At 36.5% G+C, this 241,455-nt stretch overlaps 3 protein-coding genes, 3 non-coding genes and 1 pseudogene across 11 annotated transcripts; 5 read left to right on the top strand and 2 right to left on the bottom strand.

Annotated features, from left to right (window-relative positions):
• Positions 1 to 27,375: 27,375 nt before the first annotated feature.
• Positions 27,376 to 38,502, bottom strand: LOC139981072 (RING finger protein 215-like). Of its 3 annotated transcripts, none has more exons than XM_071993228.1 (11): positions 38,136 to 38,502; positions 37,288 to 37,431; positions 36,646 to 36,717; positions 35,779 to 35,864; positions 33,745 to 33,811; positions 33,176 to 33,283; positions 32,439 to 32,744; positions 31,127 to 31,234; positions 30,024 to 30,158; positions 29,465 to 29,567; positions 27,376 to 28,658 (listed from the first exon to the last, which is right to left on the bottom strand). In XM_071993228.1, exons 1-11 carry the CDS (start codon positions 38,352 to 38,354, stop codon positions 28,627 to 28,629), a joined length of 1,380 nt encoding a protein of 459 aa, XP_071849329.1. In that variant the 5' UTR covers positions 38,355 to 38,502; the 3' UTR covers positions 27,376 to 28,626. The 3 variants fall into 3 exon arrangements, with proteins under 3 accessions (XP_071849329.1, XP_071849331.1, XP_071849332.1); XM_071993230.1 differs by having other exon boundaries at positions 32,445 to 32,744; XM_071993231.1 differs by lacking the exon at positions 32,439 to 32,744 and having other exon boundaries at positions 38,136 to 38,496.
• Positions 38,503 to 40,792: 2,290 nt separating this feature from the next.
• On the top strand, positions 40,793 to 40,909 carry Trnai-uau (transfer RNA isoleucine (anticodon UAU)). The gene is made up of 2 exons: positions 40,793 to 40,830; positions 40,874 to 40,909. It is a non-coding gene; the product is annotated as a tRNA-Ile (tRNA).
• An 810-nt stretch (positions 40,910 to 41,719) lies between these two features.
• On the top strand, positions 41,720 to 41,836 carry Trnai-uau (transfer RNA isoleucine (anticodon UAU)). The gene is made up of 2 exons: positions 41,720 to 41,757; positions 41,801 to 41,836. It is a non-coding gene; the product is annotated as a tRNA-Ile (tRNA).
• An 895-nt stretch (positions 41,837 to 42,731) lies between these two features.
• LOC139980863 (probable RNA-binding protein 19) lies at positions 42,732 to 135,125 on the top strand. 4 transcript variants are annotated; one of them, XM_071992851.1, is made up of 26 exons: positions 42,732 to 42,872; positions 46,423 to 46,605; positions 47,209 to 47,343; positions 52,450 to 52,497; positions 53,968 to 54,133; positions 55,268 to 55,404; positions 56,976 to 57,089; positions 57,604 to 57,696; positions 59,056 to 59,206; positions 59,756 to 59,865; positions 60,768 to 60,806; positions 61,873 to 61,948; positions 62,811 to 62,941; positions 63,188 to 63,303; positions 66,876 to 66,972; positions 67,621 to 67,731; positions 69,044 to 69,244; positions 71,283 to 71,445; positions 71,657 to 71,805; positions 72,049 to 72,115; positions 73,012 to 73,150; positions 73,928 to 74,041; positions 76,875 to 76,980; positions 77,758 to 77,881; positions 78,879 to 78,978; positions 131,458 to 135,125. In XM_071992851.1, the coding sequence occupies exons 1-25, from the start codon at positions 42,837 to 42,839 to the stop codon at positions 78,932 to 78,934; spliced, it is 2,862 nt and encodes a 953-aa protein (XP_071848952.1). In that variant the 5' UTR covers positions 42,732 to 42,836; the 3' UTR covers positions 78,935 to 78,978; positions 131,458 to 135,125. The 4 variants fall into 4 exon arrangements, with proteins under 4 accessions (XP_071848952.1, XP_071848955.1, XP_071848954.1 ...); XM_071992854.1 differs by lacking the exon at positions 131,458 to 135,125 and adding an exon at positions 99,087 to 101,132; XM_071992853.1 differs by lacking the exon at positions 131,458 to 135,125 and adding an exon at positions 98,877 to 99,080.
• On the bottom strand, positions 81,025 to 81,096 carry Trnay-aua (transfer RNA tyrosine (anticodon AUA)). The gene has a single exon. It is a non-coding gene; the product is annotated as a tRNA-Tyr (tRNA).
• Positions 135,126 to 147,812: 12,687 nt separating the features above from the next.
• Positions 147,813 to 147,911, top strand: LOC139981713 (U2 spliceosomal RNA; annotated as a pseudogene).
• Positions 147,912 to 175,896: 27,985 nt separating this feature from the next.
• LOC139981026 (LIM/homeobox protein Lhx1-like) lies at positions 175,897 to 237,649 on the top strand. Its single transcript, XM_071993133.1, has 6 exons — positions 175,897 to 178,543; positions 190,021 to 190,220; positions 205,055 to 205,345; positions 206,709 to 206,926; positions 228,735 to 228,909; positions 237,138 to 237,649. The coding sequence occupies exons 1-6, from the start codon at positions 178,218 to 178,220 to the stop codon at positions 237,584 to 237,586; spliced, it is 1,659 nt and encodes a 552-aa protein (XP_071849234.1). The 5' UTR covers positions 175,897 to 178,217; the 3' UTR covers positions 237,587 to 237,649.
• The last annotated feature ends 3,806 nt before the right edge of the window (positions 237,650 to 241,455 follow it).

Genomic DNA, 241,455 nt, shown 5'->3' with positions numbered 1-241,455 from the left:
AACTTGAACATATATCACCATGTACCCACTATCTACCAATACATTAATACTAAATATGAATAAAGTCTGACTTTCGGTTGCGGAGTTATTAGCATTTGAATATTTTCACGTTTGACCCCGTGACCTCATTATTATTCATGAGATGAGCACCAAAATCAATAGTGCAGTTTTATTTGCTCTTTTTTCAATAGTTTCTCTCAACACCCAGCTATCCTCCTGAATAGAAATTTATTCACCCGCCCTCAAATTTGTCAAACAGATTACACTAGGCCTATATCAGCTTTTAGGTCCATTCTGGTCCCTATTCTAGCAATACTACAGTATATTACCAGGCAGTGTCTACATGTGATAATGCATTGCAAGTTTAATATAAATGATATAAACTTGGTTTAACCTGCACTAACTTAATTGCAACATTGTTTTGCATATCGTAACCACCATAATTACTGTGCAAGAATGTTTAGTGAATATACATACCACGTACATGTTTGCATAATGGAAATATCACCAGCACAAGGCCCATTGGACCGTACACCAACACAGCTAACCTTCTGACAATGAAGTGATGGGCAGGTGCCCAACTGATTATCTATAGCATATGTGACCTGCTGCAGTGTCTGAGTGTATCCCGGCACCAACATATTAAAAAATATGTGAAAGTCTCTCAAAAGAAAGAGAAATTAAAGTAACACTCCTACTGCCTATAGCCTGCGTTCGCATAACTTGAGTGTTAAATCAATCAAATCGAAGAGTTGCAGGTAATTTAATTTACCCCACCAAAATGGACAAGACAGAGACACCCCCCCCCCCCCCCTTGCTGCCTTGTGTTTTAACTAGTAAGGGGATTTATTCCAGGTCATCTTTTCTAGTATTGTAAAATCTCAAAAGTCCTGACCTGCCTGGCACATATAAGATTTGTTTTGGTACCCTAACAATTTCAAACACTTAATCATTATTGAAATTCAAAGCTTCTATACCCATGGTGGCATGGCTACACACTACACAGCTGACATGTAACTGACAGCTGATCTGGAAGTTTTGGAAGCTACCACAGTACCATAAAGTATATTAAGTAAGCTTTATTTCAGAGATTGCCAATCGGAGTGGCTTAAATTTGAATATAGAAAATTATTTGCCGGTCGCAGATAGGGTTAACTCTCGAAGTCCTAGGCTACAGTTATATACTAGCCTAATAGTACTACGGTACTATTCGTGTCTTGCCCCCTAATTATGCATTACGTTATGCTCTAAAACTAACAGTTATAGTTAAGACTTTTCAGTTCTACTCTTAAGTGATTACAAATAATAAAATATACCTATATAGTCTGCAAGGCCCAAGTGGCCTATATGCACTTATATGCATATCTATGGAATATTTTTTTTCAGTGGAAATAATTCCTAAAAGTTTGATACAAATAAACAAATAGTACACTTATCGCCAAATCATAACGTGTAAGCTTTTAATTTTGTGGGCTTTGGCCACTTCACCCGTGATTACAGGCCTAGGATCTTCGTTGCTATGCCCGTAATCACGGGTGAAGTGACCAAAGCCCACAATTTTAAAAGCTTACACGAATGAATTGGCGGTAAACTATATCGGCATCTCCCTTTAGTATAAAACTCTTCGATCTTCTCCTTATCGATCTTTTTAGATTTAAGGGTACAGTCCTTTTTTTTCCATCTCTTTTATTGACTCATTTGACATTTTTACAAATAGACATGATAATTTTGTGAGTTCTTTAGTATTACAATACAACTCAATCATTGCCTAACAATTTATTATTTTCTTATCTTTAGTTTTAATAGTACATAACAATATCAATACATACAGTACAACCGCAGAGACAAAACGTACAATAATACTATTCAAATATAACGATCGCGACTTGCTCAACGTGGAGAAGCAAAACATTACGAAGAAGAAATACTAAACAGGAAACCAAACAAGCAATTCAGCAATTGAAAAGAGCGCTCACTGCAAATGAAATCCTTCTTACTAAAAACAATTTTAATTCTTGAAGAGAGATCGGAGGATTAGGCTTATTCTTACATAGATAATATTCAATTTGTAAATAGAACTTAAATTTAGAGAGGAAATCTATACCCTTGGGAATACTACCCCGAGTTTTCTGTTGAAATATGAAATATTTCGCATGAAAAATGAGAAAGATATAGGGATGTTTGAGAGTAAGTTTATAACCAAACAAAAAGTCCTGTTTTGAAAAACAAAACTGTCTACCAAGTATAGTGCCTGCTCAACATCAAGAATAAAATTAAGAGTATACTACATTTCCAGAAAATATGTTCAAGTCTTTCATCTTTATCTCCACTAAAGTACACCCAGGATTTTCCTCCTTCCCCATACCATATAAAAGATAATTAGTGCCAATGATTCTATTAATGAAAAGAAACTGGAAGTATTGAAGCTTACTCTCTCTCTCTCTTAGAGAGTTAAATGGAATAAGAAAGATATTTCGCCGTTGTATGTCGTTAAGATTGAAAATACGGTTCCATTTAGAAACTGCCCTTGAAGAAGAGACAAACTTTTCAATTAAAATGTTGTAACTATAACGTGATAAGGACGGATGACAACGAAAATTATTGGGGGGGCTAATGTGTGGAGACTATCTAAGCGGAGCGCCACCATCGGTTGGCGCGGAGCGTACAAGAAAATTTTGGGTTTTTTCAAACCCCCAGATGGCCGGAAACGGCACTTCCCGAGTGTTTAATGCTGCGAATACCTAGCCCTAAAATATGGGTCTCAAGCCTGCAATTTCTCAGATTGCACCTAAAAGTCTGTAAAAACATTGTAATTTGTATGTTCGATGGTGTTTTAAGAGAGTAGCTATTCCTCGTAGTGTACTCGCAAAGACGTTTTTGAGTGTAGTAAGGGCTTTGGCGGAGCTAGGGGTATTGGTCAGGGGGGGGGCAAGAATGGTCTGTAGGGGCGCTTTCGACACTATCTAAGCGGAGCGCCACCACAAGTTGGCGCGGAGCGTACAGAAAATTTTTGAGAAAAGATACTCCCTAGATTGCAGGATATGACCCTTTCCGGGCCTTGCTAATTTGCAGATTAACGGAGAATAAAAAGGTGTCGTCGCCATTTTGTCGAAAAATTACACCAACAGAATATGACAAATGTCAATAGGTATATGAGAGCGCAATAAAATAGTCAATAATCGCGAATAAGTAAAAAGTAGTGAAAAGCTGAAAAGGGCGCCAGCAGTCCATTTGTGTCCGTCAGGGGGGGGGGGCATCCGCCCCCTGACTGTATATATGGACGCTCCGCCACTAAGTAAGGGGATGTTGGAGAACTGGCTGAAATGAGGCAAGTCATTGGCCTAAGACGAAGTTGTGTTACGCTTACCGGTACTCACACTCACTGCTTCCACTTTTCACGGGGCGTGAAGACGCGGTTGGGGTGACAATGTGGTCTATAGCCAGGGGACGGGCCGAGGGTCCCCCAGCAATTACTAAAATTATTACACCTATATATATAGTATACGTGTGCATCGGACAGATCGACAAGTATGCATTGAAAAATGGGCAGATGCACGTTTCGGAGCCTTGGTAAATATTGGGGGGGGGGCTTATCATGCATTTGCCCCCTCAACTTTTTCATTGGGGGGCTGAGCCCCCCCAAGCCCCCCCCCCCCCCGGTTCCGCCGCCACTGATGAGCCCTCCCTATTCTCATGAAGATTGTTATTTACTTCTTGTTTCCATTCACCAGGAATAGCATGAATAATACTGTAATGTTGCCGAAAGGAGCAACGTAAATTAAACTTACTCTTTAAAAGCTGAAAACTCAATAGCTCCTTGTTATCATTAAAGAGGTATTTTATACAAAACAATACCTTTCATAAAATGTAATCGAGTTATTTATTTTAATATTAGAATTATTCCAAAAGATCTGCTTCTTATAAGAACCACTTGGGACGCAGAATTTACAACTTGCCCAACCATGACAAATTTCGTCAATGAAAAAATTGCCGTTTTTACGTCATCTTTATGAAAATTACATTGAAAAAGGAAGTACCCGCCATATTTTCTTAGATAAAAATCAAACATCTTCAGCGTACAGTCCTGATGAAAGATACTGTACTCTTCATCGGTATCCAGCTCAGGAGAAGTCATCTTGTAATATCAGATCGGGCTAAGTAAGTTATCGGTCTCAACTCTTAATGCACAACAGAATGGTAGAACCGTGCGTGCAAATATGGAACTACTAAGAGTTTTTGGGCCTGCGCGTTACATTCAACGTTAACGACGTAGACGGCACATTCGTCTTACTTCACTGAGTTTAGTATACTTCTTACAGTAGAATGCAAATACGCATGCGTGAAATAAAAACTTTTTCACACCGAGAACGTAGAGCGGGAGATTTCTACATTTCCCGCGTACTGAGTAAAGTATATTGACTCTGACTCCGGATTTGACCTTCATGCTCCGGATGGCGGGGAAACTTTCCGCCTCCGCGTACATGGTAGGCCGCATGGGAAATAATTGCTGAATTATGTCCGACATAATTGCTGAATTATGTCCGACATAAATAGACCAATCAGCTGAGCGCATCTCCATGCCTATTTATGTGGTACATAAATCCAATTTATGTACCACATAAATCAACAAATCACGTACAGAATCATATAGAATGTCAGTCAACTCGACACACCGTCAACTCGACACATTCCAACTCGACCAAATCGTCACCTCGACACACGGTTATGGTAGTCGTCGTTGTCCTATGAGTCATGACTGACCCTTTGTGACCCTATTGATGATGACGTTCCAACCACTTCTATCCTGGGCAAATCGGTGAGCTGCGCAGATGTTCATGCCGGTGATCTCTTTTATCCCGTCAGCCCATCGAACTTTTGGCCTACCACGTTTTCGTTGACCCTCAACATGACCTTGGGTAATGATCTTCTCCAAGTTGTCACCTTCTCTCCTAGAAATGTGTCCAAAATACTGCAGCTTGTTCTTATCTATCTTCTGACATAAGGTAACCTTCGCTCCAATTTGGTTCTTGACAAAATCATTTGACTTACGTTCCTTCCATGATATCCTCAGCATCCTCCTCCAACACCACATTTCAAAAGCATGGATTTGTGGATTGATGGGTTATGGTAGGCCGCATGGGAAATAATTGCTGAATTATGTCCGACATAAATCTGAATTATGTACCACATAAATACGAATTATGTCGGACATAAATCGATCAATCAGGTGAGCGCATCTCGACGCTATAGGGCCTAATACTTAACGTTGATTTATGTAGTACATATATTGGGTTTTTGTACCACATACATAGGCATGGAGATGCCCTCAGCTGATTGGTCGATTTATGTCCGACATAATTCGTATTTATGTGGTACATAATTCGGATTTATGTCGGACATAATTCAGCAATTATGTCGGACATAATTCAGCAATTATTTCCCATGCGGCCTACCATACGCGTATATGGTAGGCCGCATGGGAAATAATTGCTGACTTAATGTCCGTACGAATTAAAATTATTACCGGTATTAATTCTATTTAATACCGGCATTAATTATCAGCCAATCACCTTACAGCTTCATATGCCAGTATTAAACAAAATAAAGAACGGTAATTTTAATTCGTACGGACAATTAATCAGCAATTATTTCCCGTATGGCCTAACATACGCGTATCGGTTGAAATACATTTGCCGTCGACCTTATGGTTGATCTTTCTCCAACGTTTAGAAATTCCGACCATCCAAACAACGACCGTAATGATAGTAACGATTGAAAAACAGCAGAGTCAGACAGACATGACTGATTAGTTCAGAATTTTTGTTTAACAATGTGCCTCCTTCTGACAGCGTCCCCTGGAGTGTAGTCTCCATAAGAATAATAACATTTTGCCACCTCCTTCCCACAACAGTCGACACTCGATATTGGTCATGCTTTAAACTGAGTTTTGAGGGTGCATGCTGACCGAGATATCATTGTCAACTTGGTCTTTGCTGGTAAATTACCTCTTTATAGGCAATAAGGGAATGTAGATAGGGCCAGAAACGTTTGTCACTTGACATAACCACGTTAAAGCGTTTTAATTTAAAGAGAACCCGGACACTTTCCACGGTGGCGTAGAAAGCAAGGGAAATCGTCCGTAAGACACTATTCACTCAAAGCGGACACTATATCCTAGTAATGAGTGTCCTACGGACGCATGGACACTTATTACTGCCACATTGGTACTAGTCCTAATTATAACATGTTTTCTCTGCAAAATATTCTGAAGAGCATAATGCCAGAATGTGGACCCTGATGACTCTTCTCTTAGCTGCCAGGGGTAGCATTGTGCGGATAATTCCATATGCTGGTGCCCCTGGCTTACTGATGGTATAGGCACCTGTCCACATTCTGCATCCCCTTGTGTCACTTGCTGTATGTTTTGCCAACTTTTCATTTATGTCATCAGCCCATGCCATCCAATCTTGGTCTGACATTGGAAAGAAGTTTGGAGATTGCCAGTACTGTATACAGGACCCATGTTTAATCTCAATGCAGCCTAGGCACAGTGCAGCTGATTCTTAATCCACATCGAATACTAATGTATATGCTTTTAAAACTCTGAATGTCGCTGTTGCTCTGCTTGGTACACTGTATAACAGTATATGCTACTCACCGTATGTACAACTACAGTCCGTCAGGTTTTAGTTGTTCTCTATAGCCTAACATCGAAATTAGTGGCTCCTTATACCAGCCTTTACTTTCACTACTATACACATCTCAGTAGCAGACAGCTCAAAACAACATAAACAGGTGGTACTGTGGCCTATGTAAGCCATGCAGATGTTCTTCTAGTCTAACCATTACTCATCATTGCATTTGGAGCACACGATGTACCTATTTATTATTTCCTCGGCAATCTCATGCCATTTTTCAATATTTTGATGACGTTTCGCAAAATTGGACCCCGAAATCGCACAAGCGTAAATTTTTTAGACGTTTTGTCATATTTCATCGTTACACATCATACCCGACACTTTCAGCTATAATTAACGCTCATAGAGTCTAAACGGCAATTTTGACACGTTTGCTTAAGGTAGCATACGCCCATTAAAAGCCCCATTGACTTACACACTAAATCACAAAAGTAATGTGTTCTCTAAGTCTAGATAGAAGTTTGCACTTGCTAAACGCTACCTATCACTGGATAGCTGACAAGTTGGCCTTTCATGGCACCATCAATTTTCCGTACCATGACCATGCAAATTTTTTGCTACCAGAGCAGGAACTTTTCGTCACTTGTAAACAAACCTCTTTACTCAGTCGTAAACAATCTTCGTACACTGCTCCTGGGAGAGCTAAACTTGTCTAAAATTCCTCAATTTACCCGATTTGTTAACCACATGTGCTTCCATTCATGTTCTTTAACATCCAAGCCACAAAAAAAAGCACATCCTAATTGATAACATAGCACAAAAGTTGTTCTCCTGCTCCTAATTGGCACTTTTCCTGAAGGAGAACACTTGCGGCGGATTGATATAGACGCTAATACACTGAAAACTTAAATTGGTCCACCGACTAACATAACGTTAGTCCATCTGGTGCCTCTACCGACAAACATAGCCTTAGTCAGTTGCTACGGACTAATTTATTCCTTAGTCGGTTGGATTTCTTAGTCGGTCATCTTAGTCCGTCAGCTTAGTCGATCAACAATATCTTAGTCGGTAAATGCATATTAGTCAGTTACATTAGTTGGTGACATTAGTCGGTATTCACCGACTAATTTATATGAGCCACCGACTAGTTTATAGCAGGTTTTACATTAGTCAGGATGGTGCCTCTCCCGACTAACCTTTCTTAGTCGGTATCGACTGACTAGTTGCACTGACTGGAATCAGTGAAAGAATTAAACCCGACTAGTTTCACTGACTACAATCACTGAAGAAAAGAGAGCAGAAGAAACACAAATAATGTGTACGTTGGTAATATTTATTTCTGATAAAACTTCTGATTCTTACAAAAGCTGACTTTCAGCAGATGGAGTAAAAATCACTGTAAACAAAAATCTGAAAATATCATTTTATTCCAACAGAGTTAAGACAAGTTAATTGATCAAACATGAATCGCAAAAGTATGGTACTGCACAATAATGCAAAGTTGAGGGCAATGAAAAAGAAAACATAAATTTGCAGTTTTAACAAGAAAGCAAACTTCTGAAGTAAACACTTTCATATTACGCATTAAAAAAAATACATATATTATGAAATACCAACTAAATATGTTCATGAAAACAATGATTCCATGTATTGCTGTGGCAAGTAAGAAGGAACTTCTATCTGCTAAAACAATATAAAGGGTTTTTTTTTTGTAATCATTATATCAAAATAAAAGTTACAGCTGCATAGGTAAAAGTTATTCAAAAGCTAGCATTACCAAACTATGTAGTCTGCAATTCTGCATGCTAGGCAGACAATAATAAATAGCTAGTCAGACAGTAACCTTTTGAAGGGAATTCATTCTTAATTTGGCTACCCATCAGATCTTAAAAAACAATATTTACCTACAAAGCATGTATTTGTTCAGCATATTTAAACTGGATCACATATGTGACTACAATATACTGTCTATTCTGGAGCTTGAATAAAAATCTGAATACTGTTTAATGGCATTTGTACATACTGATTACTCGAAATGTTAGTTCTTTAAAAAAAAAAAGGCAAAAGTGGATAGATGACTTTGCCAAGTAAAAGTCAACATCAGTCTATAATAGTGTTGGTTAAACCACTTCAAGAAAAAACTGTCCAGAAGATCACCATTGAAAAGTTAAGTTGTAAGTGGCAGCAACATACTTTCCATTTCCTGGATTTGAATAAAAAACTAAATACCATTTAATGGTAAACAATAACTGTTAAAACAATATAATAAATAGGGGTTTAATCCCACTTTGAAAAAAAAACTGTCTGGAAAAATTCCTCTGAAAAGTTAACTTGTAAGTGACAGCAATATGCTGTCAGTTTGAATAAAACTAAAGACTGTTTAATGGTAAGTAATAACCATTGAAAACAAATAATATGTTACTAATGTTTTAAGGCCTTCATTGTTTTACGATTGATGTCAGCTTCTCGGATATGTATTTGCTGAACCTTGCAGCTTCCTCAGTAAATTGTAGCTTTCTTTCAAAAGTTCCATGAGTTGTTCAGCAAGAAACAAAGTAAATGAACACTTAAGAATTGATTCATCATGTTTTACAGTAACAGTGTGATCCTAAAACTTAAAGAACCCTCTTGCATTGATAGATGAATGCTTTCATGGAATGTTAAGTTCAAACTTTCCTGGGGTTTAGAATGTCTCACGATATTTATCTCTGTTGGTATCCAACCTGTCTGGACAAGCAATCACAGTCTAACCAAGTACATTCTTTTGTCTCAAATCCAAAGGGACAACCTTCTCACCTAATTGAAAGATGTACTTTGAAGTTGAAGCAACAATGGATTCTTGAATTATGACAATCACAAAGTTCTGAAAACCTCCAAGGGCAAAATATACACCATGACTTAAAGCAACTTTCTTTTTTGGAGTTAAAGCATTGACAAGCACTTTAGAGTTAGACCTCTACTGACCATGAACCTATAACAACAACATATAGATAGTATGCTTACCAACAACAATTAACATGATTGTACAAACTTGAATTTTCAAGTGAGGTTATGCATTCCATCATAATCAGAAAGTAATGCAATACCAAGGTAGCTTAAAGAACCTAATGGTAAAGAGCTTCTACAACCCAAAGATGGTTCTATCATTAGCAGAGATTAAGCCAATTCATATATATATATATATACCAAACAAAGAATGTCTCTTCAGTTTTGCATGCATTTGAGCTGTTGCCCTTGGTAAAAGGGCAAGCTAGCTTTTGTTTCTAAACATTGGACGGACAATTTTGGTTTGGTTTAGAATTTGGGTTGATTCGCTCAATCATTTGGTTGGAAAAATTCATGAGCTTGTAATATAAATGGTTACTTGTTTGGAAGATTTTCATAATGACTAACCTTTCATAGCATTAACCTTCACGGGAGACAACAGCGGTTTTGCATCTCTGTCACTGTTGAATCTTAGGCAAGAATTCCTCACGACTTTCGTTTTAAAGTGTTGGTACCCCAAATCGACACCAGTAAAGTCTTCACGAACAAATGGCCTCCTACTTGTCTTCAGGAAGCCAAAAATCTGCACCAATATTGACCTGTGAAGAGAAAATATGATATACGTGTAAGCATAGGCTAGATACAGATATAGCAAATGATAACTCACATTATCATAAACATACATTTCCCTTAAAATTTTATAACATATTGGGAGGTAAACATTTAAATCTAGGTCCCTCAAGTTATAAGCCAGGAATAGCAGCTTTACCAAATAATTATTAGCTTTGCACAGCACATAACACCAAGTTATTTTTCAAAGCTTAATAATCATGTTAATCATGTTAATAATGATCCCAAATCAGTAAAAATTTGGCAAAACCTATGAAGCTTGCACGTAAAAGATGTACCAGACTGTTTTTTTATTAAACAGGTTATAAAAAGTATCTTTAATATCATTAAACAGTTGGGTACAATAGTTAAACTCACTCTTCCATCTTTTTTCTCAATGCATGGTACTTGTTCCTTTGCTTTTTGGACTCTCGGATAAACTCTTTTGTCCTGCAAAGGGTACAAATATATCATCTTAAAACATAATTTCTTTAAGCCATATATAACACAGTTCTCCTCTTCTGTTGTTGCCTTCTATCACAGGAAACCTCACCCTTGACCTGGATATTTGGCTTTTCAATTCTTCCTGGAAAAAAAGAAACAGCAAAGCAGAAGTATTCATCATTTGAAGAAATAAAGTTATGTGAGATTTGCTTCCACTATAGTCTCAAAAAACAACCCCAAAGTTTGAAGCAGACTATATAAAGCTGAACATTTGAACCAGAGTGTCATCATTATTGCAACCAGAATCAAATGCCCAGACTACAGAGATAATAAAACATAGGCTAAATCTTTGTTTTTATGATCTAAAAATAAAAATTTTTAGAAACACAAATGCACTGAGCCAACTTATGTATAGGCCTAACCGTTTTTAGTTGTTATTTTGCTTGCTCACTTAACAAGCCTGTTTAGACCTAGGCTAGAGAAGAATTAGTACTTTGTTACACTAAGTTTGTCTTTCGGTCGTTTTGATTTAGTCTTACTAGTAGTACTGAAGTATATAATACCGGTGACTAGCCAACATAATTTGTTCAGCCTACTGTGACTGTAAGTTTGAAGGTCTAGCCTTGCTTATTCAATATAACACAGCCTTCCCATTTAGATTCACATGGGAAATTACAGGAAATTTTTACCAAATGAGTGTAGACTTCAAATAAGCTATTGAGACTTAGTCCCAGCATTTGTTTGGGAATAAATTAGAAGATTATCTGCCACTGTTCAATCTAGCCCAATACACACATAACACATTGTTAATTGGTGTTTAGAATGCACACTTTAGTGTTGAGAATGCACTGCAGTACCCAGTAGAAGTCTAGGTTACTCATGCACTGTCATGGCACTTGTGTATTGCGAAACCCCAACCCCAACAACGGTTACACGTACTGCCTAGCGTAACACTAACCATAATACAGTACTAATGCCAGTGGCCTAACAATTAACATTAGTTTTACCTCCAAGTTAAAGGAATAACAGGTAGGCCGATGGTGGCGGTTAATACTTCCATTCTTCTAAAGACCTTCTTGGGTGATTTACGGTTGAAAGTTGCTGAGAGTGATCGTATGAAACTATGCCAAGCAATGCTTGCGCTGTGCAAACGGAGTCCGTGGGTTAAAATACCTTAGTCCGTCGCCACCGACTAAGCTACGATTATGTCGAAAATCGGGTGTCCGTATCGTTCTTAGTCCGTGGGTTAAAATACCTTAGTCCGTCGCCACCGACTAAGCTCCGAGTATTATTTTTCCTTAGTCAGTGTAAACCGACTAAGAAGCAGTGATGAAACGAAGATTTTTGCTAGTCCGTGTGCATTGACTAAGTACGTAACAGACTAATTTAACGTTAGTCCGTGGCAAAATTGACTAGTTTATTTTTTCAGTGTAGAAGTATGCCACCTTAAGATTTATAGTAGTTACTGTAATCTCTGTGTGAATCGGCTGGTAAGATGTCTTCCTAGGCGGGTAGTAATGTTAGTACACTGAGCTGGAAACAACACCTCTAATTAACAAATTAACGCCCACTCAACCAATACACATACATGAAAGCTGCAAACAATATACTTTGTCAATTTAAATGAGACAAGCCTGGTTAGTTATGTGTGAAAATAAAAAGTATTCCTATGCGGGTAGTAATGTTAGTACACTAAGCTGGAAACAACAACTCGAAATAACAAATTAACGCCCACTCAATCAATATGACACATATAAGAAAACTGCAAACATTAAGATAGGATGCAAATTCATGCGATTAACTCATTTCATCAGATGAAAGGTAGTCGAAACCACTGTACAACTCAAAGTGGAGTTATTTCTAAGTCTAGAGAAGAAAGGTATAGAAAACGAACACTGATAACAGAAAGTTGTAGTCTGTAGACGACTTTAAAGATATAAGCGAAATATCTTCCAATTTTTACTTTCAACATGTCGGAAGATCGTTTCGGAACTAACGGATGCATTAAAATGGCGGGAAAGCGAGGACAGTGCTGTGCCATAGCTTATGGTTTCATACTAGCCGCACAACTTGGTGTGGCGAAAGAGTTATTAAATTCATTTAGTGCAATTCAGATCACATGTATACGTTGCTTAGTTCACCTTTGTTGTATTATATGCTACAGTTCGTGGAACGATACCCAGCGGTATACCGGCTATGATACTTTGTTCTATCTTGTAAGTTCTGTCACAGGTTGTCTCGCGTGGGTTTCTACGTCAGCTACTTTGTACTTTCTACAAGTTGGCGACAGTACAGCCCTAGAATTAGGAGCTACCGTGATCTTTACGGCTTTGTTGGGACACTGTTTTCTCTCCGAAAGAGTAAATAAATTAGATTACGTCATTTTGTTGGCTGATGTCATCGGTATCATTTTGATTTGCAAACCAGAGTTTTTGTTCGGAAATAAGTCTGTTATTACCGAAGAGAGTACTCAGATTTACGGTACTTTAATAGCGTTGCTCGCTGGGTTCTTTGTGTCCATATGGTCACTGTTTGTGAAAAAACTGTCTAACAAAGGAACATTGAATCTGATGCTTCTCATGTTTTTCCAAGGGATCGGAGGCGTTCCGATATGCTTGCTATTATCATTCTTTTTCGATAGTTGGACGACACCATCATCAATGAAAGCATGGTTATTGCTAAGTATATTTGGGTTCACCTGTTTGTTACAAGGATTAGTGCAGGCTATAGCTTTGGGCTCAGAGGACGTAAAGACGGTGGCGATTTCTTCAACGATCTCAACAGTGCTAACTTATGTAATCCAATTGGCGATATTTCGTGCCAGTTTTGACATTGTCATCACATTTGGAGCTACCATCATCACAGTCACCATGGTTATTATGCACATCATACGATCTCTGCCCGAAGAGCAGTAATCATTGGACAAGCAAAATATAAATTACGGAATCCATATATACTGCCCTTTCTTTGAGAAGTACACTTTCGTGGGGAAATAAGAGTAACTGTCCTAAGAAAATGATATGAAAAATTAAATAGCCAAAGTGATAACCACATCAACCGTCGAACATCCAGCAAGCTGGATTTCTCGCAGGTTATACAGAATGGCAACCAATGAACAACATCGCTTCTATGCTATGTACCCAATTATCAACACCTTCGCTCAGCAAGTATAGACAGGAATTGTTCTTCTTTAATCACAGAGAAAAATATATACTAACGAAAGGTTTTCTTTTGACCCTGGAAAGTATATTATATATATATATATATATATATATATATATGTGTGTGTGTGTGTGTGTGTGTATATATGTGTGTATTTGTATGTGAGGCAACTAAAGTCATATAACTCAAATAACCATTTTTTTTTTGCAGTGATTATGTTGTTAAATGAATCAATGCAATGAATACAATCAACTGTCAAATATTTGATATTTGTTACAGAATATCAGGTAGTATTTTACATACGTCAAACTTTGGAACAAAAAAATGTAAGCGTTCCTATGGTAATCAACAACTGGCTTACGTAAACAATAGAAAGGTAAAAGTATACATCGAAATAAAGGGCTATACTAAGCTCCTTCGGTAAACTGGTAACAGGTTACGACCCATTACGAATTTTTTTATCCTTCACATCAAAAACTTTATCTTCAATTGTAGCCTGAGTGCTACAATTTCTTCTATAAAAAATGAAATTCATTCTTGAGAAGCACATTGCCTCGAAGCGAAACTCTACTAGCTCTGCTCGTAGAAAATACATGGCATTAAGGACTTTTTTTTTCTCATTCAATCAATGAACTTTGCGACTCTTGACTTAACCACTGCTAATCATCTACCTTACTGTTACATTTATGTAGTAGAATAGACAATCTCTGTTGTTTTTCGAGGTTTTATTCTTCACTGTGCTTTGTTTTACTTGTATGGGGGTGTTACGTTCGTACGTACGTGTTTGTATGCAGGTGTGTCTCTGTATTTGTACGTTTGTATGTGTGTGTGGGGTATTTGTATGTATATGTAGGCCTATATGTACTTTTTTGCGCGTGTGTAAGCGTGAGTTTTGTATTCACTTAAGGTTTGTTTTTCTGGATATGTATACATATATTTCGGTATAAGAGGAGAAGAATAAATACTCAATTCAGAATCAATGTTTGCATTATGTTAATTATTCCTTTTTATCATTCAGATAACATACCTATGTTGTTATCAGAACTCTAAATATAATCGATGTACCATATACATGTTTAATAATCGCGAATAAATGAGATGGGGAAGAAAAAATGCCAATTAATTATATTAATTATGTATATATATAAATATATATATATATAAATATATATATATATAAATATATATATATATATATATATATGTGTGTGCGTGTGTGTGTGTGTGCGTGCGTGTGTGTGGTAATGTGTAGTTTTATATATTTTCACAATTGGCCTAGTCCCCTATTGGCTACCAATAGAGCACCATGCATAGAGACATGGCTCCTCCCAGAGAAGTTTTTAAACAGGATGTGACTCATCCTGACAAGTTCCCTCCTGCTACCAAGCTGTACCCCTTTGAGAATGGTGTCTTTGAGCCATCCAAAGTAATCCAAAGTTAAGTGTTTGTCTTTGATTGGTTACTTCTTATGGCACGCGAAAAGGGCAACATTGTTTTGTTGTTTAAACTAAGTTTGTCGCTGTCTAAACTAAAGTTTTTGCTACTATTTTACCATGTTGCTGTTGTTCGTTGATGTCTCAACTTACGTTGATGTCTAAAGTCACGTTGATTTCTAAGCTTACGGTTGATGTCTAAACTCACGTTGATGTCTAAACTCACGTTTGATTTCTAAGCTCACGTTATGTTTAAACTCACGTTGATGTCTACACTTTCGTTGCTATCTAAAGTTCCGTTGTTGTAACACATTTCGAACGAACTTCATTCTCTCTTTCTAAAAAAAATTCTAACAATCAACCGCAAGTTGATTCCGTGCAGAGCTAACAACATTTCTATTACAGAGATATTCATGCTAATTTATAGGCGCGTATCCAGGATTTTCTAACCCGGGGCGCGAATTACTATCTAAGCGGAGCGCCACCATCGGTTGGCGCGCAGTGTACAAGAATATTTCTGGTTTTTATACCCCCAGATCACCGGAAATGGCACATCTCGTGCTTGAAAATGACCAACCAGATGTACACTTTTGCCTGAGAACCAAGTATTTCCCAATAGTTTTTTTTCATCCATAACCTTTTGAAGATTGTCACCAGTCACACATCATGTGCGACCTCATCGCATCTCCTGTGGATCATTGCTTTTGTAGGTGATTCTACGTCGCGGCCCACAATACCCGTCAGCCCCGATTTTCAAGGTTTTAAGCCCATAATTTGAAAATTCACATTTCTCGTGAAATAAATTCATTTAAAAACATACCCATAATGTTGATGGACAACCAATATAGACAAACCTCCTTCAACCCCTAACAGACCGGTCAAAATTGCACGAATAGAGGGAAGTTTGTTTAAGAATGTTGGTCAGGGAATTTTCGAAAATTCAGACCCAGTTATTTATTGGTGCAAGGGCGCAGATCAGTCTTGTAAAAAGGTCGGGACGCGTGTCTGTTCTCTGAAACTATCTAAGCGGAGCGCGACCATGGGTTCGCACGTAGCGTAGAAAAAATGTTTTGGCAAATATACCTCCCAGATCGCCGGAAATAACACTTCCCAGACCCAATGATGCTCCCAAACCTCGTTAAGTTTTAGATCCCATGGCTTAGAAACTTAGTTTGGGGAAATACATGGGCGTCTGCAGCAAAAAAAATCAGGGGACAAATAATCCAAGTAGACTTTTATATACGATGGGTCTGGGGTCCTCTCCCAGAGAACAATTATAGACTGCCGCAAATGCGATTTCCGTCCTATATTTAACAACTGTAGATAAATATGATAAAATGAGAACTAGATGTGAAGCTAGCTTAAGTTGGCAACACACAGTGTGAGTTGTTAACGATTGTTTTGTTCGCACTCAGTCCGTTTTGCTGGCCACAATTTACCAGTCTCGTGTATAGATTATGTTTCACATAATTGAATGTGTTAATACTTCAGCGGAGAAGTCACGCCTAACAGTGTTAATAGTAATAATTCTCGTCTTTTATAGCATATCATTTGCACAGGTCTGGATCAATTGATCTGCGCCAAAGTTCAATACAGGGAAATTGAAATGCAACGTTTGGTCAAGACAAATTGGTGGGGACACGGTTTATCATGTCCCCACCACTGAAAAAGTTGGTGGGGACGCGTCCCGCTGTCCCCGCCAGGATCTGCCCCAATGTATTGGTGTACAAATATTAAAACCTCTTATAACGGCTACTATAAAACTTGCTTCAAGTCATGATTCTGGTACAACATTCGTGTGTATAAACTACTGTATTCATACATCGTCAAAAGTAGTCATTGAAGTTTGAGACACTTAATCGACGTTGCGTAAAAATGGTTGTTTCCAAATACTTTAATTTTCGTGGAGCTGGTTGTTTCCAAATACTGCAAAACATCCAGGGCAGTGGCGGACTGGCCACACGGGCATTTGGGCAATGCCCGGTGGCCCGGTGGGCTGGTGAGCCTGGTAAAATTTACAGCCCATTTTCACAGTAGTTAATAGAATACAGACGGGCTGTGTAAAAATATATTTTTAACTGTGGGGATCAGCTCATGAAATCACCATGTTAGTTAGTCTGTTTGTTCGTAACAACGTGCTATTGGCAACCCGTCCGTGCTAATATTTTTCCGACAAGATATACAAGTACGGTGACCAAAGCATTCTGACATTTACATAGCATTGGCAGAGAACTACAGGTTGTTTGTACAATGACACAAAACATCTTGAGGCGTTCATGATGATGTCTGTGGAAAAAGGATCTTGGCTAAACTTGACACAAAAAATATCATTTGATGGTGTGGCTGCCAGAAGCAGCGAACTGCGTAGGCTTCTATACTTTCGTAGACATGACATGTGCTCGTGTTATTGAACATATATGTTTTAGTGGATTTTACAAAGGTTTTTTCCATTGCTTTCAAGCGAGTTGTCACAAAATGCTTGAAAAACTAAATAAAATCCAGTCCAAAACATATATTTTTGTCTATTTTAACTAGGTTTTTAACTATTCTCAGTTTAATCAAATGTTGCTTCTGGAAAATTATTTTTGGGTCTTTTTTAATGGATTATTGTAACCTACAAAATTGAGAAAAATAGCACCATTTTGCATCTAGGCATTCCTTAACTTCAACAAAATCTCAATGGGGAGTGGGACGCCTCCTCCCCTTAAACCCCTCCCCCAGGACAGCGATCACTATGTAAGTAACATATCAATGAATAATGGGCAGGTCTAGGTGAAAAATGCCCGGGCCGGTTTTAAGACCCAGTCCGCGCCCTTGATCCAGGGTAAATTTCGGATCACTTGCTCTATGGTTGGATGTATAGTCTGCGCTTCGTGAGTAACAAGAACGGGCACAATATTGAAGTACGTAGACAATACACTCACTGACCTAGTTTACTAAACCCGCCAAGCAATTTCATTCGTAACTCCAATCCAGTTCGGAGTTTCGATTTGCGAAAGGGATTGTGTTGTAAATGGAATATACACAAACCTCGCACAGCATTGTTACGAATTTTAGACCAAAAAAGACCGCTAACATGTTATGCAAGAAACAAATCATCCAAGATACACTCGAATTTTTTTCGAGGGTTATTTGTTGTAGGTACGGTGATATGATCTTTTCTTCACACATTTTCAGGATTTGCGCATGTGCAGTTGAAACTCCGAAGTTCGAACAGGCCTAATAGAAACGCGTGGAATTAAGCGACATATGCACACTGCATGTACGGGGATATTTGAAGAGTTGGGGTTGCTGGTGAAATCGCTGCAAGGTCAAAGCATGCATGGAGGTACTAAATACGGAGATGGCGAAGAGGAAAGAGTGGCAGGGTAGGCGAAATGAAGGTCAGGCGGCCGACCCTGTAAAACAGCGAAGCTAGGGCACTGGATGACATCTGCCATATATATTGTGTAGAACATTCAAAATGTACAGGTAGTGATACGATCGCATCTTTACAACTACACTAGTAAATGTATAGGCTAGGTCATATAATAAACGCAATTGGTGTTCGATCACTCGTTTTACTTGATTGCCGACATTCACAGCGTATCTCTACACATTGTTGAAGGGGCTCAAATAAATAGGATTAAAAGTGCAGGTTTTTTTTATGCCGGCATCTTTGTCTAGACACTCGTTTTATATGATTTCCGACATTCACAGCCTATCTCTACACAAATTGTTGAAGAGGCTCCATGAAATCAGTTTAAAAGTGCAGTATTTTTATGCTGGTACTTTGTCAATACACTCGTTTTATATATATAATAATATTTGTGTCAGGATTTCAACACAGCTTGTTACTTTTGATATAGCTGCAGGTTGGTGTCTGGTTGTATTGTGGTGTTAATAGCTAGTACAGCTGTTGGGTATTATTATAATTTCTTTGTAGGTTCCTAATGGTTCAGAGGGTCGTAGACGAGAAGCGTCTCATTACAATGTACCTACATTAAAGTAGTTTACCTGTTTGTGGTCCGGTGAGTTGAGAGTATCATGTCAGGGCATATTCTGTAGTATGTGTATTTTCTATGTCATTTAACTGTTAACTGGTTACGTTTAATTTTAATTTTAATTAAAGGAGCTGCTCATTGGATCTCATTATCAATCAAGCATTACATTAAAGCAGTATGCAAAACTGATACAAATTTGTGTATAGAGGATTTCATGTGAACTCGTGCAAGTGAAGTGAATGGATAACTGACTTGTATTCAATATAAATTTGGTGATGAATAATGATTAAATGAAGGCACAGTTATTAATTAATTTTGGTATGCATGATTGTATTCTTCATAACTTGACATTTATATTAAAGTGTATGATCAAGTCGGGGTATATGTTCTCGTATTCTTCACTTGTGACTATTAGCATTAGTATTAGCTCCATTACTGTTTTGTATACTGCCAGTTCATCTTGGTTCGTGAGAGTCGGGTTGTGTAATATATTGCAGCTAAACAACTTGGACGGTTTCCTGTTGTCTTTTGCTTGGCTTGTCCCACACAAGGTCGTCCTCCAGGCCCCGAACAGTGCTTCACAACGCCTACAGTGGAATTACGACCTTCCTTACCGGTTTAGAACCTCTGGATATACAATCAGCGTCCATGGCCTAGTTGGTTAGTGTGTCCGCGTACAAAGCGGGAGGCCCGGGTTCGAATCCCGGTGGATGCTGGAAGTTTTTTCACTGTTCTTGATTTTCCAACTCATTACGATTTTCATATATATATATATATATATATATATATATATATATATATATATATATATATATATATATATAAATGAAAATCGTAATGAGTTGGAAAATCATATATATATATGTATATATATATGTATATATATATATATATATATATATATATATATATATATATATACATATATATATATACGTTAACAATAGAAAGGTAAAGGTATACATCGAACTAAACGGCTATACTAGGCGCCAAAGTCCCACATTAATTATCACTTTACTTTGTAAATTTAAATGAGACACGCCTGGTCGGTTATGTATGAAAATATCTTTTTATGCGGGTAGTAATGTTAGTACACTAAGCTGGAAACAACAACTCAAATTAACGCCCACTCAACCAATATGACACATATACAAAACTACAAACATGAAGATAGGATGCAAATTCATGCGATTAACTCATTTCATCAAATAGAAGGTAGTCGGAACCACTGTACAGGTGGAGTTATTTCTAAGAGAAGAACGGTACAGGAAAACGATCAATGATAACAGAAAGTTGTAGTTTGTAGACGACTTTAAGGCATTCTTTTTAAAGATATAAGCGAAATATCTTCCAATTTTTACTTTCAACATGTCGGAAGATCGTTTCGGAACCAACGGATGCATTAAAACGGCGGGAAAGCGAGGACAGTGCTGTGCCATAGCTTATGGTTTCATACTAGCCGCACAACTTGGTATGGCGAAAGAGTTATTAAATTCATTTAGTGCAATTCAGATCACATGTATACGTTGCTTAGTCCACCTTTGTTGTATTATATGCTACAGTTCCTGGAACGATACCCAGCGGTATACCGGCTATGATACTTTGTTCTATCTTGTAAGTTCTGTCACAGGTTGTCTCTCGTGGGTTTCTACGTCAGCTACTTTGTACTATCTACAAGTTGGCGACAGTACAGCCCTAGAATTAGGAGCCACCGTGATCTTTACGGCTTTGTTGGGACACTGTTTTCTCTCCGAAAGAGTAAATAAATTAGATTACGTCATTTTGTTGGCTGATGTCATCGGTATCATTTTGATTTGCAAACCAGAGTTTTTGTTCGGAAATAAGTCTGTTATTACCGAAGAGAGTACGCAGACTATTTACGGTTCTTTAATAGCGTTGCTCGCTGGGTTCTTTGTGTCCATATGGTCACTGTTTGTGAAAAAATTGTCTAACAAAGGAACATTGAATCTTATGCTTCTCATGTTTTTTCAAGGGATCGGAGGCGTTCCGATATGCTTGCTATTATCATTCTTTTTCGATAGTTGGACGACACCATCATCAATGAAAGCATGGTTATTGCTAAGTACATTTGGGTTCACCTGTTTGTTACAAGGATTAGTGCAGGCTATAGCTTTGGGCTCAGAGGACGTAAAGACGGTGGCGATTTCTTCAACGATCTCAACAGTACTAACTTATGTAATCCAATTGGCGATATTTCGTGCCAGTTTTGACATTGTCATCACATTTGGAGCTACCATCATCACAGTCACCATGGTTATTATGCACATCATACGATCTCTGCCCGAAGAGCAGTAATCATTGGACAAGCAAAATATAAATTACGGAATCAATATATACTGCCCTTTCTTTGAGAAGTACACTTTCGTGGAAAATAAGAGAAACTGTCCTAAGGACATAAAATGAAGAAATAAATAGCCAAAGTGATATCGACATCAAACGTCGAACATCCAACAAGAGAGATTTTCTAGCAGGTAATACAAAATGACAAACAATCTACAGCATCGTTTGCTATGCTGACGTTAGCATTGCTATATAGATGTAAAAGACATTCTTAAATTTATAAACATTTATTTTGACATTCATGCAGGCGCAGCGGAGACTGGTGGAGGGCAAAGAGAAATATGTCTACACCCAACCCACCCCCATCACTTTGGGAAAACCCCGAAAAGTACTACGCTCTAATCAGCAGCCCCATATGATTTATCACTTTACTTTATTAATTTAAATGAGACAAGCCTGGTTAGTTATGTGTGAAAATAAAAAGTATTCCTATGCGGGTAGTAATGTTAGTACACTAAGGTGGAAAGAACAACTCGAATTAACACATTAACGGACACTCAACCAATATGACATATATACAAAACTACAAACATGAAGATAGGATGCAAATTCATGCGATTAACTCATTTCATCAGATGAAAAGTAGTCGGAACCAGTGTACAACTCAAAGTGGAGTTATTTCTAAGTCTAGAGAAGAAAGGTACAGGAAAACGATCACTGATAACAGAAAGTTGTAGTCTGTGGACGACTTTAAGGAATTCTTTTTAAAGATATACTCGAAAAAGTATCTTCCAAGTTTTACTTTCAACATGTCGGAAGATCGTTACGAAACTAACGGATGCATTAACACGGCGGGCAGCCTCGTTTGTTATGCTGACGTTAGCATTGCTAGATGTAACAGACATCCTTCAATTTAAAAACATACACTTTGACATTCATACAGGCGCAGCGGAGACTGGTGGAGGGCAAAGGGAAACATGTCTACACCCACCTCACCCCCATCACTTTTGGGGAAAATCCCAAAAGTAACCTTTTCTATATATATATAAATATAAAAAAAGGATACTTTACTGTTACTGGATTGTACCTTCTGCCAAAGTTTTCAAATACTAAAAAGTACTCATTCTCGTAAGTGAATGTAGGCTACATTCCTTTTTGTAAACCAGACATGGCCATGATTTTCTAAATCAGTAGTGGGAAGGGGAGCAAGGGTTGGTTTTTCCAGCACTTCTAATTGAAATCAGGCGAAAATTAACTGTCATTTTGAATAAAGTAAGGTGCCACCTTTTGAAAAATCCTCGACAGGGAGTAGTAGCCGGGGGGAACTGGGGGCACGTGCCCCCCCCCCCACACACACACACACAAAGTAGCAAATGTGCCCTAATGGCAAGTACAATGTGCCCCTTTGATGAAGAACTGTCTTTTGGATATCTTAAGCCTTTGTTGATTTTAATATTTTATTTTAGTTATTTATTTTTAGTCTGTACATGCTGTTTTTAAAATGGCATCCCATAACTTTTTGTAGTTCGGTTAACAATTTTAAACTTGCCACAAAAATGAGTAAACCACAAAAGTGTTTATTTGAGGTAAGATAATGAAGCTTATCGAAATTATTCCAGATTTTAAAAAAGGCTTCGAGATGTTTATCTCTGACTTGTAAACGGCTATGGTGGATCCTAAAATCCTTCAAATTGAGGGAAACAGCGAGAAGTAATAAAAATAGCTTGTTTTAAGGAGGTTCATTGATTAAATTTGATTTTCAGTTATCCTTTTCTTAACAGCTTTATATGGTTCAATAATTACTATAAAACGTTAATTACACTGTAGCTTATATTAACTGTTCCATTAGCTTCCATATTGAGGTGTTTCCAGGGTCGTCTAGTGGGATCTGTTTCCAGAAACGTTTGCTTTTGGTTTCGATGATAATCGTAACCTATGTAGTAATGCAGGCGGATGAGTGGACGTGTTTGCGTGTGTGTGTGGGTGCATGTATGGCAAAACATACAAGTGAAGTCATCTTTTTCAAATAACCTAAATGAATCAATGCAATAAATACCATCAATTGTCTAATATTTTTATATTTGTGACAGAATATCAGGTAGTATTTTACTTACATCACTCTTTGGAAAGAAAACAACTTTTGTAAGCGTTTCCTATGGTAATCAACAATGGCTTACTTAAACAATAGAAAGGTAAAGGTATACATCGAATTATAGGGCTATATACGCTCCAATCAGCAGCCGCACATTAATTATCACTTTACTTTATCAATTTAAATGAGACACGCCAGGTCGGTTATGTGTGAAAACACCAACTGCACATAGAGAACACAGTTACTAACTGTAAATCTTAAACTTGTGTACCACAGTAAAAACTGGATCGTGCTATCATTCGGTGACATGTACTATTAGGATGTACTATTCGGTGACATGTACTATTACAGTAAGAACAGGATATGTGTAAAAATCCAACAAATCCAGTTGTTTGGGATTTGTTGGAATAACAATTATCTTCAGTTCTTACTGTAAACCTTACTGTAATCTATGTGTGAATCGGCTGGTAAAAATGTCTTACTATGCGGGTAGTAATGTTTGTACACAAAGCTGCAAACAACAACTCGAATTAACACGACTCAACCAATAAATATATATGAAACATGCAAACATTAAGATAGGTTGAAAATTCATGCGATTAACACATTTCATCAGATGAGAGGTAGTCGGAACCAGTGTACAACTCAAAGTGGAGTTATTTCTAAGTCTAGAGAAGAAAGGTACAGGAAAACGATCACTGATAACAGAAAGTTGTAGTCTGTGGACGACTTTAAGGAATTCTTTTTAAAGATATACTCGAAAAAGTATCTTCCAATTTTTACTTTCAACATGTCGGAAGATCGTTTCGGAACTAACGGATGCATTAAAACGGCGGGAAAGCGAGGACAGTTCTGTGCCATAGCTTATGGTTTCATACTAGCCGCACAACTTAGTATGGCGAAAGAGTTATTAAATTCATTTAGTGCAATTCAGGTCACATTTATACGTTGCTTAGTTCACCTTTGTTGTATTATATGCTACAGTTCCTGGAACGATACCCAGCGGTATACCTGCTATGATACTTTGTTCTATCTAGTATGTTCTGTCACGGGTTGTCTCGCGTGGGTTTCTACGTCAGCTACTTTGTACTTTCTACAAGTTGGCGACAGTACAGCCCTAGAATTAGGAGCTATCGTGATCTTTACGGCTTTGTTGGGACACTGTTTTCTCTCCGAAAGAGTTAATAAATTAGATTACGTCATCTTGTTGTCTGATGTCATCGGTATCATTTTGATTTGCAAACCAGAGTTTTTGTTCGGAAATAAGTCTGTTATTACCGAAGAGAGTACTCAGAATTACGGTTCTTTTATAGCGTTGCTCTCTGGGTTCTTTGTGTCCATACGGTCACTGTTTGTGAAAAAACTGTCTAACAAAGGAACATTGAATCTTATGCTTCTCATGATTTTTCAAGGGATCGGAGGCGTTCCGATATGCTTGCTATTATGATTCTTTTTCGATAGTTGGACGACACCATCATCAATGAAAGCATGGTTATTGCTAAGTATATTTGGGTTCACCTGTTTGTTACAAGGATTAGTGCATGCTATAGCTTTGGGCTCAGAGGACGTAAAGACGGTAGCGATTTCTTCAACGATCTCAACAGTACTAACTTATGTAATCCGATTGGCGATATTTCGTGCCAGTTTTGACATTGTCATCACTTTTGGAGCTACCATCATCACAGTTACCATGGTTATCATGCACATCATACGATCTCTGTCCGATGAGCAGTAATCATTGGACAAGCAAATATAAATTACGGAATCCATATATACTGCCCTTTCTTTGAGAGGTACACTTTCGTGGAAAACTACTAGGAGAAACTGTCCTAAGGACATGAAATGAAGAAATAAATAGCCAAAGTGATATCGACATCAAACGTCGAACATCCAACAACAGAAATTTTCTAGCAGGTTATAGAAAATGGCAATCTACAGCCTCGTTTGCTATGCTGACGTTAGCATTGCTAGATGTAACAGATGCTTTCTAGTCACTTCGCCCAACAACCATTTCGCCCAACTGCCATTTCGCCCAACCAGCCTGGTCATTTCGCCCAACCATGTTGGTCATTTCGCCCAACCAGCCTGGTCAGTTCGCCCAACCAGCATGGTCATTTCGCCCAACCGTGTTGGTCATTTCGCCCAACCGTGTTGGTCATTTCGCCCAACCGTGTTGGTCATTTCGCCCAACCTTACTTTTACTAATATTCAGTCAGAATAATATTACTTTTTCTATTCCACCAGTTCAATTTGATTTATTTTGGTTGAGGTTACTTCGTAATAGGTAAATAAAGTGAGGTCCGCTCGATATCGATCGGAGTCTGAGCAGTTATTTCGGGTATAATGTGAGGATTACACTACTTTAGGCGTTTACGTATACAATGGAAGTTATATTATTATACAAACAAAGGGGAACCGTTGTGGAATAATATAACCATTTCTATTTCACTAATTCAATTTGATTTATTTTGGGTTATATTATTGGTAGTTATATTATTATTATTATTATTATTATTATATGGAAGTTATGTTATTATAAAAACAAAGGAGAATCGGCATGTTTGAGGAACTGAATAGTTGTCTTTTTCTGGAGCATTAAGTGGCCTTTAGAAGAGCCGTTCGCAAATTTGAGGAACTGTAGTTTTCATCTTTCTGGAGGATAGTTCGTATTCTGTAACGTTTCCTTACTAAAGTTATACAAAGAAAAGGACTTCAAGTTTCCTTAATATTCCTTAATATTCGAACGTTTACTATCAAACCTAACCCCCAACACACATGATCGGTCCTCAAGTTTCCTTAATATTCGGTTCGTACCCTGTAACGTTATCAATTCCCGAACGTTTACTTTTCAAGTATCATATTTCATCAAGGTTGGGCGAAATGACCAGGCTGGTTGGGTGAAATGACCAGGCTGGTTGAGCGAAATGACCAGGCTGGTTGGGCGAAATGACCGGGCTGGTTGGGCGAAATGACCAGGCTGGTTGGGCGAAATGGTAAGGTTGGGCGAAATGGCAGTTGGGCGAAATGGTTGTTGGGCGAAGTGTCCTGCTTCCGTAACGGATATCCTTAAATTTATAAACATACATTTTGACATTCATGCAGGCGCAGCGGAGACTGGTGGAGGGCAAAGGGAGACATGTCTACACCCACCCCACCCTCATCACTTTTGGGGAAAATCTGAAAAGTACACTTTTCCATAAATATACAAAAAAAAGGATCCTTTTCTGTTACTGGATTGTACCTTCTCCCGAAGTTTTCAAATACTATAAAAGTACCCTTTTCGTAAGTGAATGTAGGCTACATTTCTTTTGGTAAACCAGAACTGGCCATCATTTTTTAAATCAGTGGGAAGGGGAGAAAGGGTTAGTATTTTCAGCACTTCAAAGTGAAATCAGGTGAAAATTAAGTGTCATTTTGAATAAATCAAGGTGCCACCTTTTGAAAACCCCTTGACGGTCGTCTCCCACACCAAGAGACCTCCCCCAACTTCAATACTCTTCCAACACCCCTGCATTAATGCAACTTGTTACTATAGTTTCTCTTCAAGAGTACTTGATGTTAAAGAGAAGCTAACTCCTATAAATAAACCAGCTGCTCTATTGTGGGACATTTCATGTAATTTTCAGCTGCTTATGAAGAGAATACCGATTACAAATTCTTGACTTTTCTTGACTCATCTGTCCTGATGACACTCACTCTGCTGTCGCCAGATACATAAATAGGAATAATTGCAGTTTTTCGATTTCGATTTATTACTGATAAAACACTGTGAATTATAGAGACATGCAAATTCTAATGATGGAGCTACTGATACCCACATTACGAGACATCTTCATATTTCAACATTGCAAGTCTCACTGCCATCCAATTGTGCATAGCAAACACAAAAACGTTTTTAAAACGTTATTAAAACGTTTCGTCTTTTGTTTTGATAACGTGATTTGTGGTGTAATAAATATGTCACGAAAACGTTCTCAGGCTATCATTTCAAAACATTTTCTTGATAAAACATTAATATAATATTAGTATCTCATAAAAACGTTAAAACGACGTTTTTATAACAATTAACGTTATAAAAACATATTTTAGAGGCTCTTTTAAGAATGTTATGATAAAGTTTTGTGTTTGCTTGAAGTCACATATGAGGTCTGGTAACTCTTCCCTTCAATGAAGTGAAATTTGCTGCTTCCAACTAGAAATAGCATTTGTGTTACCAGTAAGATTTGCATCTCTCTGAATTTTACTGCCACATTTGCTCAATTGCCACATCAAATGCCACATTACTGCCAAATTCAGTTTTAAACAATACTTTTATATGCGCTTTAACATTTCATAATTGTTAAACATTGCAATGATCACTCATACAATAATTTGTCCAAAGATATATAGTATAAATTAAAATATAATTGGCCATGATTTTCTTACTTATATTTAAACCCATGGATATATACAGTATATTTGTAAAACATTAAAACAATGACATACCTACAATGTATTAAAACACATATATAATAAACACATAGATAAAAACATACAAAACCAATATTTTACCCGATAAGATTTGGCTTAGCCAGGACACAGAATTTTTTATTGGCTGAAATTCGGTTACATACAGAAGGAAAGATAGGGAGTCAGTTGGCTGGACAAATGCACCTCCTGGTTATATCAAAGCCATTTTTGCTGTATGCCATGGTACAATAACAAGGTATCATCGACTACTATTTGTGCTCTTCATAAAAGTGTGTTTTATATGGCCTTTTGGTAAGTTACTAACAGTGAAATGACAAATTTGGACCAAGTCTGATTTCATTATGTAGTGCATATGTAACGCTTTTAGTTTCTAAGATACATTGTTAAAGGACAAAAGAAGAGTCAACGACACACCCTTAACACTAAAACAAAATAAACACATAAATAAGTATATATATTCCTAAAGTATATGAAAAGGAAATATTTGTTTGTCTATTGTCCAGTACTTGTTATAAATTACTATAGCAGTGGAACCGCTGATCTGCAATAAAAAGCAGAAAGAAATACATAAACAAAATAACTTATTACAACAGGATAAAAAACTAATTGTGATAAATTCACAAAAGAACAGAAATAGATATCAGGAGAAAATTGGTTCATCATCACAAGTTTTGCAATCTGTCGGCACCATACTTGACCGTTTAACGGAATGATACCAAAAAACCAATATCTATTCCTCTAGCCTGCCAAAATCCCACAAAAAGCATGATAATTAGCAGAAACTGCAGACGTTATGGTGATTAGAGGTTATGAAGTCATGTAGATACAAATTTTGTAATATTTGTGATATTTTATGAATGCATCTGGCAACAGCAGTTAGTGATGTCGTCATGGCAATTGAGCTCAACAATCTTTGTTTATGTACAAATAATTAATCCACTGAAGAAACAAAGTATTATTCTTACAAGCATTGGTTGCATATTGATTAAATTCTACACGAAGAAAACATTGACAAGTCAGCAAACATTCCGAACGAATCATATTTCAGGGACATCTGCTAAGATGAAATGACACACCACCTACCATGTCCTGCTTCCTGAAACAACCATTAAGAGTTAGGAAGAAGTTATCGATCTGCCAGTTTTTTCAAATAACAGTGTAGAATATTTTTCTATGCCATTGTACAAGTGTTACATTTTCTGTCACCGCAATATGCCTTGTATTTAAGCTTTGACGTACATCTCTGATTATATTAATTTATTTCAGAAGATACAATATGGCAGGCAAACATGAATTTTACAATAAGGTGGGGTTAATTATAAATTTGGCAAATTATGGGCAACTTACCGACTATGTCCATCTTACATAAAGGACAAGTCCTTCGCTTGATCAACCAGTCATCAACACATTTACAATGGAAGTGATGGTCACATGGTAACATTCGTATAACCTAATGAGACATGTACAAAGCAAAATCAAAATGGCGGATTTGATGAATATAGATCAATTGGCTCTGAATGGTTGGAAGCCATCAACAATTCTGAAGTCAGACATAGCGATTTAATTAAATTGCCAGCTAAGAAACTTTTCAAAATGTGTCAGGTTACAAAGACAAGTAAACAACAATCTTATTTGTTTTATTGGCCAAGTACATGCCATGAAGACATCAGAGACTACACACTGTGATCTACTTTGCTGGAGTAATGTAGGCATAATCTTGCCAAGATACTCAAGGTATATCCAATCCGTTATATCTAGCCCATAGGGAACAATATAATGAGATCCGATATTCAACTTTTCAGTGAGGACTATTTTAATCTTCCTTTGTGAATTTTGCTTTGTTTCCAGTCAGAATGGCTATAAACAGTAACGAAATGCAAAGAAAATGTCTTTTGAGCGAATGTACCTGTCCTTTGCTGAACTCATCAAGACAAATAGCGCAATTGTCAGATTCCTGGGAGGTTAAACTCCCCTTCTTCTTCTTGTACTTCCTTGTTGGCATCTTAGACACAGATAGTTTTGCAAGTCTCTGCAAAGAATCCTTAAACAAAGTGAGAGAAACGTTGATAAAAATTAAGGTCACTAAACGACCACAGGGGCTTTCGATATAAAGGGTTAAAGTGTTGTGGTAATATGATACAGTAACAGTAGCAGTCATTATGCCCCTCTCCGACTCTCTCCCCTTTTCAAATTTGCAGCTTATTTTGTTTTTTAGAGAGCTTGGTATAAACTTTACTCAGTCTCAAAAGAGGGGAACTCGCAAGTTATTGTGGCGCAGAGTATGTCATGAACATACCAGCTTAACGCTAGGAAGAAAACATTTCCTAAGTGAAGAAATGTTTTTCTGAACAGTTGTTGTTTACAAAACTGGCTGCGCCTAAAATAAACATATTTCGGTGTGATAACCAAAATTATGGGCTCATGTTCAAATCGAACAGAGAAAAGAGAGCATTAATGACACATGTTAAAGGGATATTATGCATACACCGCTCGCATTCATACTAATATTAATAATGAGATGTATCTTTGTTACGGTACCAATTGGTTCACTGCAAATAAGTTACATCTGAATGCAACTAAGCTGAAGTACTGCTATTTTATTCCACCCATTGAGAAACAACATTAAGATTAATGAAATAATTTATAAAGATATCTAGGTTAAAACTACATATTTTTAGAGCAGCTGAGAGTCACAAGAAATGACAGAGTCAACATGTGCTTATGTGTCTGTGGGTTACTGTAGATATGCAAGGCAAGCTGATGTGCCCACAAAATTAGTCTATAGGGATTGTTTGTTTTTTTTACATATTACTGAGAACAGTTCATGATAAATAATCTAGTGATTCCTTCCCTACAAACCACAGAAGATAATTAGTCAGTCCTTGACAAGCATCTCCGGGAACATAACGTAACTTTTGAGAAAAACATTGTCTCACCGATGGTGTTGTTAATGAATGGGATTTTATTTCTAAAAGCATGACGAAAGATTTTCATCTTGAAAATACTAACCTCTACATCTTCTAATCGTTGAGGTCGTCTGGTCTTTTTGAAAGTGAGTATGACATACACTGATACAATGAGAGAAAACACATACTGCCATATAGTACTAAAGGAGATCTGTAGAGACAGAGTGTGGAGAAGAAAAAAGTCACATGCCATTAAAGAAACTCCTCCAGGAACACAAGCCAAGTAGGGTACTTAGATCAGGCAAACAACACATGCTATTTGAACCTTCTGTATGCACTTCCGTCTATGGTGACTGCTGCTTTGCAAAACAAGGTCCAAAACTCTGGGACAGTCTCCCCTTACATTTAAAACCAAACCAGGATTTTGTCAACTTTTCAGAAGAGACTCTCAAGTCGTTCTTATTCCTAAACGCTTATGCCATGTTGTAAACTCATGTTTTGATGACTGTCATATTTCTGATACTGTGTACCTGCTTCTACAGCGATTCTGAGCAACATCCAACTGGATAAAAGTGCTCTACCAATCAATATATTTTATTATTATTATTATTATTATTATTAACGAATAATGCATTACAATTATTAAAATAGTTGCAGTGGTACTTCTGTTTGCTTTTGTAACTTTCTCAGACTGCATTGGTTGCTCCTTCTTGGGAATGAAATACAGACTTTTACAGAGGTAACCACCTAATTACCAATAAATTATGTTTTTATTTTGTTAATTTAGAAGAATCATATCATATTGCATCTTTATAAAGAATTTACATAAAAGCAGTTTGTCAAAAAAAAAGCAATATCACACCTTATGAAGTTACTTGGCTGCAAAACTAAGAAGGCATACTGTACTTGTCATCTTATAATAACCAATGCAAACTAAATCCTGATCAATGCATACCATGTAATTTGAGTGATTCCTTTTTAATTATACACACTGAAATTAATACTAAATACTAAAATAATAACTAAATGTGATACAAATGTTGCATGAGAATAATATATGTGATTTCCAGGCTGCAGACAGGGTCAGATATTATGGGGAAGGAGGACGGGGGAAGGAGAAGGGGACTCCAATGATGATTATTCATGTTAGGAGATATATTCATGTAAAATGATTCTTTAACATTGCTGTCAGTGTATTGAGAGTACTTACTTGTTGCAGAGGTTTGTAACACATAGTCGTTTTATCTCTCACAAACCAAAAAAACACATGTTTGTCAGACTTTAACATATCTTGCTTGTTTGATGAATTTTGATATTAATCTCAATAACAATGAGAGGTTGTTAGTAATCTTGTTAAGTTTTCTATGAATGGGATGGATGAGTGTCCAATAGGGGTAGTGTCTGAATGAGCTTACACGTACGCGATCACCTCCCCCTCCGTAACAGACAACGCTACGCCATGGAACGTCGTTTTCAACGCCACCTTTCAAAACACACGATCTTGCAGATCCCATTAGGGGAGCATCTTGTTCTAAATGTAAGCTGTCCCCAATAAATTCAGGCTGTGCACCTCTGGACTGCTCCGTAGTGTACTTCAGTCGTGAATGGTCTGTTTTTTTAGAGTCGTGTACCCCGTTTGACGTCTCTTGTCTTCGTAGAGGGGTATTTTGATCACCAGGCGAACAAGTCCTGGGTGCACTTACAAGCTCATCCATTCTTTTCTATGGCGAAGATTCAATAACAGTGGACTAACGGTCAAAGTAATTCAAATAAATGTCCTTTGCTAATTTTCTTTGTGTGCTGAGAAGTTGTGCAAGAGTTATTATATTATTATACTATTATACAAAAAAAGGTTATTGGAGAGAATTATATTGGGGAAACTATTTATATCCTACTTGATGTTTTAATGGTTAAAGGGACAGGGGGTGGAAGGGAACTATTTCTTTCCTCCTTCAGATGACATGAATATGCATTTATCGGCTACCCTTCAAATCCATAGTTGCACATCATTAGCTATGTACAGTAAATATCTTAAAGCATCCTTATTATGCCTACACAAATGAAAAGCTCATTTTAAAAAAAATCCCGTCTTTATCAACTGCAACTTTGTTACCATCTGCAGACAAGATAAATTCAAATATCATAAACTTACCGGCGATGTAAATGGATTTACTCCGAGACAGACTGTTCCTTCCCATTCTCGATGAGTCCCACCGATAGACTTTCCACAAGTCGACCACAACGTGAGTTTTGGTACGCTCTGTGACAAGGAGAAAATACTGTATTTTACGAACAACTGATGAAACGAACAGGAAAGTTGAAAGATGAATGAAATTCTGTTACTCTTTGAAAGAATGAAATACAAATGGATTGCACTGCGAGAGGTTATTCGAGGAGAGATTTTCCAGCAGTATCCACGTGCTAGTCATCATCAGAAACTAAAGCACTTACAGATTGTATGTAACTGTACATTCTTGCATAGTTTAATAAACAGACTGTGAAACGAGAAATGATTAAGTTATCAGTCTTTTTGGTCATTTCACAATACACTCTTCCTTTACTGTAGTGTTTGACACTATTCCCAAAGGAAACCTTGTAGTCAATGTTGACTTGTCTTTTAAGTTTACAAAGAAATACAGGAACTCTGTAAACTATTTTCCTAAAACATGTGAATGACTTGACAAAGGAACATTTGACTCTTTAGGAAACATTTCAACTTACCACAACTGCAGGACTCTCGTCTTTCTTCCGACGGATTGGTTTGATGATGGCCTTCTTGGAATGAGTACTGTTTGTCAAAGCAATAAAAAAAACATGAATATCAGACAAAAAAGGCACATGAGGGGATTGTATGTTCAAAGGACATTGCCTTTTGTTTACTAAGAAATCAACTTTGAAATATAGGGTTCAAGAAATGACAGTGGCAGAGTAAATGGAAAGCAGGGCACGAACATTGATGTTTCACCTGATGGGGCCAATATCAGTTTCCAGGGACCTCAAATTTTTTGATTATCTGTGGAGAAATTTCATGCTGGTTTGGCACTATTTCTAACTGCCAAATTGTCACCAGCATTAATAAAAATCACCATTTCCATTGATTATACTTAATGTTCAGTCCTGGTAGTAAAATGTAATATAATACCTGGATGCTAGATCGGAAAATATTGAAAATTTGAAGAAAAAAAACAGATTTAAGTCTAGGCTAAAGGGCGACACTAATAAAATTTTGTCGAGTCCCAAATGGCTACTCACTGTCTTGGGAATCACAAGTATAGCCTCATTAAATACAACGATATTTAAAAGTATCGTAAGTATACGGTGACCGTTCTTTTGATATATAAATATTCTTTTGGATGTGTCAAAGTTTTGTGACTTTAACAGACTATACTTTTAGTTGCAGGTTTAATAAAGCCTAGATAAGCATTATAAAGTTTCCCAAATAATGTTTCTTATGAACAATCTTAAGAATCCCGGAATACTGGATTGCTCGAACAAAACTGTGTGGACGGTTAGGCCTAATACCAGACCATTTTCAAGCCTTGGTGGGATGACCCACCATTATGTACATCTTGCCAATGGGGCTCTCGTGTCTCTACAAAGGGTACTGGCATAACGGTCCTAATGCAGGCGATCTATATTGTTACAGATATCTGAATCAAAGTATTTCAAGACCACATGAAAGCTCTCACAATCGTGCGAACATGCCGGGTGAACCCGCATACAGACGTGCTGGGTGATTTATAAACTACTTTATAAACTAGTCAAGGTTTACACCGGTGCAGTTTGGCCGGACGAAAAAAAAGGTGCTTACGATAACAAAAGTGCTTAAGACGCTAAAAACGCTTAAAAAAGAGCTTCAAACATAGTGCTTAAAACGATTAGTCTGACTTGAAAACTTCCAAAACACGTTTCAGAAGATCACCGTTTCGATAATTACAGATGAAATCGATGCTACTAGTTATCAACTCACAGTGCCGTTTTGATCTGCAATAAAAGACCGAAACTTTTCAACTTTTGCGGAAAATAGATAGGACCGACATACATATAGATATATCGTGGCCCTTTGTTGATTTGGGGCATGGCTGGACTGCCCGACAAGTTGCTAATTTTTTTATGAGGTTGGCAGTGATCTTTAAGAATACCACAATGTGTGATATGGCTGACAGTTGCATTCATTACTGAAGACAACGTATCAGAAATCACCCACTACATGACTTAGTGTTTACAAATGCTACGAGCATATTTACTTGTTGGAACCCATTTACAAACAACAGCCGGACTTGATGGAGGGAATAGGGCAGAAATCAAGGGTAGCATACTTGACAGCTTGAGGGGCCATGGAATTGAAGGTGAGAGGCTCTACATATTCATCAATTGCAAATACTATAACTTTTGTTCACAACTATCCCCCCAAAATGCAGCCCCCCAACCAAAAATGTTTGTGAAAATTCAGGCAATATGCTGAAAAGTTTTCGGGCCCTACTGAAAGAAAATTAATTTGCAATGTGTTTTTCAATGGTTAGACTGATATAATTATTATCATTATTATTGTAACGACTTTGCCAATAATTATAACCAATATGGAGGGGTAATGACACGGAAAATGATTGTATGTTATTGGCATGTGATGTAGTAACCGATGCATGCCTATATGATATGCATATTAACTAGCTGAACGCGCGCTCTTTTGGTTATATTTTTCGGGAAAGTGGTTAAAATATGACATAAAGAGTTGAAAAAGACAAGAGAACCAACCTCTTGATTTCCTTCTTTACTAGTTCAACATTTTGCTTGGAGGAAACCTTAACGATGGGCTTAGAAAAGGTTTGGGAACCATCCAGCTGTAGGAAAAGGATTGAAAGATTCTCTCTGTTACTTTTATAGAAATTTGTAACATTTCACATCTTTGACAAATGTTTCAAAACAAACAATAAGGACAAACCTAGCACATAAAAAGTTTCAATTGAAAGCAAAAGTCAAAAGAACTTACTGCAGCGTTTCTTAACCTGGGGTGTACCCCTATGGAGGTGTGAGGCAGGATAACAGGGGGTGCAAAGATATAGGCACAAAAAAACTTTCCTGAAAGAATACTGTAAGTTCATCCAAAGTTAGAAAAGTATGTACAACCTTTTTTTTATCAATTGTTGAGGGATTCGCATAGTAGAACAAGAAACACTTAAGAAACACAAGTTCCCCCTCCCTCCCACTTGACCACAACAACCAGTAAACTACCACAATAAATAAATATTAGGCAATAAATAAATAAAATAAATACAAATTGGATTCATTAAATAAAAAACATAAACCTATGAGGACTTTATTGCAGAAATCTTGTAACTACCAGCAACATTAATTAGCTCATTAAATATTTGGTATGTTCACCATTTTGTCTTTGCCAGGAAATATTTAACGTGCATGAAAAATGTTGTGCTTGTATATTAACAACTACAAATGAAGAACAAATGTTGCGTCAAATGTTCTGATAACGACAGAGTCAGTACCATATGTATACCATTGTACACATGTAAATACAATTCCACTGTTACTAATTATGTAGCATTTGGAAGTTCAAATTAAATTCCCTACATACTGCCGTAGAAGGTTCTGCTGCCCTTGACGTACCTCTTTAAGGATAGAGGGATTCAACGCAAGTACCACCAGAGCTGAACAACCTAGCAGCATTACTTGCTTCACCTGGAACAACAGAAAGTAAAAATACACTTTAGTAATAAGAAGATGAATCCTGGTGGACAAACAAACAATCTCATTTTATTCAGGTCATTCAATAAAACAAAGAGTTTCTTTTTTTCTTAATTGATCCCTATGCCATCTACCTGAAAGGGTGTGAAGACTCGCGCAAAACAAACGTCTAATGCCGGTAATCTGACCTAGTTTCAAAGGAGGTGTAACAGAAGTGTTAGACACCACCATCGATCCGAGAAAATACACACACACAGCTTGCTACCATCGGTAATTAGACACTACTGTACAGTCAGTACATACAGCTGCAGTCAATACCCACAGCACAGTGTACAAACAATACAGCGATGGACATCTCAGGTCCAGCTAAAGATAACAAGGTATCACGTTTCATTAATGTGCTGTCTGCATTTTGTAGCTACATGAACAAAACGTCACTTGCAAGCAACGGAAAGTTAACTTTTTCAGATGGCCGCACGCAGTCTGGGGCGAGTCTTTAATGCCTTTAACTTCCCTTTGGTCTTTCTTTATTTCCAAAGGCCCCACCAAAAATGTCAACCTAACCTGATCTAATATGGTACATGTGGTTGACTGGGAGGGTTCTTTGTGGTTCTTGGACTCATCCACTTCAGGCAAGAAGAGAATACCTATGGGTTCTTCATCTGGGAGAATTGAATGAACAAACTTCTTGGTACAGTTTCCTGTAACCTGTAAAACAAAACAAGATATAATTTGAAACCAAATGACTGACTCTCCTCAAGTCAAGTGCAAGTTCAAAAGCATTCATACTAAGAAGTTCACTGGGTATAAATTTCCTTGTTCTGGACAGTTTTAATACAATACCCTTCCAGAAGTAGACTTAATTGTCTTAAACCAAATTAGTTTACTCCATTCAGAGATTTTCAAAATGGAAAGTGATTCTCAGTCAATTATATTTTGTACATCCATCCATCACATTCTGTACAGGTCCTTTTATTGCTCCCAAGAAATATATGAAAGATAGGCCAATCATATGGCTTCTGAACTATGAGTAATGTTCAATTTAATACTAATAGGCCTAGGCCTACCAGTACAATTAGATTTGGCACTTACCAACTCATACTCACAAACAAGTGTATAAAAGTTAACTTGCCTACGCCATATATCATATGTTTGCCATTCCAAAAATCCTAGGCTTATGGTATGGTCCTTGGCCTTAGGCTGATGGCTTGCCTCACATTGTAGCCTAGCTCTAGGCCCTACATACAGTAGGTATAGACCCTGTTCTGCATTCATGATACAGTAACCAAGTTAGGCATAGGGCCTAATATTAATATATTGGGCTATTTGGTGACCTTGAAGGTCTCGCACAAGCCCAGTCTAAACCTTAAGGGCAAAAATAAATAAACAGAACGATGTTTACATAAATATACCTCATGAAGAATTCCAGTCACGACTGTATCTCCAGCACCCAGGGTAGAATATTGGCCTAACACACCTTCACCAGATGCCAGTACTTGCACCATAGCATCCCGATCACCGGTAACTACGTGGATTCCAATTGAGAGAAGCACCATCCATGCAAACACCGAACGATCAATATCAATTCGAAACCATGAAATCTTGCTCAATCGGAAGGCAGGGGTCATCATGAAAGGAAAGGCAGACACCAGTGCCTACATGCAAGACAATTTATTCATTCCTTTCAAATAGGGACACAATTAAATGTCTATGACAGTATAGGCTAGCAGTACTATACTGTACTATACTACTGTACTCGTATAACATGCATACACAACAACACTGTTTATGTTGTTGTTGAAACCCTCGATATTTGTGACATATGTACGGAAGCGTAGAAGACACATTGCATTGACGAGTTACCAACTTGACAAAACGACAATTATCTGCAAATTGACGAGTTGACGAGATGGTAACGTGACAAAACTCAGAAAATTGACGTTTTGACGAGATAACGGATTCAGAAAATTTATGCATTGACGAGATCCGTTATCTCGTCAAAACGACAATTTTCTGAATTTTGTCATCTTGTCGAGATGGTAGTAACTGTGCAACTCGTCAATTTGCAGAAAATTGCTGCATTGACGAGATCCGTTATCTCGTCAAAACGTCAATTTTCTGAATTTTGTCATCTTGTCGAGATAGTAGTAAGTGTGCAACTCGTCAATTTGCAGAAAATTGCTGCATTGACGAGATCCGTTAACTCGTCAAAACGTCAATTTTCTGAATTTTGTCAACTTGTCGAGATGGTAGTAAGTGTGCAACTCGTCAATTTGCAGGAAATTGCTGCATTGACGAGATCCGTTATCTCGTCAAAACGTCAATTTTTGAATTTTGTCACGTTATCATCTCGACAACTTGTCAATTTGCAGAAAATTGTCGTTTTGTCAAGTTGGTAACTCGTCAATGCAATGTCCCTTCTACGCTTCCGTACAGATGTGACCAAAATGGGGACATACGAATACACCGGAAAAAAGAAAATGCTATGGACAGGGAGCGTCGGCGGAAGCCAGCTCGGGACCCAGGCGTGTTGCCAAGGGGGGGGGGGCGAAAGGGGGCGACTGCCCCCACCCCTTTGAGCTTATTTTTGTGTTTTTTTATGATATCGCTAGTAATTTCAAAATAAAAAATGCTTAGATGCAACTAACAAGGCCTGGGAAGTGCCATTTCCAGCGATCTGGGAGGCATTTTCGGCCAAAATTTCCTTGTACGCTTCGCGCCATCTCTTGGTGGCGCTACGCTTAGATAGTTTTCCTACAGACTTCGCCCTCCCTTGGAAAATTCCTTGCTACGTCCCTGTCGGGACCCGGGGTCAATAGTGTTACCAGGGCCCCCTTTGTGCACCTTGCATATATCTCATATTTCAAAGGTCCCTGCTATATTTCCCCAGGCCCCAAAATTTGACCCATGTCACGACGTGGAGATCAAAGTGGCCGGCTGATCTAGGCTAAGTAGCAAACTATAATGACTCGATATATAAGGAAAAGTGGAAGATAATACAGTTATTTACGCCGGAGACAATGTATGCAAATTTCATCCTTTGGCTTTACACTTGGTCATACGGAAGTATACACCGCAAGAAAATGGTAGAATATAAACTTTCCTATATCATCGAAGATACGCAACAGAAATTGTCACGATAGCATCGATACATTACTCAACTTAACAGTACCATTATGATACTGTGAATTATATCACATGTGCATGTATAAATGTGAAGAGGCAAACCGTTCAATGGCACATAGCTGCAATTCCCTTTAAAGGTATGCTATGGTTTGTTTATTATCAGCACAAAATATCAGTACAGCATCAAATCAAGCGAAGCCAATTAGGCAAACTGGCATATCATCGTGTAGAGATACAAACAATGAATAATTTGATTCTGAACTTGAAAATCTGGTTCCAATGTGTCTAAGTAGGAGAGAAGAGCTTCCTTCCCATTTTATGTATCCGCACCTTAAGAATACCGAGCTCTGTGCCAAAGATGACGTACGTTAGCATATACCATCATCATGCATGTTATCAGTAGCATATGCAATTTAGTCATAAACGAATCAATTGGCTGAGTGCACAACGATAATGTACTGAATTGAGAACAATCCATGATACCATCCCGGTTTCATGCAAATTTTCCAATGTGATGAGAACGTTTTCAAGGCAACATTGTATGACTCCCCCTAAGATGCAACTAACAAGGCATGGGAAGTGCCATTTCCGGCGATCTGGGAGGCATTTACAGCCAAAATTTTCTTGTACGTTTCGCGCCAACCATGGTGGCGCTACGCTTAGATAGTTTGCAATGTCGAATCTACAGTTTCGCCCCTCCCTTGGCAAATTCCTGGCTAAGCGCCTGCCCCCCCCCCTTCTCCTGCCCCTCTGTCTTTTCTCTTCAAAGTATAGATGCTCTATTAAAAATTTTATTTTATATCTATTCGAAAGATCAGTTGCATTCATACATCATTTCCTTTTTGTTAAACATCTGTTCCGTAATCCTAAAACCGGCTATACGCGACTTAATGTATTTGTGGGTTAGGACAGTAAATTGTGGGATGATTTACTCATTCGAAGTTCCCCAGTAGCACAGTCGGTTAGCGCGTCGTACTTATAAACAGTACCTCGACGAGTTATAAAGACTCGCACTGTTTGAGTCATGCGAAGGTCGGGAGTTCGATCCTCCCCTGGGGAACCTTTTTTTTTCTTTTTCTTTTTTGCTCTTTGGAATGACATTTTCTTTTTGCTCTTTGGAAAGACATTTTTACCAACCCATATAGAGTATTCCTCCGAATAAGTTACGCAAAAAGTACTTATAAAGACCTAACTTCTAAATCTTAATATTTCTAACAATTCTACATCTATTCCTCATAACGAACTGTCGTAGTCAACAATCTTAATTATTTCTGGTGGCGGACCGCAACCTCCCCCCCCCCCCCCCATCTTCTTATCGATCGGGTTCAATGCGTACACAATGGAATACACCCTTCATTTGCCTTTGGCCCTTCTATAAAAGTTCAGCTTCCTAGCAAATTCAGTCTGGGAAAATTACAATTAATTCTCTCACCCCCACCCCAACCCCCCCCCCCAATGAAGTCCCGTGTGCACGCCACCGGTATTCCTCACATCAAGCCTTTATAACTGATCGAATTCATATCTATATCTCTATAGATTTTTTAAGTCGTCAAATAAACGCGAAGTATGGCTATACATTAATTATTACATACACATTTCGTGAACCAGACACACATATTTTTCTCACAAATAGTTTGACGTTGTTTTCCTTACTTTGCAGAACCTTAAGTCGTGCATACCTGCATTGTTAACTATCAATAATAGCATCGAACATTTGCGCGGTAAATAAAGAAGAAAGTAAGAAACCTCGATGTAAACAATTACCGGTATTTATACCGGTACTTAAATTTAAGTAGCTTACAATGTTTTCGTGTCACAGAGACAAGTCTATTGTGAATTAAAGCTATGTGGACCATTTGTTAAATGTCCGTCCCCAGTAGCACAGTCGGTTAGCGCGTCGTACTTATAAACAGTATCACGACGAGTTATAAAGACTCGCACTGTTTGAGCCATGCGAAGGTCGGGAGTTCGATCCTCCCCTGGGGAACCTTTTACGTCCCTATCCACTTTTTTTCATTAGGTCTTTTTTCTCAACTAGTAAACACGTTATTTGTTTTTTTAATTGTCAATGTTTGTAAATATTTTAATGTTTATACATGTTGAAAAAATATTTCATGCGAATGTTTATCAATGAAATAAAATTAAATAAATGTCTTAATTAAACACCGAAATCTTGTAAGAGAAAAAAATAACAGAAGGAAAATACCAAAATAATAATTGTGCGAATGTGTTGCATATTATGTAACATATAAGTTCGCTTTAATTTCTAGTTATTTTCAATTTGTTTTAATATTGTTTATTTGAAACTTTTATATATGTATAAGTGATTTGTTGAATGCCCATTGTCATATAAAGTAAAAGAAAAGTGTTTTTTTTTTTGCGGATTGACTTTCTCCTTATTAATATATTTTGTCGGCTTGTCGTTATTGGTATTGAAGAAATTCAATAAACCTAAACAGATAATTGTTATATGGCCCCCACATCATACTGCTACAAATACCGTATCGCATAAGTAAATACGTCAAATCAAGAAAAGGATAATACAGTTAAATGTAATGTATTTGTGTTTGTTTCATAGGTGGACCATTGGTGTTTTACTTTTGTGGACACACATATGCATGCCCATATATACTATACTATTACGGCTCCAGTGCAGCTGGCATTCTGGCACCATCCATCTTTATCCCAGTGTGTAGGCCTTCTACCATTAGCAGCCTGGGAGAAAATATGAACAATAGTAATGCTGAAACACAATATATCATTTATAATGTCATATTCCTCTGTCCAGGCTCCAGTAAAGGAGCGACCGGGGGAGCGGTGTATGATCAACAGCTGTGATGTGAGGAACAGCCAAATTTAATACCCGTTTTACCATTCGGCTTTCCATAACTTTGGTTTGTTGATGGTTGATGTTATTGTGCAATCTTCTCATGCCGTCCAATCGAGCATTGCTTTAAACATCGGCACTTGCTCGTGGATCTGACAAAATGGGTCGAATTTTGGTAAAAAATTTGCCTAAAAAAGTATGTATGAACAACACAATTAAATTAATACTTCATTTGTTAAGTGCATCATTAGCTTGCAGTATTTCTTGAATGAAACCAAACTTATTAATTCTACTCATATTTTAGTTATTACCGTAGTTGTAACTCAACGTTACAACAAATAGGCTAGCTAGGCATAGGCTAGGTATTGGTACAATGGTAGTAACGTAAGACGTATACGAATGGCCGGGTTACGCGACAACTTCAGAGTTCACATCCATAGGCCTGCTAGTGCTACTATAGCAAAACAAAGCACACTTACATCATAGCCTCCTAATCTTACTGAACAACAGTCCTTGTTATGTGGTAGGCTAGAACTACCATATTCTGCATAATACGTACTCCAAGGCGTAGCAGGTAACATGTAAAAATAAATAATATGTAATCCTAGGTCAAGATTTTTACTGCATAACCAATTCTTAATGCTAGTCCTATTGCTAAATCAGTTGCCAATTCCAAACGTTACTATTTACTTAATCCGCTACAATTACTTGTTCTCGCCATGTGCTTCAGGTGGGGACTTTCCATGTCATTTAGTGTGTACAGTACATCTAGTGTATGAAATTCTGAATATGCAAACAGCTTGTCTGTGAAGCCACTATAACGATAACGTTTGGATAGCTTACATTGAAATAGGCTTTTAATGTTGAAGGTGAAGGAATCTGTGCTTCAGTGATGTCCATTTATAGGTGGCAGAAAAAGATTGAGAGATAGTCATTCTTAGCAGTCCTTGACAAAAACAGTTGCCAACTCGCCATTGGCTAACTGAACGTTAGCTTTGGGGAATAGAAAATGCACTACGCTCGACAATTTGGCGAGTGACTTTGTGGGCTAGTCAACCCCAATATTAGCAAGGCTATCATTATAAACATTCCACAGAATGATAAAGCAAGTTTAAGTTGTCAACTGATTTTTGTCTATGACCAATCTCAATAGGAATTATCTGTTTAAAATGGTTTGCTGTCACAGAGAGTTTACAGTACAGTAACAGTATATTAGATCCTCCTGCAAGCAGGAACGCGCAAAGAAGCCTCATTGGCTTATCAAAGCCGCAAGCTGACCAAAGTCAGTCTCTTACATTCATATTTAACGTCCATGATTATGAATTGTTAATTGTCAACAACTCTGTAACTGGACGACATATATTAATCTGGGAGTGACTCTAACCGGGGACCTTATGATTGAAAGGCACCGGCGTTAACCACTGAGCTAACACTCCAAAGCACTCCAGTTTATACATATGGCATCCACTTCTGGCTTGTCACTTGCAGCAAACTGAAGATCAAAATATGCAGAATTGTGAGCCACTTCTAAAGGATTTACGTGTTCGGAATGGAAAACGAAATGGAATCTTTATCATGTTTCTGTTAAAAAATATCTTGGTTCCAAGAACAGTATGTTACTCCTCGATCTGTACTGCTGGGATGTAACAGTGCCTATCTACGGAAACATACTGGACGTTTAATGAAGTTTTCAAGGTTCCAAGACATTGAAATGCGGCTTCTAAGTGAAGTTGAACAAATATACAACTCGTAGTGATGTAACCGAAGTGACACAGATGGTCTATAGCGAAACTTGCCTAAAGTGATAAATTGTATTTCATGACAACTTAAAATATGCACATTGTGAGTCACCTCAACAATGTTTTGTGGCATAACAATGATTGACGAGCTGTTGTGATTTTTTACAATAGGCGTGCTTTTATTTAAGAATATTTAAGTTACAATGGATGATACTGTAGATGTAGGCCTATAAGTGTGTACATCATTTTTGGCAGTTTGTCACAGTACATTGTTGTCTACTTACAAGTAGTCTCTGTTTGTTGTAGTATTATATTGTTTTCATTTTGTAAATTAATCTCCTGGTTGTGAATTAATCTCCTGGCGAGTGAATTTTGCAACTTGGCGACTGGATTTTTAGTCACGTTGGCCAAACGGCTAGTACTGTACATTTAAAAATATTTGTAGAGGCCTGCTTCTTAGGGAAGAGAGATATAAGTTTAGCTCAACTTCAGTTTCTTGGGTGTTCTTTTTACATTAGAGGGAGAAGTCAGGTCAACACTGTTTGGGTAGAAGCCTTCAGTAATCCAGACTTCTCTCCAACAATGCATGAATCTTGTGTATTTGTTTAAATGTTGACATGCATGGTTTAACCTAACTTTTGCAATTGGTTCAATACAGTTTGACACAATCTTTTACCAATATCATAACAGTTTTTGTAATTTATTTTTTTATTAAAATGATTCACCTTTGTTAATAAGTCAGTTCAAAGCAAAACAAAACATTTTTGAACAGTTGAATTGCTGTGATGATATCATTTTGCTGACTTTGCTACAGTACAGTAGATGCATTCATAAAAATGTCACCAATTTTAAGAGAAAATCAAGTTGTGGTGTTGAATTTAAAAAAAAAATCAGTTTCAACCCACTGGAATGTACATCTCTTTAACCCCAGCATCGTTGCCTTGACGAGCAATCTCCTTTGCATGTTTATAGAGTTCTGAGCTTGTTGAGCTTACAAATTTGAATGTAAATGTGATGTTTAAAAGATAAATGGTAAAGATTCAAAATATGAGAGAACTCAAGAACTTAAATTACTTAAGCAGGTATTTTATTCAACATTGTAGTACAGGAGCAAGTGAACAACTGATATAGAAAATAACTTAAAGAGAGCACAGAAACAATTTCATGTAATGACTGAGAAGAATCATTTTCTAGAAACTGTAAAAACAGAACCACAGACATGGCATCAAAAGGCATTGAAGACTCGCCCCAAACCGCATGCGGCCATCTGAAAAAGTAAACTTTCCGTTGCTTGCAAGTGAGGTTTTCTTCTTTTTGCTACAAAAAGCAGACAGTAATGAAACGTGATACCTTGTTATCTTTTATCTAGACCTGAGATATCCATCGCTGCTATGTACACTGTGTTGTGTGTAATGACCGTAACTGTACTGTATGTATTAACTGTACACTAGTGTCTAATTACTGATGGTAGCAAGCTCTGTGTGTATTTTCTGGGATAGATGGTAGTGTCTAACACTTCTATTACACCTCATTCAAAACTACGTCAGATTACCGGCATGAGACGTTTCTTTGTGCGCGAGTCTTCACACCCTTTAAAGTCATTCTACAAGTTCAATATACTACAAGTTGCAATGGATTCTATCTTTGATCAGTTTTTTTTTTTTAGAAAAATGACAAGATTTTTATGATACCACTTCCCATATTTCTTTACTTTTTTTTTTGAAAAAGAATATTTAAAAATTTTTAGACCTGACTATGTTTATATACATGTGCAAATGTCCGTAATGATAACTTCAATAGATTGGTCGCATGAAAATAAGGAATCAAATATTTGGGGACATTTGGGGAACTGTTATGACTTGGTTCTATGAAAGCCTAGGGTAAAGTGTATGCTTATTTGTATTTTCTATCTTACAATCCGAAGAAATTAAGGTGCATTTCAGTCATGGCTGTTCTGACATTTTGTAAAGAATACTAACGTTAACATCTCTTTCAATTTTCTACCAGATCACAAGTGACAAAGTCAGAGAGATTTTTTCCGAGAAGGGAGACATCACAGATCTTCAACTGAAATACACCAAAGAAGGTGTCTTCAGACGGTTTGCTTTCATCGGATTCAGAAATCAAGCCGATGCTTCGGACGCAATCAACTACTTCCACAATACATATATTGACGCATCAAGAATTCAGGTAAGTATAAATTTCATGAACGAATGTAATAAATATATACTTTTCTTGATTTTTTCACTACAAGTTTAATTTCCACCAAAAACTGTAGAGTTTTATAATCTTGAGAACTTAATTTAACCCTGGAATGACACTCGTTTTACTTGATTCTTAACATTCACAGCATATATGCACGCAGCGTTTAAGGGGCTCATCTAAGTTAATTGAAAAGTGCGGTATTATTATGGCAGTTTGTCTAGACACTCGTTTCACTTGATTTCGGGTGTTCACGGCATATGCATACAGCATTTAAGGGGCTCAATTAAATAAGTTGAAAAGTGCATTACTTATTTTTATGACTGCATTTTGTCTAGACACTTGTTTTTCTTGATTTCAAACAATTCTGGGAAATGGCACACAGCATTTAATGGGCTCAATAAAAAAAGTTGAAAAGTGCAGTATTTTTATGCAGGCATTTTGTCTAGACACTCATTTTACTTGATTTCCGACTTCAACAGCCTATATATATTTGTATTTTATATCTACAATAAAACAACCAATATTGAGTTTCTTGTTATTTACTTATTGGCCCATAACATTTGATCATTTTTAATTTGTTTGCCGTAGGTCACAGAAGCCAAAGATTTCACTGCGAAAGAGAAGCCACGCCCTTGGAGCAAATACTCTGAAGGAAGCTCAGCGTTCTCCAAGAAAAATGAAAAACCGATAAAACAGGAGAAGAAAGAAGAGAAACAGACAAAGGTGCGTTGTTTCTTGTAGCGGTTTTCTATCAATAATAAGAACAGCTTTGATGAAGTTCTGTTTGTAATTTATCCTTCTGCTATCTGAGTTGAACAAGTTTGTAATTTATTACTAAATTAACCAGCAACCAGCTCTTTGAAGAAGAAATCTTCTTTTGAGCAGATAAACTATCTACCAAAAAATTTCTGTTCGCAATCTAAAAGGAAACTAGACGTGACATGGCAGGACCAGTATAAATGTTCAATTGTTCCATCCTCAATATTGCAAAAGGTACAGAGCGGGGAAGCCGCCTTGTTCATTAAATTTAAAAGCTGGTTGGTTACTAAGATATGGTGGAGAAACCTGAACCTGATATTGGATTTTTTGCTTCAAAAAGCATACGGGAAGGAATCTGAAATATAGTTAACCAATCGTCCCCTGAGAAGTTAAAAGTAACGCTCCACATAGCGCAGGCTTTTGGCGGATGTGAAATACAGTCAATAAGGTGAGGATAGACCAACTGCGACAAATTTAGAATTGCGAGACAAAAGATTGAAAAGGTGTATTTGCTGGTCCTCGCCATCGTTTACAAAACTTAGGGAATCCTTCCAATTTCTAGGGATCGCAGAGAGGATCACATAATAAAGAGTAAAGGGATACCTGAAAAGCTTAAATTTGGTCAGAAAAGGCATTAAAGGACAACTGCTTCCCATCTGGCAAAACATATCCCTAACAAACAGTAAAAAGGTGTTGGGAAGTTTATTTGTCATAAACAATGGTATTATCAATTCTAATAAAATTATTGTTCCAAAGGATTTGCTCACCAAAGTGTTTGAAGGTTTCTTAAAGGTTACCTTACTCCAAGCTATGCAAATTTGCCTAATGAAGATATTTTAAGACAGGAAATAACCTTGTCATGAAAATTACAATTAAAAAGCAACTATTTACAGATCAGCGACAGAGAGGAATGAAAAAAGAGCTTCCAATAACCTGTGTTGGCATTATTACAATAACACTTGAACCAAGAGGTTTTAAGAGCATCAACAAAGCTGTGAACATGTATTATGTTTAACACCCCTTTTCAATTGGTTTATACATAGTAACTGTCCTAATTTTTTGAGGATTCTGGTTCCAAATAAAATCCAAAATAGTAGGCTACTTGGATCTTATTCATAAAATCTTTTGGAGGGCATGGCAGAACTTGGAAAAGGAAAACGAGTTGGCTGATTTCAAAAGACTTCACAATTGTGTTTCTACAAATAGGTGTGAGATCACGCCCATTCCAAAATCTAAGCTGGAGCTTCAGCCTGAATAATTTCTGCTCATAATTTAAGGGAAAGAGATCATCACAATTGTGAGTGAAGTTGATACCGAGATAGGTGATAGGACCGTTGCTAATCAATAGATTTGGATTCACTGAAATAAGCTGGATTCTTTCAAATAAAAGGACCCGGAGGAAAAAACTGGGATTTCTTGAAATTTATTTTAAGACCAGATGCTATTCGAAAATTCTCTAAAATATTCAGCATCTTTACAGCACTGTTGTGGGTACCGGCCAAGAAGAAAGTAGTGTGGTCGGCATTCTGCAGTACTTTAATTTCATGACAATATGTTTATCCCCTTGATGTTGTTGTCACCAATGATTTTTCTGGCTAAGATATCTGCACAGAGAATGAGAGGTAAGGGCTAAGGGGACAACCTTGACTTACTCCTCTCTAAATTGGGAAGAAACCTGTGGAATGTCCATTTTTGAGAACACAAGAAGAACTACTAGTGTTAAGTGTTTCAACCCACTGTTGAAAACTGTTCCAAAAGTTAAAATAAATAAGAGTGTGGTCAGTAAAATCCCAATCAAATACAATCAAAGTTTTTTTTTCAAAATCAATAAAGAACAGAAGACCTGGAATGTTGTTTGTGGTAGTGTGATCAATCAAGTCCAGCACAAAAGGAATATTTTCCCCAATAAACTTGTTTTTGATAAAACCAGTTTGATTATCCCCAACAGTATTGTCGACAACTCATTTCAACCTGTTAGCCAATACTTTTGCTGCTATTTTGTAGTCATTGTTAAGGAGACTAATTGGTGTATAGTCAGCTATAAACTAAGGGGTCCTTACCCAGTTTACAGATTGAGATATAACCCCTCTACTTTGCTCACAGGATAATGAATGACGATCAAAACCAAACTTTAAGGAATCAACAGCAAGCTGACCAAGAAGAGACCAAAAGTGTCTATAAAACTCAGTAGAGAAACCATCAATACCGGTAGATTTACTGTTGGACATTGAGCATAAGGCTCTAAAGGCCCGTCGCAAGAACTGGGGTCCGATTTCTCAGAGTGAAAGTCAGGCAAATCTCTCAAATAAAATACAAAAGATAACATGGTGAATGAGAGTATAAAGTACTATAAAATAGATACTGTATATTTCACAAAGAATATCTTTACTGTTAGTGGTGAACTGACCCCATTCACATTTAAACTAAAAATGCTGTTGTTTGCCTTGTTACGCCTTTCTAAATTCAGAAAATATTAAGTGCTCTTTTCACCAGCCTCAACCAAACAAGCTCTTGACCGAACAATAATGCCACAAAACTTGTGATGGTATACACCTTTTAAATGATTACAGGCATTGTCTAAACTTTGACGAAAGACATCGGAATTATTTTCATACAACTCTCTTTCAAGATTGGAAATACTACGTAAAATTTCATTTTCGCTCTAACAGGTGTTTTTAGCTTTTTTGTCTGGTAAATTAAATAGTTTAAGAGTGAATGAATTATTTGAGATTTCTTGCGAAAGGGTCTAAAGAACGAGTATTGTCAGTGACAGGAGTAACAAGATTTTGGATTAAGTCGTTGTAGGCGGAATCAGCTAAAAGAGAGTTGTTAAACTTCCAATACCACAGACCTCTCTTATCATCATGATTGCCAATCGACAAAACCACCACAGAGTGGTCACATTGAAGAGGAGGCTGGAATTCAATATCTACAGCATTAAAAACAAAATTATGAGAGGGAAGAAAAATAACTCAAATCTGCAATGAATATCGGCAATGTTAGAATGCCAGCTGAAGTCTTTTAAGAGAGGTTTCTCTCTCTCCAGACATTGACAAGATTGTGAATATCCATGATACAGTAGCTAGGCATGCATCACAGGCTTTAAAGTTTGTTCTAAGGTCACCACCGAGTTTATCAATCGCTAAATTAAATACAAAGCTGAAATCCCCACCCCAATGATGGTATTAGTATTGAAAGAATTTAAGTGATGAGAAACATCATTGTAGAAAGTAGCTTGGTTAGTGCCATAGGTACAGAGAATGGTAAAGAGCAGATGATTCTAGCTAAAGTCAACAACAATACAACTACCATGCTGGTCAGTATGCATGTTAACAATTAATGTCAATAGAAAGATTGGATTTAAAAAGAATAACAACGCCTTTACATAGAGCAGTACTGCGAGAAAAAACTAATTTCATCGCCCCACTCATTAGTCCAGAAGCACCCCACCTCGGGTACTGTGCGTTTCCTGGACAAGAATTATATTAAAGAGATGGCGATGAAAATATGCAAGTTGTGGTCTACGTTGATTAATTTGCCTTAAGCCCCTGACATTACAGGAGCAAATCTTAATATCAGCTATGGCAATGATAAATGAAAATCATTCTCGGCATCCAATTGTACTTACGACGAAAAACAAAGTTGAGATGGATATACAGTAAGTTCCACAAATACTCAAACACATTAAAACACAAAGAAAATCCATAAGAACAGTCAGAAGAGAAGCATCATGTCCCGTTTATGGCTTCTTTTAAAGAAAAAACTTTTAGAACAGATTGGAGCCATATTGTAGGAGAAATAGTGCAGCAAATTCGGTGGCCGTCAGGAAAGACATCATTCAAATTGGTATGGTTTTCCAACGCTTCCTCTCCAGAGGCCTCCAGAAAACCTGAGTTTCACTCCATTGCGATAAAGGCCTTGCACTTTTGGCCCCCATTTCCGCTTTTCTCGCAGGTCAGCTTGAGTAAGATCGTCTATGATGTAATAGTTACGATTAGCCAGAGCCTGCTTAGTAGATCTCAGAATGGCGATTTTGTCCTGGTGAAAAGATATTTTAACAAGAAGATGTCTGTCCTTCCCTGGTATAGCTTTACTGTCTTGGTGTGCACGCTCGATCTTGCAAGACTTGACTCCTACTTCCTCGAAAACCTTGGTAGCTATATTAATGCAGTCTTCTTTAGGTGATGTTTTTAAGGCCAACGATTCTGATGTTGTTCCTGCTAGAGAAACGTTCCTGCTTGTTTAACAGGGTGGCATGGGTGGTTTGGGTTTCTTCTAGGTGTGTTACTCTTTTTCAAGCGAGCTGCATTGTGTCTCTAATGCGGCATTTTCCTCTCTGAGGTCTAAACTTTGTTGAAGCCTTCTCGCAAGGATGTTATTTCTTGTAGGAGAGTACTACGTAGTTGGTCAAATTATTGATAACATCAAGACAATGTTCTTTCCGGGTTGGTTGTACACCGATTATTCTAATGTTGTTTCTTCTTGAGAAATGTTCCTGCTTGTTCAACAGGGTGGCATGAGTGATTTTGTCTTCCTCTACATGCACTACTCTTTCTTCAAATGAACTGCACTGTCTCTTTAACATGGCATTTTCTGAGATCTAATATAGCCTTATTAAAGTCATCTACATTAACGATCAATGCTAACAGTTACACAGGCTCTAGATAGGGTGTGCCCCTCTGAATCGGTGTCGTCGTGTCTTGATGGAGTTAGGCTGGAGCTTAGGCTAGGTTGGGATGTATCCTCCTGTAGTTTTTTCTTTCCAAGACTTCCTTTGGGTCTTCGAGCAGGGAGTAGTTTAGAACAATATCAAATCTTACCGAAACACTTTGTATGATAACCGCAGGTCCGTTCCGTATCTTTTTTCATGAATCATTTTAAGCCCAGCAACTGGAGGTCTTGTTACGTCAACATCTCAGGCTCGTTCCTGTCGAATGATAATAAATGGTGTTGACTGACATCCAATCTGTGTATTTCAATGTTTATCAGATGGTCTGTTTCTATGTAAAGACTCGATCTGCAATATTTGTTAAACTTGATAAAAATTTAAATCTTTTCTTTTGCCATCAGAAACCAGAGAAAGATGCGAAGCAACAGACTGGGCTTGATCTCGGAGAGGTAAGTCAGATAAATTGGATCCCAGGTGGAACCGAAAATGAAACTAAATAGAGATGCAATTATTTACAGCATGTTCGTTCATACCAAATATAGTCTGCATCTTCTTGGTTTTGATGTATCGTAAAACAACCAGCTATATATACGGTATCCATGATTTAATGCAGGGATAGCATCCATTTCTGTACTGAATAATTTTTTAAAGACTAGTAGTTCTAAATTTGAAAGGAAGCCAACTATCTTTGAACTATTTTGGAACTATTGCATAGTAAATAATCACACAGTCATGACAATGTACTCTTTTTTGGGGGGCCAAAATCTCGGCCAATTAGCAGAGATTGAGAGAATGAAAAGTCCAAACAAAACACGGGTGTTCCATGAAAACGATCCCATCAAAGTATTAGTCGCATGCATGTGCAGGCAGATGTAGGTATGTTTATACCGATCACAACTGCACATTAGACTAATATGCTGGGGTACATATTTAATAAACATTTCAAACTCAAAACTCAAATAAAACACTGGTGTTCCATGAAAAAGATCCCATCTAAGCATTACTCGGGTGCATGTGCAGGCAGCATAGGTATTTTACAATTCAAACATAACACTGGTGTTCCATGAAAACGATCGAGTATTACTTGCATGCATGTGCAGGCAGATGCAGGTATGTTACCGTTCACCACTGCACATTAGGCTAATATGCTTGCCCCTTAGACAAAAATTCAAACCCAAAACTCAAACAAAACACTGGTGTTCCATGAAAATGATCCGATCAAAGCATTACTTCCATACATGTGCAGGCAGATGCAGGTATTTTATAATTCAAACAAAACACTGGTGTTCTATGAAGAAAACCAATCAAAGCATTACGCTGATCACGGATGATGTAGGTGCAGGCAGAGTTAGGTTGTATGCTACCGCCACATGTTGGGGTTCATATTAAATGCAGTCACTTTGCCTAGCACCATTAGGTAATGTCTGTCGAACAGAACGAGCTGTCCGAAGGACACATTTGTAACTACCCTAGATTCATTCGTTTCTGCTGTTTGGTTTAATCCATGGCTGTACCAGGCTGTATGTTGTTCACTGTGTACAGAACTTTAGGCTACACTGCAGGCCTATTTCATCCACCCGCCCATCCCTCGGATTAATGTTTGAACTCACCGTAGTGTTTGTAAAAACAGGACACAGTTGTTATGGTAAAAAAAAATCATCCCCTCGATCTCAGCATATGGGCCAAAAATTTGGCAAAAGAGGTTCATTGTCGTGACTGTGTGATTATGCCCTTCTAAATAGAAAAAAAGAAAAAGTTTGTTTAGTCAGGGATCAGTTAGTTTGTGTTCATAACCATAAAAAATGTTACTCTTTTCAAAATAATTTTAACTGATCAGTTATCAAATATTCATGCATTTATTTTTTAGTCACAATTTTATTTTATTGGCCTCTGATGTTGATGTTTATTTTAATGTTTAGCTCCAGGATGATCCTGAATTCCAAGAGTTTTTAGAGGTCCATAAGATCGGGGATCAGAAGAAAACGTGGGCCAACGATGCGGTGGTCGGACAGAACCTGAGACAAGCGGAGAGCAACGTCGACGACGATGGTGAGACTGCAGAACCTATGGAAGTTAACTCCCCAGGTCAGTTAAAGTGAATTCCCCAGGTCAGTTAAAGTGAATTCCCCAGGTCAGTTAAGGGAATTCCCCAGGTCAGTTAAAGGGAATTCCCCAGGTCAGTTAAAGTGAATTCCCCAGGTCAGTTTAAGTGAATTCCCCAGGTCAGTTAAAGTGAATTGGAAAGTTTACTTCACGCAAAATCACACATAGATTTCATGTTTTGTGAAATGGAACAGAGCAGATAGCTGGAAGTTACATTTAAACAAGGCTGGAGCACATATTTTGCATTCTATGTTTTTGAATTTGAGTTAAAAACACAAGATGCACTTTAAGTATTTATGCTACACACAAATTGTGATGTTTTAAAAGTGCCAGAGATATGTACATATAAATGATGCTAACGATGCTGTGGAAACAAAGCGACTCGCAAATCATTTTGGTATTCCACTAAGAAATGTTTATCGAGTGGTCCAAATTATTCAGAAATTAATAGTCATTCACTAAATTATCCTGCCGTTAAGCGAGGCTGGACAGAATACAGAAGTAGTATGAGAGAAAATGTGGTGATAGGTAAAGTAGGATCAAAACTTGTAATATAAATTCTCTGAAAGCCTCGATGTATTCTTAATCATGTTCCTTACAACAATCACAGTAAGAAATAGCTGTTTTTATTTTGGAAATCACCGTTAGTTAGGTGATAACAGTATGTACGTTGTTGGTGCTGCAAAGATTTCAGATGTATTTGTATGTATTTTTTAGATCCTCCTGCAAGCAGGAACTTGCAAAGAAGCCTCATTGGCTTATCAAAGCCGCAAGCTGACCGAAGTCAGTCTCTTACATTCATATTTAACGTCCATGATTATGAATTGTCAATTGTCAAAAACTCTGTAACTGGACGACATACATTAATCTTGGAGTGACTCGAACCAGGGACCTTATGATTGGAAGGCACCGGCGTTAACCACTGAGCTAACACTCCACGATATTATAATTTAATATTTAGATATGATAATTTAAGTTTAAACTTTATGGGGACAGTTAACTACAGTATTGTCTAGGCATTGAACCGACTCAGAAATCAGGAGAAGCCTTTTTTTATGGTTTAAAACTGTTGTAAGACTAACTTGTTTTTTTTATATTTTATTTATTTGTTAAAAGATGAAAAAGAGGAGGATACTGACAAGTCTAAGAAGAAGAAGAAGAAAAAGAAAAAGAAGAAAAATAAAAGCCAAGATGAGGAGATGGAAAAAGAAGATGAAGGAATAGAAGAGTCAACTCCTGTTTCAGACATGGAGGTGAGATACCTTCTGCTTTTCTCTTTATTCGTTTTCTTTCTTCGTTTATCATGTAACTTAAGCTACCATATGTCATATGATATTATGAACTATATTTAATTAATGCTGTAAGCTCCTTTAAGTCTCTAGCAGTTACTCTGGAAGATGCTTTTATGCTCAAATATAACGAGAAAGTTTTTTTTATAAAGCTTCACTTACATTTAATTCTTCTAGAAAAGTGAGATTTTAGGGCCATTGCTTGTTTGGCACTTGTGTGGAAATGGATGCACTTGTTATTGGGTCTTTGTAGCAAGCTGCTAATAAATAGTACTAATATTTTTTGGAGGTGTATTTGGCTTGACCAATCACTAGTTAGTAACTAACATCCCTCTCTGCCCAGTCTGAAGGCTAGTTCTTCGTTCATCGTGCATGCCTGGAAGACCTGGATTGATAGTCAGATGAAAAGGAGTTTAGAGATTTATTTATTTTTATTTTAATGCCAGAAAATATAGTTTCAAATTATCTGAACTTTCTAAGTTTTCTTTACATCATGATTCCAACATTAATTTGAGAGAATTAGAGAGAGAATAAATCAACTTGCACTTTTTTCATCTTTTTTAATACATTGAATTGACTGTCTGTGTAATGTCCAGGCTATACTAGCCTACCGTACTATTCCTTCCATCAATCCCCCAGGCCAAGAATCACTAACTGTACCCCTCTACCCGAAGCTATTGGGATTCCAATCCTTCAGAATCTTACAAATAGTCCACTTCTCTCCAGCAATTCCATTCATGTTGCATTCAAGTTACCAGTACACTCTTCCACATATATACATATGAAAGTTATCAAGGGTTGCTCAGTCTCATAATTTAGCCAGTTACTATAGTTACATCATTCAATCAAAAAACAATTTTCAGTAAATGACTTTTTGTAGTCAATGTACTGTAGGTTACCCCTAGGTACATCGAAAAGTGTTGTAAATCTATAGAGTTACCTGCTGATAACGAACTGCTTTTTCACTGCATTCTGAAATTGTTTAATAACTTGTCTATGTTCTTTCTCATTTTTAGGCCATAGAATTTTTCAAAGTTAGCCACTTGCTAGTAAAAAATGCAAGTGTGTAAAATTATACCAGCTAAAATCAAAATTGCATTTTCCTGAGTTACAAGCTAATGCACACTTCAGTTTACTCTATAGGATTATGGGAGCAGCCTAATAATATATGCTGATGATAAGCAGTGATTCAGGGCTTATATTAGGTACCAAACCCATACAATTTTTTTTTTTAATTTTCTTTTTACTGTCTTCCTACTAATCATGTGTGAATATATTGGCAATGTCTACTGGCAAAAACGTACAAATTCCTGTGTTTTCTTTTTTTCCACTGGAAAACCGCGAAATCTACTGACATCTTCATTTAGCCGGTCAATCGCCTAAATTTCAAAGACTGTCATACATTTAGTTTGAGTGGATATTAATGTTAATAACAGTTTTCAAGACTCCCCCCGGTGCCCATACCCACCATGGATTTAATGGCTATTTCCTGTATATTTCCTCATGGCCATTCTGTCTTTCTGTTTATTTCATAGTACCTGAGGTCAAAGATGATTACAAAGAAAGAGCCAGTCAAAGAAGAGAATGATCCAATGTTACCCTCCTCCGATGATGAGGATGGTGAGACGAAAGAAGTTCCTCTCGCCTCTGTGAGTATAAAAGCAAAAATGAAGCAATTGAACATTTGAGAATATACAGTATCTTTAACTGTTTTGTTACATGGTGCAACTCCAAAGTAACTCCATTTTCAAATGATTGTTGTTGTATTTTTCCCCAAAACATCATAAGTTGTTGCGGTTTCAATAAAATATTTGCTACTATATTCAATATTTTTACAACCCTTGTGAATTCTTACATGTGATAGTGTGAGTTTACTATGCACAAGTGTTTCATATTAGAAATGTGATTTTAATATCAAAAAAGTAAAATGGATAAGATTTATGGGGGGAAAAAGGGTAGATTGATTATTGATTATGTTCTTAGATTAAATTAATAACTAGGTACCTCTGTTTCAAATTGTAGTTAAGTAATAAGCATTCACGTTCTTTATGTGTTAATCTTTTATCCCACCACCACTTACCCACATTTATTGTATGATCATCTATATGATATATTTATATATATATATATATATATATATATATACTACTTTAACATATTTAGGAAAGTCTTCTAAGAGAAGTGAAAACTTCAGAAAAATACCAGAAAGGAGAACACACTGTCAGAGTCACCGGTATGCCAAAGAACTTTACGGAGGTAGGCAGTAGATAAACTGATTATTCCTAATCAGTAGTTATGTTTCAGCCAATATTATTATATTGTATAGTATTCAGAAATATATCTTACAAAATATGTGATGAGTTTCCCAGAATGGAGGAATTGTTAAAAAATTTGTGTGAACAAAGGAAATGAAGTCTGAAACCACCACCTGTTGCTTTCATGTTTATTTCAACTGTCACAATGTTCCCTTCTGGAACATGGTGCTTGAAGACCCACCTTTCTCCGCAAAACAAATTGAGAGACATCAGATTTAGAGTAATTCTACATCTCTATAGTTTATTAAAGGGAGTGAAGACTCGCGCACAAAGAAACGTCTGATGCTGGTAATCTGACCCAGTTTCGAATGAGGTGTAACAGAAGTGTTAGACATCACCATCGATCCCAGAAATACACACACAGCTTGCTACCGTCGGTAACTAGACACCAGTGTACAATAGATATATACAGCTACGGTCAAAATCACAACACAGTGTACATAGCAGAGATGGACATCTCAGGTCTAGATAAAAGATAACAAGGTATCACGTTTCATTACTGTCTGCATTTTGTAGCGACAAGAAGAAACTTCACTTGCAAGCAACGGAAAGTTAACTTTTTTTCAGACGGCGGCACACGGTTTGGGGCGAGTCTTCAATGCCGTTAACCATCTCTTCTTCTGACTTAACGAAATACAGAAGGAAAATTCGAACAAATAAGACAATTACTCCATCTCTCTAGCACTAGCTACCATCGACCTTCCTCTCCAGTTATCAAAACAGCTCTCTCCCTTGTTCTTCCCAACCTCTCCTCCCCAAACAAGTCTTAGTTAAATTTGATACAATGGTGTCTTTTGTGACTATGTGATGCACCATGCATCAAGAAAACAAGTACAGTGTACACCCAGGTCAGAGGTCACTGGACTGTTACTATGGGCAGTTGTTTATTCTCTGCCCATCAAGGAGAACGTCTACGGATGCCTTTAGGTGATACTTCCTTGCATCAACATCTTACATTACATCCTGAGTAGTGTTTCATCAGAATGTAATTCTTTCATTTAATCGGGAGATTTAAATAAATAAAATTAAAAATAAATAAATATTATTTATTATTAAATCCATTCTAAATCAAACCAGTTGCTACAATGTGCTTTCTTGTCTTCCAGCGTCGATTCAACAGTAAATGGATCTACTTGGGTACAATGCCAAGATTTTTGAATGAGTTTTGTCCCAATTTGTGAGCCTCTGAAAGTCTCTTTTTTTTTATTCTTTCTCACCTTTTATTGGTCATTCTTTCACTTTTTTCTCCTGCTGTTACTCTCACGTTCCACTCTGTTTCCTCTGCTGTTTGCTCCCTCAGGAAGACATCGTCACCTTCTTCGCCCCTCTGAAGATGAAAATCATTCGTAGCATCTTGAATACTAATGGCCGCAGGAAAGGCAAACTCTACGCGGAATTCTTCTCAGAGGAAGATGTCAGTCAAGCCCTGACAAAGCACAAACAGTATATGGGTAATATTGTTATCTGAATATTTATTTTATGTCAATTTAAACATGAACTTATTTTTTGGAAGTTCCTTAGTGAGGAAAGTTGTTTTTTCAACAAGGCAAAGATTAAACTTAGGATTTGGTCCTTTGTAACTTTTTTTTTTCGGTTCTTTCATTTCTGTTATTCCATTTGTCACAGCTGTGCTGTAGCAGAGGGTCAACTTAACCTCTCTCATGTAATGGACAATTTGTCAGATACTTCTGTTCTGTCAGATGGGATGGGGGGGGGTGCACTCAAAATCAGGTCAAAGGTCAACCCTGTCTTGCGATTCTCTTTGGAAACCTCGTCAAAGAGAGAAGGCTGGCTATTGCCAAGATGTTCTAGGGAGTCAATGAAGCCAGAGTAATATTTCATTAGACATGTTGCTGCCTACATGGCTGAAGGCATCTCATAACTTTTTTTATGGTCACCATTCCATTCAACTTGTATTGCTGAAGTGTCGGGAGTTTCAGACTCTCTCCTTCCCTGAAGATGTCACCTCTGAGGAATTGTGTTCTGTTATCTTTCTCCAGGAAAGAGATATCTACAAGTCATCCGCGACGTTCCGAGTCAACCAAGAAAGGAAGCCAGTAGTACTTCTGAAAAGAGTAATCAAGCAGACAATTTAGCAGAGAAAGGACAGGTAAGCAAGATACTGATAGGATAAACAACCTAGGCTAAGATTTAATGTTTGAAAGCATTAAAAATTGTGACAAAGCAGAAGAAACATTGGTGAGGTGGGGGAGGGGGAGTGATTTTTAGTATGTCCCAACCCCTCTCCTTGAAAAACTCTTGCTTTATTGACTCACTGACACTTTGAAAGGGGGAGGTGGAGACCAAGAGGTGATGGAGTTGGATTCCTCTTTCCTTCTCAACACCCTTGCAGTACTCTCTAACATTTCACTTGTTGGAGCAACAGAGAGGAAAAATAAATGGTGGTTAACCCCTACTTCTTGTACAACTTTTACCTTGTTTTCTCTCTTTTGCAGCGGAGGGGAGAGTGATAGGCGATGGAGATGATTTCTGCTTCCCCTTGAATCCCCTCGCATGCCCTTGCATTACATTTGGTACTTTCCCACATGCACTTGAAGAAGAAGGAGGGGGAAATGGTTCCTCCTTTTCCGACACAGTCTCACACCATATTGATTCACACATGCTTCTTTGGTGGAGGAGGGGGTGCGGTTGAAAACCATTATTAGGTGATGGTGACTCTATCACGTTCCCCCTGTACGTCTCTCTTGTTTGTTCGTTACCACAATGACCCACATCTTCCATAGCCTGCTACATCAACATTCATTTCTACAGTTTTACTCATCCAGCAGTGAGTTTGCAAGACAAAAATGGCAAAGACAAATGTTTTGGGTTTCGTGTTTTTTTTTTCTAAGAAAAAATTAATCAAGCTGCATGCTCATATGTACTGGAAATAGACAGACGTTTAAAGTTTACAGAAATCTTCACTTCATGTCTTTGCTCTATCAGTTCAATTTCCTGTCCATTTCCTGTTAATTACTCTCTTTTTTGGTCTCCCTTTTCTTTTTGTCTTAGGCAGAGGGCTTACTGAACAATGATGAGCTAGTAGCTGAAGTAAGTTGCTTTTAAGTTAATTAATTAATCACTGTGATTTAGTGATTTAGCTTTCAGAGCTGCATTTTGTATTGCTCTCGCGTCTCCCTCCAAGCCATGTGATATTAACCACAATGTCGGCCACCCGTCATTCTGCCTAAGAAGTCTGTGTGGTTTTACAAGCATTTTGGTTGTTCCTTGTTGGTGAGAACGTTAGTCACCGTTAAATCTAATACAGAGAATATTGTGTCCTGCAAATTTATTATCCTTTAAAGCCATGTCACACTATGTAGGATATGATGTAATATGATGCAAAAACAAAACTGTGTTCACTCTACATGCCATCAAGGCATGGGTAGAGGTCTCTCTAGACTTAATGTCAAGGTATCATTCTGTATTGAATACTATCTATCTATGCTGTAATCTCACAATAATGTAGCTTGTTGAATAAACATTATTAGCTTTCATATCAATATTTCATTTCAGTCTAACAAAGACAATTTGTTGCATAATAGTGCAATTGTAAAGTAGTGTTCCTTTGAGCCTTCGTGCAAGTAAATACTGATGTAGCATTGTAGCCAATGTGTCTGTGTAATGCATTTGTCATAACTGAATAGAGATCGTTTGATAGCCTAAAAGTTGCATTTTTTCAGTAAAAAAGAAAAAACCTTGAGGGTGTGTCTTAATCTTGAATCAGGTTGGGAAACACATATATTGAGCAATACCCAGTTTGTCGGATAAGACTGTCGCCCTTCATAATAATCTTAAGCACACTACTGCTTGAGCTATATAGGTTTGATACAGATGTGTCAGCCCTTCCCCCCACCTCCCCACCCCTTCCCCCAGCAGATACCTCAGGTAGCCCAAGGAAGGATTTAGTGTTCAAATTTTGAGTCGGCAGTTATGAAGGCTCTTATAAAACACTGCAGTTTCTGTGTACAAAACAAATGTAATATATTTTTGCATTTATATACAGTAGCACTTTGCTCATTTTTGCATTGCATCTTGCTATTCAGTACCAGAAACTGTATTTGCTTCGTAGCAACAATTTTGGCTAAAGTGATATGATTGTTTTGTTTACCTTTAGACTGGTCGACTATTTGTTCGCAATCTGGCCTATGTGTGCAAGGAAACAGACTTGGAACAGTTGTTCAGTACTTATGGTAAGTTTGAAATAGGGTTAGGGTTAGGATGAGAGGATGGGGGGGGGGGGGAAGGGGAGGGATGGATGGATGGAATGAAGCAAGATGAAATATGGCAGAGTAAATGTTAAGTAGGAAGGGAAAGCATTGATTAAGAGATTTCTGTATCTCCATCTCAAGAAGATAATGTGACCCAAAGCAGATTTGGGCATGTCCAAAAAAATGTATGTGAATACTTGCATTTAGCCAGTGATGCAGTCTGCTGATGAAACTTGTTAAGAAGGTGCAAGAAAAACTGATACACCTCGAGGGAAAGTAAAATAATAAGACTTAATGTAGATTCGTCTGTTGTACTCTCAATGAATGCAAGTCATGGTAGAAATGATGGGTATATCCTCTCCCCCTTGAACTGCCCCCCTCCCCCCCACCCTCCTCTTCTTGGATCTGACAGCGAGTCCCACGCTGTACACCCTATTTTTGATTTCAGGTTTAGGCATGTCAATCTTGTCAGATTACAGAAGATAACATATATGCTGTTAAATTATCAATTGCATCGAAAAATATATTAATAATTAATAAAAGCAATGCCTTGCTTTTGGTACGGTACCTTTGATTGCTTTGAACGATCCGTTGTGCAGCCATGTTTAGTATGGGTTGGATAATAAATTACTTCCATAAACATGGAGTAGAGTCAAGGTTAATATGATTTATTCTAAACTTTAGCTCAAATAAAAATTATGGTTTATGTTATCAATGAACATCCAAGATTCTCTTTCATTTAGTAACTGTTTCTCATCTTTGCACTTGTTTTCTTCTTTATGATTCTGAAATCTTTGAAACAACCTTCTCAAATGACTTTTGTTTTGTTTTTTTACCCCTGCAGGTCCACTGACAGAGGTGAATTTACCGATCGACAAATTTACCAAAAAATCCAAAGGTTTTGCTTTTGTCACTTTCATGATGCCAGAACATGCTGTAAAGGCTTACACAGAACTCGATGGGAAGGACTTTATGGTGAGCTATTATGGCAGTTTTTTCCTTTGGATTTTGTTTTAACCTCCTATGATGGATGAAATATTTTGACAAGTGCTTAACAGTCTACGAGATGAGCTAATTTATGTTAATAGGTTAGGCACCATGTCAAGGAGAAAAATCTGCAGTATCTACCAAACCCCCTGCAGCAAGACTGAATTAATACCAACAACAAAATTGCAGATAGAAACAAGAAAAGCAAAAAAATGTTTTTCTCTTCCACTGTAGGGGAGACTGATGCATCTTTTACCCGGAAAGGAGAAAATCACCAAAGAAACGGAAGAAAACGAAGGCAGCTCGTTCAAGAACCAAAAGGCAGCCAAGCAGAAAGCCCAGAGTGGCAGGTGAGAAAGAATGTATTGAATCAGACAGACTTGTAATATGAGTAAAACAGCTTGAGTACTATAACAAGTAGAATCCCCTCTCCCCCCCCCTCCCCCTTAGCATGAGTAGGAGTGGGGAGGTGAGCAAGAATGTATTGAACCAGACAGACTTGTAGTATGAGTACAACAGCTTGAGTACAAAAACAAGTAGAACCCCCCCTCCCCCTTAGCATGAGTAGGAGTGGAGGGGAGGTGAGGTGAGGAGAAGGAAGATATGTACGGTATGGTATGTATGTCTATATATATATATATATATATATATTTTTTTGGTATGAAATTAAGGGACCAGATCAGAAATGTACTTATTTCTGATTCCTTTACCCCCATCTGACAGTTTATAAGCTACTATTTGTTAAGGGTAGTTGCTACCATTTTTTTTTTAGTTATTTGACGGATAGTTTATATCCATGGAATATAAAAAAATAAACTAGGAGTAACTTTGCTAGAGTAGAAGTACAAGTATGGAATAACTAGAAGTATGGAATCGCTTACAAGTGTGGAATGGCTATAAGTATTGAATCGCTGCAACTATGTAATCGTTGCAAGTATGGTATCGCCACAAGTACGGATTTGCTACAAGTATGGAATTGCTGCAAGTAGGAAATCGCTGCATATATGGAATGGCTATAAGTATGGAATTGCTACAAGTATGGAATTGATGCAAGTATGGAATCGCTACAAGTACGGATTTGCTACAAGTATGGAATGGCTATAAGTATGGAATCGCTGCAAGTATGGAATCACTGCAAGTATGGAATCGCTAACAAGTATGGAATGGCTATAAGTATGGGATCGCTAAAAGTATAGAATCACTGCAAGTATTGAATCGCTGCAAGTATAGAATCGCTGCAAGTATCGAATTGCTGCAAGTATGAAATTGGTGCAAGTATGGAGTTGCTGCAAGTATGGAATTGCTGCAAGTATGGAATCGCTGCAAGTATGGAATTGCTGCAAGTATTGAATCGCTACTAGTATGGAATTTCTGCAAGTATGGAATCGCTGCAAATATGAAATCGCTACAAGCATGAAATGGCTATAAGTACGGAATCGCTTCAAGACCTAAATTAGGTGTCAGGATACTATTCAGTTACATTGTATTAGGAAAGAATTGTGAAATAAAGTAACTCCGTATAAGTGAAAAAGGCTAATTTGGTATATCAACTTTTTTGGACATATCAACAACATTTTAATGTATTTCTGGGTCAGTCCTTGAGGTTGAGGTGCAAAATTGTGACATGAATGTCATATATTCAAAATAGATTTTTTTTCTCATGTAAGAGTGTTTATTCTATAAGCCAACAATTTAGATGAAAACATGCAATATGTTTCATAGCTGTATCTACACTGCATATGTTCTAAAAATACACATAAAATGAAACATTCAAGTACAAAATACCCATGTAACATGGACACCATTTTAATTTCAACTTCTGATAAAAATAGCTATCTCATGTAGGTTTTCTTTAAAAGAACATTAATTACATTGTTTATCTAGCAAAAATATCATGTATCACCATGAAGTTGTTAAAGATGACACAATGTTCATGTATATTATAGGACAGCCAATTCCCTTGAAAATTGTTTCCATAAATAGCATTAAAACAGGTTTAATATATGTTGCTTTCAAATTCCTAGAATCTCATAATTCCTGTGTTGTTCTATGTAATAGTCGTGATTGTTTCCCTATATATCCCAGTAAAACTGTGCCATATAGTATGTAATATTTTGATAAATAGTAAGAATTGTACCTACATAGGTAAATACATATATGTATCATTGTAAACCAGTCTCAGAACCAATTGTTGAAATGACTAGTGTCATTTAAGTAAGTATCCCAGCCCAGTGCTACTAAAATTTCACCCAAAACTTATCCTAAATGCAAAGCAATTTACTGATATAACCTGTGGGCACCAAAGTATAACATAAATCAGGAAGTTTACCCACGTAACAGGACACCTTCCTTTTGTTACATTACTAAATATGCATAATATTTTTATCACCAGTCTCAAAATCCATTTTTAATGTGGCTTTTGTGCATTAATGAAACTTTCTCACCCCATTTAACTAGTTCCAGCTAAAACTTATTTAAATGTTTAAAAAGAGTGTAACATGTGGACACAATGTTTCCATTTTCCAGTGGAGGTCATAGGGCACCTATGAGTAACACCTAACTCCACACATGCTACTTCTGCCTTCCAGCTTGTGATAACAGTGAAATTGATATATCCCATATAGATTTCTATTACATCATATAACTGCTAGACCTTAGTACCATGTGAACCTACGCAACATAAGACACCGCATCGTCAACTGTAAAGATATGATACATAACTATCACAAAGGTATTAAGTGCTAAACTCATCCCTGTTAATAAACGTTAAATATATATTTGTAATACATGTGTGATGTTTAAACTGGCCATCTTACCTACGTAACACATGTTCCAAAATAGGACACCATGGGTTACGTGTTCGGTATTGCAAATTTTTTTACTGCAATTTTGAAAAGGATGAATTCATTCACAGTGTGAGACATTAGTAATCTGCAATTTGTAGTCTGACCTAACAGACAATAAACTGAGCTTCCCAATGCTGTCCTGGTAGGTGCATAAATAAAGCGTTAAAAAGTTCACAATTTCTTTGTCTCAAAGGTTTGGCTTGTTTTTATTAAAGACACCAGACTACATAATCACAAGAAAAACCTTTCAGGGTTTTTGCAATTGTCACTTTCATTTCATCAGTATTTCTACCATCCAATACCACTGTTTTACTGCACTGACCACCTAGTGGAATATAATTATGGTTTATGTGCACAGATTACCATCCCCCCCACCACCCCAAAAACCATCCCAACCCAACCTCAGAATGACTCTTCCCAGGATATAGGAATACATGTACCAAAGAATAATGCTTACCCTGAACAAAAAAATTGAGTGGGAAATTTAAGTCAAATTTTTGAAGAGGAAAAAAAACAGTTTCCTAAGATCAATTGACCCAGGTGATGTACTTGTCCAGTTGACATCTGTAGAGACTTCTGTTTAACCTATATATCTGACAAGTGGAACCTCTGATTTAGTCGATCGCCCAGCCTGTCTGCAAGTTCGTCCTGCATATTTGCATGCTTGTGAGCGGTTTCGTGCGATCCTCTTATTTTCATTCTGTAAGCAGCATAGATCACGCATATTAGGAATAACATGACGGCGCCCTCTCCGTAGATGCTAGAGAACCACACTGTAAAATTATTTTGAGTAATCCTCAGCTAGTTTTAGTAAACAAATTATTTGGAAATTTGCAACCAAAGTGGTAAGTGTTTGGCTAAGATTTTGAAAATTTCTTTGCTGTTTGGGAAGGTATCGAACAGGAGAATGTTGTCTAGCATAAGGTCTAGTTTAATGTTATTTTGACTGATCCACAACATTGTGACAATCAAGACCTTTCTTAGCTGTGCAATAAATAAATCTCTATTTGCCTGGAAGTGGTATTAACAGTGAATTTTCTCAACGAAGCATTTCTCGATTAACTTCCTCTTTTCAGCTCTCATAACTGGAACACACTGTTTATTGGTTCCAATGCTGTAGCAGAAGCACTCGCCTCAAAGTACAACACGACCAAACAAGCTGTATTGGACCCGGTATGTAGAACTTGTAATAATATACATCTTGTGTAGATAATGTTTTATACTTACATATGTCTAAAAAAAAATTAAAGCAGTGGTTTAGCTCCTTCTTTTTGAAAAATATCTAAATGCAGTGAAATCAAAAGGTTCATATGAGGCATTTCAAGCTTACAATATTTTGGCAACTTTTGATATGGTTGATATATTTTCAAATGATGGTAAGTCTGTGTGAAGCTTGGCCTTGTAAATGACAAGCAGTTTCAATATAATTGTGGTCAATGCATATTTTGACATTCTGGTCAAGGCATTCCCTCCCTGGCAAATGCTGATGAAAAGAAGTTTCAGGTTTGATGAAAATTTTTTAAAGTACTTCACTTTATGTTGCAAAGAAGCAACTTTTCAGCGAATGTTCACATAGAAATATTAGGAATCAGGGAGAGTAAAATGATACATATTTGCATGAAACGTGAGTTTTCCAACATGAGGTCAAATCATTACTAAGTAATATGTTACAGGTACAATCTCACTGAGCTCATTTTCCCCCAGTCATGTTGTAGCCAAGTATAGTTCTTTGTTACGTCTATAACAGTTGAAGCGACTGTTCTGGTATGCTTTTGTTTCTGTATATTTTTTATTTGTTTATGTGGTATATTTTGATTGTAGGATGCCAAGGGAAGCCTAGGGGTGAGGATGGCCCTTGGAGAAACCCAGATTGTGGCAGAGACCAGACAGTTTTTAGTTGACAATGGAGTTGCCCTGGATTCATTCAGTCAAGTAAGTAGGGATCATAGGATATAATTATGTACATTCCAGTTCATTCGGTTTTGGTTTTTTTAACGAAGCAGTCCGTTTGGCTTTGAAGCCTTTAAGGCCGTTCCCACGACACGTGCTTGCTTCACCCTTGATCGACCTATCGAGGGGAGGGCACATTGCTCCACTCTTTTTCTGCATGGGAACGGGGCTAACCCGAAAACACTCACTGCCTAGCTGTCGATCGCTACTCGTATTCTCTGATGGAATAATCTATTACAATTGTGCAACTATATTCTCTGCAAGAGCGTGGATTTTCCGTGATTTTGTCACGGTCTGTACTATGAAACGTTTGTTGAACATTTTTGCCGAACACATAGTCATACAAATACAGTAAATGCCTAATCCTTTGCCCACACTTGCAATTATTAAACTGGTATTTGAAATAAGTTTTTTTTTCAACAGTTAGTCGGATGCTATGCTGATCAAATTGAAAATCCCCTTAAAACTATGCCTTTATTATGAAGAGAAGGACAGTGTCTATAAAGTGATACTGAGAATATGTTCAGTACAAAATAGCGATATATATTCCTTCCAACCTGGTTTGGATGGTTCCCAAGGTTTTCCAATCATGCCGCTATGCCTGGAGTTAACTCGTTGAAACGCGGGTTCAAATTGCAGGGCTTATCTGCCGTTTTAATTTTAGCTCTACCTATGCATGCTTGAAGCAAGCCCGCGTTAGTGGGAACAGCCTATTTGTCCTCATCTTAAGTGGTGCAGGCAAATGGTAACTAGCCCGATCAGTTTTTGACTGCCCATTTGAATGCCCTTTGGAACAATTAGGGCTGATCTAAGTAACATCTTGTTATGAAAGTGTGTTGTGCATGTTTTTGCCTGCCAAACTGAAATATTTTGCCCCGGGCAGATTTGGCCTGTTGGACCCACTATTGACAACCCCTTGTCTTTGTTATCTGTCGATGCTGAATTTGATAAATATCCACTTTTTTTTAACACATTTTTGAGATATTGTGTCTTCTGTAATTACTTATTCAACAAAGTAGCCAAAAAAAGGGCTTCCAAATGTACAATGTTTGCAATACTGAATACTTTACCGTTCTACGTTACCACGGTATCCAATAGCTTTAAGAAAGTTCACGAACCAGTAAATATCTCATAATGGCATATTTTTCATATTTAGATGCAACAAGCTCTACAAGTCTTGATTTACTTGCAAGCTTATGTAATTGTCATGAGCACTTCTGATACACTAACTTGCTAGACTAATGGTACACGTAAGTAATAAATAAATACCGACTCTGTTTATGTCCATGGTCAGGCCTCTGCTCCAAGAAGTAAGACTGTGATGATAGCCAAAAATCTACCGGCTGGCACCAAGCCAGATGAACTCGGAGAACTGTTCACGCCCCATGGACAACTGGGGAAGGTTTTATTACCTCCTGCCGGTGTGACAGCCATCATTGAAATGCTGGAACCGTCAGAAGCTAGGGTGGCGTTCTATAACTTGGCTTATACAAAGGTAAGCTGCTTTGGGACGGTGCTCTAAGTTTAATTAACCTATCCTATCACACACAGTGTTCTTATCCTATCACACAAAATGCTCCTATCCTATAAAAAAAAATGCTCCTATCCTGTCACACAAAATGTTAAAGATAACTTACCTGTACCAGTTGCCAAATATAATGTGAAGTAATGAGACAATATGAATGCAAGCCTTATTATTAAGGATGAACAATAACCTCAAAACCATTTGAATATATATATATATATATATAGCTGTCATACCACTTGCTACACATTCATTTCTTGATTACGGCTTGGCTTGCCTATAAAGAGTGGTTATTCTGTATAACAATGTCAGATTCAAAGCACCAGGGGTGCACTCTGTACAATCATAACACTTGGGTAATACGGCCTCAATGACAGTTATTCAAAGCCAATTTATACGCATTAACACACCAGTAGAATCACCGTGGTCGAGTGGTACGGACTTCGGTTCGTAACACAAGATCCCGGGTTCGATTCCTACCTTCGCCTGATGAGTCCCAAATGGACGAAACCGGTCGTGTAGTGCAATTTTTCTGGTGTGTTATTCTTTACTTATTTGCTTTATATATATATATATATTTATATATATATATATTAGTGTTTACCCGGGTCCAAAAATCTGGAACAGGGTACCCGAGGGCCGTTACCCGTCGGGTATCCGGGTACCCGGAAAAATTTGTTTACCCTCGTGTATCACGATTTTCAAGAAATTACATATTGGATGCTGTAATAAATGCTTTACATTCTTTACTGACAATGTTTTCATGTTCAAATACGCAGGTGTAAGAAAAGGTATAAAACCTCCCTCAATAATTTTTGCTTCTGTTTCTTCATTAAAATTGTTTATAAATTAATTATGTAATTATAATTAGCATTACTACTAACATCGCACTGCCGCCGCTGCTTATGCTAGCTCGTGCACGTCTATTGGATCAAACCATATAAATATCTACTACTATCTATTATGCAGGCCCAGGGTTCGCATTAGCCGCGAGATTGCGCGATTCTCGCAATTTGATCGCCCTTGGAATAAACGATTAGTAAAAAGCCACTTGCGATTACTATTTTTTAGTTATCCCGTGAATAATCTATAAACATCGCCTAAAATTCCTTGTCAGCCTTTCCTTCTTTGAAATAAACGAATGAATAAATAATAATTTCTTCCACATGGTAGCCTAACACCACACTAAGTCAATGAGAAATCTAGCTAAGCCTAACCATCTGTTTATTTGCTGGAGTTGTGACGCAGTTATAAGACATCCATGGAATACTTTCGTTATTGCTGTTACGTTCGACCACATGGTTGCCTAACACCACACTAAGTCAATGGGGGTAGTCTAGCCTAGCCATCTGTTTATTAGCTGAAATTGTGACGCAGTTATAAGATATTTATGGAAAGCTTTCGTTATTGCTGTTATATTCGAACACAGGGTAGCCTAACAACACACTAAGTCAATGGGAAATCAGCCTAACCATCGGTTTGCATTTTTTTTTTAAACGATCACACTTTGCGTATGATTCGGGTAATAAATAAGGAACCGGGTAGTTTCGCGTCGAGCGGACCCCTTCGTTATTGCTGTTATCTTCGACCACATTGCAGCCTAACACCACACTAAGTCAATGGGAAATCTGCCTAACCGTCGGTTTGCCAATTTTTTTTTTTTTTTTTTTAAATAACACTTTGCTTAGGATTCGGGTAATAAATTAGGAACCGGGTAGTATCGCGTCGGGCGGGTACCCGGGTACCCGGATAACCCGTGCAAACACTAATATATATATATATTTATATATTTATATATATAGCTGTCATACCACTTGCTACACATTCATTTCTTGATTACGGCTTGGCTTGCCTATAAAGAGTGGTTATTCTGTATAACAATGTCAGATTCAAAGCATATTCAAAGCATATATATATTTATATATATATATATATATATATATATATTAAATGTATATACATATATATATTATATATATGTTTTTATTGTAAAATTATATTTTTGTAGTTTCATCATGTACCTCTGTACTTGGAGTGGGCACCAATGGATGTGTTTGCTGGAGATGGAGTTGTTGATACAGATACAAGGAGAGACAAAGGAGAGACAGAAGGTGCTGATGACATCGGTGGAGATGAGGACCAGGCCATTGGCATAAATGAGGAGAATAAAGGTACCATATGCTTCAATTTGCAAAGTCTTGGTTGGGTCTTGTGGGTCAAAAGTTAGGCAAGCAACATGTCTTTGAGAAAGTACCCTGCTCCCAAATTTCAAACAGAATCGATCTCTCATCACACCACCCTCGCACACTGATGCCCCATTAAAACAAAAGAACACAGGACTTTTGTTCTTTTAACAGATAATTTATATTTCTTTCTGAGTAGGTGCCGGAAAACCAGAAGAGCAAAGAATTGCAATTGGTGACGAGGATGAAGCCGAGGATAAGGCAGAGGAAGAAGAAGAAACTGAACCGGAAAGTACATTGTTTGTGAAAAATATCAACTTTGACACAATTGAAGAGACTCTTCAGAATGTAAGTATTTCAGACAAATTGCAAGTTTAGAGATTTGATACATTAGACAGGTCAGAAATTTTAACAATCTTTTTTTTGTTTCTTGAGGTAATAATTCTGGGGAAGGACACTTTCAAATAACAAAAAGACAATTTTAAATTTACAGAAAGTGAGAATGGTTACTTTTATTGCGAAACAAGCACTCGTTGTTTATGGAACATCGATTATTCATACCCCCTTCTTGTTCTTTGACTTCTCATGCAGGTGTTCTCCAAATGTGGGAAAGTAAAGAGTGTCGTCATCTCGAGAAAAAGAGATCCATATAAATCAGGTACGTATGTCTGTGTCCGTGGATTGTAAACTGACAAGAAATAAGAGTAAAGATGAAACATTGCAGGAGACACTATCCCAACCATCATCATTGGTCCATGTAATGGAGATAACTGTCATGAAACTCACACCACCCTCCACAGCCAGGAGACACAATCCCAACCTCTGTGATTGGGGTATCTCATAGAGATAACTGTCATGAAGCCCCACCCCCTCCTCATCCCACCTTGCTTACTCCACCCTCCACAGCCAGGAAACACAATCCCAACCATCATGATTGGTGTATGTGATAGAGGTAACTGTCATGAACAACCTCCCCAGTGCAGAAAAATCTTATTATATTCCATTTTGGAGATATCACCCGGTAATGGTCCTTCACAAACAAGGCTTAAGACTTGATATCAAGTCTAAATATGACATGATTCTAAATGATTGAAGCTGTTAACATGACCTAACATTTCCATCAGTGGCAGTGTCAATACCGTTATTATTCCGCCATGAATAGAGAAATGAAAAGAATGTAAAAGGTGTTAAATCCTTATGGCACTATGTAGTGAAGTAATGGTGAAGTAAAATGGAAAACAACGACCCTGGAATCGAGCTCTTTAAAACCGGGCCACTGTTTTAACAACGAAAGAGTTCAACGTCTGTTAGCTTGTCCTTCAAGCTCAAAAGATAAAGAACTGAACTGTCTTTGATGCTAGGTTTTGTGTCAAACAAACAATAGCCTGAAACAATGGATGCATAAACGGAGAAGGCTTTTGTTGAAATAAGAAACGTCTGCAGTGGGTGGTATTACCACATTGTTCTTTTGTTTCCCAATCAAACAACAAGTGTCAAATAAACGTGACAATATCAATCATTCCCTCATTTTTTTTTTTTTTTTTTTTTCGGCAGACGAACTTCTTTCCATGGGCTTTGGTTTCGTAGAATTCTTCAAACGAGGTCACGCAATGAGAGCCTTGAAAGAACTTCAACACATCCTGGTGGATGAGCATCAGTTAGAACTGAAAGTCTCAAACAGAACAACCTTGCAGTAAGTCTTCTTTCTTCATGTGATCTGCACTACAACATGATACCACAGCACATGTGTGGATCCGGGGGGAGGGTAAACCTGCCCCCTCCCCCTTTCGCAACCTTACATAAAAAAAATCAAAATCAGTCGTTAACACAAGATTGCCATTATAACAAATTATCAGACCTCATTTTATAGGCTAAACATGCCTCAGATATCAACATTTGACGTCTCCCTTCTACCCAAGACCTATCACTGCCTTGTTTCTTACCTTAAAGATATACAGATCATCCGTCCCAACATTTATCCATGTTATTTCACCCGTTTCCATGAATTCATGGTAAAATGACATTTTGTAGGGCATAGACAGTGAATGTAGGTAAACGAAAGATATTCGTCAGGGAAAAATATATATCTTTGGTATTGAAGTTGGAGTTATTTGTGTAACTCAAGGAGGTTGGTTCCGTGGTGTTCAACTGGCAACAGAAGAGTGAACAGAATGATGATGTTGTCTTCATCATGTGACAGGAATCGAGCTGAAAAAACTTTTGAAGCTGTCGAAGAACAACACAGACCACCTATCATATAATCCACATCCTGGAGTAAAGAGAGTGTTTCCGCCAGTCAAGATAGATTTAACATTCAGCCAGCCATATGTGGAGTTAGGGAAGAGATGGGGTGTTTCAATAACCATTGTGGGATATTTTTGTCTCAAGTAAAGTTACATTGTCTGACCTGGAAATATCCCTTGAGATGTCTTGACATTCATTGCATCCATCGCTTCATCCTTCTGATTAGAAAGACGCAGAGGTCCGGCCGGAAGTCCGTCTCTCAGAAGCAGCCGTCGAGTAAGATCATGGTACGCAACATTCCCTTTGAAGCACAAGTCAGGGAGATCAGGGATCTTTTCAGGTACGAATATTTTGCTAACTCTGATTGTTGCATTTCTTTCTTATTTTTTGTTTCCTTGCCAGAGGTAAATGAAATCTATGCGATGGTGAGCCGGTGTTGGTGTGTGTGGGCATATTTAAGCCTCACAACTGGTGACATGGGACAAAAGAAATTCCTGTCACCAGTTTATGTCGAACAATAGACTACAATAGTCATCAGTTGTCCAGACAAAGGATTAGAATAAAGGGAAATGTCATCGGTTGTAGCTAAATATAATAGAAACCAAGATTTTTTGAGTGTGTGTGTGTGATGCCTCTACTCATCTTTAGAAGGATTTAGAAGACAGGTGGGCAAAGTGCAGCTTATGGACCACACAATATCAGAGCAACATGGGACATAAGACAAAAGAAATTACTGTCACCAGTTTATGTCGAACAATAGACTACAATAGTCATCAGTTGTCCAGACAAAGGATTAGAATAAAGGGAAATGTCATCGGTTGTAGCTAATATAATAGAAAACAAGATTGTTTGATGCTTCTGCTCATCTTTAGAAGGATTTAGAACACAGAAGGTCAAGTGAGCAACGGTTTTATCTAACCATACAAAATCAAGTGAAACACCGAGTTCACTTAATATTAAACTGAAATGAAAGATGCGAGCCTTTTGGGGGAGTTTGGGTATAGGGGCCTGATTGTGGTAGTGTATGTCAACAATAATGGATGAACAGTGTGGAAGTAAAAGTGTCTGCTCTTGTAATTCCCAGGTATGTTACATGTTCGCTTCTCTCATGGGAGTAGGTACATTCTTTAAGGAAATAGCCTGGCAATTGGATACAAAGTGTGGCTATGGCTGCCAATTTTGTGCTCACCTGTGATCATGTAGATAGAAGGGCATGATATGTACTGTGAGAGCAGCCCTGTAAATCAAAGATTGGGGCCTTAAAAGAAGAGGATTGTTTTGATTGAGACGTCTGCGTGACTATGCTTACAGCATACAAAGTATAGAAATTGGTCATATCTCATTCCATATTTATATGATTTCATTACTTTTAGGTTTTTCTTGGCCACAAGAATAATAAAGTTATATAAAGAATGTAAATATTTTACCAAAATATGTTGGAATTTGGCACAAAATACTCCATCTGTGTTGACCCAGATATCCCATCTATGTTGACCCAGATATCCCATCTACGTTGACCCAAATATCTCATCTATGTTGACCAGATACACCATATGTGTTGACCCAGTTATCCCATCTAAGTGGACCCAGATATCCCATCTATATTTGACCCAGATATCCCATCTCTGTTGACCCAGATATCCCATCTGTCGACCTAGATGTTCCATCTATGTTGACCAGATATCCCATCTATGTTGACCCAGATATCCCATCTATGTTGACCCATATATCACATCTATGTTGACCCAGGTATCCCATCTATGCTGACCCATATATCCCATCTATGTTGACCCAGATATCCCATCTCCGTTGACCCAGATATCCCATCTATGTTGACCCTGATATCCCATATATGTTGACCCATATATCCCATCTATGTTTACCCAGATATCCCATCTCCGTTGACCCAGATATCCGGTCTATGTTGACCCAAATATCCCATCACGTGGGGGGGATGGGAGGGGAGGGACTTATAGTCGTTAGTATTAAGTTTTTTTGTAAGCAGGGAGTGTTGTACTTAGTTAAGCTCATTAGAGTTTTTTACAACACTTCCTTTCACAATATGTTGTATATTATCTTACCTGTTTATGTCATGAATCTTAATATTAGTATTCTTGCAAAAACTTAACTGTAAAAATTGTATTGTTACATGTAAATATGTTGTGAAAAAACAAATAAATGAAATGAAATGAAATCTATGTGGACCCAGATATCCCATCTATGTTTACCCAGATATCCCACCTACATTGACCCACATTTCCCATCTATGTTGACCCATATATCCCATCTATGTTGATCCAGATATCACATCTATGTTGACCCAGATATCCCATCTATGGTGACCCGATATCCCATCTATGTTGACCTATATATCCCATCTATGTTGACCCAGATATCCCATCTATGTTGACCCAGATACCCCATCTATGTTGACCCATATATCCCATCTATGTTGACCCAGATATCCCATCTATGTTGTCCCAGATATCCCATCTATGTTGACACAGATATCCCATCTATGTTGACCCATATATCCCATCTATGTTGACCCAAAAAACCATCTATGTTGACCCATATATCCCATCTATGTTGACCCAGATATCCCATCTATGTTGACCCAGATATCCCATCTATGTTGTCCCAGATATCCCATCTATGTTGACCCAGATATCCCATCTATGTTGTCCCAGATATCCCATCTATGTTGACCCATATATTCCATCTATGTTGACCCAGATATCCCATCTATTTTTGACCCAGGTATCCCATCTCTGTTGACCCAGATACACCATATGTGTTGACCCATATATCCCATCTATGTTGTCCCAGATATCCCATCTATGGTGACCCATATATCCCATCTATGGTGACCCATATATCCCATCTATGTTGACCCATATATCCCATCTGCATTGACCCATATATCCCATCTATGTTGTCCCAGATATCCCATCTATGGTGACCCATATATCCCATCTATGTTGACCCATATATCCCATCTATGTTGACCCATATATCAAATCTATGTTGACCCAGATATCCCATCTATGTTGTCCCAGATATCCCATCTACATTGACCCAGATATACCATCCATGGTGACCCATATATCCCATCTATGGTGACCCAGATATCCCATCTATGTTGACCCACATCGTGTTTTCTTTTCCTGCAGTACCTTCGGTGAAATCAAGTACGTGAGGTTACCAAAGAAGATGAGTGGCACTGGGTCTCACAGAGGGTTTGGATTTGTGGAATTCTTGACCAAGCAAGACGCAAAGGTGACACGAAAAATACCACTGTATCTCTTGTAAATTCTTTGAAATATTGTATGTCCCATGTAAAACTTGTTAAGCTTTGTAAATTAATGCTTGTATTAAATAACATTATGCTGTCATCAAATTTTGCCCAAGAGCTGTATTGTACCAGATGTTGGTATTAATGATGTTTCATAATATTATCAAACTCTACAGGTAAATTGTCTTATCAAGTCATAGAAATGAAAATGTCAATAGTGGCTAAAAGGTTTTAGTGACTGTACTGTGATATGGAATCAGTTTCATTTTGTCTTTCCTGTTTAATAGAATTAAATGTCTTTTTCTAGCAAGGTTACCAAGACTAGGTATTCACCCAAAACTTGGTAACTTCAATCATTTAGTTTGTAAAAAGAGAATGCAACAGATGCCAGTTAGATTGTTCAGAAAACACTGTCATGAAAGAACTCAAAATGTAGATCCATATAATGAGAACTTTATTCATCTTGAAATACCAAAACTTACTCCAACCGTAAAACCCTCACCATTTAACTGTAACCTTATCCAGTTCAAATTAGAATATGTGGTCATTTATCTAGTGAAGGTTATTAAATGTGTTGTTGCTGTAAAAACAAATATTAAAAAAATTGAAAGATTGAAAACAAATGCCAAGATTTGATCTCTTTTGAGTATTTAAGACTTTCCCCTGTGGTTAATAATTTATGCAATTTTTGTCTCTCCTCTCTGTAATAGTCCTATCGTACATGTATTAATTCCTTTGATGTGATTTGTTGCTTACTCCAGAGAGCCTTCGACGCTCTGTGCCACAGCAGTCATTTGTTCGGCCGCAGGTTAGTGCTAGAGTGGGCAGACCAAGATGAGAGCGTGGACAGACTCAGAAAGCGAACCGCAGATCATTACTCTGACGGTAAGGCTTCAATTCCGTCCTTAAATTCCGTGGAGGAAAAGGGTCTCTTTCACGGCATGTGTTCAATTATCCGAAGTCTATTAACATCATTAGGGCTTTGATTAATACAGTTTGGAAAAAAACATCAGTCTGTTAGAAAGTAATAGTTTTAATGAGATTTAAATCTTTTACAGCTTCGTCATTAATTGCAATTGCATGTTATAGTTAAAGAGAAGGTAATGATGAACAACGCCGCCACCCCTCCCCCCTCCCCTCCCCCAGCCAACTCGTTTGACAGTGTGTATCAGGAAGACATCTTGTGTGTCAATGTAGAACCTGTAGTAAGAAGAAAAAGTAACAAGACAATTTCAATAGTGTTTAAATGTTGTACTTTGTGTTCTTGTAGATAATGTTCAGTCACGCTTGCTATGCTTATTACACGCAACTCAGAGAATGCCATTGAAGCCCTTACTTTAACGGATGATCATTTTGTATCCTTCTTCGTGATCTTCACTTTCCATGAAATCCCCCACTTTACCTATTTTTATTGTGAAGTCTGTAGATTTCATCAGTAGACAAGTATGAGGATCCACACCCCTGTCCCTCTACCGCACCCTCCCCTCCCTTCCTATCGATAGTAGTTCGGAATATTTTAATTTTATAACAGATTTATTATTTATGGAAAAGGATACCAGATGTAACATAGTACAGACAATGGTTTCAAATCTGTTTGTTTGTGACTTCCTAATAGGTGATCATGTGACATGGATTAAACAAAGAGAGGAACCTTCTTGCCCTCATGTGCACCATCCTCCTCTCTCCAATGCTTCCACTTTTGAATTCATATATGGTCTCAACCTTTTCTTCTACTGATGTGATTCCTGATCCACTCCTTTAGCCCATCTGCCCCCCACCCCTGACCCCCTGGAGGACCCATCCATAAAACGTCCAGAACTTCCAAGTGATTACAGTTTGAAGCAAGGAATGATTCATTAAGTCATTTTTGTTCTCCTTACAGCCGCTGTTAAGACACAACTGAAGAAATCAAAGTTGAAAGAAGATCTAGCTACATGATATGCCAGGTCAAATGTCAAAGAAGGATGAACATAAACAATGAGGTATGCACGTTTTTTTTATTATTATTTCCTTGCCCTCTTTCTCGATATGTAAAAAACAGGATTATGTCTCATTTTGATGGGACAATGGAGGGAACATACAGATGGTGTTGAGTTAGTCTTCACGGAACACTGCAACAGATGTCAGCATTTTTGTACGTACAATAGCACCCTCAGTTCAAAGAAAATTTGTTCCCACTTCCGTAAGAAGCCTTCCCGAGTCCACCGATGAAAACTTTGAGGTTTTGGCTTAAGTCCTAGTGAGAGGCATCTAGAGTACTAGGTCCTATAAAGATCCTAGAAAGAGCTTGTATTAGTCACACGAAGTTGTGACATCGAAACTACCAAAGTATGTACGTCCGCTTACATAATGATTCTGTAAACATTGTTTTTTGTCGTTGTGTATCAATATATGTATACTGTAAGAAAGTAAACTGTCCCAGTGAGGTTTAGAAGTGAATTTGAGTGACTAATGTGATGATATGGTACTAGAAAGGCTAGGCAAAATTACAGCATGTATCTCTTACATCAAAATTAATTTGTTGGGCATTATGATCATACTAAAAAAGTGGGGGGGGGGGGGGGGAGTGGGGTAAGGTATCTTTGCTTTTAACCACATCACAACTCCCTTGCAAATACCGAAAAAGGCAAGTCGGTTAATCTGCTACCGTTGGTTGGTGGTACAACCATTGCACAGCAGCGTATCCACATATGGTATTACAAGCGAGAGACATTGTTGTGTCTCAAGTAAGAGACAGACAAGTGAGAGACAGGCGTTGTTGGTATTACAAGTGAGAGACACAGTCGAACTGGTGAAGGCAGTGGTAAGGATGATCTATCGGTGCTTTAATAAGATACTTTTAACCATTTCTAGCACAACTTTTTCCCTTTTTAAATTAAAGGGAATCAAATGCTGTGTCACAAAAGTATCTTTTTTTTTTAAGTGTAGCTCCCTGATTAGAGTAAGGAATTGGTATGTTCCCACGACCTGGGACTAATCTATGGTTATATTTATTTTTTTTTTATTTTTGTCATTGTATTTTTAGAAAATCAATTTTTTTAATTAAGTTATTTCTATTTTCGTTTCTCTCTATCTCTCTTCTTTCTTTTTGTCTAGTTTTGACAAAAGTGTTTATACTATCTTTTTTGTCATATTAAAAGTTTACCTGTAAGGATAAACCAAAGCAGAAATCTGATGCATCTATTTCTGCCACGGTTCTGTGGTTACGGTAACACAAAAATTGCAGCCTACGTATCACAGTTGAATACTGTCTAGAGATCTTATCGGTTACTTTTGTGAAGAATAGCAACAAGAGCAAGAATGGAAACGATAAAACAGGTTTATTTGCTCAGTCAGGCAAGAGTTATTTTTTTGTCGGAGGGCTATAGGTGTGTTCTGAATGGTGGGTGGTGCCGTGTCATTGATGGAGCATGACTTTATATCAAGAATTGTTTCACTGTTGAATGGATGTCATCAAAAGCACCCCCTAGGAACCTGCCTGCAATTGGAGACTTCAAAAACAAACAAGTAAATACATATCTTACTTATTATATGTAGATACAGTTTACACACACACATATGTATATATATATATATATATATATATATATATATATATATATATATATATATTATATATATATATATATATATATATATATATATATATAGATATATATTACATATATATATATATATATATATATATATATATACATATATATATATGTCTATATTTATATAAATATGTATATATGTATATGTAAATATATATATGTATATGTATATATACATATATGGAAGTTTTTTCACTGTTCTGGATTTTCCAACTCACTACAATTTCAATTATATATATATATATATATATATATATATATATATATATATATATATATATGTATATAAATATATACATATATACAATTGTATGTATATATATATATATATATATACATTTTTGATTTCTAAAATGTATATATATATATACATATATATATATAATTGAAAACGTAATGAGTTGGAAAATTTAGAACAGTGAAAAAACTTTCAGCCTCCACAGGGATTCGAACCCTGGCCTCCCGCTTTATATGCGGACACCCTAACCACTAGGCTATGGACGCTGATTGTATGTCCAGAGGTTTGAAACTGGTTAGGAAGGTCGTAATTCCACTGTTTACATATATGTTTACATATATATATATATATATATATATATATATATATATATATATATATATATGTTCAAATATATGTTCAAATATATATATATATATGTTCAAAGTATCTCTTTCGAGATCCGGCTTTAGGAATCACAAATGATTTTCGAGTTGGATAGCATCATGTTTGATCTCTAGAGTAGGGCAAAATATGTCACCAAAAACAGAACTAGTATTGTTCGATAAAGGTGACAAACGCCTACAGTGGAATTACGATCTTCCTTACCGGTTTCGAACCTCTGGACATACAATCAGCGTCCATAGCCTAGTGGTTAGGGTGTCCGCGTACAGAGCGGGAGGCCCGTGGTTCGAATCCCGGTGGAGGCTGAAAGTTTTTTCACTGTTCTTGATTTTCCAACTCATTACGATTTTCATTTATATATATATATATATATACATTTTTGGGGAGGGACCTAACTGAAGCACTCAGGATCATGATATGACTTTCCCTACTACGGGAGGTTTTCTTTGGGGGGAATTGTTTGTGATATTTTTGACGAGGTTCTTAATTACCAAAATCCCATAGTGATGCAGTTCATTAACTCAGTTTAAAGCCAAGGTTCATTTCCAAAAAAAAAAAAAGTGGAACTTAGCTACTCGAAAATTCAATAGCTTTGAAATTTTTTGTTCACCATTGGCTTTTAAATGAGTATCATAAAAGAAACTGTCCGGGCGACGAATTCGTTAGAACCGAGTGCTTTCATTAATAATTTAGACTTAAACCTTCATTTGTAGAAAGTAGTAATTTCACACAGTTTTGTTTTATTCAGTAGGTTAAAAAAAAAGCAGAAATAGCCTCATGGTATGTGTTTTTAGAATAGCAAGATTCAAATGTGACATTTATGTTTTACTTTGAACCAGGAAGAAGCAGCTCTCTGGTTGAATTAACAGCTTTTGAAGTCTCTAGTTTAAGTATCATGCCTCACTATTTTCCTTCATATTTTGATATTAAGTTATCTGTTTGATTTCTAGAGCATTACTTGCAGTTTTTTTTATGTGCAGTGGCTACCTATTATGAAAGTGGCAGTTACATGATGCTCATTGCCGTAAACAGTGTAACACTGTGTATTGTATTGCATTACAAGTGTTTATTGTAGGGATTTTAAGGGCACTTATTTCAAAACTCACAGCTGTATGTGTTTATTGCAGGGGGGGGGGGGGGGGGGAGTTGTATCTGTGTGTGAGAATTCTAGTACTTGTCCAACTTGAGCGACTTTCAACCTGAATCATTCAAACTTCATTTTGATGAAAAGTTAGGAAATCTGAAGTGAGCACTCAGTGTAATGGTTTTGTATGATATCATCTTTGAAACTTACAAAGTTTACTGACAAAAACTTCTTTCCCCTCAATGGATGGTTAAATTATTTGAATAAAGCACTGATTAGAATCTCATGATTCAGTCCACGGGATTGATTCATACGATGATAAAAGAAAATATTTGGCCACCAAAAGAATTGACACTGTAGTATAATTCTGGTTCTGCCCCCTCCTTTCTCATGGCCTGTCATCCTAAACCACATATAGGGGAAATATCCCCCATTTGGTTCTTTTCTTGTATGCAGTATTAAAGTGTGAATGAACTATGTTCATCAAAAGTGCAGTCAAATTCAGCCACAGAGATAACGCAGTTGGTGATAATGTCATGTTTTTTATTCGTTGCCGGAGGGTGTAATGCATCTATGCGATGGTGATGGCATTTGTGTGTGTGCTTGTGGTTTGTGTGTATGTGACACTTGCTTTGTAAACACGGTAACTCAAAAAATTTGTGGTGGATTAACCGTATACTTGGTATGTGGATCCGACTTATTGAGTACAAGAACCCTGTGCTTTCCTGTGAAGTTCAAAGGTCATTCGAGGTCAAGATAGGTCAAATTCTGAAAACCTTGTAAAACACCATAACTCAAAAAGTATATCTGTGTTAAACATCATACATGGTATGCAGATTCAGCTTGTGGAGGAGTACAAGAACCGTAAGTTCATTGTCAATAACGACCATAATCCTGAGACAGCTTATACTAAATTCTCCGAAATCCTTATTCAAAAGTTTAACAAATGTTGTCCCTACTCCAAAGTAAAACAGAAAATAAAGTATGAAAAGTCCCCTTGGATGACCACTGCAATATTGAACTCAATTAGACATAAACGTAAACTGTACTCCAGGTATATTCGATCTCCTACACCAACCCACAAATTACACTACACAAATTATAAAAACATGCTCGCCACTACCATAACTCATGCTAAAAAAAATTACTACTATAATCTTATTAACGAGAATAAAAACAACTCCAGCCATATGTGGAAAGTTATCAATAAAATCCTCCACAAAGACAGAAAAACTCATGGTAATAAATTTTATGTCAATGAACACGACTTAACCTCTGATGAAAATATAATTGCTAATGGATTCAATAATTTCTTCTCTACTGTTGCCAAAAATTTAGCAGATAAATTAACCAATGGTCATCACAACCCACAAAGTTTTGTAAATAGTAATATTTCGAATTCTTTTTTTATTTTAAATTTAAAAAACGGTAAAAGTCCAGGTTATGATAACATAACAAATGATGTTCTTAAATATACGATGGAAGCTATAGTACAACCATTAACACATGTAATCAATCTTTTATTTTCAAAGGGTGTATTCCCATGTCAGTTAAAAACTGCTAAAATTATTCCAATCCTTAAAACTGGTGACCCCAAGGTTTTCTCTAACTATAGACCTATTTCACTTCTTCCTTCAATCTCTAAAATATTTGAACGCTTAGCATATGATAGGTTGTACAAATTTGTATCAAAACGCAACATACTTTATTCAAATCAGTATGGTTTTCGAGATAATCATTCTACTTACATGGCCGCCTTAAATCTTATTGACAAAATTTCTACCGGCTGTGACAATAGACAATCAACTGCCGCAATTTTCATAGATCTCTCTAAAGCATTTGATACCATTGACCATAATATTTTAACGAATAAGTTACTTGCCTACGGTGTACGCGGCACAACGCATAGTTGGTTCAAAAGTTATTTAACAAATCGTCACAATTATGTCCAGTTTGGCAGTAGTTCCTCCCAAATCTTGACTTGTAACATTGGTGTGCCACAAGGATCCATTATAGGACCTTTGTTATTTATTCTATACATGAATGACATTCACTATTCGTCCAGAAAATCTAACTTTATCTTATTTGCGGACGATACTACTGTGTTTTATCAAAATAAAAATCTTAATGATACTCTTAAGGATGTCGAATGTGAATTTCATCATATATCTGACTGGCTTAATTCAAACAAACTATCTCTCAATATACTGAAAACAAAACTTATGATATTTGACAATAAAATTCATGACACGAGTAATATAATGGTTGTATTAGATGGACAACAGATAAAAGCATCACCTCATATAAATTTTCTAGGAATAACAATTGATGAAAATCTAAATTGGACAGAACACGTTCATAATATCTGTATTTAAATTTCAAAATCTAATGGCAACATAAATAGACTAAAAACCATTTTACCCCGGAGTGCACTTTTAACATTGTATAACACACTTGTGCTCCCTCATTTGAATTATAGTCTCCTTCTGTGGGGATGTACTCACAGAACAACACTTGAAAGGTTATATAGACTACAAAAACGTGTCATTTGTAATATTTGTAATACACATTTTAGGTGTAATACTGCACCTCTCTTTAAAGAGCTTAAAATTCTTACTCTCTTTGACCTATATCATTATCAACTTGGTATTTTTTTATATTAATTTCAGAAAGGTATGCTCCCAGTAGCTTTCAATAATTTTTATTGTAGTAACTCAGAACATCATACCTTTAACACTCGTTATAAACACTCTTTGAGCCAACCATATTCTAGAACTATCCGCAGCCAAACACAAGTACGAAGTACTGGTGTACATTTCTGGAACTCACTTGATCAAGATATCAAAAACACAAATACTCTTAACACATTTAAAAGAAAACTCAAGCATTACCTTTTAACTAATAGTACAAACCACCCACGCTGAGCTGTTACATTGTCTCTTTGTACGGATTTGCTTTTATATTTTCTTCGCCTCCGCTTTATGTTTTTTTTTCTCTGTATTTCCTTATCTCTTTACTCTCTCTGTACTTATGTGATTTCTGAAATTTTCTTTTGTTTGTAAAGGGTCCAGACTCGAAAAGTCTCTACTTACTTCTGGTTCCTCCACTTCCATTAGCATATTTTGAATTTTGTTTACTGATATTATTTTCATATTCATATTATTTTCATTGACTCTGTTACCGTTTATACATATGGAAAGTGGAAAATAAACTTGAAACTTGAAGTGATATTGGTAGAGGTCAACATCAGTTTAGTTTAGTGAAGGGGCAATATCTGCAACCATACATAGCCAGACAGGAGTATCGAATCTGCTTCAAGGAATTGATATCTTGTGTGATTAAACACACACTCAAGTGGCCCTTATTAGTTTTCACACTCTGAGCTTCAAGTGATCAACACCTTATCTCAATTGGTCTCAAAATTGGCTCAGCTGGGGGATCAACAGGTTATCACAAATGGTCTCCAAAATTGGCCTTATTCCCCTTGATTTATACTACGTAACTCTGGCCTTGACAGAGAAAGTTGTGAAAATATTCCACAGTGCATAAACAATGTCATGTTACTCTCTTTTATTAATAACAATTATTAAGAGCCCGGGTGGTTGGTTGCAGAGCTGCTCTGCTAGCTCAAAATTGGTTTTAAAAAAATGTCCATGTGCCCCCCTCCCCCCTCCCCATACATAGTAGATATGTTTGTCTGTATTCCTCACAGGCTGTTTTCATCTGGATGGTGAACATTTTGAAGAAAAATTCTACATTGTAAAATATTCTTATCAGTGATTTAATCGGTTGATGCCGACAAGTAAATGCTACAAATAAGAGCTGTAAAATCTTTGGTATCTTTTCTGGTTCTCACTTAATTCTTGGACAAATATAACTTACTTGCTTTACATTTAGTCACATTGTTAAGTGGAATTTTGAGCAAATAGATTATATGGCAAAGGAATCACAAAGCCAACTGACTTTCTGGTCACTCAAATTTAAACAGCCAACTTTTGGCTGCCCGCTTGAAAGACCAAGTTAAACCATGCAAATAACCAATAAAGATTTGTTTAAATTTGTCTGCCATGCTGCACCCCCCCCCCCTCTATCCCCTTCCCTATTACCCACAAAATAAGGGGAACAATTGGGAGATTTTTTCAAAATGTGAAAAGTATTTAATAGCACAACTTTGTGTGTAGACCTGACTATATACCTAATTATAGACCTAATTTAATAGTCTAATTATACCTCCGAATGCACCTTTTGGAGCATTCCAGAAATTTTGCATATTTTTAATAAGAGAATGTCATGAAAATCAGAAAAGTTGTAGAAACATTACTAGCTCTCAAATTTGTTTCCCTCCCAGACTGTATAACATGTATACCAACAAGAAAATACTGCCGTATGGCAACCTATATTGACAAGAATTTTGGATTATCCTTTATTGGATGGCTATACTTTGTAGAAAGTGTGAAAATGATTTTAATTTATCGAAAATGCTCATGCACAGGAAACCTGGATTATATCGTGTGTCCGAAGTAGGCCTTGCCCTCGAATTCTTTCAACTTTTTCACAGGTTGATGCCATTTGGGTGAAAGGTCTTTCATGACCAAACAGATACTGCCAGGTGTATACAAACCACTTTGAAAGATTCTTTTGTTAGAAGAAATTACACGATAAAGCAATGAATGGGCAAATTTAAAAACATATTCATATATATATATTGTTTGGGGGGACATGTGGATACACTGGTAGGTAGACAGTGGCATTCTGGAATGGTGCTTTGTTCAGATGCATACCATTATCAGAAATTCTGTAGAAAGGCAAAACAGAGGAAAAAGGTATGTGAGATAGTGTGGGTGTGTCAAGGTGGACGATGCTACGTCTATGTAACACTCTATGCGTACTGTAGATTGATGTAAACTGACGGTTTTCATATTCATGTGGCAGTATCTCATTATACCATGTAAAATATTTACGTGTCATAAAGCTCCTCCATGGCTACGTTTAGTTCTGCAGTGTTAAGTGGTTATGCAACTCTACCATGAATTTTACGGTTTCATATTCATGTTACAGTATCTCGATACCATATAAAATATTTTTCGGGTCATATAGCTCCTCCATGGCTACGTTTAGTTATGCAGTGTAAAGTGGTTATGCAGCGCTACCGTGAAACATACTGTGTAAACTCATTTTGCCATGCAAATTCGTTCTGCATAAATCTGATTTGTAGTTGAGTCTTCTCCTCCTCCTACTCCTCCTCCTCTCCACCGACCGCAACCGGCAGAGAATTGACAGGAATTTTGGCTCGTCGGTTGACAGTGCAAGGAAGCTACTGAATTAATTAATTCATACAGTGGAACAACCAAACTGCACAGATCAGCTGCCTACTACTAAGTAGAATGGATAACACAGCATATATTACCACAGCATGACTCCTTGTTATAGGGAGTATCAAAGAAATAAAGGGGTAAAAATCTCAATGAAATCATGGAAGAAATATACACATTCCTAATACCACGACAAAAAGAGTGTCAAGCTGAAGAAATGTCAGACCTACAATACAATCAGTACAATATTACAATCATTAATTAACATCAATTTGTTTATTTTGGAGTCACTTAGCTTGATCAATTTGTACAGTTTTTTTATTTTATTTTTTTTCAAATCTGGGTACTTAGTTTCACTGAATCATCGTAAAGGTTTTATTGGAGGATGGGGCCTTCTAGGGGTGTACAGTAACTATGCGTTAATGGTTTTACCAACTATTAGTCAAAAGAAAATTTTATTTCATATATGCTAGATTGTATTCACCTAAATTAGCTTTCATTTAAATTGCAACTTTATGCGTACACACTTTGTATGGCACGCCGTATAAACCATCGCTGTGTTGCTATTGCAAGAAGTTATGTTACCGTCACAGAAACTTAAGTTGCCGTCACGAAAACTTAGGTTGCCGTCGTGACTAATATGCTGCCGTCGCAACTAATTCCATTGCCCAATTTTCATTTCGTTGCCCAAACTCACTCCGTCCCTCGAAACTACTGTACAGTTATGTATGGTTTCTATCTGGCGCCACCATTATCATCAATAAATAAAACAATAAGAATATAAACACTTGCCGTAGAAATATTAAAATTTCAAGAATCTACATTAAACTGTTCCATGCATTAATATTTGTGAGACCATATAAGACAATAGGCAGCAACAATGAGTGCATTGATCACATCATACATGTATATAAACTACCAGATGATTGTGACTTCTGTATTACAAAGTATACAGATACTATGAATTGATGAGAAGAACACAATAATGTAAAAAGAGAGGTAGTCTTTGAAAGTGAATCTGATCACTGTCTCTTTGTGTAAACAAACAACTTATCATAAATACATTACGTAGCGGTACTTTGACGTTAACTTAGCGCACTGAGGTACCTCGGGTTGGGGGAGCGGCCGCTGGGCTCCTCGTCGGGATGTCACGTCCCAGGGAAGTCAGAAACTTAATTTGCATCATTTGCAAGTCTGGGATATGTTACTTACAGTGTAAAAGCAGGGAATAATTTTAGTGTTCAAATTGTTTGTAGTAATTTTTGAAGGCTCTTTATTTTTCTGTTGTAAACCTAAAACTGCTGTACATCTTTGGACAAATTGGATTTAGAAACAATTTGATCATTTTTGCATAACATTTTGCAATGGGATACTGGATAAATTATGCATTGTGAAGGTACATACGCTGAGCAACCTCAAGCTGTGATTGGTCCATGATCGGTAACTACACTGGGTTATCCAATTTTTTTTATTTCTTTGTTACAGTAGTCTGGCAGATTCTGCTGGAATAGTGGGTCTTGTCACAATTCACTATCACCTTCAAGTCGAGTGAAGACACCTTTCTGTAACAGTTGAACTTGTACACAATAATGTGACATAGTGACAGTGGAGTAAATTTCTGTAAATTCAATTCTTTTTGGATTTTTGTAAAGAAAAAGAAAAAATATGAAAAAAAATATAGCATGAAAAGACAAATTGAAGGCAGTTTGTTTTCCAACTTGAGTAGCATACCTTATATCTCAAGGGATAAGAGAAGTGTTTTCACAACAAATAAAATGCTGATCTTCTCCACAAAGATGTAAATTCACAACAAATTGGGAAGCTTACTCAACCAAAATGTTCCATATTTATTTTTTTTTGTCATTATTATTTTTTTTTTTGATTATTGAAATGATTCTTTTCATCTGCATGGAGAAAAAGAATAAAGAAGAGAAGGGAGAGAGAAAAAAAATCACTTTGTAATCTCTCAATTTTGAAAACAGGACAAGACGTGAATGGGTTTTTATTCAGAACCATTTTGAGATAGATCAACAGGGGGATTGAGAAAATAGTCGCTGTTTCTTAACTGGCAGAACAGCCAGAGCGATCGACGACGGCGGAGCTTAACGCATTTTAATAGACGGTACAACCGAAGCAGTTCTGTTGAGCATGGATTATGCAAATGGTTTGACTTCCTCAAAGTTGGGGCTTTAACAATTTTGGTCGAGCATGCATGATTAGATCAAAAAAGAGAAAAGATGCCACCCAATGGGGGAAATGTGGTTTTACGATGGCTCACGACGGTATAAGAAGAAAATAATCAACAGCTCTCGAACGAACGACGGCTCTTATGAACGCATCATCGGGCGAGGTTGAGAAATTATCCAACAGTGTAAAAATGTTAAGTCACGAAAGCCCCTGAGTCGGAGGCAGGATCGAGAGAAACATTTCACTTCCAATTTGTGTGTTTTTCTTATAAATTTCTGTGAGTAAATCTTGTGACTTAGTATATTGAATAGAAAAGAAGCTAGCCTTTAATGGCAATGGTTAATTTTTTTTTTTTTTTTCAAGGATTTAGAATAGCTTAACTTTTGCAATCATTTGATAAATATTCATTTGCCTATTCATTTTGTAAAATAATGATTGTATAATGCATAATTATGAGATATAAATGGCTTTTGCAGTGCCAGTTTGGTAAATGGCAAGTATAACAGTGTATATATGTTATCAAGTACCTTAATACCTACAGTAGCTATAGTCTAATGGTTGAATTTTTAGGATGAATTCTTGTCCTGATGTTAAAAATAATCTGAAGAAAAAAAGAGAAAAATTAGGTGCCAATAATTATTTTTTAGCTATGTCGGTGACTGAGATATTCACCTTGCAAATATGCTTAATGTTTGGAGTGCTCCTTTAAGGTTAAATTAATGATGATGTCAGCCTTCATGTCAATTCATTGTTTAATCAAGACTATACTACATAACTCAATCAAACATGTTCTTCATACAACAGGACTGTGGCGGGCACCATAGTGGACATTACAGTCAACACCATTTTGCTTTGACAATTTTGTCATGCATTGGAAAGATGTCATAAGAACTAAATGATGTCATGTTCAGATTTATGTTTCATCTTTCAAGAAACTGACCTATAGTGCTCTCTGTGTATAACTAATATGCATAGTTACGTATATTGTCCAGTCACTTTTAATTGATGAACGACCTGTTCTCCAATTAAAGGTCATTTAATTCTCATGACTTAAAATGTGATGTAGAAATAACGTCTGCACTGATCGTAGTGATTTGTTTTTTAATATCTATAACATTTATTAAAATTAATTTTGTGCCTCAAATCATAATGCCTACAATATGGTCAATAAAATAACGTATAAGATGGATGGGGGGGGGGGATTCATATCTGTATATTGCTTAATATGTCTTTATATTAGGTTGTATGGGCATAGATATATATAATTCTCTGCTGTGGACATTTTATAACTCGTAGATTTAGACCTAGAAGCGATTCTTCATCTTTGATTGTCATGTAATGGAGTAAACAGAGTCAAATTAGGTAAACATACATCACAGTTATTATATTCCATATGATGTGCTCATGTAGATTGCCATGTTGGATGAAATTATTATCCAACCAACTACTTTAATGTAGGCCACTCTGCCAGATCTCCAGTGCCTCATTCTCTCATTGAAGTATTCATCAGTGCACAAATGTCCGTCCTTTGAATAATTCATATGACCCAGAATTTTGTACACCTTCGTTCAGTGGCATAATGCTTACAAGTACTGAGTTTTCATGATTGCTGTCTTCTGTTACGGTCAGTACTTTGTCGTTAACCTATAGAGCAATGCATGGCATTATTATCATTTGTAATTAGGGCTCAATTCGGAGAAAATCTGATAGAAAAGTGCATTATAAAATTTCCATGAACGAAAGAATACATGTTCCTGCCTGTATAGGCAGACTATATATAATCCTACACAAAGAAGATTATATATCTACCTAAGGATATTTTCAAGCAAGGGTGTGAATAATTTGGTGAAGTGTCCCTTATTCATGATGAATATTCATTAGTCAGTGATTTGCATATGATTCATCACTCTGAATCAGATGCAGACTTGATTCATATATAAGTTGAGTTTAAAGACAATCCTAGTTTTATTGCTTTTCGGAAGAGAATTCTTTCAAATTCTTGTGTGGTACTTATTGCCGTTTAGAAACTTGACTGTCAATTGCTCATTTATCATCAATATTGCAGCCTTGGATTCTTGAACAATATTTATGTATCCAAGCAAGATAAGAAATACGTCATTTAAACCTCATTTGATTCAATTTAGAGCAAAAATAAACAAATAGCCATCAGTTTGCAAGTTACACAAGTTTGTAAATAAAAAGTATTAAACACTTCTTTGTGTATATTTTAGTAGGGAGCCCTCACTTTGTTCTGACACACACACACACAAACACGTGTAGACGGTCACCTTCATATCTTTGGTTGCAAATTCACAACTGGAAAACTATTACATTGCTAGGATCAAGCTTTTGAATTCTACTTTAAATTTTAAGCTATTCTTGTAAAAATTGTTTCTTTACCTTGTTTTGTTTTGATAACAGTATTCCAAATCTGGGCATAAGATAAACGGTTAATAGCATTTTTCAGACTAAAAGGTATAATTAAATATAAGACTTTATCATTTTTGTGTATTCAGTTGCATATTCTTTGTTAAAACTGCATTCAATTTAGTAACTAATTATTAAGTAACTAATTGAAACTTCCAGTAATTTTAGTTCCTAATGGATTCCCCCCCCCCCCCCACAAAAAAAAATACCTTAGAAAGGAGGCTTTCACCGTGGAATATTTTGTGCTGACTTTAACCAGATTCTGGGAAAGATAACAGGCAAAGTGATCTATGGGTCCATTTTTGTGCAAAGATTATACAGTAGAGTTGATAAATGTAGGATTCCACATTTTGATATAATCTCCTAGAAGCATGCATCATCAGTTGAGGAACTAGGAAAAGAGCTGGAATTTAAGTTGAAAGATTTATCCCAATTGCCATCAAAAGTTAGAATTCTCTCGGTACACTTTAATACAGAAAGCAATTACCTGCTCTCAACAAGGTTGTAGCGTTCCACTCCATAGTAAGCCATATTTTACTGTTGAACCTAATTTATGCCCATAATAGAAACTGCAGAACTTAAGTCACTTTTTGTTCTCTGTTTTTTCTTTCGATCAACCAAATTGTGAAGGATTCTCACCCTTTTTTTTTTCTTTCAGAAAAAACTGCTCATCCTATTCCTATGTATATTTTCATGAAAAGTACTGTATAATAATCAGTTTTTTTTTTTTTTTAAGCTGACTGTATAAATTCTAATTTTGATGTTTGTGAAAAGATTTACGTACGTGGCTGAATTCCCATGATACGGTTAATGAAACACTTTATATGCTAAACAAGCTTCTTTCATGTTGTGCGAAGTTCGGTTTCACAAATGCTTTCATTTTAGCCTCATTTGCATAAACATATTCATAGACTTTTTACCCAAAAGTGTGAAAGCGATTTTTTATCTGTGCCGCGTTCTCGGAGTGACAAATGTCTTTTAAAGGCATCAGCTGTTGTTAAAGTTGACAACTTCCAAAGTCAGGGTTTTTTTTTATGGTTTTCTTGTTCTTTTTTTGTGTTTTGTTGTGTAAATCCCTTTCATCTGTTTCTTTTCGCCTCGGACCTTTCTTCGATTCGCCGATCAGTTTTCTTTTGAAGAACTAAGAGAAATTGTTGGCGGAGGATGTATATGTGGTGTTCATGCTTAAAGTTAGTAGAAGTGAAGTCAAAGTCAAAGATTTTGTGACGTTTTTTTTGGGTATTTTTGTATTTTTTTTCTCCAAATTTGATTGGCACGGAAAGTAAGAAAGTGTAAGTAACCTTGGAGGCATTTGGAATTTTTAACGGGATTGGTCTGTAAATGAGAATCAAAGAAAAGTAATAAATCGTACAGTGATATGTATAATATGCACGGACTGAACGTCTCAAAGACGGAATAGCGTTCTCCATTTTAATGACAAAAGGCAAAGGAAAAATAAAATGGCTTTTCAAGAATACATTTAGGTATTAAAAAATTCACACAACTGAACAGAAACTTGGTGTCTTTGTCTCAATTTATACCAGCTTTGCGGCTGTAACATAAATGGTTTAAATTTGATCGCATGATTCCAGTATAACAAATCTGTTTACGATAAATTAAAGAGATCTTTTGGGAGAAATGACAATAAATTGTAAGGGTTGGAGGATTGGCCGTAAAGATGGTCAAATTATTAGATGTTGGCTTCCTCAAAACCAGGTATGTTTAATCTGTCATTTAAGTACTGGAGATAATCGTTTGCACTCATCGGAAAGTGTGGTGTCTGCTAAAATTACAGAATTAAACTAATTCTAGCTGTGTGTGTTTCTTCTAAGCCATCTTCCTATACGGTCTACAGAATTAGCACAGCAGGTTTTGGGGTGTGGCAAGTTCATGAATTAAATTTAGTCAGGGTTAGATCTGTCTATTTTTTGCATGCAGGATGTGTAATGCAAAATTTTGTCCACAATTGAAAGGGATTCACAACAACAACAACAACAATTTTTTTTTTTTTTTGTGGGGGGGAGTTTTATTTTTTTATTTTTTGGGGGGGAGTTTAATTTTTTTGGGGGGTAGAGGGGGTTTAATTTGATCCTGCTTGTCTTTCATATCCAGTCAAGAGCAAATCAGCTTGAATGTGTCAAATACTGTCTGCATATAGCGAAATTGGTTCCATTAAAACTTTCAGTAAAAGCCAGTATTCTACTGTATTCTACTGTCTGTATAGTCTGGTTTTCATGTTCAAGCTGTCATTATATTGGGCAATAACATTGGCTTTTTTTGCCATAATTTGACTCATTAATATTTGGTTTACAACTAGCATGGGCCACATTCTCATAAAGTTCTCATTTTTTTTTCCAAACCAGATAACCTACTTGACAATTGTAACATGTTATCACAGAAAAAAATAGTATTAGAAAAAAAACTGTTTCGGAATCTTTTAACATATTACCAATTACTGTACAATCGTGTGATTTCACGAACTGCTGTGACAAATTTTTGCTGAGAGATATGCATTGCTTAAGTTCATGAGCTCATATCCTTGTTCAAGCTATTAATCTTTAATAATGTGCAAATTATTAATATTCATGAATGATGTAGAATCTGTCAAGTTATTTGTGAAGTAGATTCAGGCGTGTCTAATACAGAACATCTAAGTCCTGCATTTTAAGAACATCATACAGGCAAATTTAACTTGCGTTTTTTCCATGGTAATGAAAGATGGTTTGAGAGATGTTCACCCTAATATGCCCTTCTTTTACAGAAAAATAAGTTGGATATTGCTTGCGTATAAAGCTGATATGTTAACTTGATAGTTGCTTGTTAACGTGTAACATCAGGATGTGTAAATTTACATGCAAATGGATTTCAGCTATTACTGTAGGCACATTTGGGTGCCTAAGTTAGCAATATTACGTAACCGTATCTGTGGTAAAATGTAGATCTATAAAGCTATGTCTCTATTAAAGTTGCAGTGAATCATAGATAGGTGGACCATGCATTAAGAATGTTGTTTTTTCCCCACATTTTCTTATTCTTCAAAATAAAGTTTTTTTCTTTGGATTAAACTTTGTTCAATCCGTCCAGACACTTTTTCCTTATATTAATTCAAATTGAGAGAAATATTCCAAAATTGCATTCTCCCCCCCCCCCCTCCCCTCGGGCCTTTTGTTTACTCTGTTGTGATAATTTGAAATGATACTGTACTATTAATGCATGCGTATGAAGTTAATGAACTGTGCAACCCTGATGACATTTATTTGGAATCCCTTCAAAGAGAGAAATGATCATTTAATCAATGCGAAAAGGCTGATCACTTTACTGGAGAGAGAAAGAGAGGAAGCTGTGCGTAGCCAGCACTAATTTTTTCGAAATTAGCCTAAGGAAATCAAAAACAACGGTTGTTACTTTTTTACATGCTCTTAATTATGTCTGACAGCGATTTGCACCACGTCTTCTGTCGAATAATTTTCTCTCTCTGTCGTTGGGAGCTTTCCGTTGTTGAATTCTCTTATCAAAACAGAATTCATAAAGCTCAGCATACCACCATGTTTTTGTTTTCCTTCGTCCAAACGGCCCAACGCGCACTCTCTCGTCTTGTTCTTCGTTAAGATACCAAATTTTTCTGTCTTTGACCAATGTCATCAAAATGCCACATTTTTTTCCTTTTTTTAATATTTTCTTTCTGTTCCTTTAAATCTTTCGACCTTTTTTTTTTTTTTTTTTTCCTCATCATGATACAACGCCCGGTTTTTTGGAGTCTGTTAGATACATATTTGGCTTTCTTTCAACAGCCTAAGACTCTTAAGTGACTGCAAAAATAACCTTAGGCTAAGCAACTTGTGTACTTGTTCATCGATATATAGCCATAGCCAGTTACGTGGGAGATATAAAAGGCCGTTTTATTTGGGATTTTTTTTTTACTGCCGACCGTTGTCCTGGTAATCATACCTAGGTTTAAAGTCTTTCAATTTATTTAGAAGGGATCACCTCGCTGGCTTTTCTTATTTATTACAGCCCCGAAGTGTTAAAAAAGTGCATCTTTGTATCAGGAAAAAGTGGTTAAAAAAGAAAAAGTTCATTTGGGGAAGGTTAAATATTTGTTAGTCATATCAAGAAAGAAAAGAGAGAAAAATGAAAGATCAAAGAATATAATATTATACCAGAGAAGGTTGTACTTTTTTCTTTTCGTAGAAATCCCACAATGCAACTCTTCCTGCGGTTTCATGAAATGTGATCTATTTTGACACGTTTGAGTCTCATTTTTCAGTGCCATTATACTTTGTGGTGCATATTTGCAAGATTATCAATTTCTGATTGGTGTGATTTTTTCTTTCGTCTCAATTTTTTCGCCTTTTTTTCTTATTTTAATTTATTTACTCTCAAGAGGTAGAGGTGTGGTATACATGCATGCAAATAACCGTTGTTTACTTGACTATTAATAATTAGAGAGAAATATTTGGGCATTTTCTTGTGGATCATTCAGAGATTCTTGACCTTTTCAAAGTTTCATTTCGTCATGATCCAGCTGTGAATTTCACCAATTGTTCGTGATTTTTGGTCAACCTTTACCTCAAACTTTGAGATGAAATGAAATGTTTTTCTGTGTTTTGTTTGGAATATCAAATTTAATCGGTCTCCTCTCTAGTATTCTAATATTAATCTGGATCTGAATGGCACCATTACATTAATATAATGTAGGCCTACCAATAGAAGAAAAGTTGTATTTTCAATATTTGAATAACTATAGGAAACTAGTTGTAGAAAGAACACTCAATTTTAAGCTGTTCGCTTTCAAATTATACAGAACTGGAGAGAATTAAATTGCCAGGTTTCTTGTATACTGCTTATTTTAGTTTTGTTTATTGAATTTAACTAAATAAGTACTTCCATTAATATATTGGTAGTGCTTGTGTTGCAATTGACTTACAAGCGACCCACCTCTGTAGCCCATTATTTATTGTAGCAAAATTAATAATAATTAACTGTTTGTTAAGGTTGGGTAAATTTTCACCAACAGTTCTTTAATAAAATTCCTGTTTATTTCAGCATTGCTTGACAATTTAAGTTGAACCTTTAAAGTTATGATGATTAGTTTTTTCGTTTCCGTGCCAAAAACAGACTCTCGGTCAATCAAAGAAAGGCATCTGTTAGTTCTGAATGTACATTTATGCAGTAAAGAGATTTAGGAGGGATGTTTATATTACAATGTGATTTGAGAAAGAGTCACTAAGGGTTTTTGGTCTTCAAATTTGGGAGTAATTGTCCAGAATATGCGAAAACTTTTCTGTTTTAATAACCTTTAGACCCTGTGGGCATATACTGGATAAGCTTGTAAAATGATCAAACAATCACCAACTGCAGGATTTTGTTTGTCAAATAATGTACCCATAAGCAGGTGTAGTAGTTACTGGTTTCATTTTGAGTCTCAAACATTTGGCAAAAGCTAAGAAAATCTCCAAGTTTGTAATAACCCTGTTCTTTCTTTTTTTATTGAGTTTTGTTACACTTCCAGTGATAAGATTGGTGTAAGGGTAACTTGCAAATTCTCTTGAATTCTAACAACATGAAAATGTTGCCAAATATATTGACATTACTCCTAAGGAATGGTTAAAGTGGATTTTATTTTCTAACCCTTAATCATAATGAACAGTAGAAACAGCATGGTGGTATTATGTTTGTTGGGATTTATTCAGCCCACCTGTAACTTCTAATGATGGAATGTCAAAGGTCAAAGAGGTGCCATTAGGTGAATGGTGTTTGTCTTAAAGCACCAGTAGAAGTTTGTGGTTAAACCTTACATCCTCAAATACTTTTCGGGGGAATTTTGTCTCCTTATTTTAAAGGAGCTGTGAAGTATTTATGTCATCCTTTTTATCAAATTTTCTGAGTATTACTCAAAAATAAATTAAATTAGGCCATTAAACAATCTCCTAGATTTTTTTTAACAAAGTAAACGTTTTATGAGAGAGAATTAGTAAGAAAGCCATGGCCAATGGAAGGAAGAGGGTTGGAGGGTGGTCCCTTCCTCTCTCCCTCCTCATCTCCAGTGATGGGAGTGAAAGATATGACCCAAGTCTATGGTGATACAGTATAAGGTAAAAATGCTTATATAGCCATTTATAGGCCTACAGAGTGGGGTTTTTTAGGACTGATTTATATGGCTCGGGTACTAAATGTCCCTTGGATGACAATCCCTGAATGTTGACAGCATATAACAGTATAACTGTGTAGTGAAGGGTGAGGTCTTTTACATGTAAGGCAAAAGGTTTGGGCGATATCCTCCACCCTTCAAGGATGTTTTAGTTTATATTTACAGTATGTTATGTTTTGTTCAACAAGAATATAGACCAAGTACCCTAAAAGACTTCCGGGGGAAAAAATCACCTTTCAAAATCGTGACGCGGGCACTTAATTTGATTATTCTAAACCATATCATGGCACTTAAAATTGACAACACGAAAAAAACAAAAAACATCACTTGATGCGCTCTGATCTATCTTCTAAAAAACAAATTCAGTGTGAAGCTATTTTTTCACCTGCTGTCAAGTGAGTCAGCTACAGCTTGGACTAGTTCATATGACAGCTTACTGTACATAGCTCCTCAAGTGTATGTACTGTATTTAAAGTTGTGCTTTTTTTTCCCCCTACACAGACACTCACATCTCATTCCATTAGAGATTCAGCTTCCCGCATCTGTCCTCCCGGTAATAAGCTGCAGTTTTTAAGAGGATACATTGTCCCGAGTAATCTCACTTACGCTCCATCGTGCTCCTTTAATCCCTGTTTCTCGGTGACATAGACGTTGGTCGCCTCGGGGACATGATCCGACTTTTTTTCTGTCTTGTATTTTTTTCATCGGCAGCAACGTCCAGGCAAACCATCCGACATTTTTCTGGAGACCTGTCAATTTCCGACCCGTGTTTGGATTTACCTGCTATTGTTCCTCGGGGTTACTCTAACAGTTCTTACCCGGCTCTCCTGCGTGCGTGACTTTTTCATGATTGTCGGAGAGGTGGTGAATCTCGGGCGATTATATGCCCAGCCAAAAGAACAAGGTAGATGGGTGCCTGTTACAATGGTAACCGGATCTGGGTAGGTTGCAGACATACCCATGCCCCAAGGATGAAGGATTTGATGACTCTAGCTTATTTCTTTATCTGGTCGTCAACGATATCATAGGCTGGATTGATATTAAAAGTTCTAACTCTGTTGGATGTTCAAGTGTCAAGGTTAATGTATAGTTATGTCGGACAGAGGGGATCTATGTTTTCTGCTAAACGGTTCCCTGGTGCAGCCTACCGGATGAAAAGATGCCAGTCCAGCTTAACTCTTTCCTCTATAAGTCTGTTTCGGGTCTTTCAGAAGTCTTGTAAAAGAGAGAGGAATCGCTGCCGTTCGTGTCGATGGCTCAAAAACCTGTAGCTATATGTATGTCTCTGTATAGGTATTAATGTAGGAAAGAAATCTGATCTTTAGATAATAGCAGCTGGATTTAATTTTCCCTGAGATAGATCAACATTGGTTAACGGTTTTTCTACAAAAGTGACAGATCCAGGTGGAAGAACATTGGAAGGTTTTATTAAAATGAACATGGATGGGATGGATAGGAAATTTATCAGCAGTTGATTGCCACAGGTTGCCTTTTGTTTTCTTTATAATTACTCTATTTATTTTGAACATACAGTACAGTAAGAGTGGCTAAGACAAAAACATTTTTTGGGGGGAATACCTTGTCTTTTCTTTTTGGCTTTGTTGGGAATACCCTTCTCCAGGTTCATTCTTGTCTTTCTCTATGGGTGTGATATTTGTTGTTTTTAGTCTTTGCCCAAGAGTTTACCCAGGGCAAGAGAAACTTTTTTTTCTCCATTTTGCCGTCAGTTTGTTAATATCTCAAATTAGAATTCTTACAAGGAAAACATGAATATGGTATTATAATGTAAGTCACCTGTTGCAGTTCACAACTTTAAAAAAATGGGAATTTGTAAAGATTTCTTAAGCACTGACCACCCAACCTGTTTTATTTGGGCACTACAATGAGATTAGAAGCAATATTTGTGTTCATCACATAGATTGATAAGAAGTTAAATGACAGTGATGCTGTCAAATTTTAAGACAATTTGGACTCACAATCTGAAAATGATGCATATTTTTATATAAATTTGAGCTAAAAGGGTATTAATATGTTCTTCTTACTTTGTATATTGTTGCATTATGATTTGGCTTTAATTAGTGAAACATTTTGGGGCTTAATTTCATTCTAATTCTCCAGCATTATAGGTATTTCTTATTACGAAATGTAATATTGACCGATGCAATGGTCAAGGGGATATCAGTGCATCGCCTTTAAAAGCAATTAAACCCTATCATCTGCGAACTGGTCATGGGTTCGAGCCTTTACTGATTAGAGTAAGGCTGTAATCCAGGAGAAATCCACAGAGATTCCATCTGAAATGGTCTTCCAAATTGTCAACAACAACAAAAATCCCCAAAGTGAGCTCTGTAAAGCTAAAAAACGTAACAGTGTAACTTTGATCGCCTCCGGAAGTGAAGTGTAAATTAAGCCATTTGACTTCTCCCACATACATTAGACATTCCAGGCTGCTATCAGTGGCAAAGAGATATACACATTCAGTTTGATGCGAGCTATTATGTAGCTCTCACTTCGATTCTGCGAGCTATTATGCAGCTTTAATATTAATTCATTGAGCTATAATATAGCTTTAATATCGATTCATTGAGCTATAATATAGCTTTAACATCAATTCATTGAGGTATTATGTAGCTTTAATATCAATTCATTGAGGTATTATGTAGCTTTATTATCCATTCATTGAGGTATTATGTAGCTTTATTATCCATTCATTGAGGTATTATGTAGCTTTCATATCCATTCATTGAGGTATTATGTAGCTTTAATATCCATTCATTGAGCTATAATATAGCTTTAACATCAATTCATTGAGCTATAATATAGCTTTAACATCGATTCATTGAGCTATTATGTAGCTTTAATATCGATTCATTGAGCTATTACGTAGCTTTACGATTGATTCAGCAAGCTATTTTGTAGCTTTAACATAGATTGAGCGAGCTATTTTGTAGCTTTAACATCGATTCAGCGAGCCATTATGTAGCTTTAACATAGATTCAGCGAGCCATTATGTAGCTTTAACGTAGATTCAGCGAGCTATTATGTAGCTTTAACATCGATTCATTGCAACATTCATCATGACAGAGGAAGCCTTTGCCTTCGTCGTCGGAACACATGAGTGTTGGGGCAGAATGAGGACAGCCAGAATTTTCACCTCGGGCAGATAGAAAGATATGTAAACAAATGAACTAGGCTTACCCTACTTTGGGGGTCGAACATGTGTTGTTCAGATGCCGGGGGTAATGCCAAGCAACCATTAAGAGCAAACCTCTGATATGTTTTGGCATGAGTCGTATATAGTTTTAAGCTCCCGTCTCACATGTAGGACATGCTTCAGGATCCACTGTGTCAAATTTGTAATCTAGTTTGCAGTAAAAGGTATGACAATCAATGCTCTTTTTTCCCCTTTTTTCATGGGGAGCGGGGTAGGGGGTTGCCTTAGAATCCTGGTATATTCAAACCTTTCTAATTGGTAACCCCTACTTTCAATTTCATCCTTTTTTTGATGCCCTAAGCTGGGGAGGGGGGGGGTCTCTGTCGCTTGATACTGGCAATTTTTTTATTTTTTTTTTATTTGGTGACCCTAACAAGTTTTCATTTTTTCAAACGGTGAATGAAGCAAAATAGTTACAAAAAACTTCAAAATACTATTAATATTTGATTAGATTACAGTCTTAACTAGTGAGCATCAGTTGTCAGACAGAATGTTGAGAACCAAATGGAATAATTAAATTAATAACTCGCTGATCTCTGACATTCAGTCGGTGACCAAATCTAGGAGGCAGCTAGTCAATAGTGTCATCAATTCAAATCTTGTATTGATTAATTCTCGCTATGTATAGCATGTCATGAAAAGTTGTCGACCAATTAGGTTTTATTTAAATCAATTTACCAAAACTAGATAGTTTGGTGAATGAAATTAGTATCGCAATTGGTGAAACTGTACCTAAATCCAGAGATTTAATCCAGATAACACACTAGAAAATACTACCCTCATGTATCATAGAGTAAGGGGTTGTAAGGGAGGGGTACGTGCCCTATAAGAATAATAACAATTATTATAATGATAATAATAAAGATGATGGTATCATGGTATATAATAATAATACAATAGTATTAATAATGAGGATGACGAGGAGGATAATAATAATAACAACAACAACAACAACAATGATAATAATAATATAAATTTTTAATGAAAAGATGATTGATGAGATTACAGAATAAGTTGGAAGATTAACTAGAATCTTTAATTGCCATTTGTCACTCTAAAATATCCTCCATCAATCTTCCTGTCGAACTGTTGAATATTTAAGCGAATTGAAATTCCTACCTTTCTATAGCAAAAATAGAATAACCCCGGTTCATTTTCTATACTATATCAGTGAAGAAAATGTTAGTAACTTCCAACAACTGAGCATGCATAATATCCTTACGCTATTTTTTTGTTCATTTTTTTTTTTTAATTGGGGGGATTAGAGGGCGGTGTTTTCTTTTTCTTGCCTAATCATACTTTAAAAGAAAGTGATCCACGCACTTCCTATGACAACATATCTATAAATAGCAAAGGAAAGGGGGCATGACACATGAAACCCATATCAAAGACCGATTTTATGGAATAGGTTATAATCTGTTTACCTAGCTTGCTGGACGTACATGAACGTTAACTTTAAGCAAACAAACTGACCGATAACACCCCACCGGTTTTGTTTTGTGACATTGTGACACAAGTTGACCGTGTCTGTCAAAGCAGTGGCCGAAGATACCTAGCTGTTTATCAAAACAGATCCTGAGGTTATGACAGGGCCACAGATAAGAGCAAGGACAATCTTGATGAAGTTTCTTCATTCTAAACCCTCTTTCTTAATTTTACAAGGCAAAATTTCCTCTGTGATGTTGTCGGTTGCAAAAATACTTATCCTTGTTCTTTCTTAATTTGATAGTTTAGAAATCTTTACAGCTGGTTATATACTTTGGATCTAGACCTATCTTGAAAACGAGGTTGTTAATTTTTTTTTTCTTTTGTCCATCGGTAGTTGCGGAAACATTTTCCATCTTTAGAATTGTAGAATGACTTTCCCTCACAAGAGCAAAATCTTTATTTTTGTATCCCTATTGATGTTCTTTCTCAAACAAGACTGAAGACAAAATATTTAGGAAACAGTTATTTTGGCCATAAATTGAGTGTGTTCTTACAATATAAACCGGGCTGGTGCTATGGCCGAGTGGTTAAAGGCGGTGGCATTTGAAGCAACGAGACTTAGCAATCTGGAGGTGCCAGGTTCGATACCCGGCCGGGTCATTGTAAGGTGGGTTTTTCATCGAAGAGCAATCTATGGTTTTCCCATCTGAAATGACTTTCTAAATTGAAAAGATTCCAAATTTGAGGTAAAATGTTGAATTGGAAGTCTCTTTCCTAGAAGTGTATATATTGACATTTACAGTCGCTTACGGTCTTTTTCGTTATTTTTTTTTTCTCAATTGAGTCATGTCAATCAGTTTGACATAATTCCTGTCACAGTTGATCTTTTCTATTGTTTCAAAATGTCCATGAAACGAACAAAGCTAAACTAATTACACTGTCAGGGACCCGTTTAAATATATATAGCTTCATCCCAAAGTACCTATATTGATTGTCACTCTGGCTGTAGAAGTTTACTCAAAGAAAAAAGAGAAAAATAAAGAAAGAAGATAGAATCCATGTCCTTGTGATGTTACTATCAATTTAGGGCCTGGAACTCGCTGCTCTCGGTGACTGAAGCCCGCCGCTGATGGACGTTACCTGCAATCTCTCCCATTTCCTCTTCTCATCAAGTCCTTTTGTCGCTCTTTAATTGTACAACCTCATTCAGCGGGGGATACATCCATTTGAAAGTCACTATTGAAAGTAAGATTTGGACTCATCAAGGCAAACCATGGGAGGTTGTAAGATGATCATATAATTGCTTTGATTAGTTACTGATAAGAGTGCTCAACAGCTTCTGGGATTCACTGCTAATGAACTCAAACTGGGCAACCAAAGGCAGGAGAGATACCGACACACAAGCCATGGCCAATTGTGAAATCATGTTGGTGCATTAAGAGATCCAACAATTTGGTGATGGATTTGTCTATTCTTAATTTTCTTTTTACTTAAAAAAGAAAGAGAGAGAAAATGGTTAAATTTACTGGTGTTTGATAAAGGATATTGACTGGGATGACTCCTCTGCAATTGCAGACTTTCTTCTCTTTGTTTTACTTTAATTCTATGGAGTCCTGCACTAAGAAATTCTAGAAACTTTTTTGAGTAATTTGTGACTGAATCTAATCGTTGAATATGGGCTACTTGTGCGCAGACATGACATCACGATAGTTCAATGGTAGAGGATTTATATTGTCAACTATAGAAAAGTTTTTTTTTTTTAATTACTGTATGAAGTTATTGTATGAAGAGAAAATTGAAAAAAAGGAGAAAAATATAAAGACAATCTTATGGCACAGAATATGAGATCTATGCACACACATACTAACCTGTCCCCACACTCTAACTGATCTCTAGGTTTTACCATAACTGTATGGAGCCACCTGGCTGGCCAACCAGTCAGGGATGTGTATCCAGTTTACAGGACACTTCTCATTCAATTGTCACTGATTCCCGGTCTAGCAAACTTTATGTACGTACATTTTAAATAGTTTAATATATCTGTTTATATATGTTTAACAGATTAATATATATGAGTTATTAGTTGCTTTCTGTCAATCATTAAGTAATCTGAATTGTTTTATCGTTTAAGAGGGTGACTTCAGGGAATAATATTTTTGTTGAAACTTTGTGTCATTGTTTGAAGGCTCTGAATTTTAACTCCTAAATATATTAAAAATTTTCCTAAATATATAAATTTTAGGAAAATATAAAATTATCCTAAATATATTAAAATACCATAATTCCTCGATACAAAAAAAATGTGATTTGGGAACTCTGTGTTACATTTTGCGGTGGGATGCCAGAGGAATTAGTCCCTGGATTCACCTATTCATTTTGATCGGTATGATTAGAAAATGTCAGGACCAAAACTTAGAAAACCTAAGTATTTTGCCAAAAATATTTCAAAATTCATGATGGACTGCTTTCAAATATTCAGTTTTTGGTTAATGAGAAAATTTCTTGTTCATTACAATACTGTCAGTGAATATTGATGCTTAAAAAGGCTTCAACATGGGCCACAGGTACAGGGGATATTTGTCTCCCTTGCCAGCCCCCCCTCCCCTCCTCCCAATTTAATGTGCTAAAACAATAGGAGAAAGTTCAGAGTTATTCCTCTGTCTAACATGTAATTTTGTGTTCTTGAAATTCTGCAATTAAGAGAACAAACCTGACAGTACTGCTTCGTGGGACCTTGCCATCTTGACCTATTTAGCAGTACTGAGTCTGAGCAACCCTCATGGGTCTGTCCCCTTGCAACCCTAACTAATAGCAGGAGACCACATGCCACTATCAGAAAGACCCTTCTGCCCCCCCCCCCCCTCCCTCTATTAAACCTACACCTTTCTTGTACAGAACTTCCTTCACATAATGTCAAAGGTAATTTAATTGTAATACTGTGCTTAATTGAAATTAATGCAATTCTAAATTTTTAAAAGTTAAGTTGAAGTTAGGGTGTTGGTGTTTTATAATACTGATCAAGTTGGACCAGTAATTATAATTTTAGAGAGACCTTCATGGTCATACTGTTCATCTGTCCCTAAGACCAGCTTGTACAGTATTTGTTCTATCGAAGACAGAACAAGAAGTGAAAAGCACCTTTTCTTCCCCTTACGATCTGTTTTACAAAACCATAATTTATGGAAATTTTGTTCATTGTTGTTTTAATTTCTTGCTGGGGGGAAGGACAATATTTTGCCTTTTTCCTCCACTTTATAATTATTAAACCACAAAGTGAATTTTAAATCTAGGGGGTGGGTGTACTGCATTTTTCTTTCTCAGCTCTTAAAAGAAATCTCTAATAAGTCTCTAGTGAAACTTAAACCAGTCAACAGATGGTGTGGTTATTGCCAGATTCCGTTAATATGCACCCAACCCTAACACAAACAGTTTGTTTAACACTTAAGTGGTCACCTTTTAAATCGTGCCGTCAATCATGGAGAAGAAAGTGTGCAGAGGACGATAATATTTCTTTTCCTTCTTATGACAAAATTTTTTAAGGGAGGTACCAGCAGTCAAAGCATTAAGTTTTCAGTCAGTGGTATGCAATTTAAGAGGAATAAAAACAAAAGTGGAACCATGCCTTAATTTGAAATACAAAGCACAATCAAGTGTTAAAATTATTTAACAAGTATATCTATGGTTGATGCGATTAAATTTCTTTAGCAGCTAGACCGAGACAGTTTTTCTCTGTTTTGTTTTTTTTCTTCCTTTCTGTGTTTTTGTCGCTGTGGATTTCGGCAGGTTGTTTAAAGAAAATTTATACAAAATTGGACTTTATGATTTGAGATGGAGCAAAGGATGCAAATAAAGATTTTTCAAGAAAGTCTGTGCAGAAGATTTGGTTATTTCGGAATCTGAAGGGGATACAGTTACCCCTCAAAGCAGGTCTCCCCCGAAGGCATATATGAAATCAGGAAAAAAATACAACTAAAGAGGGAATAATTTAAGCAAGGAGCTTCAGGAATAAACCCAACAAGTCTCCAGAAGTCTGTGGCGAGGCTTTCTTAAGAATTAGGGGTGCTTTGTCAAACAGGGAAAAGGCAGAAGACTAACTAGTATGACCTAGATCATAGGAAGAAAAATATAGATATGTCTGTTCTCGTATTAAATGCAAGCCATTTGGGTGATGTTTCTGTTTTCGTGGAATATTAAATGAGATGAGCTCTTTGCCTAAGTTCCAAAGTCGACTTTATTCTCTTTTTGAAACTGATCGAATCGTCAATTGATCAAATATCGATAAGAAAGGTATTATTTTGTACATTTATGTACGAATCGAGAAATTATTTAAAGTGGCGTGCTAGCTGTATTGGCAACGACACCCATGTCCTGAGAAGTCTGTGAAGGTTTTTCAGATCACAAAGATGCAATATCTTTTTTGTGTACTAATGTTGGTGTCATTGTACACCCATATTCATAGCAGATATTTGTAAGACTACACCTTAACTACATGTAAAAGCAATTGAACTGTGGTAATTTTGCATGTAAGAAGTTGGGCTAAAATTTGTGATTATCCTTTAACTAAGTATGAAGGGCATCTAGGCTCCTTCAGTCAAGAGTTCTAAAAGTTTTTTTTCCAAACTTTTTGGCTGATGTCCATCGTGTAGATGGGTGGGTCTAAGTGGAGGTGTGTCTAGGTGTGGCCAGGGGTATAGCTGCAAACTGGTACATAATGATTTATCCATCTTTCAACTACATAATCTGTGTATTAAGTACAAGTTGAAATGCTGGCAGTGTACTATTTAGACGTGTGCACATGTTAGAAGATGTAACCCATTTGGAGAAAGTCTGTAAACAGAAATTGGGGGACTGGGGAAGGGAGAATAAAGTCCATCTCCCTCCCCAGACCGATGGCCCCGATGATGGTCCGTGCTTTAAGTTTGCCAGTCGATCGCTGAGGCACGGTATTTGAACCAGTGAAATTTATCATGCATAATCTTGATGATATGCAGTATGGTGAAATTTGTGCATTATTAATAATGTTTACAGAAATACACTCTCACCAGCAGCTTCTGATCAAGGTTACAATATTTTATTTAAGAATTACTTTGACCCTCAGGTCAACCAGAGAGAACAGTGAACCGATTATTCTGTGGAAATTAGGGATAAGATAAGGACTTCACAACACAGCTAGACTTACCCATGATGTGCTTAGCTGTGAATTTGATGCAGTCAACATCAAAATTGATACAAAACTGACAAATTTTGATGGATTCCCTGGATAAATTAATTATATCACGTGCGCAAACTTGCTGGCATGTCTTGTGCAGCCTTATCAAGATGTAGTATACGTTTTAACATTGACCTTGATGAAAATTTGATGGGTGTATCAAAATAGGTACAGGATAATAGTGTGATACATTAGCTACTGAGAATTATAGAATGTAATGAGAGTATAAAGGGTGGGGGGGATGTGGAGGGAGGTGGAGGGAGGGTATTGGAAGGAGGGAGTAACGCTCAGGCAAATTAGGCAAATAGCAACACATTGAGTCTTCAGCTGTTATGAATTAAAGAAGATAAATTGGAAATAATTCTTATGCCATATATTGAGATGTGTCCGAACGAAAAGTCACTCCGTCTTCTCGCGGTGATGTCATTAAACCCTCTTTCCCCGGTTACACAGCAAACAATAAATATTTAGTTGACTTGATTCCTCTCTCACCTATCTCCTTCTGTATAGATACACACTCCATTATGTACCCTAGCCTACCCAGGTATATGATAACTTATAGCATTCTTGCATTGCGCCCCCAATGACCCTCTTTAGGTTCACTGTCCTCTTTCCTCTCTACTACATTACCCGAGAGTTCTCTTTAAGACGTGGTTTCTAGCAGAAATGTTCATCCGTTCGAATCTGTTAAGTTGTCATACTTGGTGGAAGTTTTCAAAGTCAGGAGAAAACTGTTTATGCAGTTTCTTTCGAGACGGTATAGTCGTAAACTCTCAGGTGTACAATTTAATCGCCGACAGTGGTGAATTTTTAAGCACTAATAAGGTGTTTGATGCACAGCTGTGTTTACTTGTTGTAAATTATACCAATAATCTGTTTGAAATCACTTAAAGGAACTCGTAATTCATATTTGCAAGTATCCAGAGCTTTATTCTAGAATTAAACATGTCCGTGCTTCACTATATATCGTGTATGCATATATTTATATATAAATATATACAGAGCCTTTTTATTTATTTATTTATTTGTTTGCCACAAAAGTACAAAGTGGAGGAAGTCTTCAAAGTGGAGGAAGTGGAGGAAGTCTTTTTAAAAAACAAATTTCATTATATACTCAAGCATTCTGAAGAACAAAGTATTTCAAGATGGATTAAATCATTAAACTACCAGCTTAATATGAAGCATTTAAATCGCTGAATAACTGCATCGCTTTTGTTACTTTCAAGGCCATCAATTTTGTCCCCCCAAAATATGCTAGAATATCAAATATTGGTCACTGATATGCTCAGACTTCAAGATTGAGCAATTTGACTGCCAGATCCTCAAAGCTTTCTGCTTCAATGAAACATTCAATTGTTTATAAACTTATCTTTCCCAGATGTCTGGAAAAGATTGGAAGAATCCGAACCTCCTGCTAGATTATTCAGGACTTTGGAAAAGTTCAAGCAAAATTTTTAGCAACACTTGGGCAATTATGTTGATGATCTCTTAATATATCTAGGGATTTACTATGTATTTCTGTGTGTGACTATTACATTGCTTTTGCAGAATGGTTGATGAAGTGAACCTCTGCCCAATGCAACATACAATTATAAAAGTGTGAACATGAGTAATTTCCATTCCTCCAGATCTCAAGAAGACCTAAAGCTTGATACAATTTTAGATCGCTATTTTTCTCTTGATCTGTAAATCTTGCGGAATAATGTTCCCCCTAAATTTTCAAGCTCTTTATCTCTCCCTATGTTTGTATTTAGTCACCATATAAGACATATTAAACGAGTGACTAATTGTTCATTCTACAAACAAACGTGACATTTGTGAGATTCTTATTCTTTACATGTTAGTTTTGTCAGGGTTTTATATCGTTAATAGGCAACTTTTTTTCGTGTCTGGTGTGGACATATTCTAAAAACTAATGCCCTAGTTAAAACATTACTTTTTTTTTCGTTTGAAGTAGCCTATATAATTTATGTCTTCTGTGGTGTTAATCAACTTCAAACTTTAAAAATTCCAAACTTCAAAAAAAATGCAAACTTCAAAAGTTTAAATCATGTAGTTCTTGGTATGTGATGAAATGTGTTATATAGAGGAATGGCTTTAAGGGCTTGAACTTCTGTTTGGTTTTTGTCCTAATAAAAATGATGTCACATATGAACTTGAACTGTTTCATGGTTTGCCTGCTAACAATTGTATCCGATCTTCATAATCAAATTTAATGCCAAATTTTATACTTTAAGGAATTGAAGGTATATCGTATAGAATCTGAAGGATTTTGCTGACTGATTCAGGAATAAGTATGAAATGAGGTAAAATTTGATCGAATAATTCATCCAATTTTGTTTTTTATTTCTGCCACAGAAGATGGTGCCCCAAAAGTTACAAACAAACATTCAAATGGCGTCATCTGGATGGATCTGATATTTAAAACAAAGAGTAAATGTTATCATGAATATATTATAACAAAGCCAGATAACAAAAGGCGGGTGGGTGGGGGGGGGGGGGGGGGAATGATGACTGCTAGAAGAAAGATAGAATTAGGCTAGTTAAATATATATTTTGAGTTCTCAGGCATTGAACCGTTCAGAAGTGCATTTTCATCGGCCGTATTAGCGTTAATATACGCTGAAGTAAACGTAGACATTAGATCGCAGAATGCAGGCTATGATCACATATATAGATGTCCCTGAAAATGATGATATCAACTGTATGAATATTTAACACAAATGCAATTTATTTTATAAGCATATATTCCACTGTATAATACACTAACAAACAATATTTGGGGTTGTTTTTAATGCCATTTGCTACTTTAATTTGCTCTTTCTATTTTTTTTTGATTTTTCTCCTTCTTTATGTTAATTCCCTTTGAAACTTTACTCTATTTGCTAAAATAAAAAAATTCATCTGAATAATTTCCTTACTTTACCCTGCCAGTGACAAATATATAAAAAAATTATTTTTTTATATTTTTTACCTGGAATTTCTCTAGACCAATATAGGGGATATGTTGCAATGCATTTGTGGGATCAGAGTAGATTAAGGAGGGGAAGAGTTGGTATGAAAGAGAGCAATTCATCATTTCACAGGTGAATGTAGAGCAGAGACAAAACGACCAACCAGATCACAGTAATAATACCCCTCGTCATCTCCGCATCCTTTCTAAAGCTTTACAAAATTCACAGCAATTAAATTCATTCCTAATTTGGAGCCCTTTACTATTTACAGTTCATTCAGTTTGGCACATTTGAGTTGCATTTTAAAAAAAAAAAAAGTGTCTTAATAAAGAAATTGAGCGATATAGTTTATAGCTAGGTGAATGAACTTCTGCTGGCAGTATAACAAAAACTTGCTTTAACGGTAACATTACTAGTCTAGAAGTGCGAGAGAGAGAGAAAGTACAGTCGAATTAGAGAGAGATCAAAGGGGTTTGTTCGTGAAAACAAAGGTAAAAGCTCGGCCTAGAGAATATTCTGCCATGTGTAACAAGGAAAAGATATTGGAGGGTTGTTCCAAATCCTACAAAAATTACAACGTTAAGTCCGGACTAGAGTCAGCTATTACGGTTGGAAGCCACAGAACACCCCGAGGGCATGCACTTAGAGACCGTTCTCCGGGGACCTGTGACGATAAATAATTGTCTCTCGCTTACAAAGAAATTACGATGACGTATAAAAGAGAGAAACTAACTGAAGGTGAGGGGAAAGGGGAAAAAAAAAAGTTGTGACGGATTGTTAAATTTGGAAGAGGCAAAACAATAAATGTAGGAGGAGATTAAAATGTAAGTTTTTTTTTTTTTGGTTGAGGAGAAAAAAAGTTTGGAGGAGGATTATAGTAAATTTGTAAGATGGGCAGGAAGAGAAGGGGGCAGTCTTATTTACTGAAGAGAAAATGGGGTTGTTAAAAAATGACATATTTATGAACTTTTCTCCTCTTTTTTTTTCTCTTAATGAAATTATATAGCATCAGAATAATGTATTATTTGTAAAGAATATATAATAAAGTGGGTTTAATAACAGACAATGACAGGATCGATGTGAACTGGTACATAGCCAAGGGGAGCAATGGGAGCGATCGTGCCCCCCCCCCCCTTTGAGTACCCCAGAACAAAAAACAGGAAATATCATTTCAAGCCCTCTTTTCAGGTTGAAGGAAACTAAGCGACCTTTCTCAATCTTATCCCTGAAAGTTTGTCTGCTTAATAGGGACATAAGGAGGAAAAAGGTATCCACCAATCTAAAAATTGTTGCCTCTTGTTTTACCTTTTAAGTCAAAATTTTAACTTTTAAAGTCAAAATTTTAACTTTTTCTTTAGACCTTTTCAGTCAAACTTTTGAGATAAATGTCAAAATTCTGACATTTTCTTTTTTGGACTTTTTAGTCAAAATTTTGAGATAAAGGTCAAATAAAGTTTGAGATAAATAGTCAGAATTTGACTTATAAAGTCAAAATTGTGGCTTTTAATGTAAAAATTCTGACATTTTGGGGGGACCTTTCACATTATTTTCCTATGTTGTAGACTAATAAGCAACAGTCTGGTATCCGTCAGTCAAGTAGTTCTACATTAAACTCCTTGATATTTTTGAGAAATGACACTTTAAAACATTTGAGCCTCAGCAATTTAAAATGACTAGGCTACATACAGTCTTATATACAGACCAGTTGGTCAGTCTATCAGATTGCAACACAGAAAATGCAGTGGCATCTCTATCCCCTCCCTTCCCCTTCCCATCCCCCTGCCACCCCTTCCTTCAACCTCCCTCCACCTTCCCCCTTAATGGTCAACATATTTTCAGCTTTGAAGAACATTGCATCATTCTGAAACATTTGCATGCCTATGGCCATGCGCATTTTATGTACAACATGTAGTTTATTAGATACATATTCAAAATGTGCTAAGACTGTAAGTTGGATAGCCACCTGTACCGGACCGTGAAATGTAAATATTTGCAAGCCCTTCCTTCCCCCTTCTCTCCTATACACTACACAGTGTGACTGCTTTAGTGTAGAAGAGACATAATAACTGCCTTCCAGGCAGGCCCATTATGCCTACTCTGAGGCATGCCTTAGTTTAAGCTTGTTTTGTGAATTTTTAGTCACAGCACACTAAGACATACATGTATAAAATATTGACAGTAAATTGTCACACATGATTGGATCATTCTAAATCACAGAGAGGGACTTACATGCATCATGTTTACTCACACCTGTTTACATGCCCTTCATTAGAGAGCTTATGTAAATTGTTTAAGCTAGCACAGAAAATCATGCACCCTACGACAGGGATTAGTTTTTTCTGTTATGGTATCACAAAATATGGTTATAATACAGTAGTCCAAGGATGTACAGTACATTTTATTATGCCGAAACCTAACTAATGTGTAGGACCCAAAATTGAGAGCTTTTCAAAACTGCCAGAGAAATTTTGAACACTAAATTATTTCCCTGCACAATGTATTAAGTTTATTACATCATTACTCTCCTAAGCACATACACTGGCAACTTAACCAACTGTAGCTTATAACATTCTTTGCACCGTGCCATCCCCCCCAGTCCCCCTCTCAGGGGTCAGTGCCTCCCTTCGAAATCGACCGTTTGGAAACCTTTATGTCTATAGTTACACCATTGCTGAGGTATACAGTTGTGGACAACTCCAACTGTTACTATTTCTAAAGGTAACTTCACAATCCAAACAACTGCCATCAACATGTAGGTGTCAAAACAAATGTTCAGTTACCTTTTATCTATTCTTTTCTCTATTTCAAGTGTTTATTTTTTTTGACGGTTTTCATTTCTTATCTTCCAATCGTTAAATCTTTTTATATACAGTAGGTGCTGTACGCGGGAGGTATTAACTCATACTCATTATAAGAAAAAGAGTTATTTGACGGAAAATATGAATTGTTTTACTCAATTTAGTTTATTCAATTTAGTTTTTTCTGATTTCGGGCTGTTTACGCTTTAACCTTTTGATAGATATCCGTTCATTCATAACTAATCTCCATTCACTTTTCTCATCTTGGCCCTTAATCGTCTCTCTCATTAATTCTTTGCAACTTAGTCCCTCAACGGGGATTGGCAAACGTGGCATACTCCTCTCGCGAGGCTAAAAACTGCCCCCCCCCGCACCCCCCCCCCAATAAACCTACTCCTTACACTGACCCTCCTCTCGAAGGTTCTCCTTCGACTGCGTGAAAGAGAAGACCACGGAAAGACATTAAACAGAGGGGTACTTTTGTAAGCAAACTTTTTCACACAAAATTATTATCTGGGTTTCTAATCAATATGAATATTTAATGGCTAGCCTATGTCTTAAAACCCAATCATCAAAACGACCTTGCGTGGCAGAATTCTTCGGGGAGCAAAAGTCAATTACCAACTTCATCAAATTTTCATTTGCTCATTAGTCAAGCTGGTGTTGTGCTTACGACCCAGAATAGTAATCGTTAGACAATGTTCTTCTTCTCACAGCTGTTTCGTATTTAATTCTATTTTTCTCTCTTTCTTCTTTCTCCTTTCTCTAATGTGTCTCTCTTTAAAGTGCACGTCCGATCATGCATTATTACATATTCATCAACTGTGGATGGTTTCTGTTAACCTTAAACACCAACCTGGACCTCTCCCTTCACTAGCTCCCCCACCAAGTCCCTTACCCCCGCCCAAAGTCCCATCCCCGCACCTTCGTCTATCAACAAAAATAAAAATAATAATCTCTAGATTAATCATGAGATTAAAGAATCGTAACACAGCTAGGGCTGGGTTCACATGCATCTAGTTAAGTCTGTCAATGTTCAAATGGCATTTGTATAACATTAATGTGACAATTTGTATCCTCTTCACACCTTCTCACAAGTTCTATTAGCCACAAACTGCACGTCATCTCAAGTTTAATAACAGACTCAATTACGAAAAGTGTTTAAAGGGGTTCAACCATTTTGCAAACAATGACCAAACCAAATCAAAATTTGTAGCTCAGTTAATACTTGAATTTTTCTACCTTTAAGCAGTAAAATAATAAAAAATATGGTTTTGATTGTAGCATGAATAGCAGTAATCAGTTTTCTCGCAATTCAAGAATAGTCCATGACAACTGCATGCCACCTCCTTTAAGTTCTAAGACGTGCTCTACTTCTGGTGGGCTAGTTGGTGATGGAGTCTGTTTGTAACAATTATCATTCAATCTCCATATAACTAGGGCAATATATAAACTTAATTATCTTTTGAGGTGCGCAGTGATGATGTAATACAGGTGGACAACTGCGTTTAATAGGAACAAGTTGGTTCATGGGGGAAAACGTTACAGGGGTGATGTATTTCTGTCTCTTCTCCTGACAAAATTCTCTAAGGAAAGTGAGATAATTACATGAATCTCATACGATCATAAAGAAAATTTATATATATTTATAAATTCCCTTTTCTTAATATTTTGCTGAGATTTCCCAGTTGCAAACAAATAAAGTGACAAGAATATATAGTATAAAATTACAAGAAGAGGTTAAAATTCAAGAAGAGAACAGTGAAAATTATTAGCACTCTGTTAATCGAAAAATTCCATCTCAAATGTCTCAACCTCATAAATCAAGATATGAATTATTTGGCAGGCAAATGATGAACATTAGTGCATTGCTTACCTGTCTCCCCACTGCAACTGCACTAGCTCTCTGCCGCGTACGCTTATAGCTTCTGTATTAGATGTAGAGTTAAATTATTTGGTTATAAAAGTGGGTGTCATCCCTCGATCTATTGAAGTATCTTGTGTATCCTGGAAAATAAGCTGACTGCACTATAGCAACGCAACTAAAAATATGATTATTTAATAAACTGACTGTCCTGTCTCCATGGCAACTATCATCAAGGGCTTCTCCTCCTCATTCTAGGGAATAATTGTTCAATTAAGCTCTTAGAGAAACCTTGCAGTTCTTTACTCTCTGTTTTGTTCTCTTTTTTGGGGGTGGGCGTGGGGGCGGTGGGTAATGTAGTTTAATACTAGCCAGATTATGCCTTGGATACATATATAAAATACTCCACAGTAAACAAATCACGCCATATATCCAATGAGACATTCTCACTGTAATATATCATTATTAATCCTGCTTTAAAGGTTATAATACGATCATGAATATTAGATATTTTTATGATTGATCATTCATTACTCCCCCAAACAGCTATTAAAGAAAAAGTCCAATTTCCTCCAATTTGGAGATTAAAGGTCTGCTATATAAATATATCATGGAAAAGTTTCATGAGATTACGTAATGGACCTGCCTTGGTCGTAAAATGACCTCTTTTTTACCAACTAGCCTGCAACGCCTGCCTCATATATTTTACTTGCATGCTGTGTGAATGCTGCATGATTAACTACACTGTAGACATGAACATATCTCCACACAGTGTTTACACAAAGAGCCTAATGGTGTTAAGAAGCTACGCAGGCTAACTGTTGAGCCTGAGGTCGATGAACGACTGTGGCAGGTCGATTATGTAATCAAAAAACCTTTCCTAGCTATAGTGTGCTGTAATTGGAGCCAATAAAGCAGATCTTTAAAGTCATTCTTCAATATTCCTCTCTCTGGGCTACAGTCATTTTGTACATCTGTGATATATGTCATAGTGGCCCTAGTATTTGTGATGTGTTTAATACTTTTTCTTAGCTTTTCTTTTCATATTGGTAGAATGTTAACGATCATAGATTTTTTTATGATGATTGATCATTAATTACTCCCCCAAACAGCTATTGAAGAAAAAGTCCAATTTCCTCCGATTTGGAGACTAAAGTCATACTTCAAAATTCCTCTCTCTGGGCTACAGTCATTTTGTATGTATCTGTGATATATGTCATAGTGGCCCTTTTTACTTTTTTCTTTGCTTTTCTTTTCATATAATTGTCAAGGTAGAATGTTAACGACGTTGACCCTGAAACCAATGTCATTATTAGGTTTGGTTAATTAGCTTCAATAATTAAAATTCAGCATTTCAAAGATTAGATATGTATGACACAAAATAAACACTGTCAAAGAAAAACAATGCAAATTGAAGCACATGTGGCTTGACAGTGTCCTATTTATACTTGATCAAGTCTTTAGGCTTGTGTCTGAAAGAACAATAAACCATTGTCACAATTGGAATAAGGTTTTTCTTAGCTGTTTTGGGTAAGTTGTTCATCACGAAATGTAACATTAATTGCGTGTATGGAGTTATACATATCGTATACATATATGTAAAAAAGTTATGTCTAAAACATAGCAAGTTCTGTTTACGTTCTAGCTTAGAATTCTGAATTAATGTGGCATATATCTATATATATATATATATATATATATATATATGTATAAATATATATGGAGGCTGGAAGTTTTTTCACTGTTCTGGATTTTCCAACTCACTACAATTTCAGTTATATATATATATATATATATATATATATATATATATATATATATATATATATATATATATATATATATATTCATTTGGGTTTGTCGTTTACCTCCATTTCATTTAACAGTCTGTTCAAAGTATCTCTTTCGAGATTCGGCTTTAGGAATCACAATTGATTTTGAGTTGGTTAGCATCATGTTTGATCTCTAGAGTAAGGCAAAGATGTCACCAAAAACAGAACTAGTATTGTTCGATACAGGTGACAAACGCCTAAAGTGGAATTACTACCTTCCTTACCGGTGTCGAACCTCTGGACATACAATCAGCGTCCATAGACTAGTGGTTAGGGTGTCCACATAATAGGTGAATAGGTCTTTTAAACTACAAAAATAGCTTTTAAAACCACCAATTGAATCAAATTTCATATATGATTTAGATCTTGACATATGACAGTTAGAAACAAAATCAATTGAAAAGATGAAATGACTAAATAGAAAGGACAAAACAAAAGTTTTCATACTTATTAGGGAATTCCCCTGTCAGTTTTATTGCATTACAGCAGGGTTTTCCAACCTTTTGCAGAGGAGGGCCAAATGGAATGATTATGATGAAAGAGGGGGCCGCATGAACCCTATATGCTCGATTTTTTGCCCGAAGCCAAGTCAACAAAATGTGAGCACTGCGCGCGGAGCGCACTGATTTATTTTCCTTCCTGATAAAACATATGAATAAAGTCCAGCCGCCCCCCCCCCCCTCCGCTGAGAGTGTCACACAAACTGACCTGTATGCAGTTTTTTTTACCCAGAAGGTTCGAATGATTGATTATATAGCTTCAAATTGTTATCAATAAATCTGCTCACTAAAATTTCGCACCGTAGAGCATCTCTGGCGGGCCGGACGCAACCCTGCGGCGGGCGGACTGTGGCCCGCGGGCCGTAGGTTGGACAACCCTGCATTACAGTGTATAATGCTTATTTATTGTTAATCTAGATTCAAAGTTTTTCCATTGATATTTACCAAACAAGGACAATTGATGGAAACTGCAAAATAGGTGTTGCTGAGAATCTAACCTACATATAGGCAATGAATGGATGTTTGTCTTTCTCACAGCCTGCATAAAAAAGTAAAATCTGAAATATGTCTTTTTGTGAATTATATCAGTCTTGATGGACAGATATTTCGATACGGTGAAAGGTCAACGCGTAAATTGTGTAATATATGAATATACCAATAACAGAAATTGGGAATTTAACAGTCCTAACAGAATACATGCAAGAAAAGAACAACAATTCATAATCATGGACGTCTAAATATGAATCTAAGAGACTGACTTCGCTCAGCTTGCGGCATTGATAAGCCACTGAGGTTTCTTCGCGAGTTCCTGATTTAAAATACATACATACAATACATACAACAATGAGGGCTTCTGTTTTTATTATTCTCATTTTTGCCTAACGTCTTCTTTTGCCTTATAATATAAAAAAATCAGCAGTAAAAGTGATTATGTACAATTAGTAATATCTATCTTTCTTTCATATATATTATAATTTCCTACATTCGTTTGCATGAAAGGAACAACTACTGAATGTTAATTAAAGATGGAAATGAATGCTCTTCAAAAAGAGATTCAATTGATTGATATATTTGTTCATCTCAAAATATTCAACTTCCAATATATATATATATATATATATATTTCTTTATATATATATATATATTCTCTCCCTAAGCTGCATCAGAACTGTCGGACATTTTTTCTTTCCCTTCTCTCTTAGCCTTAATTTTCATATATTCTTCCCCTGCTGCTGGCATTTGCTACACCTTCTGATTATGACAGATATGTACATATATGCCGTGCTGCATACTCATGCATTTGCGATCCATATAATTCAACTCACTCAATAACCAGTCTGTCTGAAAAGAAGAAATTCCATGTGTTTAAGCAATCCACCACCGCTATTAATATTTTTCCCCGTCACGTTTTTTTTTTCTTCCTTTCCTCTTCTTTACGATGGCAAGCACGGGATGCTGTGCCAACTATATATCTTCCATTAAAAGAAAAAGAAGGAAGGGAAGAAAAAAAAACCAAGGCTGAAAGAGAAGAGAGAAAAAAAAAGAACGATAATAATAATAATAATAATAAGAAGACGAAGAAGAAAGACTTGAGTTTTATCGTAGGGAAGTTACATTTTCCAGATTAGGCCCAATTCGGAAGACTTCACACCCTTCCGACTCCCAGCAAGTCCCAATCCATGCATAATTAACATGTCTTCAACGCTTGGCTGGCCTTTAATTTGCTCGCCCGTTCAGGCTCCCTCCTAGCTGTCTCTCTGCGTACAGCGAGCGGCAAATCCCTGGAGATACGTGATTGATAGCAGTATTATCACAGGAGAGGAGCTGTCTTATGTGCGGATTTGTGGAAGGTAATTGGCTTGCTTTCTGAATATTTACTCTTCCCTTGTAACAGTGCCTGAAACTAGTCATTTAGGAATCCCCCGAGATGGTCTCTCCCTCCAGCCCTAAGCTTTGACATGGTATATTCTTGCCCGTCCAAATATAGGAATTTAGCATTTCGTGAGAGATGCATATGCTACTACGCGTCCTAGCTACTACGCCGGAGCCCTACAGAGGGGTTTTTCAGTCTTTGGTGATATATAAATACAGAAAAAAAATTATATAACAAACGATCATGCTGGAGAATAAAAAGAGAAATGGTGAAAAGAAAATTAAGAATAGCAGTCTGACACTACATCAGGCGCTATTGTTAATTTAACATGTTTAGTACCGTAAAAAAACAAAAAAAATTAGGAGGCAAAAATAACAATGTATGTATCTAATAAATACTGTATGGAGACAATTTAATGTGTATATCTAATAAATAGTGTATGGAGACAATATATGTATCAAATAAATACTGTATGGAGACAATGTATTAAATACTGTATGGAGACAATGTGTGTAACTAATAAATACTGTACATGGAGACAATGTATGTATCTAATAAATACTGTATGAAGACAATGTATGTATCTAATAAATACTGTTGGAGACAAAGTATGTATCTAATAAATACTGTATGGAGACAATGTATGTATCTAATGAATACTGTATGGAGACAATGTATGTATCTAATAAATACTGTATGGAGACAATGTATGTATCTAATAAATACTGTATGGAGGCAAAGTATGTATCTAATAAATACTGTATGGAGACAATGTGTGTATCTAATGAATACTGTACGGAGACAATGTATGTAACTAAGAAATACTCTACGGAGACAATGTATGTATCTAATAAGTACTGTTATGGAGACAATTTATATATCTAATAAATACTGTATGGAGACAATGTGTGTAACTCATTAATACTGTATGGAGACAACGTATGTATCTAATAAATACTGTATGGAGACAATGTATGTATCTAATAAATACTGTATGGAGACAATGTATGTATCTAATAAATACTGTATGGAGACAATGTATGTATCTAATGAATACTGTATGGAGTTAGTCCACTAATGAATTTCAGATACATTACACACTTTTTAAGTATAGACCACAAAGACCATAATGAGTACCGCTATGGCGCCATCACTATCGTAGCTAGCAGGTCCTTGCCAAAGATATTGCCCAAGATTTTCTTTTCATATGTTTGTCAAAATCATTGAATATGTAGATCGTCCTTTTTGTTTGAGCACCTTTTGGAAAGCCGGATATTCACAAATTAGGAGAATTTGTTCTACAAAATTTGCCAATGTTCAGATCTTAAACAGTCTTAAACTGTGCATCTCAGGTGATCTTTCAATGCCCTTTTGATGATAACCTTTAATAAGTGACCCGTAATTTTTATTCTTCTTTAAGATACTCACATCTCCAGCAAAGTTTAAGTGTCTATAATCAGAAACCTACACACCTCTTGTCGTATTTTTAGTCTTTATTAATTGATAGAGACAAATCGGTAAATTATACCGCTACGATCGTTCTACCCAGCTCGTTAATGAATCCATATACAACGACCACAAATCTAACTATTAACTAATTTAACAACCTCTCTGATGCTAGTTTGTGATCAAATGCTTCACTGCTACTTAAGTCTATTATAGATCTTTTTTCTATAACGGCAAATGGTTCTGACAGTTTCCAGCATTTTTCTTTTTTGTCTCGGACATGAGCAGTATCTCGTTACTCTTCAAAAGCAGCCACGCTCTGTTAAATTCAAACAAGGAGTTGTCGTCTTCCAAGCTGTTTTAGCTCTGGACGGACTTTTTAAATTAATCCTCCCTCCACCAACCTTGTGAAATTCCCACATTTATTTGAATCAAAATTAGGAAAGAAAGGCTATGAGTTAAGTTCACTATTTATTTTTGAAAAATCTTTCCAATTTTTATGATGATTGTAGGTGCCCTTAATTGTCATAGATTTTTTAGTTCCCACAACTTTTCCAGGTTAAATCCCGCTGGGGTCAAATGCATGGGTTTTAGAGCATGACCCTTTTTCGTTTTGCATTGCAAATGATGTCATGTGATCTCTCTTCTTTCGCTCCTGCACTTTAGGGGTTACTTTTATCTCAGTAATGATATTCCCGTTTTTTTTTAAAAAATTTAGTGCAACTGTGGACTGAAAAGTGGAGATCTGCATGTTGTCATAGCAACGGTAAAGTTGCCATTTCCATCCTCCGTTAGATTTTGGAAGTTTTCTTAAAATTGAATGCAAAGAATTTTTTATTTCGAAATTTCAGAATTGATAATTAGAACTCACTTCAACAGTATTAAGTTGAAAAAGGTATATCGAGTTAATAAATAATGTGCTCCATCTGAGGAACTAACCCGATGGTCTGTTAGCTAGAATAAGTAGTGCAGCCGCTTTGATTAATGAGCCTCTTAATTATATGCTCATAGGGTCGTTTATCAACAAATATGCGTGATCAGTGTTAATTTTACTCTTCAATACAGGTGTGCAACATTCGCCCCCCCCCCAAAAAAAAAAAACATTTCTGCTGCCTGCGATAAGGATTTCAAACCCTGCTGCAATGCTTTTTATCTAACCATATGTAAATTGAAACAATGAATTCATTGAATTGCATATGAAAATTTGGGAGGCTGTCTCTATGTATGTATGTGCATATAAATATATATATATATATATATATATAATTGAACTTGTAATGCGTTTGAAATCCATAACAGTTGAAAAACTTCCAGCCTCCACCGGGATTCGAACCAGGGCCTCCCGCTTTATATGCGGACACCCTAACCACTAGGCTATGGACGCTGATTTTATGTCCACAGGTTTCGAAACAGGTAAGGAGGGTTGTATTTCCACTGTAGGCGTTTGTCACCTAGCTGTATCGAACAATACTAGCTCTGTTTTGGTGACATATTTGCCTTACTCTAGAGATCAAATATGATGCTAACCAACTCAAAATCATTTGTGATTCCTAAAGCCGGATCTAAAAAAAAAGATACTTTGAACAGACTTTGTGAAATGACACACATATATACAGTATATATATATATATATATATATATATATACAAATATATATAGGTCCGGCCCTCCTGTGATAGGATATTTCATTTCAGTATGGACTGACAATACATTGGGAATTTGTGCTTTGTTATTTCCAGTAGAATGCAAAGTACCATCCTTAAAGTACTATGGACACCTAGTTAATTTGCCCCATATTCAGAACATTTTTGTGTGCGATAATCTCATTCAAAATCTGTTGACATTTTTTGACAAAGCTGTTTTTGCTCCAAGATATACACCTTTGAAGGTTTGATAATCTTGGAAACTAATTAAATATATGCAAAACTATGACATGGAATTGTTGCGCTCATCAAATATCTGATTTTAGCCTTAATAAGTTAACCGCTAATTACAAGCTCGCATATATCATCTTTTTTATCTTCTTTTCAAAGAAGACAATAAAATATTTCAAAAAATTGCCTCAGGCCACAAACCTGTGGACAGTGTCCTTGAAACAAAGGTTGTACAAACTAAAGAATAACATAACAACAGAAAATAATGTAGTCAATCCCTTTATATCATCAATGTGCATAATTAGCTAATGTTTATTCATAAATAAAACTAGAATTAAGAAAAAAACAATCATTGATGGATTTTGATGGGAGTTGCAGCTATTGACATGATTTCTAATGCCTATTAGAGCGATTAGGACAATGTTGTTCATAGGTGTCCATAGACCTTTTAAGTGTTGCGACCTGCAAGTGGATTTGATACAATTTCTCTGTGGCTCTCAAGATCAATTTCGTGCCCACCCCTGGCCTACAGCGTATCAAATATTCAATTCATATGCCTTTTACAGTAGCTACATGCTACATGATATTAATTTACAAGATTACCTTAATTTAGGCGGAATTGCATGCTTTATAGTAGTGTTAGTAAAGTATATATGCTATTCCAGTTTTCAGGATTTTCACAGCTTTAAAAGTATGCTTAATTTCAGGAATGCTCCTTTAAAGCAAAACATTTGATATGCAGGCCTAAATGTTAAAATGTTAATCCATTGTTTAATCAATTCTAATAATTCAACCAAAGCATGTTCGTTTAAATTCATCTAAACAACAGAGCACCCATTGAAAACATTCCTTGTCAAAAACAAACCAAAAAATATTTATTGGGATAAACATGTTATGAGGCCATAAAGGTGTGTTGCTATATTTTGGTATGTTTCGTATCTGAGGAACTGATATAATGGGCTGTTTGTTAGACTTGGTAGTCCAGTCACTTTTTTAATGAGCCTCAGATCTTTAAAGGGTCATTCCTTGAAAATAAAAGTTTTACAGAATTACTATCTGGATTGATATCAGTATCTTTAAATGATCTACAATGTATTAAAAGTAACTGTGCGTTAAGTAAGCTGTTGATATCCCTTTCTTTGGGCAAGGGAGTGTGGTACTTAAATAGCCAGAAGTTGAAAATGCCTTGGATGACAATCACCCCCTCCCCTCCCCCACCCCCCCCCCAACCCCACTCATCCACTCACTGGGGGAGAATAATTTCCTTTCATGTAGCTAGGATACAAAGGATATACAAAAGGAACCACGATATGTATCCCATCCAAGCTTTGATATTGTATAGAATTATTATTTATTATATTGAGAATTCTGACAGAACTTTGGTCTGATAAATTTATGTGTAAATTATAATCACAAAATTTAGTTAAATTACCTCCTTTTTTGCTTTTGTAATTCAACACGATGATACAGACTTAGCTCAAACTGTGGTAAAGAAGGGGTTGGTCAATATATCTGTCACTCAATCGAGGTTAGGTAATGAATAAATAACTGTTATCTTCAACAAATGTTTTAGAAAGCCATTCCATTTTAAGATTTCAGTGGTCGGCTTATATATAGTTCAAGTCCTTGCCATGAGATCCACTGTATTGATTAACCTGAAAACATCACAAGTTCTGAGGCCCTTTTTTTGTGGCGATTATTTGGGAAATTTGAAGATTTGACCTAAGGATTTGAATAAGTGAATGATGAAAAAAGCAAATACAGAATACCGATTTACTGGCAAAACAAGGAGCTGGATTGATGCCGGCTGATGTAAAAGCAGTGTGCTGCCTGTTTAAAGCGTGTGAAGACTCGCGCACAAAGAAACGTCTCATACCGGTAATCTGACCTAGTTTTGAATGAGGTGTAACAGAAGTGTTAGACACCACCGTCAATCCCAGAAAATACACACACAGCTTGCTACCGTCGGTAATTAGACACTAGTGTACAGTCAATACATACAGCTACGGTCAATACCCACAACACAGTGCACATAGCAGCGATGGACATCTCAGGTCTAGATAAAAGATAACAAGGTATCACGTTTCATTACTGTCTGCATTTTGTAGCGACAAGGAGAAAACTTCACTTGCAAGCAACAGAAAGTTAACTTTTTCAGAGCGTGGCACACGGTTTGGGGCGAGTCTTCAATGCCTTTAACTCTTTTTCAGAAGTTAGTTTTACAAAACACCTGTCTCTGCAGGATTGATCAAAATATGACCACAAATATCAACAGATCTGAGTATTTTTGACTCAAAATATGGTTAATTAGTAAATTATTATTCATAAAATCTTTATCTCTTCTTTTTTTTCCATAATCTGTAATGGGGCAGCTGCAGGTTAGGCTTGATGAGAGAGTGGGGTTGGAAGGGAGCGGGTGTAGTGACTGGGCTTGGAGTCAATTTGGGGGGGGGGGGGGGCTTTGGAGAGGGGCCTGGAAAAATTTATGGGATGAACAACAATATGTTCTAATTTTTTCATAATATATTTATAAAACATGAAGAGTGCATCAATAGAAGGGGGGCCTTGGGACATAATTGTTCCTGGCCTGGCCTGCTTTGCCTCTGCTGAAAGTGAAGCAAATTCCTTCTGAACAGAAGTTAGTTGTAAAGATTACCTGTTATATTCTGTTAAATGTTGTGGAGTTGTGTGGGTTGGATTGGGGGTTGGGAGGGGGATTAGGAGAGGATAAACAGAGATTTCTTTCATGTTGGATAAAGTTTCAATTTATTCATTCAGGAAAGGCAAAATGGATCTCTCTGAGATTCGTTGGGTAGCTCATGACCTTTGAAAGATAGTGAATTTGAAAACCGGTTTCATTAGCCATTTCACTTCAAAGGGGTTAATGGTGTTTGTTCTGTCATTCTATTTTATAGTTACATTTTTGTAACAAATGCTTTCAAAAATTGAAAAGTTGTCAGCAAAATTTTCTAATTTAACAATTACATAATTCTGTCCAGCAAAGTGTCCCAGATCTTTGAACTGATAATAGTTTGGTCTAATTTTTGTTCATATGCTACATGGTTATGCCATTATTCTGTTTATTAAGGCCCGGTCACACTACAGCGATATTTTATCGGAATACGGTCCGATTTTTCCGATTTTAGGCCGAAGAGTGAGGTTTGTGGTAGTGAATGTAATGAATGCAGTGGAGTATTCGAATACCTACTCCAAATCTGAGGGGTTCTGGAACGGACTACATTCTGAAGTGACGTCACATCGAAAAACGATAAAAATCGGAAGAGAAATCGGATAGCTAACCGATAAAAGGAAACGGAGTCAATATCAAAGTTAGGAGATGGCTATTCCACATCGGAATGGCTCAACAGATAGCAAATCAGGTCCTTTTTTCACTGTGGCTAGAAGACCCGAACGAAAAACTGTCTGTTTCGATTCCTCTGGGAAAATCGGATAGTATTCCGATAAAAAATCGGTATAGTGTGACCGGGCCTTTAGGTAGACTGGTAGTATATAATCCTTTCTTAAAAGCATGTTGCCCACACAGTCTGGAGAAAGCCGGGCAAAGGTAGGAAAAAGTAGGGGGGAAGGGGGTACCATTGTTCTATGTCTTGCACCTCCTTGAAAATTAGTCTGGAAAAATGAAAAACTCCTTATTCAGACATTTCTTATTAAAAGTTTCTTTTTCGGCAAATAGAACCAAATTTCTGTCTGGAGTGTGAATAATTTTGGACTGTTTTGTATGATCAAATTCAAGCTGGGTTACAATATTTTTTATTTTATTTTTTTATTTGTCTTCACGCTCTTGGGGAGTGTCTTCTCAACAAGCTGAAATTGAAAGTTAACAATTTTTGGGGGGATGTTGTTTTGTACCGTTTCCTGATTTTGTGGAATGGTATGATTTTACTCACTACGTAACTTTAGATTGGATGGTGTCTGCCATCCATAAGTCAGACCAAAAAATCAGTTGGTTGGAAATTGTCGATATGAAGAAAGAGACCAAGCTGAGCATTTGAGCGCTACTGGAAATTATAAGCGACATTCCTGGTTGGTGTTATGTCGGCAGCGGTCGTTAACATAAATCGTACAGAAGGATTAGTTCACATCTTTACCCATATCAATTTTTATCTCTATCATCTTATATGTCAAGGTGACTCCAAGTCCTACTTTGCCCGTACCTTTATCTTTCATTTTTTTTTTCTTTTTTTTTTATTGGGCTGCCAAAAATTTTGTCCTTTGAACATTTATAACATGCCCTGCAAAAAAAACTGATATTGTTCCACTCCGTGTTGGTGTTGATAAAAAAAAAACATATAAATAAATTTAAAAAATATTAATTTGTAATACAAAGTTATTTTATTTTATTCTCTTTTTGTCTTTTTTTAATTCTTTTTTACCTTCTCTTTTAAACTTTAATCAGAAGTCGGTCAGGGTCGTCCATTCAAAAATGAATAGGTACTATGAGACATTTTAGAATTTTGATGCCCTAAAGGCTTGTTCTGCATTGTCAAAATAAAGTTTTGTTGCCTTGGTAACATGGAATTGGCGTTTACCATTTTTTTTACACCTTGATGGGTGACAGATTTGTTCACACTTTTGAAGGTACGGTTACGGTACGCCACGAACGACAATGATTGATAAGGAGGGGGGCAGGTGATAGTGGACAAAACAAAAGAATGAGAGAAATAAAACTACAACATCTACTACCTCTGTAATTATGAAAATCTAGAATTATCATTTGTGGAAATTGCTGGCAGTGTCCGTATTAATATTACCCAGTTTCTTGTTTGCAGTTCTCGGTTCTGTGTGTTAGAAATAGCTATTTCATTTCTGTCCATTTCCTCCTACTTTTTCTGTTAGGGTAATACATGGGTGGGGTGGTGGGTGGAATGGGAGGGGAATGAGTTACCGAGATTCTTGCATACTTCATATTTAAACTATCAAACATCTTGTGCAAAGTTTTTTACTAATAGGGAGTATTGTAAAGATGGAAGAAGAAAAAAAAGAGGAAAAAACCAGGCTTGATAAGTTGCAGTTTGCTTTGAATTAATGACCTAATATAGGGTAAAGGTCGTAGAGGGAAGAGAACTGATCCTGGAAACAATGCTCTTATGAGTTTAAATTCAAAAAGAATTACACTACTAATGACAAAAGTTGGTTAGTTTTAAGGACTGCCAAATGCAAACAGATGAAGTTGTGGGACACAATGTTTTTTTTTTTTTGTGTTTTTTTTATGCATATTCAAATGGATATTATTTAGATATGAGTAAGGTCCTTCGTTAAACTAATATAGTATATAATGTGGTCTCGGTATTTGTGCAGCATTATATCCGGGATACAGACTGTGGAAATTATCCCCAGACAAACATATCAGGTTTCATTGAGTATAGTTGCACATAAAGTACCCGGTGTAAAGACAGACACAAACACACATACGGACGGACTAAACATGCATACCGACCGACTGAATGGTGTCTAGCTCGGACAGTGTACACATATGCTTAAAGTCTGATTAACCTCTGGCAAGTATCTTATCAGTGTTACGTTACACAGAAAACTATTTTGGGACCTCTTTTAATAAAGACAAAACATTGTGCGTGTACACCAGTTCAAAATGGAGTATTTATGAATTTGTAAAATTAATAAATTTAAACCTGTTTTAAATTGGCTCTGCTTATAAGATTGCCCAATTGTACAATCCTAACTCAATCAAGTCAATTAAAAAGGAATTCAATGGTTTGTATATGACATCAAATCCCTGTTTTACATTTTATGGACAGGTAGAATATGATCTAAAAAGATATCTATACAGAGATATATATATTATTATATATGATTTGGTTTGGTTTGGAGGTAAGAGGTCAATGATTATTATAATTGTCAATTTCATAAATAGGTGTCAGTTTAATCAAACAATAGTTAAATTTGCTGCGGGCGTCTGTTGTCTGGCTCATGCCTTTGTTCACGGTTGGAATTGCTTAAGTTCTTATCAGCATAATATATAATAAAGCTATTCTTCACAAAGTTTATTTATAAAAATATGGAATATACCTAGAAATGGACCCCCAAATAGTAGTTGCCATGCCATCATAAAATGCTTGGGTGTAATCTTCAATGACCCTGCCCTTGCAGTGTACTTTTGAAACTTGTATGTCAGCATTGAAATTATTCCTTGTCACTCCCTATTCACTTTTATTTTAAATTGAGAAGGGCATCTAAACTAATTGTTGGCTTGTTTTAAAGGTACTCTGAGCTTTATTTACTGTAGCATCAATTTATTAGTTTGGGTAATATTATATATTTATTTAGCTGGGGAATAAAAAAAATTCAAGAGCTACTCTAGCAAGTTTTCCTAGAGTTTTTTTTTGCTGCTTGAAAAAATATTTCCAGCTGACGATTTGAGTAAGTGTTAAACCGGAGGAAGAATCAAATGTCTCAGACCGGAAAAAAAAGTAGTTGGGATTCAGGGAGCAGTAAAATCCCACTTGAGGTTTGCACCTGAGTGAGCAGATAAATGGGTAATCATGTTTACTGCCAGTCCTCAAAAAGAAAAAAAAACACTTTCCCTTCGATTACATCCGTTAATTGTCAAAATTTTACGTATCCAGAAATACAGTCGCAAAGAGCGGTATTCTCATCAAGCGGACACACTGAGAGAGAACCTCAATTCAAGGAGTGACTGTAATATTAATGCAAGCTTGTATTTTGGCGGGGTGTCGTGATCAAATGGCTACGGCAAACGGAGATAAGGATTGGAGGTTCGAGTCCCGGGCCAGATTGTTACGTTGTGTCCTTGGGCAAGGCACTGTATCTCCATTGCCTCTCTTCACCCAGGAGTGTAAATGGAGACCCCGCACACTGGGGTGTATCGGGTGTGACAAGTTACTAGTGACGAGGGGTTCACAGTGTTGTAAAAATGGTGTGAGAAGGCCTTGGCCTTGATACAGTTTGTTCGTTAACCTTGAAACATTAACTCTATTTTTGGACAAAGTCAAAGGGATATTCCGTCGGCTGAAGTTGATCACTTCACAAATATGATGGACTTTTTCTGCATCATCAGGCCAAAATCACAACCACAATTTTTTTGTAGAAGAAATGATTTTTGTCAAATTTTGGGGATATTTTGTGAAAGCATCTGGTAACAGCAGCAGCGTGAATAATGTCATCGATAACGGCTGATCAGTTGGAAATGCTTTTATTTTTCTTTATGATATGTTACTCACTTAATAATGTATATTCAACCTCATTCAACAATATTCAAACATTCCAAAAGTAAAACAAAGGATTATTACATTATTAAAATTTGCTGCAATGACATCACAGACCATCTTCTGGGATGAATTCCATGGAGAACTCAAAGGTCTAAGCGGTTCAAAACAGGTTACATTAAATCAACCATTTAACTCAAGTTGGGAACAAGATATTGACAAAGGGTTTTCAACTGGCAGTGTAAATATTTTACTCTTTAAAATAATTGTGACATTGTCCAGCTGCCAATGGAATAGATATGGTCAAATCAGATTTTTTTTAGTTGATTTTTATCAAGTCTTACACTATGCATGTTTATACCAAACTCTTGTTTCAATAGAGCTCATTAGCTTGACTAGCAAAATTTGCATTTGAAAAAAAAAACAAATGGAGTGAAAATCCAAAATTGAGGAATTTCCACCGCAGTTTTAAACTGTGCTAATAGCTATGCCGCTAAGAAAGTGTCCAGACGACAAAATGTTGAAGATTGGAACAAGATCTGTAATTGGACTAACTAATGGACCTTCTGTTGGTAGAAAAGTCTATAACAAGTGTGTCTGTTTGTGAATGTCCATTTGCAAGTGTTTGTTTGTAATTATTTGCAGTCTTTTCTTTATTGAGAAATACAAGGCAGCTGGGTCAATTTGGAAGAAATGTGAACCGAAATTCAAAGAGCTGCTGTACAAGTCTTTATAACTCTTTAAAAAATTAATTGTAAACTTTAAATTAGTCTTTACTTTAAAAAATTTCAATTTACTTTGTGTATATTATTTGTTGCATGCACATATATATATGTTTATCTCCATTTACCAATTCAGTTTCTTAATCTTTCTTGATCACATCAGGTCATCCTATGAAATTGAGAGACCAGGAAGAGTTCCTAATCCAGGTCCGAAGAGGAGACTTAAGATGGATTTGGTTTGTCATGTCTTCACGTAAATTCTGACAGAGAAATCATCTCTAGAGTGGGAGAGAGAGAGAGCTAGGTCATCGGAAAATAGTGACCACCTCTCCACTACTGTTATCTTCTGAATAGCAGAACTCAAACTACCGATTCTTCGGTCAGTTCTGATCCCGGGCAACTTGAGAACGATGGAGGATCAGTCTGAGAGAGAGACTGATTTCCTTTGGATCAAATGCTTTCTAGATCAGATCTCAGGAGTGAGATCAAACCAGGATAAGAGGATTAGAGATCACTTAAACCTTTGACGATGGCAGTGTGAATTGGAACATTTTTCACTTAGGATCGGACTCTTGCATGCATGATCGTCCCAGTGAAGAGAACAAAACTTTGTATCATGAAATTTTTGAGAAAGAGAGAGAGGTCATATGTTCCCTGGCTTTTAACATGATATTCGCTCTTTAAAAAGCTTCTTTTTTTTTTTGATTCATTGATGTATTAACTTTTATTCTATATTTTTGTTTCTGTGCTTGCATCATTCTTTAGTGTTACTGTACAGTATGTTAATATATCTATGCTCAGGAATGTAATTCAGAAGCAAGATATAGAGGCCTTCCTCCATGAATTGCATAAAATGTATCCCGCTGGTAACTCGATTGCACCCAGAGGTTACTGAGAGATCAATTTGGTAATGTCCAAAATGTATCTCTGGAAGGAGACACAGACCCAGCCCAATCATTGGTGGATGCAATGGAGAAAACTTTCATGAAATGACTTACTCCAAACAGCTAAGAAAAATAATTTATTCCATTCTAGAGATTTTTCTCAATTTAAGCTGATGACTTGATGAAGTCTAAAATGATGGATGTCATGGTGCCCTTTGTTCCTCCTATCCTATAGTGGTAACTATGACATCACAGGTTTACAAGATGAGAGCTTCCCAGAAATGGCTTGTAAACTATGATAACTCGCAAACATCTCCCAAAGATTTCTGTCTTATCAGCTTAATATGATAGTTGGGCTTTGTGTACTTTTTTTTATAGTTATATAGAAACAAACATGACCAACAGAAATTACTTTGGTAGCTGTGATCAAAATATTAATATCCATCTGAAGGAAGTGTGAAGTAAAAGTTAAAATTAACATTTTTCGTATATACTCTTATGAGAAGCTCACGTTAAAGATCCTTCAAGCCAGTTTGAAAGGTTTCATACATGGCAAACATCCGACCAGCAGAACCACCCAATTAAAATAGAAGTATTCACCTTATGGGATTAAATTATTAAACCAGATCGTCAAAAATACGATAAATAATGATACAAAAAGGCCTATGTTTATATATATATATGCCTTGATGGATATAGTTGTTTATAACAATATTCTGAAAAGTGTTCTTTTCATTTTTGAAGGATGGAGGAGGAGTTGGTGTCATGAATAATATCTTCAGCCTCTTAAAAATTTATTTTTGTGGTTTAATTCTCCTCGGTATACTTATTGGTGTCAATCAAGGTTCATTGCAATAAGAAGTAAGAATAAGAAGTAAAATCCGAAGTGAATCTTCTGCCATTTTGTTTCTTTCTACCTGGGAATAAAACCTGTGGATTCGGAGTTTATATGTATCTTATATCGATGTAATGAGGAATAGTAAGTATCAATGCTAGATAAATATATATCCCGGTGGATGCTGGGAGTTTTTTCTCTGTTCTGGATTTTCCAACTCACTACGATTTCAAAACAAATATAAAAGATGATAACAAGGATTTATAATAAATAAAAGTTTAAACCACATATACTGCAGGCCAGGACGTTTGGTCTTCTAATTCCTTTGTTTTGTAGACTTTTTTAACTTTTTTTTTTTTTTGCCTTCGTTTTGTCCTCACGTAACCTCGCCACTTGTTGTCCTTTTCTCTTCAACTAGGCCAATACACTCTACTCATTGTGTACGATCGTGAAGGAATTAAATATATAATTCATATACAACAGCTGAAGCCCAAAAAAAGACTAGAAAAATATTAATAAACTTGCCCCACCGAATACAATACACACGATAGCGTTTAATAACAGTTTCTCTTTTATTCATATTATCTAATTTCTCAGAAGGTGTAAATATTTTATTTTATTTTGTTAAAACTTTTTTTTTCTCGCTTCAAAAGTGGTAGGGTTGATGACTCTTACATCGTAACCCTACCCCCCAGACCTAGAGTTTTGTTGAGCGAGCATTGTCTTTATCAAAAGTGACAGCATCCGCCTACCCTCGACTTCATTTTGTTTTCCATCTTTATTAGCATTTCAAGAGGATTGACTCCCATAGTGCAATGTTCGCCGCATTGATGATGCATTATACCAGCGATATATTACAACTTTTATTTCGTTATTCTTTATGAATAGGTTTCCGCCAAAAGAAAATGACAGTTATTAACATTTTGTTTTGAAAATTCTTTAAATCCTCCTCCAAAATCCCCCTCGGGGTCTACAGAAACTATGAATACAGAGAGAAGAAGAGTGGAAAAGAAAGTTGACAAAGTAGGAAATGACTTCATTTCGCTTTTTTTTTTTCTAATCAACAAGATAAGTTTGGAATCTGCTAGTTATTCATGAACTATTTCCGACGGAAATAAAATGTTTATTTGCCTTGAAGGTATGCTCAAGGAAAATTGCGCAATCGTTTATGATATGTATCAGTTTTGTCATAAAAACCAATTATTTACATCTTTTTTCCCCTAAAAAAAAAATTAGATTTTTTTTTTCTTATTTTTTAGAATATTTCTTTCGATCAGACCTCAGGTAAGAATTTTTAAAAGATGATAGTGTCTTGTTCCGTGAACGATTCATCTTGTTTTAACTATATCTGTGGGACTAAGCAAGTAATTTGTCATCTAGTTAACTTTTTTTTACTTGAAGGGGGAGTGGGTGGACTCCTATCGATGGATTGAAAGAATGAAGTGGGAGTGACAAGGGGTCCCCCTCAGAAAACGATAGATGTATTGGATGCGATCAAAAGAAGTTTAAAGGATGACTTTTCGGAGATAAAAAAAAAATTTACTTTAGATATTCTACAAACAATTTGATATTCTACAAACAATTTGAATGGTAACTTAAATACGTCTTTTATTTTATTATATTTATTTCTTTCGTTTTATGAATTTTTACCCCTAACCATCTGAGGTTGGTTATTTCACGGTAGCTTGACGTAAACCCACCCCCACCAAACTCCTCTCATCCAACGCAATATCGATTGCCGTCATTTGCCTTTTGTAGTCCTAAATTTCATAGTTTACAATATTTTACAAAATTTTCAAAGGAAATAAATGATATGGTGTTGGAAGTCACACTTGGGAGCGCTGTTATTTTGAAGTTAGTCAAATCTACTGTATTTCGACCGTGGGGTAGGGGAGTGGGTTTCGACCTTGGGATCGGGAGTGGGTTTCGACCGTGGGGTGGGGAGTGGGTTTCGACCGTAGAGTGGGGAGTGGGTATACAAGAATTTATTAATCGATGCATCAAAGCATGAGAAAATTACATCAAATGTGTGTTAAGCATTCTGGATGTATAATTAGTATGATAGGATCAGAAAAATAAAAAGACAATCATGGCAAACCATAGACAAAAGAAGATGCGGTATGCTACTGTTTTTTTGTCCGAAATGTTCGCTTTTGTTGGATCATGCATGACTTGTCGAAACTATACACATTATAGTCCAAAAGTAGATTTGTAATTCGAGTACAACATCATGAGTACGAGTTTAATGACCAAACCATGCATGAGTATACAATCTTGTATTAGTCCCATTATACATAGACTCCGCTAAACTCATCGAGTTATCAACATAGTTCGAGTACATGTGACGATACTAGAATAATAGCACGGGTACAAACTGGTATACGATTCTCTACGGCCAGCGACGCATGGAACGAGTACTTGAAGTAATTAACTTAAAGGTGGAAGATCGTCGTGTAATCGGATGTGACGTCAAACGTTATATAGTTATATTTCCATGGTCATTATACGTGATTCGAACAACGCATAATGCAAGTTGAAGGCAAGGGCGGCGGAAGCCCTTTTAATCTGGGGGGGGGGCACCGACATCAAAGGGCACTTTGCAGAAATTCGATTGGACTGATGCAGCCTTATATTAAGTACCCTTTATAACTCTTATTGTATTATCTTATTTGCGTATACACATCACTCCATCAAGCCCTCCCCCCCCCCCCCTCAAGGAAAATATGCATATAGCACTGCAATATCCAATGAGCAAATTGGGAAACAAGGAACAAGTTTTCTTTTGAGACAAAATGAGGTGAAATCATGCTAGTTGCTAATGTAGGAATCTTCCGAAATAGAGTTTATTTCTTGTTAATATCTTAACAAATTTTTGCCATTCGAAATAGCTTTGAGTTTGACCCACAGAAATTCATTAAAAGTCAGGGGCGTAGCCAGGATTTGGAAGGTTGTATGCACGACTATCTGAGCGGAGCGCCACCATCGGTTGGCGCGGAGCGTACAAGAAATTTTTTGGTTTTGCAAACCCCTCAGATGGCCGGAAACGCCCCTTCCCGAGTGTTCATTCTGGTTCCCAGGCCTCTAATTGCTAACTTGAGACACCTCAATTTTTATGTAGAAAAAGGGCACATTTTTAACCTGAGGAAAAGTGGGGGGGCACGTGCCCCCCCCCCCGGTTCCGCCGCCCTTGGTTGAAGGCATTGTTTAGACTGGCAGGAAACTTGCTTACAACTTTTTATCATTATGAAGTGGCTGTATAGTAAACCCTTGTTTCTATACGAACATGTCCGGACCGTCAGGGGCTGACCACTTGTCCAGATTATAAAGTATTCTCTACTTTCAGTGTCGTTTACTTTTGTAATCACTCGTTAAAGTCTTACAAATTGGTTCGATAATGTGAAATACAGTATTAGAAAATAACGCTGTCCAAAATGGTATACTTTTGTAATATGCGATTACATAATAAAAAGTGCTTAGTAGTAATAAATTTGAAGTACTCTACTGAAGGTAAGAACACATAAATTACAGAATCAAAACCAACAAATCCACAATTTTAATTTTTCTTTCGCGATAAAGTTTCGACAGCTCCATTCGTTGGGTTTTCTCACTTTAACAGTTTGGTGATAACTTGCTGGTGACACTACAGCTGTCATCGCTCCACCCCCTCCCCCCCCCCCCCCATTCCCTCCCATTCCCCTCCACCTGCAGGCGGCTCCAGGCCTTTCCGTCGCCCTGTCTATACAAACCTGTGACAGACGATAGTTTGAGCATCACTGCACAGATTGGCTATGACACTTTCTATAAAGGTGATCTGAAATTGAAAAGCGTGTAATATGAACAATATATTTCTTTAGCGCCTTCCTTTTGTATTATTTTGTATGTTTGTTGTTATTGGGCGTTTTTTTTTTTTTGTCTTGTTGGTTAGAACTACGTCGACTGTGCTTTAATTCAGATTGTTTAGCACTCCTTGACTGTATGACTAGTCTAACCCTGTTTGTTCCTTGCACTTTACCAAACTTCACCTGCCTGTCGTCCTTGACAACTCAAAGTTGAACAAATATTTTATAAACAACACTTGGTTCTATCGACGTTTCAATGAAGAACGGTTTATATAACTGGTGAATACAAAAATGATTCATTTATATATAATAGATACTTCTTTGTTTGATTCTGCACGAGCACCATCTATCCTACTCAACTGATAGTTTATACCTAAGACAACAGGGAGGGGTGACGTTGGAAGAAGGAGGGAGGGGGGGGGGGAAGGCGGAAAACAGTTATTTGTATATTTAGTTTGTGAAGTCTGTTTGTGGTCGACCACGGAGTAGTTTTAAGAATCGTCAAGAGGGGGACATGTGAGAAGTAACAGTATTAATTTACGTAATCATAATTTAACCAACAAGTCTGTATGTTACTGAATAGTAAATCTGTATACTAACAATCGCAAAAACATACATTTAAATACAAAATTTGGACATAAAGACATATGAGAACAAGAAAACAGTAATAAAATCAGAATCTTTGAAGGGGGTTAACTTAATGCAGTCTTGATATGATATAGTCCAAGAAAACAGAAAGACAAAAATAGGGTGGGGCTAGAAACGTTTCTATAGAACTATTCCGGCTTATGATATTCCATTTTAAAATATGCTCTTTATCTCTGTATTACCCCTTTAAGGCTAAATTGATTACGAAGTCATAAACGTCACACTTGTGCTGAATTTAAGTGTTTCATCACGAGCGAATGACCAAATGGGTAGTGTGTTAGACTCATTAGTCCAGCCACTTACATTCTTGAGCCTCATATGTTTAAAGGGACATTCTTTACAAAAAAATTAAAAGTGGAATAAAAAATACCTGGACTAATATCCTCCGATATAGGCCAATTTGACATAACGACACCCCCCGCTCTCTGTGAAAAACATGCTTATATTTCTTTTCTCCTTCCAAAGTGCTAAGTTAGTGTATATATTTATATATATATATATATATATATATATATATATATATATATATATATATATATATATATATATATATATATATATATATATATATATATATATACATATATATATATTAGTGTTTCGTTTTGGTATCGTATCATAACGATCAATCAAGCCGTGTATATACTCACTCTATTGGTAGGCTATAACTTCACTTCAATCTTAACACGAATCTAAATCGATACGTGAAGTTCACACAAGTGTTTAAGAGACAAAAAAAGGGGGCAGAGGGGGGGGGGGGTAGGAAAGAAAGAAATAGAAAATATATTTTTTTCGTTTGGTCCAGTAAGACAAGTATAAAGTTAGTTACGTGCATCTACACGTGCATTTGTTCATTCAACCGTTTCCAAACCTTCAGAGATATACCACAAAACCGATAATAATCGGTCGCTGGTGATACGCGTGCAGCTACGTAAATGACTAGACGAGTAACAATAGTATATTAATTTTGGTAAATCTGTCAATTCAGAGTTATAGGTCACGACGCCAAGCACCCACCTCCCCCACATCAAAAACAAACCAAAACAACAAACAAACAAAACCATAGATTGTATACCGGCTTTTCTTTTTCTTTCGCAATTTGTGTGTAAAAGTAAGTTTGCCTTACGCAATTTGTGTCCGTTCTATCGTTTCTACGCGAGTTGAACGTACTCTGGGATCTGGAAGGTATTTTTTTAAGAAAAGTCACCCAGAAAAATGAACCTGGGCACGAAAAAAAAACAAACAACCTAACCGACTGATCCGCTCTCAAGCCCAGTTCCATTGCATCGAGACTGTGACTGTGTGATCATCGTCAGGTGTGTATCACGATTCCCCTAGACCGGGAACATAATGCTACAACATGATCTTAGCCAAAAGGCCGATGTTTATAGACCGGTATGTGCAGACTTGTTCCTTCACGCGAATGGCCTGTATTTTATATATAGGCGGAGTGGATACCCATTAACAGGTTTAGCACAGTATCAATTTGTTTGTAACATTTTGAAAGATTATTTTCAGATCTGAAAACTGTTCATTGCTACTGGGATTGAAACCCATCATATTTTAGCAGACCAGTGCTCGAACCCAAACCCTCTAACACTAGGTTTCGTCGCTTCTATATAACGTCAGCGCTTGCTTTCATCATCTATTCGGGTATTTCACTGCTTTATCAAGTTGAACTTATATAAATACAGTATTCCGGCTGTTATTAAATTATAATCATTTTGCTTTAATATTTACTTGAACAAGACTATATGTCACTCTTTGAGCTGTTATCATTGAGCACACCAAAAGCGGAAAAGTGAAAGTGCGGTTTCAGATTGTGGCGCATCGTATAGTTTCTTCTCGAGAATTGCTTTCTTGTTCGGATATCTTTACCGACGAAGGTGGTGGTTTTGTAAGATCGGTTTGAGTAGGATGCTATGGGTGGGACGTGTTTTTCTCTGGTGTTCACCCTCATACATATTTACCCCTTGCCCACCCCCCCCCCACCCTCCCCCACATTCGTTTCTTGCTCCACCCCTTGTCTGAACTCCAAGGGCAGAGGAAAGTACCGGTATTCACGGTCTTAGTTTATATACAGGAACAAGGTAAATCTTCACTCTAAATAAAGCATGATCCTTTCACCATACCTTGTAGATGTTTGTCGACAGGCCGACAAACAACCCGACACTGAATGTTAGCTAACACACTCTCATCATTACCATGGCTGTGTACATGTCTTACCTATGTACGTCACTGGAGGTAGAAATATCCTGAGATATCCTGACCATTTCAAACTTGTTTTGCTGGGAAAGGTTATAGTTTCGCAAGCGGTTTTACTCCAAAGACTATATGCATTGGAAATTTTGTATCAGTGGACCCAGTTTTACTTCTGCTTTTTCAATTTCCCTTATCTTTGTCTCTCGTTTTGTCGTTTGGCATCTTTGTCATACGATTCCTCACATTGAGGGAAAGATATCAACTCCATGGAGGGAATGGTCACATTTACAGAGAGGTGTGGGGGGGGGGGGTTATTCCCGCATGGACCAAGACTTGTTTCTACGTGGATAACGTCAGTCCGTTGCCAACACAATGTTATACAACAATGGAGGATATGACGTTCGGTGCGCACATAGCCTAAACTATTTCTGAAATATTGTCCAAAAAAAGAAATGAAAACAGACAACAACAACAACACACCCAAAAAGTAGACAAAAGAAAAAAAAGCGATATAAAGCCACAAAAAACATAATGACACAAAAGAAGAAAAAATTCAAAGAGAAAAAAAGAGAAGAGAAGGAGAAAAGAACAGAACAGAAAGGTGAAATCTTTTAACGTCTAGAACGAAAGGAAATGAACTCATTAACCTTGAAGGGCCTCGGGCACTCAACAACACTATGGCATAATTAGAAGGAGTTGTCTGTATGGCCACTCAGATGAAGACTCAATAGTGTGGGAAATAGCACCCAAAATGCGAATATACACTTGAAAAGCTTCACGGTCAGACTGTCAGCTTAAAGAATGACTTTACGAGCGAAATTAATTTTCATATGTTGTACGCCATTATATAAGACACTCTACAATCAGTCTAGGTTGTAGTGTTGTTTTTTGTCCCCACTTTGAATGTTTAAAGAAATGAACCTTTCAACAGAGCTGCGGCTCGTCAATTACAATGACTGGACTACTCAGTCTATAACACACAGACCATGAGACCATCAATTGCTCAGATACAAACACAAAAACTCAATGGGGTAAAATGACATGTTTTACAATGGTTTTACAAATTTGTCAAAGGGACATATTTGATGTTAAATGGCAAAATGCCATCCGTTCATGTTTTCTGTCGTTAACGACTTTTTTTTTTAGAGTTTATATAAGATAATGGAGTAACATTAACATGTCGGTCTGCAGTGACGAGCGATCTTCAGATATCTCAATATCAAACCACGTCGAAGGAATTTTAGCCAATAACCAGCGTTTACGGACGATGAATTTCACTTTATTAACCGTTTAGAAGAAGTGACGAATTGTATACTACACTGAAAAGAGTCACTATTGTATCGTTATCACACTTCTGTCTCGGAATTATGAATAATTGATAAAACATAAAGAGGAACAAATGCCTCCAAGCTGAGCTACTTTAAAATGTAACACTTAAACTTGAAAGAGTCTGACATAGTCCCATGTAATATTGGTGCGACTTCAACCCCCCCATCACGTTGTTGTCCGGCACCACTCCCTCCCCTCTCCCTTCCAGTGGTGTGAGGCAAAGATGGGGATCTCTATCTTCCAGTGGTGCATTCTTAGGTATATAAATAAGGTCTATAATTAGGTCGAAATGAAAAGTTGTGCTTCTAATTCCAAATCTGCGTAATATGCCTTCTTAAGTTCGGCCGTTTTGAGCCTAAATGTTGAAGGTGTAGGGAATAGTATGGCTAGGTATACGGTACGGGGTAGGTTGTGTTGTACCAAACAAAACTTATTTCTATAGCAACATACATATTCAAAGTGCATGCCAATGCTTGCGTTCAAATATGACTACTTTATGACCAATGTGATGTACGCAAGGTTGCAGTTTTGTCATTAAATGTAGGGATTGGCAGGTGACTATAAACGATGCAATCATCTTCACTAGAGGCCCTTCCTCTTCCTCCCAGCCCCTTCCCTCCCATCGGTTATGGCATTATTCGCAAATACCACCACACCCATAGCCAGGCCAGGGAGCGAGGATTGTCTCCCCACCCCAACCCCCCCCGCACATTCGTGCCGTTCCCATGTGTGGTGCCACCCCAGCCCCACCCCTAAGGGGATAAGGGCATGAATATCACACTCTTCGCGACACATACATTATTGCGAGCGTAGTTAACAATCAGTATTGCAAAAAAAAAAGATATCTCCAGTCATATCTAAACTAAACGCTGTGTGCATATTTAACCACATAACAAAGTTACTGGATGTTTCAATCTTTCCACGGGTTACTGATTTTTTTGTTTCACGAGCAGGCTTGAAGGATTAAATCTTCCCTTTCGGCTCACTTCGCATTGGTTCTATATTTGTTCAATGTTAGATATATATATACATACAAACATACATACATACACACATATACGATGCGTTCTTTGTTGACGAGATTGCAGAAATGAAGCGTATATACTCTTCAGGCATTCCTGCAAGCCTTAAATTTCATGAATGAAACCCAGTACCGTCATTCCTGTTACAAAAATTTCCCAAGTGTCGGAATCGTTCCTTGCATGAGTTATTTTCGGTCACGCTGAGACACAAGCCTCTATCCTATAACGTTTAGTAATATTGTAAGTATAAGCTTAGGCGTAACGAGGCATAACGGCACTAAGTGAATAGGTGATACGGCGGCTTCCCTCCCGTTCTACTCGGGTGACCGCGTTTTAACTTGCAAGCGTGTCGTAGTTTAGTGTGTGTTTAGGCCGACACCGTACTTACTGGAACAATAACGCCATACATATGTCATGTATGAAGAAGCATATATAGGAGGAGTTGTCAAACATGATTGATAACAGAAGCAATTTCACTATGGAGCCTAAAAGCAAAAATTGTTTCACATTATTATGTGAAGAATCTTTGCAGTTTGCTTGAGTTGATTTTCGACAGTCATAATTGTGATTGTGTATACTATAGGCTTTATCCTGTTGCAGCTGTACCAAGTGTGTTACAACATGCATGAGTTAGCACTGTATTGTATACTGTGCTGAAAAGTCCACATCGTAGGTTATATACACGGGCTTACCCAGAAACGATCCAGGCTAGATTATATCGGTCTCTGCATGGGACACGCGGGTAAAAAAAATTGTAGTGATTCAGTACTCGTGCCCGGATACTTATTTCGGTGCTCGTAAAATGGTTTTCCTCCGCATGTATGTTGTACTAGTACGCGGACCATTTTGGAAATCTATACACTATAGAGAATATTTAATATAATGTTTCCCCCTCGTCCTGATTAATGGGGATTGTCCCGCTCTTGCAACGAAAATATATTGTCCCGTGGGCATAATAATTTGTCCCGAATTTTTTTGTGACGTTCAAAAGTATCACTCTCATTACAATACACAAATTAAAAGCGACGAAGAAAAAACCCCACCAAACTACAGAAGTTGGATGCCCTCACTGTAATAATTATTCATTTCTGGGTAAACCATACAAATGATCCACCATTTACCTATAGCAACATCCTTGTAAAAATTTAAGTTGGTGTATAAATCGGTGAATATGTCACCTAAAGCAATAGAGAGGGCTTTATAACTTCTCCCCAAGTTTGTCGGGATAATATGCTGCCATCAGTCAATGTTTGTGCGTTGCTTCCGATTGGTCACGTATAATCATGCGAACAACATGTGTAGGCTACTGTCAACTTTGAGTGGCGTATAAACAGTGATATGGTTTTGAACATGACGTCACAAAAACTTTAAGAAAATCTGGACAATTAATTTGCCGACAGGGCGATATATTTTCGTTGCGAATTTATAACAAACAAGAAAAAACGGGACAATCGTGTTTAGCAACGTATGGCAAGCCTATACGCCATCGCGTCAGTATCTTAATGATATGGAATTAAACATCTACACGAAATAGGATATACTAACTTTGAATTACAACATTAATACTTTCAATACATTATCATGTCAAGTTTATAGTATAGGCCAATATCATCGTATATTTTTTACGTTATAGTTTAAGTAGGTCAACATCGTTCGTTGTCATAGCATCATCTTGTCTCAGTACAGACTATAGTATTTGTATATTTATCTTCTTTTTGGGGGGGGGGGGCGAGGGGCGGTGAGGTTAAGAAACACTGGTCACATCATTGTGTTCTTTTTGGCGTTCCATACTCATGGCATTGAGAGGTCTGAATATGCGCAAAACTGCTCATTTCTCATGACGTCACATACATCAGTATACACGCTTGATAAACTTTCAACATAACACCGTTGCAAGAACCAATGAAGATAAATATCAGAACAGATAAAGCTTTCATAACAAATATAGAAATCTTCAGGGTTTCCTTGGCTTGAACATAGACAATATGGATACTGTTGCCATTGCAGCTGTTGTTGTTGTTATGTGTTATTGTTATCATGTGTTGTTGTATTGTTGTCCTGATAGTAGTTCAGTCGTTACTGTTGTGAATTGTATAATTATCTTCGTTGCATATATATACGCGAAACAGACTGTTTTTGATTTCCGTCCTCGATTTGTAAAAAGTTTGAAGACGAAAACAAAATCTTCGGTAAGAAGTAACCAGCCAATAGTGAGTGATAAAGGAGTTATTTTCACATTTGCTCGGGGCAAGGGCCAATCTCCCAATGCGAATCTTTAGACCTTGCTATAGGTCTCACGATGTTTTCTAGACTGGGGTTGGTTGTAGGGGTTTTCTCCTTAAAAACAAACACGGGTGCAAAAACACGCGGCTTTTGTGAATCATAAAAGGAGTTTTGAAAAAAAAAGAAAGCCTTTAATAGTATATGCTTTAATCTCAGCACGATTTTTCATGTCCTGTGGGTGTTTAGGGACACTTACCATACCGTTCTGCTCTGTCACCTCAGTTATTACACATTTCGTGCCTTTAAACTTGCCCACACGTCAAAAAAAAAAAAAAAAAAATTACAGCGATTTATCAGAATCTGCGGTGGTATATGGCACGCACAAGTAAAGGATTTTCCGCTTCACATATAGCGTACTTATTTGCTAAATCCTTTATATATGTAACAAAGAAAAAAAAGGGAAAGAGCTCTCCGTGACAAGAGAAATATCTAATTAACGAACAACTTTTTTAATGTTTATGGAAGTATTTGTGTTTCTTTCTTTCTGTCTCTCAACTATATACCTTCTTAAAATACAGTTGTAGTCAACAAGAGTTTTTTTCAAGCGGGAAATAAAATGAGGGAGACTTGTGTGCTGTTCCCATGGCAACATTCACTTTTAAAGATCATCCGTTATGGGTCCATGTTAAAACTTTTGAGTTTTCAAAAATACGTTCCCTCATTATTGTTTCCAAATTTGGAAAAGTATATAATTACGAACATTTTGAACATCCCAATTTGCTTTAAGTTTTGAAACTAATCTTTAAAAAAAGGTCTGTGCAAAGAATCAAATGTTTTCTAAACGACTGGAATCATTAAAGCTATACTCGCCAATTAAACGTCCATTTATTCGACAAAACAAGTTTTATGGTGGTCTAAGTTTAACAATTTTAAATTTACTACTTTTGAAACAAAATTCAGTAGGGTAGACAAACAATTGCTGGAAATTTGGGACCAAACGTAAATAATGTTTAAATATTAATATGCTTCAATGGAGTATTGGATATCAACTTAACATGTGCTTCTAAAATTACATTTCTGCCATATACGGGATATATTTTGCTCCAATATAATCATAAACAAATTCTCAAATCCCTACGTCATTAACATTTCTGAAAGTTTCACACAAAAACACAAAAACACAAAACAAAAAAAGGGGTAAAAATTTAATATCTATATTGTCAATCACAACGCGGCGTCTTTCGTTATATACATATGGAAAAATACTTAAATTAAATTGGTTGTCATGTAAGAATTACTTTTACTTTAATTATTTTTTTAAATAAAAAGTCAAACCCGTGACTTGTCGGTTACAATCACTCAATTTCAAACCAAGGCTTTATTCAAGTCAGAATTAAAAGGTCTACGTGCATCCACCTATGGCCAATTTGTCCCATATTCCGTCGATTTTTGTTTGTGATAATCCCATTCAAAATATGTTTATATTTAGTGAAGCTCTAACCGTTTTCAAGATATACACATTTGAAGTTTTGGGGAACTCATTAAATATGTGCAAACAATGACGTGGAGTGTTGCGCTCATCAAAACGTAAGCTCTTAGCCAGTTAACCCCTAATTACAAGCCCACTTATATCATTGGAATAATGGGACGTTCCTCCTTTCAAAGAAGACGATAACAAAGAGCAAAAATATCACCCAAAAACAAACTTTAAATTAAACAAAGCAAAAACTTTCTGAAGTACATGTGGCTTGATGATGTCACGTTTAGACTTGATCAAGTCTCCGGCCTTGTGGAAGAAACTTTAAATCTGTAATAGTTCCCCACAAAATTGATGCAGATTTGAGGGCGTTGTTTAATAAAAGATGGTTTGGTTAGGGTGCCTCCTTTAAGTTTCACACATAATTTCTTTTCTTTAGATCATTTCCCGGTTGTATTATTTTGGAGAGTTTAACAATGGAGAGTTTAACAACGGTAAAAAGGTTGGCATAGGTTAGGGATTAAAACTAATGATAATAATAATAATAATAATAATAATAATAATAATAATAATAATAATAATAATAATAATAATAATAATAATAATAATCATAATCATAATCATAATCATAATCATAATCATAATAATCATAATAATCATAATAATAATAATCATAATCATAATAATAATAATAATAATAATAATAATAATTGTCGTCGTCGTCATCATCGTCGTCGTCATCATCATCATCATCATCATCATCATCATCATCATCATCATCATCATCATCATCATCATCATCATCATCATCATCATCATCATCATCATCATCATCATCATCATCATCATCATTCACCAAATTAACATTATTGATGTGAAGTTTCGTTCTCAAAATAATTTCAGAACAGCGAAACAAGGACTGTTTTGAATTTAATCAAATAACACCCCTACTTAAAAGTGGAATATTCCGACCGGCGACGAGTGGGGACATGATCCCTTTCGTTTTCTATTTTTAATGCTTTCACAGATCGTATTCAATTTGCGAATCACAGTCAATGGTTAAAGTGCAAATACGACTGTCTATCTGTCTGTCTGTCTATCTGTCTGTCTGTCTGTCTCTCTGTCAGTCTGTGTGTACGTAGTATTACTTTCTTACTTCTTATTTTCCGCCGCTTTCTTCTTTTCTTGAGGATATAAAACCTTAAAATATTAAGCAGCGTATAAAGTCTATTTTACCCTTATTTTGGCCGTTTGATTTTTGAAGTTAAACAGATTCGTTTGTTAAGTCGAGTATGTTTTGTCCTAACCAGGTCATCAAGGAGTCTTTCTGTAAATACAGTTGACCACGTAATCGGGTTTTTTATTAAACCTTTTCTGTTATTATTGTTTACATGGATTCCATTTTTACTACGGCAATAAACAAAAGCATTGTAAATGGATCTATGTCAGAGTAAAGGACCTCGCCTCGCTCAAAGGGGAAAGCAACTTTGAAATCGTATTTTATAACAGTCTTTGCTCTTAAATCGGTCAACAAAGCAATATTTTCTAAATATTTGAACCGATGTAGACTAAGAGGTGGAGATATTTACTGGGTGTCATATTTCGGGAGCTTGTTTATTTAAGGAAAGTTCAAATATTTTTAGAAGTAAAAGTTTTGTTTGTATGCTGATCGCTAAGAACTAACTTGGCTGGACAGATTAAAGCATGCAGCGTTATTGTATTTCGATGGCAACGGGGTGCCGTAACGAACGGGGAGGGGCGAGGGTGTGATAGAGCCCTTTGCTCTCCCACCTCAAGCTTGAACAGCCCCCCCCCCGCCCCCTCTTCCCCTCCTCCCCCTCACAAAAACCGCGCGCACACACGTGCGCGCGCACATGAAAGACGAAGGATAGTGAAGAATTAGGAAAAGTATGGCAGATTTGCCAAATTTACCAAAATGAATACACCTTCATAAGCACGAGGAAGAGTTTAAAAATCAGCAACTTAACAGTGCTGTGTTAATAAGAACGAGTGTGTACATTACCTGATGAAGCCCTTGTGATATGTTCAATTAATACTACTCGCTTCTCGGCCTTTTGGCTAAGATCATGTGTAGTATCTGTTCCCTTCCGAGGGGAATGGTGATACACACCTGACGATGATCACACAGTCACAGTCCGATGCAAGGGGACTGGGGTTGAGAGCTGATCAGTCGTTAAGTGACTTTTCTTAAAAGGTATTAAAACAACTCAGAAAGGAGCAGAGTCTATGGGGAAAAATAGGCAAAATGTTCAACTTATAAATTCATTATTTACAATGAAATCAATTGAATCGCGTTGTTACTTGATTTCAGCACCGAATCTCATCGGAGACAAATAAGATAACATTTAAACTCGAATTTTGAGTTGGTTTGAGCTGGTTTGACTTAGTTAGCAGTTTGCAGCAGATTTATAGACAAAGAGATAGTATTGGTAAAAGAATGACCCCTAGTCGATTAAGTTAAGACTTATCCGTTATGGTATAGTTTTTTTCACCTAAAGATTGTTTAAATGATTTTTTTTTTTCGTTTGAGGCTGGAGTTAATTGCTTAGAAAATTGTTTATGATGGTCTGCATAATAAGGCGAAACCCATATTCAAATACAAGTTTGTCTCGCAACAGTCAATTTGTGCAAGTTGTGTGATATTATGTAAGTGCACCTAGCAATAATAATATGAGACTGATGTCATAAGGACACTTTAGCTGAAAATTTCTTTATATTTCATAATAATATTTCAATCATTTTATCCACAAAGGGCAAGAATATTTCTACAAAATGATATATGATTTTGACGTAATTCTAAATGTAGAGAATTTTGACAGTTTAGCATATGTTCCGCAAGAATCAGTTTTCAAGGTTTAACCAACAAGAAGATTATAAATAGCCTAAATAAAACATTTGAAGAGCATTTGCTCGGATGACATCACATATCATTTTACTTTTCATCCAAGTTTCTGGAGTAGTTGAAGGTTTTAGCCAGTCAAAATAGATTCAATCAATACATCAACAATATGGTGCTATGGCCGAGTGGCGAGTGGATAAAGGCGGTGGCATTTGAAACAATGAGGCTTAGTAATCGGGAGATTCTGGGTTCGATACCCGGCCAGGCCGTAATAAGGTGGGGTTTTCATCCAAGAGCAATCTAAGGTTTTCTCATCTGAAATAACTTTCTAAATTGAAAAGATTCCAAATTTGAGTTAAAATGGTGAATTGGAAGCCACCCGACGTGTAGGTTGTAATCCAGAAGCCAAGCGGGTTTCTCCCACATTTGTGGTCGCTAAGCGTCGTAAAAATAACTGCTGATTATTATAATATCTCGTGTATAGCTTGGGACAAGATGTTAAGTGGGATTTTCAAATATAGAAGTGTAAGTTTGAGTTGTTTACACCCAGGAATATCCCTTCAAATAGCGATTGCCGAAATTATTAATTCAATTCGAGTACGACACACTTTGCTTCAACACATTTCTGTTATATATAGTATCTTATTAACGCTTATATGACAGTGTTATATACTCGCAAGACGATTAGAAATCCAACCAGTGTTCTCTCTCATCTACTTCGTTTACTTCAACATCAAATATGGAGGGACAGGAGGAGAGGGGGGGGGGGTCTAATAGGCTGGCCGGTAAGTTGGGTAAAATTGATGTAATTGTATGGCGTTCAAATACAACACAAAAAGAGAGACCCTCTAAAGCGCTTCTCAAACACAAATCAACACACACAGCTATACAAAGAAGCTGTATATTACCCTATCAGAAAAATTAATGACAGTCACAAAGTTAGCCCCGATTGTTATATGCAAATTAGGATAGGCTATATTCATCTGTTTTGAATGTGTGGTAGGTCTAAACTAAGCGTTGATAAATAGTTTAAAAACGTAACCGACATCTTAAAGCAGACTTCTCACTTGAGATTTGATCAATATCTCGACCCATGAGGCTTTGATACGAAACTTTCATTCCCATGTTAAGTCATGTTACTGGGTGAGTTCATCTTTATTTCAAATAATGAATTAAGCCTCGGTAAAAGTCGAACATTTCTGAAATTTCCAAATTTTGCTATTACATATAATTCACACGAAATAATCTTGAGGAATTGGTTAGAGTCCATTCGACTTCATTTATTTATGTAGTCATTTATTATTTTTATTTATTTATTAAAATAAAACAAGAATGTTAGCCATTAAAGAGCCTGTGTAAGAGAATGTGTAAAATTAAGAGGGCCTGAAGTTTCGATCCTAGCAGGATCTTCTTCACAGGCTGAAGGACCCTCATTTTATTAATTAATATATTAATTATTTATTAATTGGTAGATGAAAAAATAGAGAAGAAATATCTTAGTTTCCATCTTTCTTAGTTTCAATCATGAACTGAATAAAAATCCCGATAATTCTATAGTAAAATTGTCTTTAACAAGCAAATGATGTTTGGTATACATCTGCCTTGACGTTGATGCCAATCTTAGATTCTGTGCCAGTGTTTTTGATGTTGCTATGGTGACAGGAATCACGACACGCTCAGTGCTGTCAGACCTGGCCGATCAGACTGCAGAAATTTGTAAAGATTAATATTTAGTATAAAGAGCAAAAGATAAAAGAAAAAGAAAGAAAGAACGAAGAAAATGCTAAAGAATCAACAGATAAAGCAAATTTAGTCAGAATTGATTAACGTTAGCATAGATGGGGATTTAATTATCTGTGAAAATTGACATTGATCTAATAGATAATTAAATTAAATAATAAAACGCTTTGTTTTCGACCTATTTCAGATCACTCAATATTGATTTTGGGAACAACGTGGGTAATCTGGTATATAGTCACCCGAATCGGGAGGGTAAATAGTAAATGTGATTCAAAGGAGGGGTGCTTCTCGACATGTGATCGTGGAAGGCGATTGCCATGTAGAGGGGGGGGGGGGGGAGGAGTGTCTGATGGTCCTAAGTCAGTGAACTAAAGTAAAGGGTACGCCGTCCGTTGTCGGTATGCTTGTGACAATAAACAGTTTTTGGGTGCGTTCAATTGTTATCCTCTTATATGTAGGTAAAATTACTTTTCATCCTGATAATTTGTTTTATCAAGAAGATAAAGAAGTTTTAAATTTTTCGAATATTAAAACTAAAATTTTGCAAACAATTATGTGTTACATTTTATATCTGTTACTATATTACACTGAGCGGCCTAATATGATGATGCCGAACATTTCCAACAATATTCTTAAACAATAAACTTGAGCCATCGGAATATCTTTTGAACATAAGAAAGACCAGCCTATATTTGGGAGGCGGGCAATCGTATGTAGTATTGATAAAAGAAAAGTGTAACCGCAAATAAACGGTAAACAGTGAAATTTTTATACATTTCCATATCTCTGACGTCACAGCAGATGTTTAAGGACAGCGGTGTGCAAATAGTAATAATTAAAGTAAATTGTCACATTTCCCTTTTCAGTTGCCTGTTTTCCAATTATTTCAATTTCGATTAAAATCAATCCAGAAATACACCCTCTGTATTCTTTCTGCGCACGCGCGTGTGTAAGTCCCTGATCTGAAATGCACTAAGTTGTTACAAGACTGTTATACCACGCAGTGCATATGGAAACGTTAACATATGTACCAACGCATTCGCATGCATAGGTAATAAAGTTTAAAACATATAATAAAAAAAACCTTTATTCATCTGAAGTTCATCAGTCAATGTGGCTGGATTACATAGGTTAATGTGCAGACGATTAGACCGGTCCTACAGATGCTAGAACTGCATTTGCCTTCAAATACGCAATAGGCCTATTGTAGTCCGCGTGGAGTACTTGCAGTATTAGGAAGAACTTTCTTTTCGGTTGTTCGTGGTGTTATTTTATAGGCGGACAACACACCAGGGATCGGAGTATAGTCATGTAGGTACCTACACAGTGAGGGCGCTTGTGAATGCCGTGACAGGCTCAGAAAAAGTTGGCTACGCAGCTAGCCTCTGAAACTTAAAATGTGTACAGAAACTATAGGAAACTTTGAGTTTCAACGTCCAGTCATGTAGGTATCGTTCACTTGGCCAGTAAATGCCAAAATTAAAGCGCGCATGTGCACTACAATAATTATAAGATTTTGTATGGCCTTCAAAATGTCATGTTTACGTGTTTCAAATTTGTAAAGGAACAAAACGGTGTTGAATTTCATCCAAGGATACTCTGTTGTTTATATGAAAGTTAAAAATAGAACATGTTTTAGTTTACTTATTCAATAACATTTATAAAATAGTGGATTAACGTTAACATTTAGGCCTGTATATACTATGAAACCAACGTTGTCTATTTAGCCTTAAAGGGGTATTCCAGAGATGTTGCATATTTTTAAATTCTCCCTCGCTCTCTCTTTAAAAAATAACATATCAAATGAAATTCTACCTCATGTTAGCCTTTAAAAATATCGAAGAAGTATTTTCAGATGTATTGAAGCTTATTGTTATCTAATCGCAACCTATTAAAGGATTTATAAAAAAAAAAATTGATTCAAGCAATTTGACCGAAAATGACCTCTCTGTTTGATCATATATGGTTTTCTCTCACCGACAACATACGTGTATTTTGTCTTACCAGTTCGAACATGGGGTGTTTTTTTCTTTCTTATAATAGCCTATAAGGTTTTCTGTCATTCTTCGGATCTCTTTTAAAAACTCTTCCGTGGTCGATATCGTGATAACATCCTTGGGGTAAACAGACTCACCTATATAACATGTGCTGTTTCTTCCGCCCGTTCTTTAAAAAAAAATTATTTAAAAAAAGAAAAGAAAAACGAGCATACGGTCTTTCACGACAGTGTCAGCGTGAGAGTGGATAGATCTCCATGCCCCTGGGCCGATCAAATGGACCACGTTTTAGGCATTTTACTTAACTCATGGATACAAAAACAAAATAAAGCCAAATTGACCACCATTCGGACAAGCGACCGCTAAAAATGTGCCAACACCTATAGTGGCAAAGAAAAACTGTTTGAAATCACCACTTGGTCGATATTTCTGCGATATGTTTTAATTATTTTACATAAGCATTCTAAACTTTACACAAATGTAGTCAGTACAGTATACACAAAATACTGCAATTTGTTTTACTGTACAAGTACAAAGACAGAGACAAAGACAGATATATATATATATATATATATATATATATATATATATATATATATATATATATATATATATATATATATATATATATATATATATATATATACATATATATATATATACATATACGTTATGCGGTATTGTTAATATGCACTGTCTGGTATGCTTTTAAGCCATTCAGAGTATACTTTTCAGAATATATCTTATTCAAGTGCTCTTTCTATCCACTGTTTTGTCTGTTTCATTGTAAGTTCAGATATTTTTATTGTCAAAATATTTGCCTAGTTATTGTTATTGATATCGTTAGCACGCGATGGAAGTTCACGTCTACACTTGCCGTTACTGTTTGCATACTATATCATATTATAATCTATTATATGTTAGATTTTCCAGTATTCTAAATATGATAGCTATGTCGTATATAACGGTTATAGCGACCGCTAGCATGATTGCTATACAACAAGTTGTATGTTATAGTTAATCCAGGAAATCCTGATTAATATGCAGCATGTTGAACATAAACCTGAGGCCGATAACCCCAATGCTAATATGCAAATTTGTCAAAACTTGAGAACACTTACAGCCTAACTAGGCTGAGAGCTGGTGATGTAGTTGGTGAGTTAATGAATACTACTTATTCTGAAGCTAATGCAACAAAGGGTATAAGAACTTATCTGATGTTCTGGTTTTAAACCTTTGGGGGAGGTCAATATTTTAACAAATTAAAATCCAATTTAAACAGTGTATGATCCAAAAAAATATTTTATTTCCACTTTCACCGGAACTTTGTTCAATCCGTCTCCTCTGATAGAAAAGCATTATCCGTCACAAAAGTTTTGTCCGTTGAAACTAAATGTCTTGGTGTTCCTACATACCGCCTGTTTGTCAAACAAAACTCTCCGTTCAGGTACCAGAGATATAATGTAAAGGTATATGCATCAAAGAAATTGACTTATAAAATCGTCTCTAAAAACCTTGCTAAATTACCACCGTTAAAATATGATAATAAAGACAAGAAGAATGATCTGATATGAAATTACCTTTTCCTTTCTAATTAACCAAACTTTGCTTGGAATTTTTCAATCGGACGGACACAAGTTTCTAGACAAAACTGTACTTCTTTTTTATCCAATTGGAGGTAGTTTATGAAAGGGAAAAAATCGTTTCCATAACCCATGGTATTCAAAGTGGGGGTCGCGACCTTTCATTGGGTGGCCAAAAAGAAATTCTTCGGTGGAAAAAAGGAATTTGCTTATGTTTTGTAGTAAGAAAAGTTGGAGAATCTTGAACGTAAAGAACTTTTCCAAAGTCTATAACACTATGTTTCGATTACGGACCCTTTATCATATGAAGCTCTCTCGTAGGAGGCATGGGTCCAGCCCATATACCTCTTCCCGGGCCACAATATATGTCCCTGGGGAGGTTGCCATGACGATAAATGTGAAAATTAGGGTCACGAACTATTTTTTACTTATAAGAGCTTTTTAAACTTAAATTGAGCAGTACCGATAATTTATCAACCCACCTCTATCCCAAACGCCACCCAACCCACACCCCACCCCCACTCCACCCCACCACCACCCCAACCCTAAAAGGAAAATAATAAATAAATAAGTATAAGAAACCTATGTTACACTGCATGTAAATTGCTGAACTCACTCCGTTCCGTTTGTCATGCCCGATCCTATACAAACATGCAATATCATTGAGATTACAAGTTTGAAGGAAAAAAAGAATAAAAAAAACTTTAAAAAAAGACTCTTTGCAAGCCGACATCACGATATTTATCTTTCATGTTTATGAATTAGAGCGCATTGTGCTTTTCCAAGGTCGTTCATTTCTAAACATTTTGCCAGACTAGACTTAACATAGAAATTATAGGCTTTTAGATGATCTGTTTAAGGTTTATTCTTAGAAATACCTAATTCGAGCAAGTTACCTTTATCACTTTGGTGATTGATAGGTGTGAGATATGACAGACCATACAAGGCATGTATATCGTGGTGTGGTACTATATTTGCAACAAAAGCATTAACTAGACCAACTTTAATTCTATATAGTCTAGGTCTATCCCACGCATTATTTATCCTAAACAATATAGTTAACAACAAGAGGGCAATCCACGAGTTGCATATCTCATCACCAGCAAACTGTTTAGGAGTGTTTGACACCAAATTCTGCAAAATATACATTTAACCTTTAACCAAGTGACCTTTGACCTCGGTTCCCTGAGATTGAACAAAATCGGCGAAGCCTTTTAGGAGGAGTTTTGCCTCAAACTTGGACATACTCACATACAGATACACACACACACACACCAACCCAAGGACTCGTTTTGACCCTCCCTTAGTCATGGACTTCCGGTCACCCTGGGGACCCCACCGTGGGTGAACCCCCCGAGAGTAGCTACTCAGGAACATTAACCATTACCATGGCAACTGTTACAATGGCAACTGGCATAGCTTGTATATATCCCCACTAGCAATGGAACTACAATATTTCATCCTCCCTGTGATGAGATTACAATAGTTGTATTGTTGTAGGCAAGTCCATGTAGACGCCTTATTATATCACATGATCACTGTTAGGCTTAATTGTAAGTTACACGTCACACATCGATCGCTTAGTTGACAAATGTTGGATTTGAATTGCGCCATCTTTATATATATCTATCTATCTATATATATCTATCTATCTATATATATATATATATATATATATATATATATATATATATATAGCTATATCTATATCTATATATATATCTATATATATATCTATATATATTATTATTATTATATGTTTGATAGATGCATGTTGCATATTTACGTCACCATATGCCTGAACAATGGAAACACCCGTCCGTAACATGAAATTCTACATGCCAGTGAAAGCTTATAAGAAGTTATCGCCGGGAACGATGTATTTTAAAAGTCTTGATATCAAAAAATGGATTCTTGATAGACGGTATAACTGTGAAGTGGAATGCCTGGGGAGTTGTTTCAAATGCTACCATGGAAACCCTTTTTACCAGAAACACTTTGAATCGGATCTTTCCTAGGGGAGATCGTCTCGAATCATTCCTGATTTTGACAGGTTGTCACCTCTTGCACAACCGATTCGAATCACTACTCAAAACTTTCAACTCAAAAAAAAAAAAAAACCTTCGACTCTCAGTTTCACTTTGTCACGTCGTTAAACAAACACAACGTTTTACAAGATCGGGGAGGAGCTGCTACTCTCTCCCAAGGAAAAACATAAAGGAACAAAGCGGACATATTATACTATTATGTCGGTCATTCCACCTGTGTTAAGGCTCTTATAACAGTTCGACAAGTGTCGGAAATCGTTCAGTTTTTTGCCGCCGATCTGTAACCCATTTCCAAAATAGGACGCTGAGCGTTGTCTGCGGGCTTCTTAAGATCGTGCTTTCGACCAAAGTGAAAGACCCGTCGTACGACGGCTTCCCGCTACGATGACAAACAAGCCTCGGGAGGGTCGGGAGGGTGCTGAAAAGGACAAGACAGGGCACCCAATGGGTGAGAGAGTCAGGTACAAGCAGGTGTATAACGAAAAGTTTGCAACAGTGGTAACCTTTAGTGACCAGTCGTTTGCTGTGATTGACTGCTAAGTTACAACTACTGCGCGGTATTTCGTTCTCACTCTGTCGAAATACTTTGAAACTGTCGCTAGAACAAACGTGATCGTAATGTGGTATATTCCAAAAGACAGGCAGTTTTGAAGATAATTTTAGTGAAATAATAAAAGAATTGTAACAGTCGAAAATTTTCGAATAGGTAACGAAGTGTTAGTTTTCTTTCATTATTCACAATCTTCTATTGGTTTGTTTTGTTTGCTTGTTGTTGTTGATTTTTTTTTTGTCACCAAACATAAATTCAAAGGTTTTTTTTTTGTCGTCAGAACGTTATTAAAACGCAACCGTACTGTTTGCCATTGGAATGCTATTGGCTGTATATAATTCTTAAATAGCCTATACCAAAGGCTATTTGTCAGTGTCTATGACAATCTCAGACCATTTTACTTATTACAAGAAAAGAACGCCGATTGGTTTGTCGCTACCAAATGATCTTAAACTGTGATTAAAGCTAACTGCATTTATTTCATTAATACTCTGCAGAGGATCTCAACCCCTCTACGGTTCATTAAAGAAGATGAAAACTACAAGAAGAAGATATAAACATATATAATTGACCAATGGTCTGATTCGGAAGACCTGTCCCCCTCCCCTCCCCACTCCATTTCCCCGACTCCTCCCCTTCTTCCCCCTCCTTCTTCTTCCCCTCTTGGGTTATAATATACTCCGAGAGACAGTTACCTCTTATTTGATAGCCATTGGATACTTTACAGCGGAAAATTGAAAATGAAAACAAAATAAAACAAAAGCTACATGTCATGTTCTTGTGTATTTGGTAACCTTAAGTCCAGTTTTCCATTATTTTTGCTTCATTTTTATAATTATTCAACAATTATTATTTCATTTTGTCCCTAATAATTTACATCATACTTATTGGGTTATCTGCATGATGCAATGAATTAAGCTAGGAATTAACTTCACTAATTAGAAGAAGAAACCTTTTTGAACTGAAATCACAATACTTGAGAACACATCTTTCTTTTCCCTGACAATTTTCCTCAGTATTTTCCCTCTTGAACGCATTAACAGTTCGTTTTTTCTCTCAAAGAAAATCAGATCTTTTGGTAGAGGTCGACGTTCGGAGCGCCGTCATGTCTATAGACCTAGCGTCTTTTCGTCGTCTGTGCCAAAATAGGCATGTTGAACTCGGTGTCAAGAAGACGCCAATGTTTACTGGTCCGTGTGTGTGGGCAGAGCGAAATGTTTCCAAATGTATCACATTTTTGTTACGAGTTACCAAGGTTAGTTGGAGATAACCGGCGATGTGTTGGAACCAAGTTTATGTGACACCACTGGTTAACGTTCCCTAAGAGCCATGTTTGTAAACTACAGTGTCAGATATGCGAGTTCATTGTCCTGTATAAATTAGTTTAAAAGGGACATTCACATGATAGGTTGTGTTTCCAACGTTAGCTCCCCCCCCCCCCTCTCTCTCCCTCTCTCTAACCCTCAAGAACACATGTGATATTGCTATGCACCGACCCATATACATACTGTACATAGTCTGTTAATTTATATTACTAAAAGCCATGCAGTATCATTGGTGTTACTATTAGAAGGCTGGAAACTGTCGGCTATTTTTCATTTTATGTTACATTTATAACGTAAATATCGATAATTCAATGCTTTATCATATTTTCACACGTATATCGAAATTCACTGTGTTGCATCCGACTAAAATTCTTTCGTTTCCGCCCAAAACTTTATGGAAACATTAAGGTGCCGTTCAAAATGTTAAGATCTTTCTGTAAATATTTGAACAATTTCCAAACAATATGACTAATTGTTCATTTTAATATGTTAACAATTTGCCCAGAAATCGATCCAGTCGATACATTTATTAACTAATCAACGCGTTATATTTAGTTGTTAAATAAAAAAATGATTACTTATCAAATATCAACATTTCGCTATTTTTAAGAGAAATTATGAATTGTTCAATTAACGTAAAGAGAGTGTGTTTTAGCAATTTTCTGAAAACGGTGAAATGGTCGTCTGATATGAAATGTTACCATTACGACAATTTGAATGGAAATGTTGAATTGCAAACGTTTGACGGTGGGGGGGGGGGGGGTAAATCTCATTAAAATGTCTTCAGTTGACCAATTGACCACAATACATCAATTTTACTGATGGACATTAAAATACAATTTCGTCATTTTACTTGCAAAATGTGAAATTGTCTTATTTCGACAAGTAACAAAAGCGACAATTTGCATGAAATCCCTGACATGTAACTGTGTATAAAAATCTCACCATTTTGATGGCACCTTAACATATCCGTACAAATCTGTCAAAGTGTGTAAACTTCGCTGTTTTAATTTTTCTTCAAAAACCAATAAATGATTAAAAGAAAAACGCCCAGATTGGTGGCAATTTATTTTACATTTACATTACATGGCTATGTAATGTATTGTTTGTTCCCTTTGAAATATCCTTACGAAATAGTCCACAAATCTATTTCAACATGTCCATTATGATGATTATTGAAAAGCTTCACAAAATCAATACAAATACCCTTTTTTGGTGGGTGGGGGTGTGGGCGAGGGGTCGTTACAAGAACTCGGCCTGAAGTAACTAAGGCGAAATTGCAAAATTCTTGAATTGATATATAACTACGTCACGTTCAATGATGATGTACGGCGAAGTTTGGGGGAAAGATTGTACACCATCCTGAATGTTATAGACCCCGGGGTGGGATGGGGTGTGGTGAGAACGATGTATAGAGATAGGCCTATGCGTGGCCCACAGAAATAGAGGAATGGGAGAATGACGTCATGAACTGTCGATACTGGAACACTCGTCTTATCGGGTGGCGCTTTGTTATGACGACAAGCAGACGGCGGGTTGTATAAAAAAAATCATAAAATGATGTAACGAGCTTCCATTGTTGAAAATATCACAATAACGTTCATACTTCTCGGCCTTCTAGGGGAGTCGTGATACACGCCTGACGATGATCACACAGATAGAGTCTCGATGCAAGAGGACTGGGGCTGCGAGCGGATCAGTCGGTTCGTTGTTTGGTTTTTTACATGCCCTGGGTGACTTTTCTTAAAAAGTATTTTCATATTAACGTGACAAAAAAAAAGGGGGAGTTACAAATGTTTCCCTTCAACTTTAAGGATTTGGATCCGTTCCTGCTTTCACAACCTCTTAAAGACACATAGCTTTACGTGTATACGTGGAAGCCGTGTAACTTATGCAGACTTGTGCGCTTTATATGAAGATAGGAAAGTCCAGAACTACATTTAATGCACATTACTTTATGATATTAGTTGACGTCACTTGGTGTGTCTATGCCTACATGGAACCGGTTTAGCCTTTACTTATATAGACTTAGTACGAGTTTGCCCAATAGGATTGGACAGACTTAAGGACATTCACAACAGCGTTTTTCCTATTGCCATTTCCTGTTGCCATTATAATACAAATTTTTTTTTTTCTTAAATTGTAGGCCTATATCTCCTTGTCTTTGCTGAAAAGTGTTTCAGTCTTGTTATGTGGGCGTTGGCATGACTATGTCATAAATTTGATTTTTGAATTCATATTTCTTATTTCATTCAAAGGCTCGTGCTGTTTTGTTATTTTTTTTTTTTTAGATTTAACTTTAAAATCAAATTAGACACTTTGAAAATATCAAACTATTCATATATGAGAATGAGAATTGTTTGTTTACCTGTCTGCGGTTACTGCATTGATCTTATTATACCACTCACACATCTACATTGAACTATTGTGATACGATTGAATCTATTGTATGTTCCAGACGGATTACCTGTTACATGCCAGCAAATTAACGTGGGTGGCGCACTGTAGCGTGACCGCAGTCCTTTCAATTATTCCGCGCACTATGTCAAGAATAGGCATACATAAGCTTACTATCGAATTAATCATTCAATATAACACCCAATACCATAGGCGTAGGCGGCGGGGGGGTGCCGGGGGTGCCGGCCCCCAACCAAAAGTTTTTGTGAAAATTCGGGCAACATGTTGAGAATTTTTCGGGCACCTACTGAAAGAAAAATAATTTGCAATGAGTTTTTCAATGGTTAAACTGATATTATTATTATCATTATAATTGTAACGACTTCCCCAATAATTATAACCAATATGGAAGGGTAATAACACGGCAAATGATTGTATGTTATTGGTATGCGATACAATAACCGATGCATGCCTATATCATATGCACGTTAACATGTTGAACGCGCGGTCCGCGCGCGAAAATTTTTGGTTATATTTTTCGGGCAAGTCGTTACAGCCCTCCCAACTCAAGTTGGGATCCTACGCCTATGCCCAATAACAAACTTGTTTCAGAACATCTAAGTTTCTGTACATATATAGCCTACCTTAATATATTTAATGTAGATGTATCTAAAGACTTTAAATACTTAGTGGGCATTTAAATATATATATATACATCAGATATTCCGATTAAAATATGGACTATATATCACTGGAATGCCCCTTTAATATGACGTCAGCTCCTGAGCGCAGGCCTAGCCGTTAATTGTATTCCATTGTTGTATCAATTTTATAACACAACTGAAAACATGTTCCCTTAACTTTACATATATACCAAAAAAAATTGTACCATTTATTCTTGATTTTTTGGTAATGCATTGGAAACGTTCTATTTGATGTCATCAGAAAGTAAGTTTTCCTATCATGAATTTGCTATTCCATATCTGCAGAACAGACCCGATAGTCCCTGTGTTGAGACTAAATTAACTTTGTGCGTGAAGTCATCGTTCAAGAACATGACTCTGTTAAACCGATTTCTTCAATTAATTTATTATTTGTGAAAGCTGCTTTTTCGGTAGGTTGGTTGCAAGTTGCAAAATATAGAGCCATTTTGCACCCTCCCTTTCACCAAAATGTATCATAGGGGAGGGGCCCATCCATCCCCTTAGACCTATACCCTAGAAGACATGACATCTTAGCCACCCTCTCCCCCACCCCCCTCTATTCCAAATAATGTAGTTGCGCCCCCTGTTCTAACCAAGCCATGTAGGCTAATATTCACTTTAAATTAGATACAGTTCTTTGATCTAAGTAACCTGCTCCTAGTTCGTCAATTATGAACCGATTCAGTGGCGTAGGAAGGTACTTTTGAGTGGGGGGCTGAAGACTGATGGCCGGCCTGGGGGAGGAGTCTAAGGGGAGGTTTTTTTTTTTTTGCATTTCCAGGTGGCCTCAGATGCAATTTGGTGCAATATAGCACACTTCAACCCACCCACTCCATTTTGTATATAATTTTGCATTTTCACCTGGCCTTAGATGCAATTTGGTGCTCCAAATGAGATTTTTTTCTCATTTGGAAATGAAAAAGGGGTTTTCTGACTTGCGAAGCGGGGGGGAGCGGAATGATACTTCCGCCCCTCCACATTTTTCACTGGGGGGGGCTGGCGCCCCCCCCCCCAGCCCCCCCCCGGTTCCTACGCCCTTGAACCGATTAATCACGTAACGCAAAATACGCAATACAGAAATTTCTGTATCCCACACATATTAATATAGCCTTTTTGTTTTTAATCTGCAAACCCTTTTTATTATCGGGGTGGGTTGCTTCTGGTTTGATTGTCAGCTTCAGTCCTGAAAGTTTTGGCTAAAACTAAGCTAAACCAGATAATTTACAGGGAGCGTTAGCTCAGTGGTTAACGCCGGTGCCTTTCAATCATAAGGTCCCGAGTTCGAGTCACTCCAAGATTAATGTATATGTCGTCCAGTTACAGAGTTGTTGACAATTGACAATTTAAAATCATGGACGTTTGAATATGAATCTAAGGAATGACTTCGGTCAGCTTGCGGCTTTGATAAGCCAATGATGGCTTCTTCGCGAGTTCCTGCTTGCAGGAGGATCTAAAATACATACATTTCATGGCACTCGTGCTCAACATCATATGCTTTACTAATATATCATCCTCTTGCGTTGAGACAGCTCATTCTCTCAATTGGACAGTTCTCAGTGTCTATAAGAAACCTGTAAGGTGGGAATCCTCCCCCTTACTACACCACCACCCCCCCCCCCCAAACAAAACATTCTCAGCAATATTCGGTACCATAAATTTTTGACCATGTATGTCCCACGTGTGGCACAAAGTGTAGCTCGATAGGAACCTTTTTTTTTCTTTAACAAAAGAGCATGTTTTAATAACATTATTCTTTAACAATGCGTTAATAAAGGGGCACTTTTAAGTTACTTTTTCATTAACTTTTCAACAACACAGCATTAGTTTGCGTTCGTTCAATTTTATACTCAAATGGCATATTTTAATTACAACAATGGAGAAGGGTAGTTTTTCTTTACCACAAAAGGGACACCTTTGAGGTAATCATAACAATATATGGGACGAACACGTGCCCCCTAGTGCCCCTTGTGCCCCCTTCTTCCCCTTTTGCTCCGTTAATTGCTTGTAGCGTATGCAATATTGAGATAGCCTAGTTACACACAAAAAAGGATATATGTACTTGTGGCCTCAGGCTGGCATAAGAGACAATGTTTAAAGGACAAATATTTTAAAGCCCAACGATTTACTGAAAATAGGCTACGTATGGCTTGCTCGTTCGTCCAATAGCTGTGTGCAGAATTTACTATAAAAAAAAAAGTTTAAAAAAAAGAGGGAAAAAAAGGGTTAAGCTACTGGATTTAGCTTGCGGTTAAAAAGTTAAACTTTTGCGGCTCAGTTTCAAAGATGGCAAAGTTGTCTTTGGATAAACATAAGTCGTCTCTAGTTTGTATTAACTTGTCTGATTATTAGTTTGATATTCTTGAATTCCTGTTATTGCTCCCACATTTTTTCCCGTCTCTGTAGCAAACGTGCTTTCGAGTTTGTTTGCTAGTTACTGGAAAACACGTGGTTTATACCTGTATATATATATATATATATATATATATATATATATATATATATATATATATATTTACCAATTGAATGGAATCAACCGTGAATATTTTACACAATTACATTGAAATGAGATTAAATATGATCAACCCACTATGACATCACTTTTCAACACGTGAATGGTATTTATCTGTCTTGATTACATCATGAATACTTTCGTTCTAAAAAAAATTCGGCGTTCAGACACTTTTGTACAAAATATTTCAGACACATGCAAAATCAAAGTTTTATTCTTTATCTCGCTTGTCCCCCCCCCCCCCCCCCCCACAATTTGTTACTTCATTCTCGGTTAAATGAAGCTTGCAGACTATATAAGTCCAACTAATGATTCGGTATTGAAATAATGGGATTTTTTAGCGTCGAATCCAGCCGAGAAAAAAGAAAATCAATGCACACAATGATGGTTTTAGAGTCACTTCATTGGTTTCGCTGTCAACTAGGGACACGCATTAATAATGTTTTCTTGTACCCCCTCCCACCCCAACCTCCATCCTTGCTATAGTTCTAGGATTAGTCCGTAATTTTACGTATGCTCTACGAGCAGGCAAAATGCTATAATGATTACCAGAACCACTGCAAGCAACATCCCCCTCTCTGCTAGATGTTACTAAACAGTTCATCATTTGGCTGCTAAAGGTAAAGCTGTTTAAGTCGCACCATCAAAGATGAAAAGCGGTTATAGATTCCCTTACAAGACTACTCAAGTCGCATCTTTCACTAATGAATGTCGAAAATTTCATAACAAAAGCCACGTAAGGTAGGGTGGTCTTTCTTTTTCTTTACAGTAAGCCAATCTACGACCTAGCTTCTTTTACTAACGAGCAATGAAGCGTAAACATGAAACAACCCCCTCATTGAAAAGAGGCGGCTCTGTTAGAAATTCAAAAAGTCAAATTCTTTGCACCTTCTTCTCTCCATCATTCATTCATTCAAAGCTTCCCTTTTTTCTTCTTCTTTCTTTATTTGTCGATAGCCATTATGTCCTTTGACAGAAGGTTATACCGCCCAACAATTTCTTTCTTTCTTGCAATGGGTATCGATATAACAAGTCTTCAATAGGGAGGGGCATACCAAAGGGCGCCTTTTACTCTCAATACTAGTATAAACCCGTAGTTGTAAAGGCCCTGCCGTGTGATACTTCGGGTAAGCAAGTCAGGACAAAAATTTAACCATGAAAAGACCGGAGGCATGCTTGCGTGATTCAGTTGCGCTTTCGAAAACGGAAGAAGCCCTTTGGGAGTCTTTTGCGGCAAAAAAAAGGACCGCTTTTGTTGTGAAAAGAAGATATTTAACTATTTACACGTTGTACACGTCGCCTATTAACCGTAATGATTATAATGCTTCACAATACACAGCTTAGGCCTTCCAGCTTTAATGTTGAGCCTATCACCTATATTGAAAAACGCTCAAGACTAAATCAATAAGACAGTGAATAAGTATACAACCGAACTATCACCCCGACACACCCCTCCGCATGAGACAAATTTTGTTTTATATACTTAAATTCATCCTGCCAAACTCGGGTTATGCTTTTCCACAGTAAATATTTAACTGTTCCAGCATGAGTTCGTCTTATAAATGAACATGTCAAACCTCGTTTTATGCCAGTTTTTGTTTTCAGGAAGGGTGAAGGGAGGTGGCGACGATTGATGAACATCTATAATGAAGGGGAGGGGGAGGTGTCATTGAAACAGTCAAGCATTGAACCAGTGCATGGAAAAGGTCCCAATACGGTTATTGAGCATTCATGTCCTGAGGTGGAGCGGGGGGGGGTGGATGGACAGAGTCAGTTGAAAAATATATTGGCCTAAGTAATTGTTGAAGAGATGACATTTACGCAATCAAAAAATCAATGCGATTATCATGTACTTACATGTGTGTAGGAGAACGGTCTTATAAGATTGTGCAGATTTCACGTACTGGCTGAATCTTTGTCGTGATTGGTCAAACACATGTTTGAACGACGTAAACTGTGGCGTAACCAGGACGGGCGTGGCATACGGGACTGTCTGATGTTGCAGGTATAGCCGTGTCGTAACTTCCCCACCCCCAATCGTCCCCATCGCCCCCCCCCACACACATCATCCGTTGTACTATTCTAACCGCGTTTGGGGAGAGGACGTTCATGTAGAAGGCGATGCATTTGTACCCTCTCACCATAACCACCTAGTACAATACGCGCGTGTGTGTTGCAATAACATTATAAAAAAAAATTGACGAGAAAAACTTGTGTAAATATGTTCACTATCAGAAACACAAAACATTGTTCAAAACGTTGATTCTAAGTGTTGTTTCAATATGAAAACACGTGCAGCGTTTTATTCTTTAAACAGCCCCCCCAAAATGATATGAATTGGAATTTGATTTTTACTTTGTCATATTATACTGACATATGTTCTAACTTAATGCAATTACAGTGTTCATTCCGTCATCACAAAAAAACTGTAGGTTGTCAAGTGTAAACAGCAAGAAAAACAAATAATATTCTAGGTTTTTCTTCATTTCAAGAAATAGAAGAAGTATCCGTCTTAGGATGTATATTTAATTATATGATATATATCAATGCAATATTTTACATACAAATTGGAGAAAAGCTAATGAAATATATTAAATGAATCCAAATATAATAAGTATAAAAAACTGTTTTGAAGGTCAATATCATGTTGATTTAAGTGATGGAAAATGTCAATCTTATTGATTAGAAATAAATGAAATATAATTTTTTTTCCACCTTTTTATAACTTATTGTCCAATCTATCTCTAAATTGAATAATTTATACATTAGACGAGAACAATGTTCTTTACCGAAAAACTAGAAAATTAAAAAAGGACAAAACAAAGGAACAGTGGAAAACGATAGGGGTGGGAAGATATTGACTTCAGCCTGGGGGAAGGGGCTGACACTTCCCTCCCCCGGGATAAACAACCTAAACTAGAGCACGCCTAGTGACTGTGCTGTCCCTCACAGAGGACTATTTTAACTCCAAGCACTCTCAAAACCGGGTTCCTAAACTACTAGAGGGCCCCCTCCCCCACCCTTTCCCCTCACCCTTGTTAAGGGAAGTTTCAATTTGGAGTTTTGAATGAAAATGGGTATCATTAGACACCAGAAGAGGAGGAGGAGTTCTTTAATAAGTGGGTCTAGATAGAGGAGATATGTTTTAAGCATTTTAGTCTTGAAATTTATGAGGGTATAAATGATATAGAGGGCCGGGGGGGGGGGGGGTGAGGTTGAATTTGCCACAATAACTAATTGAATTGAAGATACTTTGTTTGAGGTTGATGTAGTTGACATGTCAATGTATTATTTTATTAATAACAAACAACTGAGATAACCTATGACCTTCAACTTTAAGCCTATAAGAAAAACCTTTGCTTGACACTACATCAATGATACCATCATTAAATTTGTCACCGATTTTTATCTGCTAAATTGACTAAAACGTGAAAATCTTCTTTAATGCTTCAATGTTTTGTTGTGGAACACCTTCAGACGACAAGTTTTGCCCCCATTTTGACACTTTAACTAAATCTTGGTACTTAGTTATAATCCGATCAAACCAGCCTTCAGAAAAGATAGATTTTTGTTTAAACCAATTTATTTCAAATCTCTTATGGAAGTATAGTTAAGTACCTTCACAGGACGTTCTTTGATCTGATTAAATTCATCCATTCATTTCTTAAACGGCCACTGAACTTGCTTTCAATGGTCACTTCACTTAGCGGCTTTCCCTTTGATATTTCCAACAACAAAAAAGAACAAAAAAAACTACAATGGAAGTCTAAGGCCACATCGAACAATAGAGGTGATAATACCCCCACGCTGGTATCATATATTAGAACTAATCTTCCTATTGTTCTTGCTCCAGTGAAAAATCATTGGTAATAGGGTTAGGGGGGTTTGTAAGGTGTTACAAGTGAGACACGGTCAACAATTGCTATAAGTAACCTTTTGGTTTGACACAGATGTTATGGTGACTAGGCCTAGTACTATTTTTGTGCATTGTTTCTTTTAAATTCCAGTGGTCAGTACGTTAACCTTACTAGGTATGCACAGAACAATGACTCAAATTACTTGCTGGTTCAACAAACATCCAAAATTGTATCAACAAACATGTTGTTTGATTCTACGAATCTTTATATGGAATTTTCACTAATTTCTGCAAAAATATCGGCTGTTAGAATATACCATGTCATGTGTCAACTGTTTTGTTATTGGTAACATGTTGCTGCCCGATTATTGTTGTTGTTTTTTTTTAAAGTGAGACGAGATCATGATTTCTGCTTTTTGGAAACCGTATTGAACTTAAAGGGGTATTTCAGTGGTAGATAATGTAAAATTAAGATATCGACGGTGAAAAGCTTCCACACAGTTCCCTTACTCGAGGTATAGTTGATTGAATGTAACCTATTTTGACTCTCGGCCTTTTGGCTAAGATCATGTGTAGTATCTGTTCCCTTTCGAGGGGAATGGTGATGCACACCCGACGATGATCACACAGTCACAGTCCCGATGCAAGGGGACTGGGGTTGAGAGCGGATCAGTCGTTCGGTAGTTTGGTTTTCGTGGCCAGGTTCTTTCCCGGGCGACTTTTTCTTAAAAAGTACCTAATTTGACTGACTAAATCTCCAAATTACTGCAGGAAGTGGATCACAAGATATATTGTGATTTCATCAGGGCAAATTTGTTCTCCATTTTTCTTTCATTTTTTTCAAGGTAAAATGTTATAGGATACGTGTTAACACTGAAACCAAATTTTATTATTAGTCCATGCACGTTAAAGTTAGAGCTTCCATTTTTTAGATTCAACATAATGTCATACCCATAACATATAGAAGAAAATAATAAATACTGTTATAAATAAAGAAAGCAAACTAAAGAAACTAATAGTGATGAAAATAAAGCTAAAACACATGTGGCTCAATGATGTAATATCTTTAGACTTGATCAAGTCTTTTACTCGGTTTGTGACAAATAAATCTGTGATATCTTCTTAGTTGAACGATGTTTTTCTTATCTTTTTTGGGGAAGTTACTCTTGGCTGTTATCTCATATCATATAGACTAATAATGTTGGTTAGGCTTGTTTCTATAGTTTACTGTGAGCTTTCTATCTCTCTAATTGATGTATTATATAGCTTAAGCCTAATTTCATCATCTCTGCTTTGAAAGTGATAGACTAAAGTAACATATTATGAGAGGTGTTTTACATTTAGTGGGGGGGGGGGGGGGTTAGCTTTACATTGTCTACAACATTTTAATAAGAATTTAAATAATGATATATGTATATTATATATATACATATATATATACACACACACACATATATATATATATATATATATTAATAAATTATATTATTCAATATTATTATTATGATTATAAGGTTAGCTGTTAAAAAAAAAAAAACGTAACTTTAACTTGTATAGGTCCTACACTATATAGACTGTATTGGAACACTCTATACTATACATTACTATATAGGGGAATAATAGCCTGTTCATGGAACAGACAATCAATGGACGGAAGGGTTGGTCATTTTGTTCAATCGATTTGACATTTAGTGTTGGCATGATTGGGTCTAAGTATGATTAATGTCCCATCTTTAAGACCTCTTAACTGGGAACCGGTCTCAGTTCATTTGTGTTTTGAATGTGTGTCTGTGTGTGTGTGTTTATCGACCTTTGTAGGCTCATGCACAATCTGTTTTCAGTTTAACTGAAGGGAGTTGAAGGCAGCATGAAAAAAACGTAACAACAATTTATGACATGAATTATTTAAAAGAAAAAGGAATGTCTTTTGTTGGACAGATCTTATGTTCAAAGAATTGAAATAAGAGACGACTTATTTCTTTTTTTTCAGTTGGTTTAAGCATTGACGTCACTGGTCCCATCGGGGTCAGAGGTCAGGGGACAAAGGGAAGGTCGAGGTTATTCAGACTGTGTTTTTCCCTGGTGTACAATTCCGAACGTCTGGAAATTGGCATTCAAAGGGTATTTAGCGACTGCCGAAAGAAATAACGTGACATTCGTGCCCATTATATACCATAAATATATCTAAAGTATAGCATACTTCTCCGTTAAATTTATAACTGTTATTATAAACGGAATATTAATTAGATCTTGTTACGGCGGCAACTTACATTTGTTTCCTAAACATGAAATACAAACTTACCGGTGTTACATAACTAACGTACTTTCTTTATATTTTTTGGGGGACATTCTAAATTCACTCAGAAAAACGAGCAATAAAGTTTATGTTGTAAAGTAAATATTGTAAAATTCGAGATTTGTTCAAATTTTGGAGATTTCATTTACGCCTAAATCATTACCTAATACTCATTTTTTCTTGTTTTGTTGTTGTTTACTTTAACTTCTATGAACGTTTTCAAGTTTTTCAAGCCATTCTTTCTGTTGGATGTACCGCTTCTATTTAAAATTAAGAACAACTGAAGATGGATTTTTAACAACTTTTGAAAACAGCCTCGACAACATAATATATACTTCTATATTTTCGGGTAAAATTATTTAGCACATTGATACCATCCGCAGAATGGTCAACTAATCAGTGAAGTATACGGCGGGGTGAACAACTTTCAAGGCAGTATTTTCTTTCTTTTTTCCAAGAGTCAGACCCTTTCATGGTGGTCCTGCAATGCACATTTCCCTTGGTGAACATACCTTAGCCAGCCGACAGGTAGAGGAACGACACGCGAGTGCCTGTCTCGGCACAGAAGCCCTGTAAAAAATTATAGTCAATAACAAATTTTCCCAAGTATACATTTATCTTCTATGGTAATGCACTGTAGGTTAATGACTTATTAATAATATAAATAATATTAAAAAGCAAAAATTGCAACGGAAGAAGTCATTTCATGAAAGCTCTGAGAGATTGTGTCTATTTCTTCTCTTTTGTTTTGTTTTCCGATTTATTTTTTCTCGAAATTATTTGTTTTTTTTTTTCGAATTGTTTTTCGACATTTCGATTTTTTTTTCTCGAAATTACTATAAAAAAAAATGTATAACGTTATATGTCAACATTGTCAAGACCGTTTGTCGTCAAGTCTGTTCTAACTAATATCATAAATAAATATGGGTACAATTCAAATTTCACCAGTCCCGCTGGAGGGGACACGGAAGGGGGAGGCGGGGGGTCGGAGACAGGAGGGGTCGGGTTGAGGAATGATAATAACCTCTTTCAAGAGTATAATATTTTAAAGCAAATTTAGTTTTCATTTCAGGTCATTCATATTTTGGGTTGAAAGATCAGTTTTCATTTAAGGTTAATTTAAAAATGAAGAAATGCAGATAAAATGTTAACATTACAATAATTTAATTTGAAAAAAAGTAAGAGGGCTTGACGTTTCGATAAAACAGGGTCTTCCTCAGAGGCTGAATGACAATTTACAGTAACAGATGGGACTAATACATACACAGAATACAGACAGGTTAATGAGCAGGGTGAACACAAAAAGACAATAATTTAGGAAACTTTAAGCCTCTCCCATTTCACCAAATGTATTCATTAATTAATGAAATGTGATGTTAATTTTGATTTAAGTGAAAACCAATGGCAAGTGATTTTCCAAACTACTTTTTAATTCCTTAAGAGAAACTAAAATCATTTAGTTTTAATACCGATTTCTGCACCGCATTCTAGGAACTAATGATATGTTATCTCTCATTGAAGAAAACGGAACCCCCCCCCCCCCCCCCGCTGTAATCTGTGCGGACGTAGAGGTGACACAATTGAGCATCTTTTCTGGGAATGTAATGTTAGTTCTAATTTTATTTGGACGTCGAGCAAAGGATTATTAATAGACAGTTCGTTTTTTTTTCAGAAAAAGATTTTTTCTTTCGATATCAACTTGTGCTAAAGCATCCATTGAACTTTCTCATCTTTCATATCAAATACTACATTTTCCCAGACAAAGTAACAAAATGATAATTTAAATGTGAATGAGTTTCTATATAAATTTAAATTTGTATTACATGAAGAAATGCAATTAAGTAATTAAACCTCTCCCGAGCCTTTTCCTTCTAACATTTTAAGGTCTGGCTTTTGGCAGGTGCCGAATGTTATTAGAGTAACAAGAGTAATGTTAAATGACTTTACTATAATTAATTTTCCATAAAATGTAGCAGGTAATACCTGTTCGCTTCAATTTCCTTGTGTCTGTTTGGAAAGCACACAATATTTGTTGTTACTTTGCGGAAAGTATATTGAAATTTAATGTTGGCACAAAAACAAAAGATGTATTCATTAATTGGATTGATATCATCGGGACAATTCATTCAAACGGCCGCTACGTGTTCGGGTTCGGATTTCGAAGTCTTCAGCAAGTTTAACAATAAATAATAATACAAAAGGGATAGTTGACAAAAAACATGTCGAAAAACATGATTGTTATAAATAATACAGAATAAAACAATCCTCCAAGTTCTCTTAAAGATAGTTAGTTAACGTCGATAGCTTATTAGCGAGTGATAAGCTATAGTTATCTCAACTATAAAACACTGAAAACTATAATTCTAATTGATTATGTAAGTATACAACATAGTTATACAATGTAACTTTTTCGATACTTGCTCCGAAAGACAATACGAGAGGGTTTACAATCAGTGACTATTATTTTTTATTTTAAAGTTAATGCTTTATGTTTGAGTTGTAAAAAGAATAGGATATGAAAATATTGTAACATGAAAACATTGTCAAGGTTACGTGACAGGATGAGAAGAATGTAGAAAAACTCAAAACACGTATGTGTGTCATTTCTTTATATATATATATATATATATATATATATATATATATATATAAAGAAATGACACACATACGTGTTTTGAGTTTTTCTACATTCTTCTCATCCTGTCACGTAACCTTGACAATGTTTTCATATATATATATATATAGTTTTTTATGTGGGGGGGGGAGGGTGGTATTACTGGTAATTAGTAAATATATTTGCTAAAACATATTGCTAAACTGAATAGGAAGCAACTGAAACTATCAACCATCACATTGAGTGGAAGACTTGGCACAGTAATGTTCTTAAAAAGAAAGACAAATGGAAGGGAAAAAAGTGATCGCTTGACTTTCTTAATACTTGCAGAGTTATATATATTATATGTATTATGGCATATACTATGTATATATTATTATTATATATATTAGTATTATATATAAGTATGATATCTTATTATATATTATATGTATATCTATTATGGCATATATAAATACACCAGTAATAGTAACAGTATGGGTTAAATTCCCCTCGGTTTGAGTACGATTGAATACATTGCTGAAATCGCGAGTCCTTAATTTTGCAATATAGTACATTTCCAGATGCCATGGATGAGTACAAATACAAGCAATCATATATAGAGTCAAATTCGGGTATTACTATATATGGACTCATTACAAGCCAGCTGCATATACGGATTTGTTTGGGGGGGGGGTGGAGGGGAGGACTAGGGGGTAACCATGCATCACTTTGTGTAAATGTTACACTGTTTTGCCACACTGACAGAAAACCGGAGTAGATTCGTATCCGTAGAATGTTGTAGATATCAATTTCTTTGTGAAGCCGTGTTCTGATCTCGTTCAAAATTTAATAAAATTTCAAATGAACAATATGAAAATCACAAATCAATAGCTGGAAATTTATATCGAGGAATTAATAAAAACTGTATTTGTCTTTCTTTACATGCCAAAAAAAAATTGCAAAACGGTGACCAATCCATGCATCATATTTTAAAAATAATTTGATTCACCTTAATCTATAAAAAGAAGCTGTGTATAATGACTAACATTTGACTCCATTTAATGGAAAAGGTTTTCTAATGATTTTTTCTATTAATAGGCCTATTTCAAAATATAAATATTGTGATATTTCACTTATTTTGTATCATTTGTTTACAAATCTTTTTCCATTGATTCTGGGGTTGGTGCAACCTTTTTGGCACTGTGGTATAAATGCCTGTATATTTATTTGCTATAGTAATGCACGGTAGGTTAATGACTTATTGATATTTTAAATATAATGAAACGGTGACCAATCCATGCATTAAACTTCACACATGAATATTTTTTTTTAATATATAAAATGTGATATTTCACTTATTTTACATCAATTTTATTAACCTTTTATTACATTTATTCTGGGGTTTGTGCATTTTTTGCGACTGTGGTATAGTATATAAGCTTCTAAATGCCTTCACGTTTTATATATGTATTTGTTTGCCGAGCACCGAAACGCCAGATTGTGGTTAACTCAACTCATATATAAGCTAGTTCTTCTAGCATTCTAGCACTTACCTTTTATTTTTTTGCTTGGAATATGACATATCGAGACAAAAAAAAATCCATATAAAGTCATCGTTTGAACTGCATTTGAGCTGATTTTGAAGGGGGGGGGTGTTGGGGGATGTGGGTCGAGATATTCTAGCACTTACCCTTTATCCTTTTGCTTGGAATATGACCAAAATTTGTGACTAACATAAAGTCATCGTTTAAGCTGCATTTTGAAAGTGGGGAGGGCGGGGGGGGGGGGGGGTGGTGGTGCATGAATGGAAAAAATATATCCTTGCAATAACAGTGAGAGATCACTAGGATGACTTTTGGTAGATGTTTTTGAAATTCTTGATTTTAATAATCCAAAAAGGGGAAAAAAATTGGAGTGCTATTAACGGTTCTGTAGCTATTACGGTTTTCAAGGTATTCACCTTTAAAGTACGCTAAATATCTGGATTGCTCCTTTGAGGCTTAATTGGCAATGACGTCGGCTCCTCGGTGCAGGTCTTTGATGAAATGTCCCCGTAATCTATTATTTTGTTAATTCTAATAATTCCATAAATATATGTACTTTTTATCACCAAATAGTTTGTTAAACGGTATACTGCAGACATGTGAATTCATTTTGTGATAAAAAAAAATCGTCCTTTAAAAACAGTTTTTCTGTATAGCTATTCAGTTTATCAAGATATTGACCGTACTTAAACTACCGTATGCTAAATCCAAAGATGGCTCCTTTAATATGATGATGACGCAAAGGCTCCATAGTGAAACCATATATACTATATGTTAACGTTAATCCAATTTTTTTTTTTGTTTTTTTTTTTTATGATAAAAAATAACTCAAAATAAAAACATGTTCTTTTAACTTCATGTATAACAGCACATCACCGTCAAATGACATTCAACGCCATATGTCCTAGAAAAAACTGAAACACAATGTTACACGTGCTAATATTTTGAGGCAATACAAATATTTTCGTATTGATTGTTTTTTTTTTTTTGTATTCATCAGCGACGAGTTTTAGAAGTTGAAAGGATCATTTATCGAAAAATAATAATAGTAAGCGGTATAAACAAATAACGTACAGTCTGTACTGATGGAATAGTCTTTAACGGCCTACAACATATAAAATTTTACTTTTGTGCCTAAATTTCATCCTTTAAACGTTTTTTTTTTAACACGCATCACCTTATATACACTCACTACACGCACACTGCACAATATGAAGGGATATTAACTGAACAATTTTCCTCTTTATTCAATACCTTGGTTATTGATGTATGGCGATATGTACCCTTCTTACCATGCATACCCCACCCCCCCCCTCCGTTATCTAACACTTCATAAGTGGCAGTCAAAGTGGACCTTCCTACGTAATTTCACACCAACCCAAAAAACTTTTGACAACCTCTTAACAGCTTTTGAACTTTCAAAAGTTGCAAAGCTATTTCTTATCCAGTCATTTCTGTCAAAATAGTTCACTTTTCTTGTATTATTTACGTAGATGAGAGATATTTCGACACCTCTTGGTGGTTATTATTCTTCTTATCCACTCAGAATTCTAAACTTCTACTTTCTTTTTATTAAGACCCTCATTTTTCTCACGTATGTGTTTTTCGTTCAAATACAGAGCCGTGAATAGAAAATTCAACTATGCGAGATATAAACAGTAACCCATTCAGACTCCTCTTTTTCTTTTTTCTTTTACGAGTAAACGAAATGTCCAACAAAAAAAAAATGCCGACCAAGAAAAAGAAAATATCTAACACTGTATGTTATTATTACAACAAAAGCACACATCAGACTTGCCAAAAATCCAAATTTGAACAAGCCTGAATGAACGGTTGGAATCTTAATCCTGTTAGGTTTACACGTTCAAAAAAGAAAAAAAAAAATTGACATGGGCGTGGTTTTAAGTTTGTGTCTGTGACATCATTGGTCCGAGTTTGCGACGTACGGAGACTGTTAAAGCCAACACAAAGAGAGCCGCCGTTTATGTTGTGAAATTTGATTCGTTAACGAACAGTGATTGACAGCGCATGCAGAGACCTTATTGTTGACGATGCAACCAGGCGTTCAGGTGAAGTTTTTTTTCTTTTTTTTTCTTTCTTTTTGCAACAAAATCTTTTGACGCGTATTCAGATGCCATTCTTTTTACAAACAGTTGCGTTTGCACAGTAAGTGGTTGCATGGACTACCTCAAAACGTGGGCAGTCGTTCGTTTTGGATTTTTTTGTTTGTATAATCCACAATAAAAAAAAAGGGAAAATAAAGAAAGGAAAAATAGGCCCAGGGCACTATACGTATATACCATCGTAGAAATCTGTATTCCTTCTTGCGTTGGTGTGCATGCTGCTGTATAGGTATATATATCCTACAAAGCACGTTTCGCGGTAGAACTACTGCAAAGTTTAGCATCGGAACACAGCAGACGACGCAGATGATCCAGTAGTCGGCAGTCCCCGATCTCTATGCAGTAAGACAATACACCATATAAGAATAAGAATAATATATATAAACCGACGGAACGAGCACACAGCTGCGAGAAAGTTAATTTTTAAAGAGGCGAGAGCGAAAAGTGGACTTGTTCGCGGAAAGGTTACACCGAACGAAGAAGTATAGGCTATCATACAACTGCCCTTTTTTGCTTTTTGTAAGGAACGTTCTGTAGTGGTATATTAATCCCAACTTGTGTAAACACTCATTTTGGGTTTGGTAATTCTGGGGGAATTGGTAAACCGGACAAGGGCATCATTGGTTGTTATTCGTTTGGAAATGGACTGGAAAAAAAGGAGAGAGCATAACTAACTTCTATGGTAACTGGAAAGTATTTTTGTTGTTTTGTCAGTTACATGTAGTTTTAGTGAATGACAAGGCTTCTTTTGCTTTCATTGGAAAAACATTTTATCGTTTGTTTAATTTTTCTTCTCTTCACGAAACAAAGTTGTGTTTCTTTCTTGTCTTGGTTTATCGGCGGCATCTCTTGTATATTGTTACCAGCGAATTGATTCAACGTTTCAATGTTATAAAACCAATTTTTGTTTCGCAGAAAGTTCGACAATTTTCCTTCTTAATTCTTCAATAAATATCTTTATAGTAAAAGTTTACTACAAAGTGGACAGACAAAACTTGCAGCACTTGATTTTTGTTTCCACCGACACATTATAAGTGACATTTTTAGGAAAGGACGTTTTTTGAGGCATATTGGCTGGTTCTTGATTTTCAAAGAAACTACAGACGGGGGGAAATCCCAGTACCAGGACAACACACAGTGTAAACGGATATGAGTTTATACCAACGTGTGCTACTTAGCCCTCAATAACGCTTCACCATATCAACGCCTTATAAATGTACGTCGGTTTTCTTATATATGTATATTATTTATATTTTGACGCGACATTCCGATGCTCAGGGCCCGTCTTTAGCCCATGAGTACTTGCCCTATGTTCCCCTCTAGGGTGTCTGCCTCAGCAGCTTAAACCACAGACAGGAGCAAAACGCGGGTAACTTCTCTACCGTGCACACCCCGTGGTGCTTGTGACGCCTTGCGGCGAATCTGATGCATGTGGAAGGTCACCACGTAAAACTGATGTCCACGGATTCAAACTCAATTGACGTTTTGGGTCGCGGAGAGGAAGGATAACGCTTTTTAAAGTACAACGGCCGGGGTTAACATTTTGACCGCAGCCTCTTTGAGTTTGAGTTTTTTTTTTTTATGAGACAACTTTTGAAACTTCTGGTGTGGCTCAAGTCGTTCCCAGGTTTCCTTTTTGCTGGTTCTTGTTGATTAACTTTGATTGTTGGAATGTTGTTAAGAGCCGAAGATGTTATAAAGTCTTGTGATTGCATGTACCACCGGTAGGTATGTCAGCCAACGGTTAAATGAAGGATTAACAGATCAGACTAGAGAGAGGAAAAAGTTAAGTATTCGTCAAGCAAAGGAGAGAGGAGAGAGAAACAGAGAGAGGGATAGGGTTAAGCTGATCTTAATATTTGCTAAACAACAACCACACACGTCTCTATACAAACTTGAACGCTACCAGTGTATGGACGTCGTATAATAATCAGTGCTGTCAAGTATAGACGTGTTTTGAAAGGAAAACACATATCATACCTCGTGCGTATCATTCATTGTTACAAGTAAACACAGAACAACTACTCTACTACTACGGCTTAACTGTTATAGCCAATTGAGCAGACGACCAACTACCAGGGTTCTTCACTGTTGGCAGACTATAGATAGATCAAACTTAAGGGGCTAATCGGTCCATGGCATGGTGTGTTTGTTTTCTTTGCAGACAGTTTTTTTTTTGTGCTTATGAATCGATTCCAATTTTGATGCTTAATGTCAACACATCCACGACGTACTTGGTAAACCGACACCGATTGCAGCCGGGTATACGGACGGTGTTTTTTGATATAGATTTATCGGTATTTGGCGGTGGGTACTGAGACGGTAGCGGTGCGCCCATGCTGGGAGATACGCCCATCAAAGAGAAAAGTGTCTTCACTTACACCAAAGAAGGACCGTCGACAGTCTTGGAAGTGGCGAAACCAAAAACGATCCAGGGCTCCAATTTTCCGGTTGTTTTGTTAGAGAGCCAACAGCTTTCAAACTTCAAAATGGTGCAATTTTGTGCAGGTTGTGAAGGGCCCATAACCGACCGTTTCTTATTAAATGTGCTGGACCGTCCGTGGCACATAAAGTGCGTGCAATGTTGTGAATGTAAAGCTAAACTCACGGAGAAATGTTTTTCCAGAGAAGGGAAGCTGTTTTGTAAATCTGACTTTTTCAGGTGAGTACATCTATTTTAATATCCTTGATGTCTGTAGGTTTTATTATTTTGATATTTTAATTTTAATAATACTTTGATCTAAACAATTGGAAAAAAGAATGGACCCACCCATCCCCCTTTCCATGCAACCCCAAAAGGAAATAGCAATATCGATAATATCAATAATTAACTTTTAAAAAAAGAATAAAGAATGTTAAAATTTGGAATTACTTAATCTTTTACAACTTGTGTTCAATTTGCATAATAATTATATTTTTAATATGGTGAAGTTTTTGGTTGCATTAGTCTTATGTTCACATTCCCATCTGACATTTTCAGCTCGTTTGTATAATCGGGCACATACACATTTCAGAAAAAGTGTGTTCGTTAAGTTATTAATTACCATACACTATATCTCGAGTTAATTACAAATATATATGTATCCATTCTTGCATTACGACCATTTCTCTCAATGCTTGATTTATTTTTTCCAGAAAATAAAATTTATTATCTCAAAGTGAAGTATGTTATAATGTATAAAGTAATACTCTCTGTTCAGTTTCAGAGAAATCAAATTTATTTCAATACAAGATAATATATAACATCAAACAACTGCAATTTCGTTTACAATAATACTTTCTTATTAAAAAAAAGAGGAGGTGGGTGGGGGGGGGGTTGAAGTCTTCAAAGTCAGCGATAATAGAGTGTACTTAAATTTAAAACATATATGTCATTTATAAATTCTAAATGTGAGTGGATGTAATCATTATAACATTCCCTATATACCTTTTAACAATTGCATTGTTTATTGCTAAAGTAATTAAGTTTGAGACAATGAAAGCAATGCTTGTCGCGTGCCTGTGTTCGCTAAATACTTGTGGGCCCTTATCCGACCAAATTATAAAACTCGACTTGAGAAAAGGACGGTACAGTGTCCATAACAAGTTTTAATTTAATTCAAACGTTATTGCTGCAAAACGGATTTATCAAAGTCCCCCCCCCCCCCGTCGTTCCTCAAGCTTACCTATCGTATATAATTCTACTTTATTGATGGTAAATTTGTTCTTTATTATCGAGTTCTAGAGATTATCTGGTTGAGTAAAGATGTTTTTTGTCTCATTATAATCAAATTCATTCCTGTGTATAGTTCAGGTATGTAAGTCTATTCTTTGTTCGGCTGTTGCTAACTTCCTACACTTAATTATAATTGCTTGTATGTTTTGTTCTATCATTGTTGTCATAACGAATCAAATAATAAACGGTTTTTCTGATATCATGCTTATAGAATAGCCCAAATGTGGTTTATACTGCTTGGGCTTTTTATAGCTCCATGGTTATAGTATTCCTCGAGCTCTATGAAACTGCTCATTATTTTAAAATTATGTAACCAATATTATGCCAAACTGAATGCTGATATTACAACACTTCACTGATACAAAAAAAAATTAAAGAACCTTACAGAGAATACTCGAAAAGTAATATTGAAAAATTTAACAATCAAAATTACATGATTTTAACAACTTTTTTTTTATTGAAGGCAATTGTCGATCATAAGTATTAAATAACATCAAATATTGTTTTCCTTCTGTGCCTGGAATCGTGTTCTTTACTGACATCACACCAGGAAGCCTTTTTTTCTTTTTCACTTTAAAAATAAAAAATAAACTTAGATCCTTCGTAGGGAGTGAAACCGCACATTACTAACCACGTTCACTGCTGTGCCACACGGGGCGCCGAATACTTGAGTTTTATGCCCCACGCACAGACGTATATGCAGGACGAACGTAGGAACGAAATAAATGGTTTTACTTATACTAAAAACACATACCATAAACCAATTCTTAGTAAATAATAAATGTACAAAAATGTCATGCCATGAAGAACTACTGGAGCACAACACACACACAGACACCTACACCAACTACACGATAATATTTTGCCATGTTGCTTACCTACAGTAACAATTTTTTTTGTGTGGAAATTAAGGTTTCTTTTAACAAGACTAAGTAAGTATACCCCACGTCAGTTGGTTGAAAATGAATTGCATGTGTACCATGAAGCTAGACGCTGTTCGGAAGCCTTACCCCATGCATGGTCGAAGACAAAACCTTTTATCTTTCGAGCGAACAACTTTTTCGAACTAAAAAACGTCCAATAATGTTTTCATCGTTTGTGTGTGTCCGTGTATGGCGAGCTGAGATTTTCGGACGGACTTTTATACTTTCATTTTGTAAAGTTAAATGACATTGTCCGATAAAAGTTTGTTAACTGTTGTTGCAGCCATAACACAGACGTGCTGATTATAGTAAATATCTGAAAAATTGGTTTAGCCCGACCAGTCCTATTTTGACCGTTCTTTTTTCTCAATTAAATTGCCATATGTACCATCTTTATATATATGAAAAAGTATAGAGTAATATCTTCAACCCAATCTTATTTGCATATCAAACGAATGAGCGAACCGCCATCACCACACCCCACCAACCCCACCAACCCCACCACCCCACTCTCGTTTTGGGGAGGTGTAGTGGAGAAGGGGAAGTTTTGCCACATAACTTCTTCAAGAAACTTCAGTAATAACAGAAAAGGTTTAATAAAACATTCTGATAATATGTAAAGACGTACTATGCTAATGAAATATGAATTTGAATAATAGTATACGTATAAGGAAACGAAGAAAAGAAAACGAAGTTTGGGGTATGGTGTAATGATGAACGCGGATTGATATATTGAACTTATTTATTGTTGGTTTAGGGCAAATTAATATGACTATAATTAAAATGCAATAACCTCCCGCAAATGTATATGTATATATATATATATATCTATAAACAACAACATAAAGCAAAACAGCAAAAAAACAAAATAATTCTGATCAAATGTATGCATTTGTTACACAACATCAGTCGAGTCTTTTATCAGAGGAAGAATATTATATGTGAAAAGAAGACGGTTTTTGTTCCAACGTACTATAATAGTTTCTGTGACATAGGTATTGGGATGAAACTTGTTTTCTTCCAAAAAATTAAAAAGGGTTAAGAAATGGAAAAGTATAAATAGAAAATAATAATAAATAAATAAATAAATAAATGAATAAAAAAATGTATAGATATATATATATATATATAGAAATATAGATGTGATTTGGGAAGCATTTGTAGACAAAGTTAGCAGTTGATATTGGTTAATATGACTGAATTTTGATTTATTACAATTCATCATGAACATCGATTTATAAGTTGTTTGTTTATGCAACTTTTGCTTTTCATTAAAAAAACTAAAGAGTTAGGAAGAAACGTATTTTTGGTTTCAACAAACAAACATAAATTCATACATAACATAACATAACATAACATATATACATACATACATACATACATGAAGAAACAATTAGCCATCAAGCTGACATAACGGTATAATAATGAACTTTCTATATAACCTTCTAGTATTAGTTCTGTTTCTGTTTTGTTCTGTCCATATTTTTAAAGAAAAATTGTCCTCTTTATTGTTATTTCAGAAAAACCGTAAACATAATACGTAGGATATCTCTGTAACTTAAATAACAATCTATCCCTTTAGTTTTGATTCTATATGGAAATAAACACATGCATAAAAAGTGAAATTTAAAGCATGCAGATAGAGTGACAACTTGTATAGCTACTGTATGTTACAGCTGATAGTATTAGTACAAGCTTTCCGTACATAGTATAGGCACAATTCGAAGGTTTCGTTGGTTTGGTTTCCCCCATCTCATTAGTTCATTGTTTTTTGTCAATTCATCCAAGCGACATTTTGTAAACAACTGTTTGGTGTAGGGTCATTCTTTTCTTTTGAAGTAGGCCTAAATCATAATTAAATTAACTTACTTCTAGGTAACTTACAAGCCATATTTCTATTTTATATATCATTGGATGTTACCTCAAAACAAAAGGTAATATAGGTGGTGTCTATTGTTATACCCAGAATTACCTTTTCTTCAAAATTACTCAAAAATATGTAAAACGCTTATTTACACATCAATAACTCTTGACGTCTAAAGTAGAATAAAACAGGAAACAGGATGAGAGCGAAGTATTTAGAAAAAAAAAGTGTTTATGATGTGAAAATTGTACAATTGATTGATGGGTGAATGGATGGATGGCATTGGCATTGAATACTTGAAACATGTATCTATATAGAGGAGATTTAATAGTGATTTGAACCAGTATTTGTTAATTATTCAGTTCATTAATAATAATGGCTGTAGACATTAACAGTTATAACATGGTGTGTGTATTGCGTAACTTTTCTTCTTCTGTCAAGTAATTTTTTCCCTTTGTTTGTTATAGCTTTTGTAGGTATTGTTAAAATTGTTATTCCCTTTAAGACTGGGTTACCAATGGGTCTGTTCCTTTGTTTTTATTTTTCTGAAAATAGTTCTTAATTAGGGTGGAAAGAGGACGGGGAGAAGGGGCAGTAATAATATGGACCAAAATAATAATGACAACATTTTCATTGGAATTTTTGCAGAACCAAAATTTTTCCACTGAAATTTAAATAATTCATCTGCAGGATATAGAAAAAAATATATATATACATAGAAACGTTTGTAGCTTGCTAAAATCGGATGAAACTGTTCCAAAAGGACTGTAGTTAAAATCGAATCATTGTACCAAAATGTAACGTATTTGTCTTTCCATTTCAATATATGTATAGAGAGTAACTTCCATTAAGCCCTTATAGACTTCACAAGTAAAATGATGGGGCAGATAATAAGGCAACATTCATTTACAAGATGGATTTTATGCTTCCGTAATTTCTGACTGATATAAATAGAAATATATCATTTAATACAGGATTAAAATAAAGCTATTTTTTCTGTTTAATTCAACTGATTTTCCTACTCCTGCTTTACATAATACCTCTTGTTAATTTTTGCAAGAAAACAAGTACTTTCCTTAACCTTTTTTTTACAAAGAAATATGAACAAGTTTCTCTCAGATTCAATAGGTTACATAATGACGTCATAATGGATACTGCTTGAACTTTATTACAGCCTGAAACGTGTCAACAGAAAATCCCTTAAATATCGCCATTCACGTGATGACGTCATGTTGACGTTACGTGACGTCATAGGTTTAAAACGTATATGCTATAGCTCCGTGTAGATCAATTGCATAACACGTGAGTCGAATCTCTCATCACTTTTTGGAATATTGCCTGTTTATCAAGTTTTGAATGTATCGAATAATTCAACCATTGGAATATATTAAAAAAATTGAGAGTGGACCTACAACAAAATAAAACGTGACAGCTGAGTGTTTCTGAAATTTATTTGGGTCTGTTGGTGTCATTAAAGCTCGCAATAACCCAAAAAAAGCAGGGCCCCAGGCCCAGGGGGACGATTGAGTAACCGGCCAATTTCTCTCTTTCCCTATTGTACTTTGCTTCTTTTTCATTTCTTTCCTTAAGTATATGCCTATATTATGAAAATTAGCATAGATGTTATTCTTTATCCCATATATACTCGCAATGTCGTGGGTCTGCAGATATCAATAACCTCCCCTTTTTGTCCTCAGGCAATATATATTTAAGCCCATAAGGTCTAGTTATGCATGTGGATCAATTATTTGTGAATTGGTTAAACTGGATCACGTGGGATAGCAATGTCACAAATCACTCAGTACATTCATATAACTTGTTTTTTCTGGTTTTGTTTGTTTTTACCAAGGATCTGGTAAATTAAAAAAAAATGTTTTAATTAATTAAAAAGAAAAGAAAACAAGATTACACTTCATCATGAACAATACCCCAAGACCCCCCCCCCCCTCCTTCCCACACACCTGAAATGTATTATTTATTTTGGTATTAGTTACTCTTAACTTATTCATTATCAATTTCATATTGAAAATTCCAGACATTACCACCACGTTACAAGTGCTATAGTATAGATTTTTTTGATTTGATAATCCAATCTCGAAAAGCTGCTGCACTACTAAATTTTCTATATAATTTGACGTCATATATATAGAGAGAGAGAGAGAGAGAGAGAGAGATGGGGGAGGGAGGGAGTGGTTGTGCATGTCTTTCGATCGGTTATAGAATGGAGTGTTTTAATTTTGTAGGTTCATATAGCGGTCTGTGAACATTTCAAGAATACTGTGAGAAGACAACAAAAATACCTACATATCTGATACAAAAGACAAACGGTGCAAAACAGTGTCAGTATTTAAATCACACACACGCAAACAAAATAGAACAAATATATAGTAGATATTATTGTTGTAGAGCTCTCAAAGAAGATATTCTCCACCACTCCATATCGACGACATATTGTGTTTTCTATTGTTCAAAGAAGTGATGATATTTGAAAGTACAGACAGTTACACAACTCGCCATTGTCTGGGAGTTGTTTGTTTACATCTATTTTCGTTCCCATTGTTTGTCTCCATAGCGCAGGAATTGTGAGTTATTTCCTAAAATAGCATAACCGAAAAATATGCAGCGTCATCTTGTTATATTCATTCGACTTTCTCGCTTGGTATAACTTCCCTTCACTTAACATGTACAGTGTGTACTCCACTCACACTCTTTATATATATATATATATATATATATATATATATATATATATCATAGTATAGTTCAGTTAAAAAGTTCAGGTTGCGTTTAGACTCATATGTATTTCTTCTTCTTTAATTAGTGTTGTTCGAGTGTATTTTTCTATACAGGTGGGCCTATAGGCCTTCGTAAATAGAGATATACGCCAATATTTGTCAAGACATATCACTTGTTCCGGGGAGTTGTAAGGGCCCTGATTGGTCCACCTAATTTTCAAGTTCTGAAGTGCGAGGGATCACCCTGTGGTAATGATCTTGTCGCACTTCGTGGCAATTCTCTCAAAACGACAAAATAAAATAAACTGAAATAAACGGTATCTCAAGTCACCGCTGACTCGTGCAGAGTCCGGGGTATATTTCAGTGAGTCAACTCGATTGTTAGGAGGAACAAGGATCTGCTGTGGTCAGGTTATAACATCTCCCTAATTAATTAAAAATTATTGTAGAAATTAAGAAAACAAACATCGGCAGTTTCAGGTACAATATGAAGTTTGAGAGAGTCACAAGTAACTGATTCAATATATTTAGTTTATAGTTTGATTAAGATTGATTGTATTGCTAGAATTGTGATGTAATGTTTCAAAAAGCGAAATTTATACTGCAATGACTGTTTGAAAGAATTTGTGTGTCGGATTTGGAAGTTGACACAAAAACACAAATGCGATGAAAGGGTTGGCATTTTTTTGTTGAATATCATGTGTTGCAATTAACCATTACAGATAAGCACCAAAAACACCAACAAAAATAAAAAGCCCTTTTGCTCAATGTGTGTCTTTTTGAGCAATCTGTTTCGAAAATTGAACCATTTGTACTATAAGTTGAGATTCAAACATACTATTTCCAAGAATTGTCTCCAAATGATCTTCTCATAGGCTATTATTTATCGATAGGGCTTAAGTCACAGTATATCGGTAGTTCCTGTTCGACTGTGCAATACGTTGGCGGGACTATTCATTCTTTATGACAACTTTTAACGTTTCCAAATGATACGAAAGATATAACAAAACCAAAAAAATTAAAACAACAATAGCAGAGACATTTTTTGGAAAATTATTTTATTTTCCCTTACCGTATGTATGTATATATATATATTTATATATATATATATATATATATATATATATATATATATATATATATATATATATATATATATATATATATATATATATATATATATACAATTTTATACGACCAAACCTCAAAACCCTGGTTGAATACTATCGTAGCCTATACTTGTAGCACCATAGTATTTTTTTGGCTAGTCAGCGTGCCCTGTTACCCTATTTCCATCCCTGCGATATAGTTCGTTATTCGTGAAATATGATGTGTAGGGCTGTTGACATCAAAGTGTCATAAAATGGGGCTATAAAAAGAGTAAATCGTAACTTACAAAACAGGCGTTACATGTAAACAAACTTACATCATATCACAGTTTCACGACCGCCATGGAGTTCTAATATACACATAACAAATACTCCGTGATATCCGCCGTCTCGAGTAAACATCGGCATTTTTAAAGCAGCTATTTAGTGTATAAATTTATATTTTTAAACTGTCTTTATTTTCAGATTTTAAAACGATTGCATGTCAGTAGTTTGACTTTACATGCATTCAATCCATACGCTCCCCCGCCCACCCACGCCCCCCCCCCCAAAAAAACATAATAATAAAATGAATAGTTTTTACAAAATATTATAAAAAGGGCCCTAATAAAAATTAGTATGCAAAAGTGTCTTGAGATCGATTGATATTTTATAAATTGGAATCATTGATACTTGATAACTTAAAAAAATAGTAATTGGATGAAATATTAGAGTTGGTAACAATTTCTTGCCGACCAAGTGCAAAAGGTTGCTATATAGTAAACACGTTCACACATTTTTTCAATTTTCATTTAATTGATTGATAAAGACTTTAATAATTGACCATACGGACGGTTGTTCCCTCCGCTCCAACGAATCAATCATACATTTGTTTTCCTTCAAAACATCTATAATATCATCCTTTTCGTAAACATAAACAATTATGTCACAAAAACAAACAAACAAACTAAAGTGACATATACTGCAAAAGCAACAACAAAGTCAAAGGCTCTGATAACTTCCACATTTTTAAGAGAAAATAACGAACTTGAAAAAATGGCGTTTTGTGCTTGGTCGAGCTCACGCAAGCAATCGAATTAACTCGATGTATGGGTCTTCTTATTGGTTACAAATGATTGACCCTCATTACCACGTGACTTAACTAGACCAATAGTAACAGTCTCTCTATAAAGATAAATCAAAACTGTGACTTGTAGGTGATTTTATAGAGCAACGAAAAGGTTTCCCACTTTTTAGTTTCATATTTGATAACCACATTTTCTTCTTGAAAAATGTTGGAAAAAAAAACTATAGGTCAGTTATCTAACGAGTTCATCACATTCATATATATAATAAAGTTAACTCGGTTTGCCACTGTACATCACGATAAATATTTTCATTTCTAATATCTTCTTACAACATTTTAAATCTGTCTGACATTTTGGCCCACATAGACTAGATTGAATTTAATGGAGCTGGTTTGCCACCCACCAGCTTCGAATTCGATTTAAAAGTTAAAGCTGCAGATTGTCTTGAAATTTGCTTGAAATGTTTCTTTTTTCTTTGGTGAATTGATCTGCAGAGTTATTGTGAGTGAGTCCCTATATATACGTGTACTTGTAATCTAGCATAGTACCCGTACTGGGACCTCATACAGATATAGTTGTACTCATAAACGTACCGGTATATAGTTGGAAATCATCTATACATAGTATACACTCTCAAGTCTGAATTTTGTGAGAATCCACTCATAGCGAGTCTCAAGCGAGAGCTTTAGTATAACTATACAGGATAAATTCGCTAAATATCTGGGATTTCACTCTAAGAGAATTGTGGAATTTATAGTGGAAAAAATACTGGTCATCGTGGACACTCGTGGACAAAAGAGTGACTTTTTTCACTCATTGGCTTTTTAACTTTCACTATAATGAACGAACTGTATGGATACTAGTTCAAGTGCCCTTTACAACCTTACAGCCTTTTATGTTGCATTTGCAATCACGCTTCTTGTTTAATTAATAATAATAATATGTAATATATCTATCTATCTATATATCTATATCTATATATATATATATATATATATATATATATATATATATATATATATATATATCTAGATATATCTTGATATATTGATAAAAATTAGAGTTGATATATATATATATATATATATATATATATATATATATATATATATATATATATATATATATATATATATATATATATACATACATATACATATATATTGCAACCTGTTCCCATGTTATTTGTTGACATAATATCCCCCAATATAGTCTTAGAAATATAAAGCCTCATCAAGGAACGCCAAATAATTTACACTGACATTTGCCAATATGCTTTAATTTGGTTTCACTCAATTTGCGCACTTATCGCATTGCTTATCATACGCTTCTTCTTCTTCTTTTTGTTTTTCATCTTCCTTTTCATCTGTTCTTTCTTTCCTTCTCATTTCTTACTCCTACATTTCCTTAGTTTGATTTGGAATAATTCATTAGACTCGTAGCAGCGATGCGTCATCCTGTCAGATCCCTTTGTAAATCCAAACCAAACTGCTGACTATACTTTTACTCCCACAATTTAAGAGAAGAGGGTTATTCGATACTTGCACTAACACCTTCTCCATAGCCTATGATAAATCATATTATGCGTAGCCTATACTCACAGCCTAATACGTCTTCTCTTATTTACTTCAATTATAACGGACTTGCATTGCTGTACTCTTTTTAAACGATACGACTACATTTCTCCCAAATCTTTAGAGATTCGTTCAAATTAACCGGAATACGTTCGAGGACTGAGCTAGTGATTGTAGATATAAGACAGAATGCGAAGCCTTTGAAAGCAATTGGAATTTAGTTTGTCGAAGTGTATTAAAATATGATACCCCATAGTGAGAATCGGTGCGTCTATTCCTTAACGGTGAAGACTTTAAGGCAATGAATGGATGTATATGCAGTAGTATATGTCAGTATAACTTGCCATAATGTGTTCGCACGTTACAATTTCAATGTGTTTTCTCGTTCGAATGCTAAATGCAAAAAACAAAATAATAATGATAATAATAAAATATCCGATATTTTAGTCAAAACTTAAACATATTGCGACCTATCCATGATTTTGCCATTTTGTTTGTGACCTAAGATTTGTTGTTTTTTACTTTTTGGTCGTAATTCAATTCTTGCCATAGAATGAAACAATTAAAAAAAAACGATATCTGGTTGACCACTAAATGAATTAGAGGAATTGCTAGAGAATTGCTAGAGATTGCTAAAAATAACTTCACATAAGACACATTCACTTTGTATAAATCAAGGATAATATGCTGACCATTATTTGATCTAAATCAATGGGTACACATATTATTGACCATCTTCAGCCTATTTTGAATACAAAAATCAGTAAGTTATTATAGTTTTTCTATTTTTTTCTATAGTTTTCTCAGTCCCAATTTGGACAATTATATTTCTAACCCACAAATTAGTATGTAAGTATATAATTCACCCACTTACCCCGCGTGAAGAATTTTTAGCCCCCCATCCCCCCCCCCCGCCCCCTCTCCCAAAATCACTAGTCATACGTTTAATATCCAAGTAAAAGTCCCCTTTTTTGATAACTTTTCTTCGAAAGTATTATCCGATCAGAAAAGGACTTTGACTAAACCAAGCAAAGTTTTCCTGATCAAGCTTAAAACAAATGTTGATATAGTGAATGTATCAATTATTCAATCAATCGATTGTTTGTTTGTGTTTTTCTAAATAATGATATATTTCTTTTGTTCTCTTTGCAGACGATATGGAACGAAATGTGCGGGTTGTTCTCAAGGTATTCTGCCGAGTGATCTTGTCAGGAGAGCGAGGAATAAAGTATTCCATTTAAATTGTTTTACCTGTATGGTTTGCAGGAAACAACTCTCAACAGGAGAAGAACTTTATATTGTGGACGAGAATCAATTTATTTGTAAAGACGATTATATCGGCAAATGTCACAGTGAGTTCCACTTTCCTTCATTCATTCATTCATTCTTTTTATTTTTATTTAATTTCTCATTTTGTTTTACGACATGGATATACTCCTTTTTATATGATATTTTTTAACAATTTGTATTTATTACGGGCGACACAAAACCAAGCCATTATCTATGTAGAAATGTTTTGTACTTGATCAAGTCGTTGGACTTTTTTGGCTGTTTGGGAAAGTTGTTCATGAAAGATGGTTGGGTTTTATGCCTCCTTTAAAGACACATTCCATCCTATCTGTTCACTGTTTTCCACATTGTAAAAGGTACTATAAAAAATGTGCCAATAATCCAATTGATATCTTAAACGATGAAATTAGGCCAAAAATTAAATTAACTTTGATATGTTGCAGACCGTTAAAAGACACTGCACACCAGTCCGGGTTATGATGCTATTCCACACTTTTTCAAGTTTTGAAAAATGACCCTTAAAACAGCTGAGGTCCATCAGTAGAAGTGACTGGACTATTAAGTCTAATACGTCACAGACACTTCGGTCAGTTCCTCAGAAGTAACACAAGATTGAAAAGGGAAAACTTAAAAGAGTTGTTATGGCCTCAAATGACATCACATGTTGATGATGTTTTACAAATGGCGCTGAGTGTCATCCTAAAGGGTACTCTGTTGTTTATTAATATGAAGCTAAAAAGAACATGTTTTGCCTGACTTATTAGACTTTATTAAACGACTGATTATCATGAACTTTTAGGTCTACCCAATGAGGAGCTGACGTCACGAGCATTCCTGACTTTTGGCATATTTAAAAGGTGGATATCTTGAAAACCGGAAATTTTGTAGAAACTTTACTAGCACTTCAAGTTTTCCTATTTCTTGGACTCTGACACACCAAAAGTAAAATTCTGGGGTAGGATACCAACTCCCAGACTCCTATTTGATAAGGCCTGAAACAAACCCCTGGTATCAAATTTGAAACTGAAAATTAGCGGCAATTAAATGTATTTTTTCCCTCTTCAAAGTTAGATCTCTTAGATTAGAAAAAGGTCTACCAGGGCAGCTGTTTAAGATTTAATTTTTATTCTTAGTTCTAATTATCATTGACAAGGTATTCGTTTGTTTCGTGAAAGCTTTCACAAGAGGATAACGTCGTTAATTTTCCTTCATTGAAATGAAGTGACGCCATTACGTTTCAATATTCTACTCTTACTGAAATATTGAAACTTTTATGAAAAAAACCATCAAGAATTACTTTGATTTCTCTCATGTTTCCATCTATAGTTCTAAAAGTGTTACAAAGTTGGATCTCGCGAGTATCCAATTGAACAGATCCAGCCACTAACTTGATTTATTTATTTATATAACACATGCTCTACATCGAGAAAACTTTCATTTTATGTCTTTTAATAAGTGAAACGCCTGGTTGTTTACATTGCTAACAATATTTAAAATAGTTTCCAAAAGATCATAAACCAAATTCGTTTTTGGCGTCCTTTGGTGGCCAAAATCGTTGTCCATGTAAATGTCCCGAGGTGACCCAATCACTTTTAAGATTGGGTCGTGATATCTATATTAAGTTCGCTGGTCTTAAACGCACACTCTATATCGCCAAGACCAAACTATATTTTATAGGAGTATATAAGTACTCTGTGATTTTAATTTTGATGCATATGGCCTAACGTATAGATGGATATACCATTATTGTTACGATACCTCCCTGATAGATTTTTTTTATCTTACCTGATGGATTTTTTTCTTACCCAGTTAACTTCCACTGTTTATATGGATACAAACAAAACCTTCACATTTCTTACCTTGTCCAATTTTTTTTTTACGGTCTCGTTTTGAAAGCAAACATTTACAAGCTTAAAACGAAATCCTTTCCTTTTCTCTCAAAAATAAAAAGTTAGCAAAATCCCTTCTCAACATAAATTCTCACAGAAAAGCCACCGGTGCGAATATATTTTTATGACACTTCACTTCCAAAAAAAAAAAGAAAAGAGAAAAAAAAAGATGAAGGCAATAATTTTGAAACGACACCATAGGTTAAAGTCACTATATCTTATAGACACACTGAATTACTCGTATTGTTCTTCAAACGTTGTTTTCGTGCTATAAAATTAATAAATGCCATTCATATTTATGACTATCACGTAAATCAATCGGCGATGATCAAAATCCAAAATGGCGGAGACCGACGTCGGGCTTTCAACATTTTATTGGTATATTCTTGTCAACTTTGGCAGCGTTGTCTCGTAAAATATCCTCTGTGCATTGTTGTATAGTATAAGACTAATATATGTAACATTTCTTTCCAAAGAGAAAAGGAGCGGGTTTTATATATTTTTTTTATTTTTATATATATACTCATTCTATTACTTCCTGTATAATACTTTTGATCAAATTTAGGAAGGTACTTGTACAGGTCTCGAGGGGGGTGAAGCTCTTGTCTTCAGAGGTCCTTAACTTCACCACAAATAACATAAGCCAAATAGGGGAAGAGGCAAATTTTAATTTTAGAAAGCGAGAGAAGGAAAAAAACAAGCGGGTTGAAACCAACTTAAAGGAACAGGCAACACGACATGTGTAACTTCGTGATCGTGAAAATATACATAGCCTGGTGCTTGAATTTAATTCCGTTTATTCTGTGAGCTAAAAAGTAAAATTAAAAGTTTCAATTACTGTATATTAATTTAGAATTATTTGCTATTAAAGCTACATAAATAAAATGAATAACTATCCGTTATGGTTTGTATTCAGGGTTACATCCGCGCGAAGTGTTTCCTTTTTGATGTTGCCTCAAAGTCTGTGAGACATGTTACGCTTGTGAGATATCGTGTCAAAGAACAGTGAAATATGTAACGAATATATCTGCGGGTCTATATATCTAATTAGTTTTGACATTAAGTGTATATTTTTCCTCTTATCGTAGCTAGATATTATACTCCATATATATATATGTATATATATATATATATATATCGCTTTATCTTATTCATCACAGTAATGTTATAGGCGAATTTCGTGCGTGGGATTTCGAATTGCATAGCGTGTAATTTGTTGGTCACAGAGTTTGAGCGTGTTGGTTTAAAGAAATACAGCGTGGCCACGTGTAACCGTACGCTTTACGACGCACATTTTACATATGAAAGAAAAGACATAACGCCAGCAAAAGACTGAGATAAACCTTGATCAATTTAAACAGTTGCAGAGAATTGCAAAGGTAAAATTGTGGTGGTAATGTTGCTTCTGACCGACATCCTCAAGAGAGAAAATTTGATACATGGGGATGATCGTCACCAACTATATAGGGTTGGATACGATAGACATGGGGATGATCCTCACCAACTATAGGGATGCATAGCTCTACATGGGGATTATGGTCACCAACTATAGGGATAGTTAGCTCTATATGGGGATGATCCTCACCAACTATAGGGATTGATAGCTGTACATGGGGATTATGGGCACCAACTAAAGGGATGGATAGCTGTACATGGGGATGATCCTACCAACTATAGGGATGGATAGCTCTACATGGGGATTGCAGTCACCAACTATAGGGATGGATAGCTCTACATGGGAATGATCCTCACCAACTATAGGGATGGATATTTCTACATGGGGATGATCCTCGCCAACTGTAGGGATTGATAGCTCTACATGGGGATGATCCTCACCAACTATATAGGGATGGATATCTCTACATGGGGATTATGGTCACCAACTATAGGGATGGATCGCTCTACATGGGAATGATCCTCACCAACTATAGGGATGGATATTTCTACATGGGGATGATCCTCGCCAACTGTGGGGATTGATAGCTCTACATGGGGAAGATCCTCACCAACTATATAGGGATGGATAGTAGCTCAGCTGGTCGAGCATAAGAGTTGTAATCATGACGTAATTGTTTGGCATTCCGTTCTAACCAACATTTATTTCCAATTTGGTTATTGTTATTTCGCAGTCAGCTTTATTACAGTTTCATTAAACTAATATTAAATAATTGTATATAGTTTTGTGATGATATCATCGTGGTATATACAGTAGATACAGTTAGGATTATACTTTTGTTATCTGACTAAATTTATGAGTAAGAATTTGTTGAACAAATGGTAAATGCTTTCACCTATATACGAGTTAATTGATAACTTTTTTTGCACTAGCAAGAGAGGGTAAGAATTTGATGGAATTGATTTCATTTAAATCCATTGAAACATATGACACGATATTAATACGTTGTTTAGTTCCACTTAGAGGTATGGGTTCATGAGTGGTGCAACGGTTACGACCATTTTTGAAAGCTATAGCAATTGGGTCAATGGGTAGTGTAATGTCAGTGGCCATTTTAGTAAGCTAGGTAGATCAGAGTGCATATGTATAGATGAGACAGGTGGGTTAATACGCCAATAAAGTTTCAGGTTTCTGACTAACGACGGTTCTTCAGTAAAACAGACGATACTGTTTGTGCACGTTATATTATTATTATTGTTACACCGGTTGTTTATATAGCCCAAAATCCCAGGGTTCAATGCGTTTAACAAAACATATACAAAAATACGAAAATACAATTGAATACACTTAACCACAGATTTGTTTGAAATGAAACGTCTTTAACGCTGATTTGAAATTTGTGCACGTTATATATGATACATTATAACGACTTTGACAACAAACAACTGTGAATAATCCAAACCCTACTTAAAGTAAGACTGCCTTACTGTATGAAAACAAAGCACGCGATCAGAAACCGGTACCTATAGCTTGGTCTAAGAAACAAACTCAACTTCATACCCCTCGGCTTGTTTACAAGAAAAAACCTATAAGACTGTACTTCATGTTTTGACCAACGAGGACAAGCAGCATGGCGTACTAGTAAACAAAGCCCTTTTCCTTTCGTTTTAAAGTCACACGCGATGACTTTCGGAAATACACCCCCCCCCCCCCCCCTTTCCCTCCAAGTAAAAAGAGGAGTGCCTGTTTCACTCTCATAAAATGACGTCAGAAAGTGGCGTCCGTATACTCCAGACTTCAACGTATCGATTTATCTTCCATCAACACCAGTAGCTTTGAGTTGAGGTATATGTGGCAATTGTAATGTAATTTCTCTCAAACGCCTGCACGTTTTGACCCCCTTCTTCGGCTAGGACATCAGAAAATCATTATACGGTGCTTTTTTTTAAATGTATTTTTATTTAGGACGAAAGCAACACCATCCATCCACCATGTTCAAGTCATTGGGATAGTACAGATCCTGTGAACTTTGATCGAAGTGCAATTCTCCCATAATCCCCTCCTTCTTGGACGTCAAAACGGTGGAATTTTATCTTAGAGGGATTATAGCCGGTATATCCAGAGTTTCCATTCTTTGAAATACTTCCAAAAAGTATCAATAACCCCACAGCTGTCTCAGTTGCTGAATGAAAAGTACATTGGCTTTTGGTTTTCCTTTCAACACCATAGCTGTACACAAAATGGTGATGTGGTTCTGCTTAAGGGGGTATATATATATATATATATATATATATATATATATATATATATATATATATATATATATATAGTCTGGCCATATGGGATGTGTTAGTATGTTATCGATACTATTTATTGAGATTGTTTATTGTTAACGTGCTACAAAAAGATATGGGATGCCATTTTAAAAATGGCATGTACAGACTAAAAATAAATTATTAAAATTAAATATTAAAATTCAACAAAGGCTTTAAGATATCCAAATGACAGTTCTTCATCTAAGGGGCACATTTTATTTACCAGTAGGGCACATTTGGTATTTTGGAAAAAAAAGTGGGGGCACGTGGCCCCGATGCCCCCCCCCCGGCTCCTACCCCCTGCTTAAAGTACACCTGAATAAAGCATAAACCAACTCTGTGGGAAGTGTTTACGTTTATGGAACGGAATCTAGCGATTGTAACGAATGTCTGTTCACAATGTATATAGTCTGGCCAATTCTAGGCGAAATCATTCACAACAGGCGGCGTTCATTCACAAGTTTTAACTCCTTTTTTTTTCTGTCTGTCTTTTTCTGCTGGAATGCTAAGTGACTTTAGATACACGTCTTCCGTTTTCTGGTGTCATATTGCTAATGAACTTTTCAAAATAATTTTAGTCCCCTGTGACAATCACTTCGTGCTACTTTTTTTTTTATATATTTTTTTTTTATATTCGTCCATACCCGAGTCAGATGCGACTTTTCTTTCCTATTCTTTTCTTTTCCTTTTTTAAGACCAGCCCTGATTCAGAGTAAGGTCTATTGTAATGAAGATTAGTTTTCCGGTCCCCCGATTCATTTACGTCTTTTCAAAGTCGAAAAACATCTTCATTTTTGACTGACGCGGTACTCTTTCAGTTTAAAGGGGGTCATCTGATGTTCCAACCCAGTCGTGAACTAGCAACATTGCGCAACTTTTGTTCCCCGTGTTTTATTTGGCCCTTCGTACAGTCACCCGATATAATAACGAGTGTATATATAGGCATAGCCTATACATATAACCTAGCTATATATTCTGTAGTAGTACACAAATGAAAATTAGAGCAAAACAAAAACAACAACAAGAAAATTGTAGTCTCTTATTTTGGTGGGAATGCTACATGGGAACGACCTCAAGCAACCCTTGTTGAACTTGCTTCTGTCCACAAGTATATAACAAAGAAAACAATGGTAGTATAGTCAACACAAAATTCCTTCTTTTTTTTCTTTTTTGTTTGTTTGTAACTTTTTAACTTGTCTACATATTTGGCCATACTTTTCCCCGTCAGTAGCTTTACTATTTTCCCTGTCAAAGGTTCCTGTTACTGACCCCTTCACTGCTACAAACAAACCCGGCGATTTGCCCCTTTAATGTCCCTCGTCGGCAAGTAAACGTTTTGCTTGCCTGATTTTGAATAAAACATCAACAACTTACGTTATTTCCTTTTCTTTCGCTTTGTGATCACTCTTTGATGTACAGAGCCTTTTGTGTGGCTTAAAATATTTCTATCTCGAATTTCATAAAGGTAGTAGTGACACACACCGGTGGCGCTGGTAACCTCTATGCAAACCGCACACTGCTATAACCCGTCATTGTGGAAGAAGTTTTTTTCAACGATTTCTAAGTCAGCTTTTGTGACTATAAGCTATATGGCTGGACAGCAGACATCATTGTATTAACTATAGGCCTATTAGAAAAAATATGTCAACCACAATTGCATGCAATATTTTATATTCAATATTTGCATATTGTTGCATATACGATATGGAACAGTCATTTTGTCTAGCCTAGCCTAGATTAGCCATAATGGTGTCTTTATAGGTTTGTGACAATGTAACATCTATGATACGAAACAAAATAGCTGGTCATGTGACATGTACATCAACATGGCCAACCATGGCACTCGTCCATTGGCCTTAAATACATTGCCCGTCATTGACCATGGAACAACACCCCCCCCCCCCCCCATTCCACTGTCCTATAACCAGCTGTGGGCAGTTGTCAACAAACTTTTGGAATGCTGTTTTTTTTTTCATAATTCAGTGGCGACTTGTGTATACTATTGGCTTAAGACCCGAGTGGTTTAATCAATCACGTACGAGACCTATTTCCCTTTGTCCCGTTAAGGATAAGGCCAAAGTCTTTGCAACAAGCCACAATTCCCATGGCGACCCTCAAAACGAATTTTACATCCTTGTAAACATCTTGAGTGGTCATTCGCTATGACAGGACTTTTGTGCAATGTTTTGGAAAGCAGAACGAAGTAGATACGTAAGGAAATAGGGCTGGTGAATGGGTATGACCGTGAGCGCCCAGTTTTTATGATAACGAGAGTACTTTGTTGGACAAATAGTTCGTTCTGCTTAATTACTGGTATGCCTAAGTTATATTGTGAAAAAAAGACGTTGAAATGTTAATGAGGTCGTAAGTATTCAACTCGTCAGATACATATATATTTGGGTGGACATATGGCTCGGTTCTTGGTTCTTATAGTATGGTGCCCAGACGTCCCCGATTTTCGGGCACAGTCCCAGATTCCAATGTTTCGTACCCGATTAACTAGTGTCCCCGAAACTGTTTTAAATTTAACAAGAAGTCCCTGAAACTTTTAAAATACGACATTTTTATTCACAACAGATTTAGAAATGTTGAAAAAAATCTACCTTCCTGCCCGTCATACTTTAATTACACGTCATTCAAAAGCCAGGATGTACACGAATGTACCTCGCACAGACGATCACAGAGATCGAAACAAGAACTCCTATCAAGTAAATGTAGGTTAGGCTTATCCTACCATCTACGTGTAGTAATGTACAAGCGTGATGTTTCCTACGGCATATAAGTTCGTGTTAATCCTGCGTTGACCTATATAGGAAGTGTTAGCTCAGTGGTTAACGCCGGTGCCTTTTAATCATTAAGTCCCGAGTTCGAGTCACTCCAAGATTAATGTATGTCGTCCAGTTAAAGAGTTGTTGACAATTCATAATCATGGACGTTAAAATATGAATTTAAAAGACTGACTTCGGTCAGCTTGCGGCTTTGATAAGCTAATGATGGCTTCTTCGCGAGTTCCTGCTTGCAGGAGGATCTAAAATACATACATATAGGCCTATACTCTTGATTATCTAATATCTGTACTCTACACAGATTAAAACTATTTTTTCAAAGGGTAGGGGAACAACCCGATTCCCTTAGACCCCTTCTCCCGGGCCACCTTCAACATTTTGTCCCAGTTCGTCGTACCCAGGCTTGCCTCTGAGATGATACACATATTCAATTATCATCTCTCCGGCCCATCATATGCACGTTAACAACCTTTTTGCATCTTTAAAACACGACTCGCAGACGACCAAAATTAGCACTTGGCACAGTTCTCAGCTGCGGCACAGTAGTTGTCAACTGATGTTTCGTGCGGTAGCAAAACCAACACATCAATTTGTACCCTATCGCGAGGCCCGGAATTTGTTCACCCCGTAGTTTGCCCTTTGCCTTTAAGCATGTGCAACTCCATTTGCCCGCGGGATGCAGTGGGTCTGACGGTTTCCCGTCACATAGAATATTCGCTGATCACCTTCGGCAGCTGGTCGAGCTCTTATGTCGGTAGCTGAACGCCTTTGGTTACGTTTTTTCCGCTGTACATTCATACATGTCCATTTCAGAAGACTTGGAGGAAAAGAAAAGGAAAAAAAAACACGTCCATCTTGTGGGTTAATATACCCTGTAGGTCAACATAACCTAAGCATGCGTGACGGGTAAATGACTCACCAGGTATATGCGGAATCTTGGAATACAGTTTAAACCATGGGGAGAGAAGAAAAAAGAGAGTAAAAAGATAGTGTTAAAAATTATGACGAGGCATATGCAGACGACTAGACAATGTCGAAGAAAAAAAAAACGATTTTCAGTTTACGAAGAGAAAGACACGATATGTTCCCTTTGCCGTGATTTTCATCGTTTCATCGGTTGCAGAAATTTGGCAGTTTGAAATCTTCCACCACATTAATGTATCCTAAATCTTTCCCTTTTAATGTTTTTGGGGGTCTCGTGTGACATTTCGGTTGTCATATGAACATACTCCATGGTTTCTGTCTTGCTTTTTTTTCTTCTTTTTTTTTCTTTTTTTTTTGCTTTAAATTTTTATGTTGCTAAGTTCGAGAACCGTTCGAACGCACGTTTCTTACAAAAAAAAAATCCTGCGTGGTTTAAAATAATGTTCAGCAGTGTAAGATGTTGGCTTTTAAGGTTGCACCCACGATCAATTTTAGTTATAATGTACCCCTAGAGACTGTTAGAAAGAAAGATTCTTTATCCATAACGAGAGACGACCCATGACGAACTAACTCGTGTCTTGTATACCAACTTGAATAATGCGCTGTATATCTATAGCTAACTTCCAAACATATATAGTGAGAGGAGGTTACACGGTAGCTGCCACCAATCGGGGTAGTGTTCCTCATTCTGATCACGATACTGTTGCCCAAAGCTGACCTCAGTTTGATTTACGAACGTTTCTACAGAGTGACGTCATCGAAATATATTAAGAAAACGACCGTTGGATAGACTAGACACTACTTCCATATGAACCATGTGAAGATATATATAAATATAAATATATATATACAACTAAGATTTTTTTTTATTACTTTTCTCATTTATTTTTTTATTGGTGGGGAAGGAGGAGAAGGTGAGGGGAGGAGAATGGATTTTCTAATGGGAATAATGGGAAAGAAAATTCCAGCTTCACACTTAATATAACAAACAGAAGTGTATACAGGTAATGTTCTGTTTGACAATGTACACATACACAAATTGCCTGATTTTATTATTACTATGTGAAATGTGTCTTCAGCGTAGAAATGAAAAGTCCTCTCAACATCTATAGATATATAGTTTGTTTTTTTGGTCAGTTAAATAGAAGTATATTTTGATCAAACACGATCCAGTCACCTAAATCGTGTGTCCTTCGTGGTAAACATGGACCATGACAGAAGGATATTTTATACCGGGAATTGCCGTCCGCATGACAACGATGTACTATAAGTATACATTAAATTCATCTGCATAGGCTACAAGATGAATCATTTATAACTTACAACATAATATAACTCTTTAATAACCCAGAAATATAATAATCTCGAGTAATTATTCGAGTGTAAACGGTACTTCATTTATCATATCACCTAACGTTACCTGTTTTTTTTATTTTTTTATCGATTTCTTTAATCTGTAAAGCTTTTTCCAATACTTTTCCGTAACATTGTCCAAATAGATGATTACCGTCCCTGATGGACACACGTTTGTTTCTTTTCTCAAGCATTAGAACATCAGAAACCACGCAAGTTCATTATCTTATACTCTCAATCGCCCTTAAGAACATTTCCCCCCTTTTCTGCTTATTCTTCTTCCTAAACTTTCTTACTTTCATCCATATTTACTGATTTAAAATCTTACCTTATTTGAACCTCTATGGTAAACATTGATCCTAATAGATACAGTTAGCCTTTCGTGCTCAAGCCACCTTCTGAAAACTAGGGGGGCAAGGAAAGATCTGTAAAGGTTGTGAATGTTTTTTTTCTTTCCATTGGGCAAGCAGGGACGTGAGAGCTCTTCGTTCGGTTAAAGCATAAATGACATGCCTTCGTTCTAGTTGGCGGCGAGTCGTTCCGTTCACTGACGTTCACATTTTCATGAAAGGTAGTTTTTTTTTCTTTGGATATGAAATATTTATCCGTATATTTACCTTGTTCCAATTTTTTGGCAGATTCGAGGGCGGTAAGGAGAGTTAAGTATAAGAGACTACCTCCCCCCCCCCCCCCCACCGATCATCTGTCTGTTCCACAAAATCTTTGATTTACATATTCCATTGATAATTTGTCTTGTTTCTCTCTGTATCACAAGGACTAACGCGAAGAATTAGCTAGTGGTTGCTCTCTCTCTCTTTTTTCTTGCTTTTAGCAATTCCGTATATATAGATCGATATAGACATTTATGCATGAGAAGATAGACAAAGAAGGAGGAGGGGGAGAGGGAGGGGTGGGTGGGTGGGAGGGAGGTGGAAAGTTCTTCCTTCAGGAAGTGCAGATTTTATAATAATTCTTAATAAAACTTGAGCGAATAACAATCTTTTCTATATATAGATTGATACAACTTTGTAGGCGATAAATTTACTTAATTGACTATCGGTGAATAAACATGTTGCATGATGTTTTAGATTGATTAATCGCAACATTAGAAATGATTTCAAAATTCCAATTTTAAAACACGCAAAATGGGCTATATGGCGATATATTTCCCCGGGTTTGCAAGTTGTTTTGTTTTTGTTTTTTTTTGGAGGGAGAGGGGGTGGTGGGAGGAGGGGATATAACAGGCTAACTCTCTCAATATATTTAAAAATCTATGATTAATACACGACTAAGGTTGCTATTATCTCAGGAAAAGAAAAATGTTATAGGCGTAATGTAATCGAGAAAGTCTGGACATAATTATGTATGATATGAAGTTTTTAAAATTTAATACGGTATATACAAGTTCAAAGGTTTAATAACGTAGAGAAAGTCCTAACGCTATCCTTTAATAGTTTTCATGTGCCGAAAGCTTCAATGTAACTTATAGTGTAGCTTATACACATGCATGGAAACCGTTGTTTATTGCCAATGCCCCCCCCCACCCTACTCCTCCCCCATCTCCCACCCCTCCCCCAATAATTACCAAAAAATTGTTTAACCCTATTTCCTACTTTCCGTTCCATGTATAGTGGCAACCCTCAATGACATACGATTCTTGTTTATCTCATCTTTTCTCAAGAAATCGAGCTTGGGATCTAAATCACATCTGTAAAACCTGCAGAAAAGCAGCAATATATAGTTCGTAAAATGTTTTGAAGTTTTAACAATTATGGTACCTTTGGGGATTCGCTTTGGCTGGTTTTGTTTAACTGCGTGGCTGCATCGCTACTCACCTATGCGTGGCTCTGCGCAATATCAGCGCTACGCATGGCTAACTTGTGCATAATTGATAAATGTGATATGTAAATAAAAGATACGGAGTCTTCATAGGAGAACTCGAGAAGACGGAAAAAAATTTCCTTGAGATAAATAGAATGAGTTTGTAACTTCTGTAGATATATATCGGATAACCCTCACATGCCATTAGCAGGCTGAGGCAGCAGCGTAAAAACCGGCCTTGCGGAACAAGAGAGGAACGCGATATACAGAGAATGTCATTAAAAAGTCATATTCGAACGGTTACCCTAATAATTCGCAACGGGACTGACAGTTTTAATTTCATTGTGTAAACACACTCACACCAGATGGATAAACTGAACTTTTAAGAACGACGGTGCGCCTGTTATTAATATATCACTACAGCGCAAAAGATTCTCCATATGTATATGTGTATGTAAATATATATATATAGGCCTATATATATATATATATTTATACATATATATTTATATATATTAATATATATATATATATATAATTATATATATATATAATTATATACTATATATATATATAAATATTATTATATATATATATATATATATATATAATAATTATACCAATTAAACTTATGTCACGTTATCCTCTTTTATTTTCTCGGTAACAGCGTGACCTGTATTGAAAAATGCAGTGCCCCAGGGGCGTCTCTCCTTTGTATTTTTTCTTATACTTTATACAAGTACATGTCCATAAATTATAGTGCATGTTAGTAATGCAATGGTTTACCCCTCACCCAAAGAACCCTAAATATCGTAAGGAAATGCCCTCCCTAGCTATTCACTGCTGTACAGGGAAAACTATTTATACCACTTAACAGTGCCAATAATTACAGAGACCAACTAACCTGTAATAACTACAGAACCATATTACACTGCACTTGTGGTAATCTGAAATATGCAGTGTAAATGGTAATGTAGTTACTACAGTAGTGTATATAGTGTACTGCATGGCTAGATTATACAGTATGTTGGTTTGGTTTGTTGAGAAAACAAAGATTGTCAACTAAATGAAGACATTCATAGTCCATATGAAAGTATACTTGCTGGACATAGGACCAACTGAAGTTTGTGGTGTATCATAATGAAGTAATGAAACAAAACCAGAGAGAACCTCTTAGGAGTGTTATCTCAGTGGTTAACGCCGGTACCTTCCAATCATAAGGTCCCCGGTTCGAGTCACTCCAAGATTAATGTATGTTGTCCAGTTACAGAGTTGTTGACAATTCATAATCATGGACGTTAAATATGAATGTAAGAGACTGACTTCGGTCAGCTTGCGGCTTTGATAAGCCAATGAGGCTTCTTTGCGAGTTCCATGCTTGCAGGAGGATCTAAAATACATACATACATACATTCATACATACAACCTGAGACCAAAAACAAACGAAAGATTGGATCTTCTGCAATAATGCCCTGAAGTACCTTTCTACCGCTATTCTATACACTGCTCTAAATTTTGACGTTTATTTGCACAAAGAATATGGATTGAAAAAAAAATGTTTTTGTGTTCCCACAGAATATGGCACTTTTTACCATTTTTTTTTTTTGTTTTTGTATTGACTTAACATGATTCGAAAGGACCATATGCAATGTATAAACCAATTAACTCCTTTTTTTTTTAGTTTGATTTTGTCGTGCAAAAATACGGATATTTGGTACTTTTTCTAAATTATTCAGTTTTGAGACCCTTAAAGAATATAGTCGTGACTTTGGCACTCAATGTACTTTGATGTGTGTGTGTGTGATTGTGTGATTGTCTGTTTGTTCATGTTACAATTTCAGAGAATCTCAATTTACTTCTGATTAAGTTTTAATTTTAACCGACAAAGAAAATATCAGTTGCCTGTAATTATTTCATATCCACAACAAACATTTAAAACTTCACATATATTCTCTTCGAAATACTAAATTTGTGTCTGTATACATTCATCCACGACGTAAGCACGGATGTTTTCCCAGAGCACATAAATGTACATTTTTACAATTCTTATTTCATGAAGTAGACCTTTGTCTCACATTTGTGATTTCTGACCCACAGTGATCAATGATGTAACATGTGTGCCTTTATACAATTTTTAAGGTCAAAATCAAAATATTTTTTATCTGTTTATGACATCATTTTAATCATTAATCATGGTTTGATTTATTAATTTTCAGTTGTATGTTATATTTGAGAGACTATTAAATGCTTTCAAAGTGCTAAAATAGCCAATTTCGTTTATAGGCCCAACTTCGTACCCCCCCACCCCGACCTCAACCATGCGTATCCACATTCCACCTTCTCCCCCTTTTTTTATACCATTTATCTAAAGCTTGGATTTTCTCCCTTGTTTGCTTTCCCTGTCGGTTTTAGTGTCCAGAGCGGAAATCTGTGACTCGACACAGGCCAGCTTGCCAAATTCATATTCAGCTAACTACGAGAACAACCAATACCACATGCACAGCCATTACTCACACAGTGATCCTGGCATACCGTCTCCGGAGAACTCAAGCCCGGAAAATATGTTAGAATCGGACTCGAATGAAGGCTCACCGAGCACAACGCCGGTCCCATCGCAAGGTCTTGGGCAGGGCACAACCGGCCCAACCACCCCTCTCACAGACAATGGACAAGATGAGGTTGACAAAACCAAAGAAATCAAGAGTAAGTACACCCCTTCCCCCCCCCCCCCTCCCACCTAACCCCTTTTTGTTTTTTACGTGTGAAGAAGGTTTGTGAGATATTAATAAAGAATAAAGGGTTCGTAAGTTTTTTGTTTTTTTTTCGCTTGTACTTGATTGAAATATGCATAACCCAGTTATCATTGTGCATAAAGCCCATTGACTTCTAAAGTGTACAGTGTATAACATCATACATACCCTAACCAAATGTTTTGAAGTTTCTGCACAGTTTTGGTATACGAGGATGCAAATTGGTTTTCTGCTATTGATGTTGATTGTTGAGCAGGGGTGGGTGGGACCACCCCCCTTTTCCCACTTTCCATCGTCAATCGGAAGGGGAGGGGGGGTGACGATGTCTCATTAATATTATTTGTAAGTTTGTAACTGTTGTTGCTTTATTTGGACATAGAAATATCGATAAATATTTGTTGGAATTTCAATAAAATATGCAATAATTCAAAGATCTGCATAATAGATTTGGGGAAAACTGAAAATATGCTAATATTGAAGTCAGTATGATATCATCCCAACGTTGAAATCGACGTTTCGCTTTGGTTTTGAAGATTATAGTGTATATGATAAAATAACACTATTGCAATGGAACATTCGTCTCTTACTGCCTTGGCATTGAAAGTGGAGGTCCAAAAAGGAACTGCATGAAAATCATTGAATACACATATATTACTTCGAAAATTTATTTTAATAAAATTCTCAAATGGGAGAGGGATATCTCAACCTCAACTGGAGGGTCGCCAAGATGATGAAGACAAAGCTAAAAAAAATTGCATACTTTATTTCGATATTGGCAAATCATGTTTCCGTGCTCTTTTCAGCTTTCATGTGATTTCTACTAATGTGCCTGCATGGGCGACAACCCTTTTTTTTCAGAATTAATGTTCATGGAATCGTTAATAAATCACAATTATCGATCTTTTTTAGAGCCAAATAAACATATCTTTCAGTGAAGCAGAAAATATATATATAAATAAATTTTAAAAAATGTTTTTTTTTTCAAAATATTTTGAATACTATATATTCTTGGTACGTACGGTACGTTATGTTAAATTACATATATTTGAAATTTATATAGAAATCACAAGAATCGAAAGAAATGAAGATTATCTGTTTTTTTTTCGAATGGCATTTTTTTTTTCCATCTCATAAGCTGATAGACTTAGTACTAATAAATACAATTTTCCGAAGTTTCCGACGTCATCCGAAGTTTTCGAAATTTGCAATAGACTACTAAAATATTGATATACATGACATATTTTTAAACTAAATGATAAAAAACATGTACATTGAAATAATGTATCTTCTTCCTTTTGTTGTTTGACCTCAACAAGGAGAGGAATCTGAAACGCCGGGCAAAGATACGGAGAGTGGAACAACACCACCAGGATCCACGCCGGTATCTGGTGCGAAGCGAAGAGGACCCCGAACTACTATTAAAGCCAAACAACTGGAAACATTAAAAGCAGCCTTTGCCGCCACACCTAAACCTACCCGACACATACGGGAACAACTTGCCCAAGAGACGGGTTTAAATATGAGGGTCATACAGGTAAGAATCACCTCAATCATAATATCTTATATAAGTCAAACTTCTGATACCTACCCAAATCATTGTCTATACTATAGACTTCTGTTTATAGTATAGACTTATGTCTATAGTATAGAAGTCTGTCTATACTATAGACTTCTGTCTGTATTATAGACTTATGTCTATAGTAAAGACTTATGTCTATAGTATAGACTTCATAGATCAAGGTATAGACTCTATACCTTCATCTCCCTCGTTTTCTCCCCAATGATATGCGCGATTGTAGATGAAACAATATACATGAAATGAAACATCGCCGAAACAAAACCGACACACTGCATGTGCAAACACACAACTATATCTTTGGGTAGGCCTATTTGTCGAAGATATCAAAATGTTTGAACTTTTGTAGCTAACACTGACTTCGTTTTGAAATATTTTTCATTGTTTTGAAAAGCTAATATTATGAAGGTGTTTGTTGATGGGGGGGGGGGGTGGTGTTACCAAGGCGGAGAGGGAAGAGGGTAAGGAATAAGGGAGAAGGTTAAAAGGAGAAGGGACACTTTTTTGTCGTTTTAATTAAGTTATAAGCTTGTATCTGTACATTTCATTAACTTCATTGTAACAAGAGGCTTTACCATACCTCTCCATCTACACGTTGCCCCCCCCCCTCCCTCCAACACCCGTTTACATCAACAAAACTTATCATAATACTACTAATTTCGGATAAAAGTAGCAAAGTCCTCAAGTTGAATTTGTTGCCGCATGACTATAGCTTTTCCATTAGACACACTGGTATCATTACATTCCTTTAACATTTACATATATATATATATATATATATATATATATATATATATATATATATATACTACTCTCCGTAGCCCATTAGTCTGTATTTTCTCCTTCTTTCTACAAGGTAAAAATAAAGAAGAAATTCATTACTCTTCTGTTTTGCACGAACACACCTTTTTAAAAGCAGCGTTCTTTGTGAAAACTAACAAGAAGGCGTCCATCGCTTTTTTTGGTCGGACAAAATAGAAAAAGGAAAACAACAAAAAGTCAGTACTCTTTTACGAACTATTTCGATTTTGGATTCAAAGAAAAATTGACAAAGTGGACACCTTGAGTCTATCAGTATAATTGAACAAACACAAACGAAGATCATTTTTGCCACCTCCGTCAATATTCCCCGGTTACCAAGTGTCAGCCTAGCTGCTCTACTGTACATTACTTTGAAACGTTAGGCTGACTTTCGCATTCATCGTTTTAGACTCCATTAAAGCCCTGTTAGCTTTACACCTTTAAATTTCTCTCGTCATGATTCAGTGAAGCTTAAAGGTGTTAAACTGGAAAAGTTCACACCCTCGCGAAAATGACAGAATGTCGTGAATTTCTTCTGCTTCTTCTTCTTCTTCTTCATCATCTTTTTTCTCCTTCTTCTTCTTGTTCATTCTCGAACTTGCATTTTTTTTGTCAAGCAACGAACCCAACAGAATCATCAGTCAGCGACGATTTTTTTTTGCCATTCACTACCGACACAAATTCGTCACTAACTGTCGCTAGTAGAGCCGTGTAACAAGAAAGAAAGACAACAAAAAAAAGGAAGGAAAAAACATAAATAAAAAATAATTTGAAAAGTGAAAGACATTGCGCGCGCACACCCATACATACATACATGCATACACAGGATAATAAATAACTCAAAAAATGCTTCATTGGGCTTGCTGACTTTTGTGTTGATAATTAACGAAATGAAAATTACCAAAAGATAGACGTTAAATGAAAACATATAAGAAGACCAAACTGGAGGTGCGGCAGTGAATCGCTCAATAATAAAGCTGCCATTTTTTTTTTTAACTTTTTTTTTTTTAGGCATGGCTTGGTTTTATATCGGTTAAGACTGGTTATCACTTTGCTGATATACAGGGCGCTCACAACGAAATAGCGTACGTAAGAAGCTTATGTCAATACAGTAGAACGTCCGTTACAAATTTATTCCAGGACTCTTGTAAGGGGACAATATAGTGAAGGGGTAAAGGATAATCACTTCAAAACCATGAAATTTCGGTAAAAGACACCCTCCATAGGCATGATAAAATATGACAACAATATCAAAAGAATTCGTGCACAGGCAAATCAGAAGGTGTTCGCGACAATCATTATGTGAATACCATGGTAGATGCAAAACAGTAAAAAAATATATATAAACTTAAAAATATTTATACAACGAATGTATTGAACGTGTACGGCGTTGTTACATGAATGTAACGTTCGGGAACATAATGCATGGCATACTTGACATCGCAACTTCACTGCGAAAGAGGAAGAAACATAAAGAAACGATTGGTTCAGTATTTATAACTAATTAAGTTCGGTAATCTCTGACACCCCCTTAACCCCCCCCTCACCCCCCCCCCCCCCACAAAAAGAAAGATTGGAAACGGGTTTTGAAAAAGGATATTTTGTTGTTCGGTTTTAATTCCGTTTCCCTGTAGAGCGGCCTTCCTTCAAAAAAATCAGTGGTTCGCAATTTCGGAAGGTTGGGAAGAATAATTTAAGATCATGGAAAATATTTGAATATTTGGCTTCATAAACAGTCTCACTGGTTTACATTAACGATGTAAAAATGTCTGATTCTATTAGCTGTTATGACTTCTTAAGTTCTGATGCGGCGAGATTTTATACGTTATACATGAATGTCTAGCCAAGAAAATGGAAAAAATTATACATTGATTTTTTTATAGTCTGGTATGAGATGGATTGATCCTGACAGTCTGTCAAGTATCCCTTCTTCCGTGCCAGTGGCGGATCAAGAGTTCCTGTAACGGGAGGGGTGTGGGGAGGGGGGGGGGGGGTTCGTATCAGTATAGATAGGTACTGATATTGCTACCGAGCTAAGATCATAAGACATATATCTGTGAACTGTACGTAGCGAGTGTGCTAAATATTCCTCTATATGTAGACCTTGATTTGAAAAAGAAAAGAAAACTTTTGCAGTTACTCTTTTTAGTATGTACCCAAAGCAGTTTCAAAATGGAGGGCTCGGTCCCCGCCTTCCCTCCACCCCCCCCCCCCTACCCCTTCATTAATCTGCTCCTGGGTGTATCTTACATCTTGAACCACAAGAATACTCTCCTTCTGGGCCAGGGATTGTTTGGGTCAAACCCGATTGATGTAATCTGTTCGTTTTGAATTCTCTCGAATTCCACGAAGATCTATAGTACAAAGTCCTCCTTCCCCTGCAGATTAAATAGCGACCAGTTGATATGATCACATGACACTTTTACCGATGCCTCTGTGTATAGATCCTGAATGGTTTCATTAGCTTCAAAGCCTAAATGATTCTTCAATAATGTTCATGCCAAACCATTGTCTGCTACCTACAGCATTGTGACCAGCGGTCACTCTGACGAAACGGACAGGGGAAGACACCAAACGGCCCCTCTGGTTTCTATCCCTTTCTTTCATTTCATTCATAATATACCCAACCAAATGATGCCGCAAGCTCATTCTATCCAAGGCTATAGACTTAGGTCTCGTTTTAACAAGATTACAATACAGCTATCGAGTGGGTAGTTGAATCCATGAAATGGTATTGAGTGGACGGCTTTGTTAGTTATCAAGTTAAAGCTGCCTTTGTCAATTGAGCCATTGTCGGACCGTCAAACCTCCTTAGATGTGATGAGCCGAAATCTATCAAAAGCTCAAAAGGTAAAACCTCCCTCTATTTACTGCTCTGTCAAAAGGAAGATAATCGGTCATTATACAGGAGAAACATTTCGGCTGGCTCCCGAAGAGTCCTAATTGGTAACAAATACATGGACTCTGTATAGACGAAGTCTGCATGGACTTTTTTTGAACACAGACGCAACGTATAGTCGAACGGCGACTATACGTTGGTCATGTATTGTTCGCGTTCAAAATGACGGAACTCGGAAGCTAGTTGTGTCAGTCGCATCCATGATCCTGATATACCGATAGCGTGACATCATTAATGGAACACGGCTTTGTGCAATCGGTTTATATTGAAATGCCAATGTCGCATGCCATTGACAATTAAACCATAACGATCCCATTTTATTGGCCTATGCCTGCCTTACTTTAATGAATTATGAAACTTAGAATGTTTCCAATATTTCCCTATGTCCTCCTCTAATTGACCACTGGCCCGGGACTTTCCCCAGACGACCCCACCTCCCCCCCCCCCCCCCCACTGGTCAGCCCTTTTCAAGTAGGAGTTTATTGGGTTAAACATCACTGAACAGGAGAAAGTCTAAACCTTTCCTGTACATGAAATGATTTATTAAAATTTATAGCAAAATGTAAACCAAGAAATGAATGGAATTTGTAACAAAACTGTAGAAATTTGTATATGTTTTCATACAATTCTACAGACTTTTTTAAGTAGCCGGAGTTCAATCTGTGTTTGGGGGGGGGGGGGCTGGTGGTTCTCAAATTTCAAATTGGGAATTGGGCCATATATGAGGGTACAAACCACATAGTTGCCCTGACGAATTTCGTACCAAATGGATGCTGTGTGCATTCCGTACCAAAATATTCTAGTAATGTAATGGGGGGGGGGTCAACAAAAAGACACCTTTTAATTAAAATTTTATTTAATTGTTCAACATTTTATTTAACAATAACAATGGAAACTATTTAATAACAAAACAAGTGAAAAGTAATTTGTTACCAACTGATGGACACGTCGCGTTGATGGTTAAGTGGACGCTATCGAAATTTGCATTAAACTGGTGGGTGAAGCACATGGCCCACTGGGCCCCTCCTCCCCCGGCTTGAAAAGTATTAAAAGTTTAGTACTGTATAGTTTGACTGAATCTGTGGACTTTTTATTTTGAGTTGTGCCGTACTATAAGTATATTTGCAAAGACTTACCAGAAATTGAATTTAAAGGCAAAAAAAAAAGAAGAAAAAAACCCCGCTTCTTTTAAGTTTATTTGTAGCTCTGGATGGGCTAGACACGAACCCTGTAATAGGAGATGTATAATGGGGGGGGGGGGGGGGAACAAATGTGGACTGCCATAAGTTAAATTTATAACAACACATTTATGGCAGGAAAAATTTATGCTTAAAAGATGTTAACACACAAATTGACAAGTGAAAGATTTTTCATTTGATGACACCTTTATCGATTATCTTAAACTGTTCGTTATCTTGTCATCATTCTGTTATTAAAGGAATTTTAACCAATGGAGAAGGGGGCAAAAAAGAGCATTATTCACGCTTGCGTTCACCTTTTCAAGATTCAGAGGTTGCAACCTTCAATAATGTGGGACCCTTCGGGACCACTTAAGGGTAATAACGATCTTCTTTATCTTCATTACCCCCATCCAACAGATACTTAGATACTGTAGACAGACGCTATTGGACTTGTTAGAAGTGGGTATTAATTATCGATCACCGCGTAGCTCGCGTTGGACCGATCAATGTTTAGAAAAGGGGGTTGACAATTATTGAACGTGCGGTAAAACGTCATTCACAAAGAGAGAATTCCATGAAAAGAGTTAACGAAATAGATTTTGTGTTTGGTTAACTCGAGTGCGTTATGTTTGTATGTTTTGTGTATGCGTGTGTGTGTGTGTGTTTGTATATCAATGAACATCTAGCATGGATTTGACTGGTTAGTTTATGTAAGGCTTGTGGGCATCTACTTGAGAGATAACTCGTGCCCACAACTGACGTAACGTTCTAACAACAGCCTTGTGTGTCTGTGGTATTCAGTGAACACATTTAGATCATTATGAATATATGTATATATATATATATATATATATACACACACACCTCAACTCCATTGTCAATCGGAAGAAACGTTCAGTGGGGGTATTATTATTTTAAATTCTGTCGGGGAAGAATTGGTCCACTCCCTGTGTTTAGAGCTAATAGTAGACCTAAGTTATAATCTTAGTAGCCTATATCTTCGTCTTGTGGACTTTCCACATTACCCCCCCCCCCCCACCCCTCCTACATCTGAATCGGCTTCACTGGGAACCTAGGGCCACATCGCCTCCATGAAAGTTCCGAAAACATGTACTACAAGCATTTGTCGTCTTTTCCTGTTCTTTTTTTTTCGCGAAAGTTGTTATTACAAAATATTCGAAAATAATTCAATAAATCACCTTCCAAAAATATGTTTGGTTTTATTGCAAATTTAATTTATTAAACCGTCAATTTTTACAATCTCCAAATTCTGTGATTACATTTCCAAAACTTCAGAGCAACTTGCTAGCTCTTATCTTTTTCTTTATACTTCTTTTTTTCCCCACTTTTTTTATTTTTGCGGCAATATGGTAAACTTCTGACCCGTGACTTCAAAATATGCCTTCAGTGTGAATCACATTCTTTGACCCATATGGTCCCGCGTTCAAAGTACAGAGGGGTAGCCATATGAATCAAAGGACCCCCTTGAGGGCCCTCCCACACAGCTATAACTTTTCCACAACAACTTGTTTACAATTGTGAGTAATCGAATGGGAATTGACCAACAACGTATTACATTCTAAACAATGGTTTCTTTTTTATTTTAGTGATTATTATATATATTGTGACAAGAGAGTGTGAGTGCATCGGTGGGAGGGGGGGGGGGGGGGGATGAAACGTTTTGCTGTCTTCAAGAAATTTGGCAAATAAATGTTCAACCAGATGGTGAAGCATATCTTGCGACTTGGAAATACTTTTTTTTTTTTGGGGGGGGGGGGTGGTGCACATAGTTTAATCAAAGGTAATGCAGGCATATAACTATATATTTTGTGTTCAATTTTAAAACACAGAAATATCCAGATTTTCTTAAATTTTCCAAGAAATATATACGTATGAAGGTCGAAAAATAGAGTCGTATCTATTGACTTTACAACCTGCTAATCGTTTTTGAACTAACTGAAAATTTCTACTTGACTGTCAAGGTCTTGAAATATTTTTTATTCCTTCCTTCTTTTTTTTTTTAAATATATATATATTGCTCATAACGTAGGCTAATATAAAGTATGACCTCTTGCGAATAAGAGGTCATCCATTGAAGATGAATAGGCCTATGTGCATATATACACCACCTTTAATATATATATATATATATATGGCCTATATATATGGCCTATATATATGGCCTATATATGGCCTATATATGGCATATATATATATTTATATATATATATATATCTATATATTTATAAATATATATATATATATATATATATATATATATATATATATATATATATATATATATATATATATATATGAGATACAAATATCTCATATTATATGTTATATATAGGCCTATCTCATATTAATGTTTGTTGGGTGATCAAATTTTAATCGAGAGGCTTTTCTGATAATTATTTTACCAAACTGTAGGGGGTCTGTGAACTAATCGAAGAGGAGGCAACCAATTTTCTTTTCATTTCATTAAGATCTTACCAATAAAGACGTTAAACCTCCCCTGTTGTTGAAATTGATAACCTTTGTTTTAATCGAAAAATAATTGTCGAGCTTATGTAGGCATCTTTCACGCAAATAAATATTAGAAAATTATATAGTTGTGCTATAATAGAAGCATATTTAAGCGACGTCATTATGTATACTTAAGTTATAATTTGAGACTGAATTTGGTTATCAAGCTTCTTTCGATTGATTTAACACAGACATTGGCAGAGGTTAATGCTAGAAATGTATTTGATAACATGGTTCATAGTATAGTTGTTCAACAAATGCATTATCAGTAATGAAAGGAAATAGACAATTCTGTAATTTTACATTTTATCGAAGCTATTGAAGACCACTCAAGAAAGAAACATACAACAACAAAAATCAATTTTCACCGATTGCGAATACGGGTTAAATGATGTTAAAGCACAAACTCACACACAGAAGTATTAATTAGTCTGAATTATTCTGTTCACGGTCCCCGGAGAGGTTAACGATACTTGTAAGGATATAGGCATTTATATATAGCATCATTGTGCACTGGTATAGTATAGCTCCACAGAAGAATACTATACATATCTGTATAGACTCTTCATGACCCCGTATACAGTTGACAAAATAGTAAAGCCCTTCATATGACCTCTGAACTTTTAAAAAGGGGTTAGATGGAAATACTGTTGTTGTTGTTTCATTTTGTTTGTCTTTTTTTAGACTTTTATTGGTGCAGATGGGGTGAGGGTGTGTGTGGGGGGGGGGGTGATCACACTTATCAGACGAAATATATAAATTGTGGATAATTATAATTATTCGCTTCACCTTTATAAGAATATAATTGGACAAAATCTCTCCACATGGCCTGTATGTTACTGTTGCAGTTGTATATGGTCTAGCCTATACTCACAATCTATAGGTCTTGCATTGTCGTTGTAACCTATTTAAAGACAGACTAGCATGCATCGACTAATCTGTCTGATGCACAGCTGGGAGGGCGGGTATAAGTCAAATACAAGGGTTTTAAATTTGGCAAAGACAAACCCTGTTTTTTAACTTGGAGTAAATATATAGGGCTGCGGACTGTCTTAAAAAGTACCACACAGCAACGGAAATATAGTGTCTTAAGTTATTGCAAATAGATGTTATTGATGGGCTGTCAAACATAAGTTCCAGTGATTTCTTTCTTTCTTCGTATATATTTATTTCGGTGGATTTTAGAAAGGGAATCGGTTTGAGATATGTTTATACATCTCGTTAGAAACCTTTCGCTTGGTATAGCTTCGTCAAAGTGGTCGTGCTGCGCGCGTTGCCATAACTGATTCGAACACCCGTCGTGATAACAAGACGGGGTTGTGGGACCCGCGGTATTATACAGGTGAACTATATATATATATATATATATATATATATACATATATATATATACATATATATATATACATTATATCCATATATATACCGTATATATATATAATATATATATATATATATATATATGTACAGATATGGATATAAAGCCCGCGTTGCATGAAATGGACGACTAAAGGACTTACGAGAGGGGGGTGGATCAATTGGATTGGGAACCGGGGGAGGGGGATATGAGATGAAGACTCATGTGTTTCCCTGATTTAGCAAGATATGCTTAAATAAGTAAGAAAAAATAAGACTTCTGCAAAGGGTGGCCAGACACTTCTGTTCTGATCAATTCGTGTAACATTCATACATAATCGAATACCCTTTGAGTATGGTGCCATTAGGTTGTAGTAAAGTCAAGTGAAAATGAATCAGTAACCTGTGTATGTATATATGGTGCGCACAGTTTCTGACCCTCTGATAATGTAAGACATTAACGTCGAGTGCTCAACTGTACACTGAGACTGAATCTCTCAGTCGGGGTTAAAATTGCCTCGAAGGTGCAAGTGGAAAAGTTGACTGCAATATGAGTAAACGTGACCATTACTTCACTCTCTAGCATATTTGTGTGACAATATTTCTGACCAGTAAAATCTTGTAATCTGGCTATGATATTGGAATTCATTTTTCACCGCCAAAGTATAGTAATAATATCTCTTATCGCATGACTTATAACTATTGTACATCGCATAGCTTATATTATTGTACGTGATAAAGTCACGCGTGTGAAGTTTCCATCTGTTCAAATAAGTATCAAACAGACCATTACTTTAGCCCTATGAAAACTTTCTGTACCAAAAAACACAGAATTGAAAACTGAAAAATACTTGGAAATAATAACATTGCGAGCGTGTTGAGCATAAGTAGCGGATTTTTGGCCTCAGTGGGATTAACATTTATTCTAAAAAAAAGCAAACAAAACAACCAAACATAAAGACCGAAATTGTCCAGTTTTTCGAATATGGCTTCTCTATCTCTATTCAGATTACAGTTTAGCCTACTTTCGTATTAGAATTGTCCAAATACCTACCATAATTTCACTTACTTCCCTTTTCTGATTTTTTTATATAAACGTTTTACCATCTATATTTATCGAAGAGCCTAGCATACAGCTTTTATATCAGTATGGGCATTTGATAGCGCCACTAATAGCCCGATATGGGGGGTCTCCGAACAAGCTGTTTCGCCTACCGCTTGGCCTGTACAGCCTCCCCGCCAGTACGGTCGCGTTCCAGCAAACAACCGCACTGGCTCGGTACCTTTTCAAGTAGCATTCGATTGCAGCTTTGTGCCATATTTAATATCACAAGACGGTAGTGTAGAATTATTTCTATGGCATACTTTCCCTCCGACCGCCAACTGAAATATTTGGACACGCAAGGGAGCCCCCACAGTTTGTGTGTCTATACGCACTGCGATGCATTACCGATGGCCAATTTGGTCATGGGGTGCGCTGAGAGAGCTACAGTGAAACAACGCTATGACGATCACAACAGAAACACAAGATAATAATATATATATCTATATATATATTTTTTTTTTTGGTCAACAAAATTTGTTCTTAAATATGAGGACAGATCGTTTTTCGCTCTATGAACAATTGGAAATTAAACGATATATGACAGATTGCTTATAACTTGCAATATTTTCTTATTTTATAGGTCATTTATATACTTCCGCTATAATAGACTTCACGCTGTAATGGCTTCTGGGATTAGCGGTACCTATATTAAATTTGATGGCTCTCAAAATTGTAACAAGACGCCTCTCAACCATGTGGGTCTAATGTCGAAAATAGTATGTGGTTGCCACCCCGCGTAACATTCTAAGGCTATGAAATGAATGTAAACACAATGGGCAGATTGTCAGGAAGTATACACGTACATTGAACTGCATATATACGCATACATCAATCATAGAACATGTTGTGCTTTAGACGTCTATACCGTGTCAAGAAAATGTAGGGACGTCTGAACGTGTAACTATTGTGTTACTCAGACGAGGTATTTGAACTTAAAGGAGAACACTCGTGTGCAACCATCTGGCATAAATTAAGTATCGTGCCGATCCTAGCCCAATCCACACACACACACCATGCCCCGCCCTCGGCACCTCTCCGTCCGGGAAGGAATTAAAAGTTAGAAAAGGAAGATTTCACGAAACCTATGGAATAATGAGGTATTAACCAGTTTCATCATATTGTACCATTTGACTGAAAGTTTCGAGACTGGTAAAGTTGCCAAAACTATTTTTTGTTTTTGAAAAGAAGAGGAGGGGGATGGGGGCTTTTTCTTTCAACGAGTCATGCATGTTAATGCATGCACCGGAGAAGCAAAAAAAAATGAGGAAAATCAAGCCATGCATTAAGTCCTGGTTTTTCGCGGCCAATTTGTGTTGTAATATTCTTGGCGTTATGCATGTACCACATGACCATTCAGTTATGCATCAAGTCATCGAGTGGGCTTTCTTCAATGAAAGTTTAGACAGTTGACAGAGTATTTAGGTCAACGTAGTATGAAGAAAGACAAACTTTTTGTCGTTGTTAAAAGTGTACTTTTTTGGTATTTCTTGTAAATCTGTCAAGCATTCGTCACTTGTCCGTTGGATACTGACTAGGGTCTGATATTCCTCTCTCATCAAATGACAAACGATACGAATCAATTTTCGACCAGAACAAAATATATATATATATATATATATATATATATATATATATATATATATATATATATATATATATATATATATATATATATAAATATATATATATATATATGCATGTATATATATATATATATATATATATATATATATATATATATATATATATATATGTATATATGTAGATATATATATGTATGTATGCATGTATATATATATATATATATATATATATAAATATATATATATATATATATATACATGCATACATACATATATATATCTACATATATACATACATATATATATATATATACATGCATACATATATATATATATATATATGTGTGTATGTGTGCGTGTGTGCCTTATTTCTATATGTAGGCTATCATACAAGCGTTACTATACATATATGGTAAACTGTGTTGTCATGCTTTGTGTTCTTTTGTACGGTAGTGTGTATAATCCGTCCTCAATGGCGATCTTTGTCAAAATTTGTCAACTTCAAGGTCATTTCCATAGACGAAAATATTTTATCTTCTGTTATCCGTTATTGTTTGGAGGTTCCTTATGTCTTTATAGCTGGTACAAAGAGAGAAAAAAAAATGGCTTTCAAAACTAGGACAGTGTACTTTTTAAGACAACAGGTTCGCACTAGGGTATAAATTTTCAATAACAATATTAATTCCATTGATAGGCCAGTGATATATCGACATACTGCGCTCATTTTTTTGTTGGGTACAAGGGCGTAGGAACCGGGGGGGCTGGGGGGCGCCAGCCCCCCCCCCCCAGTGAAAAATGTGGAGGGGCGGAAGTATCATTCCGCCCCCCCCCCCCCCGTTTCGCAAGTCAGAAAACCCCTTTTTCATTTCCAAATGAGAAAAAAAATCTCATTTGGAGCACCAAATTGCATCTAAGGCCCAGTGAAAATCCAAAATTAAGTTTACAAAATGGAGTGGGTGTTGAAGTGTGCTATATTGCACCAAATTGCATCTGAGGCTACCTTGAAATGCAAAAAATTCCAAAGGGGAGGGGGACACCCCTCCCCTTAAACCCCTCCCCCAAGGCCGGCCATCAGTGTTCAGCCCCCCCCCCACTCAAAAGTACCTTCCTACGCCACTGGTTGGGTATAATCGCTATAGTCTTTAACAACAACAAAACATATAGGAAAGTGATACAATCAGCCAGACTGAATCGTTCACTGTTGGTTACCCCCAAATATATTCAGTCGAGAATAAAGAACTATAAGCGATAGCTATTTATATATATGTATACCACAGTGCACATGCCTGACAGTGCATGTATGTGCGATCTTTTAATACTGTCGTTATACCGTAGCATTAGGTTGAGTACATTTGTAATGTCTTATAAATAATTGAAGCAAATTCTTTAGGCCTATACTCATGTAGTTTCATCCATCCGGATAAATTTGGACATATACAGTTGTGTCCAACTTTCTTAAACACATTTGGAGACCTAGTCAAGACTTCGAGAGACTATTGGGATTTCCGTCATGGGGATGGATATTACTTTTAGGGGGACCGAAGAGCTGGGGTGATTGGTGAAATGAGGGGACATGATGTGAGTCAATCGGGGGGGGGGGGGTTGTTGTTGTCCACCTGGTGACCCGCGGCTGCCCCCCCCCCCGTCCAATCTCGTCAAGCCTGGTCATGGAATTATGTAAATGATCTGCGCTGTTGCCATGGGAAGAGTATTTAAATCTTTTTTTTTCGGCTTCTTATTTGTCTGATCTATGACCTCTTCATATTTGTTATAACCTTGTCAGTCGACACCACTGTGTATTAAGATGTACGTATGACGAATATGCGACCTTTACACACCTACACGAAATTAAATGTTTCTTTTGTCAGCTTGCATCAAAACGTTAATGGTTATTCCCAACTTCCCCATTTGCTTTGCCGTAATAAAAATCATATCAGTTTTTTGAACGTGTTCTCGTTATTATATGGTTAAGTGATTTCGAATTCATACAACAGTCAATTGCACAAGAACTAAACAAACCATAACACATAAATATATCAATCCATAATAGTTTCATTGCTTAGAAACCACAACACCTTGCAATGATGACGCTGGTTTATCATATATTTGGTTTTCCTATTTGTCGTGTATGGCATATATATATATATATATATATATATATATATATATATATATATATATATATATATATATATATATATATATATATATATCGTCGTGTATACAGATTTGTATATTTGTATAGGCCTACACAAAATAACTGACAGCCGTTGCTGTTGCTGTATGTGGTCTAATCTTATATTCTAATTACTCACTAATTAGGACATATTTTGCGATGAAGTACTACGCAGGTTAAAAAAGTTTTAAATACAAAGTCAGTCGACAAACAAAGGTTAATATAGGTAACTTCAAAGAGGCACTGTCACAGGAAAGTAATTTCTAATTTTATTCTAAATCTAAGGTTTCTGTTCAAACAGTCAAATTTAATTGACAGAACTCGCTATCAAAAACGTTGTGTACCATAAAGAGAAAAATAGGTTTAATAATAATTAATTGTTTAGCAATTTTTAGTCTTACATTAACGATCCCTAATTCGATACAATTGTTTGTTAAATATGCCGTGACGAGAAAGTATTAAACTGTTTGCAACCTTAACAGAAAGTGACGTTGCTTGAATAGAAACCCATTTAACAATCTGTCAATCCCAGAATTAAATACAATATGTAGTATTTAATTTATATATATATATATATATATATATATAAATTTATATATATATATATATATATATATATATTTATATATATATATATATATATATATATATATATTTATATATATATATATATATATATATATATATATTTATATATATATATATATTTATATATATATATATATAGCATATAATTATAAATATTGATAAGGTAATTACTAATGGCATTGGCAGTATATTCTTTCTCCGCTAGTTATTCTAAGGTCACGACAAGAAACTAGGCTAGCAGGATGAACCATTACAGGCCTACTCTAGGGTTAAAATATAAACGAAATGAAAAATAATTGAAAAATAGTTTTTTTTTTCTTTAAATAGTGCTTAAGGGTGAACAAAATAGATGTTTCTTTTTTCTTTGTTACTTTATTAGGACTTGTTGGCAAAGTTCGAACTAGAGGGATTCAAAAGGGTTGATCAATCTTGTTAGAAATATATATGAAGGGTTTTTGATCGAACGTGATTTAGAAAAATATGAATATTTTACCAAGGTCAATCGTCATCTAAGAAGGTTAATATGGACAGAAGATGTTTTTTTTAACTATAGATGCCAGTGAGACCCATTTGTGTCCTTTATACAATCATATTCATTGTTTGATGTCAAAGCTGACGCGAATATATAGATTTATTTCATTATTTAAAATTGTGGACATTCTCAAAGCATATGCATTAGTGGGATGATCGGTTGGGAATGGGGCAGGGGAGGGAGAGTGGGGGAGGGGGGTGTGGGGATATTCAAAGCTGAACTGGAAAATTAGGAAAACAATTCAAATACAACAACAACAACAGCAAGAGAATAAGGACAGACGTGACGATTTGAACTATTTATTTCAAAGTGATGCACTGCAGAAGAAGAAGGTCCCTTACCTTCACTGAATTTATCACTCGTTTATCACTCTGTGACTGTCTTAAGTTACACGGTGCGCACGCGCATTGGCTATCTCTTTTGACATATTTAGCTCATCGTATCATCGCTCAGAAATTTTCGTAAATATCTTTGTCATTTCTGTGAAAGATTTATGAGTCTCGCTGCTGAAAAATCCTCCCTTTATACCTTTCTTAGCACTCCAGTGGCACCAAAGCAAGCCTAACATCTTTACCGCTAACGTCACTCAACGGACCTCTCGCCCCCGTGGCGCATACCTGAATATAAACGGTTCGGCTTTGTCTGAAGGGGTTGTCCCACGTGATCATCCCCTTTTCCCCTTGAGGGGAATGGTTTAGACTATTTAGATAAACTGCCATGTGTACTACATTTGCATAATAGTCTTGAAACCCTTCAATTTTGAATAAATCCTTCCTCGGGTCATGGAGCTTCTTTTTTTTCCTTAAGAGCTGCGTGCTAGGGTATACTGACGCACTCTCTGTTCGTAGACCTAGCCTAAACAGTTAAGTACGATGCAGGTTTATTTCAAACTGCTACAGATGACTGTCTGTCTGTCTGTCTGTCTATCTGTCTCTCTATCTATCTGTTTATCTATCTATCTGTTTATCTATCTATCTATATAATTGAAATTGTAGTGAGTTGGAAAATCCAGAACAGTGAAAAAAATTCCAGCCTCCACCGGGATTCGAACCCGGGCCTCCCGCTTTATACGCGAACACCCTAACCACTAGGCTTTGTATGTCCGGAGGTTCGAAACCGGAAGGCCGTAATTCCAGTGTAGGTGTTTGTCACCTGTATCGAACAATACTACTTCCTTTTTGGTGACATATTTTGCCTTACTCTAGTGATCACACGTGATGCTAACCAACTCGAAATCATTTGTGAATCCTAAAGCCGGATCTCGAAAGAGATACTTTGAACAGACTGTTAAATGAAATGGAGGAACACGATATATATATATATATATATATATATATATATATATATATATATATATATATATATATATAGCTTCACTGTTCGTATATATTAACTGGAGCGTGCGTATATACAGAGGAATTTATATTGCATAATATTATGTAATACTTATTAATATTCAGAAATCGTGCGATCAAATGACAAAAACATAACAGCAAAACTTCACAGCAAAATCTATATAATTCAAAACCAAAATAAAGTACGATATTACTTGATACTAAGGGGGGGGGGGGGCAATGTCCCGCGTTTTAACGGTGTAAGAGAACTGTGGTGGAGTTTGTTGTATTTGCGATGAAAAATTTGTCAGTGACAAATCCAACCCCTCTTGTCACTTAAAAAGTCCTTATTTTGTCTGACTTTTACGCATTATTTGGAGTCATAAAATCACGCTTATTACTGCGTGCAGGCTAGAGAGGGTGGAGGGTATAACGATGATAAAATTCAAATTGAAATGTATCCAGCAGTCTCGGCCAAGTGGTGACATTTATGGTGTTGTTGTTGAGATATTAGGTATACTGATTACATCCTCAGTTCTGCATATAAAGAAGGGCTAACTTCTTCCTTTTTTCCTTCAAAATCTGTAGACTATTTGGGGCTAAATAATAGGCGAACGTGGGTTGAACTGTTTTGACTCCCATGGGTGGCGTTATTCTTAAATGTTCCCTGAGTCAAATTGATATCAGATGTTTTAACAACAAAAGTTCGTTTTTCGCTGGATAAGAAACGGGAGAATTGAATTTCAAGAAGAAGAAAAAACAAAAAAAAATGATCTTGAAGGCTTTTTATACATTAATACCAGCAAATATGCCATAAATTACGTTTTAAAGTTATGACCATAGTCATATGTTACATTCCAATGTAGGAACATTTGGAGAAAAGAAGGCATTCAATAAAATACGGACTTGAACAAACAAAAAATGTCCCAAAGTTGGATATATAGGTATATCTAATATGCAAAGATGTTGGTTATTCTTTGTTACGCTTTTTTTCTTCTTGTTGGCATATAGAATGGCGGGGTGAGGCGGGAGTTGCCCTCAAAATGAAAAAAAAATTGTCGTAGTATTTTCCAAAGTCACGGACCCAAGTCCCCTCCCCCCCCCCCCTCCTTTTTGTTTTAATCGTATACTTTTGCTCAAATATTCGATTGGAATGAGGGCGGTTCCCTCATTGGCTACCGGTATATTTTAATCTTAATATTTCTGGGAGGATATTGAAAATGTTGAGAAGAAAAGGCTAAGTTATAACGTACATGTTGGAGCGTATCAAAATACATTTTGTTAATATCCGAAACTTCTTCTTAGTATAACAAATATGCACTTGTAAATAGTTAATGAAATTGAGAGAGTGAAATTCAACATGGTAGGTAGAAACAAAAACTGCTATAGGGCTAAGAAAATGACTAAATCGTAGCCTGGTGTTTATGCTCATTTAAAGGGGCTAGGCGATGTGAATGTGTCCCCTCAAGGGCGCCTCCACTACGGTACAATAGTAATTTAGACACAAATTGAGGTTGAAATCCAGAGGAACATAGTGTTGATTTGACTTTATTTGTGATGTATATATCCGGATACGCTGTCGCATGTTTGTGAATTTAACTATGAAACACTTAGCATATTCTTTACGATCCAATATGTTGCAGTGTTATTCGTCATTAGTCATTCGTCTTTCGAAACGGCTGATGTGTGAGGTCTAAGTCCTATCTGTGACCTCATCGTCAGGACATGACCGATTTCCCATTAGGTCCCTCGAGACTGCTCGTAAATATCGTCTCGTACTCAAGCGGGGCGTAGGAAATTCCGCTAGTTCTTTCCCTCGGTGTACAAACAATAGAGCTTTTACGCCCTTGGGAGAACCGAGCGATCGACTGTTTTCTGTGATTGATAGCAACAAATGTCGTCAGTCTGTAGAAACACCAAGCAGATGTCCGAGCGAACGCACGCGGAGAACCCGCCACCAGGGACGGTTGAATGAGTCTCCAAAGGCTCGCTACTCTTCAAACGGTAGACATGCCGAACAAATTGCGAACGTAATTTACTGGACTGTTTGAACACCTCGTCAAAGCTCCGAACGTGACCTATGCAGCTATTCCATTTTAGGGCATTCGTTGCCCCCTTATACACGGTTTATCGCTGTATCGCAATCGGTGTTCGATAACCTCCCCCCCCCCCCCATCTGACGCTCGTGATTATCCTACCTCAATCACGTCCATTCCCTTCGTCAAAAATCACATTTTTTTATTTTGAAGACGATCCTACAATACAAAGAAGGGGTTGGGGGAGGGGGTGGGGGGTGAGACAATACTTTTGCTTATGAACCACGTCGCATGCACGCATGTAAAGGCCCAAATATGGATCTTCATTCGTTCGGAGAACGTCAAGGGTAAAAATGTTACGGGACCACACAGAGACAACGCACTCACATGCAAAACAAATACAAGTGCCTTATAGCAGTCCCAATGGTCCAAGGGTATGACTTTATATACATCCTCTGTATCACCTTTTACCTCCTTCAGGTGCACTTTTAACCGATCGGTTTAAGGCTTTCCTTTCCTTAGAAAAAAAAAATTACCTTTCGTCAGGAGCGTTAACTTTGGCATGTTAAAGATACCACAGAATTACAGTTTAAAGGTTATAATGGTTTACGAGTTTGGCGGATGAGTCGTTCGTAAAAATTGACACACAACAGGCCTGCCAGGAAATGTCACATACATATATATATGACAATCTTAATGCAGAGAACGATTTCAAGCTGTAGTCATTGGAAAGTCAATGGAGAGAGGTGGAGATGGAGAGAGAGAGTGTTGGAAAGAAAGTAAAACAGAACTGACATAAACCTGTACAGATTGACATCATCGTCAACGCCGAATCTCGCTCTAACTCAAAATCAAACTACACTAAAGCTTCATGTTTACTTGTACGGAGGAGGCTAACGTTGTCTCTCTTAACCTTACGAGGACTGACAAATTATAGTCCAGACAGATCTCCTCTTCTTCGTAAATGTTTTAATATACCTTGCCTATTATAGGCTTTGTAATATTAAAAGAAAGTTGTAAGACGTTTATGAAAGAAAAAACAAACAAAAATCATTTTATTTGAGTGAACCACTTCTGTTTTTAATTCAAATATACATGTAACAATTATTCCATACTGACACATAAAATCAAAGATTTTATTCTATAAACATTGCACAAAAACTGAATTAATGAAGATCGGATCTATTTATTCTTCTTCTTCTTTCTTTTCATCGTCGATGTATCTATCTGATCTCTGGTAATTTCCATTATTGATGTTTGTCTTTCTACTCAACTTACCCCCAAAATTTTTAAGGTTTTCTAGACAATTAAATTTGCAACAAAAGACGACGATCAGTAAACACTGTTGCCTAAGGTAACAACTTTGGACATGCCATTTAAACAAATTTCCGCTGTTTTTTATGTCCAAAAACTAAAATTGCTAAAATGTTGTTCAAAATGGAGATATCCGAAGCCAGGCAAAACTGTGGAAAAGCAGAATACTAATTTCAGCGAGTTTGATAGGCCCCTCGGCGTGGGTTTTATGTTTTATCTCTTTTGTCGGGGAGTTAAAGCGAAAAGCAGAATCCTCTCTCTGTACGCACCGTTTCCGGCGATATGCTCGCCCGCCATCGATCGTTGCTTAGCAACCGGGCCTGAACCACCTGGACTCAACGCTTCGAAACTTGGAGCAAATTAGTCGCGCTCGCTTCAGGCCCACGATACTCGGGTAGAATCAATACGCAAGAAAAACAGCAAGGTCTGGAAACACCGGTTCAGACAGCTGATTTCGTTCTGAGAAAGAGACAGACAAGGATGGTCTTTTTTGGTGATTTTCACGGGAGTTTATCCTGTTCGCATCGTGACGAACTGATGCGAAAACGTCCCTTTTTAAAACTGACTTCTTCGGGCAATATTATAAGCAGTGTCCGGAGAAAATTTGCCTTTTAGAAAATTAAGATGGGGTCTATAACAACCACTGCAGTGTATATAGTTTCTGAAGACTGTGAGTTCCGCTTGTTGTCTGCTACTTTATTGATCTGACTACATATGCGCGGGAAAAGCATGCTTTCTAAAGCCGTAGGCCCGGTGATAAGTTCCCAGTCGTTTTGGTCTTTTATTCTGCCCGAAATTGGTCGACTTTGCTCGGTTAAGTTTCGGGCTAAGTGCGTTTATTCCAACCAAGCGATATAATGACTGACTAAGTTCCACCACTGTATAGTTGGGAGGCATCTGGCAGCTCTTTGCTACATGTAACCGATGCAGACGGTATAATTATTGTCGTACTGATGATGGCACGCAATGAAAAGAAGAAACTAAAGAGGTCACGAAATATGTAAGCTCTTATAGAATAATATCCTAATTAAAAGATGCGATATTAGTACTGTATATATCGAGAGGAAAGGAAAGAACCCAATTCAAGGGGAATAGGGACTAATTATAACTTGACAGTCGTGTTGGTAAATTCACATAGGTTCAGTATGGTTGTACAATGTATGAACTGAAATATGTCAGAAAATATCGAAAACAAAATGAAGGAGGTTGACATGCCAACAAGTATAAGATATATGTTGCAATAAAGATCCCAACGGGACGAAATGCTTGTATACAATGACTTAAACAAATTATATTTAAATATGTACTATTATTTTAAATCATCGAAACATAACCAAACGCCTGCAACTACCGTAAACGTACATATTGTCAACACACGACATAGGCTATATAGTTCGAATGGCCCATTTCGACAAACCGCGTGACACCTGATTCAGGAAAAACGCAAATATCTACACATTCCCTTTTTTCCACAACTTTTCGAACATGACAGCAACCGTGCACGGTTGAACATCGCCCTGTACCGATATCAAAGATGTCAGTGATAGTGTGACCCATGGGACAACATGTGATCATGTTGAAAAGAAGTATGTTAATGTGATTGAAAAGAGAAAAGAAAACGGCGGTCCATACATCTTTCGTCTCAAAATTTGGCCGACTTGTTCGGAACTGTTGATACCTATACGTATATGTTTTAATCTTTTTTATCTCGTCCGCGGCGTGTCTTTCATGCGTTTTAAGCTGTCATATTTTGTCTCCGAAAACTGTCTTGGTTTTCTTTTGTATGTTTATTATCTTGCTTTATTATCTCAGAGGCAAAGCCCATCCTCTCCTCAACCAGTTTGTTTGATTGGAGAAAGTAGGACGGTCGGACAAGTTAGTATTATTATTTAGATAAATTTATTCATCCCGTATTCATCCCTTATGGGTTTGTTGTCTCGGATATTGTTTAGTGTTTTCGGGCTAAATTCGTCGCCAATGCGAGATGAACCCCCAAAATAAACGACAACTATATATATATATGTCTGTATTAGGACGGACCTCGGCAAACATTCCCCTCAAGCGAAACATTAACTTGTATCGACATATCGATATGAAATGGAGCCATTTTTTGTCTTCAAACCATTCGCCCCAGGTATATAAGAACTTTTTTCTCTTCCTGGTTGGTGCTCCGAGCCTAGATTTTGACGGAGACAGTAGATACCATTAAGGTTGCCCTCTGGTTAAATTTATTGGTATATACATATAGATATATACTTATTAAAGTTGTTACATTTTCATATCTTCATCATCTTTTTTATAATCTCTATCTTCTTCTTCTTCCGATTTTTAGGTTTGGTTTCAGAACAGACGATCGAAGGAGCGTCGGTTGAAGCAACTCAGCGCCCTCGGTGCTAGACGAAACCACTTCTTTAGACATCAGAGGCGGATGCGCCCCCTTCGAGGTCCGTTCGATCTTGAGGGTAACCCTGACATGATGAGCCCGCCTTTCAGTTATCATGATGCAGGTACGTACTTCTTTGCATTCCGTGTTGTCACAAATTCCAATGTGTGAATGACACTGTGACATCACAATATAAGTAACCGGTTTATTTGAAACAAAGGATCACGCTTTAAATATAAAACAACGGCAATGTTTTAATTTCGATAAAGCGGTAGAAATTAAAGTGTAAAGGTTTATGTTTAAAAGGTAAGTTTGATATGATTATACTTTTTTGGCTGTGTGGAGGTGGTACGTGGCCCTAATACAGTACCTATGGAAATTAATAGAAGAGGTATCATGCTTGGACATATGAAATCGAAAAAAGGCTTCGACGAAGTTAATAATTTATACCCTGAATGGCCGACTACTTATATATATATTTGCCGCAGCGGTAATCTGTGCTCCTGTTCTGAAAGAATGATTTGTTTCTCTCACAAATGTAAAAAACCTATGCCATTTAACGCAGCTTCTGCGTTCGTTAAAATAACAAACCTGCCAGACCTAATCAATTTGCTCATTAATTCAAAACCTGATATCTCGATTCCAATTGACCACCCATCCCTCCCCCTATTCACATCGCCAATACACATTCATAGTAGCCATGCAGTATGAGTACAACAGCATGGGTACGAGTACATCAACGTGAGTACGAGTACAACAGCATGAGTATGAGTACAACAGCGTGAGTATGAGTACAACAGCATGAGTACGAGTACAACAGTATGAGTATGAGTACAACAGCGTGAGTATGAGTACAACAGCATGAGTACGAGTACAACAGCATGAGTATGAGTACAACAGCGTGAGTACGAGTACAACAGCATGAGTACTATGACAACACCATAAGTACTAGTACAACCGGATGAGTACGAGTACAAAACCATGAGTACGAGTACAACAGCATGAGTATGAGTACAACAGCATGAGTACAAGTACAACAGCGTAAGTACGAGTACAACACATGATGATGAGTACATGCAGAACTGCCTTGGTATGAATAAGAGTACAACTACAAGGACTTAACCACGAATACGAGTACACAATTCTTAACACTAGTACCGTACCTATGATATTATTCAAAATGCCTCGAGTCCCAGTATATGAGTACAGACCCTAAAGGCCGAGTATGATTACAGACAACTCTGCGAGTACAGCCTGATTAGTGTTAATTGACACGCATTTCATAACTTTTCGCCCATTTATTCATTACATGTATTGAACCTCGATATCAAGACAATGACATATTTTCCTTGTAGGATTTTGAGGTGTCGAATAGTATCGAACATTTATCAATTTTACTAGTAGCACCAACCGGCTCTTTTCGGAGATCATCAAGGTCTGGGCAATATTGGTCCCTTCCTCTCCCCCTCCCCCCCCCCCACCCCCTCGACAATGGTCATCAAACATTAAACAAATATGTAGCTACAAGGTAACTGTGACTTGTTATTGCACACAAGAATGTTCGGAATTATAATAAGAGAAATATCCTGTGCAAAGCGTTACATTCTTCACAGGGGGTGTACAGGAAGATGTGATGTTTTTTGTTTTGTTTTTGGGGGGCCGAGTATGGTTTGCTTTTCTTAAAATTAAACTACTACTTCAAAACTTCACCTTGTTCATTCTTGTGTAGTGTTCATTCAGGCATGGGAAACCCTGCATATAAGCGGCTTCCCCTGGAAGTTGAGGCCACGGACAGGGGGTGGTGTAGTCGGTCACTCTGCTCTGAGTAATCTTTAAGGTTTTCTGGTTAGTAGAAAACACCTGTCCTTCCAACCTGCGAATCAATAGGCGCGTATTCTTTGAAGTTTTCATGCGTATAGGAATTGACTAGAAGTGACAGGCGAACAAGTGGAAAGAACGAAAAAATGGACAACAACAAAGTAAAAGAAGACAAGAAAATTCAAAGCAAAAAGAGATGGCCATGACACCTGAATATACAAGAACAAATCCCTCTCATATATGTAGAAGTATGTTTACTTATACACAAAACAACCAAAAATATACCAGTAAAGTACACACTTATGGTCAGGGCGCAGAACAAAAAGTTGTATTCTGAAAGATAAGAAAATGACAGTGAATAAAAGTGTATGGATAAAATACTTTCAAAAACGTTCAGGTGTAGGCTTACAATTGTGTGGAAACATAAAAAGGGAGGACGGGGGGGGGGGGTGGGTGAGAGAATATAACAGGAACACCTGAGATTCAATATAGGACTATGCACGATCCCTGATTTGTTCCAAAGTAAACTATAATAAACATATATTAATCCCTGGAAATATTGCTTACACAGGTGTTCATTTACAAGATATATTCAGTATACACGATTTCTATAAGCCACATAATACCAGGCGCGTATCCAGGATTTCCTAACCCGGGGGGCGCGAATTAATATCTAAGCGGAGCGCCACCATCGGTTGGCGCGTAGCGTACAAGAAAATTTCTGGTTTTGATACCCCCCAGATCACCGGAAATGGCACTTCTCGGGCTTGAAAATGACCAACCAGATGTACACTTTTACCTGAGAACCAAGTATTTCCCACTAGTTTTCTTTCCATCCATAACCTTTTTGAAGATTTTCACCAGTCACACATCATGTTCGACCTCATCGCATCTCCTGTGGGTCATTGCTTTTGTAGGTGATTCTACGTCGCGGTCCACAATACCCGACAGCCCCACTTTTCAATGTTTTCAGCCCATTATTTGTTGAGAATTTGAAAATTCACATTTCTCGTGAATAAACTCACTTCAAAACATACCCATAATGTTGCAAAAAATGTCATCTATGGACAACCAATATAGAAAAACCTACTTGAACCCCTAACACACCGGTCAAAATTACACTAGTAGAGGGAAGTATGATGAAGAATGTTGGTGAGGAAATTTTGGAAAATTCAGACACACTAATTTATTGGTGTAGAAATATTAAAACCTCTTATAACGGCTACTATAAAACTTGGTTGAAGGAAATGAAGAAATAGCAGATATTTCCTTCAACCGAACAATACACACATAGGCGTAGGAGGCAGGGGCTCCTACTGAAAGAAAAATAAATTGCAATGATGTAGCTAAAGGAAATGAATAGTTTAAAAAATATCTCCTGGATAATTAAAATAAAGTTGTAAGCTTGGCCGACTAATTCGACATTACTAATGTAAAAGAGAATTTGACATAATTGGACCTCCATGCTTTTTCTCCATCTACATAAGACATTTCGTTGTTTACAGCATCCCGCGGTATACTGCGCAATTTCCACGAACCGTACGGTAGACAATGACATTCGAGGTAATAACCGATGCTTACTTATATGATATTGATATTAACGTGTTAAACGCGCGCGGAGCGCGCGAAAAATTTAGGTTATATTTTTCGGGTAAAGTCGTTACAGTCCCCAAAATCAAATGGGTTACTATGACTACACACATCGACAGTTTTGAGGCTGTTCATCCTGGAACCTCGATTTTCATGCTCACTGATATATGATGTGATATCTGCTGTGTGGTTTACAAATTCGAACAGGGGCGTAGCGAATACTTTGCCAAAGGAGGGGCGAAGCCTGTAGGCAAACTATCTAAGCGTAGCGCCACCACGAGTTGGCGCGAAGTGTACAAGAAAATTTTGGCCGAAAATGCCTCCCAGATCGCTGGATATGACACTTCCACTGCCTTGTAAGTTGCATCTAAGCATTTTCTAATTTGAATTTACTAGCGATATCATAAAAAAAATATGCTCGGGGGGCGGTCGCCCCCTTCCCGAAATGCGTCATGTTCTCCGACGACTCCGACCAGCCACAGTTGGTTTCAGAGCACAATGGTTTAAGGCGTCCATACACACACACACGCGTTATGGTAGACCATAAATAGTATATATATAGATACATTAGTGAGAGAGGAAAAATGGAAACGTCAAATATGGAGTTGTCGGTGAAAGGGGTAGGGTGATGCGCCCGCCCTTCCGACATCCTCGATCCGTCACTGGCTACCCTGTGTATATAATATGGATCAGCGCTGTAATGATGTCACTGTTCGTCTTTCTCTTCCCGGTGTCTTGGCATATTTAGTCTACTCCCTCCTCTTTTTTCTCTCTTTCTTCTTTTTCTTTTCCCTTCCTTCCTCCTCCTCTTTTCCCCCTCTTTTTTCCTTTTTTTCTTCTCTTTTTTTCCTCTCCTCTTTTTCTTACCCGGGGGGCGCGCGCCCCCAACGCCCCCCCCTGGATACGCACCTGAATACTATATTCTTGGCTGTCAAAATCCCATTTGTTAGTCTGAAAGGTGTTGAATCGCGACACAAGAAAGCTGTTAATACGGCAAAATATTATGTAATGGCTTTCTCAAATAAAACATTTGCAGTTTGCTTATAATTTTGCAGTCAGTTTGCCGTTCTACAGTCACTTATACGAATTTTGTTTAAAAAAAAATATCCGTTATCTAAATGCAATTTTATGGCGCTTCAATAATCTTATGCCTATACATATTATATATATCCCTATATATATATCCCTATATATATATCCCTATATATATATATATATATATATATATATACACACATATACATATACATATACATACATATAATATTGTGTGCGCATATGTGTGTGTATGGAGCAAATGTAAATAATAAACTTCCTTGTCGTACTCTCATCAAATATTGGACTTCAACTCCAGGTATAAAGAAATACTCCACATTTACCTGACCCACATAGTATAAGGTGACCTTCACTGACCGATTGGTGACGTCATGGTCAGCTCTCGTGAATTAATAGTTGTTAAGTCGTGAAAGCATGTTCTTGAAATACGTCAAAACGAATAGAAAGATAGACCAAGCAATTGACACTATATACTTCCATGGGGGCAAGGTGAAACCTATACAAACGATGGAAAATATGCGTGAACTAGGTGAAGAGGCGAACATGCGGCGACAGGTGTTGTATGGAGTCATTGACTTAGGGTCTACACACCAGTTTATACATATAACGTGGGTTACGGCGCTTTCTTCCCCCCTTTGTTTTATTTTGGACCACACAAAAATGACACCATCTTGCTTTCACCTCGGGCGGCCAATTAAAAGATGCTTTAACATATGCACCTGATCTGCAATGTCCATTCCACCTTCACAGACAACGTCACTTATCAAACACACACAGAGAATTTGTTGTGTCAACCAACTATCAAGTCCAAGTATATATAGAAGTTCCGTGAGTGGTATTAATATTTCTATGGTAATTTCTGTCGTTTTGAAGATATTGGCCTTTTAAGATATGTCAAAATGCTTGCAATGCTTCTTTAAGTCGACGACATTCCTCTGATGTTGCTTCCTAATTTCTAAGAACAAGAACTCAATTAAAGAAAATACTCTGTTAACGTCATTGATTTAGTACGAGTACAATAGAGTATGATGATAGCTTTCATGAATGCTGTAAATATCAATAAATAATTTAGATTATGTCAAAGTGATGTATTTTTTTTTTTTTTTTGCTTTTTTGTTAGATAACTTTGCCTACGTAAATGTCCAATTGAACCATTTTCCTTTTATTTTCCAATAATTTCATCTAAATCATGAATTTGAACCGTCTTTCAACCGAGGCTGATTAAGAGAGTAGAATCATATGCTCGCAGGTTGACTTTTCCCTCTTAAACTTGGCTGGTTGTGGTTCCTATAATACGCGCACCTACATCATATCAGCGATAGGACACAGTATACGCTAACTGTTCCTTTGCATCCGATACACACAGAGAACACAGCTACGACTGTAAATCTTTAAGTTTTATACCAAAGTCAAAACTGGATCGTGCTATAAATCGGTAGCATGTGCTATTAGAATTACAGTATAAGAACTGAAGATACGTGTAATATCAAAAAATCCAGTTAATTGTTGGGATACGTTGTTATTACACATTTCTTTAGTTCTAATTGTAAACCTAATAGCACATGCTACCGATTTATCAGCTGAGCACAATCCAGTATTCACTGTAGTACAAAACTTTAAGATTTACAGCAGTTACTATAATCTCTGTTTTGAATCGGCTGTCCTTTGCGTTCTTTAATAATATATCGAGAGACATCAACAAAAGATTTGTCAAAAGAAAGCATAAACAAAGTATTTTCGTGTTGAGTCCCATGTTATACTAGCTAATTTCATAAGATGGTGTGTCTGTCTTTATTGCCCTCACGGCGCTCCTTACTTCGCGCTTCAAGCTACCGCCGTGATTAACACTCGTAGCGCTTTCCATCCCCTCAACGGATTTTGAGTTCGACATGGAAAACTAAGGAAACGCTTGAGACCACGATAATCTTAGTCAATCGATTTAACCATGAAGTTTTAATACGATGGATTCCCTAAGTACACAAAAGTCATAAACTGCATTCCCAACCGCCTCCAACCCTGTCTCTAGTAATAGAAACAAGTTGATTGGTTGACCTAACTTTTCCAATCTCTCCTGTTGATTCTAAAACTTTAACTCGCGTCTTTTTGATTTGCAGCCTCCTCAGCTTGTTAAAGTTGTTACGACAATTCTTAATTAAATGGATTACAACACTAAAGTATAACCTAGCCTAAGCTTTAATAACAATGGTATCCTAACAGATGTAACCTATAAATCATATATACTACGCCTTGTCAAAGTATTAGTAGCTCAGGGTGTTGCTCATTTTTTTTCTTCTTTCTTTCTCTTTTAATGGTTCACGTCAGAGATTTCACTCGACAAATGTTAAGTAGAAGACGAATGTGGTTTGATCCGTTTTTTTCAATAAACAAATGTCTTTAGTTTTTCGCCAACAAATATAATACAAAAAAGAAAAGAAAACAGAGATGGAATATTTTAGGTTAGTTCAACAACTAATAACATATCTACACGAAGTATGACTTAATATTAAAATTGCAATTCAAAGAGTTGAGACACCCGCCTAGATCAATTAACCAAAGTGATGAGTGATAATGAGCTTGTTGTTAATGAATATATTCTCCACATTTCGTCACTCACACACTATTCACATTCAAGCATGACTTTAGGCACAACACTAATTATGATATGTTTTAGACCGAAATTGCATTTCTATATGTAACACTTTTGATTTTGAGAAATGACCGTTTAAACGGCTTGGGTTAATCTATTAAAGTGACTGGACTATTAAGTCTAGTACACAGATCATTAGCTCAGTTCCACAGACGTAACACGAAACTTTATGGGAAAACATACGACTTTTATGGCCTCAAATGACAATTGTTTTACAATATATTACCATTTTTTCAAGGGCAAAAGCTGTTGCATGTCATCCAGAAGGTGCTCTGTACTTCATACGAAGTTAAAAGAACATATTTTTTGTTGAGATATTAGTACTTATAAAGGGTTAAAAGCTAATATTTAGACCTGCACTAAGGAGCAGATATCATGATCAATTTTATCCTTAAAGGAACATTCCACATATTAAATTATATTTTAAAAGCTTTAATAAATCGGGAACAGAATGTATCTTTCATGCACAAGGATATAGATACCTTTAAATATTGTAAGCGAAACGACGCAAGGCTAAGACTCCATGTTGATAACACACTCCCCACCCTAAATCAAACTCCCCCTTGTCCTTCCCCCTCCTCTGTTGACCCTGACGATACAGTGTGTGTTAAGTATTCGCCCTTGTCTTAAAAAACGACAACAATTTGATCGAGATTAATGGGGCCTCCATCTAACAAGCGGGTCACAATAAGGACGGACACGCGTTCAGTGGCCTTTTTTTTAGATCGACACGCCTGCTGTGACGGTGCGTCGGATTAATACACGCCCACTGTTCTCGCATTAGCTTCTTCTTGGTGCTCCACTATAGGGAAGTAAGGCTTAGGTGACAGTGTATATATACGGTTCGGAATGCCACTTTATATATATTTACAGGTCCATGAACCGATGCCTTCAATATTATTCGTATTGTAAATAGTACAGAGCATTCTGTGTCGGTGTTAAAACATACATTTGATGATGTGCTTAATTTAACTAGACCCCCAACTTGACAACATATAGGACAAGATTCGTGATGACATCTCTGTATGGGACTGAAGGTGAATAAAACAAGACCAAACAAGCCAAGTATAGCGGATCTAGAAATTCGTAACAGAGGGTGGAGGAGATAATTATAGGTTGTCAAACGCAAATAAATACTGTGAAAGAAACACACAAAAATGTGACATTCCTGAAAAAAATTCTTCACGATAAACGGAAGGTAACTAATTCTTTGTTTCTCTTCTCTTTGTTTTTAATTTCAGATCCATCTCATCCTGATTTCTTTGGACCTCAGGGATATTTTGATATTTTCCCTCCTGGACATCATCACCCCCACCACCCACATGCCCCACATCACAATGGACAAGATCCCGGTTCCGACATGGGACCTTACATGCCACCCCATCCTCAGATCCCACCTGGGACACCCATGACATCTGTCGAACAACCGCTGCCACCACATAGCATGCACGGTCCAATGGAGGGACCGCAATTCTTGCACCCAACCAAAGAAATGAACGGTACGAACACGGACTCGATGCAACCTTTGTCAGGGTCAAACGGGGATTTATTAACAATCGGAGAGAGGTACACTTCGCTGCCACCAAGGAGTGTTTCCAATCCAGTGTCAATGCAAAATGGAGGACCACCCAATGGTGTCATCGGTGGGAATGGTTACCGTGTTCCAGAAGTTGCCGACGGAGCATGGTAGCTAATATATAGTTTGTTGAATTTTTTGTCAGAGCTTTTAAAGAGATGTAATCTTAGAGAGGGGGGAAGAAAAAAACGTGTGATGTTTGTTATTTATTTGTGAAGTTTTACGCAACTGATACGAAGTCTATATGTGAATAAAAGAAGAGGATTGTTGTTTTTTGGAGAAATAAATGTCCTGTAAATTATCTTTGGATTTGTGTGACGTACAAGAGAATCTTTTCCGCAAAGTGACATGAATACATGTAAAGTAACCGCAGCTAGCAAGTATGGAATGGAAATCAAGAACACTACCACTTACGACGAGAGACCGACGGACCGACTTGAGGGCAACAAATCGGGGGGGGGGGGGGGGCTATATACGACAGAAAAAAATGCCTGCAATGGGATCAACTACTACTAAGAGAAAACGAAGGTTCCTGAACTTCAGAAGAAAAAAATGCCAGAATGGTTTCAAAATTCTCATCATGACAGTAAAAAAAAAAATATTATATCCATTGAAAGGGAAAACACGTCGTGGAATAAAACCAATAGTTCGTTAATTATATTCAATTCATGTTTTGATAATATTCCAAGTTTATTCGTTTTTAACAGAAAATGGCAAAAAAGTCCTTTTTTATCATTGAAGCTCGATAAAAAGGTTCATGTCATAACTATGGTAAATAATATCGTTAGTAATGAACATGGGTGGATCCAGGGTCATTAAAAAGAGTGGGTGTGGCCCTCGGGTCCTAGACGCATGTTCCCATGTAGGGGGTGTCTGGAGGTCCTCCGTTAGATAAAATAAATTAGAGTAAGGACGTGAAATGGTGCATTTTGAGACATATTTAGACTATAAATTAGGTCCATAATTAGGAATACACGCAAGTTTGTGCTAGAATCTACCGATTTTGGGGTTGGGTTGAAACGGGGTGGGTGTACACCGCCACCCACCCCTTTGGATTCGTGCCTGATGGAAGGGATGTTCCGGTGGCATACAGTGTTACGCTTAAGCCTATATATATAGAGCGGGGTTGGGGGGGGGGTTACACATGTTTCTTTAATACCCCATAACAATATCTTGTTATTATCTCTATACACATTTATTTGAATGTATCCTATTGTTGCCACAAAAAAATCTTATGATAAAATTCTAATAATTATTTTTGCCGCGGTGAATCGCATATTTGTGATAAATGACGAAAAAATGAAGACAGTTTTAAACCCAACAGCCATGGTGATATCAATAATTTGACGGTTGTAAAAATATGGCTAAAATTTCACCAAAATTAAAAAAAAAAATTGTCATTGGATCTTATTTTGCTCGAAAGGTACAAAGAATCAAGGCAGCCATTTTGTTCAATAAAACAATGCACATTAGCCACCGGAGTACCCCTTTAAGTAATATCCTACGATTGTACACGAAGTTGTATGTATTTATTGTTTACCAGTAACTAATAAATACATTTGAAATGACCGTTTTATATCAGTTATGATGCAATCACTTTGTTGACAATGTTATTTATATAACAGGGTTAAAAATAACAACAGAGGCTGTTTTTGGTTTCTTCATAAAATGAAATGCGAACAAGTCACCAAGATAGTGATTATGTAATACTTCATTTATTTGTATGAGGTCAAATTTTTGTTTGATGCATGCTAATAAATCGTCAGATGTATGTTCCATTGTGTATAACGACACCAGCCAGGGGGGGGGGGGTGGAGAACTGACCGGTCGGACAATCGGGCAGCTACCAAGGGTTCAGAGAAAAAAGGGAGCCCAGTAGCATATTCACAACTTAGTAATCAAATGTGATATTTAGTATCGATTGCGTACAAGTTGATTGAATTATTATGGGCCTTATGCACATTAGATAGGTCTTGCCCAGAAGGGAACCAAGTCTATATGAAGAGAGGCCAGGAACCCCCTGACCTTTGTATTGTTGCAAGAGGTGCGCGAACATCTCTTTTTGGCCCGGGGTCCAGATTGCCGTCGGTCCGTCCTCGGAATCCAGATACGGTTCCGTGCGTGACATGAAAGTCATCTTTCTTGTTTGCTAACTTCGACCTCAGATGCACTCACAAACTTTTACAATATGTTTATCCAAAGTCACTTTTCTTTGGTATCAAGCATATTATCACAATATATATATGCTAGTATGTGGTATACCTATAGCGATTAAGGACATTTTCTTTAAAAGTTTTGTTGATACATGTCACCCCCTTTAAAGTCAATGTATTTGTGTAACAAATATCGCCAAATATCTCTCATAAATTATTCTTTGTTTTCATGTATTCGAATAAATAGCACAAGTTTCGATTATATTAACGTTTTATGGTTTTAATAACGTAACATTGTTGTGTGTATACACCTGTCTACATTGACTACGTCGTATAATTAACCTGCCCTAAGATTTATTGCGTCACCTTGAAAATTTCCGACCCAAATTTCACATTTTCACCCCCCCTCACCACCACCCCACCCTCAAAAAAAGAGGGGAAGAAATGACTAAGTAAAATAATGTAGAACGATCTAAGCATTGCAGCAAACATGTTAAGAACATGCTCATACCGATATAATATATAGAGTGTTTATTTTAAATTATATCATTATGAAAATATGATTAATTAAGTCAGTATTCGTAGCAGAAGAGTTTAAAAGAATCATAATGGGCATAAATTGAAACCTTGTGATATTCATCTAGGCATAAAATTTATATGAAGACATTTTTTCATTATTTTTATTTTATTGGTCTTCGAATACGTAGTTTTCATTATCACCGAATATACGCAATTAGTTAGTTGTCATTGACTTGCTGTCACAACTTGCTGTCACACTTTGCTGTCACAACTCTGGTTACTGAATAAAATTAACGTCACGTATCCCACCGAATCCTCCTTGGCAGTTCAATATGTTCTAGTTTTGCCCGTTTTTAATTATTAATTAATATATTTAAACGTGACGCATAATTTATATACGTAATCTTTGTTTCAGAAGATTTTTCATTGTGAATTTTTTTTTCTATGTAGAATTTGAAAAAATGTGAAATAATTTGTAAAAAGTTGAATTTCTCTTGTTTTTTTCTCCAAAATAATTGATTTAAGAAAAATATTTGTAAACTTTACGTGACAATGATTTTGAAACTGGATCGTCCAGAAATATTAAATCTAAAATTTTTAAAACAAACTTTTCTCTTTTTCGTCTTATTTATTAAATTATGCTTACAATTATTGCGAAATTGAAAGTTTCTCATCCTCGAAGATAATAATGCCAAGAGACTATATCCCCGCCACTCTCCTCTCCTCTCCTCTCATCTCACCCTACCTCTTCCCGCTTGAAGGTGTTCTGGAGAGGTAAAACGTGGAGGACGGGCCGACTTTTGAGAAGAAGGGGGGGGGACATATAGCAACTTAATGCTACCTGCTTGCGTACACCATGGTGCCCTTTAAGTAGTCATATAACTCTAGTTAGTCAACTTACTGGTGCAGGGGTCATTTGTAAACCGAGCGCCATAAGTTCGGTACCGATGTGTTCTATAAGGTCGCACAACTGATCAAAAAACGCAAGGTTGTGTTATATTGTTGAGACAATAGTAATATCAATAATCATAATCATAATCATAATCAGGCAGTTAATTTTACAACGTTTAAGCGACTACGCAAGGGCTTACGCATTACAACTTTCACGTCGGGTGACTTCCCAATTCAACATTATATCTCAAGTTTGGAATCTCTTCAATTTAGAAAGCCACTTCAGATGGTAAACCCGTAGATTGCTCTTGGGATGGAAACCCCACCTTACTATGATCCGGCCGGGTATCGAACCCGGAACCTCCCGACTGCTAAGCCTAATTGCTTCAAATGCCACCGACTTTATCCCACTAGATATGG

The sequence above is a fragment of the Apostichopus japonicus genome, chromosome 15, assembly GCF_037975245.1.
Source record: "Apostichopus japonicus isolate 1M-3 chromosome 15, ASM3797524v1, whole genome shotgun sequence".
In the NCBI taxonomy this organism is placed as follows: Eukaryota; Metazoa; Echinodermata; class Holothuroidea; order Aspidochirotida; family Stichopodidae; genus Apostichopus; species Apostichopus japonicus.
The sequence above is the reverse complement of the archived record's forward strand: the minus strand, read 5'-3'. Positions and strand labels throughout refer to the sequence as shown.

Bases quoted from the DNA above. Each gene is read 5' to 3' on its own strand.
- LOC139981072 (XM_071993228.1), bottom strand. From the start codon at position 38,354: ATGATGACCCCTGCCTTCCGATTGAGCAAGATTTCATGGTTTCGAATT. The intron at 35,865-36,645 runs GTACGTCAAGGG...CTTTTCCTACAG, and splicing joins ATCCCTCTATCCTTAAAGAG to CTGGATGGTTCCCAAACCTT. The intron at 29,568-30,023 runs GTACATTCGCTC...ATGTCTCATTAG, and splicing joins ATGAGTTCAGCAAAGGACAG to GTTATACGAATGTTACCATG.
- LOC139980863 (XM_071992851.1), top strand. From the start codon at position 42,837: ATGGGTCGAATTTTGGTAAAAAATTTGCCTAAAAAA. The intron at 72,116-73,011 runs GTACGTATGTCT...TTTTTTCGGCAG, and splicing joins AAGAGATCCATATAAATCAG to ACGAACTTCTTTCCATGGGC. The intron at 73,151-73,927 runs GTAAGTCTTCTT...CCTTCTGATTAG, and splicing joins TCAAACAGAACAACCTTGCA to AAAGACGCAGAGGTCCGGCC.
- LOC139981026 (XM_071993133.1), top strand. From the start codon at position 178,218: ATGCTGGGAGATACGCCCATCAAAGAGAAAAGTGTCTTCACTTACACC. The intron at 190,221-205,054 runs GTGAGTTCCACT...TGTCGGTTTTAG, and splicing joins TTATATCGGCAAATGTCACA to TGTCCAGAGCGGAAATCTGT. The intron at 228,910-237,137 runs GTACGTACTTCT...TTTTAATTTCAG, and splicing joins TTTCAGTTATCATGATGCAG to ATCCATCTCATCCTGATTTC.